Source organism: Maylandia zebra, linkage group LG19 (genome assembly GCF_041146795.1).
Source record: "Maylandia zebra isolate NMK-2024a linkage group LG19, Mzebra_GT3a, whole genome shotgun sequence".
Taxonomy (NCBI): Eukaryota; Metazoa; Chordata; class Actinopteri; order Cichliformes; family Cichlidae; genus Maylandia; species Maylandia zebra.
This window is the reverse complement of record NC_135185.1, coordinates 25,586,735-25,851,528: the sequence shown is the minus strand read 5'-3', so window position 1 is coordinate 25,851,528 and position 264,794 is coordinate 25,586,735. Positions and strand designations below refer to the sequence as shown.

General features: G+C 40.4%; 13 protein-coding genes across 27 annotated transcripts in view; 5 read left to right on the top strand and 8 right to left on the bottom strand.

Annotated features, from left to right (window-relative positions):
- fancm (FA complementation group M) overlaps positions 1-1,590 on the bottom strand; it is a 42,847-nt gene extending 41,257 nt beyond the window's left edge. For 2 of the 3 annotated variants that reach the window (XM_004540445.5, XM_076877357.1), the window contains exons 1-4: positions 817-1,590; positions 562-734; positions 317-394; positions 71-229 (exon numbers count right to left, since the gene is read on the bottom strand). In XM_004540445.5, coding sequence (XP_004540502.3) covers positions 71-229; positions 317-394; positions 562-734; positions 817-1,519 — 1,113 coding nt within the window. In that variant the 5' untranslated portion in view covers positions 1,520-1,590. The remainder of the gene's footprint in view (positions 1-70; positions 230-316; positions 395-561; positions 735-816) is intronic. The other variant, XM_004540446.5, reaches the window with a different exon arrangement.
- A 213-nt stretch (positions 1,591-1,803) lies between these two features.
- iqcc (IQ motif containing C) lies at positions 1,804-3,919 on the top strand. The gene is made up of 5 exons (XM_004540447.3): positions 1,804-1,909; positions 2,090-2,233; positions 2,318-2,615; positions 3,051-3,172; positions 3,728-3,919. Exons 1-5 carry the CDS (start codon positions 1,868-1,870, stop codon positions 3,761-3,763), a joined length of 642 nt encoding a protein of 213 aa, XP_004540504.2. The 5' UTR covers positions 1,804-1,867; the 3' UTR covers positions 3,764-3,919.
- Positions 3,920-4,461: 542 nt separating this feature from the next.
- dcdc2b (doublecortin domain containing 2B) lies at positions 4,462-9,815 on the top strand. 2 transcript variants are annotated; one of them, XM_014414307.4, is made up of 15 exons: positions 4,462-4,685; positions 4,902-5,187; positions 5,289-5,340; positions 6,664-6,734; positions 7,271-7,402; positions 7,510-7,644; positions 7,810-7,849; positions 8,016-8,081; positions 8,202-8,370; positions 8,456-8,565; positions 8,719-8,787; positions 9,006-9,077; positions 9,172-9,216; positions 9,314-9,385; positions 9,514-9,815. In XM_014414307.4, the coding sequence occupies exons 2-15, from the start codon at positions 4,904-4,906 to the stop codon at positions 9,583-9,585; spliced, it is 1,389 nt and encodes a 462-aa protein (XP_014269793.2). In that variant the 5' UTR covers positions 4,462-4,685; positions 4,902-4,903; the 3' UTR covers positions 9,586-9,815. The 2 variants fall into 2 exon arrangements, with proteins under 2 accessions (XP_014269793.2, XP_076733662.1); XM_076877547.1 differs by lacking the exon at positions 4,462-4,685 and having other exon boundaries at positions 4,772-5,187.
- A 137-nt stretch (positions 9,816-9,952) lies between these two features.
- On the bottom strand, positions 9,953-13,980 carry tmem234 (transmembrane protein 234). Of its 2 annotated transcripts, none has more exons than XM_076877548.1 (5): positions 13,720-13,980; positions 13,367-13,518; positions 13,205-13,271; positions 12,287-12,355; positions 9,953-10,812 (listed from the first exon to the last, which is right to left on the bottom strand). In XM_076877548.1, the coding sequence occupies exons 1-5, from the start codon at positions 13,730-13,732 to the stop codon at positions 10,697-10,699; spliced, it is 417 nt and encodes a 138-aa protein (XP_076733663.1). In that variant the 5' UTR covers positions 13,733-13,980; the 3' UTR covers positions 9,953-10,696. The 2 variants fall into 2 exon arrangements, with proteins under 2 accessions (XP_076733663.1, XP_004540500.1); XM_004540443.3 differs by having other exon boundaries at positions 12,287-12,379; positions 13,720-13,976.
- A 120-nt stretch (positions 13,981-14,100) lies between these two features.
- On the bottom strand, positions 14,101-25,455 carry ncmap (non-compact myelin associated protein). The gene is made up of 4 exons (XM_012921831.4): positions 25,140-25,455; positions 16,260-16,366; positions 15,758-15,842; positions 14,101-15,199 (listed from the first exon to the last, which is right to left on the bottom strand). Exons 2-4 carry the CDS (start codon positions 16,351-16,353, stop codon positions 14,920-14,922), a joined length of 459 nt encoding a protein of 152 aa, XP_012777285.2. The 5' UTR covers positions 16,354-16,366; positions 25,140-25,455; the 3' UTR covers positions 14,101-14,919.
- Positions 25,456-31,554: 6,099 nt separating this feature from the next.
- On the bottom strand, positions 31,555-81,798 carry rcan3 (regulator of calcineurin 3). Of its 3 annotated transcripts, none has more exons than XM_076877407.1 (5): positions 81,654-81,798; positions 79,857-80,243; positions 39,298-39,471; positions 38,259-38,430; positions 31,555-34,719 (listed from the first exon to the last, which is right to left on the bottom strand). In XM_076877407.1, exons 2-5 carry the CDS (start codon positions 80,064-80,066, stop codon positions 34,565-34,567), a joined length of 711 nt encoding a protein of 236 aa, XP_076733522.1. In that variant the 5' UTR covers positions 80,067-80,243; positions 81,654-81,798; the 3' UTR covers positions 31,555-34,564. The 3 variants fall into 3 exon arrangements, with proteins under 3 accessions (XP_076733522.1, XP_004540496.3, XP_004540498.3); XM_004540439.4 differs by having other exon boundaries at positions 79,857-80,122; positions 81,654-81,790; XM_004540441.5 differs by lacking the exons at positions 79,857-80,243; positions 81,654-81,798 and adding an exon at positions 59,955-60,269.
- Positions 81,799-83,670: 1,872 nt separating this feature from the next.
- Positions 83,671-88,823, bottom strand: nipal3 (NIPA like domain containing 3). Its single transcript, XM_004540438.3, has 11 exons — positions 88,595-88,823; positions 87,929-87,997; positions 87,453-87,624; positions 87,242-87,301; positions 86,954-87,099; positions 86,332-86,428; positions 86,041-86,176; positions 85,822-85,910; positions 85,576-85,639; positions 85,207-85,301; positions 83,671-85,076 (listed from the first exon to the last, which is right to left on the bottom strand). Exons 1-11 carry the CDS (start codon positions 88,628-88,630, stop codon positions 84,889-84,891), a joined length of 1,152 nt encoding a protein of 383 aa, XP_004540495.1. The 5' UTR covers positions 88,631-88,823; the 3' UTR covers positions 83,671-84,888.
- Positions 88,824-109,073: 20,250 nt separating this feature from the next.
- grhl3 (grainyhead-like transcription factor 3) lies at positions 109,074-118,508 on the top strand. The gene is made up of 15 exons (XM_004540437.3): positions 109,074-109,221; positions 110,757-110,925; positions 111,045-111,103; positions 111,939-112,203; positions 112,318-112,557; positions 113,235-113,346; positions 113,460-113,554; positions 114,061-114,219; positions 114,316-114,385; positions 114,494-114,615; positions 115,482-115,507; positions 115,627-115,712; positions 115,818-115,903; positions 116,115-116,179; positions 117,491-118,508. The coding sequence occupies exons 1-15, from the start codon at positions 109,205-109,207 to the stop codon at positions 117,606-117,608; spliced, it is 1,689 nt and encodes a 562-aa protein (XP_004540494.2). The 5' UTR covers positions 109,074-109,204; the 3' UTR covers positions 117,609-118,508.
- Positions 118,509-120,820: 2,312 nt separating this feature from the next.
- Positions 120,821-124,961, top strand: cldn23l (claudin 23-like). 4 transcript variants are annotated; one of them, XM_012922373.5, is made up of 4 exons: positions 120,821-121,264; positions 121,437-121,522; positions 122,909-123,091; positions 123,308-124,961. In XM_012922373.5, the coding sequence occupies exon 4, from the start codon at positions 123,467-123,469 to the stop codon at positions 124,208-124,210; it is 744 nt and encodes a 247-aa protein (XP_012777827.1). In that variant the 5' UTR covers positions 120,821-121,264; positions 121,437-121,522; positions 122,909-123,091; positions 123,308-123,466; the 3' UTR covers positions 124,211-124,961. The 4 variants fall into 4 exon arrangements, with proteins under 4 accessions (XP_012777827.1, XP_012777835.1, XP_004540492.1 ...); XM_012922381.5 differs by lacking the exon at positions 121,437-121,522 and having other exon boundaries at positions 123,039-123,091; XM_004540435.6 differs by lacking the exon at positions 121,437-121,522.
- Positions 124,962-125,946: 985 nt separating this feature from the next.
- On the bottom strand, positions 125,947-153,476 carry cnksr1 (connector enhancer of kinase suppressor of Ras 1). The gene is made up of 21 exons (XM_014414320.4): positions 153,425-153,476; positions 152,320-152,477; positions 149,806-150,008; positions 149,580-149,664; positions 141,226-141,267; positions 140,976-141,095; positions 139,061-139,120; positions 135,996-136,064; positions 135,622-135,747; positions 134,042-134,142; positions 132,218-132,354; positions 131,858-131,985; positions 131,703-131,736; positions 130,531-130,706; positions 130,296-130,369; positions 130,070-130,141; positions 129,549-129,619; positions 129,154-129,224; positions 128,970-129,057; positions 128,554-128,738; positions 125,947-127,079 (listed from the first exon to the last, which is right to left on the bottom strand). Exons 1-21 carry the CDS (start codon positions 153,474-153,476, stop codon positions 126,639-126,641), a joined length of 2,493 nt encoding a protein of 830 aa, XP_014269806.3. The 3' UTR covers positions 125,947-126,638.
- On the top strand, positions 153,439-204,283 carry rps6ka1 (ribosomal protein S6 kinase a, polypeptide 1). 4 transcript variants are annotated; one of them, XM_076877554.1, is made up of 22 exons: positions 153,439-153,624; positions 167,046-167,090; positions 193,618-193,734; positions 193,909-193,990; positions 194,905-194,985; positions 195,149-195,228; positions 195,464-195,570; positions 196,331-196,368; positions 196,733-196,875; positions 196,960-197,030; positions 197,633-197,721; positions 197,853-197,917; positions 198,026-198,128; positions 198,337-198,467; positions 199,729-199,854; positions 200,020-200,109; positions 200,206-200,364; positions 201,292-201,453; positions 201,559-201,635; positions 201,731-201,848; positions 201,959-202,096; positions 202,381-204,283. In XM_076877554.1, exons 1-22 carry the CDS (start codon positions 153,475-153,477, stop codon positions 202,501-202,503), a joined length of 2,295 nt encoding a protein of 764 aa, XP_076733669.1. In that variant the 5' UTR covers positions 153,439-153,474; the 3' UTR covers positions 202,504-204,283. The 4 variants fall into 4 exon arrangements, with proteins under 4 accessions (XP_076733669.1, XP_014269804.1, XP_014269805.1 ...); XM_014414318.3 differs by lacking the exon at positions 153,439-153,624 and adding an exon at positions 159,227-159,902; XM_014414319.4 differs by lacking the exons at positions 153,439-153,624; positions 167,046-167,090 and adding exons at positions 189,887-190,025; positions 190,993-191,046.
- A 16,803-nt stretch (positions 204,284-221,086) lies between these two features.
- asap3 (ArfGAP with SH3 domain, ankyrin repeat and PH domain 3) lies at positions 221,087-242,409 on the bottom strand. The gene is made up of 26 exons (XM_004540426.4): positions 241,986-242,409; positions 238,392-238,464; positions 235,845-235,990; positions 234,373-234,447; positions 233,482-233,531; positions 232,355-232,478; positions 231,309-231,394; positions 230,971-231,046; positions 229,977-230,063; positions 229,621-229,730; positions 228,892-228,961; positions 228,682-228,769; positions 228,276-228,324; positions 227,341-227,507; positions 227,110-227,243; positions 226,913-227,004; positions 226,600-226,780; positions 225,603-225,688; positions 225,380-225,495; positions 225,231-225,298; positions 224,312-224,419; positions 223,927-224,134; positions 223,518-223,809; positions 223,208-223,424; positions 222,892-223,023; positions 221,087-222,587 (listed from the first exon to the last, which is right to left on the bottom strand). The coding sequence occupies exons 1-26, from the start codon at positions 242,109-242,111 to the stop codon at positions 222,513-222,515; spliced, it is 3,036 nt and encodes a 1,011-aa protein (XP_004540483.3). The 5' UTR covers positions 242,112-242,409; the 3' UTR covers positions 221,087-222,512.
- Positions 242,410-247,843: 5,434 nt separating this feature from the next.
- e2f2 (E2F transcription factor 2) lies at positions 247,844-259,108 on the bottom strand. 3 transcript variants are annotated; one of them, XM_076877603.1, is made up of 8 exons: positions 258,886-259,108; positions 258,289-258,694; positions 251,928-252,027; positions 250,306-250,525; positions 249,495-249,656; positions 249,107-249,221; positions 248,789-248,987; positions 247,844-248,176 (listed from the first exon to the last, which is right to left on the bottom strand). In XM_076877603.1, the coding sequence occupies exons 2-8, from the start codon at positions 258,562-258,564 to the stop codon at positions 247,902-247,904; spliced, it is 1,347 nt and encodes a 448-aa protein (XP_076733718.1). In that variant the 5' UTR covers positions 258,565-258,694; positions 258,886-259,108; the 3' UTR covers positions 247,844-247,901. The 3 variants fall into 3 exon arrangements, with proteins under 3 accessions (XP_076733718.1, XP_004540481.2, XP_004540482.2); XM_004540424.3 differs by having other exon boundaries at positions 258,289-259,108; XM_004540425.3 differs by having other exon boundaries at positions 248,789-248,984; positions 258,289-259,108.
- Positions 259,109-264,794: the final 5,686 nt, after the last annotated feature.

Genomic DNA, 264,794 nt, shown 5'->3' with positions numbered 1-264,794 from the left:
TTAAAAAGTATAAACAATGTCCTGATCAGAACAGAGACGAAAAACATGACAAATCATTTGCTGCCCCTACCTGCAGGTAGCGTGTCTGGTAAGCTGAAAGGGCCTCACCCAGAGGAACCACAACTTTCTCCACATTGCGCTGGTGGGAGTGAGCCCGGATGTCAGGACTGTCTTCTGAACGTAGCTCAATATGGGAGATGAGCAAATTGGAGATCACAGATTGCACCGACTGGAAGGATGAAGTGAGGCGGATTGCAGATTAAAGTCTACTCACTTTTAGGTCACAGCGCAGAAAAAAAAAGTGCATCTTTCTCACCTTTGTATCTCCTCCTGGGGTGGCGCTAAGAGCCAGTATGCGGAACTGCAAAGTCTGGCTGCCGAGCAGTTTGATGACCTAATGAAGAAGACCAAGCATTAGACATCATCGCCACTAAATCTGGACAGTTTACATAACTTTTACTGCAAAAAACCCAAAACTAACCATTAAGATTTAGTTCTTTAGTTCACACTTATACAACTTCATGATGTCAAGCTTTGATTATTTCTCCAAAGTGTGTGTACCTGGCAGTAAGCATGGTTGCCCAGCGCTTTGTGTGCTTCATCGATCACCACGCACTTGACCTGCTGGGCCGGGCAGGTGTCTCTGGACAGATCATTAACCATGACCTGAGGCGTGAGGAAGAAGACCCGCTTGGACCTCCAAACCTCTTGTCTCTGCTTTGCTGCTGTGCTACCTATGAAGCGGTAGGTGCAGAATTTGAAAAGGGGGAAGATGGGTGTTGTGCATCAGATTTTATGTGATTTTCTTTTTTTTACCTGTCAGCTCAGCCATGTGTGCTTGTGGGATCCCCATCACTTTATAACAGGCCTCAATCTGTTGGGCCACTAGAGGCTTGGTGGGAGCCATGAAAACAATCTTGCCTGATGGATACCAGCGATAGAAATTGTACATAACCACAGAAGCTATAAAGGTCTTTCCCAGACCAGTGGGAAGACATACCAGAGTGTTCTGAAAGAGGGCAGCCTCTGATATCTTCAGCTGGTACTCCCTGATAGGATAGTTGGTCGGGTAGATCCATACCTTAGCTGAGGAACTGTCAAAGCCAGGGAAGTCAGGATATGTCTGCCCACCTGAGGGGGTTAGAGAAAACGTGGGCTCTTCTGTTCTGGCAGGGTTGTCATGCTGGAAACATTTAGCATTATCAAGCTGGAGGCTTCTTTCAGCTTCATACACGGCGACCACCATCAGATCATCGTCTTCATCTTCATACGCAGGCGTGGGGTCCTCAGTCCCCACTGGGTTCGCTAATGTATATGCTGACCCGTGACCATTTTCAGACCAGAGGGGATAAGAAGGAAGGTGAGCTGTAGCTACCTGGGGACTGTTGCCTGGAGTTGTTCTGGGGCGCCCAGCAGCATTTTTGCCATCTTTTATCGGGTTAACAACTTTGTTTTGGGAGACGGAGACACCCCAAGTCTGAAATAAAGTCTTCTGGTTTGAACCGCCACTCATTTTCATTACCGGCGGCGAAAAACTTTAAGGGGAAAACGCCATGTGAAGAGCAGCAACATTGCAAGAAGACCGTCTAGAACACAAACACCCGGTCATTTCCGCCGACGTTTTCCAAAATAAATCACTTCACGTTGAGAAAAATTATTTTACACAACTATTTATGGTTCATATATTTGTAAACTGTACAAAATTACACTTATGACCATATATGAAAGGTTAATCTGAAAATATGTAAATATGTTGTTATATCTTACAAGGGCAACCTTTTATTTTTTAGATTTGGCACAGGAAGTAAATAAAAGCTTTGAGTTACGCTCCCGCTCTCCGTAGCGGCATAGTCATGTTACCATAGCAATGGAGAGAAGCAAATGGGAGAAAACAATCGTAAATTTGCAGGTAATTTATCTGCTGTCGATGATACATGTTTATACGCAGAGTAATTTTTCAGGGTGTCTTTTCTGTGCTACGTTTAGCTTCCTAGCCACTCTTGCTTTCTCAGGAAAACAGGTGCTAACGTCTGCTATAGTTAGCATTCATATGATAGTGAGACTACAATTACTCCTTTCCTCGCCACAGGCATGCTCGCGTGGATATCTGGTAAGGAAAGAAGTCTGCAAAGCACGCGAAGACTTTGAAGACATCGTGAAGGAGATTGACGGGCGCCTGACGCATTTAAAGTGGACGGACACGCTGATCTCTATTCCCCAGTTCATAGACACGGTAAGTGGCATTTATGCGAATAAGGGTGACGTTTAATACCCCACATACAAAATGTTCTCATGCATTTGCTTTTTGCTTTTTCAGGGCAGCCTACGTCCACCACCCAGCAGCCCTGCCACTAAGCCTCTAAATCCAGAGACAGATGTCAGTGCTACTCCCCAGATCCCTGCACTCTCACCAGAGAACAGAGATCATCACTGTGCCCTGCTAGAGAAGACAGAAGCAGAGAGAGATGATTCACAGACCTGTTTACCCAGCAGAAGCTCTATTAGAGGGGAAGGAGAGGGCCAAAGACAAAGCGGTGTGGTGGAGAGCACAGCAGGGTCGTCATCTGTCTGGAGCAGTGTTGAGTTAGATATGAACTATACTCAGTCTCATAAAGGTATATTAAAGTTTCACACAAAGTGGAGCCATGTTGTGTGCGTGTGTAGAAGGTGTTTTAAAAAATATTGCCTCTTGTTCAGTCTTTAAGAAATTTACAGTCACAATTTTCAAGATTCAAAGAAGATGCATTCACACAGTCCTTAATTTAGTTATAAGGGCTGGTAACTCCCAAAAGGATTAACAAATCTCTTTGGGATTCCTTCTGCCAAATGAAACATGTGTAGTTACCTGCTGTGGTGACCCGTTGTGAATAAAAGAGAAGCCTAATGTAGCTTTTGCCTCTAAAAATAGAATCACAGAAGCTTAAAAAGTAGAATGCAATCAGTGTTCACCTGCATTAATTACACAGTTTGTCTAGCCTCAAATGTGTTAATCCAAAACTGAATTTGGTGAAACCTTTTGAGCCGTTTCGAATTCGCCATCCCTCCATCAGGTTCTCATCGGTACTGCTTGACTCAGGAGGTGCCCCGTACCCCAGAGGCCCTGCGTTTCCATAGAAGCACCCTGACCATGGAGCTGCTCTGGCTTCAGCAGGCAATTGACAGCAGGAAAAAGGTAAGGCGAAGAAAGAGAGAGATGTAGTGCTTCCCTACGTTTATTCAGCAGTGACAGTCTCCCGCTGTAATAAAATTGCTTCTGCTCCATAGTGGAATTTATTTACTGGTTCCCAAAATAAGTTCATCCAGCAGGTCTGAGAAGCAGCCTTCGTTCTAGAGCCTACATCCAACAATCAGATAACAAATGTTAATTTTGCAGTAAGTGTCAACAGTGACTTATTACGGACAGTCCAAACCCCCCAGCTACAAACATGCACGCTGGATGGTTCGGCCCATTTTCTCCCATGTATTAAGCGTGTAAATCAGGTAGAAGCATGTTTAGCTGTCGGTACCCTTTACCCTCACACTGAGAGCTGATTTAAATCCTTTAATTTATCTTTAACACATTTCGTTGCTTCCGTGAGGCGCCCTTCAGCACCAGAGTGTGTAAATTTGCCAAGATGTGGAGCAACACTTTTTATAGATGTGTTGTCATGCACTGAGAATGCACTCATCCAGACATGCAGAAGAACATGTTACTTTTAGTGACTGTTTTCTTTCTTTTTTCCTACAGTACTTGTCGCTGAAGGATAAACTTAGCGTGTCCTGACGGCATCGTTACCATGAACTGGACTTAAACATGTGGGAGTGATGCCTTCATGTACGCAGGAACCTGCTGCACTGAGTACCTTTTTCGTGTTTGGCACAAGTTAATAAACCTGTATATTGTGTATTTTCATGTATATAAATAAAATAAATGCTATTTTACTACAACGTTTTCTTTGTTGTGCTGTCTACCGCTTGGGCTTCACTTGGAGCATTAACTGTGCCAGTTTTAGATGGTTTACAATTGTGCATGGAGAAGTTTTGTTCACTAAAGTCCAGGTGAGCATGCTTCCCAGGAGCTCATATTTCTGAGCTATCACTATCACTCATTTCATTAGGAAATTATCCTTCAAATGTTCACAGCAATCTCCTATTAAACACCTGTTGTCCTCTGGTATTTAAGTCCTTATAGAGAACCCAGGGAAAGAAAAATATTTATAAGTTAAAGCTGAACTTTTCCTCGTTACTCCCTTGAGAGATCTTCTGTTGTGCTTGGATATTTAATATTTACGAAAAAGAATCACCTGGCTGTTTCACTTGCTCTCACTTCTATGCTTGATGGATTTGGCCTTTTTTTTTTCTTCTTTTTTTAACCTGCCTGTAGAGGTTATCTTATTGATTCAGCTTACAGCGCAGGAGACCCACCCGTTCTCCCCTCCTCTTGCCTGTCTCTTTTGTTGTGGTTTCTGCCGATGGTTTGGCCCACAAAGCCAGTCATTGCTGGCCACGCTGCTATGGCAACCAGGAAATACTCACCGCCATCAGTGGAGTAGTGTCCGTGTGAGAGTGTTTGAATGTGAAGGGGATAGAGAGGAGCAGAACGTGGTGAGGGGGAGCCCAGACAGACCACTACCACAACAACAGCAGAGACTGATCTTCACCTTTGGCTTTTCTGCAGTTTTCCCTCTTAATTCTTCACCGAGCATGTGAGTGACAGAGCATTGTTTGGCACTTTGGAGTGGTAGCTGGATCATTTGTTTGTGTTAATGTGTGACTTTTGGAAATGTGTGAACCCAAAGAATGTAGTGTGTGTGTGTGTGTGTGTGTGTGTGTGTGTGTGTGTGTGTGTGTATGAAAAGGTTCAGTAAATGCAATTATTAGGTGCAATGAATGAGAATACATGCATGCATATATGCACTCAGAGATGGCTGCCAGCTCTGCAGCTGCATCTCTGCTGCCTCCAGTGAAGAGTGTGGTGGTGTATAGGAATGGAGACCCCTTCTACAGTGGACGCAGGTTTGTGGTCAACCAGCGACAGGTGGTCACCATGGAGGCCTTTCTGAATGAAGTGACCCAGAGCATCGGTGCCCCTCTTGCCGTCAGGACTCTGTACACCCCCAGGCAGGGCCACCGAGTCACAGACCTGCAGGATCTACGGACAGGAGCCCAGTATGTTGCTGCTGGCTTTGAGAGATTCAAGAAACTCGAGTGAGTACAACAAAATGAAGTTATTTATACTTGATGTCTGGAAAACAGATCAAGTACTGTGTTAGGGTTTTCTTCGTTATATCCCTTGTCTTTATGCACAGTTACCTGAACGTGAGAACAAAAAAGCAACCCACTGCTCGTGAGGAAACCCAGGTAGGCTTTCATTTCATTTCAGTCCTTTTAAGGAATCTGTAACTGATTAATCCTAGCCTAACCAAGAGGAATGCACCACCAGGCTACAGTCATATCAAGCTGATCATTTCAACTCCTTCCAAGTCAAATTTAAAAAGAGTGCAGGATTTTTTGTTTATTGACGCAACCTTATTCGCCTTTAAAAGTGACGACCCATTCTTATGAGCAAGTATTAGCCGTGCATGTCCCCTGTTATCCTCCTATTGAAGTCACAGGCTGTTAGGTAGATTAGCGGATATAATGGGCTAATGACTGCACTGTCCATCAAACACTCAGTCACTCAGAACTTGCAGGGTACTCTCATGTGACAGCTTCATTAATTTCAGCGGGATATTGAAACGTCAAACGATTTCATCAAGAAAATTATCCTTTCTCTTCGGCTGAACTCAACCTTTTCAGTAAAATGAAAGGCAGGCAGTGCACAGTGACGAGGATGCTAGGATTAGGCATAATGAAGCTCCCTTAGCATTCACACTAAATTGATTTCAAAGCCACACACACTTTAGAGCCACTCACGACAAGTACTTGTTTTATATTCTGACCTGCTGGCAGGACTGACCTCTTAGTGTTTCTGATGTAGAGCGATCTATTAGTCTTACTTTTATGAACAAAAAACATACATGAGTATAGAATAAGCGTGCATAGATGCTATTTTGGATAAGTGTTTGTTTGTTTTTTAGGTGGGGCCTTTGGCTTTAAAGTCTTACATGTCTGTATTGTGGTTGCTGTGGAGATACACAAGAAGTGTGCCCGTATGTTGAGTGTTTGTGTTTGAAGTTTTTATGCTTCCACCCAGTGTAATCAGGGCTGTGTACATGTTCAGGCAGGCCTAATACTCAAATTCTGAGCCCTCCTTCTGGATTCAGACACATTGTAAATAATTAAACGTCTGCCACTTTAAAGAAGGAAAAAAAAACAATAACGAGGAGATTATCAGAGCCCACTGATTTAGCTCAGCTAGAGGCAGACATGGATATTGGCTCCAGATTTCATTACTATGCGACGACATGGGTGAGGGCCCTCAGATAAGACACGGCGTGTCTAAATGCACCATCCGAGGAGTCTTGGAGTGACGTCAGTTTCCATGGCTGCAGCACTTGAGCTGATATGAGCTGAATACACTTTTCGGATAATGATTTTCTTGGCGATATGCATGCAGTGGTATTTATGTGCAGGACAGGAATGATGTAAATCTGTTAAGGGAATTTTGAAACTTGATGAAAAATTGACAGCATTTGATGTTCTGCAGTGGCAAGCATCTGATTTTATGTTGGTCCCCTCTAGGTCAAAGCAATCCAGAGGCCGAATGTGTCAGCTAAATGGAGGAAGTATATACCTGTGCCTTGCATTATACAGTGAGTTGGAAGAACTGCTTATCGGAGGCATATATACATAGTATCAGAAATGTATTTATTTATTTTTTACATACAGTTTGCTGGCAGTACCATTGCTTTCATTTTGGATTAAATTATCTCTGCACCTACTGGATGAGAGGAAATTTTGTCCTTAAGATCTCCAGAGAATAAACTGCTACTACTGGCTTCCCCTGATATTTCCTTTAGCAACACTTTTGGGGAGTTTGAAAAAAATCAACAACACCCTAATCTTTGCCCTGAAAACAAATATCCACGTTTCCCAGACTTATACCAAAATCAATTTCACATTAAAGTAATGCAACTGTAGGAAGATTTAATATCGTTGCTGTGGCTAATTAAACTATCATTCATTATTCCTTGATTGCTAAATAATTGTTCCTAATCTTTCATTTAAGGAAACCACTGGGAAACTATCTTTTCACAACCAGCTTAGACCAGTAGTAACAATTACCAGTTCTTAACTCTTTCATCACATATCTGCATACAAGAATTAAGATGTTTCTTATTATGTTCAGCGTTTTTCGAAATGGAGACCTCCTGTGTCCACCGTTCCGATTCATCATTCCTCGGAGCATGCAGCAGGACCTGGATCAGATCTTGAGTCTAATCACAGAGAAGGTCAGCCTAAGGACCGGTGCGGTGCGCAGGTCAGTGACACCATTACACAGAAGGTCAAAAACATTCCCAATAGCTCTGTGAAATACAAACAGAAAGATCTAATAAAGTAAATATCGAACCCCTGTACGTTTTTCAGGTTGTGTTCTCTAGAAGGAGTGGCCGTGTCCTCAGCTGGGGAGCTGGAGACTGGCCGCTGCTATGTTGCCGTGGGAACTGAGAGGTTCAAGAAACTCCCATATGTGGAGCTATTAATCTCCAAAACTACAGAGAGGTACAATCATGGAAGTTCCTTTGTAAAAAACAAAACAAAACCCGTGCTTGTGTCAGTCTGTGCTAACACATGAATAATAATCAGACGACTGGAAACAAGAAGAGAACAATATCCCACACATTCCTCTCTCCCATTTTTTAATAACTATGTTTCTTCATTTTGTAGCTATTACCCTGGGAAGAGAAGGATGTTAAGGAGAGCTGAGGTAATCCTCCTCCTCTCTCTCTGCATTCAGTTACTTGCTTTATTTTCATGTCTTAAAATACAGTTTTAGGATCGTTATTTTCCAGCCTAAATGTCAGGTCTGATTGGCAGCTGTCAGAAGAAAACATTAACAGGCTATGAACAACTTCTGTTTTTTTCCCCATTAGAACAGGAAAGCAGGAAGTGGGCCTGAAGACCAATGCAGTGACTCAGCTCTCCTTGACTCCCCAGAGGTAAAACAAACAAACAAGTCTCCACTGACTTATATTCACACTATATGATGCTATATTATGAGTATTTATATAATTCAGTGTTTGTTATGTAACATATTCAATGTGACCCATGAATTTCAGTCAGACGGTCGGAGGGTGAAGTCAACAGGAGATGAAGCTGCAGCCCCACAAGCTTCCCAGCAAAGGAGCAGGAGAGAGGGAGCAGATGAGACCTCTACGTTTTTTGCCAGGCCGGTCAAGATCCGGAAGAATCGAATGCAAACGAGACCACCGCTCAGCAATGGATCTGGTGAGGATTTCATGAAATCCAATCAGTCTTAAGGAGTATCTCCACTTTTTGGTGGTAAAAAACTTTTGATATCTACCCATGACAGGCCAGCCCAGTGTATTTAAAAGTTCAGCACAGAAAAGGAGAGAAGAGGTACGAGGGGCAGAGGAGGTGCAGGAGGATGAAAATACAGCTACAGAGCTTCCTGTTGATCAGGTTAGCTTCAGGCACCTCTGCGTCATTTCAGACTCATAATTGAATAGAAGATAATTAAATGCTAAAATATGACTGAGGTGGGCGCGTTTGTCTGCCCTTAATATTATAGAAGTGAGATTAAATCTAAATTTTAATCATATTTCCTTTCCAAAGAGAGCTGCAGAAATAGTGGAGGAGGAGGAATTAACTAACCCAGAGGATCCTCTGCAGAACAAACAGATGGTAGGCATTTTTTATGCCATATCTAACATGTTTTGTTAGATATGAGAAATAACACTCATCACTCACTCCTGTACAAGCAAAACCAAAAATACCACTGAATAATAGTTGTCCTGCATGCATGTGGAGTAATTATTAATTCACTGTCACAAGGACAGTACATGCATGCTGCACATTTTGAACAAAAGCATTAAAAAAAAACACTATTTATTTCTCTCAAGAGACAAGCACAAATTATCAAGGGTGAGCAGCACGACGACGAGGAGCACCCACACAAGTACAGTGGAAAGCAGGTACGGTTCGTGTGGGTGGGTTGTTTACATTTAATCGTAATTCACGTGTTCACATTAAAAGGGTTACCCATTTTTGTTCTTGTGCCGTTAAAAGGCATTACTATCTGAAGAGGAGCAGGAGTCCAAAGCTGAAATACTGGTACACACTCACACCCACGAGTAGCTAATTAATCAATTGAACAAATACAGAACTTCAGCACGTGGAGGCAAAATCTTTGTGACTTTCATTTCAAAAGGAGCTGAAGCAGACGTCTTCAAAGTCGAGGCCTTCGTTGTCTAGCAGCCACGCAGAGCACAGAAAAGAAAAGGCAAGTTTACCAACTTCACACCCTATAACACCATCGCGTTTTTACTGGCATCAATATAACCAAGGCATTAAACTCGTCTTGCTGATAGCTTTTGCCTTTACACTGATTTAGTGTCGTTGCTGTGACAGGAGATCCTGCAGGATGCGCCGTCGGTTGCAACAGAACAAAACCACCATCATCAGGAGGTCACGGCATCCTAACAGTTTCACATCGCATGAATGTTTGATTAAATTAGTAGTACTTTAACTGTGATAATGAGCCAAATAACAACATTAATGTATGTTTGTTTTATTGTAGAAAATGTAAGCGTGAGAAGTGCAAGCAGAACAAACACTACAACAGGTGGATACACTATCAGAAGCTCTACAAGCTTCAACTAAAACTGATTGAAGTTTATTGTATCGTACACCCGTTTATGACATTGTCCATTCAGTTTTACAGGCATGATTCTTATGTTGATACTGTGTAGATGTTCAATGCTGCAATATATTCACTATGCGTACAGAAAAAAAAAACATTTTTTAGGGTAAATCTTAAACCTATACTGAAAAATGAGTGACTACTAAATGAGTGTTGGGGAACAGTAGTGTTGCCAAGAATTTATTGATTAAATATCAGCAACAACACAGGAACAGAGCACAATATTAACAGTCATCTGTACAGTGTCTTGTATCAATTAAATGTGACAATAAACATATATATTACTGTACATGTGACCAATTTCTGAACTCTTTACACAGTTAAAGTCTTTTTCTCTCAAAAGTAGTTTGGAAAATAAAAGCAGTATATTACGAGTAAACAGTAAAAGGAAAGGCGAAAGATGAAAATTTTATCCTCAAGCTATACAACAACATTGTCCCCTCCTGCCTTGCTCTTACTCTACAGCAGGCTAAAGGCAGCCACCACAAACTGTCCCCATTAAACCAGAAGCTGACATCTACCCCGGGCTTATTTATATGTGGTCTCTGCAGGATCTATGCAGATGCCAGTCAGCTGCGGAGCATTTAAAAGTAAAAGTTAACAACCACCGCTTTTCTATGCGAGCGTCATAAATCGAGTCAAGCTCTGTGGTGAACTCTCCATGAACCCGCTTCCCCCCCTCAACATGGTGTGAGAGTTTTCTGGACAGGCCTTTTGAAGCTTGAGTTTGTTTAGACACAATTCTCCCATCAGCATCGCCGCTCTCAGGAGCTGCTCTCTGAATCTAAATCGTCTTCTTCAGTCCTGCTCCAGCTTCATTGCCCGTCTTTCCATTTACGGCGAAGGATTTATTTGAAGGCGCAGAGGAATTGGCTTAAATCCTGATCTCCTTCAGTACACGGGTTGGGTCAAATTCTGATTCCCAGTATCTCTGTCAATATCATCAATGGAGCTTATAATACACAGAGTGATGCCAGCCATGGTGAGGAACATTCCTACGACAGCCTCTGCAGACAGATGTGTGGGCAAGGATATCAAGATAGTTAAAGTTAAAAAAAATGTATTTATTAATTAGGTACGGTCATGGTACAAAGAAATGTCACCCTCTTTCAGTTCAGTTAGCATGTCTTAGCACAACTTCAGATGAACAACAACATATGTGTCATTATTAATTAAACAAAAACTAAACCAAAATACAGACGAAGTGTGTAAAAAATTAAGTACAACTCATTATTCAATAGCTTGCAGAACAATTTTTAACAGCAATAACTTGAAGTAATCGTTTTCTGTATGACTCAATCTGTCACATCATTCTGGCCCAATCACCTTTACAATGTTGCTTCAGTTCATTGAGGTTAGCGGGGATTTGTTTAAGCACAGCATTTCAGGTTGACGTCTGGACTTTGACTGGGTCATTGCAACACCTCTATTCTTTTCTTTTGCAGCGATTCTGTTGTAGCTGTGGTGTTGCAAGGGTTAGGATCAAGTCACGCTTTAGCTGTCAGACACACATGTAGCCTCTCATTTGACTAGAACACCTTGGCTTACGGATGCTGACACAGTGACTGCAAGGTGCAGTTACTGGTCCTGTGGATGCAGAACAAGTCCAAATCATCACCCCTCCATCACTGTGCTGACTGTTGGTATGAGGTGTCTGTGCTGATTCGCCGTGTTTGATTTTTGCCAAATGTGACTCTGTGCATTATCACCAAACATTTCTATTTTGGTCTCGTCACTCCAAAGGACATTGTTCCAGGAGATTTGCGGTTTGTTCAGCTGCAGCTTTGCAAACCACAGCTCTGCTGCCATGTTCTTTTTAGAAAGCTGAGGCTTTGACCTGGTAACCCTTCGAAACAAGCCATACTTGTTCAGTCTTTTTCTAACTGAACTGTCATAAACTTTAACATTTAACATGCTAACGGAGGCTTGTAGAGTCTGAGATGTAGCTCTTGGTTTTCTTTTTTTCAAGTTTGTCTGAGAATTGCACAATCTGACCTTGGGATTAATTTCCTGGCATGTCCACTCTCTGGAAGTATGGTAATTGACCTAAATGCTTTTCCACCGAATAATGACATCTGTAATCTACTAATCTGGCTCCTAAATACCCTATTAATTCCTGTAGAAGAAGTAAGGTTGTATTTAGCGTTTCACATAATCCTTCTTCATTTGGCTTAGTTTACGTTACATAAATAATGACAGCGTGTAATATGCTATGTTCTTTAGTACAACCGACACTGTATTTACTTAATTTGAAGAACTGCAAAGCATCAGATGATTTTTATTGCTTCCTGATATGTAAAACCTTTGAATTAGAGAGTGGTTAATTTTCTTTTTAATCATGACTCTAAACAGCTTAAAGTCTGACTTTCAAAATCAGCATCTGAATCTTTCCTTTTCTAGATAAATACCACCGGTTGTGTGACTGGCCTCATTATTTTAAAAAAAGCAAACAAATGTAGTGTTATCACATGAGTGACTTACGTTTGCCTCCAATCTCTTCCCCCAGAAACTTGCCAGTTAGCAGAGTGCAAAGGAGGGTGAGGGAGTTGGCTACAGGAACAGCAAATGATAACTCTGGATGAGAAGAAAGGTTTTTAAAAAAAAATGAATTTCTAGTCTACAAAGAAGGCATACAGTGACAGTCTGTGTCAAGTAAAGCAATAAAAGTAATTTCTCAAACATGTTCCATTAAGTATGATGATTTTCTGCTTGTAGTGTTTAAAAGAAATTACATTTAACATTTATCCAGTAAGCCATGTGAAAAACTAATCTACGGTGGCTTATTGGCATTTGATACAGGAAATTCTGGTATGATCTGATATAAAGTAAATATAGGGCCAGTAATACTGATACTAAACCAATACCGATACTTTTAGCCTATACATATAGCTTATATAGGTATATCAGTGTGTCATGATTCATGGGATGAATCATCATTTGAAATTTTGAACACATTTTAATGACCATTAAAACTTTGTGATTTACTGTGATTTTGACTACTTTTCAAAATAATAACACTTATAACTTAAACACTTATAAGGTTTTCATGCATTCAGAAACAGTTTTTTTTTTTTTTTTTTTTTTTTTTTTTTTTTTTTTGGAGACCTGGAATGTAAATGTACCTGGCTCTAAAGCACTTTGGGTCAACTTCTGTTGTTTAATTATGCTGTAGGCTATAAATAAACAGACAGATAGTCAACACAAAAAGGTTCAGCCATTCTTCATAGCGCATGTTTGAGATATATTTCCAAAAAAACCCAAAACCCCAAAACACTTTATTTAACACAGAAACAAAATATCGATCGCTGGTATCGATACACTCAATATTTGGCCCGATCCGCACACCTCTATTGGTAAGTTCTCATTAGTGTTTCAGGCTACACTTGTGCTAGGTCTCACCTGTGGTTGAAAGTGTGTAATAGTAGACCACTGAACCACTCTGGTTTAATAGAAATGGGACCAGGTACTGTAGAGCAACACAAGGGAGAGGGAGCAACTGAGCCAGTTACAGTAACATACAGTCTACCTTAAAATGCGCGAATCTGCTGTCTCAAAATCTACCTTGATGTTAAGAAAGAGAAACCTGAGCTCCGCCAGCAGCTGTGCCACTTTGCTGGTTTTTGTCACATTTTCTATCCCCTCGGTGCCTCTCTTTAGGAAAGGGTTGGTGCAGCCCCACAGCACTGACACCAACAGGAGACTCAGCAGCTCGACTGCAACACATTAAAACGAGCTTACTTCCTTAGCATAGGTAGTAAGATGCTAACTACTCCTGGCTTAGCTTTGCGTTGTTAATTCTGGTGAGGAGGTGGAAACTTGCAAATATACATTTAAATGAAAATACAGACGAAATCTTCAAATTCTTGACAACTAATATGATTTTTAAGGGAAACAATAGATTATGGCCAACTCACCTACGGTCACCATCGTCCTGGTTGTCAACAGTCGCTATAAGTCGCGTTCAAGATTGTTTTCAGTTGTTAGCGAACATTATTCAAACGAATAAATTCATAGTGCAAGAATTTAAAGTGCAAATCCTTAAACTTGTCCAAGAAATGTGCAAAAATAAATTGGTGAGGACTGTTTCTCTCATTTGCAGCTTCTGGTCGTTGGAGTTTGCGAACAGTTCTTGCCCTCTTGAACGCAGCTTTGAGGCTTTCCAGTCATTACTTTTCCAGAGACTACCAGCAGAGGGCGCAGGGACTCACTCTTCCGCTTCCAAATATTATTTGTACTACTACTACTATTATTATTCTCTGTGCTAATTACTTCATTGTAATAAACAGACAATCCACTACTACAAATATTAGTTTTTATTTTCACTTCATTTCATTTAGTGAACATCTACAAACAATACAAATACATGGACCAAAGAGAATAAAGTGCAAAATACTTTAATGTCAAATTAAAAATGATTCACATCAGGAAGCAAGGCTGACAAGCTGTTTCACATAGGTCTCTTCATTCTGCGTGGTAACAAAGAAAGAAAGAAAGAAAGAAGGACGTAATGATATTTTTGAGATTTTTGTGAATGTGTGACTGCTCACAAGTACAGAATGATGTAAAGTTAATAGAGCTCAAAATAAATCTGGAACATTAACACATTTTCTCAGTCATAAAGGGTGTCCATTACACAACTACAAAAAGAGTTATCATTTTCCATGCCTTCAATTAGATGAATTCTACGTTTACTCAAAAACCTCTTGAAAACATAAATTTGCATCGCCGGACCAGCATTATCCAGCCATAAGCCCATAGCTGTCCACACTACACATTACTTCATTACTTCATTAGCAGTAATGCAACATCAGCAAAGAGCACAAACAGCAATGACTATTCTCTGAACACTGAGTTTAGCCAAAGTTCTTCAAAAGGAAATTTCCGTATTCAGATCCTTCATTTCCCTTGTGTCTCTTTCCAGTGCTGCTTTGATCATCTTTGAATTGTACACCCAAAAGACCTCATGATATCCTTGTAGTCTCTACCAGTGGCCCAGTTGTTGGAGATTTAACAGTGACAAGGTCACAGATTGAGTTTCCACAGCATTCAGTCAGCACAATATGTAACAACACATCAGTCAGTGCCTGTTTTGAGACTAAACCGCAGTCTTGGTGCTATGTGTTTTCTATTGATGGATTTTCATGTATGGTGACCACGGTGGACCCGCTGTTGGTGCTGAACTGCTCAACTTGATTCCCCTCCGCACTGGTGAGCTCTGCTCTGGGCAGCCGGAAGCTGCTCTCTGAGGCTGGGTTTGAGTTGGTGATGCTCCCTGACACAGAGCTGATTCCCACGGGCGTCAGCGGAAAGTTGCTTTGAACTGTAGATTGGGACATCTTCGGACGAGGTTTTGAACTTCTACTGGTTCCCAGGAGTCTGGATTCACGTGTCCGCCTGAACAAAAAACAAACAAAGACATTGGGAAGACAAATTTATAGATTTTTCTTTTAAATTTGTGATTCCTGTAATAATTCCATAATAATAGCAGTTTTTTACTTGGCTTTTGTCTTTTTACTGTAGTAGCTATATGAATAAAATAAAAATCTCATTTACATTACATATATTAGATTGTCAAAGGGTCATAAGTCCCTCTCATGTGTCTTTATTGAAGTTAAACAATCTAAGAAGGGAATGCCCCTGTGTGGTTCTAGCTACCGGTTGCAAATCAGATATATAGATAGATGTGACCTGTACGTCAGGTTGTGCCACTTTATAGGGAAAAAGTCCCTCGTCAAAATGTCAGGGAACCACAGGCAGAGAATAAATAAGAATCTGATACAGAAGATGGTATTATGGTATCTCTCAAACGGAACGTGATAAAAAAAAAGCAAGATGAAAAGCTGAAGCAGCTCTCTAGTCTTCCACGAAGTGAACAGAAATAGCAACATTGCTTTACAGCTTGAAACATTCGGTATGCAGGAATCGCCTTGTGTCCGAGGAATGTCGTCTCACCTGTTGTACGTCTTCAGGATGATGAGTAAAATGGCGAGAATGATAATAATGCCAATGACAATGACAGCAATCATAGCGCCAGAACCTGAGAGACACAGAAGAAAGGAAAGATGAGCAATGAACTCTCTGACAGTTGGTTTATGAGCTACGCCGTCTTATACACATTCCGCCTTCTTGTGATGGTCCAACTTATTTTGTGTGTCCTCCAGAAATAATGACTTGTGACCTAGCAACCATATCACTAAAAGGTAAACAGACGACGGTAAATATTTTCTACCAAATACTTGTCTGCCAAGCCCATAAGAAATGTGCAGATTAGACTTTATGACGCAGTGGGTTTTTATTTCTGAGGACTGGCTCTTCTGATTATTTCTTATCTAACTCAAAGCACTATCATGGTGTCTACAAAAAAACAAAACCTTGCTGACAAGGATGTGTTTCACTGATGTCTGGTTCAAGACGACGCTGCAGTTTGGAGCTCACACACAGATGATGTTCTTACTTTGAATGAGTATTTGTTCTTTGGACTTGGTGATAGCGGTTGTGTTCGAAGTTACGGTAGTGTTGGTCACTGGTGAGACGGTTGAAGCTTGCATCTTCAGGAATAACCTGCCAAGAACAAAAAGTATCACGTCAGCCACAGACTGAAACAGCACTACATTCATTCGAGAGAAATATTATAAGGTTTAAACCGTTTCTGCAATAGATTTATAACACATCTAGAAAATAAGAGGAATGTAGAAGAACAGATGGGGAATAAAAATAGCAGATGGATCGCTCAGTGGAGGGAAAGTTGGTAATGACTGAATGTTTTATGGCATCCACAAGAATGGCAAACCTCACCAGAACAGTACAATAAAAAGTACGAGTGAATAGCAAGATTTGTGGTACCAGAAGATTCTAGCAATCATAAAGCTTTTCTGTTCAGTTTTATTTATATATATTCACAACAGCCGTCCCCTATTGAAGGCTATGAGTAAGCACCTGGCAAAACTGGGAAAGAAAAACTCCCTTATAACTGGATGAAACCTCTGGCAGAACCAGATCTGGGGGTAAGGGGAAGATAAGAGAGCAAAATACACACCTTTTTTTCCGTTTTTAAAATCTTTGATGTATTTCACGACACAGTCTACAGAAGCAGTCAAAGCAGAAAATATGTTGCCAGCCACATAACTCGTCTCTGACGAGATTTCTCACACAAACAAATGATATTAAACTGACTGACAGGATGTGATTGTTGGGTTCTCATGCTTCTGATTGACTGGCTGGTAATGCCAGGCTTTGTCATGTCTGCCAGAGCCTTTGTTGTTTCAGGGATGTATATTCATCAGGCAGTCAGAACAAAGCTGAAAAAACAGAGCACAAATATGACCCAGTACTGCGTTCCTGTATTCCTGCCCTACAGTTCTCATTTTGGGGTACTTAACATTTATTTATTTCATATACCCTGCACCTCCTTTGCATAAACACCTCCTTACGTTATCACATTTTGTAACATTTTGACGTTTTTAAGCACAAGGGGAGCAAATGTGGGCAGCGGTCCGCCATTTCACATTTTAGGAATGTTTACCAACGCAAAAGTGCAAATCATCATCTTCAGTAGATAATATAATTACAAGATTCAGAACATCCAGAGAAACAAAGACAAAAACCAGCAGAGAATGGCCAGGATTGTGGTATCTCAGGTGACACTGCACTAATCCTCTGAGGCCTAAGTCATCATTAGAGATGACTTCAACCAAAATCCCAAACCTCTGCGCCCTCTCCTTCCTTTCCTCCTAACTATATTCTATAAATGATCCTGTTCATTCATATCAACCTTCCCTCCCCCCTTTCCCTTTATCCTCTTTCCACTCCTTTTTAAAAAAGTTCCCTTTTATGTTGTTTTCTTTTTTCTTAAACCCTAAATCCCACCTTTTCATCTCTTCTTCCTCCTTCCACTGGACTAACCTCAGCATTACCCCTTCTTCATTTCCTTCATTTCCTGAAGCCTAACCTTCCCCTCCTCTTCTTGTGTCTTTTCCTCCATTTCCAAAAATCAAATCTTCCCTTACTTCCTATTAATTCCCTTTTACTAAATTTTGTCCTCCTTCGCTCCCTTTTCCTTTCCTATCCTCAGTTATATTAATTAGGGGATAATGATTAATTATCCCATTCCCTGACTTTGACCTTTCCCTTCAATTTTTCAATTTTTCCCGTTAGCTTTTTTAGTATATTCAACTATTTTTTCATCATTCCCTTCTCTCATCAATCAGGGAACAAAGAAAATAATCTTCCCAACTGACACACATCAAAATCCATTTTCAGTATTTCCATAAAAATCAGTCTTTCCCTTCTCCAAAATGTTGGGTTAGGGTTATCTTTAATGACTTAGACCTCACTTAAAATGGACTGAAGTGAGGTGGAAAACTATGTTGTGGTGTGAGGAATCACATCCTTGGCACTAAAGAGAACAAGGACTGTTACAGAAGCCGGATGCTTTCATGGTGATAAGGTGACATTAGTCAACATCTGTGAAGACACCAGTAATGCTAAATGAGATCTACTTTTAAGAGCAACATAACCTGCCAATCAGATAGATGACACTTCTTTTCTTATTTCAGCAGGACAAATCCATTTTTCACATTTTCCGCATACATAAAGCAGCATGGCATTGTGGTAAAAGAGCGCGGCGCTAAGATGAACTGTCTGCAATCTAGACCTGTCAGCTTACATAAACACTTGGCATATAATAAATCAAAATTACCACAATGGAGGCTCTGTACTTATAAGCAGGTAACATTTTAGATAAAGCAAGAATGGGGAAACATTTTACGTTCCAAGCACAGCATTTGCTTTTCTAGTTTCAGCTGTTAAACGTGGTGGTAATCCTGCCCCATTCCTAACGTTTTCAAAACTCAAAGTTCCCGTAGTCAGATTCAAAATAAACATGAATAAATTTTTAACTGAAAAAACACATTCTCTTTTACAACATATAAGTATAATAGTGCTTACTAAAGTCTTCAAGTTACAGTGCTTAACAAACTTATTAGCTCACCACACAATGCCAAATATTGGCTAAAGTAACAGTATTGGTAATTACCAAAATAAATGCTTATGTAATGGTCAAACCCCCACTATGTGCAAACTGTTTTATCAAAATGAAGTTCCTGATGCTAAAATTTAATTCGTTTATTCCTACAAACGAGGTTCTAGAAATGAAAAGGTATAGATTAGCGATCTCTCAGCCATGACTCCTAGAGTCATCCTCAGATATTATTTTACTGCAAGTCGACAATCAGGGCTCCTGTGTGATTTCGTTATTGTACTCAGAACACTGTGATCGCAATCTAATCTACTTTTTTGCAAGCATGTCACGAAGAGATCCTCTGTCAAGTGGGAGGATCCCAGAAACTCCAGGAAACAATCAGATCACAGCTGTAGGTCAGGGCTGTCCCTGTCACTGATCTCTCCCCTGACACTGATAAGGACAGCGACACCATCTCGCAACCAAAGCAAACTTGACACGAACAAACTTTTTAACTTCCATAAAATGGATTTCCATATAGATTTCCATAAAGACATCCTCTAAATATCACTTCTACTTTTGTTTCCACTTGTAGCACGCTGGCGTCATCACTGGACTTCCTCATCCTCTTTTCACGCAGTGCAACGTAAACCAAAGGATACACAGTGAGCTCAGTGAGTCATCCAAGCGTGACTCAATGAGGCGGTGATTAAGTGGAAGATTTAATGTGCCGACATTACGATAGCATTTATTGTTTTATGTAAAGCACTTTGGTATGCCCAAGGCTTTTAAATGTGCTCTATAAATAAAGATTGTTGTTGTTGTTGTTGTTGTGTGTGTGTGTGTGTGTGTGTGTGTGTGTGTGTGTGTGTGTGTGTGTGTGTGTGTGTGTGTGTGTGTGTGTGTGTGTGTGTGTGTGTGTGGTTTTGTATCTTATAATGAGTTGACATTTTTTGACCTAATCACTTCCACCACTCATTAACTAATCTTAAAATTACCAGGCTGAAATCACAGAACTATTTCGATTTCTTTAACAGGAGCGTGTTTGCCAGCACAGCGGCACAATCAGAGCAGGTGGCACAAGCGGATAAAAATTTGCATCAGCTATAAAAAGCTGAAAATCTTGGCACACAGAAGATCATCCCACGCAGACATCCTGACACATATCATATCAATTATAGTCACAGTAAAGTATGGAAAATATCACCCCAGCACTGCGTATACACTGGACATGTCATTTCTGATTCATTCTTTTACCTACTTTACAGAGATTATGAGATTTTAGATTATTGTTTCCCCCATGAAGTGTATGGATAAGTGCAGTCTTTTGTGCTCAGTCTTAAACATCATGCTCGAGTTTACATTTCACCTACAAGCCACTGTGCACATCCTGGAAGCATTGCACAAGGTCTTTTTACAGACCATATAGTGTATGCGAAACCTCAAGGACACGAATGCACAGACACTTAAAGTCACAAATACCAAAAATTGGTCAGGGCTTAAACTGTGATTTTATTGTTTTCACTTCAGTAAAATCAGAACTGTAGTCACACTCTGAGAATAGAGTAACGAAACTTGTACTCGATACGTGTGTGTGTACTTTACGTCTTATCCACCGGGCAAATATTGCATAAATGACTCTCCAGGTGTTGACATACTATTAGGCAAAGAGATTAATAATGGCATACATCATGTCAGCTGTTTGCTGTGTTGACAGCTTCTGATAAGTGGCTAACTAATCGTCTGATGTGTAAGGTCAGTTACACCATTGCTTTGGAAACAGTAGGGAATACACTATGGGGATGACGTGGTTATGTAACCAGTTGAGTCATTTTTGTTCCTATAGGCAAAAAGTTCAAATGAATGTGTGTGTTTAAAAAGTACCTTATTGATAGCTATAGTATTTTTCTTTACAGTACTGTATTTTCAATGGTTAGTTTTAAACTATAGCTTCCTTTGAAGTATTATTACTGTATTTGTTCATTTATTGGCCCACTGTGTAAAAAGAATAGTGTACATTTTCCAGATGGTGGCAAATAACACAATTACAGTTCTTTTCTTTAAAGTACTTGTGCTGTATTTTTAGCTTCTAATCCTTTATTATGTCTTCATTAGTTCTTTGCCATTAGTTGTTTACAGCAAATTAACAGAACGTGACGGAATAACAGGTCTGGATTCATTTACTGGAAAAAAAAAAAAAATTAATATGGTTAACTGGCTTAAATGGGAAGAAGCTAGGTGTACTAATTAAATACATTTGTTAAAAGTGCCTTTATCATAGCTGAGTCTTTGGTGATTATAGAATAAGTTACCATGAGAGAAAGAACAAGCTCTTTCTTTAAGGTTCAAATGTAGAGCTACGGGTATTTGTTGTGCTACAAAGCTGCCTTGTCTGCAGAGGCAATCAAAAATGTGCTGTCGAAAAAAATGGCTTCACCAGAGCAGCAGGATGTGTACCAGCTTTTATCAAAAAGAGGTGATCGGATTAAGCAAAGATAGATCACATTTATTGTCCCAGGATGGAGATTTAATGTCATCTTTTGTACAGTTGAAACATAATCTGTCCATTTTCGTAACTCCTTATCCAGTCAAAGGCTGTTTTGAGACTGGAGCCCAAAGCAGCTGTCATAGGTTACACCCTGGGACAGCTCCCCAATAGCTGTACTGTAATTTTAAACTAAACGTTTCACTCCTTAACCACCCTCTTTACTTGGCGTTTTCATGGTACAGAGGCATCTCTTTACATAACTGCACATGCTTGTGATTCAGTAGCCAGTGGGTGTGACGCCTCTCACAAATATACACAATAGGTGTGTTGACAGACGTAAGTAATACATCACAGGAGCTGCAGTTTAGATTTAGGATGGGTGCTATGTGGCAGAGGTTGGGAGAGCCCTCAGCCAAGGAAAAACACCTAATGTTAACACACCTTGACTAATTCACGTGCAGACATCGTCATCCTATACCCACTCCTTTACTTCGTCTGAACTGCCCAGAAGACAAAACTCGAGTTTGATGGCAAATGAATCATGGCGCCGTTTCCCTGAGTAGAACAAATTGCAAAAGATATGTTATCCTAAGCCATTTACCATGATTGAACGCTTGTGATAAAAGATAATGACCTCATTTAATTGTCCAAGTGTATTTTTATGTGTATAATATCTCTTTTCTGGCTTGATTTTGATTGTAAATCTTAGAGAATATGCTCTCTTCAGGGTTAGTTAAATAACATATAACAGGTGCCAGCAGATGGATTTTTGGCTTGAACCCGGATCGTTTTTTATTTACAGTAAACATTTTAAAGCAACACCGGTCCTTTCATAGCTTGGTCACTGGCTACCACATTCCTGGTGTACAAACCAAACAGTGTAATCAGCTGATCAAGTTAGCCACATATTGGAAATGCCATAAGCCATAAACATACATCCTTTATTGTCAAGATAGCAGAGGGGAAATCAGTCAAGCTAATTCAAACACGAGTGGCAGTAAAGGCCGGTGGCTTGGCCAGGATTCTGCAGGATGGAGGAAAAAAAACACTTCAACTTCACAGATTTAAACCCAAGATCCAACCGAATGCATAAAGTTTATGATCTGTTGCACCATTGTCAATATACTTTATATGTTTTTATAAGTGTCAGTTTTCAGCATTTCATTTTTATGATGTAATACTGAAAAGTAAAAATGATGCAGCCATTGTTTATTGACTTTTCAGTAATACATTTCTGCCTGCTCAGCTATGATGTAAAATATGTGATAACACTGTTTCTAAAGCAGCCCAAGTATGTTTTCCTTCATCATGTTCCTGCATTGGGACACAATGAACAACATATTTGTCAGTAGTAGCTGTGATATTGCCAATCTATATACTATATTGGCTGAGCTCTAAATACTTAATTCACTTATCCACGTTAACTCGTTTTATGTTTATTGCAAACCCCAGAGCGTGGAAAATCTGTTTTTCCCCCCACAGGGAAACTATATTACAGTTAATATACACAAGCAGGATAATCTTTTAAAAGACATAGGACATAAGTAGCAAGAGACCCTCTCATCTTTTTTTACTCTGGTTTCTTAAAAGTAAAGGAATCTGAAACTAAATCTCAACAGACCACTGATTCTGACGTCAGCATCCGTGTCCTCGTCGGTCAATCTTCTCCGTTCTGTAATAAGAGTTTGTTTGCTGTTCCACAAACTGCAGCTATTCACTAACACTGCAAATTCAATATCCTTTCTTCCACCCTGAGTAAACAAGCCGGTTATTGGTCTGTCCAGAAAGTGGACTCGTTGCAGAACGGGAACAATTTAGTTTCCTTTTTTTTAATATTATTTTTTTATGAGGGAATGAACAGACAAAGCTGTTGACTCGTTCCACCTCTGCAGATGCTCACCCAGACGTTAAAAACAACGCAGTCTCCCGCACGACCCATGTTCACAAGTACATTCAAAGTACAATCTTCAAACGGCTGTCGGAGCCAATATTTGAGCAGTCACTTTGAAGCAAGCTAACAAGACATAGATGGCCCCGATTGTTTCCTTAGAAAAGCGGACATGTGGCCTAAAGTCACAGCAGAGAGCTCGCCTGGATCATCTCTGATGTAAACCTCTCATATCTTTGGTTATTCAGATGTCACACCAAATAGGGATTTTACTGTGACTTTTATTGAGCCCAGTCAGTGAGCACAGAAATTTGCAACAGAGAACAGTTGCTGTTATTCATGTAAAGCTGAAGTGATCGTACCATGAAAGTAAAGGTGTGAATGCCGGAGATAACTGCAGGACACTTGTTAAGTCATTGGACAGACCCCAAAGATGATAAAAATGTAGATCCATGTGTGGATAAATTTGAAAGCCAAATTCCAAACAAGCTCAGATAATTTGGTATTTGTAGTGAGAATCACACTAAACTGGTTTCAGATGGAGGCAATAAATCCTTCAGCAATGAGTCTACGATAAGTTTGCACAACAGCTCCTTAGCGTGAAGAGTATTCTACACAGCCATGAAAAGCATGACAAATGAAGTGTGTGAGGGGATTAACAAGCCATTTCTCAAGCATTTAAGCCCAATGAAATACCCAAATATGGATTGTAAGTTGCACAGACTGAATGCTGAACTCAGTGTCTCTTTTTTGTTTTTTGTTTTTGCTTGTTTACAAATGTGAAAGCTGCAAAAAATAGCCAATCACTTGAAGGAGTGTTAAAGCATCATTCACACATTCTCTGGGAGTATTTACACTAATTAGGAACACATTTTCTAATTAAAATCTGTCAGTCAGAATTATTATCAGGAGACAAACCTACACAAACTGTCTGAGATGAAGTGCTGATTACTCATTCAAGATTCCTCAGAAATATTACGATCTAATAATAGGATGAATAATTTTCCTAAGATGCTGCTGCTCAGAATAGAGTTTAGCGTTGTATAACACACTTTTCCTTCTAACTGGATACACGACATAGAATTAATCCATCATTGCCATGATGAAAATCCCATCGTTTCTAATTGGTCTGTAATAGATTTCTATATAAGTTCATTTTCTGTCACAGTGTTGCTTTGCTGGTAAGTGCGGTGTGACTTGCTAATGCTGTATTAACAAAGCACATTATAAGACAATGCTCATCAAAGTTAAATGTGACAACACAAGAAAGTCCATACAATTGAAGTTAGCCTACTGAGCCACAGAGTTCATTTGTGAATACGTCATTTTAATTTCATTTTAACCTCTTTTATACTTCAATCATAGGATCACAATCTTCTAATTAAACAAAGAAAATCACAGAAGGCAAAATAAAATCAAACCACATCACATTGAATAACTTGAATAACAGGAAACATTTCGAGCAATGTTTCAACGTGATTAAAACTTGAATATCTGTTTTAGCTGGGTAGATTTACACAGGCATTAAACACTTAGAAGAAGCTTAATGTGTGAAGATGACAAATCTTAAATCAATAAACCGTCATCATGTGAATCGGTACAGCAGGACTACACAACGTGCGATCACATTTACCTGCAATTATAGTGCCAGCTGATGGGAAGATAAGGGCAGCTGCTCCATCAAACAGTCACTTATCAATAGGTGATATGCAGCCTGATACTAATGAGAGGTCAAAATGACTCTTTTTTTAAATTCCAATTCAAACTTGTCCACTTCTTTAGCACTAAAAGCAGATTTCTATACATGAGAGATCTTTGGTATGTGAGCTGTTTTTTTGTCCCCTCACCTGAGAATCACCTATGTTCTCGTTATGTCTGAGAGAACCCCCGCTCCAGAACAGGAAACAGTCAACAGGAAAGGGAGTTCTTACTCTTTGAGTTTACATCAAAACAAAAAAAATTATCTGCCAAGAAAACCGCAGCGGTTAGTGTGACCTACCCGATCACCTTCTCTTTGATTTCAGCCCAAGCCTTCTCGGGATGGGAGCCTGAGCAGTGCAAGAGCCCCCTCCCTCAGCTGACTGAGGGGGGCATAGTCCAGAATCGCAGCAGGCCTGGGGAGGGAGACACCAGGGAGTCGAAGAGCCGGGTGAGCAACTCCAGGAGGGGAGAATAAATCCCAAATGCAGCTAAAGTGGTGGCGGCACAGGTACAAGCATACAGGTCAGATGTACTGAGAGAGCGTGAGAGTTCAGAAACAATCACGGATATCTGTGAGTGTGTGAGAGAGAGAGAGAGTGTGTGTGTGTGGTTTCTCTGTGAATCACAGTGTTTATGTGAAGAAGGGGAGGAGAGTGTGGAGGAGGAGGAGGCTCCACGTTGCTTCTCGCTGAAAGTAATAATGTCAGGCAACTGGTTTTTCAGGTCCCTCCGCCCGTCCCTTAGGCGTGCTGGAGCTGCTGATCAAAAAGCAAGAATCCTCTCCAAAGCTGCCAGCTCTCCCCATGACCACCGCTTCTCAAAATCAGTCTCCAGTGGGCGTCTCGGGACACTTTGTCCACATAGCCAGCATATAGTGGACACATTTCTATTCCTCCAGTTAAGATTTATGTCTTAACTGGTAGGTCATTTGAAACTGTCACTTCCTCTCCTTTACAGAACAAATGGCCCTACTCGTGTGTACTCGTGTGAGTATTGGCAAAGTTTGTCGTTTCAGTTTTATCAGATACGCATTCATCTCTGGTCAAACACATTTCATGTATGTAGTTAAAAATTGACAATGTGCCTGTTCAAAGGGTATTGGGTGTGTGTGTACCAGCCTTCTATTGTTGGACTGTAAGATCCATTCAAACAGCTGGAAACAAGGGAAACATTTGTACAAGCAATAATTTAACAGCTTGGTTAGACTTGTCCCAAACCTGTGCCAAGAACACTTCAGGATCCAGCCTCATGTTACCCCCAGGGACCACGAGGTTCCTATGACAATAAAGCAAGTTGGAAGCTATTCTTTTGTGAGGAAGTGTAAGTAAACTTCATTTGAGGAGCTACACATTGTCCCGGTTCAACCAATGGGCTGAAAGAACAGTCGGCAACCTAGATACATGAACGGAGCTGGTGTCGCTGTGTTTCGCTGTGCTGGAACACCGGTACATACAGTATAAAAGATGCAGGTCAGATTTCATAGAGAAGCTTCCAGTCCAGCATGAATGATCCAAACACCATGCGTGCTAAAACCTTTGAATTTCACCGAGTGTGGAGGTTCCCTCAGTTTATTTTAGGTCAATTTATATAGCATCCCTTTACAGCACGTCACCTCAAGCTGCTTTATATTGCAAAGTAAAGTCCCTATAAAATTAGAGAGAAACCCCAACATTAATTACTTGACTTGTGAACAAGCATTTGGTGACAATGGGAAGAAAGAACTCTCTTATAACAGGAAGAGACCAGACAATAGGTGCAGCTGTCTGCAGTCAATGATTGAGGGTGTGAAGGAGAGAGAAGAGGAAAAAAACAGAATAGAGAAACACACACTATGTGAAACAGCACAAAAAGTCTATAGCAATAGAGCCACTTGATCCAGCCCTATCTATTAGGTTTATTAAAAAGGAAAGCTTCAAGTTTCATCTTAATATTAGGTGGTGTTTCCACAGGAAAGGCGCCTGATAGCTAAAGGCTCTGCCTACCATTCTTCAACTCCGGGAACCACAAGTAAGCCAGGACTGTGTTGGGTCCTCTATGAGAAGAAGTATTTTAAATACATTCTGGATTAAACATGGGGCCAATGGAGAGAACATAATGTGGGAGAAATATGTCTCTTTCTAGTTCCTGTTTGACTGTTTTACACAAAAAGGTTCATAACTTTTAAAAACATCAGCTAACAGCTAACGGTCCCGCCTCTTTACCTGTCTACTACACTGTAGGAATTTGATTTATTTCCTTGTGTCTTTTTTCCTACCTGGAATGACAGGGAAGTAAGAAGCCACTTTACCTTAAACCTCACTCTATGTGCTTATTAACTAACTTATTAATTAAAAGGGAACCAGAAAGATTTGGCCTGTATAGCTTGAGAGCTTAAGTGCCCAAAACACCCATGAAATCCACATTAACTGGATCTGTTCCCCGAAGGTACACACACTTTGTGATGTTCAACAGTAAGAGTCATTGTGAGGAGGAATTCCCCGCTGCCTGTGAAGAGAGGGCTTTTTGTGTCGTGAAGAACGAGACAGTGCAGTATCACAGCTCCTACTCAGTCCTCTCTACCTGCAAAATACCAACAGCTGCCCACTGTTTTACCTCTAACACAGGCAATCTTTATGACTGCGTGCTACAATAAAGATGTACCAACCCACTGACTAAGTTTGGGCCAAACCTGTGCTTGCAAGACATCCTTTTGTGAAATCAGGGATAACAGTGTGCCAATGTTTTGGCTTTGTTGTAGTTTCTCACCTCATGCAATGTGTCAGGAGGAAATGGATGAGAGAAAACTGTTGTCACAACATTGACGAGCAATCATTTGTCTTTCGTTCATGGCTGACAGGATGGAACAGAAGCTGTGAATGTTCAGTCGCTTGCTACACAGCAGGTCATGACTACACTGCCTGCCACACAGTCCGCTCATGCCTCATGCTTTAAATTTCAAACACGCTAACGATCACTGAAAGAATCATTAACTCAGACTTGGAACAAGACAGAATATTAACTTAAGCTGCAATGTGAAAGTGACAGTAACATTTAATGGCGGCAATTATACCTCTTTGAATGAATGGATCTCGTGGCTCCATTCCTTTGCCAGAGCCATTCTTTCTTTCTGGTTGGACCACTGCAGGGCCATGTAAACACAGCTGCTTGTCCTTGTTTGAGTGAATGATTGTATGAGTGATAAAGTTAGGCAACTAGTCTGCTGCGCTTTCAAAATAAGTTAGTGAAAACACTGCGGCTCTCTCTGACAGCTTTCGGCAGATAACCTGCATAGGAGTCAGGAAATTGTGGTTAAATTGTGACTACAGAAAATAATTAGGGTCACAATGCGTGCACATTGGTCACACAGTGTTAACCGCAACTCACCTGTTGGAAATATGCACTGATACTCAGCACAATAATAAAAGTTTTTTTTGGTACAACTTGATCTGCTTCATTTGTATCAAAGAGCCACTCAAAAGAATCTGAGCATACGGGAATGTAACACTAGTAAAATCGCCATTAACTAAAATTTATGTGATACTGTAATGATCAGGGCTTATTCTCAGTTTAATGGCGAGAAGCTATTTTTCTAAAGGCTCACTTGAAGGATGAAACAAGGCTTTCTCTTTCTTTCATACAGTTATTGTAACGTTTGACAGATGTGCAGAGAAGCTGTTGAAATCCACGGATTACTGGCCACTCAGTTTGTTCCACAGACTGTTGACCTCCATGCAAACTCCTGATCCAACCAAAAACGTGGATTGGCCTAACCCCACCAATCTTTGCAACCCAGGTTTTCAGTGGTAGGTCATTTGAAACTCAAAATGTTTCACCTGACATCAAAATAACTTTAACTAGATTTTATGTCTGCTTTGGCACCGCTATCCCAGAATGACACATAAATAACCGTCTATTTTGGTATTTAGCTAAAGTTTGCTGATTAGTTTTGACAAGAAATAATTTATTACGCTTGCGTTTGTGAAGGACAGGGTTTTTAAACCTGTTTTTTCTTGGTGGTGATGTAAATGCAGGAATCCCAACAATATATACAGCATAATGAAAAAGTAATAAAGTCCCCTTCCTGATTTTTGTTGTGTGACAGATACATTAGACAAAGATAACTCTAGTAAATACAAAATGCAGTCTTTAAATAACCTTTCCATTTATTAAAGAACAAAAACATATCCAAACCTGTGTGAAAAAGTAAGCCTAATAACTGGTTTTGCCAGCCTTGGCAGCAAGAACTGCAATTCAGTGTTTGTGATAACTAGTAATTAGTCTTTCACATCGCAGTGGAGGAATTAAGGCTCACTATTCTTTGTGGAATTGTTTGAATTTAGCCATGCCACGTTTTAATTTAGAGGAGAAACATGTTACATTTAAGGTCACTTCAAAACCTTGATTTTTTCTTCTTTTTTTTTTTTAGCTGTTTAGAAGTCGACTGGTGTGTTTTGATCATAAACCACATGTGCTTGACCTTTAGTGGATGAACTGATAGCTGGACTTGCTTCATCAGGATTTTCTGGTAGAACGCGGAACTCATGTTTCTGTCAATTACAGGAAGTCATCCAGGTCCTGAAGCAGCAAAGCAGACCATCACTCTACAACCACTATGTTTGACTGCTGGTATGATGTTCTTTTTTATGAAATATTGTGTTGGTTTTAAATCAGAATATTTTTCACCAAATTCTTGGGGATCATTAAGATGCTTTTTTAATAAATGTGAGAGACTCATTTGTGTCATCAGTGGTTTTCTTCTTTGAACTCTCTCCTGGATCACATTTTTGTCTCCTTCTTATCATGAATCATGAACACTGGCCCTAATTTAGGCAAGGGAGGCCTGCAGTTCTTTAGATATTGTTCTGGGTTCTTTAGTGAACTCCTAGATGAGTCACTGATGTGCTCTTGGAGTAATTTTGGTAGGCTGGCCATTCCTGGGAAGGTTCACCACTGCTCCAAGTTCTCTCTATCTGTAAATAATGTCTCTCACTGTAATACACTGGAGTCCCAAAGCCTTAGAAATGGTTTTGTAACCATTTCAACAATGATAGATTTCAGTGACTTGTTTTCTCAGCTGTTTCTTCAAATTGTTACATGAAGTGTTGCTTTTGAGGTATTTTAGTCTACTTCACTTTGTCAGACTGGTTCTATTTAACCGATTTCATGATTCATCTGGTTTAGCAGTAATGAAGCCTGGGTGTGGTCAGTGAAACTGAAGTGAGATTTGGTTAATCACCATTAACTCATTATTTAACAAATGGTGCACGTTCCTTTTTCACACAGGGCAGGTAGGTTTGGATGGATCTTTTATCTTAATAAATGAAGTAATCAAAACTGCATTTTGTATTAACTCAAGGTAGCTGGTTATCTTTGTCTAATATTGCAACTTCTTCTGTGATCTGAAACATGCCAGTGTGAATTTGCAAAATAGAAAAGAAACTGCTGGAAACAAACAGGTCTGTTCTGCAGTTCTGTGGATTGGCCAGTGTGGGCCAGCATTTGTTGCCTGTTTGCCCTCATTGTTGCAGTCACATGACTGGACAGGTGTCATGTGCTAAGTGCTACAGTCAGCATGCTAGCATACAGTGCATTGAAACAAAGCAACTTAGCATGCTGACATTTTATAAACACAAGTTAAAGACATTTTGATAGCAAAAAGGTCAGTTACTGCCCCCCATTATACCAAATGTGGTCTTGTGTAGGAACTACAACAATGTAATTGTGTCACAAGCATGCAAGCTGTTAATGCTGAACTTATGTGTAGCAGAGATCATGTGGGCTGAGAATTCAAGATGGTCTCTCTCTTCTCACTTTAGAATCTGCTGCTCATACAGGCAAAAAGAAAAAACCTTTCCTCTACATGCCTACATGAAAAAATGCCAAGTTCTTACAGTTTATTTCCTATTTCAAAAAAGTAGTTATTTGCAAATGACTTTCTAGTTTTTGGTATTAAAAACAAAACTGTACTTAAATACTAAGTAATAAGATTTATTCTGTCACATAAATTTAATCTATTGAAGAACCAACAGCTGGTCTTGGTAAAATAAAATAAGCCTTCAGTTATGATCAAGAAGAACAAAATCAGGAAATGTTTTAAAGATCTTGCATTTGGTAAATTAATGCTGAATTCTGTGAAAGTAATGAAAACTTATGAAAGCCACAAACTGGGAGACTAGATTTTACTCAGGTGTATGTCTGGCACAACACACACTTTATGGACACAAGTACCAGAACAACTACACATTTACAGGAGCTGCTTAGCCACAGAAACGCCCGAGGTTTGAAACTCTCGAGTTACTGAGTCAGCAGAGCATTGGCAATGCTTTTAAGCTGCTCTGTAACTTTACGTGTTCTGCCACCTTCTGGATTCCATTGCACAATTATACCACTTACATCTGGGAGGGAATAAAAACTCATGATGTGACGTGTTGTGACAGTGGCATCCTATTACAGTAGGACTCATGAATTCCATGAGTTCTTTAGAAAAACGTATTCTTTTACAGATGTTTGTAAAGGCAGACCGCACGGCTAAGCTTCATATTTACGATAATATGACTGGAAAAGACTGGATTCAAAGATTGAGAGGTGTAGCCCAGTACATACACTGTACATAGCTCACTTTCTGCACAACTATAACTATCTAATTTTTTGGAATGAGATTCTGTTTCTGTGTTTGCATCCCAAGTGTAGCCCCTCGAGCAAAGACACACCTGAAATAAACAACACTAAACATGGATTTTAAGAATAAGTCTTTATGTATTTTTTTTTCTATGTGAAACAAATGACTATTATACTACACAAATCGAAGCGGATACTGTAAGAGACAGAGACCATCTCTGAGAAATAAGTACAGAACATGAAAATACACATACTGGTATTATAGAACTATAAATTATTGCTCGTTTTGCTACGTTGTTTTCTCGATTCCTACGATACAAGACACAATATTCAGGTTTCAACGGAAACAGTACAACAGTGACAAACGGTATAATTGAGCTTTTTAGTAGACGTTCCCCAGAAATAAAAGAAACATTCAAACAGAGTCCATGTTGAACACAACAAGATGACTGTCGGTTTTGATCGAGCATCTTCGGAACTTATTGTTATACATTTTTGTCTTTTTTTGTTTCCATTTACAACATTGCCAAGAGAAGCCATAACAAACTGCACACCGGGACTGGCCTCAGCAACAGAAAAAACACTTGGCATATGTACATAAATATAAATTTTCTTTTCAACTGTGACCAAATGCACCAGTTTGTTAAAACACCATGACAAAAGAGATAAAAAATCTTTCCTTGTGTCCTTCTTTCTGCTCCGCTGCTTCCTCTACAATATCATCCATCACAGCAGCTCCACCAGTCTGCCGTCTGCTTAGATAACTGCGACAGCTTAACCGTAGTGCCAATAAAAGTGCACTCTGCCAACACGGTGCATTTCAAAGAACCATTTCATATCCTGTGAAGATAAAATGAATGTTTCTTGTGGACAAACACAAAAACAAAGATAGTGATTTTGTTCTGCACTGTCATCCTGCCTCGTTTCTTTTTTTTCTCTCTCTCTCTCAAACCTAAAACTGCACTGCATGTCCACACCGCTTTTCAGAAACGCACTTCCACAGATCCAAAAAAGGCCTGAAAGGTTCACACGAGCAAAAAGGAAGTGGAGTGTTTCACTCACTGCAATATGCTGGTGAAAAGGCTAACCAGGTGTTTAGCTTGAGATAAAACAAACAACACTAGAAATAAAACTGAAGACATACAATGTGCTTCCTACTTTGTCTTTAAAAAAAGACTTTTATGTGAAGGAAATAACAGCACACTGACAGTAAAGTGCTCACATGCACACAGACTTGTAGTTTGCTTACTAATATTGTTACATAGCAAAAAGTACTTTTAGATTTCATGCTGTCTGATGACACAAATGAGGTTCAGACTCGCCTCCTTTGTGTTGCTTTTAAAGCGCTGAAATGTTTCATTCAGTGGAGGTGAAACACACTGGTCTGATTTGATTTTATTGGAACAAAATAAAGGTGAGCTGTAGATTAAGGAATGTATGTTTTTATAAAATGAGCGCTAATTCAATACAAACTACTGCAAGTGGGTCGGGGAAAACATGATATCCTTGTGTTTAGAAATACAGATCAGAGTCTCTGAGTAAGAAAGAAATCATTTTACGTTAGGAGATGAGTCGATGCTTTGGTTGGTGTATCTCATGTGGCGTGATTAATTTTCCCTTTTCTCAGCAAAATGCTTTCAGGTAAACTGCAATATCTAAAGGAACTATTTCAACAAATTTTTTTCCGCTAAGCTATTTACAGCCAGACGCAGCGCAGTACTCTGGTGCGCAGCAGGAGACGATCAAGAGTCCCACAATTGCTCGGAGATATCGAGAGATTCTCAGTGCAAAACAAGCAGTAGAAGGTTTCGGAGGAAACCTGACACAGATTGTGGGTTTGATTAAATAACATAAAAAATACATTTAAGTTGTGAATTACAACAAACAGAATCAGAAAAAAACAGAAAAACAAACCCCGTCCCGACACCCCTTTGAAGAAATAAGGGGGTTTGACCTGTCAAATCGCAAAAAAGTGACACATGCAAATTTGCCGTCGAGTCAAAGACTGAACTGTCAAGCTTTCAAAAACTCATTCAGCTTTTATTTTTCTACCCCCCCGTTTCACATACTTTCAACCCTGTGCGCAAATATGCACTTGCGTCAAAAGCATCAACCCGTTCCTCTGTCATAGTCACGAACATCAATTAAGAAAAAAAATACACCTCAGCTCTTCATCTACAGAAGTAACTTAGCATGCAAAAAGTTTTGGGGTATCAAATACGTAGTAAGTATACACATCTAGTAGTACAGCAAAAAAACACCTCTCCAAATAAAAAAGGACAAAAAGCAAAATCAAAAAAAAAAGAAAAAAGAAAAAAAAGTCAGACAACCACCACAACTTTGTTAGTCACATATGGCGCTTCGTGCTGTGTGTGATGTTAAATAGGTTCCTTTTTCTTGATATAGCTTGTTAGTATTTGTGTTTCTGTAGGTATTTTTTGTAATACAGTATATACATGCAGACAAGAGCGGAAACATCACACAGTCAGTCTTAATGAGAGCGGAAACTGCGAACCAGCAGATATGAAAAAGGAGGAAAAAAATAGACATTTATAATACATATGTATAACCTAAAAACACAATTTATTGTTTAAAAAAACAGAAAGAAAAGAAAAATATCTTTGCTTAAGTATCACATGTCCTCAACCAAAGATCTTCGATTATTACATATGACTGTGAGACGAAGGGAGAGGTACAGCTAACAACCTAACTGACTAGCAAGCTACTGAGCAGGACTAGCAATGAGAGCTGAGTGTGTGCGATAAGTGACAGGTGCCTGCGTAGGGACAGGTATTTCCACCCCTCTTGCCGAAAACGAGGGGAGATTAGTGGGGTGGAGGCAAGCATGCCTACCGCTCCCCCAGGCTGTCCACAGAATGTGATGAGTGTGTGTGTGTGATTCTCATCCATCCCCTTCAAGCCACCTCATTCCATCGCCACGCTCCCCACAAACACCGTCTTCGAGCAATGTTTGTTGTTTTTTGTTTTGTTTTTTTTTTGCTTTAGTTGAACTGAAATGAGGGGCATCGACGCTCTCTGTGAGTGCAGAGACGAGAGAGAGAGGGCAGGTGTGTTGTGGGCTTAAGTGGCGGTCTTGGCCCCACTGGTGTTGGAAGGGAGGCCTCTCTAGTTGAAGACCTTTGGGGGTCCGTCGGGACGTCTGGTCTGGACAATCTGCTGCTTTGGCCGCGCTGCCTCGTCCTCCTCTGTTTCGCTCTCGCACACGTGGACCACCACGCTGGGGGTGGACTCTGTTCCTGCATGGAGTTCATACTTTTCACCTGAGGGGATGGAAAGAGAGAAGAGCCATTAAGTTACAGTCTGTAAAATATCACCACTAGATGTCAGCAAATTGCGGCAGTGCATAATCCTGGCCACTGTAGGACAATCATATTTCATATTTTATGTGCGATATTTTATGCTTCTACACTCGAGTCACCTATAAAACTGGTTGCCATTCATCTGTATTTAGTGTACTCAGATAACAAAATGACTCCAGACCAGATACATTCCACAATCTGCTGTTTTCTTAGCAGGCCGTTAGTCAGCTGTTCATCTCAGCTGTCTGTATGTGTCGATGTTTACTTCTGGAGGCGGCTGTAAGCTTGTTAAAGAAGTCTGATTCATCTTGATGATACTGAGCGGAGTTATTGAGAACATCCTGAAATTTTCTGTCATCAGAGGCTGCTGTTTTTAACTAGTGTTATTGAAACTTTTAAGTTGCTGGACACTTGGCGAATCAACTCTCGTACAATGTGAGAATATAATCAAACTGTTTATGTTTAGGGAAAATGTGATTTCCTGGACACCTGAACCTAACATTAGCTGGTATAATGTTGGCTTATAACCATCCATAGCTGTTTAGCTGGCTCTTGTCAATTTTGAGTATATTAGGAATAAATAAGCATGAATTACAATTTTCTTATGAGTTCTCATCTTCTCATCTAATACATATGTGGCGGGTCTGTATCAACAAACTTAACACAATTAGGCAGAACAGCGATGTCCGTCTCGGCCACTGTATTCAAGATGGCAGGGAAACATGGCGACTTCCACAAACTGGCAGCAGCACCTACGTATTTTAATTGATTAATTAATTCTAAGTTTATGAGAATGAGTTTGTTGGAAGATTAAATGCAAACTAATCATTATATCTACCTATCAATCTACATATATACACACACAGTACATCATTCTTTTTTTCAATTAAATAAACTAAAAAAAGGGTAATTGGACATTTACGGATTAAATATGAAAGCAAAACCACTACTGTGGTAAAGAGAGACTGGCAAAACTCAGAGTACTGAGAACTGGACTAACACATTGCTCAGTAGAAGAGGCTTCATGCAAGTTAATCATTTAATGTAGTGTACATTCCAGAGGAAACTGCTGTATGTTTTGCTCTCTTTGAGTAATATTAGAACTTTACAACCTTAAGTCTAAAAGTAAGTCAATATTATTGACCATTTCAAATGCCTGGAGGCAGTATACTGCCCAGTTATTTTGAAGCATTATTCATTATACCAATGGACACCATACCATTAAGAGTGCATGTATAAAACCACCAGATATGATCTAATTTATATAAGTAGTAACACTTATGTAACAGCTTTTGCCTCTGGAAATTGTATTTCTACATTTGTCTTTGCCATTCCAAAACCTTCCCATAAATTTCAGTTCCACATTTAATTGTCTCTCTCTTATAGTGCCTCTGATTTTACTGAAGGGATTTGAATACATCCCCCATGAATGATAAGGAGACGAAAAACACTCCTCCTTCTGTCTAGAGTAGCACTAATTTTGCACTAATATGGTTGACTAACTAAATATACTTTATGTTTGAAATATGTACGGCATCTATTATATGGTGACAGCTGTTTTTCCTGTTGGTTAAGGAACAAATCAGGATACGTGTTCAAGAGACAACTATTCCCCGGAATACTCTTGCCATTTGTCTGGATGCCAAACTCAGCGGACTCTGATTGAAAACGGACTCTTGTGAGATTGTATCACAGTCGCCATGGAGATCAGACAGCTGGCAGACAGGAGGAAATTGGTCTTGTCGCTTTTCGCCGTGGTGCCAAACACAAGAGAGGGACACCGAATATAATCCTGCTGTTACCACGGGGAGTTGACAGAGGGAGTCAGCGTGCTGTGCTGCAGCCCTGAGCTAATCTGATGTTGGATGGCAGGATGTGACGCGCAGAACAAAGCAGTTTCTTGAAGCCTCGTGTTGCTATGGTAAAAGCAGAACATGTCAAAATGGTCCTCCGAACTGGACTGTGTGTGTGTAATTGTGCGTGCGAGGACGTGGCGAGTTTAATCATCAGTTTTGGTGATAATAAATGGCGCTCGGGTTGTTTTTTCCACTTCATCAGCATGATCACATCCACATATGCAAGCATGGAAAGACGCTGTGGAAATGGCACACCTTCTTGTGCGTGTTAGGTGACATTTTCTAAAGGCTGCGGCGATCTGATATCTTGCTGACAAGGCAGACAGAGGTGCAGGTGTTTACTTGCCAGTCTAACTGTGGTGGTTTGTGCTGCCTCATTTAGACTGGTTCCTCATTAGCTTTCATATTGCCATGCCACTCTATATGCAACCAGGTACAAAATCTCCAGGGCAAAGTGAGACCTGAACGATATCCAATTGCTATCATTTACACTATGTGTGTGTAAGAAATAAAATCTTCCGACATATTCGTCTGATACGAGTGGATGGTTTAAAACGGGAAGGTATTTAGCATTTGTGGCAGCTCCGTGCAGGCTGGGCATGCATGCCAACACTCAAGTAGTCCATTGCCAGTTTAACTGAGCTAACTTTAGTTCTGAGAGCCTCTAGAACTCTGTTTAAACTTAGAATAACAAGGATGCAATTGTTGATCTGCATAGACATGGAAAGAATGAAACAGCATTGTTCTTGAGGTGGGGAGGAACGTGATTGTAAGATTAGCTGCTACAACTATTTCCACACTGGATGTTTTGTTTTTCCTGGGTGGCATTGATGAATGTTAACTTGGCTCGACTAAATGGAAAGCAGAGCAGATTCACTCGGGCAGATTCTATAAACTATTGCCATTGGTTTACCATCCTCCCTTAATGACTCCTCCTAAATCCCTGAAATAAGTAATGATGAATTGAAATAAATCGTCCCTGCAGGACTTTCTAATCCTAGTTTAATACTGCAGATAGAAAAAAAATACACACAGACGTTCACCACCTCCAAAAATCCACTTATGGTTTCTATGAAGGGGTTTACTCATTAGTCAGTGTATGTTATGCAAAATCATTTGAATCCACTGCTTCTTTCATTGTATATGTACTGACAATGACCCTTGATGCTGATGTATCATAGCTCGAACAATGGATTTGATTCGTGGGATTCAGTCTGGCGTTTCCTTTTTTTATGCTTCTCTGCAAAAAACCACAGCAGCAGGAAGTTCTTCGCTGAGATCACTAAGAAAGACCGATTTTTAAATGGCACAGCATTCTTTAAATGTACTTCTGAACAAGTACTTCAGATGCTATTCAGAAGTGACTAACGCGCCGCAGTAAAAGTCAAGATTAAAAGAGTTATAATTCAAAAATGTTCCATTTCCTTTTGTCATGATTGCTTCCCAGATAAATATCCTTTCCACATCGCCCCCCTGAGGTGCATGAAATAATTTCCTGCTTTTTTTCGGCTTTACTGTTCAGAGACGAATGATTCAAAGGAGATTTTTTCATACATTTGTTGCACACCATTTTCCCTGTGTTACGCCTGTTGTAGGCACCGAGTACCAACACAGAGCACGAGCGTGTTGAAGTTGAGTACTGACCGGGTCCGAGCTTGGCTACGGCGCACAGCAGGTCGTAGTTGATGACGGGCGTGGCGTCTTCGCTCTGGCTCCAGCCCACAGGCGGCGAGGCAGGGGGCGAGATCAGAAACTGTTTGACTGGCTGGGGAGGGGCCAAATATGACTTATCAATGTCCTCGTCACCATTCTGGATCTATTGGAGAGAAGATGATAGCTGATGAAACGACTGTTCTCTTAATTCATACACAAGTCTCATTGTCCGCTGGTTATATGCACAGGATAAACTGAAGTTTCAGTCAGAAGCTCTGTCTTCAAGTCTCAAATAACAGGCTTTTTCCAATGAATGGATTTCAGCATTTTGATAGCTGCCAATTGCTGTAATTACAATACCTACATGTGGCATCTGTCAAGCTGTAAAATCCTTAATCCTCTTACATCAAAGTACTAAAAGGTGCAGCAGGGGTCATGACTGATGATGTATTCGCGATAAGGGGAGTTTCAGTTGGAGTCGCAGTGACTTGTATTTTTTTCAGGAAGCACAACTTTGATGGAATCTTGACTAAAACTGAGCTAAACTGGGTGTTTTGGACTTGCTACACATTAATTTATAGCTATTTAAATGTGATTGAAATACAATTTATACAGTATGTAACCTGTAAAATTCATCCTTCAACCTCTCTCTTCCCCACAACTGCATAGAGACACACTTGTTCACACAGCTACAGTGTAGTGGGTGGGTGGGGAATCAAGAACTGTGTTCTTGTGCTCAATAATGTAACAGATGAGTTTTGACAGGAAGGCTCATAGGTTCAGGAAGCAGTCAGGTGTGGCTCAGAGATGCAAACAACACTAAAAGATGGATTAAAAAGAGAAATTGAAAGAATTTGGGAGGAGATTGTGTACCATGCTCTTTCTCCGAGTTTGTTTTTCTGTGTGTTGCTGTGCACACACAATGCACTGTGCCCTAACTCTCTATGTAAATAAGCAGTGCTTTGCCTCAGATCCTCCATCTCCCAGGCCCCCTTCCTGCCCTTTCCCAGACCCCTCAGCTGACACTTACTTGAGCAAAGTAGAGTTTAAGCTTCTTGCCGTTGAACTCGGACTCATGTAGCTCAATGCGTGCGCGGGCTGCTGCCTCTGGGGTGCTGAAGTTGATCCGGACTCTCCGGAAGCTTTTGAACATTTGGAAAGTCGCCTGTTCATCGTAGATCCTAAACAATGCCTTGAACCTCTCCTGCACAAGATAAAAAAGGTAAAAATGTACAAGTCTGATGAGAGATCGAGGCTATTGTTGAGCATGTTAACCTGCTGATACTGTGAAATACAGCAACCATTTAAAAACCCAAATAGACTAAACAAGTCACATTTTTTCCATAAACACTTAAAACAATGTTTTCTTAGTTAACATTTATTCACTGACAAACCACGGCAATAGTATTTACACAGCGATATGCTTGACTAGAGGCAAATCTTCTGAGTCAGCGTCATCATCTTTCACTTAATGATTGTCAAAATTGGATTAAAAACTGTTGTTTATTGTTCTCTATTTCTTTTGTGTGCAATTACTCAAGATGAACTATGTTCTCTGAGCACTATTTTCTCAAAAGCTAGATAACATCAAATATCTCAAATACAACAAAATAAGATATTTGAGAACACTACGCGAGAAACTCGTGTGACTAAGTGCTCTGCGTCCAGCTCTGTCATTTTCCAGCACTCTTCTCTGCTGTTGTCTCTCTTTTCGTTTTTAATCCTTATGTAATTTTCTGCTTCTTGAACTATATGTCGTTAAACATTCCCATATCCCCCCCATCAGGCCTCACCAAATTGGCCTCCTCAACTGTAAACTCAATCAAGCAGCTCAGCAGGAGGGCAAAAAAAAAGAAAGTAAGAGGCCACCAGGGGAGCTCGTTTCTGAATAATCAGTAGTGCTACTCTTTGAATCCTTCCAACAATGACTATCAAACTAGACCCTCTTTTGAGAAGGAAGAAGGATGATCAACTGAATGTGGTCTTCTGCCAGTACAGGTTCACAGGGCCTTTACATCTTTAATGTAGTTCTTGTGCTCAACTTGGGTAAAGCGGCCATTACAAAAACATTTCTACTTAATACTTAAAGAGTTAAAGTTAATGCAAAGCCATAGTTAAGTATGTGGATATGGCCGTTTGCTTTTACTTTAATCAAGTGTCTTAAGAGCCACGTGTTTGCAATCAGTGGTGCCAATGTCTACTTTTAAACGCTGGTCTCAAGTCAGCGCCCATTTCTGTTATTGTCTGACAGATTTTTATCTGAGCTGAATTTTTCTTCTGTCAGTGGAAGCTAGAAACTAAAATAGTCCCATAGCACTTTCTTTGTTGAGCTGACACAGCAGCTATCACCAGGATGGAAAAGGTGAGCGTTACCTGAAGGAATACAGGCAGCATGTCGGCTGTGAGATCTGCCTCTGTACATTAGTGACACCTAAGTGACAGGATACACCTATAATCTGCACACTCAGCACACCGGGATGAGTTCTGGGCTCTCTCTGCGTGTCGTTTCAGCCCTGTGTCTTATTGGAGAACACTTGCCAGAATCTGGCACATATTCATCTGGCCTTGTTTGACATTTAATGCAAAAATCTTAACACTTTCACACTGTATGTAATCAAACTACGAGCAACACATAAAAGTCTGGGTATCATAAATTAAAGTCAAGCTGCAAACACTGCACTGACATGCTAAAATGTCCATATTCATATAAAAAAGAACTGTTTTCATTCATTTTTATTCAGTTTTTTCCGTCTAAAAAGCTGTTTTTAAATAAAATATCTTTTTACTATAACGCAAGACACAAACATCTGAACATCTGGATCAAGATGCTGAAACTGACTCAAATCATTGTCTGTGAAGGTTCTCAGTCATCCAGGTCATCGTAGTCTAAGGCGATCCTGATTAGGTAGAGGATCGCCAGGGGGTCCTTTGTCCCTCTTTGAGGGGAAACTCCCACTGGGTTTAAATCTGGGACTCTCCACCATTTGACCCTTAGAACTGAAGAAGCTTCTCGGATGAGAGGTGAAACGTCTCCAAGCAACTTAAACAAGTCCAGACGCTTTTCTTTCCAAGCTCCTTAGACTGACTCAAATCATTGGCATTTCTACCTAAATGATCGATTAATTACTAAGTGACTAATCAGTTCACAGTAAAGTAAACACTTAATAATGATCAGTAAAGCCATCGTGCATTTGTATTAATATATAGCTGCTATATCTCAGTGCCTTGGTTTTTTGTTGACACAGTAAATATATATGCTTTATAATATGGGCCTTTCTGTAGAGAAATCACATAATGACACTATCTGACACATGCACAGCTCTAAATGATTCAGCAAGCTGTCAGCTGCCATCATGCTGCAGTGTGCTGTTCACAGTGGTCAAACAATTTGGAGGAAAATAAAAAAGAAGATTAGCGCTTTTACTCCTAATCCTCCCCCCTTTCCCCTCTTGTTTTATTTTCACGTCTTCTCCCCATGTAAGTGCATCAGGTCTTCTGTTGCTGAACCCCTCTGGGTAGCTGGCTTAACATCAGAAGTGACTTCACCTACAGGCCATGTGATACCATTTTTAGTCAGATTTGGACTTCACCATACAAGGTGCGTACTTAAGATGCTAGGAAAAGAGGTCAAGTTAGGAATGTGTGAATATCTTGACTCCTTTTAAGTGAAACTTTTTGCAATTAAAACGCAAAAATCCCTCAAAGCCAGAGGAGATTGAAGAGCATGCTTATCGCTAAATATAATGGGAGAGCTGGGAGTTAAGTATGTTGATTTAATATGAATGGTCTACGCTCAAAGTTGTGCATAAATAGCAGGAGAAGCAACATGTCAAGATGTTACTTCTCATATTACATATTGCATTAGAGAGGGTACATAGTAATCCTAATAACAGAGATTTATAAATCCATCTGTCTCTTGTGAACCACTCAGTTTTACATAAGTGAAATACTAAAACCTAATTACAGAGGCCTAGGGAAAAATGTGTTTTCCCTGAATTTCTCATGAATGATGCAGGCAAAGAGGCATAAAACCCTCCTAGTGATAGCTCTGGATGCTATCAGATTGCTGCAGTTGCCCATACTTTGCATAGTATTCTGCAATAAGTCTACGGTGTTGGGGGTTGATGCATTGTGTGTTTCTTCTTCAGTTGTGTTTATACACCTGTCTGCACTTAATTATTAGTTATTATTAAACTCTGGCTCTCTTCCACGTCATGTCTTTGTCCTGTCTTGCTTCCTTCACCCCCAACCACGTATTGCCCTCCCTGAGTCTGGTCCTGCTGAAGGTTTCGTCCTGTTAAAAGGGAGTTTTTCCTTCCCACTGTCACCAAAGTGCTTGCTCATAGGGGGTCATATAATTGTTAAGGTTTTTGTTAAGGTGTTTTCTGTTTTGCATTGTAGGGTCTTTACCTTACAACATAAAGAGGCTTGACGCAAATGTTGTGATTTGGCGCTATATAAATAAAACTGAATTGAGTTGTCTGTGAAGGTTCTCAGTCCTCCAGGTCATCGTAGCCTAAAGAGCCTAAAGAGCTTTAAAAGAAAAGAAAAGATTTCTTAAAGATGTTTCAGCTTTCATCCGAGAAGCTTCTTCAGTTCTAAAAGCAACTGGTAGAGAGTCCCAGATTTTAAACCCTAGTGGAGTGTCACCAAGAGGGTCATGGACCCCCCTATTGATCCTCTGATTAATCACGCGAACCCCAGGTGTGAAAATGGGTGTGGGTCACAATCAGCCAAGGTTTCAGGTGAACCCATTGTGAAACCTAGCCCCACCCTATCATGTGATTTACTGAGGTCAAATGTCCCAGGCTGTGAGTGGGCGTCAAGGCTTCTGGGAGGGGATCTCAACACTGGATTATAGATGGCAAAATTGAAGTGAACTGAGTTGAATTCCTTAGCAACCAGTTGCTACTGGGTCACTGATCGGCCTCTAGGGCTGTATGACTGAGGCCTAAATGGTCTCACCTTTCAATTTGTTAAATGTTGTTTTCAGGTTCCTTAATATTTGCATGTGAGCACGACAGATTTTGTTTTAAATTTGAATTTTATATTTAATAAATGAACAATGGAACAAATCCACATGGACAGGCTTTTGTGGTCACTTTAGACGAGCAAAAAAAGCTTCAAACCTCACTTGTTACTAAACTGTTTACAGCCTACACTATGGAAAGCATGTTAGGAAACAGCTGCTTACACATTCAGCAGGTGTAAAACAAAATTAGCATTCACTTGAAGTTTTTTCTTCCCTCAAGGCGAATGCTTGAGGGAAGCATTTGTTCAGTACAATTTCCTAGCTACAGTACATTTGTACATTTGTATAGTACATTTGGTTTATCTGAGCTAAAAAGGAAAAGATGCTGGTGAGCATGCTCGCACTAAATTAAGATATTAACGATGCAGTGACTAAAATGAAAAGACTGAAGCAGTCACCTTAAAAAAGCTTTCAAGCGTCATATAGCTAAAGGAAATTGACTGAAGACAGACTCATGAGTCACAGTTGGTGTTTATCATAAGAGACACGTTTGTTGGTTATGAGTAAACTGGGGGTGGGAGGTTGGTAGCATTTGTATTGCAAGATCTTGATTTACATTTCAGAGCATTTTACATTTCCATTGTTTGTTACAGTTGCTCCTGATTTTGGTGTAATCGTGACTTGAGTATAACAACAAAGACACTTGTTGAACCTCTCTGTAGAGCCCGCCTCAGCCCTTATTCACACTGTGAATTTTCCATGAGCCTTGGCCAGCTTCTATGACTCAGATGTCATCAAAACTCCATGTGTAAAACTGATAAGATTATCATTTACATACACAGAGGCACACACACACACACCCACACACACAGTGGTGACTTCCTTAACCCAAATTGATATTTTGGCATGTGCAAAGACGTGGGAAAGCTCTGAGATCATGTTCCATAATAGCAGGCAATGTTTGTTTTACACCACCATATGCCAGCGCTGATAAACCCACGACTGATTGGTGCGTAACAAGTGAGCGTGCTGATCACTAATTTATGTGGCCTCTATGCGCAAACATGTTAAAGGAATGAGAGGAGGAAGACGAGGGGAAACGAGGAAGAAGAGAGGGGTTGTTGAGTTACATGTGGCTGAAAAGTGCCCTGCTCATCTGCCATCGCAATGTTCCCTGTGGTGACCTACTCCCTTTGTTCCCTTGTGTAGTGTGTGTTTGTGAGAGAGATACAGAGAGCAATTGAGCAAGTCTGTGGGTGATGTAGACAAAGCGTTCATGATTCTTCACTGTGTTTCCACAGCTGTAGGTACCCACACAAATACAATACGCCTACTATACACTCACGCACAGGGAAGTCTGCATAATAAAAATAATTGGGCAGCGCCATTCGTCTCTAAGCACAGCTGAAGGACGACCGCTTTTAACCGCACAAAATCCTACCAGTACTCTGTGTCCTGTGAGAGCCCGAAGGACAACAGGTGAGGGAGAAGAAGCGAACAGCACGTCCTGTTTTTCATTCTCAACACAGAAGATTAAAAAAAAAAACAACCTTCACACCTCCAAAAAACAAACAAACCTGAAAATAAGAACAAGCTGGATACCGAATTGCTTCAGAACATAAAATTTGCTGCTGTTTATAATAAGGCTGTTGCTCACGGGAGAATTCCAGTGTGTGTAGAGTCTTTGGTGTAGACCGCACATTTCTCCATGTCACCTTTGTGTAACACCCGAGCTATAGCTCCACGAGCCAGATTCCCTTACTTTCCTGTCTTTGATTTTGCTTCTGCCCAGTTGTTGCGTAACAGAGCTACTCTGTCACAACATTCAAGCTGAATCTGTCATGGTCCTCGTTTTTTGGACCCTGAGTTATGATTTCTGAACTTATTTGTCAAGTATTTTCCGTTTGGCTCTTAGTTTGTTTGCATTTATTTGTATTTTCTTTTTTAATCTTTAGGCCAGGGGTGTCAAACATAAGGCCCACAGACCAGAACCGGCCCTGCAAGGACTCCAAACAGGCCCACTGGACAACTTTGAAAATTGGAAGGACTGCACAGATTTTTACCTTTTAACTGTATTTTCATGTTTTACAGCTTTTCCTATTGAAAGAGGCCTCCATCCCCCAATTGCCATTCGCACTACACAAAAAATAATTAAATAATAGTGATTATTTACAGCAGGGGTCACCAACCTTTTTGAAAGTGAGAGCTACTTCTTGGGTACCGATTAATGTGAAGGGCTACCAGTTTGACACACACTTCTCAAATAACAAATTTCCTCAGTTTAACTTAATTATGTGTTATCATTAATAATTAATGATATTCATCTATGTATGGACACTAATTATGTTAATTATTTTTCACCATAATTATAAAGAATGCAAGTAGGAAACAAGGTAGGAAACATAAATATCAATATGCAACGCTTTATTTCTATATATCTCTGCAAGTATTTACATTTTGAAGTGATCACTTCTACAACATTTTCACTTACCACTAACAAATTTTAACAAATCATGCACTGTTACATACATTATTTTTGTATGTATGTAACATACAAAAAATCAACTTTCAAATTTTACAGAACTTTTCACCAAATTGGCAGCATTTTAAAGCAAATTGCCACTGAGAACATCTAATATGGCTTTCTTTGTCTGTTAGTGGGAAACCTGGCATTGCATGCTGTTCACCAGTGTGTTGTAATCTGGGGTATAACTTGACACTGCAACTCTGAGTGAGTCTTGCAGATGTGCATCGGAGAGGCGTGTTCTGTGTTTGTTCTTGATGAAGTTCATGTCAGAAAAGGCTGATTCACAAAGATAGGTTGAACCAAACAGGCTGGCAACCTTCATAGCTGCTGTGCACACACCACTGTACTTTTCTGTGTCAACAAGGCACCAAAGGTTTGGTGCACCCTGATAGGCTTTGAGGTGGACGTCATTTTGCAATGTTACAATTTCGATTTCCACCTGTCCAGCATCCAAGCTGAACATTGAACTTAGTTGCTCAGCAATGCATGTTGTGTCCACATTCATGAAAGGATTGGAAACAAATGAGACGCATGGCTCAAGCTGATCAAGGTCACAAAACCTGTTCTCAAACTCTTGACCAAGTCAGTTTATGACTTGAGTGTACTTTTCTGCAACTTTGGCAAAAGTCTCAGATGCAGAAGCATTGTCTTTCAGCACCATCTGCACAGAAAGAAAGTGCAGCACCTTTTTTCTCTGTAAATGCACAGAGAAGATGCTCATCTGGGCTTTAAATCCATTTAAAGCACTTATCATGTCAGCAACAGTCTTACCTTTGCCTTGCAGCTCACAGTTCAAATGGTTCAGTTTCCCAGTAATGTCTGTTAAAAACGCAAGGTCAAGTGTCCACTCAGTGTCCTCCAGCAGAGATGTGTCTTCCCCTTTGGATTGCATGAACTCCTGGATTTCACCCAAAAGTGACAAAAAACGAAGCAAAATCCGTCCCCTGCTGAGCCATCGGATTTCCGTATGTAGTAGCAGGTCACCATATTCAGCTGACAGCTCCTCCAATAGCACCTTGAATGTTCTGTGCTGTTTAGCTCTGGAGCGGATGCTGTTTATGATCTTCACGACGGGAGTCATGACGTGCTCGAAGCCGATCACCTTTGCGCATAACGCCTGCTGGTGAATGATGCAGTGGTAATGCATGAAGTTTGGGAACTCTGTGTCACCTTTACAGTGAGCGATGAATCCCGTATGTCGGCCGATCATAGCAGGAGCCCCGTCGGTAGTCACTGATACCAGCTTTTCCAACGGTACCTTTTTCTTCGCGAAAAACTCCTTCACCGCGTTATAGATGTCAACTCCCTTCGTTGTTGTCTTTAGCGGCAGTAGTGTCAGAAGTTCTTCTTTTGTGGAGAAACCATCAAATACCATCCGGATAAAGACCATCAGCTGTGCTGTACTGCTGCTGTCGACGGACTCGTCACACTGGATGCTAAACCAACTGCACTTTGCCAGATCCTGATCCAACTGATTGGCCAAGTTCCCGGACATAGCCGACACTCTTCTAACAATTGTAGTTGCCCCCAGCTGGACATCAGAGAGAGTGGAGATTACATCGTTTCCATATTTCTCGTCTTTAAGCACAGTTTTTGCAATTATCATCATTGCTTCTTTGAAAACCTCCCCGTCTAAAAATGCCTTCTTTTTCTTAATCATGAAATGTGTAGCTCTAAATGAGGCTTCGGTTGCTTTTTGAGAGTTTTTCACCGGTCTCGTGAAAAAAGACTGCTGTTTGCTCAAACCTGCCTTTAATTCGCGGGCCTTTTCCGCTCGCAGTGTGCTGCCCTTTGGGTAGTTAGCATGGTAGCTTGTGTGACACGTTCGGAAATGTCTCTCCACCTTGTGCCGCTTTGCCGTTGCCACAGTTGCCCCGCAAATGAGACACACGCATGAATCTTTCACAGTGGTAAAAAAGAACTCTTCCTCCCATTCACTGTGAAAATTATATGTTTTCTTCCTTTTTTCTGCCATGTTTTCCTCATCTCCTCACCTTTGCCTTTGCTGGTCTTCACGGCAACTGTTTCCGTGGAGACCAGCTAGCACTAAATATTAGATCATGATCTAATATTTAATAATAAACTTTTTTTAATATATTATCTCTAACAAATTAACACCAATGCAATTGTGAAGAAAAAATAAAAATAGATGCAGCTTACTGGTAAGTTGTTATGGTGAGCTATTTTTAGAACAGGCCCGCGGACGACTCATGTGGTCCTTGCGGGCGACCTGGTGCCCGCGGGCACCGTGTTGGTGACCCCTGATTTACAGTAATTCCACAGTAAAAAATAAAATAATCAAAATTTTCTGTGAATTTATGAACATTTTTTATAATTGTGTTATAGCACAGTCTTCATGTACTTCATTTTGAAGGTCATTATCAGGTTAGGCATTTTTAATGATGGCAACCTCTTAACTTAATAGTGCCTTTATTTCAACATTTTTGACAGAACAATTGCCATCTTTACGACCTCCACGTGTGCATGCAAGCGTGCTGGACAACTCGCAGATTTATTTGCGAGTCAGTATTTTATTGTATAATTGCATGATCTTAGTTTTTACTTGTTTTCACTAAAAAGCTATAGATATTATTTTAATCTGAATTTTATTTCCTCATACATATAAATGATTTCATGCTTCCAGCAGCAAGACGGCCCTTAAAAATACACTTGAAAAGGTCCTCTTGAATGCTTCTACTAGTATAAAGTGGGAAAATGGAAATTAGCTTTTACATATGATTACATTCTTGCATTACGTAATATTAACCATAATTAGCGTACACATAAAAAGATCTGCAATCAAAAGCTGCAGTTCAGGAACTGTCTGTGGAGGGGGGAAGATACATACAGGAGATCCAACAAAGAGGCAGGCACAACTGCAAACTAGCACAAAAGACACCAACATAAAAAGACACTAAGCTTGCTAGTAAGCTGCAACCTCTCTTGCAGTTTCTCCAGGGCCTTCCTTTCAGAAGCTTCCCCCTTGGGTTAATAGGGTAGTTATGCTCCTGACTGTAAAGGGAAGGCTGTCATCGCAGTGGCAAAAGGACATAACTGTGTGCATGCTCACAGCAGCAAGCTCAAAAAAAGATCAGACAGCATAGGGATGAGGTGTGCAAGTTTACTGGGAAATGTCAACATGGTTTTCGGTGGCAGAACAAAAGAAAGTAGTAATTTAAAGAGCAGTGCTGAGAGAAACAGGAAGCTGGTTAGAGAAAAAAACCCCACAGGATCTACTTCACACCTTCTCTACCTAATGAACTGGTCAAGTATCAGATGACTGTGACTTGAAGTGTTTTCCCGTCTTATGTAAAAGGGAGATTAAGTTTCTTTAATATGTAAACAGCACTAACGCTCAGCAGACCTGCAGGTTCTTCCTGTTCTTACTGACGGATAAACGATTTCAGACACACTGGACAAATACTGGAATGTATTCTCAGCAAGCTGTGTTCAAATTGCGATGTTTTCACAAAAGCGCCTACACGCTGTCACTTTTTATTGTTGTGTTTGTCAGCTCATTGTGTTTACAGAGTTACATAAGGTCCATTTATTTAGCTGTTAGTTTGCTGTCACTGCCGGGAACCAGCGAGTAGCATCATCTGCAACACAGCTACATGTTCCATTATTTCTTTGATGATGCCTGAAAATGCATCACGCACGCACAAATATAATTAATTATTTTCAAAATAATAGGTAACGCAGAAAAGGCATTTGATATTCGTCTGTAGCAATTTTGGACCTTTAATAGTAGACAAATAAAATTACAATAACAGCATTTAAATTAAGGGTTATTTGGATTGATGCTTGGTCAGAAACCGTTTCTCAGGATTCTTCAGATAGACAATAATGGTCGAGAAAATAATAGAGCAGCATAACTATAACAACCCTGGTTGGAGGGCAAATTAAACTAACACATAATAATAAAAACTACAATGAAAGAGGATTTGGTTAAATTTAACCCTAGCCTTAGACAACTTTAGATTTAGATGAAAAATGTCGTTTCAGTTCAAATTCACCCTTTCACAATGTTAAAAATACACATTAGCAGGCCCACGCGCCCCATTTCCAACAAGTTTATCTGAGATTTCCTTGATTTAAATTGACTGACTGGGCCACAATGCTCCATTTTTATCTGGTTTCCCATTTAATCCTGTACAGTATTTCAATCACCCTGGCACTCAGAGCACAATCCATGACTGTAATCCACAAGCTTGTTCAGTTCCATGTTGAATTACACCATTTGGCATTTTGGATCAAAATGAAAAGATTAACCAAACCTAATTGGGACGTGAAGAAGGGTTTTGTTTTTTTCCCCTTCCTTTGGGGAATTACTCAGCTTTCTCTGCGACACGTGCCGAGCTTTAACACAGTCTAATCCAGACCCTCACGCTTGAATTGGATTTGGGTGAAAATCAACAAACTAGGCCACAGAGCTTCTGGGTGAGTGGGGGATGGTGTTACACTAAATATAGATAATGCTGGAATAATTAAGAAAATTCATTTCTTAAGTGTGTAGACAATCGTTTTTAATTACTGTCCTCCCTAAAGGACCAAACTGGAACCAATGTAATGAGGACGAACAAGGTAGGAAGATCTGATTGGAGAGATAACAGACGGCGCTGGACGAAAAATAACTGTACCTGCATGCATTTCTGTTCCAGTATACTTTCTCTAATAGCTTTCCAGTTGAATATGTATTATATTTAAAATATAGAAGACCCTTCAAGTGGCGGATTTTAGAGAAATCACAGTAAAAAAATAAAATAAAATAAAATAAAAACTCAAATTACAAAGAGGATTTCTTGAGTTTTCTAGGTTTTTAAGTTTCATTTATTGTGCATGACCACTAACATCCATTATCTACTCCTCATATAGCGTCTAAATAAAGGGAAATTATTTATTACACCTCGTTAGTCCCCTTTTTTCCCCATCTCAGATTACTGATAATTGTTCTAGCCATCTTCACATTAGTATTAAAGTAAAGGCAGGACTTTGAAAATCTTCTAACTTCAATTAAACATCTGTAAACTACATAATAGTTTATCTGTTTGTTTAAAAAACTGAAAGTCAATAACTCAAATGGCTTGGAAGTGACTTTATTAAACGTAGATTCTAATTGTACATATCCGCTAAATTTTACCACCACTTTTTTTCCAGCTTCTTTGAGAAATTTAGTTAACTGGCAATCTGGGAACCCATCTGCTATTATCTGATGACTTTACCTGTGGGGATAACTGCCAACATTTGCAGCTTCCATTGTATACAGCAAAAATCATTCGCCACGGTTTCCTGATCTTTGTTTACAATGGAAGAGACATTTTTAAAAGCTTCAGATGTTAGCCAGTGGGTTTTGAGACTGCATTTTGTAAAAATGCTACCTCTGTTTTACTCTTACCAGAGACTACTTACTCAAGCTTGATCCATTAATCCTATAAGCAAACTACAAACAGAAACAAGAAGCCTTACAGAAGCAAAAAAAAAAAAACCCTTTATGTCCAGACACGTTCATATACATATAGATATCTATATATACACAGATAGATAGATAAAAATATGCACACACACACATATATATATATGTATATGTAAGTTACTGTCTTCCTTCTCTCACCCCAACCGGTCACGGCAGATGGCCCCGCCCCTCCCTGAGCCTGGTTCTGCCGGAGGTTACTTCCTGTTAAAAGGGAGTTTTTCCTTCCCACTGTCGCCAAAGCGCTTGCTCATAGGGGGTCATATGATTATTGGGTTTTTCTCTGTATGTATTATTGTAGGGTCTACCTTACAATATCAAGTGCTTCGAGGCGACTGTTGTTGAGTTGTGTACAAATAAAATTGAATTGAATTGAAGTTCAGCTCAACACGGCTTCATTGGCATAAATAGTTCAATAAACTGCATAAAGAAATACTTCATATATTAACTGTTTAAATATTTATGAGCAATGCGATCAACATCAATTCATTTTCTGTCTAGTATTGTTTTACATGCTTGATTGAGAGGTGTGAAAACTAGTGCTCCCCCAAAAGAGCCAAAATCCAACACATAACATAAATTACTGAACTTCAATAACTTAGTGAAACTTAAAAGAGTGTGTTTAATATATAAAGTCTTACACTCCCTTGCTCCACCACCACTAAAGCAGTTCATTAGGCATAAAGAAAGCTCAGACAGGACCAATCGAGCTACAACCCGAGGAGACTTGTTTATTCCCCACAGACGGACAGCATTTGGGCAGAACGTCCTTTCTGTCCAGGGTGGCCATCTGTGGATCAGTCTTCCCCGATCCATTAGAGAATGCTCGACATTCAACTTGTTTAAGGCACAGGTTAAAAACTGGTTATGGACAAATCAAGTGTGTGATCATGTATAAGTTGTATAGTTTTAATGTTTTATTTGGGAATAGAATGATATGTGTGAGTTTGGTGATGGAGTTTTTATTATAAATGAATTATGAATTTTTTATGAATTATTATGTCTATTTTTTAATGTTTTATGGACAACAGATGGAAATTAGCCCTTGGCTATAATCTGGCATGTTTACATTCATGTAATTTATTTTACATTTATGTTCATTAACATGCACGGTCCTAAATAAATAAACACCAGAGAGTTTCCAAAAACCAACATAAAAGCCCTGAACTGAAACATAAAGTACTTGAGTATTTTACAATACGCTTGTAACATGCCACATACAAATTATAGGTGCTCAGTGGTTTCTGTTGGCTGTTATGGCTACATTCAGCCTGGAGGTTAGGGGTTAGTGTTTTAGCTTACAATATAAAACATTGTAAGCTACTGTTAGCTTGTGACTACTTAGGATTAGGTAATGTGTCAGAGAGAAAAAAATCTGACTCAGTATCACTGGATAAACTCCGGATAAAGATTGTGCGTGTGTGTGTTTGTGTGTGTGCAGTGACCTGTACCAACATAGGGAATCACAGCTTTCCTCAAATCAGCCATTAACATTAGCATAGCAGCAAATCCTTAGTATTACAAAACAGTGAGAACAATCTGTGATTAACAGCTTTGTCTTCATTGTGACGGCTCTGAAAACACTGGGAAGGCATGTGAATGGGCCAAGTGTTATACAGGTGAATAAATACCTTGAGCAATGAGCTGAATTGACAGGGCCCAACGCTGCACTGCTATGCTGCCACTGCCAAGGGCACAACGTGTCCACGACAGGGAGTTAAAAATCAGTTTATAGCACAGGGAGACTCATTAATCCTATTACCGCCAACGTGGTCATTACGGTTTTTTTTAAAACCGATTTTTTATCGAAGCTGGAGCTTTTCCTCTTCAGCTCCATTTAGGCAGAACACACAGATGGTGATACAAGCACACGCATGAAATTTCTAGCTGGCTCGCACGCAGATCCGTACGCTTTTAAGGTGACGATAATCCAGAGAGTTACACAACATTACATAAGGTGGCTAAAAGATGCCACACCAACAGTCCTTAACTCAGGCCGCAGAGTACAGACAAATGAGCTCACCACTCTCACTTCCTACTGCTCACTCTTGCATTTTACCCTCTTTCAACATCTCTGGTGGCAATCAGTGCATTACTCTGTGGTGATACAGCATCTCTAGTGATGATTAAGCAGTACAGAAACAAAGGCAAGAGCATGCTGCACAGTTACATCACCATGTTTTGTTGCAGAAATATTATGGACAGTGATTCAAAATGGTAAAAGCATGACCCTAGATGCATCACATATCTACCAATGTACTTTTAATTCCTTATGAATTGCTCTGAAACAGGAGAGAAACTTTCATGGCCTAACAGTTTACAATGACATGTCAAATTCCTTATATTAAGACACCGAAAGTCCCAAAACTCCACAGTGTTTGATTTACTGGTCTCAGCAGATGGCTGATCCTCCTTGAGCCTGGTTCTACCGGAAGCTTCTTCCTGTTAACAGGGAGTTCTTCCTTCCCTCTGTCACCAAGTTCTTCCTCAAAGGGCGTTGTTTGATTGTTGAGGTTTTCTTTTTCCTATTGTAGGGTCTTTACCTTACAATATAAGTTCCCTTGAGGCCACTGTTGCTGGGATTTGTTATCTAACTAAAAGCAAACTAAAAGCAAAATTGCACAAAAAGAAAAGTGTACTTGTTTTTAGAAACTGAGACTCATAAGTGTGTTTATTTTATGATATACAATTGAATGCATAATCTATTAATCTATGTGCCGCATATGGATAAACACACAGCTCTATATTTAATATTATTAGTTTTTGCCCTTAGCTTTCACAGTGCAGTGTATACGCCATAGACTGCAGGGTATGTAAAACTCTTGCTGTGTTTTTCCTTAGTAATTGGCTTGATGTTGCTTTTTCAGTCCCTTGCATTCTCACAGCCATTTTTCTGAGACAGGAAATCTAATTGGAAATTCTGACAAGAAAATTATGTTCCACAAGAACCTTCAATAACAAAGACCAGTCACTGCATGATGCCGTTTCCGAACCCTTTGTCCTCGGTAAGTAAATTGGGAGCCCCTACATTCCATTGCAAGACCTTTTTTATTTTGCATCTAATCTTATCACACAGTCATGTCATCTTGGCTACATGGTAACCAGACACCCAAGCCAGGAGCATGTCCTTTGTTCTACGTCACCCTAACGGACACAGCACTAACCTTTAGCTGACACCTGAGCTCGAGCACTTATCTAGGGTTTCAGGCAAATGTGAATGCCGCCTGCCCAGTGCCCAGAGTGGGGGGAACAGGCACACCTGAGCCCACTGCTCAGACCCAGGATCGCTCAACCCTGCCAATATGCAGATCTAGTTTCCTACCAGCACAGAAAATGATACTGCCGATGTCTACATCCATTCTGCCTTCCCTACCCTACCCTTCTGTTGCTTCTCTGCCTCTTGCCTTACACAAACACCTGGTCTGGCAGCATCACAACAATGTTTTTAAATGTGAGTCTAAGATAACATGAACGCTCAAATCTAATGCATGGTTATTCGGTATGCACTAAGAGCTCTGTCAGTGGTATTTCCCTAGAATATTAAAACAAAAGGCCAAATGTCTAAGTGGGACTGATACATGTATATTTTTTATCTTCACTCTGCTATATTGTACATAAGGCCTATATAAAAAAATTCCACACTCACCCTTCGGGCAATCTTTACCCTTCAAGCTCAGGTCCTCTACCAGAGGCCTGGGACACACACACACACACACACACACACACACACACACACACACACACACACATATACATATATAGTTAGGGTTTAAGCAAAGGATAGAAAATATCTCTATATAAAACTATGGTCTAGTATATTGCTTTTTACCTTCCTGTGCTGTTTATATGCTTAAAATAAACTTCCTAAATGAAGCGCGATGACAACATGTTATGTAACGTAGCACATTAAAAAAAGACAGCGGGAAAGAATGAAAACATCACAGACGTCAGCAAAATCACTCTTCAGTTTTGCTGAACAACAAAAGCGCAGATTAGTCATCAGATCTCGTCTCCTTCCTCATAACCAGCGCGGTTTCTACAACAGCAAAGCGTGAGAACAGACGCAGGGAAGTGAGAGACGGGCAGAAAGACAGACAGTCGACAGGACAAATGGAAAGTGACCCAGGTGGATGGCAAATTCTCCCAGTGTCCTCTGCGAGGTGCTGTTTGTGTTTGCTGACAGAGATGTTTGTCTGTAGGTCTGCGAGTCCGCTGACTCACTGTTGTGGTTGGAGTGTGTGAGTGTGTCAGTGTTACTAGAGTCTTCTGTGTGGGGGAAATCAGGCATAAGTCGAAAATAGCTGTACTTGGTGGTTTGCAGTGTAGCCTCTGTGTGCTGTTTTCATGATGAGGCGGGTCTGACTGTCGGGAGAACCGATGGAGCTGTGTGAAGAGGTCATGATGTCAAAATGCTGTTTTTTCCAGCAACACTGATGTGTTAAACGTATCATAAAGATACTTTCGGCTGCTCCCTTACTCACAAGGGGTCGCCTCAGTGGGTAGCTCGGCATGTTCGATTTGCCAGATTTCTACACCCGATGCCCTTCCTGACTAGGCCTGCCACGATTAGTCGACTAGTCACGATTACGTCGACTATCAAAATCGTCGACGACTGATTTAATAGTCGACGTGTCGTTTGATGCTTTGTAAGATCACAAAAGACGCAGGAATAAGTGGCAGGATTTAAGAGTGTAATAACGGACTGAAACAGAAGATGGCAGCACTGCATGTACAAGGATGCCAGCTGCCGTTAAACCCCGAAGAAGAAGCAGCTGTGTCCCAGAATTCATAGCGCGGCCCAGCTCAGTTTACAACAATGGCGGCAGCTAGTTAGTTTTAATATTACTCTTATTATTCTTTCTGGGTCACAAAATAAATGTTTAACATATTTTCAGGTGAGAATGTAGCTGTGTAAACCTCAAATATCTGCTCAGTTTATCAGGACACCACATATTTTCAAAAGCGCTCCGACGTTTTCAGAGACGTCTGTTACCCACTAGCTCGATAGCGAGCCGGGAGCTAGGCTCACTAGAGCCGTGAGAACACCGGACTCCTGGCAAATCGTTTTCAAACCCACCGCTGTCTTTCGCTACTCAGGTTAAACATGATATATAAGTCACTTAGATAACTTAACGATGTTATTCTTTGGCTTTTTTTTTTTTTAGTATTTTATTTGTTCCTGAGTAAATCGGTTTGGCTGAGATTAAAGTTATAGTTTTTACACAGCTGAATAAACGTCAAGCAGACAACTGATTATCAGAAGTGTGAGATGCTCGAGAATTTACTCCGGTGTCCCGTTATATTTTAGATAGCAAGGAGTTTATTAAACTTCACCGAAACAATCTGCAAATTTCATTAAAATTTAATGAACTATCATCTTGTCTTTATTTTTAGTTACCACATACCTTACACACAGCTGTAAGCTAATGATAGTTATATAAGAGCAGATGCTGCTGGTGCAGTAAGCTGTAGTTTTACGTCCAATGGATGATGATCTGATTAGTCGACTAATCGCAAAAATAATCTGTGACTAGTCGACTATCAAAATAATCGTTTGTGGCAGCCCTATTCCTGACACATCCCAACAGGGATTTGTGTCTTCTCCTGGGATCAAAGGGGACATCTTTTGGTTGTTAGGCAAATGTGTAAAGCACTACATAGGCATCCTAATTAACGCCCACCCACCCTCCAAAAAAAAAAAAAAGAAACAACACACATATTTTGCGACTGAGTGAAACCAGAGACGAACTTGTCAAGAGAAAGAGCAGGTCGACAGGCGCGCATTATCTATTTACACCTATATGAAAGTGCAAGTGGATATTTTAAAAAAAATTACATGAAAGTGTCAACATCAAATCAAGCATGCATGGTAACTGTAACTGCAAAGGCAAGCTTTGTCCTAAAATACACTCACAGCATGCCAAAACATGCTACGACCTTCAAAATGTGTCCCGTGCTGTCATCTGCTTATGCTGGTACATTCTGCAGGTAATGACATGAGGTGTGCATGCAGTCAACCTGCACCTCCGGCCTTGCCGAACTTAACATCAACAGTCCTTTTGTTTAATCTAAAATGGATCCCAAGCACTTTCTGGAAAAAAGAGAGCTTTCTACACCATCAGCCTTCCCATTATTATGACAACAACCTACCCTGTGCGTAGCCTCTCAGTCTGTCTCATTAATGATGTAATCAGCAAAGACCCGAGCCGCGCCGTTTTCAACCATGTCAAAGCACTCACTTGTTTTTCTTCATGTTCCCCTTTCAAACACCAACACTGCTTAATCTTTCCTTGACGGGTCTATAAATAGCATCAATCCACTTAAGTTCACCCAAAGTGCTTTGGAACAAAACAGCATTCCGATTATTATCTGTCATCTACAGATTTAGGCATAGTAATAAAAACATGGGCCTCAGACAGGCTCAGATCTGGTTAAATGATAATAAAAAAAACAAGAATAGACTGACGGGGAGGTGGGTTCAATCTGAGCGTGCTCCCCACGTGCCCATCTTTAATCTGCCCTCTTCTTCTGTGCTCTCCATCACTCTCAGTGCACTAGAAACCAGGATTACTAGTGTTCTTTGTGCTATTCAGTCCTCTGTCTGCTGTTTTAATTGTGCACATACCCCCTTTTCTTTGGCGGAGTCTGTGAGAGGTGGGCTGATAAGAGCGGTTTGACAGGAAGGTTTAGTGAAGACTGTCCTCTGATCAGACTGGCCTGCCCCTGTCTGTGTCTAGCCTGTCAGAGGAGGACGGACGATCTAAAGGAGCAGCAGGTTTTAATGAAGGTTTTTCACAGCGAAAGAAATGACACATCCAACCCTAGACTCCCCTTGAAACACACAATCATGAACTGTACAATAAATTAAGAGACATTAGGTCACGGGTGAGTCGAAATCCTAAATAATCAACACTTTAGAGGTTCCACGGTGAAGCTCGTCAGTCGTTTTTCTTACTCTAACATCCCCTAGGGAAATTTGAATCTCCTATAATTGGAGAACAACTGCAGGGTGATACATTGGTGTCTTTCACCTTGGCTGGTCTGCAGTGGTTTAGAAACTGTCAGACCTGGGAGCAATCACAGCAGCTGCCTGGCTAGCTAGGGGCCACAGACCATAGGATGAGTCAGTTGTCAACAGGGACTGTTTTTTTGTGTTACATATTTACAGCATAAAACAGGAGCAAACAAGCACAACAACATCATTAAGAGATGGAAATGAAACTTCAACAATCCACCTATGTACATGTTACTGGAATAGCTTGGGAAGGTTAGTGATAAACATTAAACTGCTAATAAATAAATGAATGAATAAAAAAAATTAATGGTCTATAAGCTGGGTGTGGTGACTGAGATTTGAGCTTCTGTAGGGTAGAAAATTAGCCTATATCACCAGAGCACAACAGCACTTAAGTGTGAGAACCACAGAGGGATTATTTGGAGTTTGTAGGCCAGATAAGTCCTTATACCTCCAGACTGCACTACAGCCCCTTATACTGCTACTTTATTTTGAATTCCTTCACCCTTTTCGTATTTCAGTCATTTTTGGTGATGAGTCAGATCAGACAAGCAGACATGCAGGCAGCAGGTGAGGGAATATATTCTGACATGGAATTTCCAAAGGGTTTAGCGGGTGAGCCAAGCTTTGGCCGACCATCTGCATAGCCTTTTAAGCCTCAAACTTGGCATGTTGTGGTGCCAAAGGTGGGGTCCTGAAGCTCATTTTGAACTCATCTGATTGCAACTGCTTTCCTGACCGACAGTTTATCAAATACCTGTATCTGATGTGTCCCAAGGCAGGGGTGGGCAGCTGATTTTCCCTAAGGGCCCAACTGAGAAACTGGAGCTGTTATGAAGTGCCACACCACAACAGAACTGAGCAGAATTGACTTCAGCTTAGTATTAATTATATATCACTATTAGAGTATTGGTGCATACCTCCACCAGTGTTTCACGTGGGCCCTTGGGAAAATAAATTGCCCACCCCAGTTCTGAGGGCTTTTAGAAAAACACTGCCATAGGGGGTGCAATACTGAATTTATAGTGACACAAATGTACTCAAAGGCAAATCTAATTGTAACTATTAGCCCCCCCCCCTTCCATTATCATTTCCTAGGGCATCAATTTCAATCACTTATACCAGGATTTTTTATGCCACTGCATGTTTATTCATGTTCACCAAGTTATTTTTATATTTTTTTCCGGCATCACGTTTAACCTGATGTACCTGCAATGCTGCTGTAAGGCCAGATATAAAACAGAGGGGGGGGGGTACAAGACAGCCTGTTCGCCACTGCGTCTAAGCATCGCCTCGCTTATTTCCATACATGTGTCTTGCATGGACAATCCACTTCATCATACCCCATTCCAATATCGCCTTGCGAGCCTCATCTTATAATTGCCGTCTATCTGAAGCACACACACACTGACGCATACACAATGATTCCTTAAAAAAACATTCGTGCATTTTTCAGCAATTTTTGCAATTCATTCAGCGTCAATCACTGCGGCGTGCACGCGCGGCGCTGCGCGTGCGTCTCCCCGAGATGCGGCTCCCATTGATAAAAATCCTCGTTTGAGGAAGGGCTGCATTCAACGTCACCCAAGACATTCATGCGCTTCTACAGGGGCAGCATGCAGTCGCCCCGAGCAAACTGCTGCACAACACACCGCAAAAAGCAGGCTTCATTTCAACGTGCATTTTTTATGGGTGAACCGTACCTGCATTTTATCTGATGTAAACACCTCAATATCTACTTCGCAGGCGATGATGGTCACCATCTCCAGTTTCATATTTATCGATGGCATTCCCTTGCGTGTTTTGGGTTTTTAAAAAAAATGAGTAAAAGTCTTTCTCTTCCACTCTAGCAGGGCGCAGAAAACGCAGATATCTGTCGCTTTTTTCTCCAGGAAGCTGCGGTTAAGTCCGGCGGACTGTTCTGGATGGTTTCTTTTTTAATCGGCTGCGTGAGTCGAGGCTGGACTCCTCGCTGCACTTACGCGCTGCTGTGAGTGATGCTGCAGCAACTGCACAAACTCTCTCCGTCTCTCTCTCTCTCTGGCTCCTGCCCTCCCCGCTCCTGGCTCCACATTGACGTCATTACCATCCTCACGTTCGTCTTGTTTTACGCCACTGTAGAGCTTGACGAACCACGCAGGGCGCACTGCAGAATTCACCGGCCGGTTTATTCCGCTTTTGTTGCATTTTATTTTTATTACAATTGTCTTTTGTGTTCGCGGGGTTGAGGGAGAAAAATGTGTCACAACCATCTTTGAAAAAAAAAAATCAATCCATGTTTACGTCAAACAACACCAGCATCAGAGTCACACAGACCAACCCATTCATTAAGAAGAAAGTCGTGTTTACACCTGATGTCTTTGTGATATACTGACAACAAATATGGGGTGGACAATGAGAGCAGAAGCTGTATAAGCACCAGTTCAAGTGTAGCATGAGAGATCCTCAACTGTACCGTTACGGTTCACTTCTTCAGGGAGTCAGAGAGGAGATAAGACAAAATATCATCTTACAATAAAAGCGAGGAGCTGATTCAACATTACCTTTCCAGAAATAGACATCAAGTTAATTCAATACATCTCAGATCACAAGGTTATATAGTCAGTATACTGGAGCGTGGAGGTGTATGGTTTGGATTTTCTGCTGAATATTCTCTTAATCCACAGCATCCGTTTTAGTCCAGCAGTATCAAGTTACACAAGGCTCACAGCTACATGTCTTTGTTTATTATAAAGTTCTTATGCGACCTGCTCCGGGACTACAGATGTAAATTAGCAGTTCTGCTATAATGTTTGCACCTTATATTTCTGGTACATTGGTGTCTATTAACATGTGCTGTCACTGTTATGAATACAATCCTTGTGAAATCAACTGTTAAAGTCAATCCTATACAAGCTGTGTTTGTGTAGTTTTTCTGCCCAACACAGCACATTACATACACTCTGATTACTGGCTTACCATCAGCACTGTGAATGAAAAATATGTTTTCCGCTGAAGGCATCCGCTGCTTTATTTTTTGCCTTGTCAAGCCACAATTGCATAACCACAGATGTCAGTTGTTTGCTGCCTTCAGTTGACATGGTCTGTGACTTCATGAGAATAGGAATATACAGACAAACAACAAGCCTAAAAGCCCATCATGCCGATGTCTGTCTGCATGCTGTTAATAGATATACCTTATTTTGTCAGCATTTTGATGCCTCGAAAACCTTTTAAGAACTTTTCAGTTACTGGTTTGTACTTTAGTGGTACTGTGGCTCTTTATGACTCACAATAAAGCAGCTGATGAAGCTGGTGATGCTGCCACAGCTCCTTGATTATACTGATAGACTGAGTTTCCATTCCACTTGAAGACCAATCATTTTCCAGATTCCACAGACATTATGCCATTGCGTAAAATGCTAACACACCTTGTCTTCTTTCCATCACTCAGATCATCTGTCTCTCCAGCACTCCATTTCATAATAATAATTGTCTAACCAGCCGAGACAACAAAGTCCCTATAAGCCATTAATATTAAGGCTCTGGGCCGTGAGGGCTATTTCTGTCTGTGTGTGTCAGGCATTGTCCACACTGAGCAGACGGAGAACATGAGAAAGATATTTATGGATGACTGTGACATTCCTCCAGCAGACAGTGTCAGTCACTCGGTCTGGAAAAATTCCCCTGTAAAAGCCACAAAACACAACATATCAGACACAGTAACATGTTGACCTTGTCTGAAAAGCACCGTCAGCTGCTTCATCTGTTGAGATTGAAACTGTTTTAGTCTTTCAAGTCATGGCAGCACGAGCAGGCAGCGCTGGTGATGATACCTGACAGGTTTAGATGTTACATCAAAAGCACTCCCACAGCTCATTAATCACACGCAGAGGAGTGATAAAGCAGCACGCATATGTCGTCTTTTCTTTTGAATCAGCTCTGTTTACTTGAATTTAATGTAGTCTAAGTTTGCCAGAGGTTGTGATCATTTATTTATGCCCTCTTGGAAAATTCTCTTTTCACTTTCCCCTATTTACAAAGCTTTGAGTCAAAGCTGAAAAAAAAGTAAGTTTCACTTCCTGTTAACAGAAAGATCAGCAAAGCAAATGTTTGCAGATAAACAGAGATTAGGTCCTTTCTGCCTGGAACTAATCAATTATTACTTCTGGAATATTGTAACATACTGTAAAACAGTATATTATACTATGTGGCACTGCAAATTTACCACTTACAGCATGTAGCACACATGCTGGTGATAACCAACCTGCATGTGAGTCTGGGGCTACTTCTGTATATCCATGCACATCTTTGTTCTGTAGGAGGAAGCTGGAGTACCCACAACCACATTTCTGCAGAGACAGGCTCCCAGCCAGGCCTTAGATTCAAACCCAGGATCTTCTAGCTGAACCACAGTTACTTACTGCCCAAACTGGACAAGCAGAAACAAATGAATAGATGGTTATATTTACAATGATGCACTGAGGACGACAGATAAAAAAGGGGATCTGACACATTGAAATGATAACACATTACATTTCAGGTACCACCGCAGGCTCCCCCTTTAGCTTTGGCTTAATAATATGAGCTAAATATATATATATATATATATATATATATATATATAAAAAAACACCCAGCACGCCCCTGCGGGCGGTTTATCCTTCAAGCTCGGGTCCTCTACCAGAGGCCTGGGAGCTTGAGGGTCCTGCGCAGTATCTTAGCTGTTCCCAGGACTGCGCTCTTCTGGACAGAGATCTCCGATGTTTTTCCCGGGATCTGCTGGAGCCACTCGCCTAGCTTGGGAGTCACCGCACCTAGTGCTCCGATTACCACGGGGACCACCGTTACCTTCACCCTCCACATCCTCTCGAGCTCTTCTCTGAGCCCTTGGTATTTCTCCAGCTTCTCGTGTTCCTTCTTCCTGATATTGCTGTCATTGGGAACCGCTACATCGATCACTACGGCCGTCTGCTTCTGTTTGTCTACCACCACTATGTCCGGTTGGTTAGCCACCACCATTTTGTCCGTCTGTATCTGGAAGTCCCACAGGATCTTAGCTCGGTCATTCTCCACCACCCTTGGGGGCATCTCCCATTTTGACCTCGGGACTTCCAGGTTATACTCGGCACAGATGTTCCTGTACACTATGCCGGCCACTTGGTTATGGCGTTCCATGTATGCCTTGCCTGCTAGCATCTTGCACCCTGCTGTTATGTGCTGGATTGTCTCTGGGGCATCTTTACACAGCCTGCACCTGGGGTCTTGCCTGGTGTGATAGACCCCAGACTCTGTGGATCTTGTGCTCAGAGCTTGTTCTTGTGCTGCCATGATTAGTGCCTCTGTGCTGTCTTTCAGTCCAGCTTTGTCCAGCCACTGGTAGGATTTCTGGATATCAGCCACCTCCTCTATCTGCCGGTGGTACATACCGTGCAGGGGCCTGTCCTTCCATGATGGTTCCTCGTCTCCCTCCTCTTTCTTGGGTTTCTGCTGCCTGAGGTATTCACTGAGCACTCGGTCAGTTGGGGCCATCTTCCCAATGTATTCTTGGATGTTCGTTGTCTCATCCTGGACTGTGGTGCTGACACTCACCAGTCCCCGGCCCCCTTCCTTCCGCTTAGCGTACAGCCTCAGGGTGCTGGACTTGGGGTGAAACCCTCCATGCATGGTCAGGAGCTTTCTTGTCTTTATGTCAGTGGCTTCTATCTCCTCCTTTGGCCAGCTTATTACCCCAGCAGGGTACCTGATCACGGGCAGGGCGTATGTGTTGATGGCCCGGATCTTGTTCTTACCATTCAGCTGACTCCTCAGGACTTGCCTGACCCTCTGCAGGTACTTGGTGGTTGCAGCCTTTCTAGCGGCCTCTTCATGGTTCCCATTTGCCTGCGGGATCCCCAGGTACTTGTAACTGTCCTCTATGTCTGCAATGTTGCCTTCTGGTAGTTCAATCCCCTCAGTTCTGACTACCTTCCCTCTCTTTGTTACCATCCGACTACACTTCTCCAGTCCGAACGACATTCCAATGTCATTGCTGTATAGCCTGGTAGTGTGGATCAGTGAATCGATGTCTCGTTCACTCTTGGCATACAGCTTGATGTCATCCATGTACAGGAGGTGGCTGACAACTGCTCCGTTCCGTAGTCGGTATCCGTAGCCATATATATATATATATATATATATATATATATATATATATATATATATATATATATATATATATATATATATATGTATATATATCTATCTAATGGGGATTTGATTTAAAAGTATGTCCAAAAATTTATGTTTAAGAAGAAAATGTACAGAAACAACACATATGAGTAGAATTAGGTCTGTTAAATTAAAAATAAGGACTAAAGGCAGTAAGGAATGGTGCAAAATCAGAGCTAAATAATTAGTTCACATGAATGTTGTGGGTGGGTCAAGGTTAAAGGAGCGCTGCTGTGGCCACTGGCATCAACAAACCGTGCAGACCACTGCATGTGTTGCGCAGCTTCCTTTGATCTGTTTTGTCGCAGCTGATAAGTAGGATGGATCGCCGCGGATGATGAAGCACTTTTCTTCCTCTCTGGCCTCATTCTGCAGCTCTGCTCCTCCTCATTCTCAATTCTTCTCTCCTCATTCACAATTCTCTCTGTTAGATCTCACAGGATGAAGAGAGCCCAAACAAGACTTTGTGCAGGAAAATATAAAGGCTTATATAAAAATCTGAAAGAAAAAACCTGAGGAACACTACGTTTTTCATTTTTTCCTTTCAAATGCTGGCAATTTAGAGGGTTAACAGCAGAACTGAAGATGTTCTGGTCTATTGTTAGCTATAAGTAACAATGCTGTTATGGTCAGCACTGTTTTATAGATTCAATTTACTGAGGTACGCTGTATGTATATGCTTCCATAAATTCCACGTCATACAAAAATCTTCCTGAGGCCAAGATGAGAAAACCGATACCACTCTTACATCTGTACGGTTAATATGTGGATTCCGGCAGCGGTCTATAAATTTAGCTTCACTTAAAGACTGTTGGCAAGGTAACAAAATATGTCCACCAGCAACTCCAAAGTACATCTCCTAAAATAGAAATATTCTGTCAAGTTTAATCTGTTTGCTTAAGCTGCAGCTAATTTAGTAGTGACACAGTAAAAGCTGCAGTACGGTTGTCTCTTTTTGTAGGCAGATATTGACAGAACAGTGTCTAAATATAAAGTGTAAAGATACATGCCAAGAACACGGTTAGATTTAGGAAATGTAAACCCCTGGTAACCTAATGTGTTTTGTCTTTCACTTAAACCTCGCTTCTTTATGACCAATAAGCGGTTATACATGCAATTATCACATAAAGTGCAGTCAATAGGATAGCAATCCAGCTATTGCTCTCTCTAATGTGCACAATGCACTTCATAAGAGATGAGGAGAGGAGTGGACGGAGAGGCAGCAGAGATGCTCAAAGGATGAGACACTGTCTCAGACTCACTGACGAACACAATTTGTATTCTGAAGTGGAGCTCTGCAGTGGAGCGGGGGGGGGGAGGAATCAGGGCAGTGGATCACCATTGGTGGGCTGATACACGCATGCTCATAGTATGGACACATGCATGCACATGCACATATATAACCAAACGCTTCTCTGCACAAGCACAACTCTAATAACTGCATGCAAATCTACAGTATACTGTATATTGCCTGTGTATTAAAAATGAACACAAAGACACGCGTTAGTATATGTTTACACACAAACACATGTACACATACACACATGCACTCCATCTCTTCACTGCCAACCTCTTATTACAACAGGCTACCTCACTTGGCCCAGCCAAACCAACTGTAGTGCCAGCGCCAATGCAGCTGCTGTAATCTAGGCCAAGCTATTTTTATAGCAAGCAGCCAAGTACAGGCGCAGGGAGCCAGAGGGAGACAGAGGGATGGGAGGATAAAAGAATGTCTACAGGGCAGAGAGACAGATCTACAGAGTGTAGGTGAGACAGCATGAGGCAGAAAAGAATAGCACAGAGAGGCAGAGCTGGTGTAGAGGGAATAAAAGTAGTGAGGGGCTGAGTGAAACAGAGTGAAAGAGAGCAAGGTCCTGCTGTGTGCAAAGTACAGCGTCAAAACCTGAAGATGAGCACACAACAGAAATGACGAAAACAAGTAGCCTCCATCAACACTGCTTCAAAGCCCCAAACGTTTTTTCTCTTTTTAATCTGGTGGTTTGAATTCTGCAATTGAGCTCAGAAAATTGAGGGGAGGATGATGAAGCTGCTGAAGTCATTCAGATAGACGAGAGTTTTACATGACTTCTGGCAATCAAACTTTAATTAACAGTGATAGGCACAACTCCCAAAGGTCAAATCTGACTGTAACTATTTTCTCCTAATTAACAGAAATGAGCCTGTTAACATGGGAAATCTGCACCTATGCAAACAGAATTTCAATATGTGCACTGCACTCCTGGGTAGGGTTCAGGTGTAAAAAAAAGCTCATATCGTGTACTTACAATCAAGATTTAGCTAGATAAATCAAAATCTGATGACAGCTGCTGACAGATCAGCATTTTTGAAAGTTACTCTTAAATTATTCATTTTTCCCCTTAAAATGTATTGTCATTAAATATGTAGTGGTCATAGATTTGAAAGCACATTTGACATCTTGAAATTCTCTAATGTACCTATCTGGAGAATAGCCGTGCCAACATTAACCTGTGGGATAACGATACACCAAAGCAACAGCAATCCTGGCAAATTAGCTGATCTCAGCGCTAGCCGACATCAGCTGAAGGCTCAGCTGGCACTCTTATCCATATCCACTTCTACATTTTACATATGGAATGCTATTTAAACTCCTTCATAATTGACCACAATTGCTGTGCATCTGCAACCTCAACTCACCTAACCTAACCAATGCTGTGTCTACACATAACAGACTTAGCAAATAACCATTTTAAACTGTAAATCTATGGAAAAATGCTAAGATAACACAGTTTTACCAGCATAAAATAGTATTTTTGCATTAACAAGCTGATTCTCAAAGACCTACTCTATTACCCCCAAACTTGGCATGTGTTGGCATGGTGTACAGTGTGTCCTTAAAAATGTGAAGAATCCTATTTGCAATGGCTTCATTTTACAGCCTGACAATGATCCCAAACACACCACAATAAAAGCATATCTGGATAGAAAACCGCACAATGGATGGAACACTGTCAGTAATGGATTGATCTTCCCAGAGCTCGGACATCAGAATCAGAATCAGAATCAGAAAGGGGTTTTATTGCCAAATGTTGAGCAGGTTTACAACATTAGGAAATTGCTGCGGTGCTTCAGTGCAAACATAGTGTCATAAATAGCATCAACATTATTGAAGCAGTGCGGGATCATCTTGACAGAGAACACTACAAACGGCAGCCAACATCCAAAGAATAGCTCTGAATGTTGTTCAAGAAGCCCTGAGAACTATTCCTGAAGACTACGTAAACAAATTACAAGAAAGCTTAGATAAAGGAGTTCGATTGGTGTTGAAGCTCGTTAGAATTGTTCAAATTCTATTTTTTTCCTTATATATTGTATTTCCATGTATTTTTGCAGACATTTTAATAAATCACTGCTCAAGATTTTTGCACCGACACTCTACAAATATCAATTTTCTGAATTGAGTGCTGCAGAACTATGATTGTTACCATGACTGTCATCAGTATTATCAGCTTGTTTGTTAACAACTTCCCATTCAATTGTTTCCCATTTAGCATCTTTTGGGCATGTAGCTATGGATGGTGGTATTGTAGCATCTTAGACGCAACAGTTACCTGCTTTTATACATTAATACAATAGAAATAATAATTTTAACCGACTAAGGAAGGGCAGCAAATATTTATTTGTCTAGTCAACTGGTCACAGTCATTCCTAGTTTTATAGTTCGACTTAATAGCTTTTTATAGTTATCTATTAACCATGTTTTATTAAATACATTCTTTAGTGTGGTGCATTTCAATTCTAATAATGTGCAAATTTGTTAAGAAATGAAATTTAAAAAAAAGCTTTTTGCAAACTGCATAACAAATATGAGAACTGACTGCACAGTATGTTTTTGGTCCACAGCCCACATCTGGTGGGCCACCAGCAGCTGTTCAACATTTTAACCCCGTCCAGCAGCTTAGGAGCTGGAGAGATGAGCTGCCGTATAGCTCTGTGGGGAGGACAGAGACAGAGCGAGAGGAGGAGGAAACACAGAGTGACACGTGCCGATGGTTCCACTGATTGCTTTGAAATCAGGTCAAATCTTTGGATTGGGCTAGGCGGACTCGTTGACCCATATGCAGGCAACAACGCTGCTAAAGGAAACATAACAAAGGAGAAGAAGAAGAAGAAAGAACAGGGAGGGACCCGAGGCAGTTTCAAAGCTTTGAAGAAAACATTGTATTCTGAGAAATGGGTATCATTTTCCAAGGCAAGCAAACAAAGAGAAAGGAAGAAATCATAAGACTGTTCACCAGAGGATGGAAGAGCGTTCTATTCTTTCAGATCTAATTGAAAGCTATGGGATTCTAATGGCAGCTGAAATGGGCACAAGTGGTGCACTGGTGCAATGAGATTGTAGACTGAGCACACTAAATTTAAATAAAGTAGGAAGTGTTTATGCTTAAGTTTAAGATCCATTTCACACAACCAAATAATTATCAAAGCAACAAATGCTCAAAAGCGTACATCAGAATGCCACAGTACAGCCAATAGGCAGCATGATGGAGACGGTGAAAAGTAGACAATGATAGCAAAGAGAGCACTCGTGGGCGGGAACGAACAATGATGGGAACAGAAATGAACAAACAAAGCTAAATAAGGGACCAAAACAAAAGGAAACACAACAAAAACATACTCCACGACAAAACATCAGCAACAGCATCAATAATCCTTTTCTGTATACAGAAATCGTTTTAAATGCCGTTTGCTCCAACTCTCCTCCAACAATAATGCTTCAAAAGCAAACTCAGAGGGGAGCTGGTGGTTACATTAAGACAATGAAAAGTTATGCAAGCAAGTGAAAAAGTAAAAAAATCTAAAATATGGAGGATATAAACAAAGTCTTTAAAACTAGGCACAAGTAACCATCCTGGATATACAACACAGTGGATGCTTTCCATTATTATAATGTTATAACATCTTTTCATTTATTTCTCACTATCAGCTTTACTAAACTTCTTATTTATTTATGGGTTTGTTTCGGCTCGTTAATTTGACACATTCTTGCCTAAAAGCAATCGCCTTGTTCAATTTCACGGACTGCATGATTACTTTTGTTCCTCGTTCATAAGAGTCCGTTTATACTCTGCATCAGTTAAAAAGGCGCTCATACTCTATTGTTGTACTGAGACTGCTATTCTTGAAATCACCCACAGTACATTTCTGTTTTTAGACTGATTGAACCGCAAAATAATCTGGATTTAAATAGAATCGCAAGAGCATGACTAAGAACAAATAACACAATGTCTTACATAGCACAGTAAATCTTAGAGTGTCATAATCAAGCCTTGTGTAGTAGGCGAGGGCGGGGCGAGATGCGTGTGTGGAAGAAAAGCCATCATTTTCATCAAAGCAGCCACACATAAAACCAGTCATAATCGCACATCAAAGAGCTAAAAATTATTTCCACTAAGCTCTTTTGAAGGTGTGGGGGAGGCGGTGTACAAAACAGCAAAACAAGTCCATGATGAGGGTATATAAGGATGTAAGTAGATATATTTATGTTTGAGCTTTTGAAATATTACATCACAGATTTATGTAAGTGGCTTTGATTAGCTGTGGGATTTATTAAATCGCAGGGTAACTGAATGACATTTATGTGCTAAGATATTTTTAATGTGGCATTGGAGATATTACGATATTTTACCACTTGTCTCTCAAATTCAAATATAAACCTAACAAGTAAGATTAAATGAAAAAAAGAATAAAACGATAGTGCTAAAGAATTTCCACAAGTAATGAGCACAAAAAGTTACTTATTTTGTCCAATTAAAAGCGTCAACTAATCATATTTAGAACTTAAACATACAACCACGGTGTTAACAAGAATATTGTAACATTACACAATATTGTAAAAACTTTTAATGAATTAAATGTGTTTGCAGCCTCATGTTTTCTAATCAAACGTAATGATACAAATGTTTTAACAGGTCAGCATTAAATCTCCCTTCTACTTCATGCAACATGCCCAGCTCTGTTATTTACTTCAATTCTAACATGAAATAATGTTAAATTTCAAAAACATTAAAATGATTTAAAAAATAATAAGTTAATATCTGCTGCAGTTTGCTTTGATGGACTATTTTGCTTTCCTGGGGAATGTCATCTGCATCCCCTCTCTTAACCACATCTGTTAATGTGTCCACACAGATAAGGAGGCTCTGTTACAGTTACTAAGACCTACTAAGACCAGCATGAAACTTTTATAGTTTTGAGAGTTAGCAAAAATGTGAAAACGACTTTGTAATGTGTTCTACAGCATCTTGGACCACAAGTTTTAACTTGTGAATAATGCAGTGATCAGGTCAGTTTGAATCTTTTTACTCGGGAGTGTTGCTGCTCCTCTCTATCGACCCTTTTACAGCAGGCGCAACATCACAGCAAAGCCAACAAACAAACTTTTTTCACAGATGCACTTCATAATTGCAGGATGTTGCAAACACCAGCTCTACTGCATACCCGCAATCCAGGAAGCTACAAGAAGGAGCTGAACAACTCACCTGTGTAGGGAATTCTGATGATGCGATCAGGCATGTGGTTGGCACACAGAGGGTCTCCTGATGCTCAGAAACTGATTCCTTTATTTTTTTTTTTAAATTTAAAAGTGCTTTTCCCTCTGAAGCATTGGTGTTTAGTGACTTAATTAAAAATTGGAACAGATCGGACCACTTACCCCCCCCCAATACATACTGCCATATCCATTATCACGGGATGGTGAGGATTGAGACTGAACACATTTGCAACAGCTTTTAAAAAAAATTCTTACTGTATTAACTGATGTAACTACTGTAAGAAAATAGATATTGCATAAGTACAAACACATTTTTCATTTTCATGAATAAATCTCAATATTGAATAATTGTAACAACCACCAGTGCCATATCTTTTTCTTTTTTTTTTAGCTTATTTTCAGTTTAATTATGAATTGACTAAAACTTTGACTCCAGTCTCTTTTATCTACAAGGCCACTGGATAGTCCTGAGAAAATAATTATTATTTATAATTATGATATAATTATTATTTAGTACTAAGTATTATTTATTTTTTAAAAATGGCAAACCTTGCTTTTTGTTTTGTCTCATCTAGTAGAGAACCAAAACCTTCGCCATCAGGAAGGAAATAAAGAGAAGGTTCTCCCAAAGTCCACCAATCTTCAAAGAATGAAAGATCACATCTTATCAAACAGTACATGCTGTCGGTGGAGCAGACATATGGTAACACAGAGCGAAAGTCATAAAATATCTGCGGCCCCCATCTTGTGAGGAAAAGCAACCCCACAGATCCCTTAGGCAAAACAATCCACCTCCCCAAACTTGTGAGAGAAAAGCCTGGAGTAGTGGAAGTGAAGGAGAAAGAAAGGCCCAAAGGCAGAAATAGATCCGCACGAAGACATGTGCCAAGCCTGACAGAGAGAGAAGAAACCAAACAGACAGGACATCTGGAAGGACCGCAGGATCGGCACAAAGAGTGTCCAAAAACAAGCTTCTGTAAAAGCCTGGAAGATTTCAAAGACGCTGCAGTTGTGAAGAACAAAGTTGTATAATAGGAAGTTGGGGAAAAACAAAAAGAGAGGAATGCTAAACTGGTTAGATGAATCCATGACCATTATGACAGGAAGATAGATAGCATACAGGCAAGAGAATGAGGAGAGCTGTCAGTTATATCCAAGTTACTCATAATCATACTAACAACAACATTTTGCACCTTTGTTCTTCACTGTTTCTCATCCCTCCATTTATACTGGGCTGTTAAAACACTCCAGTGGTCACCTCTGTTTTTTTCTTGACCACAGAAAGAAGAACAAAAACAGGAGATACTCCTCAGACGTGACACTTTGATATCTTTAGGAAGGAAAAGGGCAAAAAGAAAGAAGTGTTCAGAATTAACAAGGAGTCAGTGAAAGAAACTAGCACTACAAAGCAACCGCCTGTAGCAATGACCATTTTGACCACATTGGTGAAGAACAAAACATTTGTCTGTAGGTATCATATCTTGTGACAAAATCTCAACTGCAATAACTTCAGTAATAATATTTATTTCCATAGCTTGGTCATCCAATGGTCATCCAGTTCTCACAAAGAGTTTTGTACACCCAAGAGCGTCTCAACTATCAACAATTAGGTTTGTAGAGCTAAAACACCCATTACCATCAGCAGACAGCTGTATCATCTTAATCATAAAGGCTCCACTGAGACCAACCATTTTCAAGCCTCCTTCATAAGACTTCATCAAAAAGTTGATTACGGTGTCACCGCCTTTGTTGTCAAATCAACACTCAAATTATTTCACAACAATTTGACCCTGTTAAATGGTATTAGGGGAAAATGAGTCCCCAGTGTTTAACAAAACAGTTCAGCAAATTTAATTTCACTCAGAAAGGGAGCTGATCCATGTAAATATCAAACAGATCTTAATAAAACCACGTCTGAGAAGGGCTTAGGGAACTGTGTTTCTTTGTATAGAGGTTTGAGTGCATTTTACAGTGTTACAGAAGAGGTCATTATAGTTAACTAGAGAAAAAAAACCTAAAACTAGCTGTAAAAAAATTAAATTAACAACAAAAAACCCTAACTTTTGACAAAAAAATGTAACTAACTGAAGCAATTTTGTGAACTTGGAAAACAAACTAAAAATAAAAATATAGAGGTAATAATCTTAGTTTTAATATTTGTCAGTCTGGTAAAATTCTATTCACATTTGCCTAATGAGAGACTGATCAACATGTTTATTGAGACTTTGGTCGTCTATAAGACTGTGAGTTAAAATGTTCTGTGTTTTTAAAGTGACACCTGTACTGCTTTTAAACAAATCTTGCCTCTGACACAAGCCTGCCATAAAATAATAATTACAAAGAAAAAAAACTATCGCTGAAAGTAAGAAAAATTAAACGAAACATTTCCACACAATAAAAACTAAACTGAGACCAGAAACACTGCTCTGGAAACTAATTAAACTAAACAGAATTAAAGTCAAAAAGTCCAAAAAAATAATTAACTAATTAGAAAATACAAAATATTTCTGCGTGCAGCCTTTACAGGTTAGCCCATAAAACAGTTTAACAAGCTCACAGTGGATCATAACAATGCAATTTAATTAGTGGATATATTTGTTCTCATTTGCATTTTGGGCTTAAGTGATTGTCTTAGTAAATTCATGAAGGTGAAATATTAAAATAAAAGCAGTAAAATTAAAAATTTGATGGCTATGGCACTAAACTAGCAATGATAATCTGTTAATCTTAGATTAGGAAATATGTAATCAAATTATAATTACTAATCACCTTTTCTCATCTCCAATAGAGCTGGTGATTACAAAGGGTTTACAGCCAAAGATTTCTTTTTCTGTTTAATTTTTGTAAAAGCAACATCTCCTGATGACACAGTAAACCCTTCACAGACAGGATGGCTTACAGAAGACTTTCTCTCGCTCATATTTTCTAATCAGTCAAGCACATCAATGTAAGAGCCTAAGGGAAAATCTACTGGCAAATTAATGCAACTGTAATCAAACCTCTTAACCCCTAATGCTATTCATGTGTTCAAGCTCTAATTTAGCTCCATATTTGTCATTATGCACAAGCGAACAGGGATCCCTTGTCATTCCACAAAGCAGATGATTGAAGATTTTTTTGTCCTGGGCTTACATGCACACAAATATGTTTTCATCCAGATTTAAAACAACACCTCAAAGCTTTCAAACTAAAACCGGGTCAGCAGACTTTGTTTTAAGGATCAGAGCAGTGTTGAAATCTGCCAGAAGTTTGCACAATGATTTAGTACAGATACGGCCTAATTTTAAGCTTGTTGTTTTCTTTTTTCTTGTACTTATATGCCCATATTACACTGTGGACATTAGGGCAGTGCATATGCATAAACATAAGCAAAGCGTCAAACTACTTGTAGACACGTTCTTCTAAATACTCACCTGAATTTTAAATGTTTAAAAAGTTTTATTACTGATTAATTGAAACTTTTTCATTCATTTTCAGTCCAGTCCTTGCCCCTGACCATTTTCAAGTCCCTAACTCAAGGGCTAAACCAGTGCTATGTCAACAGACAACTTAGTAAAGAGCCGATTTTTAATTGTATTATTCAACAGCCTGTGATAAAAAAAACACAATTTGTTTCAATTTCATTATTTAAATGTACAAATGTACAAATGGAGCAAAAAATAATTAATGACAGCCCTATAAAAACTATCTACGGCAGATGAACAGCATCTAAAAGTCATTTCCTGACACAGAACCTGATAGATCCCTCTGCTCCCTCAGTTTATTCAGCTAGTGTTGGTTGTTCTCTGAAGCTTCATGGAGAAATGGTCTCAGTGGAAGGGTGGGTGTGAAGAAGCCATTCTTATGGCAAAGAAACGGGGAGAAAAGGACGAGGTATGCCAAATACACAAGAACTGGACTGAAAATCAGTGGCAACGGGTCCTATTGAGTGATAAATTCAAATTTAGACCTGATTATTGAAGCAGCGTGGGATCATCTTGACAAAGCATAACAAAATTCAGCAAACATTTAAAGAAGAGCTTTGAATGTCCTTCAGGAAGCCTGGAGAATACTTAAAGAAATGACTTAAAGAAATGACAGGCGCTTGCCTAAGAGAGTTCAGGCTGTTCTGTAGAATAAAGATGGTCATATCAAATATCTGACTCTGATTCTAATAGAAATGTAAAAACTCTGTTTTTGCCTTACATACAGTGTTTGGATTTATGTTTGCATTAGTTTCAATAAATATCTCATCCTAAAACAAAAAGAAATTAAAAGACAGTATTATATGTACAATGCTGTACATGCAATAAAATGGTCTACTATTAGACAGGAAAACAAGCATGAGTGTATACACACACACACACACACACACACACACACACACACACACACACACACACACACACACACACACACACACACACACACACACACACAGTTTGAAAAGATGAGACTTTCTTTGAAAAAACCTCCTTAATCACTTTGTTTCCTTGTTGGACTCCTTCATTAATGGAAGTTTACTGAGTGGTGACACCTGTTGTTCATGACAAGACTGCAGAGTGTGTAGTGCAACTCAAGTGCCAGTATAAATGGTTCAGAATCATCAAAGTTGCCACAAAAAAACAACACCTAATGCAGCAACCATAAACTAGCATTTAAGAAAAGGTATGTGTGTGTGTTCAGCTTTCTGTAGATACTAAAGTCTAAAAATGTCTAAAAGTGACTAAAACCTGTCACTGCAAAAGAAAACACTGTCATCTTTTCAAACACTTGAATGCATCACCAGCTCTGTTTAGCCAAATTATGCTTTCTGTTGTCATCTTAAATTGTTTTCCGCTTTCTTCCCTGTTACACACAAAAGCAAAACAAGCACACCAGGCCGCAGAATCACTCCAGTAGGGGTACCAGAATAATATCCAGGCCACAGCAGGAGTAGCGGGCCGGGGGCACTCACTCTCTCTTTACTGCATCGTGTTTGACCTTCAGCCTGCAAAGTACCCGCTCCCTCATGTTCACCCTTTGGGACCGACAGCCAAAAATAGACTGCAGTCTGATACATACAAACATATCACTACTATACACTTGCATGCACACTGTATGTATGTGTACTACATAAACACACATACTCACACTCACTTTACTTCACACTTTTCGAGTCCTGCACCCTACTATCTTTAGTCCCGATGGTTCAGCGGCACTCTGCACAAGGGTTGTCTTTCTTTATCCTCATATATATTTATGTGTGTGTGTGTGTGTGTGTGTTTGTGTGTGTGTGTATGTATACATACATACATATATTTATATATACATATAGTCATGAGTCACACTATCAAACACATTGCACTCAAGTGGGACAGAAAGTGTGAGAGGAGAGGAGTTTTACTTTTCACATACTTAGAGCATTACATCAATGCTATATTGCTAATGCATTGCTAAGAGGGTCAGCCTGGAAAATTTTGCACTAAAGATAAAGTGGTTACTAATAGTGGTTAACATGTTTTGCTGTGCCAACTGGATGGCCCCTTTGTATGAACAAAAACGAAGTTTCAACAAATTAGAAGCAATGCTCATGTTAGGGTTAAAGCGGGCCATAAAGCTCTGGAACATCATTCTGGCACCTTCAATTAATGAGTAATTAAATCTGATAAGTATTTTAATACATAATGAATATAAAGCAAGTTCATTTTTCATGTGCTGCAGCCTGATGCTCCTTCCAGCTGATGTCAGGGAGATACTCAGCAAATTAGAAAGTAATGTCACCCCACGGGTCTGCCTGCACATTCATACACGTCCCTTTTCCTTCCCCTCCTGCGTTCATGCTGCAGGCTTCAATAAAGCCAGGCTACAGAACAGGAGCAAGCATAAACGTTTCTTTTTTTGAGTGCAGATTTTTAATATCAGCAAACACAGAGATGTTTTTTGGAAATTGGAACACAATGTGTCCGTTAGCTAAAGGTGACATCTAAGACATGGAGAAAAAGGAGAGAAAAAATGAGAGATTATTTTCAGAGATGAATACTACTCAGCTAAATAAATACTTAAATAATGAATTAAACTGCAAATGCAACACTTGGAGCTCCATTTATGGTCCCTCAAGTTTATAAGTCTAATACTCAGTTACTTTTTGGCTTGACTCCGCCCCCATCGATGTCTAACACTAACATCTTTGGGGCTTCTAAATGCTCCACTATCATGTTCACAGCCTGCCACTAGAAGCTAATGTTTACTGTCCATCCGTTTTCTGCTGGGTAGGTACTGCAGCGCCGTGTGGCTCTTTCTGGCTTTGTTGCTGAGGACATGTGTTTACTGCAGCTCGAGATGAGAATAATTAGAGAGCTCTGGAGAGCTGAGACAAACTTCAGAGGCATCTCATAATTCACTGTGGGTAGGTTAGTATCAGTAGCCGAAAAAACATGTAACATTTAACCTGCTGTTAACATAATTATTTGGATATCTAACACGCATAATTTACATTAATCTTATAACAAAATTTGTTTGCCTGCAAGATAAGAACATTTTGTTTGGTGTTGCACTGCAGCTGCTACTTGCTTGATCGCACTGGTTATGGAGTGAGGAGTGCTCAGGCTGACAGAAGCAGAAGCAGCAATAAAAGCTTTGCTCGGTGCTGATTAGGCCTGATATACGCTAGGCACTATGGGGGACAGCTCATGACGGCTCCCCTGACCTTTGCCTTCATAAGCACAGAAACCCATTTGCCTTGTTACTTTGCCCACACTCCCTCACTCCTTGTACACACTTGCTTTCTGTGGGTGCTCTACAGCAGATAATGAATCATTTCAAAATTAGAAGCTGCTCTAAGAGCACATTGCAGCGTGAACACTAAGATGTTCTCTCTGACATTGAAAACTAGGAAATACCAAACTGGATCCTCTGTATGAACAACTGACAAAAAAGTCCTCTTTTGGAATATTTTTAAAACATATTAATTTAACAAATAAAGGTCACTTGCCTATAGCGTAAATGATGAATCTAACTTTATAAATGACACATGCAGAATGATAAAGAAAGGCCCATTAGGTATTTTAATTGACATGATGATATGAGTGCTATGCATGATCATTTAAATCATTAAGTGTATTAGTGCAGTCCTGTATTAATAATGACGCGTCATTTAAATTAGTAAATGAATAATAAAGCCGAGGATTAGTGGAGACATGAGCTGAGCCAGTCAGACCTTAGCTGATCTTCCTATAAAAACTAAAAAATCCAAACACTTTGGAGGCATCTCTCCATTTCAGCCGAAAGCTGGTCAGGAGCAAAAAATAGTGCAGATAAAAGAGGAAGTGTGCCACTAGGTTTTACTTACTTTTCACTAATGCAGAAGAAAGGAAAAAGGCTTTTACAGTGTGCTAAGAGCTTCTCATAAACATGGAGGCAAATGTTTCTCTGTCTCAGTAGCCATCTCTCCTCTCTAGAAGAGCACAGTGTGATTACAGCAACAGCCCATCCCTTCTACATGCAGGCCTTTGAGAACAGAAACAGAAGGTAATGTCGGAGCTGGGAGAAAGCCAAGAGCCCAAAGACACAAAAATGTAGGTTGCTATGTTCCTGCTGAATGTTGACAACACATTTAGATAAGTTTATAGCAGTTAGGCAAATGCTGAAATCTTCCAAATTTAACACGATTTACAGGTTGTGTGTGGTTGTGTGTGTAAAATTGAAAAAGCACAGCTACAAGCTAAAAACAACCTCATAAAAATCCGTGTTCATGCTCTGAAAATACCACACCCAACCTGTTTTTTATTTCATATCTCTTTGTGCCCTCATTCTAAAGGCTTAAATAAACCTCAAAAAGTTCTATATTTAGCATAGCTCATTTATTTGAAACATATGGAGAACGTTCTATTGACAGGGTCTCACTGAAGGGTGTGTGGGTGGTATTTCCACTTAAAAGCTGGAGTGTGAATCGTAATGAAGTGAGGAGGCAAAACGAAAAGGAAGGGAAGGGGGTGGACTCGAGCGCTAGGAGCAATGGGTGTACGAACAGCAAACTCACAAAGCAGGAGTGATTCATTTAAAGGGATTTGGTGCATGCGCCAGATTTAGCCTCTCTGCTTTGCATTTATACACATAGAGAGGATAAAAAAAAGAAGGCTACGAAGAAGCACAGAACGGGGGAGGAGGGAGGTATTTAAAGAAAGTAAGACAGATAAGAAAGTTAACAGGAAAGTTTGTAGATTGTGATCAGGGGATGATGAGCTTGATAGTTTTGGGTGACCAAGAGGATGGACCTTACAGAAAAAAGACTTGAAGACAGGGAAATGTAACGATGCCAGCTGGACGGATGGAGGGATGACAGCGCAGCGTAATTGGATTAAAGGGCAGAAAATTAAAAGTATTTACTTTGTATCCTCCTCCAGCAAATAGGATCCACTGATAGCACGTATTGCTGTTCTGCTGAGCTACGAGAAAGGCAACACTTTCAAAAGAGGCCTTAACTGAATATATACAGTATGCATGTGCATAGACACAATTCCATATAATTGTGTCTGCATCATATATGCATGAGATCTGTAATATAAATAATACAATGCATGAGATGATGCCTGAATGTTATGCACAACCACATGGGCCAAGTCTGAGTGTGGCTCATGATTCTGTGCATGTCATGTTGTAATCTGCTGCTCTGCACTCGTGTTCCCTGGCAAACAAACAGCAACATCAGGTGTGCATATGTGCGTGTGCTTTTGCGGCTGAGCAATCAGCAGCACAGCTTGAGACCGTGACTGGACTTCGACAGACAGGATGACAACTGCGCACGTGTTGCCAGACTTTAAGTCTTGGACGGGCTGACACACTGAGCGAGATGACTCAAACGCATAAACACCCAGTCACGCAAAACAAAGACACAGCCCAGAAAGTGCGTTTTGCAGCAGCTCACCCTGTGCAAGTCCTGCTCGAACACAGCTTCGTGGACGCTGCACGCAAAGAGCGCTGTGGGAAGGTCGCTCAGATCCATCATCTCCTCCACCATGCCGTCTTGATCACTCTCTCCAAATATCATGTCCTCTTCCTCCTCATCATCCTCCTCGGGATCACTGCTGTAGGCCTCTGAGCCGTTACTCCATGCCTTGGAGCTCTTTCGCAGCATTTTGAAGGCTTTTAGGCAGCTGCTGACAGAAGGGTGGAGATGACAGAGGATGGGGACTGGGAACAGGGTAGGTTTGGGGGTTGGAATTTGGAAGATAAGTTGGTGAGGCTGGATGAATGTGTGTGTAAAAGTTGGCTTAGTGTGAGGTGACAGTGAGATGCGGGTGTTTAACTAGATCTTAGTGGTAGGATGGAAAGGGAAAGTAAGATTAAGAAAAGCAAAACAGGATAAATTAAAGAAAAAGGTTTGCATCCTATTTGTAGGTTATATTTTCTCCCAGTTCAATTATACCATTCCCTCCCAGCAAGGTTATTAGCTAACTAAGACTAAACTTAAAACTAAGATGTGAAAATCATTTTACTTGACTAATTATTAAGGTAAAATTAAAAACTAAACTTTTGAAGAAAATTAAAACTACTGAAACTTGGAAAAAGTAACTTAAATAAAATAAAAATAAAGAGGAAATATCCTCAGTTTTAGGATCTGTTAGTTTAATACAATGCTATTACAGAATTGCTCATTGTTGTGTGTTTTTATTCTAGCACTTGTACTGATTTCCCTAAATCTTGAATCAGACATATTCCCTCGTATAATAATTAGACAGCAATAATTAAAAAATTAAAAGACTCAAACTAACACTGAAACTAATAAAAACGAATCTAAAACTAAACTGAAATAAGAAAACCCACTCATGAAACTAACTGAAGACAAATTGAAATAAAAACAAAAACTAATTAGGAAACACAAAACTATGATAACTCTGGCTTCGAGTCAAATTTTATTACCAAATATTTTAAAGATGATGCTGACTTTATTTGACCCCAGTTACAAAATAATCTCTTCAATCATACAAAAAAAGAAAGATAAGGCATAAAATATTTATTTAACCATCACTAACTGTGAAGAAGCCCTCAAAAAAAAAAAAGAGTTTAATTTTCAAAAAAGGTACATATAAATTACTTGTGGTTGACTTACAGTTTTCCTCTTATTTTATATGAAAAATTAAATAATTATATTAAAGAAAAGAAATGGATAGGGGGGATGGTTAGCACCGCCAACGCTGCACTGAGGTAAGAGTGCCATCTAGTGGTATAAATATACACATACACCACAAGATGACACTTCCTGTGAATATTTTAAGTACAATAAAACGCCAACATCTAAAAAAGAAAAAAAAGAAAAAAAAGAGCCAACTGTCAGATATTTAAAATAACACCGACGAGGAAGTTTGTTTCAATATAACTTCCTTGTAGCAAGACAGGAATGGTAAAAACGACGGCAGCGAACCGGCAACATCTCCTCCCTGTTGTTTAAGAGGATCGTGACATCAAAATTTGCGTTGGGTGTACGCAGAGGAAACCCCTGGACATTACGTAAAGCTCGTGCAATGAATAAATAAATAAATAAACAATACGATTCTGGCGTTAAAGCACTTTGCTATCGATACCAAAGATTGTTTTTAAGCCTCAACAAATTTCAATTTTTATACAAAAGTTAGCACACAAACACAGACGCGCGCAGAGGATGAAGTTACTCTTTTATTTTTTTCCCTCTGTAATCGCGTCCCATGCAAATATTTCCACTCACCTCCCTACTGTCAGCGAAAGCGACCGAAACAACCCATTGCAAGCGCACTTACATCAGGATTTTTCCGGTGACTTTGTTAAACGCAGCAAATAGAAGCTGTTCGTGTTTATTTTGAGGCTGTTGACGGAAACGTGGGTGTTTGTTATTACTGGATTATTTCACTCCGATGCAGCCTACTTCCACCGTCTGGATCCGCAGGTGGGGCCAATCAAATATGCGCGTATGCTCGCAGCGACCAATCAACGTGCTGAAAGGGGAGGACGCTACAGCAGCTTCATGATTGGTGGCGGCCAAGCAGCAAAGATGCACAAAATCCGCTGCTGTATGGGGTCAGAAGGATTTCTTAGAGTCATATCAGTCAGTAAGGATCGCTTTGCTATCTTCTGCATGTTTTAGCTGAATATATACACATTTCAGTGTTTCTAGAATCAATTGCTGTTATTTTTCCTCTATCTACCTGTTGCTCAGTCAAAATAAAGTAGCTAAGCTTTGTGTCTTTTAACTAGTGAAATGTAGTTCTGAAGATTTTACAACGGTTATCAATTCAAAAGCAGATTGCATGCTATAATACGATAATATTGGTATTATTGTGGCTCCAGGCCAAAGTCAAATAGAGGCATTGATATACATTATATCAGGGATGTCTAACATAATTTTACATTGTGGAACATGTGCAGTCAATTTTGAGCTTAAATCCCTGAAATATTTTACTATAAGAAAAAGAAATGCAATTTTCTGCAATACATCTCAGGTTTTCTTCATGATGTAGAAATGATGCTTTGACTTTAAATTATAATAAATAAATAAAGGTTCTGTTAAACTGCCCTGCAATTATAAAACGGAAAATGCTTGCTTGTCCTATTTTTTATGGTTATTTTCATGGTCAACCTACAGCAAAAATCTTAAATTTCTTTCTGTCATGTAATTGTTTATCTTTTACTTTTACTTTGGTGTAGTATGAGTGGCGATGGGCAGCTAGAAAAGCAGTGAAACTCATGAAAATGCAGTTAAAAAACAAAAATGTATCCCTTCCTTCACATTTTCCAAAGTCTTTGGTGGGCTGATTCTGGCGCCTCTGCATTATATGTACAAAGTCATCCCCATTATATATAAACCGGCTTTAAAATGGAGTTGGTTCCCCCTTTGCGTGATTTTTTTGCCCATTTATTCAGAAGAGCATTTGTGAAGTCAGTAACTGATGTTAGATGTGAGTTCCTTGCTCATAATCTTTGTTTTAGTTTAAGATTTTTGATCAGGTTTAGACCAGGGCTTTATGTGAACCACTCAAGTTCTTCTGCACTAAACTTAAATGCTGGAACAGAAATCGGCCTCCTCCAAACTTTTCTGACAAAGCTGGGACAATATGCCTGTCCAAAATGTTTTGGTAAGCTGAAATATTGGAACCAAGCCAACCCCACAAAAACAACCCTGTAGTACAATTGATCCTCCACCAAACTTTACATCTGGCAGCTAGGTAAGATCCTCATTCCAAACCCAAACTCATCCATCACACTGCCAGACCGAGAAGCATGATTTGTGACTCTACAGAACAATAGACCTTGTTTCTACTGCTCCAGTCCAGTAGTGGCTTGTTTCGCACAACTCAATATGACACTTGATGATGTAAGGTTTGCCCGCAACTGCTCTTCTATGGAAACCCATGCTCTGAAACTCCTGGCACAGTTTTTGTGTTGATGTTAATGCCAAAAGACGTTTGGAACTCTTCCATTAATGAGTCAAACTGAATTCTAGACACTGTGACTATGTGCTGTCATTCCTAAACACTTCCATCGTGTGTTAATACCACTTAGAGTTGATTGCTGAATATCTAGGAAGGAAGAAATTTCACAATCTGACTTCTTGGAATAGGGGCCTGCTATTACAGTAGGGTGCTAATGTTGAAGAGTTACATCAATGTCATTTTAAAACCACTAATGTGAAGAGTTGCAATTTAGCCAACAAAGAGCTAAAAATGTATCAGAAATCCCATAAAGCACAACTCTGACCAAACAAAAGCTGCATTACGTTAACTTTATGAGACAAGATTACACACCACTGTATATTTTACAATGACAAAAATCTGACATTTACATTACCAGTGCCGTTTTTCAACAGTATCCCAGTTTCATTAGAAGATTAATTATCACCACAATAACCACATACTGAACAGTGTTAAAGCAACGAGCCCTCGGGTAGCTGTTCTAATAACACTGATGAGATGCAGTGACCCATGTGCAGATGGCAAGTGTCTTAAAGTGCCACTTAGGCAACAATCACTTCATCTAATGATAAAATTGCATTTGAAAGACACTGCAGAAAAGAGTAACACTAACTACGTTTTTTATTTCTAGATTTGGGTGTTCTCAAAAACTCCCATGTGTTGAAAAGGGACAACCAAAAGTTACAAGTTCAATTGACAATGTGCACCGTTTTAGCTGGACAGCTTCATTTTTTATATATTCTGTTATTACACCCATTTTACTTATTAATCTTAAGATGCAAATTTTTAAGATCCCCCAATATGAAATTACTGCAACTGTACTTCTGATTAGGACAGTCCCTGACAGACTCCCCTCACCTTTTATCAACAGATGTTCTACAGAATTTGTAGCTACCATCTATACAATAAATGATCCAGTTCAGAACCAGATTTCAAGGCACGTTCAAAACTTTTAAGATACGATTAATAAATACATAATAATAAATTAAGACAACTGCAACCCAGTGTTTGGTCACATTAAGAAATGAAACAGTGCAGTGCACTCCCAGGATTAAGAGAAGGCAGAAAACTGTGCATGGAAGACAGTTGGAGGGAAACATTTAAAGCCAAAATATAATTTGACAAGTCTGAGAAGCTATATTATAAACAGCCATGGTTTGAGTCCTCCATGGAAGAACAGATCATTGTATGGCCCCATTGATAAGTGAATGGGAACAAATTGCTAACTATTTGTGGAGTGCTCACTGGAGGTATCCGAGATGACATCAAGTATAAGGTAGGCAGCTTCAAGGCGCAACACTGTCTCTTTTTCTCAAGTGAAGTTTGCAAACCCATCAAACAGTCTTTGGGTTTCTTCTGTTCATTCCTGTAATGAATACAGCGGACAGCTTTTAAAAAACGAAAGCTTTCCAAGTATGTGCACAGGAGCGTCAAGCCAGAGCTGGCCTTTTGTAGCTACTTGAATGTTATTAATTGTTGAATGGAGGACTTGGGAATCAGGAGATGCACTCATGTTTAATCTCTCTTTATGGCAGGATGGCCTTGTGATGCATCACTGGTTCTAGGTCCGAGCGGTGGCGTTTCCAGGTGGACTGGGAGAGGAGCAGGAGCCACTCCATTGTTATTGACAAGAGTCCCATAGGAGAAGGAACCACTGTAGTCTGGCTGAATGACTGGGCCTTTGTCGTGGATCGTCGGGACACCTGATAATGGAACGGACAGGCAAAGGTTCTTAACACAACTTCAGCAGAGCTAAAATGCCAATGCAAGCCTGCGTAGCTTGAAATCTCAGAAGACACAATTTATGATGTTTATGTTAAAATTTATACAAACCATTGCTCATATTCAAGGTGACGCACGGCTCAAATATCCTTGCCTTTTTCTTGGTTTTGGTTATAAGGAACACTCCAAGGAAACAAACTGCAGATCTGTACAAAGCACAAAACAAGCATTTACCATTTATTAATTTTTTTAATACAAAGTTTTACTGCTTGGTATTTCAAAGAGATACTGTATAACACATTTCTGCCAAGCATGTTTTTATTGTGTTTATTAGTATAAAAACAAACAAACACACAAACAAAAAAAATGGCGATATTAGGACAGGTGGCCTAACAGCATGCACAACAGTGAGTGACTGAAACCAAAGCAGTCAGAAGTCTAATTTAAAAAACATTCTGCTTATGATGAATGATTACTCACCCCAACAAAAACATGCAGATGTGAAGAATGTCTTCATTGCTAAACTCCAAGTAAAACACAGCTCCTGAAAACCAGAAAACAGCAAATCTTTAATGACTTTGGCATTGTTACTCTAAAAGGCGTGTAGCAGAAATAAAGCAGGTATGGGCTGCAGATGATCTATTAGACAACTATTAGAGTTGCGCACACAAGTTAATCCGATTGAAAACAATGGACAAACCAGCAACAAAGAAGGACATGACTCACCAGCCAACACGGCAAAGAAGGTGGAGAGGATGTAGTTGACACTCGCAACGAGAGAGGAGTCGTGCAGCTTACAAGCTTGGGAGAGAAATCTAGGACGATGGTAACAAACAAAAACAGTGGTGTATTAATTATGCTTATCTACTGGGTCCAATTAAAACCAATTTAAAACAAACAAACGAAAAAAAAAAAAAAAAAAGCAATCAAGTGATGCAAGTTCACCCTGCTTGGAAGATCGCTGACGCCACCATGCACACAAACATGACGCTGAAGATCGGGTAGTTAAGCTGCATGGTGCCTTCGATGGTGAGAACCAACATGCCTGACACAGCCTTCACTGTCAAGACTGTAACTGAGCCTGTGTGCCAAAAGTACACAAAGTAGGTAAGCAAATAAAGGCGACAAGGAGCGACAGCTTTGGTTCCATTTAAAAATCTGAAATGTGACAATGTATCCTAACAAACATGATAGCAGCTTGGTCGGAAATTGATTGCTTCAATGCAGGACACTCACCCAGCAGTGCCACCAGTAGCAGAATAATAACGAGGTAGTTAGCTTTGCGCCGTTTGTAGAAGTATAAAAGCAGGCAGAATGTGATAATCTCCAGGAGCTGTCAGTTAGGATACAAACAAGAATAAACACCAAATTAATGCCATATAGAGAAAAAACAATATATGAAACACAGGAAAGTCCAATAATAGGACAATTAATCTTACAGACAGAGACAAATGTGTATGCAGAATACCAACAAGGATAAAAAGAGCTGGTCATTTTTCTGCATTTAGTGCAAGGTTGTGGATTATAATGATTGTGTAAAGGGACGACCGAATTAAAAAGGAACAGAAGGTAAAACAGCCTTGCATTAGGTGCCAATTTGATGGAGCTTGTTGGCTCATTTATTCTTACCAGTTTTCCAAACTACAGCCTCAACATTAATCACAACACTGTGGTCATCTGTATGGTTGAGCTCCCTTTAAGAGATTTGTTTTAGCACAACATACAACAGACATGACATATACTAGGCTATTTAAAAGTGTCACTGCTTCATATGTCACGCTCTATATGTTAAACTAAGAACACCACATCTACAGACAGGAACCATTTGAGAACTGTCTATCTAAGAGAGATATCTCACCAGATACAGGAGAACAGGCCATCCAACAAGGTGCTTCACAATGTTAGCTGCTATAAGTTTTTCATGAGAGTTCGGTCCAAATGATACAAGGAGGTATGCCCCTCCAATAACAAGGATGTAGCCCAGGAAGACGAGGCCGTACTGCTCTGAAATATCACCAAGTGAAAACCGGATCTTATTTACTCTGTACAGGACAAACTCTTTGGATGTATAATTTCAGTCAGTAGAGCAGCAAGAAATTAGCATACAATGTCACAATTTCAGTTCACATGGATATTCTGAACTTACTTGCAAAGTCCTTTGGTTTCAGTCTCTCACGCAGGAAAATGAAGCCCAAAATTGAGCTAGCTGGAAAGCAATTTCAAAGGGAACAATCTGAACTTTTAATTCAAGCTCTCCTTTTAATTTGTTCTATTTTTATAAATAACATATTGATTAAGGTTGGAATATGTATCTGTAAAATGCAATACATATATCTGAAAGTGGAATAAATACTTACTCAGGACTGACACGGCATTGAGAGGGGCTACAATAGCAAGAGGGGCAAACGCATAAGAGACAAAGTTTGCTAGCTCCCCGAGACAGGTGAATATAAAACCCGACCACCAGGTTTTAGTGCGATAGAAGGCACGATGCTCCTTTGTTCCTGCTAACTTCACATGGCTGTATTTCTGCAAACAAAAGAAAACATGCAGGTAAAACACAGCTGTGACAGCGTAAGCAGAAAATTTACACAGCAGTACACGGTGCAAAGCAAACATAAACAAGGCCTAAATCAAACTATAAAAGAGAACATTTAAATAAGGGATGTCATGACAGCATATATCATTTATTCCACATAATTTTTAAATCCTGTAATGACCTAGCCTCACCTAGAAGCTAGAGGACATGACTCACAAAGGGCATGCACAGACAACATTGATAACATTGTGTATCAATTTAAAGACGTGAAAGTTTTTTCAAGGAGCCATGTACCTGAACGGTTAAAGAAATGCTGACAAGCACATTTCCAAAAATTGCAAGTAAAGTCCCGATGAGGTTGTCCTAAAAAGAAAGAGGAAAACATTTATTAAAATTCACATATTCGATCAAAGTTAAATAAACACAGTTTAAATCTATCTTTTTAAACCCCAAGGCAAAAAGAAAGAGAAGTTCGCTTTTTCATGGCACAACTCTTTGTGAACATTCAAATATATAACGCAGAGTGATTAAAGCGGATGCGTTGGCAGTTTTGTCTATAACAAATGCACAACGTGTCCGTCTAGTCAGATAAAACGAGACTTTGAATGAATCTAGATAAAAAAATACAAAGCAGAAGGCCAAGACGTAGAAGTTGGACTTTAACCTAGACCAGATGAACAATACTCGTGCTAAAAGCCACTCGTAACACTACAACAAAGAAATAAGACGAACAGGAATGGCCATAAGGGGGATCCCGATTACGCCCTGCCACCACTATTACAAAACAATAACAGGAAACAGACTTTGTAGCTCAACTTTTGTTACAACCGTAATTTTTAAAACCTTGAAAACAGCGCTTTTGTATGGGTTTAGACACCCGCTACTAGAGCAAAGAGGTAAACATACAGTATTAATAGTCGATTATACATTAAAGTACTGTTTTTAAACTAAGCGTCTCACCGTGTAGGACCCTATTTCGGCTCCGTTGTAGTCCATTTCTGTTAGATACACACGCGTTCTCGGAAAAGTACCAGATATTTCACCTTGTCCGGTTGCTTCTGATTTGACGTAAAGTATCTATCGCTCATTTTTGTGCGTGTCCATTTTTCTTTTTTAGCTCTACACTCAGAAAGACACCATCTTTGAGACGAGGAGCATCTCACTTCCGGATTGAATTCACCTGTTTAGTGACGGAAGCCAGTCGGTTTAAACCACGTGACCGCGCACGCTCGCAGCTTTTATTAACAAACTAGAGGAGGATGTAGCCGGTTTAAGGCGTGTCTGATTCTTATTGTACGCAGTGACTTTTAACCTTTTTTTGTTATTCTTGCTGCCTTTTTTTGGCTTCTCTTATTAGTTACTGTAGTTCAGCACTTAGTTAGCAGTACCGAATGCGAACACTAGGGTGTGCTATTGACTTGAGATTTAGCCAACAACTTTTACAGCAGAGAAACGAGGCTCAAATACCATTACAGTTTTTTACAGACGCTAGGACACATTTCTCAATACTTAGGTCACGTTTGCAAAACTCCTCACACAGTGAGCACAACAGAAGTTTATGTGGGCTAAACTGAGGACCAGTTATCATTATTTTGGCACAAAATGCATTCAATGACTACAACAAAAGTGACCTAAGTATTGGCAAATGTGTCCTAGCGTCTGTAAAAAACTGTAAATTCTTAAATTGTTTTATTTAGAGCAATGTCACACATCTATTATCAATTGTATATATTAAGTACAGTGAGACCAGGAGGGAACACTTTCATCTTTGCAATAATTTTTTAATGAAAAACAACCTGCCAAAAAAGCCATCATTATTACAATCTTACAATCATGACTAACGTCAGTGGTATGTTTTCTGTTTTCTCTTTGTCATTGCAACAGGGAAGGAGTGACAGTACAGTACGTCAATTACTTTTGTACTTTCTATAAAAGTAGCATTGAAAAAACAAAAAAAAACAAAGGTAGGTCAAGGGTGTGAGATACTGTTTCAACAATCAGGAGAGTTTTCTTATATATTTATATATATATATTTCAAAATGAGATTCGCATCATTTAAGAAACCAGTGAATCATTATTTCCATTCCATGCAATATTGCCCAAAAAGAAAAAAAAACCCAACTGTGGTAACTCCAGACATTTTGTGAATGTTTTCTATGCATCTTTTCCCATGAGTTAGCTTTTTAATAAGTAAGAACTATCCTAAACTAAAGCAGCCTGCCAAAATTACAAACTCAACACAAAAAAGATATAATTTTATATTTATACCTTCATTAATCTTCAAATGATAATTTCAGAATCTTGCCTTACGCTCCAAATTAATTAATAACGTTTAAATTTGTTAGTAACACTCCTTTCATTTTATTTGCTAACCAGTAGAGGGAGAGAAACGCCACATCTATGGGAGCTTTACAGTTCTTTGAGGTTTGTTTGGCATTTTTTGTCACGGTTCGCTTACAGCAACCTCACAGTGTAAATACTAGAATGCATGAAAGAGAGAATAAACATGAGTTTCTGACAGTCTTCTAACAGTCACTGACAGGCGTACTGCGTGAACATGTCATAATCATTTTTCCATGCCTATTTGCTGATATTTTCCACTTTCAATTGCCAAGAACGTCCAAAACCTTATGATGAAGTCTACGGACAACAGTTGCACAATTGCAGGGCTCTTTGTGCATATACTTCTAGTGGATTGTTAATGCAACGTACAAATATTTTTTTTCTTTAAACCACAGACAAACACACACACACACACACACACACACACACACACACACACACACACACACACACAAAAGAGGGTTTTCTTTGCTTTTAGTGCGTGCCGCAGATTAATGACAACAGCTCATTAAAGACTGACTTACGGGAAAGAGACATGGTGTTATGGACTGCAGCTATTTATTACTTCAACAGTGATTACAGCTCAGTCGCTGTCAACAGGTGCTTCATCCTTAGGCTGTAAACAGGTGCACGCAGGTATGCAGGTGAAATTTTCCATAGTGTTGCCTCATGAAAAGAATGAATTAAGAGGCTGCTTCAAAATGTAAAGCAAATATTTATATATATAAAAAAAGCAAAGGAAGGCATTAAAGCAAAGTAACCATTATTAATTAGCATAATCATGTTTACTAATAGGAGCACTGAGAGACTAAATTTTGTGGGGAATTAGGTTTTTTTTTAAGATTAGTGTATCCATCCATCCATTCGCTTCCACTTATCCTTTTCAGGGGTGCTGGAGCCTATCCCAGCTGTCATAGGGAAAGAGGCAGAGTACACCGTGGACAGGTCACCAGTCTGTTGCAGGGCTAACACAAAGAGACACAGACAACCATTGGCACTCACATTCACATTTATGGGCAATTTAGATTAATCAATTAACCTATCCCCACTGATTGCATGTCTTTGGATGGTGGGAGGAAGCTGGAGTATCCGGGGAGAACATGCAAACTCTACACAGAAAGATAGTGGAATTGAACTCAAGACCTTTTTGCTGTGTAGCAACAGTGCTAACCACCGTGCTGCTTAGCATCTTGTTTGTTTAGGTTTACTTCGCAGTTAAGTTAATTGAAAAGCTCATGTGATTTAACTGCAATCTGAATTTTTAATGAATAAAATAGATATGCAAAAAAGTTGGAAATTAACAATAAATGATACAGTTGTAAAGAGTGTAAAAAAAACAGTAGAAAAAATAATTTTGATGAAAAGTCAGAAACTGAGTCAAAGTAAATGTGCACATGTGACACATAAAGATTCACTGATCCCTTGTCATTTTTAAATCATTTCATTGTAATTTTTTTGCATATTGTCAGGAAAAGTAAAGATTGTTTTGTGTCGCATTTAATGTAATTCAGTGCAGTGCCTTATTGCATTTGAACACACTTAAAAACATTAAAAACATTATATGTTTTTTTTTAAATAAATAGAATACAAACATCGCCATAAATATATCAGATAATTAAACTTACCAGTTTCCATTAGTTACTTATTAGTTTTAATGAAAAAAATGTTAATGCTCTTCAAACAAAAAATTAAAATGACTTATAATCTGTTTTTTCCATCTTGAGACCCAGCTCGGTCAGAGGTCTTTGTAGGCAAAGGTGTGTACCTCTCCTAAGACTAGTGGTCATGCGTGGTTAGTGGGCAGACCTGTTCAATGACACCTCTGATAGCTTTGAAGGTAGGCAAATAAACGGATTAACAGGCTGTTGTGGATAAATCACTGAATCAGCAAATCAGCATTTTTAAAGCATCCACAGCTGGAGAAAACTATTCTTTTAATTATACTGAATTATACTGATTTCATTTGCTCTTGATTATTTAATTAATTAGCTCATTTTTAATGAAAAGGGAGAAAGTAAAAAGCAAAGAATCAAAACATAAATTTGTGACCATCAATCCAAACGCATTTTGCTATTTATTTATTTGAAAATATATGTGTTAAAGAAAGGCAGCAGATCTTTATGTTTTAGCAGCAGCAAATGTTTGTGGGTTGTTTTTTTCCGTAAAATAATGAAGAAAATATTCATTCTCTCTCTTTTTTAAAAATAAAGTCCTTCAATAACTGTTTTGCCTACGTTCGTTTAATCCCAGCGTAGGATAACTGCTAAAGATAAGTAAGAAAACCAAAAAAAATAGGCACTTTATTCCTATTATTTTCCTTCTGTGGTTTTAAATATATAAAAAAAACAAATTCTCAGAATGTTCTGTTCTTGGACACATTGTTTAATTTCTTTATCAGGAGTTATTAGGCATAACTACTTTTTACATTTGCTTGTTTTGGTGTTGAAACTAGACAACGGGATTTATCATTACTTATTTTCTTTTTTCGATTTGTGTTCCAGAGAAGTTTCTGTGATATTTTTAGACGTTGTTGCACCTTTACTGCCAAGTTACAGTTCCTGCATGTTTTTTAAAACAACAAAAACAACCTTTAGCATAGCATACAAGGGCTGTGGAGCTTTTCCTGGTAATGCATCCTATAATTTACATTTCAAACTTTCCAAAATACTTTAGCATTATTCTCAATACCCTAAAACATATCTTATTATGTCCATGTGTTTACTTTTCCAAACAGTCTCATAAATTTCTTTCTATTCTGCCGGCTCCATGTGATGCGTGGGTGCTGTCCACCATCTCTGAAGGAATGCATGAACGTTAGTGTGGCAGAGTGCATTTAATAACTGCTGGGCCTGTTTTAAACCAACCAGACCAGCATCCTTGTGTAATGGGTGAAGAATGTGCGTACGTTAGATAGGAAAAGGGAATGAACGGGATGCATTCATTGTTGTATGGCACCCTAGTTACTGGAATCACTTCTCCATAAGGTGATACTCCAAGTTGTTAAGGAATGTTAACACGTTATGAAGTGGTGGTAGAAGAGCAGGCTTTTCCTAAATCCTCTGCAAGTCTGGGCTTGTGGAGAACACCTGTAGCAATGAACCCAAAGTGACAGTGACAACTTTACAAAGAATGCTGCATTTAATATTTGAGTGTAATCAAGTACAACTTGTGACCGCGGGTGTAATGCTGGTTGCGTTAACAAGTCAAGTTTTTTGGGCATCCATCCAAGACTCTGGTTTCGATAACATTGTGCGCATCTTGAGCCATCGTCTAAACCAGATCAAGTAAGCTGCGTGACAAAAGATATTCTCAGAAGCGGGTTTTAAAAAGAATAAAAACACGGATATCAACTCAGGATGAGGAGGATGAGGAGATAGAAATATCCAGTAATCACAATAGGTTTTTAATTCAGGCCGTTTCGTCAGGGCTGAATGCTGGGAAACAGACGGCAGGTACTATTTAGAAATCGCACCCTAAAATTGCACTTTTTATTGCTCACGTTTTTATGTCAAGCACAATTTCTGACAACCAGCGCGCCATTTCAAAGCTTCCAATCCTGTTTCTGCCTATAACAGAAGCACTTATCCGTTTCAAGCTTTGTTACAATTCACAGTGATTATCCCCTTCAGCCAACCCAATTACCTTAAACTCTTTCACATGTGCAGGCCCATTTATACAGGAAGAGACCCTAATTAAGACAAAGCATAAAAAACAGAGTTAATCTTACATTCTAGCGGCACTATGCATGCTGTGTTCAGTAAGAACATCGTTTTATGTGGGTGTCATACCTGACTAACACTGAGTGTGTGAGAGGAAAATTACCGTGTGACATAATAGCTGTAATTAGGGATTTCTTTTGTGTAGACACAAACGAGAGGTTACAAAGAATGAATGTGACATTTCCTCCTGGACTCCATTAAAGATGTTCAGCAAGCAGCAGAAAAGTATTAGTAGGGTCAGCAGGAGTCTAGATTAAATGGCTCTATAGTCTGTGGTCATGGGGGCCTCATATCTACGAGGATGTCACATAATTGCATGTCACTTTAGAGTCAAACTATTTTGTTTTATTTTTTATTGTACAAAATACATGCACCCTGCAGTCAGTCCATTTGTTTTTAATGCAATTTTGTGCATGATATCGCTAATAATGGCTTTCTGTAATTCTACTGCTGTCATTTCAGTCCCCTCTCTTGTTTTTGAGCTTGGTTTTTGTTTTTTGAATCTTAAGCTTTCTTCGGATTTTTTTAGCTAAACGAGTAAAACTGGCGTTTGAGTTTTACGAGCTCACAGAAATATTTTACTTAGTGACTTATGTGAGTGTTGATTGCAGAGAATTAGATATCACAAGCACGTTTGTGTCATGGAACAAAGTCATGACTCACATCTCAGATGCAAAGGCTTAACTCTAAACAATCCCTCAACAGTTAAACTACTTAATGCTTCATGATGGATTATGACCGTGCAGTATTGCATTGCCTCTGATAACGCCTTCGCAGCTTTGTGTACTTGTTACATAAAAAACTGCAACACTCCTGCACTGTTCCTCTACATCTGATCTCACACTTTACAGTATTTTGGCTATAAAGTTATTGCATCATATACCCCGGGTAATTCTGTGAATCGGCATGCAATTGACCCAACCATCTTTTGTCATAATAACCTACACAGTGTTGTGAGAACCCACATTCAACATGGTCTTCAGCCTTGTTCTTTCTATTCTCACCTGCAGTTATGAGAAGAGTAAGATAACACTTTCTCTAAACTCTTGACCCCGACGCACTGTGTATGTTACACGTCTCAGATCGGAGCAGTAAGATATTGTGTGTAGGGGTGACTATGGATGAGATGAAGACTTTCCTTATTCTCTCTTTGGTTTGCTTGTGCTGCAATATATTATTTACTTTACAGCTTCCCACTGGTATGGTCCAGTGGCTCATTGTGTAATGCGGAGGTTTGCACAAGTGTCCTGAGGTGTGCATGTTGTACAAATGTATGCAACGTTCTTCTCAGGCTTGGAATGAAACCATACAGTGTGGAGGAGTTTACATATAAGTGTGTGTGTGTGTATGTATCTGTGTGTATAGACAGCATGACCCTGCACATGCTGCCCTGGTGGTTGGTGAGACAGCCAGCTGCAATAAATAAATAAAAAACCACACAAAAAACAAGCTTTTTGTCTTTGTGTGAAGCTGAGAGAAAGAATGGAAAGCAAGAGAGACAGAGAGAGAGATCTTGTCTCTCTGAAATCTGAGCATAGACAGGAGAGCGGAGCGAACAAAAGCCTTGTTTAATTTTCTTTTTTTCCTCTGTTGTCTTTGGTTGTTCCTTCATATTTTCAGCACCCTGTAATCACCGCATCTTGTTAGCTTTGGATTCTGGTTAAACTTGTTGCAGGAGGTGACGACTCCTTCCTTCCTTCCATTCACCCCTACCTCCACCACCCCCCGCATACACGGGGTGGAGGCACATGCACGGGCACACGCAAACATACTCCTCCTCGTGTCTTCTCCAGGCTTCCATTAACACTCATGCTGTAATTTGTGTTTCTTTTAAAACAGGTGACAGGCTGGTTTTATCCTTAAAGGCATGACTGCGTCCTCTTCTTTCTCTACCCCCCCTTTGCACTGGCAGGTGACTCTCCTTTAAGGAAAGACCTAAGTCGCACAATAGCAGGTGCATATCTCCCAGATATGATTCAAAAAGACTGTGCTGAGATGGACTCAAGCTTAATTTAATTAAAACAACAATATACACATGTCCATTTACAGTTTCTGAAGTTGATACCTGATCTCTGAGGATCTTCAATTATTCATGCTTCCCTGTACAACCGTCTCCTTTACATATTTTACTGTTTTTCTTTTTACCTGCTTTAAGTTATTTAGAAAATGTTAGTTTTTTTGCCATGGCAAATTCAAATCCAAGTATGATCTAATCAAAACATTTCAGTCCTTGCTATCCCAGTCAGAAGATGATGCTGCACGCTTTTGATGCCTACACCCCAAACGGATCTGACAGATCTCAGTTTTGAGCGTTTCACCCGTCATTCACTCATTTTGTTGTTGGCACAAATGCTAATCATAACTCTCATTTTCTTCTTTGGCAACTTAACACATTACAAGAAGTCAGATTTTACCCTTTACACGGTTCAGTAATACTCACAGAAATCCATTTTCAAATTACTGCTGGCTGGCTGCATTGTTGCAAATTGATGTGTACAAATGAGTGTAACCTGTTTTTCAGACATAAAAGTGAGGTCAGGGCTGAAGTTATTTTTTTGGCAGCAGAGAGTGATTCCTTTGTTTGCAACAACAAGTTTAAGGGAAAATCAATCAAAAAAGTGCTGATTCTTGTTCAGCCGCTTCTCACTTTTCTCTGGAAACACAATTTCCAGACGGAAACACAAATCAGATAAAAAAAATAATCACAATGTAATATTTTTAGTAGAAATTTAATCTCCGCCATACATCCTCATCTATTCTGCTCTGTTTGAAACCACTAATTTCCTCTGTTCTGGTTGGTCATTATTAAACTGAATGGGCTCTGTTTTTGTATATCAATCATTGCACGATTAGTAGCTCAACGACATAACTTTTCAATTCCATCAGCACATCACACTAATCACACTAATTCGCCCAGCCTAGTGAGTCTGTTGAGGTCCATGAGAAAATGACCCACTACCCACCAAGCAGCAACCTCTACAGTTCCTCCAATGACCACTTGAGGCTGGGTCCAATCCAGATAGACTCTCATGTTAGAGTCCCCTGCTTCAAAAATGTAATTGCCATTCTGCCTGAAAAAAATGATTTTGGTCTCTACAGACAAGTTTAATTTGATTTTAGAACTCATTTATTTGCATGTTGCTAAGGCTTAAAGTTTGAGGTGTGGCAGCTTTGATTGACAGCTGCGGTAATGCAGGTGCAGTGCCAACATCGCAACTAATCCCAGTCACTGAAATGAAACCTCTAAAGCATGTTTGTCATTTGGGTGCCTTTTAGAGCATTTTTAATGGAATGAAAAGACACACTATATGGGCTCCTGTGTGGGACAACCTCTCCAAGAGGCTCTCTTGTGCTCCAATTTTGCTGGCTATTGTGATTCTTTGTTAATCGGTATGATATTACTGTGTGTATATGTTGAACCCATCTATGGATCTTTGAATGCAAAAGCTAAATGTTAACTTTGAGGCTTCAACATGGTGTGGGACAACACGGTGGATACATCCATGTTTTGTAAACATTGAATTCTGCCCACTCTGGATGTTGGAAATGATGGTTTTATATCACTTATTACAAGCAAAATAAATACCCGAACTCATTATTAATGTTATTTAATTAGCTCAACATGGTGACCTAAATAAAGTAAATATTGAGCATATAAAGCGTGGAAGTTTTTGAAAGATTCAGTTTTTAAAAAGTAAGAGCTTACAAAACGTACAAAACAGAAAAAATTAAGTAAAAATTAAAAACAAAACTGATCTAAATGGGTTTGCAGTGGGGTAAAATGACAAAAAACAAATAATTTATAACTATGGTAGCAGACTTTGGCTACAGACCAAGCCTAGAGGTCACAGGGACCGTGCACCAGCACGTCAATCTTCCTTGTTCCCTGTCTGCAATGAGGCGCACCCTCCTTCGTCTCTTGAGCATTGCACTCTGTGATTGTTCCGGATTATTGAGAAAAAAAGGAGTGCACGGTTCCTCCAATTCTCCGACAAGCCAGGACTTGTAGACTGAAACTGGGCGCGAGGCGAAGAAAGGAAAAGGGAGGGAGACAGAGAGAAATAGATTACAGGGAAGTATCACAGGTGAACATGTCAAAATAATGATCCTCCAACTAATAAAAGAAAACTAATGCAAAGTAACAGTAAATCTAAATATTATCTAAATAGTATAAAATATACTTGTTCTTGGTTTCTAAAATAGGATATAAACATGTAAAAAAAAAGTAAAGAGATCACTTTTTACATTTTTGTGCAAATATTTAGTTTAGGCAGTAACTTATTAATATTAACAGATTGCACAAGAGACTGGAGGACATCAAAAAAGTCAAAGTGAAGTAGAGTAAGTGTAATAAATAATGTTCACACTGTAAATACAGGGAATGTGTGTACAAGGATGAAATGGCAGCAAAAAAAAGAGTTTCTGTGTGAGCGCTTCATTAGTGAACCCAAGGCAAGGTGGTCTGAACATGTTCCGTGCATTATTTGGGATGAAGCAACAGGCCCTGGAAAGCTCTCCTCCTCCACTATCCCACGGGAATATCACCACTCATCCATAGAAGCACTGGGACAGAGGATGATGGGTGGATGAGGAAAAGAAGGAGGAGGAGGTGATGGGAAGGTGCAGAGAGAAAGACAGATGTTTATCGACAGGGAAAGGTAAGGATGTGTAGACACGTGTCTCCTGGTTTATTTAAGAGTGATAATTGATCAAACCCCCACACATGCCTGTTGTTTCCAAGGAACATGTAACTTTAATATGCACTTACCTGCAAAAATTGTGCAAGATAAATCTAACAAATATCATTTTTCCACATGTCCCATATCTTTATAGACCACTGTCCAGCTTTAATTTTAAATTCTATTCAACACCACCTGATCACATCCTGTATTCACACAATCAATCTGAGGGACAGTTGCTCTTTTGTCTCCTTACACGCAATTGTGTGTAAGAAAACAAAATACTCGTACTAATTGTCAAGCACATATGTGGAGCTGTGATGCTTTGGGTTGATTTTGCAGTTACAGGACCTGGGTACCTGTGGGCCATTTGTCCAACAGTTAAACCTGTTGAAAAAAATCAAGGTGTTGCAATGATCCAGTCAGAGTTCAGACTTCGACCTTACTGACATGCTGTGACAGGAGAGCTGTGCATATGTGAAAGCCTGCAAACCTTACCTGAAGGACCTAACCTGAAGCAGTGTTGTAAAGAAGAGTGAGCCAAAATTCCTCCATTAATAAAGTGGATAAAGTCATACAGAAAATGATTACTTCAAATTATTGCTGCAAAAGGTGTTTCTACAAGCTATAGAATCAAGGGGTAGATTTAGATTCCCACAAAACTGCATACTAAAGTACTACAGTTTCTATTTCACTGGTGAACATTCCACTTTTGGAGAACTAAAACAAAGTACAGTGTTGAACTGCAACAAAAGTCCATGTAGGTAAGGCAAAGTAGTTGCAATTGAATCAGAATCAGAATCAGAATACTTTATTGATCCCTGGGGGAAATTATTTTTTGTTACAGTGCTCCATTTTAAACCAACATTAAGACAAGACAGACAATACGCTAACTAAGAATAGTACAATATATACATATATATACATACATACATACATAAGTCACTTATAAATAAATAGCTGGAAAAGAAACACGTGTAGCTGTAGCAGCAAACAGTGTGTTAAGTGGATGCGTTGTACAGGGAGATGGCCACAGGCAGGAATGATTTCCTGTGTCGTTCAGTGGTGCTTTTCGGTAATCTCAGTCTCTCACTGAACGAGCTCCTGTGACTGACCAACATGTCATGGAGTGGGTGGGAGGTGTTATCCAACATTGTCTTTATCTTGGACAGCATCCGCCTCTCCGACACCACCTTGAGGGAGTCCAGCTCCATCCCCACAACATTGCTGGCCTTACGGATCAGTTTATTAAGTCTGTTGGCATCTGCGACCCTCAGCCTGCTCCCCCAGCATGCAACAGCATAGAGGATCGCACTGGCCACAACAGACTCATAGAAAATCCTCAGCATTTTCTGGCAGATGTTGAAGGACCTCAGTCGCCTCAAAAAATAGAGACGACTCTGGCCCTTCCTGTAAAGTGCTGTGGTGTTTTTAGCCCAGTCCAGTTTATTGTCAATGTGTACTCCAAGGTATTTATAGTCCTCCACAATGTCAACACTGACCCCCTGGATTGAAACAGGGGTCAAGTGTTTCCTGGTCTTCCTGAAGTCCACGATCAGTTCCTTGGTCTTTGCCACGTTGAGCTGCAGATGATTCTGCTCACACCATGTGACAAAGGAGTCGACCTTGACTTGTACTTTCATTTTGACAGTTTTTCTTTGCCTTTTTTCTTTGCAGTTTTTTAAGTTACATTCCAATTCTCACACCAGGCACACACTCTACCTGCTTTTAAAGCTCCTGCCAACTACGGAAACTATGTGTGGAGTAGATATACGAATTATATAAACATGCAACAGGAAGGGGAACATTTGGGGTGTGTCCCTGTGCCTTAAATATGTTTTATGTGACAATGTATCTCATACAATGTTGCAAATAAATATGAAACTAACCCAGCAAACATGTCCGTGTGAGGCCACAGTGGGTAGCTGTTGGTGAACTGTGGGGCTCTGTGGACAAATCCACACTTATCCCATGCAGGCCCCAGGTCGATGTGCCCACACAGAGCACACAGCAGTTTTGGACCCCTATATGGGTTTTCTATAGGCAAGGTCACAATTGGCTCACACTGTGTGTTTCACCACTGGGATCCACTCGGGTTGAGATGTATCTACATTTCACACGATACAGAAGCCCACAGTGTGATTAGCAATGAGTAGCTGCTTGCTAATTCTAGTTAGCTAGTTAGCAGGCCTAACGCAGATGGTGTTTTTGTGTCATTTCTTGTATTCACTCAGGTTTTCATTTAATTTGTCACCCATCTGCACCTCACAAACAACCAAGAAAAATGTTGTTCTTTAATTGCAGTGCCGTGTGAAGAGCAGCTTGTTTGCAATATGATGTTTCGTGGAAAAATGAGCTGTACAGTATCTCCTAGAAAAAGACGTGGTATTACTGCCTGAAATATGAAGCTTAGTATTCACTTCAGGCTGTCAAGAGCCTCAGGCTGCGGGGACAGCAAAAGTGTACCAGCAGGTATTTTTCCATTTAAATTTCTGATGACTTTTTCTCCTCTGTTTGATGATAAAGTCAGACTCACAAAGATACAGCTAAAGAATAATTCTTGCATTGGGATGGTCTAACAAGAAGATTTAAAATGTTTTATTAGTTCACACAAAACTCTGTGCCTTCATATTGTGTCTCTAAGGCAGCGATATCAGGCTGGAAAAGCTAAAGTCTGCACTGGGAGCAAGTAGCTAGTGGCTGATATTAGTCATGACAAGAAACATGTTCTCACTTATGTTTGTGCGTATTAGACTAACAAGATATGCAGTTTAAATAAGTTATCATTAATGATGCTGTAACTAGGTAGCTGTTTTCACTCCTTATTCTAAACTAAGCTAAGCTAACCTACTACTGACTGTATCTTGATATTTACCATACAGATGGCTTTGCAACTAACTACCTATGGGTAGTGTGATTCCCAGATTGTGGTCATTAATTGACTGTATTTTCTATGCGGCAAAATCTATTATCAGAAGCCTAATATTTTAAACTATCTCATATGTTTATGACACATTAAAGCTAATGCTATTTACTGTATGCTCTCTAAAGTGACTTTTACCTGGAATCTTCCACCACTTCAGGTCAGAGTGCAGTTATGCACAGTTGCAAGTATGTGGTCGTTACAGTAGAGAAGATTTTCCCCAGAGGTCGTTGATGATGGGAGGTGGTATCTGCCTCTGCTCCAGGGGTCTACAGTGAAACCAGATATGGAGATGAGTAAAACCATGACTCTGTTGTATTGTTTTAACAGCATCCACAGCTGGACTTTTTAACCTGGTGTTGCAATGTTGCCAGATTCTAAAACATTGAACCTTTGCTGGGAAGTGTTGTTCATATATGTTCAGAATCCGCAGAATTGGGGTGACCTGCATGTCACACCAATGCACTTTTCATCTTATTTATCTTATGTAAATAAGATCACACGGCTCTAAGATTTCAGTGTAGTCCCCAAAATCAAAAGCTGCCAGGATCAATTACCACTAATTACTGTTCTGCAAGATTTTGTTTCTTAGTTTGTCTGTTAGTTGATATGGCACAGCGGAGAGATCTTAGATTTGATGGGTTGTGTGACGCGACATGATTATCGCTCGTCTGTATCTACCATCTTTGTTTTTGTGTTCCTTTTGCTGTTTGCGTGTGTGTGTCCTGGTACAAGTGTTATTCCACAGCACTTGTTATCTTAAAGGCTCTTACAGTTATGTTACTACCATTGTTGCAAATAAATGAAATAAAAGACCAATCACTGTGTACAATTCCAAAACGCTGAACTCACAATATGCTGCAGGCATTTCCTGCTAAAGAATAATCAACGCACTTTGGAAGAACAGCAAACATTGCTACAGAAATAATAGAAAGATAATGAAATCCAAGCAGGTCCACAGCTTCATTCTGTAAATCATTTGTCTGTTTTCTACGACGATGGCTATGGTCTAATTAAATTCAAGGGTGTCACATTTGAGTTTAGTAAACTATCAGTTGAAATGTAACACAGCACCATTTTTTTAACAATATTTAAAAACCTCTCACTTCCACATCACTGTAATTTTTTTAAGTCAATCTTTTTACAGAGACTACATTTCTTCCAAAGAGCTGTTTTCTCTTGCTTATTACGTTGTGCTCATTGCATGAAACTGAAGGAAACCAGGCTTATTCTCCTTCTCAAGTTGTCCCGATCAGAGCTCGGAGAAATGCATTTCTATTGAGCAATTCAACCACCATGATGCCTTCCAGAGCTTCCCCTTGCCTGAGGCGAGTATTGTCTTTACTGCAGTTAGCCAATGTGTAAAGTGCTGAAACTTTAAAGTGGCTGTAAAATTCCTAAAATTCAACTTTTCCTTTTGTAAATTCCCAGTCTTTTTCTTTGACCTGTTCCTTCTGACATTAACATATGCTGCTTTTCCATATTCTAGCTGTCCCTCCCTTAATCTTACACTTTCACCCCCTGCCCTTACACCTAACCCTCCCCCGCTCACTTCCTCCCAACTATGATCCTTCATAGGCAATGTGGAGTTTCTGGGAGTGGCTGCTGATGGCTCGGTGGTTGAAACAGTTGTTAAGGAAAGTGGGATCGATAGAGGGGGGGTTGGAGGAGCTTTCCAGACTCCTGGAGCCTCTCTAGCCCAGGTCAAACAAAGTGACCCGAGTGTTCCGCTAGAAAGAGCTCTTCATCTCTCATCCTCATCAGTACAACGGGTTTGAAGGAGTCCAAATACCTGTCAGAGTTCAATAATGCAAACCAAACACATATTGGGAAACTAGCTGCACAAAGTTCAAATAAATCTAGCAAAAACAACATTATTATGAACACACACCGGCTCATATGCAGGGCTGTTTTCATGGATACAATAGGCTTAGCTGACTAAGAAAACAAAATCATAATAGAAATGTAACAATGACGAACTAAGCATCAAGTATCAGTGCAAGAATGTTAAATTACTGAGTTATAGGTGACTAACCCTAATTCTGCTGTTTGGACTAAGTCAAAGAAAGATAATTCCAGGCTTGTTCTAGACACACACACACACACGCACACACAAAAAGCAGGAGGTTTCAAGGTTCAAGGTTCTTTATTTGTCACAGGCATAGTTATACAAGTATAACACACAGTGAAATGTAGCCTGACACGCTCCTCGACATGTGCAAAAATGTATATACAGTAGTATATACATATACAGTAGTATATACATTGGGTGAATGTGCAGTAGCACAGCAAAGAAGGACTCATCCAGGCTGGAGAAACTGATCAGGAAGGCTAGCTCTGTGGTCGGCATGAAGCTGGACGCTCTGGTGACAGTGGCAGAGAAAAGGACACTAAAAAAGCTGCTGGACATTATGAACAATGCTGGGCATCCTCTGCACACGGCCATTAACAACCAGAAGAGTCTGTTCAGTGACAGGTTGCTTCTCCCCAAGACAAGAACTAACAGACTTAAAAACTCCTTTGTCCCACATGCCATCAAACTGTTTAACTCCTCTCTGGAGGGGAGAGGGAGGGGAAACAGGAGGACAAAGGAGGGGGGAACAACTAAGCTGTAGTGCCTCTTCACTTCACTGTGCAATACCTTTTGTGCAATACTTTTGTTAATAGTCAACGGTGCAATAGACCTCAATACTTGAAATGTGCAATTCACTTGTATTTTTATTTTTATTCCTATTTATTCTATTTATCCCCTTTGTATATTTTATTTATATTTGTCTCTGTATTCATATATGTGTGTGTGTGTGTGTGTGTGTGTGTGTGTGTGTGTGTGTGTGTGTGTGTGTGTGTGTGTGTGTGTGTGTGTGTATGTATATATATATAAATATAATATTCTGTAACTCTGTAACTTCTGTCGGTGCTGTGCTTTTTGGAAACCGAATTTCCCAGAGGAACCCACCAGAGGGATTAATAAAGTTTTATCTTATCTTATCTTATCTTATCTAGTAGGTTTTTCTTTTGGTTTTTCTTTTGGTTTGTTTTCAAGGCTCAAAGAAATGACCAGAACCTAGAGTACAGCTTTCAGATGAGCACAGTAATAAATTGTAGTAGTTGTCTATCAAGCTTAGTGGAGTGAAACAGTCAATTAACAGAAAATGGAGCACTCAGATAAAGTACCACTGGAGTTAATGTGAGTACCTGCCTGCACAGGGGTGGTTGATGCTGACAGTTTGTCTTTTTTTCTAATGTGTGTTTTGAGTTGTTAAGTGAACAGTTTTGCTATTTGCTATTTAAAAAAAAGTTAAATACCCACATAAGTGATTATTGATGATTATTGCAGTAACTAATCTCATGTTCATTATTCAGCTAAGCGCATCTGCAGCAAGCCTAGAAGCAAGAAGTCACTCCCTATTACACCAGTGAACATCCAGGGTTTGAAATAGTGGAGGAGTACAAATACCTGGGTGTTCACCTCAATAACAAACTGGATTGGTCCACGAATACAAATGCACTTTACAAAAAGAGTCAAAGTCGTCTTCACTGCTACGGCGGCTGAGATCCTTTGGGGTGAGCAGGACTCTTTTAAGGATGTTCTATAGTGGCTATCTTTTATGCTGTGGTCTGCTGGAGTGGTGAAAAGGCAAAGAGGGATGGGGGAAACTTAACAAACTGGTCAAGGGGGCAAGCTCTGTCCTTGATTGTCTGCTGAAGTCCATCAGCAGGCTCGGGAGGAGAGGATGTTGTCTAAGCTAACATCCATCATGGACAACACCTCCCACCCCCTGCATGAGACTGTACGAGCACTGAGCAGCTCGTTCAGCAGTAGACTTTTACACCCACAGTGTAGGAAGGAGCGCTACTGCAGGTCATTCTTACCAGCAGCTGTCAGACTATAACACAGTTTAACATGGTTATCCTACTCATCACCTGTTTAATCAATATATCATATGTTCTTTAATTGCTGCTACTTATTTGAAACATCTTTGTACACTGTATATTTCATTCGCATCATTCAAACACACACACCCACACTTGTGTATATATCTCTGTATATTTTCTGCATATTTTTATATGTTCGAATTTGAGTTGCTTGTGCGTATAGGACTACTTGTGTTTATATCTCCCTTGCTATAAGAGCTGTGTAACACCAAAATTTCTCATTTGTAGGATAATAAAGGTTTATTCTATTTTATTCTATGAAAGAGGAGCTACAGTGGCCATTTATCAGCTAGTTTTAAAGCATGAGCTCAGTTGAAAATTGTCGAGCAAACGGAAAATGTTGATGATACTCTGCGCTCACAGTCAGTGACCCTAAATGTCTCAGTGTGAGTGGTGAGTTCATTAATCCACTTCTGCACATGAGAAAATGTCTCTCTAGTTTAGTACCCTATGCCATCTGAGGAGGATAATTTTGGCTTTTTATAACTGTAGCTACATTTTCCTTTGGCCATGCTATGCATGCATGGTTGTGATTGTACACATCGGTTCATAGTGTGGTATAAAGTACCTTGTTTTTGCTTGAATTTCTTTATAACTTCTATTGTGTGGACATAGCAAAGTCAGCTGAGCCAAATATCCTTGCTGTCAAAGCTGGTTAGGTGTCTAACCCATATCCTGCACGCATGTGTGTTTGTGCAGCTGCTTTGCCAAGAGAAATGTGGAAATATATAATTTATTAGTATGCACAGTATACGACACAAGATATTTCACAGTAAAATCCTCTCAGTGCAGCTGATGTGTTTTAAAGGCACTTTAATAAATCATACTAGCAATTTAAGGCTCCAGACACACTCAGAAAATGACAGTGGAGTGCAAAGGAGATCAAAATGTCATATAAAAGTAATTACATGTGCATCTTCAACATTATAAAATAATTTGTTAGATTTCCTGCTTTAATTTTTCCAAAGTAATAATGTTTAAGGTTGTGTCGCAATCTCTTACTATTCTGCCATAAACACAATCCTGCTTCATTTTCACAATCCTAAACATAAAAATGACAAAACCTTGAAAACCTTCACTCATAATGTTGAATGCTTAAGATGGAATCAGTTGTGCCTGACAATGCTTTGTATGACTGGATTTTTTTTCAGCAATACTGAGAAATTGAATATTTATGAGAACACAGCAGGTAACAGCAGAAAACTGGTGCTTAAAAAGAAGCAGCAGAAATGGGAACTCCTTGCAGTTGCAGAAAACATGATGGGCCCTTGCAGTAACAGGTGCACAGTCTTAGCATAAGGGCAGATTTCCCAGTATGAAGAAGTCAGTAGACAGTATCACGCCAGAGGCATATATCTCTCAATCCTCGACACACATTCCTACATGACAGACTAGGCATTAGGGCAGATGAAGAGATACAGAAAGAGAAAGAGATGGGGAGATATGTATAGTGTGGAGTTAATGAGAAGGATCAGCCACAGGACAAAAGGGCTGCTATTTTCATTACTTTGTTCTCTCTGCATGACTTCTTCACTTTGGTTTATCACTGTGGATGTGCGTGATCGTTGCGTGAAGGGGTTTAGTCGTGGCCACAAAGTCCTTAAGTGGCAGAAACAGATAAGACTCACTGGTCAAACGATCACAAGGGAAAGGAGAAGTAGGAACATGAGGTGAAAGGAAGAGTAAGTAGGAGATTGGGAAAGGAGAAAGAGAGATTTATGGTGGGAGAGAGGTGTTGAGAATGATCCTTCTCAGCAGCAGTGGTGCGTAGAGCTGGTGCTGACGTCTGTTTGTGTGCTAGCATGCATGGCTGCATGCTTGCATTCACATCCACACAAGCTGTCACACAGCACAGCAAAGCAGCCCGGCGCTTGTTGGTTTCTTACTCTACGGATAAGTTTCGAGGCAGGCCTTTGAACATCTTGACACCGCCATCCATCTTCCAATTCCCTGCATTGTCAGATTGGAAGAGATCTTTTGGGGGGTTTGGGGAGCACTGCTACATTTGACAAGAAGTCCAACAATAAACAGAAGACCTTACTTTCAAATAGAGTTTGCACAAAGATGCACTTTCTTTCCTAAAGATGATCACGCCTGATATTCAGGAAATTGATTGATTGCTCAGTAGACTTGCTGAACACTGGGGTGTGTGTGGGGGTGGGAGGGCGCTGCATTGGCAGAAGGATTGATGTCAGGTAAACACATAAGATAAAAAGGCAGAAAGAAGAGGTGAGAGTGGCAGAGTGAGAGTAAGGCAAGGATAAAGGAGCCAAGCATTTTGATATGCTAATTTTGCAGCTCTAATGGAGGGTAAACAGAGAGAGCATAAGAAAGACAGGGTGAGAGAGAGAAACTTGGAGAAATAGTTCACACCTTCAACGAGAAGAGTTGATAATTGCTTTGTGAGAAAAGATCCACTTCCATGTTACCGTGGCGTGTCTGTAAACTTCTTATCCCCATGTTCATGCGTTATTATTACTTTATAACTGGCTTTCATTTAAATTACAGGGTTTTTTTGTATGCGGCTGACGTTTTAGGTCATATTTACTTTGGAGTAATAAAAGATGCGTCATACTCACAGACTTCTTTCTTTTTCTCTTTTGATTCAGAGCCAATTTGCCTCAGGGCTTTCTGCATGTATGCGTGTGTTTCTTATCCAGTGAGGGTGTGCATGAGTGTGTGGGCAGACTGCACAGCACGCACCCTTGTGTGTTACCACGCCAGATTCCCTCAGGTGTCCCACAAGAGGGGCTCACACGTGGATGAACAGATAAACAGGTACATATAATCATCCTTGCTTTTTCTAGCTTTCGCTCTGTGTGTTCGTGTAAAAGGCTCGGCAGATTCTGAGCTACAGATAAAATCCCTTAGCGACAAGCGCCTATATGACTCCTGGTAGCACGATGTGTGAGCTTTGGTTAGGGAGTTTGCATCTTACTCTTAAAAAACTCTTGCACAGGGTTATTGTGAAAGAGATTCTAACCAAAGTAGAAGCTCTTTCTCATCATTTCCATGTTTCTTTCTTCAGATGTAGATCCTCCCTCCAAATGCAAAGCATAAAAAGTTGCCCAGACAGTCCTGAGTCCAACAGATTCAGGTGATTGCATTTTTTTAATCCATCCATCCATCCATCCACTTTCCTAACTGTGGCCCTAAAACTTACATCTAGAGCCTATCTCAGGGCTCATTGTTGTTTATTTAAAGTTTTTTTCCTCTCCGTATGTGTCTTGGTCATCATTTGCTCATTTATTCTGTTATTCTCATTTTTTCATTATATTCTTGAAAGAAAAATCTATAGTTTGCTCTGAAAATTCAAAACACTTCAGATCATTATAAAAACAATGGAACAAATGAAAGATTTCTTTTGAAGTTTTAAATCTCAGGATTCTTCTGCTCTCTGCAATAACGCATTTATAAATGCAATGTAGCTTTTAAAAAGTAAAGAAACCAAAACCTTTCAGTGAAATAATAATGAAGGGGTGAGAGTGAGCAATGATACTGAAAAACTATTAACATCTTAAAGCTGAGTTCCTGACCTCTGCTGCCTTTCTCAGAGTCATTACCAAACATTTCACACCTCTGGGATCACCAGTCTCCCCTTTTCTTTTCTTTTTAATCCAAAATGTTAATGAGATTCAAAGCTCTCCTGCCATGGATTGTCATGCAAAGTGAACTCCGGGCTTACACATTCACAGTCATGGTTTCTTTCCAATTTGGGAAGAGATCTACACCTTCCCCTCTTCACCTGTCCTATCACACACCTGTTCCACACCTCTCAGCCAATCAGAGGGGAGAGGAAACTTTGTCCGGGCATGAAATAAATCTGGGTCCTCTTCAGAGAGAATCACAACACTTGACTCATCTGCGTTTCACAGCTCTTCCCTGTTAGACTGAAGAAGAAGAGAATCCCCTACGAAAACTGAAGAGTGGAGATTAAAGGAGCCTATTCAAGCTGACTTGGACTGAAGACATGACCAAAGAGACTGAGTAAGTTCTTCAAGGGTTTTGTTTTAGGTGTTTTTTAGCTATTGTAACTGCAAGTTTTTTTTCCCATTAGGTATTTTTTTGTCTTTCCACAAGACAAAAACATTTTTAGTTTGGACTTGGTATAACACAGTGAATGGGTTATTTAAGATTCCAGCCTGGAATCCCCCGTTCTTCTTTGTCAATGGTACCCCATGTGAAAGGGAGCGTTTTTCAGGAGAAAATGTGCCTATCACAGCTTGTGTGTGTGATAAATTTATCACACACACAAGCTGTGATAGGCACACACAAAGTTGGCGTTTTTTGCTGTAGTGGGTCTGCTTCTACTTGCGCTGTCACTAACCTAGGGGGCCACAGAGCACAAAAGGAGCGCAGAAAATAAGAACCTCTTCTTGAGGTGTTGGAGACAAGGGGTAATGACAGCATGCGCTGCATTGAATTACGTAATGGTGAAACCCAAGACACGAGACACCCCCCCCCCCCCCCCCCCCCCCCCCATCCCCCGCCCCCCTCCTATGGACCAAAGTTAAAACCAGCGCTGTCGGCTTGTTTTGGGGGAAATACGCAGAGAATAACTTGTGTTTGTTGTTTTGGGAGGCTGCTGCTGAGTGTGAGACAGGTGCACCTCTGAACAGGTGTACCGGCTTTGCTTAAGGATTTGTGGCATAGCTAAAATTTGAAAGGACACTAGTATAAACTGAGGCTCTAATCTGGCAACCAAAGATTTTGAGGTACGCAGTTTTCCATGCTCATATGTATGTAATGTATTTTTAGCTTTACAGATACTGGGCTGAATTGCATTAATCAGCAGTCATCCATTAATGCGTGTGAGAAGTCGTGGGATTTCTCCCTAAGCGTTAGTTCTGTTGCGGCTGTTCACACCTGTGGTCTTTGCCTCATGTCATCACATTTGATTAACTGTTTATCTAGGTTACACTGCAGCTATTTGTTCATTAGCCGTTTAAGACAAACTCCAAAGGGGGCTTATCCTAACAGTTCTGATGTTAACAATTCAGTGTCGATGTGAGTCTCTACAAACAAATACAATCCCCAGAACCCCAGGCTCTTTGTGTGTGTGTGTTTCCAAGTGAAATGAAAAACCAGAGCTCACCTCTGTGACAGCTGTGGGTTTCTGTTTACTGAGCAAGAAAATCTTGTCATCTCTTTTAAGATCTGAGCAAATATGAGAGTTTATATAGGACTCACAAATGTAGTTTCTCTTTCTTTCACCACACTGGAAACCAAAAAACTCTATGCGTGTGTGTGTGTGCATGTTTATGGGTGGCCCCTGAGAGATGTTACTCAGCACGGTGCTTTTGCAATCGAAACCCTACAGGCTACAGGACAAGTATGTGCAGTGCTCCAGGGCCATGGTAAATGTCAAATCCTGATGGCTAAGCGATCGGAAACATAGTGGGTCTGCTATTAATTAGGACTTTAAAACTAAATAGTTATAGTTTGATATTTAAAGTTGTTTCAGTGTATATTTTAATTTGAAAGTCACCCTGCTAATCTAAACCCTTTCTGGCCTGTTGTAGGACTCTGGGACTGGTCTTTCAGAGCGAGAACTTCAGCTATAACAATTACTCAAACTACGCCATGGACTCCTGGTCTTATCTGGATAACTCCATAACTGAGCCGAACCCCTCAAAATCCAGATTGCCCGAAGAGCTAACAGCCCTCTCGATGTTTTATGAACAGTGCAAGGTAAATAATGTATAAGCACTAGTTGTGTTAAACCAAAGTAGTTCATCTTGAGTAAACCTAAAGATTCATTTTAATTTCCTGACACTTATCGCATTTCCCCCTTTTTCCTATTTTTCCAGACCCCAAAAGTGAATGCTGCCTGCAGCCGCACAGGCAACGTGTGCAAAGTACCAGAGAGGTAAGACAGAGTTTCTGCAGCTGCTCCCACACACACACTTTCACTCACGCTTCACAAACCAGTCATGCCTCTGACATTGTTTCCATGTATCTATAGTCATTCATAGTCATAGTCATGTCACTCTTCACCGCACAGCTTTAAATAGTTATTTCAGTCCATTTTTTTTTTGTCATTTCTGTGACAGGTAGCATGACTCAGATACTCAATCAGTTGTCACTGAACTGAAGTTATTCGAGTAATAAATACAGAAAGAGAAAGGCAGGGCTTTAGGAGGCCGTAAACTGATGAGTGGGTAATCCTCTAGTCAAACACAGTCAGAGGGATTGTTGTCTTCCTCTCAAGCTCTTCCATTCATCTACCCTTCCTTGATCATCCTCTCTGCCTTTCTTAAAGAGTTTCACAACAGGAGGACAGGTAGCTGTTTTTTCTCATTTTGGTCTTTATATTCCTACTCCTTGTTAGGTATGTGAGAAAGGCCATTGTTGGGGCTCAGTGTTGTTCCCTCAAACATTTTTATCCGAGAAACTCAAACACAGAGAAGAGGGGGAAAAAACTGGATTAAGAGACAAACAGTTCCCGCCCAGAGTCAAACCGGGCCTTTCTACAAGTTTGCAGTAGCCGTGTGTGTGTTGAGACGCAAGAGGTGCTTTTACTGACCGTTGTACGTTTACTCTGGCAGCCTTTAAGCTTCTGTAACGGTTAAGGGCACACAATAGCCAGTCACTTCAACTATGTTTGTTTCCTTGATGTGTTGTTACCTGAGTCATGATGACATCAACAAGGTGGATTTTCTGTTATAGCTAATCTTCCCCCCCCAACTTCCCCATCCTGCCAGGAATCTGCACCAGACCAATGAGATTTCTCCACTGGACACGTCCGCTATCGCCATGAAGATTCTCTCTGAGAACCTTCCCATCCAGCCCAGCAATGTTTTGGGATCTAAGCAGATCCCGCAGATTTCCGTTCCCGCCACCTCAGAAACATACACCTCGCTGACCAGTGTTGTGGAAAATACTTATGACAAACAGGAGCTCAGCAACTTTTTTGAATTGCTGCAAAAGTGGCCAGAGAACACTGCTTTCCCTGACCCCAGCACTGAGGTAAACTTAGTACCATAATTTAAAGTTAAAGCCCTGTCTCCCATATAGTTTTAAAAGCTCTGTGCTGTTTCTTTTTTTCCTTCACTAATCCATATATCTCTGTGTGGCTATCAGAATCTTCCCTACAGCGACCCCTTCCCTGAAAACCATTCCAGCCCAGTCTACTCCCGCTCCTACACCAGTTCCCCATCTGAGAGATCCAGGAGTGAGTTCCAGTTTTCTCTTGGGGCTCCTGCAGCTTCTTCTCACAAGCCCAGCGAGCTCCCCATGGTGTATCTGAACAAGGGACAATTCTACCCCATCACTCTCCATGGGGTGGAAAGCAGCACCTGCATTACTGCCACCAAAGTCAAGGTGAGCCATCGTGACACATCATCAGGAAAGCAAGGACTGCTTTTGTTCTAAGTTATTCTCCAAGATTTGTTTTGTTTTCTGTGTGTGTCTTATGTAAAAAAAAAAGATGACTATTGTTACATCCTTCCCTTCGGGCATTTTGTTTTTTCCATCAAGCCAAATAACACCTGAATTCTTTGCGTGCCAACAAGGCAACCCTTCCCAAATATCTGTCCCTCCCTTGGAGACAGTTCCTTTAATGACTAATACCCTGCTGACACCCTGCACACCAGGTTGGTGCATTTAAAATGACAGCATCCTGCCCTTTATAATTTATTCCTACCTCAGGGCAATGAGGCCAGAGCGCAGTACAGCTCACCTCAGCTACATTTGTCTGATGTGACACAAGCAGAACAGAAAGCAAAAAAGGAGTGGACAAGGAGAGAGGAAGGTGTGGTGCGGTTTACAGCCGTTTTCTTTGTCAAACGAATCGGAGGATAAGAATACACAAAAACACATGCTAGCTCAACACAAATAACTGGTGACAATTTGGGAGAAAGGAAGGATTTGGAGTGATGGATGACGTGCGATGAAGGAGAATTCTTAGATATGCGTGCAGGTGTAAAGAAATACGTACCAGCTAGACAAATGAATCTAATTTTCCTGCTCTTTTTGTCACCTTCCTTTCTCCACTTCAGACAGTGGTGATGGCCGTGTTTGAGAATGACAAGAGCCCAGAAATGCAGCTGCGCTTCTGGAATCACTGGCACGGACGCCAGCCAACTGTCAAGCAGAGGGTCATTGACATCGGTATGTTCTTTGCACATGGAAAGTTACCAAAAAAGTTACAAAAAAAATACTCCACTTTCTGTTGTGCCTTTCATACCGCTGTTAAAAAACCGTTTCTCTTTGTTTTTTAACAGCGGACTACAAGGAAGTGTTCAGCAATGTTAGCAATGTTGAAGAAGTGGCCTTCAATGCTCTCTCTTTTGTGTGGAACCCCAGCGAGGAGGCCAAGGTAAACAGACCGGCACAAAGATGCACCCACATCACTATCACACAAGAATGCACAGACACCTCTGACTGTAAGGCCAGTTCTATGAAAATAAAAGAACAGGTGGAAGTTTTAGAGGAAAATAGTGGAAAGGTAGAACAGGTAGGTGAAGGAGAAAAGGAGTGGCTGTGGTGGGAGTGGAGGAATCCCAGAAATGTGTTTGGCCCTAAGGCTCTTGTCACAACAACCGGCTAAAGACACGACAGCTTATGCGAGCTTCTCTGTGGCCCAAAGGCGCTGGGGTGGGGCGAACCTACTGCAAACGGCACGGAGCAGGAAGGCAGGGAACTGTCTCTAGTATATATGATCACAGGGAGAATGTGTAAAGGCCAGAAAAAAAGAAATCTGTCTACGAAACATGTCATTATGATCCTACTGGGACACATGAGCAACAAATGAAAAACATCAGTAAAAGCTGCCCGACACCATAGTGATGTATACATATAATAATCATTTCTCTTTTCCTCCAGGTGTACATTGGGATCAATTCCCTGAGCACAGATTTCTCCTCTCAGAAAGGAGTGAAAGGCCTGCCCCTGAACCTTCAGATCGACACTTACGACTTAAGCTCAGGAAACGGCCAAATGATACAGAGAGCTGCTCTCCAGGTCAAGATTTTCTGTGATAAGGTAACTCGCTTCCATTCCATTCATCTTCTTATACGAGCAAACATGCGTTAATTGAGTCAGAATGACTTATCTAATGGTGTAACTGTGTGTCGTCAGGGTGCAGAGAGGAAGATGAGAGACGAGGAGAGGAAGAGATCCAAGAGGCGAGGAAAGAACACTAATGATGGTAACAGTTAGCACTGGAAATGGCAGCACAACCTTTATAGGACCTTTTTTAATATGCTATCTGTGAAAGTCCAATCTAACATCCCTCATTGTCCTCCTTTGTTTGCAGCTAAATCTTTAGTAAGTAGCTCCATAGGCAACGAGTGCACCTTCTTCCAGACCCTGGATGACCACACCACCCAGCCAGTTCTCTTTATTCCAGAGACACACCTGTCCAGCTTACAGCGCATGGTAGGTCCTCATTTAACAACAGTGCTACCCCCACCCATCCATATCCTTGCAGGCAATAGGGCAGGCACGAGCAAGGCAGGGGAGAAAAAAAAAACTGTGGGAAAGTATGCGGTGGGAAAAGTGGGAGGGTGGGGGGATAGTGGTGCCAGAGAAAGTGAGGTGAAACACAGGCCTGAGATCCGATGAGCTAATTGGAGTCGAAACCAGACACAAGTACAAGCAGCTACAGCTGCTGACACCGAGATTAAGCTATGAGCGCTTTCACAGAAACACATGCACGCACGCACCTGGTGAGACAGCACTCACACCTTTTATGCGGCAAGACACCCTCATATCCTCTGTTTCTTCTACTCAGATACACTTGCATTAGTAGTGTGGTGAGAGTGCTGTTCAGACAGGACATTTTTCCCACGCCAGGAAGCCTAGAGGAGCATGCAATATGTTCGGATCAATAATAAGAGGGTTCATGGGTTAGATGTCATTGCTGTTAGGTCCATTATACAGCTAGTCCTGATTTTCAGTGGCTAACACAAAAGAAAAATAAAGAACAGGAAGTTGCAAAATTGCTTAACAATGTGACGCATCACAGTTTTGTATTGCATAGCTAAAGCAGAAAATATCTTTGATTTAACAGTATGATTAAGCGTAGGATGGTGCTATCAGTGTCTCTCCATCAGTGTCCACACTTCCGCTGCTCCGTTAGAGGTTATGGGAAATGCAGCACTAAAATGATGATAACATTCCTTTTCTTTTAAAGTGTTAAGCATAGACAGCTCTGGGAAGGTGGGACATTAGGCAATGCCTTTATCAGTAGAGAAGCGTCTAATCAGATCTCTGGTCTCCTCTCGGTTTCCCTGTCTCTATAGGCCACTCCCATGGACGAAGCGGAAAGGTAAGCATAGTTACGCACACACACGCACAAAAAAACATAACATTTAGCCATCACAGTCAGCATTTTCAAACAGAAGCTAAGTGGCCGCTTTTGTCTAATGCAAATGTTTGCACTTCCAGGAGTTCTCTGAAGAGGCTGTATCCAGACAGAGAGCAGACGAGCTCCCCAACCAACAAACAAGCTCGCAAAGAAGATGCACAGAGAGGTAGATAGAAACATGCAAGTCTCATAAAAAAATCTAAGTTAAATCAAAATTGAAAAAAAGTGTCCTCTTTGGTGTTAAAAAATGTTTTTTCTTGGTTTATATTAGTTCTTCTGTACGTGAGGACAAACTCTGAAGAGGTGTTTGATGCCCTCATGCTCAACTCGCCAACGCTGTCGGGCTTGCGAGAAGCTGTAAGTATCACATGATTGCTTTAAAGACACACAAAAACACATTCCAGAGTCCTCTGACTTGAGTTTCCTGAGGTGGGGATCAAAAGCACCTTCACCTGTTTACTTCTGTATTCACTGGAACATTTGTACCATACCTTTTTGCCAAAAGTGAATATCATATTTCTTTCATCAGATCATGCTAACAGTCTTCTCGTTCCTTTACTTTCCTCAGATTTCAGAAAAGTACGGCCTGCAAAAAGAAACCATCGGGAAAATCTACAAAAAATGCAGGAGAGGGTGAGCGTCCTGTTCTTTTGTTATGACTGTGATTTTACAAATTACCAAAAACAACTGAGATCATTGGTGGCACTAAGAAGCTTTCTTTTCCAATCCAAACATTTTTTGAGGAATTAACCATAGTGAAAGTGAATGGTTGTCTTGGCCCTCCAACCTTTCCGAGGTTGCTGATACCCTACCTCTCACCCTGTGATATCTCAGACAGGCTCCTGTGTTGCAGACAGATGGATAGACTAGTTAGTCTCACCAAGTGCACCTGTCGCCATGATTTGCATTGATTTTGGGCTTATTTTGTTGTTTTAATCTTATCTTCCCTTAAGGAAGCGCTTGTTGACAAACCGGGCGGGTAGGTTAGTTGGCTCGGCCCTGGAATGTTTTAATTGCAGCTCTTCTAAAGGAAAACTATATGACTGAAAGAAGATGAAAAGATTTTTTTAAGTCCTGCTGTTGAGTCACTGGCAATGGCTGTACTTATTTATGTTTTCATAACATTATCTCTTTGGAACATCAGAAAGCGGCATTGAAAGACGAAATTCCTGATATGATAAAGGCTTTGGATGTTTCCACTCGCTAGCTGAAGGCTGTCTGTCAGGTTTACAATTGTCACGCGTCTTTCAGCTCAATGGCGAAAGGTCATACAGGTAGCTGCGCTTTTTCCACGATGAATACGGATGCTTGTTATTTTAGATAGGAAGGGTTTACAACTAGCCGCGAAAGAATAATTAGCAGAATTTCTATGTGGCTGACAAACTGTTGATAGTCTGTGCTTTTTCTTTTTGAGACTTACTGTCAGTAGCTGAAACACCTTTGGGTAATTTTCCTGCTGCTTGCTGGAAGCAATCACTGCAGGGGGAGCAGCTAAACTAACAGGTTGGGTTACATTCTCCCTGCAGTTCCCTCCCTGTCTATTGCTCTTGTCTTCAATCAATCCTGTCCTTGCAGGCAGAATGCACGGGCCAGTGGTTAGTTCAGTCATTACAGCCTTAAAGGCTAGTGTTAGTGCTGCAGAGGAGGAGGAGGCGGAAGAACAGGGTGACCTGATTTTTAACTCCTACTGATGCAGGAGATATACCGCCTCTGTCTTTCACTTGAGATCTTCTTCCAAACAAAAGACATGTTGTCTTTAACCCTGGCAACCTGTTTGTGTCACACCAGGGTGAAAGGTTGAGTACACTGAACACATTATTAGGCTGTTTGAACACCGCAGTTTTAGAGGCGAATATGATTTTCTCTAAATAGGTTAATGGTTTTGCACCTTGTTTCTCCACAGTCCCCGGAGTAACCCTGTCTTTTTGTTTGTCTCCCCAACAGGATCTTTGTCAACATGGATGACAACATCATCCAACACTACACCAACCAGTCAGCATTCCTCATCGAGGTTTCCGAGTTGGGCAACGGTCAGTTCCAGGTTACCCTTGTTGAAGTATGAGAAGAATCAGCCACCCACTCTGCTGAAGGATGAAGAAATAAAGATGCCAGTTTGATCAATTTCTTGAAGCACTGCCTGAGCAGACAGAATGTAGGATGTGGACTTCCAAAAAGCGAGAAGAAAACTGAAGTGAAAGCAGCACCCCAGTTTTTTACTTCTGCCTAAAATGTTGTACATATCATTCTTCTTCCCCGTTCTTGTGATTGTGTTAACGTCAGAGCAATAATGCTCAGCGGCCCTTTATGTATTTAATGTAAATAGGTTTTAAGAAGACAGTGTTGTATGAGCTATCTGTGTACATATAGAATACCAGTTTCCATAAACTGCTATGTATTTCATTTTTATTGAAAGAGCTCCGTGCATGATTTGTGCACAGCATTTTTTAAGCATTTTTATAGGTTACTATTCTAGCTGCTTGCGATGTACTCATCATTTCTTCTATAAAAACACAATGGTGCGTTTTTTTCTTACTCTCAGTCTGCTGTCACTATTTTTTTTTACTGCCAAAAGTATCCTCCTCTAGGTTCCTGTTAGTTTCACAACCGAGATCACCCAACACTGGGTTGCATTCAGAACCTAAAGTCAGACATTTCCACCCTTAAAACCACACATGAGTTAGTATTGGTCATCATTTAGCCCCTAAATTGTGGACATTTCCTGACTGTATGGTGATATCACAAATTTTTTTTTTCTGGAAACACTTCAAAAACACCCTCAACCCAGCCAGAGGACTTTCACTGTGTGCATGTATATGCATGTGTAAAAACTTGTTTGTTTCTTTATACATTATGCATCATTTCAAAGCGTGCATGTATCCCTGCGTTATTTCATAATTTTACAATCAGGTTATATTGGTCAAGCATTGGCCCTTTTGTATGAAAATAAAGAAAATGCATAAGAGATTTGGGGTCTGTTTCTGTTTTTACAGCTCTAACTGAAATAAAAAAGAGATAAATTAGCAGTGGGAAAAACAAAAGATACCACTTGTGTAGAGGAGGTGTGAATAATTACAATTAGCCTAGGAGATTAAGTGCATATTGGAAAATTCAGAAAGAGCTGATTGCTCTCTACACATCAAACAAAAGCATGAAACTGATCTGTGCCTGAGATTGGTCCTCTCATATTCTGAAAGCATAAATGTTAAATAGGTGTGTGTGTGTGTGTGTGTGTGTGTGTGTGTGTGTGTGTGTGTGTGTGTGTGTGTGTGTGTGTGTGTGTGTGTGTGTGTTATTCAGACTCCAACAGACAAAATGTGCAGAAAATAGTATATTTGCATGAGACATTGTGAGAGGTGTCAATAAAAGTGAAAAGCATTGAAAAACAAAGTTTTCACAAGACTTTGCAGTCCTGTAAAAAAATGAAGTACTGTCTAATTGCCTCCATAGGAATTAAGGGGTTAAGTAGCAGCTAGGTGCTGCTTTGTTTTAATTGATCATCAGGAAGTGTGAGAACCTTTGTAAAAGCAGATGTTTTGGTGGTTTGCTGGTCCAGAAGATTCAGGTGTGTGTTAACACATTGCCACAATGTGTCTGTGAAGGTTCTCAGTCATCCAGGTCATCGTAGTCAAAGGAGCTTGCAAAGAAAAGCGTCTGGACTTCTTTAAGTTGCTTGAAGATGTTTCACCTCTCATCCGAGAAGCTTCTTCAGTTCTAAGGTCAAATGGTGGAGAGTCCCAGATATAAACCTAGTGGGAGTAACCCCCCACAGAGGGACAAAAGGACCCCCTGATGATCCTCTAATTGCCTGAGCCAAGGTGTGAAACTGGGTGTGGGTCCCAATCAGCCAGAGTTTCGGGTGTGTTCATTGTGAAACCTGGCCCCACCTTATCATGCGAATTCCTGAGGTCAGATGACCCAGGATGTGAGTGGGCGTTAAGGCGTCTGGGAAGGGATCTCAAAACTGGATTATAGATGGCAAAGAGTTGGTGTCGTAAACCCCCGCCTCTGTTCAAAGATGGTCGCTCACAGTGGACATAGATGGCTTCTTTCACTCCTCTTTCAAACCATCTGTCCTCTCTGTCCAAAATGTGAACATTGGCATCCTCAAAAGAGTGTCCTTTATCCTTAAGATGCAGATGGACTGCCGTGCGCTTGTGAAGTGGCTGTTTGGTCTCTCCAATGTAGAGGTCTGAGCATTCCTCGCTGCACTGTACAGCATACACCACATTGTTAAGTTTGTGTTTAGGAGTTTTGTCTTTCGGGTGAATTGCCACAATGTTCTCAGGGATGGATGTCCTTGCAAATTCACCCAAAAGTCAGGTCGTGCAATGCTAAAAAAAAATACATCTTAGGTTTACAATGTTGCATATGAACAACAAGATGTCTGGATCAAAGTCCTTAGGAAAGGAGATGTGAAAGCATGATAAACAGAGGCAGGAAGCACAGGAAGCACCTCATACCAACTGTCCAACAGTAGAGCACAGTGGTGGAGGTATGAAGAATTGTTTTGCAATTGTTTAACAGCCTTTTACTCGGACCGAGGCAGCTTGGAGTCTACACTAGAATCAAGTATGTGATCATCGGTCCAACAGCTAATTTTAAAGCTAAAACTGGGTCATACAACATGACAGTGATCCCAGGAACAACAGAATGTCTGGACCTCAACCCAATTGAAATGCTGTGGCAGGACCTTGAGAGTAAAGGTCATACAGAAAGCAATGTTGCTGTAGGTGCTTCTGTCAATTAACAATCATTGGATGTACTTTTTTCACACAAACTGAAAGAGTTATAGATCTGGCATGTGACGGAACTTCTTTGTCCTGAGGCTTTATTGGGGTTGCAGCTGTATGCATCTCTTTTTGACATTAAAACTCTAACAATCAAGACATTTCTAGGTTTGTAGTAGTTTCCATCATACAGTATTTCTCCAATGCATCTCCACAAACTGTGACTTTTTAGTGGCTCACACCTTTCCATGTTCAAAGTGTATCCAGCCAAAGACACCTACAGGTTAAACTACCCTTTGACCACTATGACTGCCTTCTCTTCCCTTTTGCAGTGCCTGTCTTGCAGTGTTTACTTCATGTTTCAGCCAATCAAAATGTGGCATGAAGGAAAAAGGATAAAAATGCTCTGCAGTCCCACATAAATTGGGACACCTGCCAGTGTGGGAGTGATTGTGCAAGCTTGTGTCCCTATGTCCGTGTTCTCAAAACAAAACAGGATTCATAAAAAGGCAAACAATAAGCAGTCAGATTTTGATTTTCGAACACCTCTATGTGGTCGAAAACAGGCAGATTGAAGTGTTGGTATTACTCAGAAAGCTCCCCACATTCCCTACTTGGCAACAGCGACAGGGAAAAGCAGGGAGGGACTGTCCTAGATATAACACAGACATTGGCAAGTCAAAGAGAGAAACACATCCAGGAGAAAGTGGGATAGCGGGGAAGAGAAGCAGACAGCTGAGGAAGCAGCCAGGGGGGAAAAAAAGAGGAGGGGGCAGACACAAGGACACAGACATGAAGACAGAGGAAATTGTTGCAGAGGCAAGTGGAGAAATTTTTAAAGCAAGGGCAGATGAGAAGAAAGAGGGAAAAGAACAATAAAGAAGTCGTCGCACCATCTGCTCCCACAGAGAGAAACATGTTAGCCATTCAGACGACAGCAGGGAGGCAGCCAGCGATCTGCAGTGAGATACAAACAAACCCCTCCTGAATGGTAAGTGACTGCTACTTCATGGACTGTGTCGGTGTGCGTGCATGTGTTTGTATTTGCTCCAAATACGCCTTCATGAGGGAAAATGCTATTAAAAATGTACTGCATGCTTGGAATTTTTTGGCTCATGACTGACCTTTTTATGTCTTTCTTTTCTGCATCAAACCTAATCAAGCACCTCAGGGAGCTGCACTGCATTTACAGTCATTACAGTGGCAGTAATCAATGGACTTGGCAATGCGACAGCTGCAAGAGTAACAAGTGTGTATAGAACATAATTCATACCTAAGTGAGACTTTGTGGTGCACATGAAAGCCCTCACAGGTGGCTCAGAGCTTTGATTCTTGTCTCTGTCATCTTCTATGATTTTTATGTCATGTCACTAAAGTCAAGCAAGTGATATTTGTGTTTATGAAGCTTGTGTCCCGCATCCACATCCAGACATGCATTCTCATGCAAAATTTCTACTCTAAATTCTACAATTGTCTCTGCACGTTTAAAACAATATTTTTCTAGTACGTTCTGTCCTTTCCTGCCCACAGCTGCTTCTTTGCAAAGTGTAATCTCCAATTAAATTAAAGAGGAACAAGACTGACTCAGTCACGCTATATGTCATCAGCTCCCAAGCGACATTGCTGGAAGTAATATCTCGCCATCAATTATAGGTCAGATTTACAAATGTGATTGCTGTTGGATCAATATCTTCCTGTAAGTTATAAGTTAAGCTTAAAAATAGGCATTCCTTTGTTTTCTTAACCTTCAGATGCAGGATCATATATATATATATATATATATATATATATATATATACATAATTTGTAATAATAAAGAAAAGATGATTAAACAATTAATGATGGATAAGAATCTGTGTAATATCTGATATGTTAAACTATAGTTGCACTTTTTTTTTTTACTTTTTAAATGTTTGCATTCTTATGTGTACAGCTCACTAACAGCTTGCATGTTTTGTGACACTTTATCATCATGTGCCTTAGATAAAAATACTTTTCTTTGTTAAAAACTTTTTTGTGTAAACACATTTTGCTTGGTATAATAATTTTCTGCTTATTATTATTATTATTATTATTATTATTATTATTATTATAAGAAACAGCCTCAACATTTCTAGTCGTCCTCCTTTGCAAAAACACAGTGAGCCACGTCTTACAGCATTGTCATCATAACATCTTTGCAGACGTTGTTTGTTTAACAGAGATGTCCGGCTTGTTTGTCTGCATGATTCACTTACGTCTTCACTCTGTCCTCTTCTCCTGGGACATTCTTTACTGTTCTGTCTGAGACTCACTCTGCATTCAAACAGTGGCCTCACATAATTACTAACCCGACTGAATTCTACCAAGGTCACAGCTGGCCATCAATCCTCAAACATTAAAAAAAAAAATAGTGGCACACTCATCATACACACACATACGCACGCACGCACACACTAAACTCAAGTATGCCAACATTTGTACCATTTGTACACATGAGATCATCACATCTTGTGCAGAGAGAAGTCTTGTGATAAACACAACCGCACACGCATACTGCCACGTTGAGCCTGGCCAGGTTATTGTATCCTAGCAACAGAGGCAGCCATCGACTGCTCTGGGTTTTTGTGTGTGTGTGTTTTTTTTCCCTGTCCAGCGCAGGAGCAGTGAAGCCAAACCTCCTTCTGCTTTCTCCGTCTGCTCGTGCACTTGTGTTTACTCCACTTCAGCTCTGCCTCTGCTTTTCTCTGTCTCTCATCATCGCATTGACCTTCTCTTTGACTCAGGCAGTCAGAATGAAGAGCCTGCAGATTAAACACATGAGACTTTCGTTTAAGAGGTACTGGGCGAGCTTTTTTCTTATTTTATCGTGTTAAATCTTTAATGTTGTGATCGTTGTAGTGACTGTCTTTGCATTTGCCACAGTCTTATTTATAGCTCTCTAAAGCTCTTTGTGTTTCTTGTCAGAAAGTGGAGGAGATGTTTGTGACACAAATTGATTTTTTTTTAAACACAGGATTTTATCTAACTGTTCTTCTTCTTCTTCTTCTTTTAGAGCAGAGTAAACCATGCCAAGATTTGACCAGCAGGCGATGTCTCTGTCTGGAGAAACAACCACTGTTATTTGTGTTTTGTAAAATATTTGTAGCATACTGAACACTGGTACTGTACTATTTTTTTTATTCCTGACAAGCTGGATTTGTGAGAACAAAAGATGCACACTCCAGCCTCCATGGTGATGGGGATCGTTTTTGCCCCCTTGGGTTTGGTCCTAGTCTTCACTGCTGCCATCACCCCCCAGTGGAGAGAGGGACAGGCACATTTGGGAATGGCAGGACCGGGAAGTCTGCTCCGGTCAGGAACAAAAAGTCATGGGACCAGGTCCAGTTCAGTGGAGGCACTGATCTTGTTGCGCTCTGATGGACTATGGGAGAGCTGCCTGCAGGTGGAGCGCTCTGACTTGAGGCAGTGCTGGCCTGTGGCTGGTCCGTATCAGAGAGACCCCAGGGTTCGTCTGGCACAGGGTTTGGTGCTAACCTCATTGTTCCTGTGCGGCACTGGCATTGTCCTGGCTTGCATCGGGGTCCGGTGCTGGGCAGATCTCCCTCTAAGAGGTGTAGCAGCCTCAGGAGGACTTCTGGTGGTGACAGCAGGGCTGCTGAGCCTGACTGCGTTAGGGGTTTACACCCACAACCTTAAAAGACTCGGGATGGATCCAAGTCAAAGGATTCATAACCCACGGTACCCACACCTCAACTTGCATCCAGCTGGCTCGCTTTACTTTGGGTGGCTGGGTTCGTGTCTACAGGTGTTGGGAGGCGCCGCTTTGCTTTTCAGTTTCAAACGACCACGATGCCCAACCTGCCCATCTAGGCATGAGCTGTCTGTGTCTCCCTGCCACTCATGTCCAGAAATGACCAACAAGCCTGACATGGATGTATATGAAGTTAGTTGCTAGAAGCTTGTCCAACATTTTAAACTTTAAGAAAGCGTGGACAGAAAAGAGAAAAAAAATAGCATTAAGGGCACTTTCTAAACCCATTTTTATCTTTTCAGTGTGTAGCTTATGTAATGAAAAGTCATAAATTCATAAATGACTGTGGACTACCAGACATTGCTGCTTAGTAATGAACTGTCATGCAGGTTTAAACATAATGGATGTAGCTCTCCTTTAACACAGGAACAAACATGATCTGGGGGTGTAAATAAAAACAAATGGATGAATGTCACGTTAGAAAAAGATTCAACATCACGCTGCCTTTAAATGCAACATGTGGTGAAATACGATTGAAGTATTGCTTTGTGTTGCCTTTACGTTGTAGCCATGCATTTGTACTGTTAAGAAGAAAATTGTCTGAACAGAACTGTGAATCATAGATGATGCCAGCAGAAGCCTAAAAAAATAGCTTAAATTCTTAAGGTCATCACACTCGGTTTCATCTGTATTAAGCTGGTTGTTAACAGAAAAAAAAAGCTTTACATTTATATGTGATATCCTGTTTTGTTGATGAATTTGCTGCTCTTGAGCACAGGAGGAGCTTTCACTGGGTAACATTATATTTCTGGAATAAGATGAGCACTATGAATATTAAAGAAGGCGTCACAGGAGGATATACAAAAGGGTATTTTCTATTCCTTGCAAATGACTGGTTTGTGTTGTCATTTTGTGCTCATATTTGTTGCACTAAATAAAAAACTATTTATCACAATCTGTTGCATTTATTTATTTATTACTTTTCAGATTAGGTAGGTTATGCTGCAATGAAGAAAAACGAAATCAGGAAATAGGAGCACATGCAATTCACTTATGAAGATAACTTTGGAAGCTAAATACATTTACATGTTTAATATGGAAATAAATTCACATTATTTGTCTTAAGACGAGGCCGAGAGCCAGAGTGATCATCTCACATGTTGTACGGCAGACAAGTTCACTGCATTTAAACCAAGCAACATTATGTGAATAGATGTTAGATGTGAATGTTGCCTGGAGCCACGTGGAGAGATCGCAATCCGATGTGAGAATAACCAATTCAATCGCTTCAGCTGGCAACAAACAACCTCAGGAGAGGAGAGAAATTCACATCATGGTTGAGAACGCAGGTCTTTGAGACCTGCTCGCACAGAACAAGTAGCTCATAAATAAACATTTTATCTACTTAGTAGTAAACGTCAGTGGACGGCTTAAAAGAGGTCTCAGACACAGAGGAGGGTGTAATTCATGCACTGAAGACAGACACACACATTTAGAAACACAGACACACTACTTTACCAAGTCTGGGCAGTTATCTCCCACTCAGTTGCGGGAAATCACAAAACATCATAACACTCTTCAGTGATCGTTACACTCTCTTTTTTTTAATTGAGCAAGTGAAGGTTACAGTATAAAGCAGCAGGGTCGCATGGGATGTCTTAGTATTCAGGAAGACATCATCTGTCTTAGTGCATTTACAGCAGATCCAGGCAAAAGGTAATCGAGAAACTCAGCTGTCACGCAGCTGTTCTTTATTCTCCTAGGATCCAGGACCCGGTGTCCAAATTTTGGGTTGTCTAGACCACAATACTAAATTTTGCTCTACAAGGGCTGGATATCCACTTAGGACATTATACTGCCACTGTTCTACTGAAATTGAAATTGAGTGACCTCATAGGTGCATATCAGGCCCTTGAAGAGCAAAATCAGATAAAAAGATATTGTTTTTACATTCAACAGGTCTCAATCAGCCCAAATAGCAAAGAGAAATTAAAAATGCATGCCATGAAAGAGTTCAGGTCTTAGGAGGTTTAAGTTCATTAAATATATAATTTTTGGTGAAAGGTTCTCATTAAGGTCATGAAGGGAGTTTGAAAAGGACTTACCCAGACGAGCAATAGCAGTGTTTCTGGAGTAAAAGTTGTGTACAAAATTATTCACACCTTTATTAAGGTAATGTCAATAAACAAATACATAGAGTATTTATAGTAAAACTGTACATACATATCACATTGCAAAAGGTACAACTTATATCACAAGTTCCAAGCAAAGTCATACTTGATGGTATTTTTAACCACAGAAGAAGAAGAATGATAATTTTAAAATTATATAAATATATACCAAACTGAGACTGTGACACTTGGTAATTTCATGTTCTCTTTGCTGTTGTAAACTTGTCATTTATCGAAATTTGTTTCCTAAACAAAAAGACAAACAAGTATGCATTGATGTATTTCACTGACATGTTTGATTTAAAAATGTTTGATTTTGTGGCCATTTTTAATACAACTTTTAACTGCTCCCAATGAAAAAAACCGTCTGCGCTGTCTCATATTGTTGCATGAAGAAAAGCTTTCATTTGTCTAACATTATTAACTGTTATTAAACAGAGCAACTTTGAACTGGTGTGGCTTTAAATGAAGAAGTAGCTCTCTGAAGTGTCTCCACTTTGTGCCATTTCACTCAGCTGTTTGTTTATTGAATCCTGGAGCGAGCCGAGAGAGAGTTCTAATACTGGGCTGCTGTCTGTGCTCGGAGACGCTTGTGACATCTCCAGAAGAACGTCAGATGGCTCTGCATCGACTAACTGCTCCCCATCGCTAAGGCTTAGTCTATATGCGCCTTCTGCCTCTGCGGCGGCTGTTTCCTTGGCAACAGTTTCTAGGGCAACCTCCTCAGTGGGCGTGTCCTGCTCAGGTGCATGGTCCCCTGCTTTGGAGGCCTTGAGCGAGACCAGTTTCTCGATTTCCTTGAACAGCTCCTCGTTGTTCTCCTTCCACTGACGGTACTTTGAAGGTGTCAGATCGGAGTCGCCCAGGATCTTGTTGATCTGCTGCAACTCCGCTTCTTTGGCCTGTGGAGAAAAAGCATTTCCAGTCAGCGACCATGCAGATGAATTTTAATATCACCCTCTGACCATTTGAACACAAAAACCTTTCTGAGCAAGACAGTTTCTTGATATAGTTTCATTCATGCCTCAATTCATAAAACTTGCACAAACACTTTACTTAACTGAGGAGTCTCTGTATGCGCATATATGCAATGTTCTTTTCCTATATTTAGATTTCTGCAGTGAATATTTGCATAGCCAACGCATAAGTGGCCAACACTGCTATGTCTCAGTTACCTTGTGGTTATGTGGACAGTTTTACATGAAGTGCCAGCCACAATAGAAATAAATAGAATGATGGGACTTTTTTCCCCTCCTGGGTTCCCACTCTTTAATTTAAAAACTGAAACAACAGCAGGAGATGAACATGAGATGTGTAGTTACATTTCCAGGAAAGTGCACATCAGGGTATGGCGTAGGGTTTCAGAGAGGTTTGCAGTTACAATCTACCTACGGCACAGACTTACTAGAAGTATAAATCACCTGTGATATTGAGCAAGAACAGTATTGAATTTGAAGGTGTTTGGATGAGACTTTCTCATTTCACAATATGTGAGGCGTTTAAGGAATATCTGTCATATATACACCATCCATCACCGCCGAGTGAATTTCAAGCTGTGGGAAACAGTGCGTTGCAGTTTTAAATAGGAGTGGTTTTACCCATGTCTTCCATGTTCCCTACGGCCAAAGCGAGTTACTAATAAAAGCTGAGTTTTTAATTTTGTTATATAGCTCCTGCCAGAGCAACTTTCGATAATTAAGATGCTTGGTTAATTCACCAGCTGAGCCATTTGTCATGCACTCAGTGATAAATGTACCTGCTACTGTCACGGCTGCAGCAACAGTCGTGTGGTGTTTTGAGAAAGGACCCAAAATGTGGGCACTGGCTGTGATGCGAAGGAGCTTTATTTTGGAAGGTGAAAACAACAAAAGCGAGAACAGAACTAAAGATAAACCTAAACTGGGAAAACTAGAAACAAACAAAACCCGAAACCATAACTCACGGAATGACACGCAGGGAAAAACACCGAGATTCCCCAAATAACACAGACAGAGCGACAATGAACACGGGTGAAACCACACTATATAAACACACAAGGAGAGGACACAGCTGAACCTAGACATGAGAGACACAGACCTTCAAAGTAAAACAGGAAATTTACAAACTGTTTTACAAACACAAACTCAGGAACACGAACAGAGCACTAGGGGAGGACATGGATAGATATAACAAAACACTAAACACAAGAACCAAAACTCTAAGCATTAACAAAGACACATCAAGAAATCAAAGATCAATAATACAAAACAGAAAACACTGGGTCACTGACCCAGGACCATCGCAGCTTTGTGTATCAGTTGCTGGAGTTAATGCTGAATCGCATGGGTTTCCATGCAGACACAAGGAAAGGTAAGACTGGATAAGACCTTTCCTCACCTTTAGAGTGCTTTGCAGAGCTCGGAGCGTGAGTGCCTTTTCATTGATGACGGGATTTTTGTTGCGCCGAATGAATGACTTCCTGAAGTGGTCGTGCGTGAACGGCTGCTCGTGGCCGATCAGAGAAACTCCCCCTTCCTTTAGATTGTTTAGCATCATGCCCATCTCATCTACCTGACCAGGTTCTAACAGAAGGGAGGAAACACACAGGAAAAAAACACAGTCACACAGTTGTTGTGAACCATCTATCCAAAACAGGATTAAAGGTAAGTAAACAACACAATTAATCTTATTTACTCTCTCAGAGAATATTAAAACTTAATGAGTCTTAAAATATTAACACTCATTACGCTGTGATTAAAGACATTTTTTATTACTGAGAGAACAAGAGAGAGGCAGTGTGACATAACAAATACCTGTTCCTTTGCTGCCCTCTGTTGTAGGTCTAGGTAATGGCGCCCTGTTCTTACCCTTGGGGAGAGGTAGGGTGCTGGACTGTACCTTCTGAGAAAGATAATCAAGACAAATATGAAATGAATGTAATCTGGATGTGTATGTGCATGCTTTAATGATTATTTGTGCAATATATAACTCTCTTACCGAGCTAACCTTGTTTTTCCTGCGGGTTGAAGGAGATGATTCGCTCTCTGATTCAGTTTCACTGTAACACTCTGTTTATAAATGAACACAGCTGTCAATGTAATGCCATTACCTAAAATGTGAAGCATCAGGACTGCCATTTGTAAATGGGCAAAGCTACAGTAATTAACAATAATGCTCTGTGTTACTAGATAATTATGAGACTACAATTTGCTCTTATTTTTTATGGTGAAAATATCATTATATCTACCATTTATTTGCTCAAGCAGGACACATCACGATGCATTATTGCTAATGCCGTAGGAAATATATGGGAAAACATGAATTGTATTGTGCACATACAATTAAGTGATTTAGAGTAAAAATTTAAAAGCATAAGAGAAATGTTTCCACACCTTCCTCATTATCTGGGCCTTTGTTGAACTTCTTGTGCTTCTGTATGGCTGTAATCAGACAGTTGATCCATCTGATGAAAAAAAAGGGGATAAGCTATGTCACCAATATTCATACACATTTACCTAAACACTTTATTATTAAGTACTGTACTGGTCTGTGTCCAGGTTCACAGCACTCACAACTGGCCTCCAACAGTCACCTGATCTCAATTCAATAAAGCACCTTTGGGATGTAAAAGGTAAAAGGGAGTCCAGCTTGATACTTGCAGCATCTATCTAATAAAGTGTCTAGTGAGAGTATGTTGAGGATAACATCTTTAAACAATGCATTACAGTCTCACTAGAGAAGCCTGAAAAAAGCAACCAGCAGGGGGCAGTGAACACCACCACCTGTTACAACTTTACCACCTCTAACATAGACTGTTAGCAAAAGGAATGAATAACTGCATTGTGTTCGAGCTAGTGCCCGACACAACCAGCCGATTGTGACATTGTTATATCATTATACAGTATGAACTTACTTGCTCATGTCATTGACATTGTCCGCAGCGAAAATAAAGTTCTGAAATTTCGGGTGGCACATTTGGAATACGCTGGTAGGGAGAAAACAGAAAGAAGGAGCGGGGGTGTCACAAAAATGAAGACCTAAATATGCAGAACATGTGCATACATAATATAATTGCTGTTTTAAACCATGGCTTTCCATTATGGCACCATTATGTGACTCATCACTGGGTTCACTCTTACTATTTTCTCTTGTGCTCTCCGGCGCTTTCTATGCCATAGCTGGATATATTGAGAAACCCCTCTGCCTTCTCCTCCTGAAATACAATTGAAGAAAATTAGACATACTGACAATTAGATGAATGCAAAATATTTTGATAGTTAATAATGCATGTGGCACTAACTCAGATAGATCATGTGCTTTAGGTATTATATGAACTAACAGCGATGATGACCTTTTTCTTGATTTTTTGCTCACCTGTTGACTCTTGTACCAGTAAATGTGAGGCCCACTGAGCACGAACCAGAACCGTTGCCACTTCTGTGCAATGAAGACACTGCTCTCCTTTCTTTTCTTCCAGAGCCAACCATCGCAGTCAGGGTGACTCAAGTCACGGCAGGACACACGACGCCGGCTCATAGCCGTCGTCTTTCCTGAAAGACAAATAAGGAAGAGAAGGGAGATAATGATCATGATAAGTGAACTAAATTTTTGGGTATTTCTTGGGTTTTTTTGGACTTTTGCGATGTCTCCAGTATTAGATCCTTTTAAGACCATTCCAGGAAATATAAAAGCACAGAAAATTTACGATTTAATATTTAAGTCGAAGCAGTTTTTATTTGGGGGGAATTCGACTTGATCTTTCTTTGCAATTCCAAGCACTCAATTCATGTTATTCTTTACTGCTACATTATTGCCACAGCAACTGAACCCTCCTAATCTCTGTATCACACAGCTGAGTTGTCTTAGTATCATCCATAAAGCTTCCAACAAACTCACATCGCTTCTCACATTTGACACTGTGTTACACTGTGTTACACAGTTCACTAACTGCTTAACCCGTACATACTGTTCCCATCGGGTTTTCCAGTAACCTTTGCAGGACAAGTTTCAGGCACTCTACAGGTTTTCAGTGGAATAAAATATCCTCAGTCAGGATTTTTTTGTTAAAGAATCATTATATTTTACCTCTTGTTTCTGTTTAGGCATGTATTTCTTGGCTATTTATCTCTTCTTTCCTTTGCAATGCTTTATTTTCATTGTTTTTCTTTAGTCTTAGTTGTGTTTTGGACATGCTTATCATTCTGTGACCATTTCATGTGGCACAAAATGGCAACAACAGTTGCCTCGAGCCACTTTATATTGTGAGCTTAAGAAACTATAATAATAATAGAGAGAAAAACACAGTAATTAGATGGCCCTTTGTTAGCAGTGGAAAGGAAAAACTCCTTTTTAACAGGCAGAAACCTGGCACAACCAGTCCATCTGCCACGCCTGGTGAGGGAGATTTGCTGTGCTCCTGGTCTTACAGACACTCTTCTATAAGCCACAGCTTACAGAGGAGTTATCAGTTCGGGGCTGATTTTGTCATTACAAAAACACTTCAGTGTTTTGTTTATTTTATTGTCCTGTGATAAAGAAAATCGTACCTTTAGTGGAGGTCTTCTTACCATCCTTGTTCCCCTGAAAAGATAATCAGACAGCGATCACTCAGTGTTTAAAAGCTTACTTTAATTAAATCACCATTAATTGCCTGGATTGTAACAAAAACAATTGTTAGTGAATGTTCTCAATTTCCCCTCACCGTGTGTCCCACCATATCAGGGAAGGAACTGATGCTAGCTCTGTCCTGTTTGGTTCTTACAGGCGAGGGCGAGCGGTCTCTCAGGCGATTTAGTGAAAGCCTTGAACCTGTCAAGCTCTGTGACCCTGCTGGGAAACAGAATGAAGTTTCTAAATAAACCCACATCTTTGCACCTCAGTTACATTGTGGTTTCTGTGCAGAAGGTCAAATGATAGTGAAACTATTACAGTGTGGCATGCCGCGATAATACACTTTGTCTGTTGTAATCAACAGTTTAAAATCCTTCTGAAAAGAAAAACACAAAGTAACTAAAATATAATCAGTTATAAGAAAAGATAAAATCTTGCAAATTTGTCTTACCTGGTGCCAAAAGCGCCCCCTGTCGGCTTTGATATGAAGTGAGGCTCAGATTTTCCTCAAGCTCCTTGACTGAGGATATTTCAGATTCTTCCTGTCCCATGGGCTGCTGTTGCACCTCTGGCCCCTGAACAGCTCGTCTGTAACAAAATATATAGAAATATCAGTCAAAACACTTGGGTTCCACTGATGCAGCATCTGGTATTATAAAATTAAAAGTCCAAATGAAAAGAAACATTGAGCAAAGAATGAGCAGCGAGGAAATTACATAAACATGTTGCAAAAATACAGATTTTTATCTTACTTTATATTCACAGTTGCCACATTAGGCTGATATAAAGTGAAACCTCTAGCTGGAAAACACTAACAGCACATTACAAAACTACAAGTCCTTAAAAAGAGTAATTTAAAGTGATAAAATATGACTTTACTTGCCAGTTTCTCCCTTTTTTCTTAAAATGTAGCTGTTGTATATTAGAATGTGTCAGAATTATTTACAACCACAAGGCACCATCACCGCCCACTCCATCCATTTGTTAGAGTCCGCCTGCTCTTCATCAGCTCTCGCTGTCCCTGTTTGCCTCTTCATCACTCTTTTCCTCCCGTCTACTAATTTTTCCCTGCATTTTTTAAATCTTTCTCCTCATCTCTTCCTTTTAACTCATTTCCAGTCAGTCGTGTGTTGCGAGTGCGCAGTGGAATTTGTGGCATTTGCAGTGTGACCTCATGGGAAACCTGCCAGGTGCTGGCAGATGAACAAGGTCAAAAGGGTTTCAGGGATGTTCAGCTCTACTGAGTAAATGCTGTGTAACCAGATCAGTATTCAACTTCTCATGCATGTATGCAAACAAAGTGATTGACAATTTTTTTTAAAAAGCAAAAAAGAATATTTAAATTCAGAAAATATTAGACAATTGGCAAAAAAAAAATTTTTTTTTAAATCAGTTTTAGACGTCTGTCTACAATTTTGCATATTTTATTCAATTTTGCATTGTTTGCATTCTTGTTTATGTATTTTTTTAATCTTTCATTCTTATTCTCAGGCATTTAGGCGATGTAATGATACCTTTCTTAAAGCATTCTCACTTTTTGGATTGCTAAATATGGCCAAACTATTTGTGGATTGTGCCTCGGGTGTATGCACAAAACCTTTTCTTTCCATAGACAAAAATCGAGATGTTAATGTTTAAACCATGTTTTCATGTACATCACGTCTGAAAACAAAAGTTTGGATTCTTTATCCTTTTGGGGCCCAGTTGCGGGACATTACATTTGACTTACTACTCCTTAATAAAGTATTTTAAACTTTGTTGAGCAGTGGTGACTTTATTGTGTTATTGGGTTAAGGTTTTACAATGTGGTGACCCAGAAAGATCAAACGTTGTTAAGCTGAATAAAACACAATGAAAGCAGGAAAAAACAAAATCGCAATGTTTTTGGTGAGAAAATAATGCGACTAAAAAACAAAACGCAACAAAAACAATGCTGAAGGAAAAAGAGCCACCCGTCTGGGAGCCATTGTTATGCTGCTGACTAATGTTACAGCAATTCTTCTAAGCGATTCCTTTTTAATGTTTACTGAGGGGGCAAATGCACGTGTTCTAAATTGGGGGGTAGAAAGGTTTATATTTCAGATGGGATTCCATGCATCCCCTCAGAAATCTACATCTATTATTCTAACTTTAAATGGAGCTTGGATTTCTTCTTGATGTTTATTTTAGAGACAAACCCAGGTGCTGCTGTATGGTTTAGAATATTAAACACAAGTAGCAGTTCCATCTTATTAAAGGACAAGCAAATGAATGCCCTCAACTGAAAGACAAGGACCTGACAGATGCTGCCACTCTCTTGAGTAATGAATGCCGTGGACCCTCTTGATCGTCCTTTTCTTCTTCCTCCTCTGACTTCTCCTCCTTGTCCTCTTCTTTCTGAAAACACAACAGCGTGTGAGTGTGCAGGTTGAACTGTCTGCATTTAGGGGTCGGTGGAGGGTTAAGAAGCTGGATGTCACGGTAGACTCTAATTGCAACCTTCTCCTAGGCTCTGCCATCTGTGTGCTCTGTGGCTTAGCAGACAAGACGGCAACGCAAACAAACACACACACACACACACAGACACCGCGTGCACACAACTCTACACACACAGCCGGCGAAGTTCTTGGAAGAAAAGCAGGGCATCTTCTGAGGACAATATGGAGTTTATACACTCAGCTGATTCACATCTTTTAAATGTTTTTCTCACCCTATGCCGCCAGCTAGATCTGAGATTAGCACGGTGATGGTCACGAGGGGGGTGTGAAATGCTCACAGTGCGTGCGTGCATGCGTGCGCGTTTGTATCAGATGCAGTGTGTAATTCAGGGTGTTGTTCAAAGACAAACAACAGTTGGCATGGTGACTACTGAGAGTGCGCAAGTGTTTATGGAAATAGATCCCAAATGAGGTTAAACGGAAATCAAAGATATAAAACAATCAGGTTTCTAAGAGAGGATTTGATGCTCAACTCTCACCCCTGGATGTAATTATCCTAAAATGAACACAGACAGCAGATGCTTGAAAGCAGAATATTGCTGCCTTTGAGGTTTCTTCTGTTTAGCTTCACAAATGATTAAAAGTATGAGCATGACAGAGAGGAGAAAAATGTAATTCATTAAAAATGTTCTAGTCACTGTGAGGGCGTAAAATGTGTCGTATTAAATGCTGGCATCCAGTCATTATAGATAACCTTTTCTAAGCTTCTGAGAAGATTTGCTACAAAAATGGAGATTTCCCCCATGATATATCTATAGTGTATCTGCCATCAATTTCACAGCTTTAATTTTGAGACTACATGAGGAGAATTAAATCATGACATTTTGTGGGGTTGAGCAAACAAATGGCAGGGTCAGACACATTCTCCCTGCTGGAAATACTCTTGTGTCATTTAGGTGAAGTTAGAGCCTGGGTAGAGCGTACAGCTGGCAGGACACGGTGACACTCACTGGCTGTGCATTCACAGGACAATTACCTTCTCTTTTCTCGCAGAGGCTCAATCAGACCTCACACAGACTTTGTACCAGAGAGCTTGCAGGGTAAAGACCATTAAAAATATTAGATCCAACTGAGCTGGACATTTGTGTTCTCACATACAGCTCCCGCAGATGTCTAGAGACGTTCAGGGCCACTGTGTGAGTGTGAAAGTAGCTTGAGACGCCATTGTTATAGATTCTGAAGTGTTAGTCACAGGCCTTAGCATAATTTTCCTGTGAAGTCTGTTTTCCAAATTATGTGGAAAGTACAAGTATTGTATAATATATAAAAAGGTAAATACATTGGGGCTTTTTTTTTAATTCACTGACTATTTTGAAGAAAGTTTGTACAGTTTGTGGAGTGAAGAAGTGAGTGGAGGAGGATTTTAATGAGCCCGGACCTGTGTAGAGATGAGCGGGGCTGAGTTGTTGCGTTGCACTGATCCAGGGATCTTCTTCAAGACGAGAGTCACCCCACTGGGATTCTCACGCAGCTTCTTCACAAGGTTAACTCTGCTCCAGCCAACCTGAGGCAGCAACACCGATGGTTATTTCACCGTGAAGGTTATTGTATAAGACACTCAGACTTTGCAGGAGGAGAACTGTCTCAGACTAACAGGACCACACACACACACACACACACACACACACACACACACACACACACACACACACACACACACACACACACACACACACACACACACACACACACACACATATTTATAGTGCAGAGCATTAGGCCCTTAAGTGCTGTATGTACGGTATCACTCACCACTATTTGATCATTGACTTGGATCACTTCATCTCCAGCCAAGACCTTCACGTAGGCATCAGTAGAGGGCTGCAGAAACAGAGAAAATCAACACAATCAACACATCTATATTTGGGTTTAAACAAACCAGATATAGATTTCAGCAATTACACGATTTGTTTTTCACAGACAGCGGCATAAATTTGTAATTGGCACTTAAAGTAGTTTGTTTTATTATGTTTTCTTGTTGTGTGATTTTATTCAGCCTTTGTGAGTCGGGAATAGGGAGAGTTCTGTTCTTTGTTTGGATGTTAGATTAGATACAGTATAGTATTATATTATATTCTGTACTATATTATTATAGTATATATATTATACAGGTGCAGCAACACATTGTGCATTTCTATTAATACTTGTACTTTTATTACATATTCCCCTATCCCCCTCCCACTTATATATGTATACTTATATATATACATGTACACCACATATAACATAATAACTTTAAAAAACACATATAAAAATGCCGAACCCATCTAATTTATATATATGTATATATACATATATACATATATATACATATTATAATGCAAAAGTCTTAAGGTTTACAATTCTTCAACACAACCTGAACTCTTGTAATTTCTTTAAGCAGTCTTCTTGAAGGACATTCAAAGCTCATCTTTAGATGTTTGCATGTTTTAGTTAACTTTTCACCAATTATTTTGTGAACTTAAAAAAATAAAAATTAATAATAAAAAAATTAAAATAAAATAATAATAAAGAGGTGCTATCTTTACTTTTAGTACTTGTTTATCTTGTAAAAAAAATCGCTGATGAAACTTTGACGGACCTGTTTATTGAGACTATTGAGAGTCAACTTCTTTCAAAAGTTTTAGTTTTTATTAGAATATCTGTACTAACTCAGACTAAACTGTGCGTCCTGCATATGTGCCTCCATGCAATAAAAGGCTAAAACGAATATCGAAATTAATAAAAACTCAACAAAAACTAAACATTTTCAAGCAATAAAAACTGAACTGAAACAAGCAACGCAACTCTGGAAACTAAGTCAAAGTGGAATAATAAAAACTAATTAGAAACTACAAAACCATTATAGCTCTGATACACAATCACAGTTGACCTGTTCACCTTATCTCCTTCTCCATAAATTTCTAACTTGCATTTATCACTCCATAAAACCGTTGATACTGATGTTCAGTCCAACTCTTGTGTATTGTGGTTTACTGTAACGTTGAAAGACCTTCAGAAAACCAGGAGAACCATTGATCAAAACCACTTAATTAGTCTGGCTCCTTTGGAAGCTATCTATAAAGTACATCATCTATGTTTATCCTGTAATGTGTATTCAAGTAACCAGACAGAAGTTGTGTTTATGGCTTCCTATCCTGGTACATTTAATTCAATATGATGTTATCAGTTTGTGAGGAATATTTCAACAAATTTCCATAAAATAATGTTTAAGGGTCAAACAACTAGACAGAAATCTCAATATATGGACACTCCAATAAATTAAATGCATACAGCATCATATCTGTGCAAAAATCAAGCATTGCTGACTATGACTGAATAAAACTATAAATATTGTTTGTGACTGCATTCATAATATAGCAAATTTGAGACTGAATTCGACATCAGACAGTCTGCTGATATTGTGAAGGTCGATATTGTGATTATAAGCCAAGGCCCTGTCTGTGCAAGGCAGTGCATGGATCCTTCCCACATTCATGCAGTTTATCTGTATTTGTGGACAGTGGCCATATCTCTTATTAGCCGTCAGCCACAGCAATGTTACAAGTAGCAGGGGAGCCTTTGAGGTTGACATCATGGAAAAATAACATCTTCATCTTTCTGCCCCTCTCCTCCTCATCCTTTCACAAGCCCTTCTTATTTTCACTCATAAACACTCCCTCATACATTTTATAAGCTCCCGATACAAAGGATCTTTGGCTTTCTCAGAAATTCGTTCATCTGCGGCGCATCCATTAGATGATTTCATTTTTCTCAGAGAAGCTTTTATCCACATCAAAAGCCAAATGGTTACAAAGTAAAGCTAATGAAGTCCACTATTGTAATGTAATGCACCACATGTACCAGATCTCCCTGTTGTTGCCTCCAGTTTCCCGCTCAGCTACAGCCGGTGTTTAACTGAATATCTGACACACATAGGAAAATCCTGTGAGTCACAATGTGTTATAAACTTGTTTACATCCAGTCTTACTTATGGTTGGAACAAGCAGCCTTGTAGAGATTTAAAAATAAACAGTATGCCAGTATTTGCAGCACGAGGACTGATATTGGTGTCAGTTTCGGCGACAGCGAGGCAAGGAAAGATAAGCCAGCAGCTAAAAATAATACCTCACACAAAGTACTTCCAAGGGGATTTCTGCCTGGTAGAGAACTAATGTTTCCACAAGAAATCGATGAAAATCTTAATTTTATACTTTAACTGTGCAGATGAGAGGATAGCCTGATTTAGATTCTGCATGTGACTTTAAAAAGGAAAAAGAGGATGGTGTAGTTTTATGAAATCAGATAAAAGTTTCTTTTTTAGAAGAATCAAAAACAAGAAACCAAATGATGCTCGTGTTTTATTTTTGCTTTTCACAATTGGAAATATACTTCCAGTTCCTTCTAGATAAGAAACTCAGACAGACTTGTGCTATTCTGTCCTAAGCAGAACAAAACCTTCTGATAGAAGAAGTGTAAATGAGTATGAAAGTGTCAGCTCCTGCAAAAATATCTGGCAGAGCTCAGCATAACACGACGCTATCATAATGATCTTTTTAAAGCAATAAATCCCATCTGCTATATTTTCCTGCACTTGTAGCCAATCAGTGAGTACACATATACATGAGTACATGTTAACAGAGCTGGTTAAGAAATATAGAGGCACTGTAAAGAATCTGCACGGGGCTCTTGTAAAGAGACAAACTGTTGACAGGTTGGTTTGAAGTTCACGATAAGTGGCTTGCTTACGAGCACTTGTGAGGCAGCGATGGTTAACAGTGTGTGGTTTGATGGCTGAGTCAACAATGAGGAAAGAAAAATAAAGGCGAGAGTCTGACCTCAGCGGCAGTTCCAGTCACGTAGTGGTTGCTGGAGTTGGTGGATGTTATCTCGATGCCCTGAAAGAAAGCAAAAAAAAGGAAAAATGTTACGTACTTTTCCGAGTGATAAATTTATGAACTTTGCCACACAGAATGTTAATTTTGCACATCACTGAATCAGAATGATTCACCGTAATGGACAGATAAATTTACTGCGTCTTCTTGCCGTCATTATCAGATTATGTACATAAAGATATTGGTGTCAGCCTCCACCTGTCATCTTGCTGTGACTGATCATTTTAATATAATGGGCGTATGGGGAGACAAATAATTGCATTCCAGAAAGCCCTGATCACATAATAAATACTTATCACGACAGAAACTGTGGAAACATGAATGGAGTTGATCCATTTTTGACTAAAAAGCTCAAAAGTGATTTAATAATTAAAAGGCACATCAGTGCTCACATAGTCCTCTTCTACTCAGTTTGAGCTTTATTACTGCAAACCTCATTCACCCATTCACGTACACATTCATAAAAGTACTTTTTTTTTTAAAGCATGTGCACTTTGAACCTAACACTCACACACTCACATGGATGCATATGGGAAAATTCTTGGTTCGGTATCTTGGAGACTGGAAGAGCAAGGAATCAAACCACCAACCTTCTGATTAGTAGACGACCTCCTGAGTCACAACCACCAATAAATCAAATTATTACATTTATAGATACATTTAATAATTAAACGCACTGTAGTTTGGAGTAAATACGGTCCAAGTGTGGATGAGAGTGATGACTAAAGCATAATGAAAGAGAGAATTGCAGAACGCAGCAGTAATTATCTGCCTTTATAATCAATGAAAGCTGCAAACAGCTTCATTGTTCAATAAATGTTTTCAGTGCTTAGAAATAAATAGTCCATTTTAATAATATGCTTAGAAAAAGCCATATTTAGTTTCTTTCTTAAGTCCAAAAAATATAAATCTACCTATAATGAACACTAGGAGCCAGACTGAGTCACTTTCTCTTAGTCATGTACTGCAAACAATTTGTTTGTTACTGACAGAAATGTGAATTTGAGAATTTATTTTTTTGTGTGCTTTGGACTCGTGTGCACGTCATGACTTGAGCGGGTATACGTCATACTGGCTACACTGAAAGTGCATAAATCATCATCCTTCCTGTCCCTCACTTCCCTTGGTTTCTCTTTTTAGTTCTCGTTACTCTTTAATCTGTCGACAGGCAGAAAGCACTATTGCTGACGTGCTCCAATCAATTTCCCTCCGTCGAGGACAATCAGTTTTTGACGCTCGCTGTTAAGCACAAATCACAAAAGGGAAGGAAATTGGTTAAACGCATTTCTCTGTAGGGATTAAAATGAAACTAAAGGGACACAAGATTACGTAAATCACAAACAAAGATGAGAGCTGTAATTTTACTACTTGATGTTCTGACTTGGAGGAAAAAAGAGAAGAAGCGGCACAAAAAGTACACAACTGAGATAAGGGTTCTCGTGAATCTAATAGGAACAGGTACAAGGAGAACCTTGAGTTAGATGGAAGAAGTGGTGATGATGATGGAAACCATCGGGTAATGATGAAGACAGGAAATGAATACTGAAAATAAAACAGCGAGAAAAAAGTAGGACAAAAAAGGGAAGTGAAGAAACAGAGAGATGAGATTTGAAAAGTAGGAGACATGGATGATTAGGAAAGTGGACCAGAGGAAAAACTTTAGCGAGTGAGGTTTAAATTCAAGAATGAGTATAAATAACTGGATTTAATGCACTAAATCTAAAGTTACCTTACTCCTTTTTAAACATGTACACATATGTTTTCCTTTGTGTGCCATTAGAAACAATACGTCCTCTCAGGAGTTCTAAATTCAATGAAGGCAAAAATTCTACAGTTATAAAGCGAAAGATGTCTTTACCAGCTGATCACCGGGTGCCACGGGTATCAGTTCGACACTCTCTAGCTGAGCGGTGTGATTGAGGAGCGCTTCGGGGCAGCAGTTCAGGATCTCGTCACAAACCGCCACCAACTGACGGCACTGAGGAAAGAAACACGTGCCATTCAGAATATCTCATTTACTTCATAGTAAAACAAAGGACAGCAAAACAGGTTAAATTACTCCAAGGCACAATGAAACGGACGAACATAGAAATAAGTGAGAAACTTACGACAGAGATGATGTCCTTTTCTTTTTCGTAGCAAGTGCTGTTCTGTTGGATGAATTAAAAGAAATGATATGAGCAGAAGGCTGACCAAATGACACCCTGTAGCCTATGTACGACATGCTAATGTTATTGATTTGTGGAAATGGGACAGTTTGACTAAAAACCCATGTCCCATTTCCTCTTCACAGCATGAGTCAGGAAGTGAAAGGCCTCGGGTTTTTAGAGGACACAGAAGCATCCCTGGAGATCTTTAGTGTGTTTTTTCTGGCTTTCTACAATGAATGAATGTTTGCTCTTCACATACAGACGAGTCAGTTATCTTTGGATCAGATCTGCACAATATTCTTTTAGAGTCCACCTATTCTGTTGTGTCATCCAGTTTTAAGCTTTATCTAATTTTTTTCCTGTAATTTTATCCTTGGCCTTGATACCATGATGGCAAACAGGCCCAAAAGGCCCCACACTGTGCACTTAAATGGCACATTTTTACCACAGCAGTCTTTATGATGATTCTCATTCACCTATTCAGCCATACTTGGGGCTGCGATTGGTGGACAACCCACTGAACCACATGAGCCACAGCTGCCCCTATGCCCATGCTGATATTCAGCTCCCCTTTCCTATGCTAAACGAAATGAGTTCTTTCAATATAACTGAAACTTTAACAATTTAAAAGGTCCAGTACTCGTGGGTGCACAGGATTTTTTTTATTATTATATTATAAAATTTGCAAATGGCAGACTTATAAAAAGAGATATTCCTCAACTCCAGCCTTTTATTTGATTCGCGTCAGCAGATACGTTTTGTGAGGAGAAAATTGAAAATCTCTGACGAATATCAAAGTGGCCTTGGCCTTGTTTGCGCTGTTTCATTTTTCAGATTTCTTGGCGTTATTACCCAGGAGTTCACATACTGTACTAAACAGTACACACTCTGCTAATACATTTCTATCCAGAGTGGGTAACACACTGATTTGTTGCTCATAACTGTCACGCAAGATGAACCCATCTTTTAAGACAAATGCTCTCGTTTACTGTACATGAAACATTGCAAACATTATAATGTTAATGTTACAAACGGATCATCTAAACATGCACACATGCACGCACAGACATACACACAGTCAGTATCACAGTTACTAGAATTCATGCGACAGATGTATGTTGGCTAATCTCTGGTTTCTGGGATGAGGGTGTTAATAACGCCTTCCTATGAGCTTTCCTGCGAGGTAGCTGAGTAGTCCCGGGAGCTAAAGAAACAAGCAGAGGCTTTGAACAATGGAGGACAAATGAGGGGTTAAAGGTGAATAGGGCATATGTTTGCACACCATATAATATTCACTGACTCGTCTAATGCCACACACTATTACTGCCCTAAGCTAATTTGCAATGGCCAGCGATGTAATGGGTTACATAATGGATTGCAAGGGGAAACTAATCCCTGTGAAATGTAGCAAGGGATCAACAGTGAACACGGCTGGATTTCTGGGCTAATTAAAGGCTGCGACACAAGGCTGCAGGGAGAGGTACGACGTGATTACTGGCCAGTTCAACTGGTCCGCTTGTGCTTGTGTTCTTTGTATGCTGCTATTCCCCGTGGGGATTACTGCATGAGAGTGGCTGCAAACTGTTATATACACCAAAACAAACTGATAAAGATTCAGATATTCAGATCTTTATTTTGATCCCTACTACGGCAACAGAGTCTTGTCATGGCACATTGCTTGTGAGTTAGGGTGCTAAATGTGTAATAAGTTTGTTAGTTGCTCAGGCTTAAATCACAAAATAAACCAAAGAAAAGATGCAGAAAGCAGAACATCAACGAGTGCCTTGTCCTAAAGCACAAAAGCTGCATCATGTGTAAGTAAGATGCGAACCAAAGCATTATGATTATCATATAAAGGCATGATCAAAGCATTAGGAAAAAATAGATGCAGCGCTAATTTAAGCCATTTGCAGAAGTTTTACATGTCCCTCAATACCACAAGAAAATGAAGATAATCGCAAGAGGCATCTACAGCCATGCTAGAAGGCTTGATACTTTCTGCAGGGACATTTCACAATAATCTGTATAGCATCATTATTAACAATTGGCTTCAAACAAACAAACACAGCTGAGTTTTTCAGATACTGCCTGATCGCTCCCTTCACACTGATGCCTTCAGTTTCGTAGTTATGCTCACAGAATATGTAATGTTTACCAAAACGCATCCTTATTACAAACACAAGGACTCACCACTGCATTAGTTATGATGTGGTTGGCTGGAGATTGTTCACTGTATCTCTCTAAGCTCCAATAGTTACCAGCTACGCTCCTCCAAACAGCTTTTTTATGTCCAGAAGTTTTAGATGGATTTGGGGAAAACAGCATTTTGTTTGCATCTTTTAAAATGGGATGCTCTGCACATAGACCTAAACTTAAACAAAGTTTTATCTACTGCTGAACTTAAAAGCATCATATAAAAGAATGTCCCCAAAGTTAGGTGTCATTTTATTCTTGAATGACTTTTATGTCCATGTTGTCCAACAAAACAACACAAAACAAAGACAAATCCTCTGAAAATCCTAGAGAACTGTTGCTCAAGAAATGCAAGAAAGTCTGCTCCTTGGAAGCAAAATATAAAGGCATTATGGATGGCTTAAGACTTTAATTTAACATATTTGAAGAACTTAGTTTGTACAAATCAGTGCTGTAAATAGCAACAGCAGCTGCGGTTCTAATTTGGTGCCACCTTTCACACACATAAACTCTCACCATAGCTTTATAGAAATATGGTAAAAATAAAGCCAAACCAACGCCTCTACTTTCTGTTGTATTTAAAGTCACGCCACAGGTTATTTCCCTTCAGCAATGCAGTCTGTTCTGCATTCTTTTCTAGCTCTGCCAGAATAGGAAATGACACATCTCAGGTGGGCGACAGGTACAGTTGTGCCGTGAAACTCAGCTGGGCGTGGTGGGAAAACAAAGACCACAAACTAACATTTCTCACTGCTGGTATCACACTAAGAATCAATTACGGGCACCAAAACTGTATGCATGGGCGTGTTCGTGCATATAGAAACAATGAATCACCCCTTTCTAACATAAGTGAGCATTGAAATTACGAATAATTATTACAAATCTATAAAAAGAATATGCGAGCTTGTCTGTGGTAAAGACCTGACAAAGAAAGAAGCAGAGGAGAGGAAATGAGATAAGACGTAAGGGGTGGGAAACATTTAGTTTTCAACAGCATGTTGTACTGTCACTCTCGAGTTGAATCAATTTTAGATCGCCATCAACAAAAGCAGAACAAGATGCCCACAAAACTGAAACAATGAAATTGATGCAGGCCTATAAACTGTGACTTTGCCAACAAAACACAGCAATGGCACTCACCAAGTTTTGAGCAACAACAAGTTTATTCTGCAGCCAGATTCTCAAGCCTAACCTTTAACATTACTCCAACTATAATAGTTACAGATTAGCCACAGTGTAGACATCAATAAATGGTAGACAATCCCAGTTAGGAAGAGCAGCAAACTTTAAAAAAAGAGACACAAATCTTTCTTCATCTCACCTTTAATGAACGAGAACAGTAGTTTGTGCGTCGCCGCACGGTTCTGCTGCAATACTGCGCTTAGTGTTGTGCCAGCCTGTCTTAAAGATGCTGTTGTGCAGCCAGTGCTTAAAAAACCTAATCTTGATTCCTCTGTTCTTGCAAACTTCAGGCCTATTTCAAAGCTCCCCTTTATGTCCAAAATTTTGGAAAAGATTGTATTTGTTCAGCTGCAATCTTTTCTATCTGGTCACAATGTTCTCGAGAGGTTTCAGTCTGGTTTTAAACAATAATAATAATAATAATGGATTGGATTTATATAGCACTTTTCAAGGCACTCAAAGCTTTTCATAGCACTGAAACTGCACTTTTAAAAGTCCTTAATGATCTTTTACTAGACTCAGCTGTGCTTTTGGATTTGATACTGTTGACCACAGCATCTTGATCTTTCGGTTGGAGCAATGCGGCATCAAAGGCACTCCAGAGTGGTTCAGGTCATACCTCTCTGATAGGACTTTCTCAGTGAAGATTGGAGATTTTACCTCTTCCACAGCCTCCTGTACTTGTGGTGTTCAGCAGGGTTCTGTACTGGGGCCAATTCTATTCTCTATCTATATGTTGCCTCTGGGTCTTATTTTTAGGAAATATAATATTAGTTTTCACTCATATGCTGACAACACTCAGATCTATCTTCAGCTAAAGAGAAACAGTTCTGCCTCCCTAGAACCTTTATTTCAGTGTTTCGGCGAAGTTAAGGCCCGGATGGCCTCTAATTTCCTGAATTTCAACAAAAATAAAACCCAAGTGATCGTTTTTGGACCAAGTTGCAATTCTAGAACCTCACATTTTAATTTGCGCAGTTTAGAACCGTTTATCAAATCGCATGCAAAAAATTTGGCGGTTATATTTGACAATAAGTTCACCTTTGAGAAACAGATTAGTTTAGTTGTACAGCGGTCTTTCTTTAAACTGAGGCTTTTATCCAAGGTGAGATCTTTTTTGTCTTTTACAAACCTAGAACAGGCAATTCATGCTTTCATCCTATCACAACTGGACTATTGTAATTCTTTATATGTAGGCATTAGTCAGACTTGTCTTGCAAGGCTCCAGCTGTTTCAGAATGCCGCTGCTTGTCTTTTGACACAAACGAAGAGAAATGAACATATTTCCCCGGTGCTTGCCTCACTTCACTGGCTCCCTGTACATTTTAGAATCAATTATAAAATCTTATTTGTGACTTATATTGCACTGAATGGACAGGCCCAGGGTATCTGTCAGACCTACTGCAGCTTTATATGCCCCCTAGAGCTCTTAGATCGGGTGATGTTTTGCTTTTGGCCACACCAAGGTCGAGGCTGGTTCTTAGAGATGATCGTGCATTTGCGGTCGTGGTGCCTAAATTGTGGAATGATTTGCCTCTCCGCATTAGACAGGCTCCTACCCTCAGCCTTTTTAAATCCTATCTTAAAACACATTTCTACTCACTGGCTTTTAATACTGCATGAGAGTTATTTACTTATTTATTTGTTATTAGCTGTTTGGCATTGATGTTAATTGATATTGCTATTTTATTGTGTGTTATTTTATTGTGTAATTTGTATGTTTGTACAGCACTTTGATGAACACCACTATTGTAATTAAAAGCGCTATATAAATAAATACATAGAAATAAATAGGAATAGTGCTGAGCTGTCTTGTCTTGTGGATCATGGTGTGTGTGGCCCGATCAGGTGCTGGGCTAACTTTGGAACAACATCCTGTGCCTTAAAGCTGTTTGCTCCATAGTTGTCTAGGAAACAATGACACGCTTTTATGTGGGTGTAACATTCAGAAAAACAAGAATGGGCACAGCCATGCATGGGCACACACACAACAGGAGGCTAAAACCAACAACAAATGAGATGACAGGAATGTACAGTATGCTCAAACATGGACTGTTGATTGGAGGCTGTGCAACCTATTACAGATCCTTAAAATCTACCAAACTTTACATCAAAAGTCTACACAAGATCTCTTGAGACAGACCTCTGCTGCCTCAGCACGCATGTTTACATACTTGGACTACCCCTGTGTTAACCACCAACTCACAGACTTGCTATAAAAAGACTGGAAGACATAACTATGTTAGATCTCTTCCACTCCTGTTGCTCTTTTCCTTGTTTGTTTTTTTTTCCATACCTTTTTCAAATTCTGGTCTTTTGGGGATTTCTCTTCTGCTCTTGTTTTTTAACCCTAAAAATAACACAAGCTATAGTTTGACAGCTCTCATGCATGATGACTTTTTCATCCTCTTGCCAATTCATCCTGAGTCTAATTCCGGTGAGCAATAAGATCCCAATGCTAATTTTAAAGATGAAGTAGTTGTGTCCTACAATTCGTTTTATACAACAACAACAAACTTTATTTATATAGCACATTTAAAAACCAGTGGTGTACCAAAGTGCTTAATATTATATTATTATGTGTCTGCTTTAAAACACAAGATTAAAAAATAAAAAATAATTAAATAGATAAAAACAAAAGGGTGTACAATGCCTCTCGTCCTTTGACAGCTCAATAGGCTCCAGCCACCCTGGGCATAGTCCTTCAAGAGTTAAACATTAAAATCTCTTGAGTAACACCTTCACCTTGATGTTCTCATGTGAAAGGCACTATTAAAAGTCTGACTGTTGTTTTTCCAGAAGAAATGGAATTCCAGTTATACTCACGTACCGTTTTATAATGAATTTCCTCAGTTCATCGCCACCAATTTCCCTTCTCTGTCCCTCTCTCTTTGCTTGCTGCTTGGCTGCTTCAAAGCAAACTGAGCCTGTGCTACTGTGAAAATCAGACCTGACAACTTTAGTGCGGCATCTTCAACGACACCAGCTGACTACTGACCCCGAGCACCCTCGGGGTGAGAGAAAAGAAACACGCACACACTTAAATATACACAAGCACACAGGAAATAAGACTCCTTTTTTGATGCAAAGGATGTGGTTTGGCTTCTTTAAAAGCCCTTCTTTAGAAAAGACGTCATGCTAAAGGGTGGCCTCCTGACAGGACAGTAAATGCCACAGGGTGGGGTGTGTGATACCAGCCGAGCCTGAAGCAAAATCTTTGAAAATGCTAGTCTGTATGGATGCTTTTAGTGATGCTATGCTGCTAATGCGATTGCAGCAGTACAAGAACGTGTGCACACACGCTGCTCAAAACTGACCTTACAATTGATCTGCCAAGAGTTTTCTATCAAAACCGTTGATATCCAGCATTTATACAATAGATGTGGCTGATGTTTAAGAAGAGGAACCTGAAACAATAGTCATCCTGTTTTCTGGTTAACACATAAGCCCACTAATAATTTCCTCACATGCCTCTGACCTTACTTCACAGAATAGTCTCAGCAGCTCTGAGCAGTTTTATATAAAATAACACCTAGCTTTAAAACACCTGATTATATTCAAAATTTAAAAACAGGAACAAACAAAAGCTCGCCGATAACAAATGGTGATCAACCGGACAATGAAAGAAAACAACAGGGGACAACGCTGATTCAGCTCATAGGATCAAAAAAAATCCCTTCAGAGTCAACAACTAAAATCAATCTTAAATCCATGCTTCCTTCCTTGCCTGCTGCTCACTGAAGCCCATTAGGGTAATGTCCTGTTTTCTAGACCCCAGAGATTGATTTTTAACTACACCAGCAGAAAATACACTTGCTTTTATATCTAAGTGTAGGTATTTTAAGCATTCAAGCAAAGAAAAAAAGAAAAAAAGGATCAACATGTGGAGAGTTATCCAGTTAAAGAGATGAGAACTCTACCTGTTGTGGTGGGCAGGTGTCCAGGAGCTTTAAATAAACCTCTCTAAATACTCAGAGTTCTCTTTCAGCCACAGCTTCTCTCTACTGCTTACTGTCTCTGTATCTCTCGAATTATCTTCCATTCATGTTATCGCTGGAGCTCCATTTTCTTTTTCTCCTCTTCTCTTCTCAACTTCTGTCAGGCTATTTATCTCTAATGTCACCACAGTGCCCAGCTAATAACTTCTCTCTGCTTGTTGCTCTTTGCAGCGCGTCTATCAATCCACACTCCCTCAGGAGTCAAAAGTCATTTAGTAGCGGTGGTGCAATCCCTCTCTCAGTCTCCTCCCCTTTCTCTCCCATACCCTTTGCTTCCCACTCAGCTCTTCCCCCCCTCCTTCCTTCCCTCCCACAGGCACAACAACATATCCAGGCCTGCCTTTCCTGCTACCTGTGAGCACATTTCACCCACCTTTACATGTATCCTATTATAAATATTCTTTCTCCCCACCGCCATTTCTCTCAATCGCACCCTGCCGGGGTAAACACAGACCAAACCAAGCCGTTCATTTTGCCAGCCCTTTTAACCTAAGCGTCTTCAAGTTACAGCTGCCTCCAAATATGCCAGGAATGTAAAGATAAAAATTGCATTACTCGGGCTAAACTGAGGAACAGGGAGTGTGTTTGTGCTTCTGGCTTGCTCGTTTGGGCTTTTTGATTTGAAAAATAAATAAATAAATCGCACAACAGGTTGCAGTTCCCCTTTGGAGGTTTATAGTGTGCATGAGAGTGCTGCTGGAAACATTGTTCAATAGTGTTTGGTTCCTCTTAAAAGTATACACTTTGTGTGGACTCACGAGCACATGTGCTGTGAAGTACTTGTGTTCAATTCTCTGTATTGTAAGAGCAGACAGCTGATAAAAAATATATATTAGTATATATTATATATTAGTTTGTTTGGTTTCTTTTACTGCAATAATGCCATTCACAAGCTCATGTTGAGACTTTGATGCAGTTATTTAGAAAAAATGGGCCTACCTTGTGCACAATGTCTCCCAGCTCTTTGCAGTAACTGAATATGTTCTTGGTGGTGGTGTATGTATTGAGCTGGGAATATTGATATCTGAAAAGAAAATGATTGCAGTTTATATAGAAAAAACTCTAAAAACCAGAATATGCTTAAGAAACAGCAGGGGACCTTCCTGATTTACAATAACTTCAAATTTTAAAAATAAAAAGGTTAGCTTGCTTTCTGTTTACAGACCTGTTGAGCAAAGAGAAGAGGCCTTTGGCTGAGGCGATGAGTTCCACTACGAGCTGCAGAATTGTGGGAGTCAGCTTGGTAGTGCTCCGTCCGTCGTAGCTGTTGAGGCGCCAGCGGGCCTGGATGCCCATCTGTAGGCTGTGAGCAACAGCGCGGTGCTTCTCTATCAGACCACGTAGGTTCTCACCGCCTATACCATAGGTCTGGACACGCACAAAAAAAAACACAAATCCAACTAGTACAGTGCCCTTTTCACTCAAAAAACAATGTGTTACATTAATGATGTTGAATGTTTAATTCACAACACCCCTTCTTCGTTTCTACTGTCCCTTTACAGTTAACACAATATATCGCTTAAGATACATTTGATATAGTGTTCACAACATGTCCCTTTGACTCTGAACTGGATGGAACCTGCTGTGTGTAGCACATCGGCCCCCCGCTCTCTCGTCATTTCCTGTCGCTTCTATTCGGTGTATTTTTGAACAAAGCCAAAAAAATGCATCTAAAATCCTTAGAACACAATCCTCAGCATGTCATTTCAATATAGCTGTGGGGAGAGAGTTCAGAGAATTCATTATACAGACTTTTTTCTTGGTATTGTAGCATGAATGCTCAGCAAAGGCTGTGCGACCTGCACAAAATCCAGCATTTCTTGTTGATGGAAAAATGTGTGTTGTTTCCTGTTTTATTTTAAGATATGTGAAAAAGTGACCATGTAAGTTACTGTTGTCGAACATTTACTACCAGCATGACAATTGAATTGTTTATTACCCAATCAGACCTCTCAGGTCATCAGGTGCAGAACCAGAATTAGATACAAGTGTGGGTGCTTTCAGTTTCTGTGGTTTTTTTCTTTGGAACAAGCTGCACGTTCGTCTGACCTGAGGTCAATTACAACCGTATCTACATTCAAAGACAAACTTCAAACCTTTTATTCTCACAGGGTTACGCTTCATGACTCTGTGTATGTATATTTTATATGTAATCTTTTGTCAAGGTATTGATATTGTGTTATAGCACAGCTGTTATGAAAAAATGCATGTCTGTTTTAGGTATTTTAGCAATTGTCTGAGCGATTATAAAGAACCATAATGAGTAATTTAAAAATTCCATTAAACACCTGTTTTTCATAAACTGCCCACATGGATCTAATCCACCCGGAGCAATTAAAAAGAAGCACAGCATTTTATAAACAGTCTATCCTGAACCCTTAACTGCATAAATGATCAATCACAGCACAATGCAATACAAGTGAAAAGGGGAGAAAAGCAAATAGATTACACTGTAACAAAGAGTAATATCAATACATAATAATACAATCATATGCTTGTCATCACAGTTTGCTGGCCAGCAGCATGAGACGTGACTCTTTAGAATCACTGAAGGAGGAGCATGCAATTGTCGTGACCCACTCACCCATGGTCAAGAGGCTTGTTGGTACACAACCAGCCGGAACACTGGGCCTGTCAACAAGTGGCCATGAATTTTTCATGGCCTTTTCAACACTGTAGCTGGTAATTATCTAACCATGCGCGTGAACCTGTTTGGTCTACTCCATGTGAGTATCTGATGGGTGTTTTTATGAATGAGCGCAGTGTTAGCGCTTCGTGGAGCATTAAGTCCTGGAGGGAGGAGAGGAAGTGGGCACATGAAGCCACATGCACACTATAATGGAAGCTTGAAAAGCAAAGCTTTTACTAAGTGTTGCACCCTCATTCGCACAGACTTTGGGTTTGAACTGTTCATGTTGTAACGACTAATCAGTATTAGTTATTTCGGCAGTTTAAGCAGCCTGAGTCTTAGGCTGATGTTTACAGGCTGTTACGCCACAAGAGCTGGAACCCGGCCTGGTACTGTCCTCCTCAATTAGTCCTAAGGCCATTCTGGAGTCCCCTCCACACACACACACAGACACACACACACACACAAACACATACGCACACAGAATTTAAGTCTCCTAAAACTTGCTCTTAAAATTGGACAAGCAGGGTAAATAATTAAGCAGCAGAAAAAATGGGATAGAGAATCAAAGGGAATGCATAAGTTTTTTTTTTTTAGTTGACTGCACGATTTCCCTAAAATTTGCATGCAAACTATTAAGCCCAAGCTTTTGTATTCTAAATCTGCTTTGCTTACAGCTGATGCATGACTAGTCCTTTGATCTTAGCTAGAAAACCAAAGTAAGTACTTTACTGTGATATGTTGGATTGTTGTAAAAGTGACAGAAAAGTCAAGTACTGGCTGTATGTTCTGGCTAGATTTGCAACCGATTGACCAACAGCTGCTCATTCCACTGTGCAAACAAAAATAAGGTGTAAAAACACAGCAGTGAGGCAAAATTATATCTCTGTGCTGCTGTATCAGAACATACGCACCACCAGAACATGATAGCATGATTACTGCACCGTTACAATCTGCAGCATAGCAAAAACATGACAAGAGATACTCAGAGATACACTCACCATCACTGTCTACATGTATTATAATATGTAATTCTCATTGCTCACTCACCAGAGAGCACAGTTTCTCCACAGCCTCCAGTATAAGCTCCTGGTGTCCAATCTTATGGACTCCCAACGCCTCCAGGTCCTGAGAAGTCAACTGGAGCAGGTCCACCCCTGATAGATGCCACTGTGCAACTGGATACTGATGCAGTGGGGTATCCAAACCTTGCCGAAGGGCACAAAAAACAACAGGCTTTAGCTGCACACATGGCAAAAGTATAACTGGAAAAGTCCACATACTCATAAAGTCCCATGCATGTGCAGGCTTGAAAATGGTCTTCTTCTTCTTCTCTACCACATGTTGAGTAATTACGTTTGAAAAAGTAAAGACTTGACTGTGAAACACGAGTAGTTTACTAATATCTGAACACTATAGTGGTACCAAAGTAATACCTGTATTATGTGTATTAACTGTGCTATTAACTGTGTATTAAATTAAGCTATGATTTATGATCAAAACCACATCAGTAAAAAGCACAAGTCAAAAACATGATATTTAGAATTATCTCTAAAGCATGGAAATCATTAACACTTCTGTATATATATAACTACAATATATCAGTAATATGTAAGGATATTTTAATATGCTTTTAAATACTCAAATACTGCTTTTAAATTAACACTAAAATGAAAGTATTTACAGCAAAATGTACTTTTACTGTTCAAGCTGTATAATATATAGAGTGACTCCTTGTCAACAGTAATCCATAAAAAAGTAACATGTTTATAATTACAAAAAAGGAGCTTACCATAAATTCAGAATATTAAAGTTAATCAATTACCTCAAAGCTGTGCTCAGTTACTTTCCTCCACTACTTTAACACGCTTTAACATACCAACTGGGGAGGCCTGTTTATATGACGAGATCTAAATGTACATGACAAGCATTCATATAAACTATTGTTTATGAGGACACTATTTTAGTTGTTGACACTGATCAGAGCTACACTGTTTTGGCTTCTCCCTCTGCACGGGCCACTTCCTCATTCCACCTTCACCTTCCACCTCCAAGAGGATTTGTGTGGCGATTCTATTTCTAACATTACCGTGCGAGCCAAAGTACCTGTGAAGTGATCAAGGCGTTAGACAAGGAAAAGCAATATGTGTCTCACCTTGGAGCCACTTGCTCACTCTCTCCTCGCTCCACGACGTTATAGGCTCCATGCTCGGAGTCCTGTTGCAGTCGCTCGTTCAGTTCCCAGCGGTCCTGGCCGATTTCTACCTCTCTGGGTGGCTGGAAGAAGAAAAAGTAGATCCTGATTTGGAATCAGACGACGACGACGACGACTGGCACTCCTTCTCTCGGGTACAGGTAAGAGTCTCTCACCTGCTGTCAGCCAATAACACAGAACTGTCAGCCTGCACCAGGAGCAAGACCCCTCCCACCTATCCCCCACCCCTTCCTTACCTGAAGGAATAGTGTGTTTACTGCGGCTTTAAGACTTCAGAACTTCCCTCATACTTTACTTTCATGCGCAGTTCACGTCGCCGCTCAAAAAAAGGCGCACGGCTCATGCAGCAATGTGGAAGTATGTATTGCACACAACACCTCAACACCTGTACAATGCAATATAATAACAATGCGATAATCCTGTAATAGCCCTGCGCTACTTGTGGCTGGACCTGATTCAACCTTTTGATTGCCCACAGAAAAAACCGCAGATGCTGTATAGAAAATTAGGTTTATAGAAATATTATGAGCCCTTTAACTCACACCATTGCTGATTTCCTTTTTCTTAAAGCTTCAAAATAGCTGAAAAACACAGAAACTGTAACTTGTTCACTGAGACGCAGACTTAATCCTGTCTTCCAAGAATAACTGTTAGCCGGTTTTCCCGGGAATTTTCCGGAAATGTTTCCTTTTTCATCATTTGAACTCAGCTGACTAGTTATTTTTAGCTATGGATAGGTTAACGTGACATTGCTATAACTTTATAAATATTGTAATAATGTCCAGTAGTTTTGCAGTGTCAGACATTTTCCGCTTGCTCATTTATTTATTGTATAAATAAATATCTTAGGATCATCCTCCTGGAAGAAGAAATATCTTAGCTTATTTGTAAACACATTTTTGACCCACAAGAAACCACACAGATTATTATAATGCATCAAGTTGAATATATGATGCAGTTATCTACTTTAATATGGCCTCTTTTGGCTTCTTATTTCTTCACCATAGGCTCCAATTCTACAGTAAATAATCTCTTAAAGAAAACTGTGAGTACAAAACAGCACCGTGAGAATGTGTGCTCTTGATCAAAATGTACTTTGATCAAGTGTGCTAAAGGGCAAGACCTGATGGAAAGGCTACTGGCATCAAAGAGCTACCCTCTGATATCTGGCACCCTCTGCTGTTATCCTCTTTGAACCAAGAGAAAGAGGCAGAGGCAGGGGGAAAGCTGACCTCATAAGTCAGTAGGCAAAATGACACTGTGCCCATATCCATGTGGCATATATGAACAGTGGCTATTCAGTTAGGTACACATGTTCATCCGCTTGTTAATGCAAATATCTAATCAGCCAAAGATGTGGCAACAACTAAGTGCATTTAGGTATGCAGACATGGTCAAGAAGACCTAAGGATGAGAAAGAAAAGTCACTGAAGGGACTTTAAATGTGACAAGTTTGTTGGTGCCGGACAGGCGGGTGTGAGTATTTCAGAAACTGATTGACTGGGATGTTCCCCACACAACCATGTCTAGAGTTAACAGACAATGATTTGAAGAAAAGAAAATATTGAGTTAGCAACAAATCTCTGGCTAAAAATGTCTTGCTGGAGAATGGCCACATTGTTTTGAAATTATGGAACAGTAATAGTAACAGTAAGAGCATTTCCGAATGCACAACAATTTGTGATTATTGCTGACTGAACCGCTATTGTTACTGTCAGAACTGTCTGTTGTATATTCTACTACGTGCACTGATAACAAAGAAATAACCAGAGCCAAACCCCTTGTATGTGTAGACACACTTGGTCAGTACAGCTGATCCAACTCTTGCTGGGTTAAGATGTTCTCAGCTGAAAATGTGAGAGGAAGAAGAAACAAACTTGTGTGTAACACATCACTCTACTAGCCTGACAAATCAAGTCTGAACCTGTCCCCAGTACTGCTCTGTGATCAAGTCCTAGATCAAGATCAAGGCTATCCTGTAGTGTTTTGGGGCTTTTTTAAATTTAGAAAGAGCACTTTTATTGGACATGGATCGCTTAAGCTGTTCTTTGGCTTTCCTGTTTTCCAGTCTACAAAAACCTAATAATAGCCTTTCGCATCGTGACTTTTGACTCACTGACATCACAATCTTAGATAGTTGTTTGTTCTTGCTGACTTTGGTGTCTGGGATTGTTTTTGTTTTAATATATATTTTTGTATAGGCATGTCCTTGGCCCACCTACTGGCCAAGCCCAAATACCTGGGCTACAACTTCAAGCCTCAACATGCTGTTTTTTTACTCGACAGTGAAGATTTGCTGTTTGTAGACCGGAGAGGTGTTCAAGCTGTTAGTGTAAAAAAAAGTGTCTGTGTCATTTAGATCTATAACCTGTCTTCTCTTCTTTATTCCTCACTCTTTTCTTGGAATAACTGTAACCCACATAATTTTGTTAGGGATTATTAAAGTATTTTGACTCTGCTTGATTTTCTTTTATAAATTTCTATGCCCAATCAGTATTGCCAGTGGGCTTTATCCTTAGTCATTCTGTCCTTTTAACTATTTCTTAATGGAAATTCCACAGATGTTTGAAATATAATAAATCTTTCTTCTCTTTGTTCATGATTTGTGCATGACACAAAGCCAGGATGTATTTTCAGTCATTACAACTGCATCTTGTCCTTCTCTAGTCAGTCAGCAGAGATTGAATAATTAGCTTTGCTTCACTATTGAGCAGCTAATTAATTTGTTCAGTGCAGTAATTTCCTGGTGTCTCTGTTGCATAATCAAATTAATCCTTTGGATTAACTACCCATAAACAGAATTATACTTAACCTTAGATTGTTGCAGATCTACTCATTGTTATAAAGCTGAGTAGGAAAGAAAACATAAAACATAACTGTTTAAAATCTATTAACCTTACATATATCATTTGGTTATATGTAAGGTTGTTCCAACATACACACATATACAAACAGAAATATACTAATACTGCTATTAATAATGTGTTGCTAACCATTTTTCCTGTGTACCTCCCTAGTTTAAGAATAAAGGAGTTGTTAGAAACCCATGTGGTATCAGTCTTGTGTAAATAAAATAGGCTATGTCTACTGTTTATTTTTATTATATGTCGCATTTCGACAGCAGAAAGAAAACGTTTAATAAATGCTGAAATACAGTAAATACAGACAAAGTGCTTGGTTCACTCAGTTGATGTTAAAGAAGCGCAACACTTCAAAATACAGATAAAAAATTGATGTACATCTATGGCACAATAGTAATGTAAACATACAAAAAATTAAAAGAGCAATAGAAATAATAAATCAGAGAAAAGCAAAGGCAATAGATAAGCAGATTTATTTTGAGATGCTTTTTCGAAACCGACTGCCACTTCACAATTGGAGTATCCATGTATTTGCATTTTAATTGCCCTGTTTACAGGGACTTACATAACACAATTCATTGTTTCTCCTTCCGCATGCTCGGTCTCGCTCTCTCTCCTTTTTACCTCTGTGATTTCAGCTCAAAATGAAAATGAGGTTAATCAACAAGGTCAGGTTTGTATCCGTTTGTCTACTTTGCAGACAGCCCTTTAGGGGGGGCCGAACAAGCCATCTACTTTACTGCTTCTTGGCTTCAACAGCTCAACAAACACGATTTAGTCATCTTTCCAATAAGCTAGTCTTGCTCCGCTGCACGTGCATATGAAGCTGTATAGAGTCATATTGCCCATTTCCTGTTGAAGGTGGGGGTAGGGCATTCCCAGAGTCACTGGATGGGAAACACCTCTGAGTCATCTGTGTAAGATGTGATATCACCACAGCATCATGAACAGAATAAGAGATTCCTTGTAAGTTAGTATAGCAGTGTACAGCACTCCTAACACAAAGACAGTCTCGACTTTCATTTGTTCGGTTATTTGTTTTATCAGGTTTGCCTCCTTTGTTGCTTATAATTTGCAGTTTACATTGTATTGATTTTAGGTCATCCGCACTCTTCCTAAATCTCTTGATGCGACCTTTCAACCCTCTAGATAATCACTTTATTTCCTCCTATAAATTGCCTTTATTTACACCCCTCACTTCCACTGAAGGCTCACACCAAAAATGTCATATAACACAGGATGAGCCGTGCACAGTGGCAAACCATCAGGATCATTCGACTGGTATCCTTGGAGAGGTGGAGAGAGAGAAAGAGGAGAGAGCGACACTTGCCCAGCACATAATGGTCAAGGAATAATGAGGAGAGGGAGGATGAGAGATGATGAAAAGAAAAGGATGGTCTGTCGTATGGCTTCACTGACAAACACCATTACGAGGTGCCATGAGCTTTCTCTTAGCAGCTCTTTTTACCACGGGAGACAAATCAATGGGTTAATGCAATCTCTGGGTGAGCTGTGACTTTCTATATTGCATACAATGTCAGCATGATGCATAATACTCCACTTAGGAAGGGCGATGTCACCTTTTGGTCACTCCTTGATGGTATGAATTTGTTACACGATAAATAGGCTACACATAACCACTGCGATATTTGAAGGGAAAAGGACAGTCAGCATATTCCCTTCCCCCCCCCTTTCAAACCCCTGTGTGTGGCAATGTTTGTGTGGGTATATGCATGTGTATTTTTTATTGTTGTTGTTGTTGTTATATAGTATGAATATTAATAGAAAACTGCAGTAACCCTTGAGACATTAATTAGTGTGGCAGTTTTTCTTGAGTAAACAGAAGAGGTGCTGCCAACAGGTTAGAAACAAAGTGCAGCTACACAAGAGAAGAAGCGCTTCCTTCTCTAGTTCATTTCTTTTGTGTTTAACATCTTGTAGCACTTAGATAAACAGGCTACATCAATGCAGCAGTAGAATTTTAGACCTAGATAACGCCGCCACTGAAAGAAAGGTGCCAAATTGTGAGCAATTTTCCATTCCACTTAATTTTTTATTTGTGTTTCTGTGAATGCATTGCCTTCCCCATCTTGGTTTGAATCAAAAGTTTATCAGATCCACAACACAAGGCGTTTTTTTATGCCCTCCAGTTGCCAATAGTAACCAAAGCTGGCCAAGAGCAAAATCCACTTAGCAGTGAATGAAGCGGAGAAGTGTTGAGGGTGGAGGGCTGTATTATATCGCTGAAGATTACAAGGACCTTCACAAGAGCTGTTGTCAATGAAGAGAATGCTGCATCAGAGTAATGGCCGGAAAGAATAAAACACCACCGGTCACGACCTTTGATTCTAGTCTTTTCTGCTCCCTTCTCTTGAATTCTTTACATCATTGTGTAACCACAAATGTTATGTAATGTTTGCAACGGTGCATGTCATTTTTAGACCCAGAGGAAGTGATGATGCAGGTCCAAAAGCCAGTGTGCACTAAATGTAATTTCATTGAATTAAAAATTTGAGAGGCCTGGCTGAGGAAAGCAGTGCCATTCTGGGTAGGAGAACTCTATTGGACTCTGCACTGGCAAGTCCATCTGTGATCAGTATATTGTGCAATCCAATATTCCTCCAATGCTTTTAGCTGATGGTGATTTAAAGGTTCCTCTTTGAAAGGCCAAGGATCTTTACTCCTCTGATGCACCTGCTGCACCACATCATCAAAGAAAGCAGGCCGTTCCATCGGCAGCAGGCTCCCGGTACGCATTACGTAGTTGCAGATCCACTCTCTACCAGATGATGGCGCGATCAGACTTGGGCGGAACAAGCACAGAAGGGGGCTGGATAAAATCCTGCCGGAGCCTGCCAATAACAGCTCGAGTTGCATCCCCGCTCGTACTACAGAGCCACACTGAGGTCTCTGCGCGTATCGCATAGCGTTAGGAAGCTGGCGGACAGAAAGAAGTCTTGCCGTTCTGACTGGATGAATTCACGAGCGCACAGGAAGACGTAAATAAAGATCCGATACGGCGTCGATTGCAAGGACAGCCCGTGCTCCGGATAATTCCTTTAGGTGGCATTAGACTCTCACACAGCCTCATTAAAGGAGCTTGGATCAGTGTTGCTCTCTGCGCTCTTCTCTCCCGCTTGTCAAACCAAAATCCCGAGCAAGCCAACGCTCTTACCTGAAAGGACACGCTTGCTTTGGGTGTGTGTTTGTGCTGTTTCCAACAGGATAATCACTTTCAACAAATACGCACGAGTTACCCATCGTCGCCGAAGTCAAATCACGGGGATTACGTTTGTTTGCAAAGCTCTTGACTGCAGAGACCGTATGTGTGTCCCCCTCCGCTGTGTAGAGAGCAAAGTGCTGATAAATCTCCTGTGACTGGACTCGGGACCTGAGTGAGGAGCTTCTCGGAACTGCACTTGACAGGAGCGGTTGGGACGAACCAGGACTGACCAAAATTCGCACCTGAGGGGGAAACTGAAAAACCGGCGAAAATGCCTCTTGCACAAATCGCGGAGCCATGGCCCACAATGGAACTAGTGCAGCTCGAAACGGAGGTAAAGAGAGGTGACAGTGTTGGCACTGGGTGCATGGCTTGGGCGGATTTTTTGTGCGTTTTTGCGCATTTTGTTTTCAGATTAAAATAGCCAACATTTGCGTGTGCTTTTTCACGAACAACCCCACATCCACTGTGTTCACCATTCACTACTTTCTATAAAAAGTGATTGAGAGTAAAGTTACTTGAAACGACTGAATAAAATGTGTATTTGTAATTGGGGTAACACAAGTTTTGCAATCAGACTGACTTGTCCATTCAAAAATCTTCACTGATATTCAGGTTTTTGGGAGGGGTAAAAGAACCAATCCAAAGCTTTGCCGGGCTCCCTTAACCAATAGAAAAATGCTTCATTATTATCAGTTCATTTGAGAGCTTTGGATTTCCCTAAAAGTAGCTTAAAGACCCCCCCCCCAGTTTAATTCACCTTCTAGTCAGTCACTGAAGCTCACGATCAATTCAATTGCAAAGCTCAACTCCACAGGGTAGATTAGTTTGTCGTGTCGTGTAAAGGCTCATCTTCACACTCTCTCACTGTTATCACCTCTATAGTGGCTTCTATAGATCGCTGTTTGCGGTATATAGGGTAATCACAGTGGGAGAAGCTGTAGCCTGATTATGGTGGGTGATAGATTTCAAGTCTAAGTTTGACTCTTATAATTTAATGCTAATGAGTTGCAGGTTAAACTGTAAACATTTGTCCGGCATAGTGCACAGAAACAACCTGCTTACACGAGGGAGGATGCCTGCTATCAGATTTGAATGCTATCTGGTGTCCATCTGTAAGCCCTAGGGAGGTGCACACAATATAAAATAAGCTATAAAAAAGTGCACGATACACACCCAAGATGCATGTAAAGCAATATAATCAAAAATGCATGCATATCAGTGTTCAGCATGCTTTTTCCTCATATTTCACTTCAGAACTTATAGAATTAGGGAAATAGTGAGAGAGATTTGTAGCCACAGTGTTGTCCACCCTCCTGTAATTGTGTTGTTGCATTATTATTAATGAGCACTTCAGGTGCTGCTTGCAAGCTACCACATTTATGGTTATGAAGGAAAAAAAATCAGACTGCAATCTAGTCTAGTCTCTCTAGTTTGCTGTGTTTTAAAACAAAACCTGGCTTGTAGTAATGATACTGACAGTAGGCACAGTCTGGTTGTTTGGATTTGCTCTTTTTAATTACCCCTGCAATTAAGTGGGTAAAGTGATGTGATGCTCCTGTTTCAGGTGCCTGATCTCTACAATGAATAGCTTTGTGCATACTACTGCAAGTCTCCTCAATCAGCTTTGCGAGATCTGTCATTTAGAAATGAAGCTCATTTTTCTACCTCTCAGTCTGCATAATCATTCTGATGTGATAGCAGTGGGAATTTAACTTGGTTAGAGAAAATGTGAAATTGTCTAAATTTGCTCTATTAACCTAACTGCAACACAAGAAATATCCCAGACAGCTTAACAAGTCTTCACAAATTAGACCCCTGCAGTTAATATGAAGATTTGGAAATTGAAAAATCTCCCCCTACAGATTCAGTTACGGCAGTTACTGTTGGAGGAGAGAAATATGAGTCTAAGAGTATAATGAATGGAAAGAAAAGTCTTTGGTTAACATTCAAACAGAGTCATCTTGACATCGTTTGTTCACGCAGGCACCACTATTGACAGTATTCTGCAGCATGTGAGTTGGCTGAGTAGCATATCACAGCTGAACAGATGGTGGTGCAGAGCCTGTGAAGAGTGCTAAGTTTAACGCTGTGAAAATGCCCTGCCTTTGGAACGTGTTATAGTCACAACTCTGTGAATCAAATCTGTGCAATTCCTGGTTTAAAAAAAAGTGTGTGTGTGTGTGTGTGTGTGTGTGTGTGTGTGTGTGTGTGTGTGTGTGTGTGTAAAAAAAAAAAAAAAATAAAAAAAAATAAAAATCAGGATATATATATATATATATATATATATATATATATTTTGGTGTTTTGTTTTGTTTTTTTGTTTTTTTTATTGTGTTTCAGCGTTGGTTACTGAAATCCAAGATCTGTAATTGGTTAGATCAGACAAACACTGCCAGTCAGGATGGGATCTCTGCCATTTATCTCCACCAACCTACCAACCAGCTGCACACTTTGGTTTCAAATAGCTTTGGGATCAGATTGATTGAGCAGAAAGCTTGAGTTTTAGACAGGAGGCCGTGCCAGTGAACATGCGAGTCATATGGGCAGATGGAACAGACAGAGATACGCACTTTTGGATGATTTAGAAAAAAAAAAAAAGGGAAAAAAAAACCCACACAGAGAATGATGTGCTCTGATACACCAACTGATGGGAAGTCTGTTTTCTCTTCATCACTCATAATAAAAGTACTTGTGTTTGGAGCTCATCACCGTGCCATGAATGGAAATTGGTTAAATTCGCTTTTGTGCTTTATTCTGCGACCAAGCAAGCAAGAGAGAAACGCGTGAAGTGAGCGATTTGGGAAAAAAAGTGTTTGATTGAGACCTTTTATGCCATATCTGTTGTGAATGAACTTCAGTGATTCATCCCTGATAAAGGCACTTTAACAAATATGCTCATGCTGTCCCAGCTGAGTCACTAGCACCTGCATGAGCCCCTGTCACTACTACGTTGAGGCAGGTCCACCAAAAGTTCTGAGTCATGCTTATGTCAGTATTTGGTAATTGTGGATTTCAAATAGAGGAAAAACTGCGCCGATCCAAATGAGTAAATTCCTCCACTCATATTCGACATATTTTCCACGTCGACCTTCTGTTTTGTTTAATTTTTAATTTTTAAGTTCACAAGATTTCCCTCTCGCTTCTGTGTCAGCTCAGGTTTAATAGCTCATAAGTGCGGTGAGATGTTGGCAGAAAGTTGTCATGTACAAGCTGGCCAGGTTGGTTTAGAATGTATTTCAGTCCAGATCTGGGCCCACATCTGTTGGCTTAAAATTAAAATGTAAACATGCGTGTTTATTTATAAGAACTTCTCAAGCCGTGGCTTACAGAGCAGGATTCCACAAGCTTATGTGGCGAAGGAGGTTAAAATAAGTAAGATTGATAGATGGAATGTGTGCTGTTTCCCAGCAAGGTGTGGTCAGCAGTGTGCTGTCAGGTTCTTGAGAGTTCATTTCACATTCATGCTTTGCTGTGTGTGTGTGTGTGTGTGTGTGTGTGTGTGTGTGTGTGTGTGTGTGTGTGTGTGTGTGTGTTCGCACTGGCGGGCTTGGCTGCAGCTAATCTGGGTGTGATCTGTGGAGCACCTGAGCACCTGGGAGTGGAGGAAGGCATGTGATAACATAACCCTCAGCTTGATAGGTTCAAAGAAAGATTGTGTTCTAATACCTTTTTTGGTTTTTAGAGGTAAATATTAATCAAGTCACTAAAGTCTGAAGTGTACATTGCACAGCCTCAGCCATACCTGTAGGCAGTAGTGCTACTCTCTATCTTTTTAAGGTTGCCGACTTCTGAAAGGAACTACTTGGCACACAGTAAAAAGGAGAAACACCTATTATCCTTTTTCTGGAACTGACTAGAAGCTGTCAATATTCACTGATGAGATTACGAGAAATTATTTCAGATAGTATTACAGGAATAGAGAATAAGTGGTTATTGTATTTCTTAGTTGCCTAGTTACAGGGCTGTACTGCTCACACTGTAAAACGTGGACTTATCTGTCAAACTCACACAGACCAACAGTGCTCTGAGATTTTTTTTAATTTGCCTAATCATACAGAGTCCTGTGAGAAAAATGTGAATTTCTGCTGTCTGGCTCAGACTTGCTTAACACGTTGGTCTTTAAATCTGTTTACAGCATGCTTGTGGTCTGAATATTTCTCCCATTGCACATTTTTTTGCTTCTGTGTTTGTATTTAAACGGCACACTTTGAGCATATTTATATGCCCTTTTTTGTGTGCCTGTGCTCTCACTAAGGAAACCCACTGGGGGGGAAAAGCACCATTAACTGGGCCACTTGGATCAGCCATGCAGTGCTAATGAGGTTGAAATGTGTTGAGCAGCAACGTCAGAAAGACGATGCGAACCGCACACACAAACTTACACAGTTACATTCACACAAATAGAATCCCCAATCCTGGTACAAACAAAGCTAGCCACACCGATATAGGGAATACCAGAGTAAGGCGGGGAGAGTTCCTTCAAAGTAGCCTGATGTGTCTATTACACCAACAGACTCTGCACTTCCTCAAGATTTCCTTTATCATTCCTTAAACACATCTGGGCCTAACTTATGACTGTACTTCGCCATTTAATTGCTTCCATTTTTCAGTTTTCTACCCTATCCCCTCACATTACGGCTATTAAAATCTTTATGAGTGGTGCAGTATGGCTAAATTAAATCTCCCCCCCTTGATCATGATTAAAGTCCAACTTGTAAAAATTCCTGGAGGTGTACAGAGCTGTACTATCCCTGCAATTTAGAAGTACTACTGGAATAAAACTCAAAGCAGAAAATGAGCCATCTCATTCGGTCGGCAGGCACATCCAGTCTTACAGAACGGGAGCGAATGTGTTCTGAGGTATTACAGCGACAGTAAACTAAATCCACAGTCTGCGTGCTTTCTGTCAGAGGGCCTTTTTTTTTTTTCTCCTTTCAGCAAACGAGAGTAGCAAAGCTGCTCTGCTGTCGCTGCCTGTGCCTATATCTTAAAATCAAGCTGTATTAATCAGCACACACAAGAAATTTCCCCTACTGCACTCAGCGTTTCTATACAGGAACAGCCAGAACAGATAAGTAAAAGTAAAACAAAGCTGTAAGTGGTGTACTTTACAGTTAAGTGTTTAAGGAATAATTGTCTGTTTTGTCACCTTTTACAGTTTTTTTTCTCTATTTCCTCTTATTTAATAAATAAGTAAAATAAATATTTAATGTACATGGGTATATTATTGAGCAGGTATATTTATTTAGCCTTTATTTAATGTCTAATTTACAAGAGAGACCTGATTCAGACAAGCATTAAATCATAGCAATAAAAAATAAATAAAATTGTTTAATGCATGTATACATATATGCTGTTTAAGTCTACAGTTAACAAAACAATGTATTTAAACAGTATTGGGCAAAAGTCCTGAGTCACCCCTAATTTTTTCATATTTTTCCAGGATACTGGTAAATATGTGTAACCATACTTGGAAATACAGTATATAAGACATAAGCAGTTTGCACAATTCTAATAAACTTGAGAGTAAATCTTTGTTATGACTGCCTTCATTCTTCAACGCAGCCTGAACTTTCTTAGACAAGCTTTCTGGTAACTTCTTTAAGTTGTCTTCAGGAATAGTTCTCCAGGCTTCTTGAAGGATATATCAACACTGTCCATTGGATGTTGGCTCTCTTTTCTTCTGTTGCCTGTAAAGATGATCCCATACTGCCTCAATAATGTTGAGGTCTGGGCTCTGGGGAGGCCAATCCATGACTGATCTCCAGGTATGCTGTAATTGCATTGGCACTGTGTTTGAGATCATGGTCACGTTAAAAAAGAAAGTTGTTCATCAAGCAATCACATGCTTTCCAGCTGGTATTTCATGGTGGATCAAAATCTTTTGGGACTTTTCTGTGTTCATAATTACATTTTGGTCTATAAACCAGCTCTGCACTGGATAATGAGTCTAATGATCATCAGAGTAAGCACCTATAGAAAGAAACTCCCAGGGTTGTTCATTTCAATACAATTTACGTCCTTTCTGTTTATTGCTTGTCATTGTGTTGACTCCCTGTTGTGTTTTCTGCAGTCTGAGGGAAGAGGAAGACTGCATCAAGGAAGTGAACAGTCTCATTCTGAAATGGGAAAAACAAAGCATAAAGCGGAAATGGGGTGGGGAGGTTGTTTTTTTTAAGTCCTCACTCATGTGTTTCCTTAATCACTGAAAGCATTCAGTTATAAGGAATCTCAAAAAGTAGAGTTTAAAGTACACAGGCCCTGAGCATGAAGGGTGGATCTGATGAAAGAGTGGGATCATGCAAGAAACTGAGGTCAGGTTATTTGAACCTAGCAGTGCAGTGTCACATTAAACAGAACTTAATAGAACTTGCCTTTGAGATAGAACTCTCTTCTAATGCAAAATGCAGGAGCTAGGAGACACATTTTCTGACGAGACAGCCTCTGATGAACATTAGTAATGCCGGAGTGCACAGTTAATCGCTTATGCCATTAAAATGAAGTTTGTGCCTATTGTGGGTTTTAAGCTATATCAAAACAGTTTTAAATAATAACCAATTTCATACGGGTCTTTCATTTTTGCTAAATTGCACTGACTTCTTCTGTCTCGTTAAAAATGAAAGAATGCAAAAAAATAATATGGACATATTTGTGTAGATATCGCCATAATGTCAAGATGTTATGAGTCGTAACTTTGCATATTAATGCAGTTCAGTTATTAAACTTGCATACAGTTGCAACAAATTCTAGACTGGCGTTGTGCACCTCAGGCCTGGATACCTGAGATAAAGATGAAAGAGTTTAAACACACTATTCTGTGTTTTGAAGAGGTGTTTGAACCTCATGCAAGCTCTTATTAAATGTCTAAATGCTCTTAGCCAGCTAGACAGTCGGTCTTCGTCTGCCTGGCCTCTCTGACCAATGATCCTGATTTGGACTGACATCATCGCAGCCCCTGCTACGTAAAACATTACATCACTCTCCTCTTGTTATCGTTCTGCTGTGGCTTTTTCTGTCTCTCTCTCTTTTTTTTTTTATTTTTTTTTATTTTTTTTTTTTTTATTTATTTATTTTTTTTTTATCTTTGTTTGCAGTGGAATAAGATCCACATCTAATCAACTAATCTGTCTGAAATCCCACCATATGTTCAAAGTTAGTCACTCACTTCTTCTGTGGGAACAGCATGTTGATTTTCACAATAGCTACCATTGAATCATTGTTTTCCAAATACCAATGATTACCCTTTTCAGTGAGACTTGCCTACTGAGGATATGCAATTGTGTGTTGGCCTTAGATTATTAGGTTTGCTAGTGAAGGAGCAAAGTGCTGGATACAGTGGACTGCTGCCGCCCACGCAGTCTTGCAAATATCGCCGTGCCTCGCTTCTTCCTCCTTTAGACCCATCCAGACACATGTGATATATGCACTTAACATCCACACTGACCGACTTTTTCTCATCTGCTTGTCTTGACAGAATGGACAGAGCACTACAGAGGATGGAGTCACAACTGCTGTCAAGGTAGGTGGCATTTCTGGAACAATGACACGCACTCGCACAAACATGCACAAATGTGACTCAATATTCATGCAGCTTAACGTCCAATAAATTACAGCGAGAACTTGGACGCAAGTCTTGTTTTGAATTCTTGGCTTTTGCGCGCGCTCTTCTGTGAAGACGAGCAGCAGAAGGCGAAATTCCATCAAAGGGCAAATTTTTGTGCGAATCTTCATTTTGAGCCGTTTCCATCTCTGTAGCAAAAAAGAAAGCCGTGGCGCTCTGTCACGTGTCAGGCGTTTGCAAGTGTGTGACTGTGCGTCGATTTATTCATTTAGCAGTCGCATTGACAGCCCTGAGAGGGTATTAGCTGGCTCAAGTTTGATGTGTTGAATATTCCCTGAGTGAGGCTGATTGAGCAGCAGTCTGGCTAATGGGTATAGTGATGAGTCTGGTTGACTAGAATAGAAAGGCCATGTAGTGTTACACATAGTGCACGTCCTGATCTGGCCCGCTTACATGCCAACATGTCATACAGGGACAAACGCACATCAGCTCGCACTTACAGAAACTCGGTGAAAAAACACTGCGTCAGCCCTTTGTGCCTCCTGGTTGGCCTCTGCCCCGTATTGTCCGGCTCTGAAATATGATCCCGCTTCCCCTTGCACTCTGTTCAGTCATGTAGCAGAGGACAAGGAAATGTTTGTTCTTGCGTAGCTAGCCTCTTCTTTTATGGCCTCACTCTCAAGGGGAAGAGCCTCTAAAGAGCGTGTCGTCTTTTCTTTCAGTGCAATGTCACAATGTGCTGTGACCGTGGACGAGCTGAATAAGAAAGGTTTTTGCTTTAGGAGTCCATGCACATATGCCACACTGGGCAAGGCAATTAACGTTTGAGGACAAGAATTTAAAAGAACAAAGGATTGTTCTTTTATCTATGAATTTTACTGCTACGTGATCAAGGATTGGGGATTTTTTTTGTGTGTGTGTGTGTGTGTGTGTGTGTTTACGCATACAAGAAAATGGCAAATCTATGCAAGTTTACCCCCCAAAAAATCATCTTTGTGCTCGAACCACTCTGTTCTGCTCCTGTGAACTACATGAGGACAGATTTGTCAAACCCTTTTTCTTTAAACAACTGATTTTTCATTTTATCTCCAACTTCCTTTAAATAATGAACTTGGAAATGATCATGCACACTGTGGATATTATCTTTGTACCTCACTGAACTTGTAATAATAGCAACCCAGACACCAAAAATGAAACCAGATTTGTCATGTCACAGCACATCTGGCCACATGAAGTCATTATTGGAAATTGTACCAATCCAGCATATTAGATTACTACATCCCTAATCATATAATGTCAATATGAGTCTCCAAAAAGTGGCTGATATTCAATTATGACTCAGTCCTGGTAAGCACTGTGATAATTTACATGTTTTGCTAATTAACCGGTGCATTCCAGTAATCTGATCAATTATGTAATCTCTTTAAATAGGCTGCTGGATTTTTCTCTCCTCTGACTCTGCAGCAGTGCTAGCTTGTGCTTCTTCCACACCATGATAGATGATCATGGGTTTTTGGTAATATGCTGAGAATAATGGACCACTATATTAGGAACTCAACCTGCTCTCGCTCTTACCTGGGATGCCCAGCCGATACCTATTAATCTCCTTGATGCCTTGAGCTGTCTTTGATGCTTCAGACATAGTTACACGTCTCATCCTCCTAGCGGCATAGTGAATTCGGGTCCTTGTCGAGCTCCTGCTTGCCTTAGACAAGTTTTCATCTAAAGCTGGCGTAGTGATCTCGTAGTGCCTTCTGCATCTCTGTGTTAGAAAAACTACAATGAGAACACTAACTTGGTGGAGTCTTTAGGAGATGGGTTTGTTAGCCCCATGTAGGGTTGGGCAGTATAGCCTCAAAATTAGATCACGATATCTCATGATGTAGGAAAAAAACAATAACTTTTGAATGCAGCTGTATTTGCAAGTGTAAGGACGTAAAATACATTTTCCATCTTTTTCTCTAATGAGCTACTGTCAGCTGTCAGTGCTGACATAGTACTTAATTAAAATGTTAATCTATTGGAACAAGGGGCCAGCACAAGAGGAGTCAACTGTGAGTACAAACGTATTTTAATTAAAAGTATAAACTGCTTAACACTGGAGTTCAACATTGACTAAAATAACTTGACCTTGTAGCTCGACAGGAACCCTAACAATGTTGTCCGATAATAAAAACTGAAAAATATATATATATATTTTAACCTAATTTAATGTTTTCTTTATCTTAGGCTTTGGGACTTGAACTTTTTGTATCCACACAAGTAATTTCCATCAATGTTTGCTCTTACTGTCATAGGGAGTGCAACCAGCTGGTGCAGCTAGCGAAGCCTGGCTGAGTCATTTGTGTACATTTAGGTCACACATCACAAGCTGCTGGTATCTCCTCCTTCGTAGCCTGGTTGTACTTGACGGTTTTAGTTTTTTATCATTATTATTTTTCTTTTGAAACAAATGTATTTTTTTTCCCACGTTAGGTTTGTATTTCCTAGTGAACTCTGCTTTCTTGGAGCTTGCTGAAGTAGCTCTTTAAGTACTAAATCATCATCAGAGGCACTCTTGCTCTCAGACATGCCTGGGCTTGTCTTACTGTTATGCCTACTTGAGAATTGGTGTATATAGTGTTAGTATAGCAATGATATCGCTGTTTGCCTGCCGTGGTTGACCCTACCAGGGCTAAATCTCCACTAGTACGGTTTCCAGAATTCAAACACTTTCCTCAAGCCTACCCATCATAACATGGTAGCAGCACATGGCCAGGAACTAAAGATGAAGAGGCTAAAATGGCTTGGCTGTGTTTTATGGATTCAGAGAATTTCAAATGCTGTCTTGAGATGGGCCAGTGTTGGAAAGTGAAAGAGGGGCAGGCCGAAGACCATCTGGTGAAGGATATAGATGGCAGAGTTGGAGGAGATTGGATTTTCACGAGGTGAAGTAAGTGCTCAAGCCCAAAACGGTTTCAAGTGGACAAAAAATATTGCAGCCATATGATCCACCAGGGAAAGCATGCTCTACTCTAGCACATTAGCAAGACTTGGAAAGCTTTTCCAGTTTCATGAATGATAGGATTGGGAAAATATTAGGAATGCTGTTTTATGTGATCATTTTAGGTGATCATTTGACTAAAGGTTTTATTGCACAGTCAACAAAGCTAAAAATGTAAGTAGTATGTAAATAATGAATCACACCGTGAAATGCTAGATGTTGGTGGGGTTGAAGGTAGACCTCATACCCAGACTGTCATAGCATCGCGCAGGCAGAGCAGTTGTAACCAGGCGCTACAGCGATCAATACTGAGCTGCTCTTTTAATGCTGGGAATCTGATAATGGCGGCTGTTATCTACTCTAGCCATGGGAGTTACCTGCCTCCAGCAGACCTAATAGAGGAATGGATGGTGTGAGAGAGGCAGGGTTTAGAGGCAACAACTGAGAAAGAGAGAGCACAGTGTTGGGAAAGAGAGCACCTGTCCTTGTCGTTCAATGATGTTAAAACCTATAACAGGCTTTAAACAATAACGTGATGGTCCTCAGCATTAAGCCGTGAGTGTTTGGGTCTGGGGGTGGTGAGCTCAACTGGGTTCTCTCTCTAATGAGCGATCTGCTCTCTCCTTTGTCTCGTTGTGTAAAAGCTGAGCGACATATGATTCTTGCCTAGTAGAGCTTCCCAAGCTATTTTTGGACCCATTAAACTGATAGTAATCATGATCAATATCTGTCTCTCTCGGTGAAGCAAGATGAAACTCATTTCTTCTTCACACTGACACAGATAATCAGTTTCTTTATTTACAAGTGGAATGTTATTAAGTAGATTGAATTAATCCTGGAGCCCATAAGATGATTAATAATAGTTAATAAGAGCAAAGAAAATTGCGACGCACTTTTGTTCAACCATCAGTCTACAATGTACCAACATAATGATACGTTTTCTCAAGGAGAAAAGAAAGGAACGCAGCAAATCCTCATATCTGAGATTCCAAAGAGAAATAATATTTTGCTACCTAATTGACATAAATGATACATTATCTCAATTGCTACATTAGGGGAAAACAACTCTTATGAATAATGAATAGATTATTTAGCCTATACTATCAGCACTGGCCTTCTCTGTTTCATTACTTTCTGTCAAAGCAGTAAAAGTTATTTCTTGTATTATTGCATATGCTTTAGACCAGCTAAAACTAAGAATTCCAATACTTTGATGTGACATTAGAGTAGCAGTTAAAAAGACAGCCTTTGTATTGGTGTGATGATATCAGACAGCTGTGGACAGTCACCTGAGAAAGGAGGGTACTTAGTCGTGTCGTCGCAAGGGGATGATCTTACCCAGCAATTTAGTGCCTGGCAGGGTGCCAGGCTTTCAGTGATCTGCTACCACAGAAGTGATGCATTTGGCCTATTTCTAGCAACAGATCACATCAACTCCATTGCCCTTGAGGATGCCAGTGAGGAAGATTTGTTCAAAGAGCTGAAACAATGAATAAGACAATAACAACCTCAAACAGAAAAATTGAAAAAGGCATCGCATACTGTGCAGTGAGTGATGAGAGGTCTACCACAGGGCTGTCAAAAGAAGATAAAAACTAATTAGCCTGCCGAGCACGCAATAGGTCACCAAATCCATTTCAAGGAAAAAGCCAACCATGCTCTGTTTCCACCTTCTCCAATGAGATATTTTGTTTTCTAGAAGTGTAAGGAAAGTAACAAGAATCTCCCATTTTTAACGACGTTCCTCTATTGGAGGAGCTGATTTACTTGCTGTGTGTGTGCGTCAGCTTAACCCTCCTAAGCTCATAACTGTTTTATCAGGGATTTGTGGGTGTGCTTTGATTGATAGGAGCCTGAAATTGACAGCAAACAACCCACAAACTGCCATTAGATTTGGACTCCGATGTCGGGAAATCATGATTGGTGCTGGGCATCATGATCTTTTCACAAACTTCAAACTATTGACACAAAAAGGCCGTACTGCTTCATATTTTTCCAAATCATCCAACTTTCATTTCAGGGGAAGCATTTGGGGATATGCTTCATATTTTAACAGTGACCTGCCATTAAAATGTATTTATGTGTATATTTAAAAAAAATATTTTTAGGTTTTATATTTTATTACCACAACAATAAATCACTGTGACCTAAAGAAGTTGTTATACTTCCTGAGTATAAGCCAAAGCAAATGACAGCCAGCCCAGCTGAGTGATAAGTAGATAACACATAATTTTCTGCATTCCTGTAAATGGTGGACATTTTCTGAGATAGTTATTACAGCCAGAGAATTTTTAATTATAAACAAAATCAGTGTGAGTGAGAGAGAGGGGGGTGAAAGATGAAAGGAAACTACTTCAAGGATGGAAAAAAATGTTACTGCCTGCAGCAAGGTGGGATGTCAGTGTTTTGTTGACATTTTGGGTCAGCGTGATTGAAGTGCAACAAAGGAGTGGCGTCGTCACACCTTAGTCGAAATTTGACTTGTAATTAAACTCGTGGGCATGACATTTAAATGTGCGCATCTGAGGAAATGCACTGTGTGGTTTTCTGACATTCAAAATAAGCTGTTTGAAGATGTTTCATGGGTGTTTTATTGAAACAGTCATCCGTGGGCAAATGCAGAGTAACATTCACTATATGGTCAGGAGTGTGTGTCTGTGTGTGCACTTTTTTGTCTGACTTCCACTTCAGTATGAACTCCCACCTACCAAGCCCGAGGGCAGCAAAGCAGTAAAAGGTATTGCTTTTTCCATTGGTGTCAGTGACACTTTTTGTTGTCCCTAATGTAGGTAATGACTTTTTACTGCAGCTAGGTGCTGAGCGAGTGGTATTTATGCTTCAGTGGCCGAGGGACAAGAGGACGTAGCGGAGCGCAAGCGGGAGCGAGGAGATGTCAAGAGCGTGAGAAGAGAGGGAACGGAGGGAGGAGAAAACCGCATAGGACTGCAGAAGTGGAGTACAGAGAGGAGAGAAAAGAGGGGAGGAAACGGGAGGCACCTCCTGCGTAGCTCTTCATCAAGTCAGTTAGCTGGGGTTCCAGACACAGTCATAGTTCTGAGCTTTGCAACTAAAGAAAAACTCAGCGTGCAGTAAACTCAAAAGGAATCAGTGGCAGTAACTCGGCATATCAAACACACTCTCCGGGTCTTTTGGGAAATAGATGCACACACACTCAGGCATCTCCTTGTTGCAGTGTGCATTGGTGCATTGCGATCCAGTGTACCTGCGGCTAATTTGCCCTTTGTTGGATAACCACAAGCGTGCACATGCAATGCTTCTTTGCAAATATAATTATTTGTGTCTTAATATGATGGACATCCTGCAGCAATGGTGTTAAAATGTGTTCAAGACCGATTAAATATTTACCAGTGAGAGTGCGTAGGCAGGGATTGCAGCTTACATGATTTGTGTTTTGACCTCTGGGCTACTGTAGAGCTCACCTGGGCTGGCGAGTCAGGAAATGGAAAGATGGCTGATGGCTGCGTAGCCTTGTGGCATGTGTTTGTATAACTGTGAGCCTCTGTTTGCACATGCATGTTGTAGGCATGGCAACTGCTCTCCCCATTTTTTTTTTTTTTTTTTTGCAAAGCTGACCTTGGACTTGATTTACGTGGCTCTGCCTGTCCCCCCACATTGAAACACACCAAGCTCACCTCAACAATTCCTACACAATAAGTATAACAGATTTATTGCAGCATTTTAATTAGCAATAAAACTCTACAGGCAGTCAGACTGGTGAAGACTTAACCAAGATCCCAGAACTGCAGTGTATATGAACTGCATTGCACTGTGCTTGGATTTATGTAAGGGTAAAACATGTTCAAATCCCTGCCTCTTTGTTGTAGATGAATAGTTGTTGTTGCTACTGTCAGTCACATTAATTAAGACAATAGAAGATTCTTGTGGTAGTTGGAGCCATATATAAGCTTGGGCGCAAAGAAAAAGAGAGGAAGTGGGAGGGGAAGGAAACATAATGGGAGACAAAAAAGAGGATGGAGAGACTAAACTATACAACTCTTTCCTTTTACAGCAAAGAAGGGAGTTCATTTTGCAGTGTGCCACTCAGAACTACAGAAATATTCAATTCTTTAAAATCTCACCAACACTTGTTCGCTATGGGTGGGAGAAATTGAGTGGGTTCAGCTGGTCATTAAAGAGCATATGTTGCAGTGTAGGATAAAACAAAACAAAACAATTATAAGAACTATGGAATAGACTGCAATAAGACAACCATCACCACTTCCTCTTTATGCTAAATATGAAGCTATTATCAGCCTAAGTTAGCATAAAGATTATAAACAAGTAAACCACAATTGTTTGTTTTACTGTTTGATATTGAGATGTAAGGGTTTAATTAGCAAGCTGCTGCAGAGCCAGGCTGAATGCTGATTACCGTTTTTAGCCTCTAAGCTAAGATGAGATAAGCTATGATAAGCTAACCATTTGGAAGCCAAAGCTTCATATTTCTGTGTTCTTTGAAAGTCTCAACACGAAAAAAATGGGCATATTTCACAAATACAAAACTGCTTTTGTTCGAAGTGAAATGTTTTCATATAGTTTCTCTTCTTGACTTCTTATTTATACTCTTTTATGTGGGATATTTTTAGTAGCCATACCATTCCTTTGAGGGCTTTCAGTCTGGAAAATTCACTTGACTCTCATCAGAGGGTGCAAATACAAAGGAGAAAGAAAAGGTAACAGCATTCCTTTTCTTAGTTCCTTGTCTGTTTCTATCTTGCTACTTTAGATGCCTCCCTTTCTCCTGGGATGGCATCCCTGCTGGGGATGTCTGCATTATAATCTCTCATTGAGATGCATTCTATCTTCTTAAACTGCTCTACTTCCTTTGGGATTTGGTGACTGGGATTTATGTTTTAAAAAAACAAAAAGAAAACATGGCCATGTGGTGTTTTGCAGAAGAGGTCTAAATTTTACCCCAGGCTCCTATTGGATTTTATTTTCACATCTGAATGCTGTGTTGCATTTCTGTTAAACTCCATGTAGTGCTAGATAGTGGAAGATTGCAACATGGAGCACACGTCAGTTTCCTTGTGTTAATTAATAACACAACGCTATCTTAATAAAACTCTACAACCATCTGTTCCATGTGTTCCTGTTTGCCAACTTATAATAAAGGCAAACAGTTATTTGCAGATACAGCAGATCTCTGATCCTGCATTTGAAAATGTCTGATTTTTGAGCTCCTTATTTCTTTTTTCAACTCTGTGTTGTTAGCATGTCTTGTCTCGTCCCCTCCTACCCTTTTTACCTTGAGAAAGAGCACTGCTTTATTCAGCTGTCCAATAAGAATGCAGACTTTTGACTGGCATACGTTACCTCTGCTTAACAAAGAAAAAAGAAAAAAGAAAAAAAAGAAGCCATGATCGTTTGTTATTTTTCTTGGCCGTTCCAGGTTTGGAACATAAATGCCATGAAATATGTAAGAAACTCCATAAATACTTAATAAAATGGACAATTAGTACAGCAGACGGCTACTGAGCTGTACCTCCAGCTAGAACCTGTGTTTGCTGTGTTTAATTTTTCAGAGCTTGAAATGTGCATCACAAAGAGATAGAAAAAGCATTTCATATAGTGCTTTTCTATATGGGCAAAGTTTGACGTTTCTTAGAAAACTTGAGCACCATCTTGCAGAGCGCATGAAATCTTGCCAGAGGAGCAATGCATTATACCGGCATCTGCTTGGCTATGATCCCCAGTGAGCAGAGGCCTGTATTAACAAGGTCTGGACAAGCCTTGGAGCTGCGCAGAGCTAAACACTTCACATTCCACTGCAGGGTTTGAAGGAGGGGTTATTAACAGGGTAGTGCGGGTGGGGTGGGAGGGGGACTGGGACTGATTATGTCACACTCTGCTTTGGGACGTAGCCTGAAATGCACACCTGATGCTTTAGTGTGGCTGTGTAGGTAAATTCGCAACACTTTAGTCCTGAAATCAGATTAACTTTACTGATATTTGCTTTTAAATCAACTGTGTACTCTCATCTTCCTATTGCCGAATAAACACTATAATGTTGCAGCTTTCTGCATTTATTCATTTCTGTTGAATTGTAAATCTACTTTGTTTGTATTTGTGCAAATGCAGGGTGTTAAAATGCGCATTTTCCAAAAGATTTGTGTTTCGTCTGAAGGATGCGACAACGGAAAGAATAAAAACTGTCCAGGTTTACTGGACTATTGATGGCAGCATTGTGACTCAGGCTCAGAGGTGACGTCGGTTCCCATCACAAATGTTTCTCCGGCACACACACACTTTTAACAACCAGGGTTGTGTGTGCATATTTGGTTTGCATGTTTATAGCACTGTTTTGCTGACAGCTCTGTCATTGATCACACTTTGTGATACGACATCTAGGTGGAAGCCTTCAGCCATGCACACACTCATACACATGCATTGATACAGCACAGACACAGATACTGTGCTGTTTGTCTGCTTCTAGTGGAATATTTTATTCTTTTTGTTTGTTTCCGTTGGACTGCTCATCCTTTTCTTGTTTCTTGATGCCAGATTGTTTCCCGTTCATACGTGACTCACAGAGTTAACAAGCCTCTTGAGTGTGATTATTAGTTGACAGAACTTATTGCTCTTTCCAGTCCTGCTCTGCTTCACTTTATTTTATTTCCTTGAAATTATAATTTTTTACTCATCATATCTCATCCCGCCTACAGCAACAGTACAACATAGCACACCACCATTTAAACTGACTAGAATAACGCACTCTCTGGGTGGGAAGCTCGCTTCCTTGACTCTCCTCTATTGAGATTTTTGCCTCCATACCCTAGCCATCTTAATTGCTTTCACTTCCAGCTTCTGCTACACCACTACTGACGATGTGCGACGTAGCAAAAACAGAATTGAAACGTAGGATTGAAATCAAGAGACGGCCTCCGTAGCTGGATCGTCTCTGGGGCCAGCTTTTCAAGTCAGGATACGATACTTCAATCTAAATACATTATCTCTACATGACTGTATGTAAAAAGCATGTGTAGAAACGTATATAAATATAACTAGCAGTTGAGAAGTAGTAGCACATAATTTGGGATTTTTTAAAAATATATATTTATATTTGTGTTTTTGGTTTTTTTTTTATGTGCAAGTCCAAAATTAGAGGAGAATGCCTAAATTTCTGTAAAATAAGCTAAGGCTTCTTGTCTTTACTGTACGCAGACTGACTGTGTACCACCGTTTACCTGAGGCCCATTCAGCAAAGTTCTCATATTATGCTAATTAGCCATGTGGTTGTGTTGCTTATGCTAGTCCTTGTGAAGCTGTGGTGAATCAAGCGTGGCTAAATCATGCTGATGTGGTAAAAGCTGTAATGTGTAACTGAATAGTAAACTGGAAATGCATCAGAATAAGCAAATTTTTTTGTTTGTTTGTTTATGATGCAGTCATGAATGCTCCATCAAAACAAAATAACACTTTTTTTTTTCTATTAATACTGAAATATTCGTACATTGGTCTTCTTTTTCAGTCAGTCAAAAATCAAATTAATACAAAGTTAAAACGGTTCAATGTCATGATAAAGCAGAATATAGTATTGTAGCTGATTTGAGCTTTGTGGTATGGCATGTTATCCTGCTAGAAGCAGTCATCAAAATATGTATATGCTATAGTTATAAAGGTCATATACCATTGATACAGGGCGATGTAGATTCATAGATTGAGACTTATCGTATTAGCAATATATTTAAAATCTTCTCCAAATTTTAGTGACTTCTTGCGATTTGTAGCCTCAGTTTCCTGTTCTTGCTGTCACCCGGTGTGCTCTTTAGCTGCTGTAGCGCATTTGCTTCAGGGTTCTATGTATTTTTCATTCAGCGATGCTCTTTTGCTTACCATGTTTGAGTTACTGTTGCCTTCCTGTCAAGGTATTTTTACCCAGAGAACTTTACTCAGACCTACCCATCTGGCACCAACAACCAAAGTTACATAAATCACCTTTCGTTCCCCGTCTTGATGCTCAGTTTGAACAGCATGTGTCTTTTTTGTGTGTCTCTCCTTTTTTTTTAGGCTTTTTAAAGCCTTTTATTTGGATTTCACCACGATCAGCATTTCATTAGCTATTGGTGAATAACAAGTGCAACAGCCAAATATTTGGGTGACATCAAAATAATGATCCATTAAGCTTACATTAGAGCAGTAGGAATAACTAGTCACATCAAGCACATAAAAATTAGATGAAGCTTCTTTTTTTTGTCATTGTTGGCTATATGGTAGTTATACATGGGCTATTGTGCTTGAAAAACACCATCTGATTTCCTTCAGTGTGAGGTCATCTCGTGTAAATTAATAAAGTAAAGTGCACTTGAGGCAATATATTCCAAAATTCCCATTAGTTTAATGTTATTTGGTTGTTTTTATTTATTTATTTATTTTTTACCAGAAGGGGTTAAAATGCTGGACTTTCAGCATAATTTGTGGTAGCTCTTTTAAAGGGCTTTTCGGCCACAGACTGCATTGAGATTGAGGCATCACATACTGTGCTCCTTTCTGTTCCTGCTTTTAGCGACAAAATCAGCACACTCCCAAAAGATTTATGCATCCTGTCACCCTGCTTTGCCAAAGTCCTCAAATAAAACGAACAGGCCAGCATTTTCTAACTCGCTTTGAATATGCATAACTGAATATGATGAGACTCGATAGGCTTCTGAATGGATGCAGAAGTCCCATTCAGTTTACCTTGTCACATTGTTGTGACCTTTTGCAAAAGATTTGTTTGTTAGTAAGACGCTGAATGCTAACACTTCAGTTTTTTTTCCCTTTTTCTTTTTTCAGGCCAGCGTGTGATTGCTTTGTGTGTATTTGCATAAATGTGACAATAGGCCTGTGACTTTCTTTGCATACTTTCCATAACTTACAGTTATTCTTTACTCATTCATTGTAACAACACTTAGCTTGACCCGCTGTCCTTTCTGCTCTCATAGGACTCGGTGTGAATGAATGGAAATAATATTTCATTATGTTGTTATTTCTCATCTATTCTTCTTTTTTTTCTTTTTTTTTTGGCTTATTTCTACGTGTTTAATTACCTTGGTGATATGATTTCATGTCATCTGTTGTGTCACTGTAGAGTCAGTATAAAAATGCTGACATAAAGTTGCACACTAATGATGTTACACGTCAATAAACCTCTTATTGATACTATAAAAATACATAAATGGCAACATAAGTATTATCAGCACATGATTTTTCAATTTTATCATTTTATTTCTTCAGTGGAAGTCACGAGCACATGACTTCCACATCTTGCAACACCATTTTTTTATATTCAATTTCATGCGTGATTATGATATGAGGTTTCCGTCCTAATTGAACATTTGTCTAGACGCAGCTGAAAGATAAAGGCGCAGCAGATAGATGAAACACCACAATACAGAAGCTTCAGTTAGTGTTGCTCAACTGTAAAGCGGCTCTGCCTTAGACTCTGAAGTACGAAAAACTGCAATTGCATAAAGGGGAAAGCTAAAAACCGAAGATTTAAATAATAAATTGGCTCTTTGAGGAAGGGAGTTTTGTGTGCGCGCTGTGATAAACTCGATGCGAAGACATTTAGATACATATGAAGAGATATTTTCACGTGACGGCAATCGAGTAAGATGTCAAAATAAAAACGCTGCAACTGTTTCTGTTACTATATCAACCTAATATTACTCAGATGCTGAAAAGCTCTAATCAACCTTTTCCGAACCGTGAAATTAAGTCAACTTTATGCTGAAGAACCACCTCAGCTCAGGAAACCTCTTTAAAGACGGTCGATATGATTGCTGTTTTGTAGACGAGCGGAGCCGATGGCTCTGGCTGAGGTTCCGCAATTGTCTGAACTTCACAAGTAAGCCACATCCTGAAAGTTTATGTCAAAGTCTGAGACAAGACTTTAAGCAGTTGTTGTTCCTGTGTGTTAATAAAAAGTAGCTCGGGCCTATGAGAGGCACAGCAAGTGACCTTTACGAGAAAAGAGAGGTTGAAAAGCCTGGATTATGGAATGGAAATTAAAGGATTAGTAAGTGAGCTGCATCTTGTTTTTTTTATTTTTGAAATATTTAGTTCTGATTTATTTAACTGTGTACGCACAAGTGATTTGATTAATTAAAATTAGTTGTGTTTCTTTGGGATTTTTTCCCTCTTTCTTGAAGAGCACTCTTCAAGAAAGCAACTTCCTACTACTTTCATATACTATGTATAATTATGCATGCTATTGCTGGTATATTTAAGATAGGCGACCACAGACTTGCAATAAATTGCCGCAGTGTGCTGCAGATTCACTGTGATCACGCATGCAGGCAGCAGGCACACTCATTGCTCACTTTAAAACAGAAGGTACAGTGTTGCATGGTTTAGAGTCTTTATCTAAAGTGCATCACTTCTCTGGAAGTTAATTACAGCTCCTCCTTCAAGCATCTGTTCTGCAATCGATCCCATTAAACTGCGTGAAAAAGCTCTCTAAGTGGTTGAGAATAAGGTAGCTCGAATTTTGATTTGTCATTGTCCAGAAAGGAAATACACATGTTTCATTCTTGTTTTTTTCCAGAAAAGAATTGTGTAAAAACCTTCTTATCACAAAGACTTGATCTTATCAGGCTGCCCATATGGGTGTTGGCCTGGAAATGTCAACTTTCTTTTCTTTCCCGTGCTCTCAATCTGTTTGATTTTCCCTGTTTCCTATTTGTCTCTCCACCCTGTCACATCACACATAGAAATGTGATTGTAGGTGTCATTTTCAGAGGCAACAAAGTCAGGCTCATTTGATTATTTCACCAGCAGGCCGACGCTGAACAACCGGACTTGTCAATTGCCTTCATTTCTACGTCACGCATTTTGAAAAGCCACTGTGATGATAACAAGTGCAAACAGCCTCTGGATTCTGTTAAAGTGGGCTCTGCTGTTCTAACGGCACTCTGGATGATATAAGGGAGGGAACCCTGATGACGCACACATACACGTGTGCGCATGGACGAACGCACACAGCCCTGCTAAATGAGAAAAGCACTGAGGCTTGAAGATGCCCTCCTTCATTCTCTCTCTTACTCTGCCCTTCATCATTTACCTGGTACATTCCAGTACATCATCCCCTTCCTCTCTTCCTCATCCCTGTCTTCCATCACTACTTCTCTGCACTCTTCAGCAAAGTGTAATTCATCATCATGTCTTGTAGTTCAGATAAAGGCCGACTAATGATTTGTTAAGCTTTTGTCCTTGACTCATCTCCCTTTAATCAAACTTGCGTTATGAAGTTTCTCAGTCTAACTTCTTTTCTATGAAGTTAGTTGTTTTCAAGGCTGTTTTTGCTTTTTTTTTTTTTTAAAGCGACTATGTCTAGAAGTCCTTTCTGTGACTATGAATCCTTTTTTTCTCTCTCTTCTTGAACAAGGTCATCCAAAGTATTACAGAAAGGATGTTTGGCATTGATGAGCCCGATTGAAAGGGTTCAGGTAAACTTGGCTTTCCATGAGTGTTAACAACGATGTCTGGCTCATATGTTGTGCATAAACTACTCTTGGTGTTCCTTTTCATGGCAAGTTAGTCAGTTAACAAGATTCTTTAATGGAAAATTGACTTCATTACGCAAGATGGACTTTGTGCTGAGACACAGCCTTGCACACAATCATCAGGTACAATAAAAAATGATCTATTAGCAAGGCTTATCCACACAGGCCCACGCAGACACAAGTAAACACGCAAAAGCGCACCATCATTCACGTCTTATCAAGTCCCAGTCATGCAGTTGTTTATGCAGCAGGTTAATTGAGCCTCTCCAGAAGGTTTTAATGCAAATTAAAATGCCCCCCTATTCTTTGTAGTAGCTAACAGACGCTGTTATGATTGCATGTGCAGACCCAAGGGGAAGGTGTGGTTTGTGTGTGTGTGTTTGTGTCAAGCGGGTATCCTCTTATCTGAGTTTGTCATCAGCAGTAACAGATGCAAATTGCAGTTTCAGTTTAGGTGCGTTAGAGATCTGATGAGCATATAAACAGACACACACACAAACAGAGACACTAGGAGATGTGGTTTGCAGCCTGCCTCTGTTCTAAAAGGGGGCTCTAAATCTTTGGATTTTGTCATACACATGGGAATCTCTGTTACCCTCTCCCTCTTCTTGATTTGCAACTATATAGCTGATCTCATTGCTCGGTTTTCATAGGATGGTGTTACACAAAAAGTGTTCAAGGTCCAGTTTTGCCAAGAAAAAGAAGCGGTGAAAAACACCTAAATGTTTTTGGAAGTTCAGCATATGTTACCTGAAAATTAATATTAAATTTATATTAGAGGCCTCTGTCTGCCTAATGCCACAAAAAAGTTTTTTATGTACATGCACTGCAGCCTTGAACTTTTGTAGGCATTACCCGATGGAGGTGCAGGTGAGAAACCAAATGTGCATTGCAGTCACAGTACGCATTAAACACTATTTAACCTGTGTGATTCTAGTCCACGTGATGTCTGATTGTGCCCATGTGGAAATAATCCATTCGACCAGTGAATTCATATCGAATGATTAGGCATTCTGTGCCTAAGTGCACTACTAACTTTGCAATCAATTTGAGAAGTGATTAACTAAAGTAAATGTAGTGATTCATCAAAATTACAACATTATGCATGTGTTTCACTGGCACATTGTGTTACCTAATGCAAGCTTTTTTTATGATAAAGGATCAACTGATCATTTAAAAAAATGCAAGCCTGTTCTAAACTGTAAGGATGTGACAATTAGGCATCTAGATCTGATCTATTGTACAATAGAACAATAGTTTGATAAGGGCTGTATTTCCCCAAAAGAGAAAAATCACATTTGACGTTCAGAGATGAAGAAGAAGCAATGAGATATTTTCAAAGTAAGCACTGCTCAGAAAGAGATACTTGATTAAAATGGAAATCTAAGGCTAACTTTTAACGCCTTAAGTCCAATTTAGAGTTTAAAGTGTTTTTTAGATGTGCATCTAATCGATATAGGATGTCTTGCTGAAGTTGTGTTTTTTCCATATTGTAAAACCTCTTGAAAACAGGTTTGTTATAGCTTATTAAAAATTGCATGAAAATACAGGCAGTCTTAGTGCAGTTTAGTTCATGCTACACTGGTTAGTTTTCATTATTGTCGAGAAGTAATGCGACATGTTGGAATGATGTAGAGCAGACTGTGGTGTTCATGGTCGGCCTCATGAAATCACATCTATTTCTTTAAACAAGGGATCCATCCATCTTTTCTGGTCCTTTTATCCAATTTTTAGTGTCATATTAGATGTGCTTTCTTTCAAAAACAATGTTGTTTCTAACTTTTTGGTAGTTTACGTCAAAGCTGAATCAGAATTTCAATTTCCTTATCATTCAACTTCTTTCTCCCTTTTCAACAATCTTGCCCGACCTGAAGGGTTATCATGTGTTGTAGCTGTTTCCCTCCCTGTTGATCTATACGAATGACAAAACAGATTAAAAAAAAAAAAGAAAAAAAAAGAAAGAAAAGTCTTAACTTGAAGCAGATGCCCCTCAGATGCTTGAGCCATCCATCTATTCACTTCATCCCCTCTGTCATCCATTCATGTCTGCTATTGGCCTAGTCGTCATGGTTACTCTGCCCTCAGCGTCACTAAGCCCCGATTGTGACTTGTGCTGCCAGGAGGAGAATGATAATGCATATAAACACAAGAGCAGACTCACACAAACGTATACTTTCGTAAATCGTAATGGGTGTGCTCATTGGGATTTTCATTCATATACCAGTTGGGTTTAAAGACACACACACAGAGAAAGTGACAGTCTGTTTCTCTCTTTCTATCACATTCAGACATGGTCATGGTAATACACAGGGATGCTCTGACAGAAAGTCAGCTCCATTAATCATCCAGTCTGTGTGTGCACTCTGATACGTCTGTGTGTTCTGAAAGGTCTCTGATATTAGAGTCTCAAGCTACATAACCTTTAAAGGCCATCATCGTATATTACCTCCAAAATAAACATAGTATAATCCATTTCATGCTGCATCGGTGATAAGTAGAAGACATTTCTGGCATCAGATTCCAAACTGAAGTAGAGTGTGAACAGGAGTGCTCAATTTGTGAAGATGGAGGCTGGCAAGTGTTACCTGGAAGCATCATCTAAAAAGATGTTTCCTATGTGAATGGCCTTGCCTCTGAAACTACCTCTTGTCTTGCAAAGAGGATGCTGGGAGACGGAGACTGCAAAAACGCAGTTGCCATAGTTTCACACTTCTGCCTCTGAGGGTCGATTAAGGAAAACGTTCCGACCATTTCCACTCATCCTTTATAGTTCTCATCAATATGGATGCTGATTGTGTCGTCTCCATGCTCTGCCCTTTTGCACCTCTCTCTCTCTGTCAAGTTAACAAAAACTATCCTTTTTTTCTGTCGGTTTATCTTTTCAAGTTAAAGTCTTGTATTGGTGTCCCTCTGTTCCTGCATTTAAATACCTACAATACATACAATACAAAAAAAGCTTTGATGTCTGTCTGTATGTGAATTTTGGGGGTTTATTTGGCATTTGGTTGAGCGGATTTCTAAAGGGGAAAAACCTGGGACTAAGCAGGAAGTGCAGATTGAGTAGCACTTGAAGTTGCTATTTTAGATGTTGTAGAAATGTTTGTGTGATGACACACAAATTATAGATGAGTGACAAAATGCTCAGGAGATGTTGAGGTTTGGTGTTTCTGGCTTGTACTCTTTATTTATTTATTTTTTATATATATTTGCAACCAGGTCCAGAGTGCTACACATTTCCACCGCAGCCATGCAGCTTAGGTTTAACATCGATGACCTCATTGTGTATATTCACTCTTCCGTCTCTCATTTATCCTTCTATCCCGCCCCTTTGTTCTCTCTAAATCATTTCTGCCATTTCTTTTCGTTCTTTTCTTAATGCATTTATTGACCAAAGCTCCCACTGTGGATATTACACAAGGCCGTTTTAACCCGATGTCAACTGGCCCATTGAACTGCCAATCATCTGACGGCTATCCATGCTGCTGCTATAAATATTACAGATGCCATGACAGGATTTCCTGCAGTATCTGTGCTAATCCTATACTCCTGCTGGGACATTTCCTCTGGCCTCTACCTTCCACTTGTTCATGTGATTAGTTGTTTTAAAAGTCTATAGAATGCTTCTCCTTTTTTTTACACATTTGCTGTTCTGTTGTTACAAAAACTGCATCCAATCAGGAAGTAACGTGGCAACCAGAAACCACAAAAAGGGAAAGACATTCAGCAACTTCATTTGAGCTGAGTTGCTGATGAGCAATTGAAGAGACTACCAGTGAGATTGCAGGATACTATTGACTGACATATAACCTGGTAGTAAATACATTATAGGGTTACCTAGGCAACAGGAGGCTGGAATGTCCACAAGAGACTGATCGTCAGCTTCAAAACAACGCGTGATAAGCAAATCGCCTTCAGTGTGGATGCAAATTTAATGATGCCATGTTGTGTAGTGTACTCTGAATTTGGTTCTTAATTACAAATCTCTCTTGAGAAAATAAACAAATAAATACATAGCTTAAATAAGTGCTTTAATTTGGCAAACATTCCCTTTGTAGTAGGCTTCCTGGGCTGCGCTGTGATTTTCTTGTGTTTTCATCATGCACTGGATCTTGTCCACTTTATCAAAACTGCAACCCTTCAACTTCCTTTTGAGGAAGAGGGTGAAGTCACAGTGAGCCAGATCTTGCAGTGGTGACCAAAGAACTGTGTTTGCAATGGATGTTGTGCAGTCGAATTTTATGTGGACAGACTAACACTTGGGGGCGATTCACAGTGCAAAATCCAGTGGACACCAGAGAAACAGATTCTTCTGGTAGCACTAATGATCTGATCTACTGCCTTTAGGACTGCACACTTTTGACTCTTTAACTAAGATCTGCTCTTTAGGCTCTAGAGACATAACTCTCATCACTAATGATGATGCTGTGAAAGTTTGATTAGTTTGCAGAAGTTAATGTTCAGTCATGCAAAGTTTAAGACGCGTGCAAGTGGTCAGAATGGGCAGGACTTCACAGAGTTGCTGTTTTTTAAAATTATTATTATCATTTTTAATGAAAGGAGCTGCAGAACATCATTGCACTGTGTAAAAGTGTAAAAAGACAGTAACAAATTTCCAACTCCACAGTTAGGGTCATCGCTAATTAATCATCTCAGCTGTGCATTGCAAATATTTCCCCATAGTTGTTATTAAAGGTTTTTATCAACTTATCCTCACATACATACTTTCAAAATTGGTTTAAAGATTTTTTTAAACTTCCTTAGAAAGCTTGGCTTAGCTAACACACAAGTAGTGTCCCTGCAGTTAGTTATAGTTAGTAAAGCAGTGCCTTCACTTGTCCGTCCTAGCTGTCACTTAATCCTCCTGAAGTGGCTCTGTCACATAATCCTTCTCCCATTTCTGTGTTTACAATGTGCGTCTCTAAAACATAATGTTAAAGCTTTAAATAGCAACATGATGACAACTGAATAGTTGTGTAACGTGCACTTCAGAGTATGAATTCAGTGTCATCTTCAGTGCACTTACTTACCTAAAAACCTGATGTATTTTGGGTGTGGGAACAGATGGCTCAGTCTGCTAAGGGATGGATATTAACCCCGGAAGTCCCCTTCATCAGCAAAACAAATGTCAAAGCATGATACATGTTGCAAAACACCTGATGGCTTTGTCATGCTTTCTTTTTTTCTTTTTTTAAAAAAGGCACTGCTGTACTGAAGAGGTCCTATGCAGTACAGATTTACTTATTTATTATTTTTAAAGTGACAATTTTAATTAAGAATAAATTATCCTTCTAAGATTATTTCCCCTATCGATTTTCTCAGTGCTGGACTGTGGATGAAGGCTTGATCCTCCACCTTTCTGCTGGACAAAGGCAGAGATATTCATGTTAAGCGTTGAGGGCTTAAGGCTGTTTACCTTATGTTGTCATTAAGCCTTTAAGTTCAACCTAGGAGACTAAACCAATCTTTTCTCCAGTGGTATCCTATGATGTAGTGCCTGTAGGGCTCAGCTCGTATTAAAGCACCATGATGGGATGACTAAGGATTTCACTGGAACCAGGTGAATGTCCATCTTCCAACCTTCCTTCACCCTCTTCCCCCTTTTTTTTTTTTTTGTACCAGCCTGTCAGTCTTGCCTGTTAGCAGGTGTTGGTGGAGGTCATAGAGAACAAATGGGACATGGGAGAGGACAAAATGAATTAGAGCAGATGGAGAGGCTTAAAAATGTGAAAAGGTGTGCTGAAGGACCAGCCTGTCCATCAAAGGTGTTAAATTGACTTTGAAAGGAACTAGTTGAATGAATTCCCTGCCCTCCAAAATATAGTACCGTTCTTTGGTGCCCACCTTTAGATATTAAAGAGGAGAAGGAAGATGCTCCGGCTGATTTAAAAACAGAGAGCCACTTTCTAGCCCGAGTTCATGGTGTGATCGTCGGATACAAAACTTTTAGACCTCCTGCATTGAAATCCTGCATGAGTGCATATGCATAGTTACAGTGTAGAGCTCTAAATACCTCACTTTAAACAGTGTTTATACATTTGTTTTCTTTCTCAAAACATGCCAGGCTATTGAACATCTGTAATTTTTGTGCGAAACAGTTGATAAAAAGAAAACCACTTTTAAAAGTGGTTAATATTTCATTTATTAATGATATGTAATTCTCTTCAAGGCTATGGGCATGAAAACCAGTAATTAGTATAAAACAGTTGGGATTTGATGAAAAGGGAGCCATATTTCATAATTTTCGTATCATTTATCATTCTCAACACAAAAGTGCTGCTTAGCATTTAGGCAAGAGCCCTTTTATGGGAAAAATGTGGAAGCAAAAATGAGTTTTATGTAATCATTTGTGAAACCTAATATATCTGTTTGCAAGTCATGGGAACTTGCTTATGAGGGTTAAAATTCGGGTCCAGATGATAGTCAGAACAGACAGTATGTGTCGAGCTTAAGGGGCTTAAGTGGTCGTGATTTTAGATTGTGGCTTGAATTCTGATCTTTTAAGTTTTCCTCCTTAAATAAGCAATAAACGATGAAGCGAGTGCAAAAAATGTCTTCTCATTAATGACCCGTAGAGGGTTGTACACTAATATTTGAACTGAATGGTTAGTTAATCACGTGCAAGTGATGGGAGTATTTGCCAATATTACTAAAACATGTGAGTTTTAAATGAAACTAGTTCTACGTTCACATACATATTACTCAGGTTTAAGTATCAGTGTTTGACAATTTTTAGACATTTTTATACATTAAAAGTTGATTTAACCTCAATCAACTGATTATGCAGCTGCAGATTTTAATGAGGGTGCAACATTTCACTACAAGGACTTTTATTAGGCATTAACAAAAGAAGCAGTTCCTGTTTATAACCTTAAAGCATTTTTATTAGAAATGCCTAAAAATATGGTCCATGCTGCCTACAGTCTCTTTTTGTCTTCAGTTCTTATATAATCTCAGACTCTTTCGTCATTGTGAGGGTACCGCTGCAGTGTGTTGTTTTTTTTTTTTGTTTTTTTGTTTTTTTTTACCCCTCTGAGTGTGTTTGCTCTTGCAGGCAAAGTCTAGTGTGGGTATTTGTTTTTACAGATGAATGTTTAGACTGCTCCGTCTCCCTCTCTGGACCTTCCCGCTTTCACTCGTCATCCTCTGTCTGTGCAGTCGGAGCTGTCTTGCAGTTGAAAACGTACAGGTGCTTGCGCTTCATTTTCCAGGAAGGAGCAGAAGCTACAGTGCAAGACACAAACACTAGGAGAGCAACAGCCTAAATTAACTCCTCCTTCCAGGCTCATGCACCATTTGACCAGTGACTTCTCTTTTCCTCTTGACTCTTCCTCTTGTCTTATTTTTTTGTAATGATTCTCTCCTCTGAACTCTGCCATCATTTCGAGCTTTGGTGCGTTGCTTTGACGCAAGACGTGACTGTTGTAGGGTTTAAACTCGTTTGACCTCTGCTGCTGTGAATGGACAGTGTTTGGACAGCACTCCAGCCTATCATCTCCCACATGCTCCCTTTCTGTCCCACTTTGTCTCCCTTACTGTAATTGGTGTCAGAGCCAACACTAGGATTTGGATGAGGCATGAGCTAACAATGTGAGCATGCCCTTACTTGGCTAAAGCTCCTATCTTATGACATCCTTCTTTGGAACACCTACCAGTGGACTGGCTGCAGACCTGCACTGGCCCCTTGTGTTAATCAAAGGGCATTACACCATATCTGTCTCTCACAGTTGACGCATCTGTTCTCTAGCAGTCTGAAAAGGTGATCAAATGTTGCATAAGCGGACTCAGAGAAGCATTTGTGTTAGCTCGTTTAAGCTTCGATTCGACCAAAGATTATCATGACTGTAGGATTCTCTTATTGTTAAACTTTTACTGTGCCCTTTTTCAGGCTTCGTTAGACTTTTAGTCAGATGATGTGTCAACGGAAATTGAAAACCTCGCATGATTGCTATCTTGAATCTCAAACTGAAGAAAAAGCATGAAGTCAGTTTCCCCACTTTTTGCCTAAAATGACACAAAAGATTCAAGTTCTTCTCATTGTTTCCGTAAACTTGTCCTTGAAGCTCTTGTATAGACTTCTGACTCATTTTCCCATTGAGAAAGAGCTATTTCCTGCTTGAGTTGAGCCTTTTCCTTCTACGCTGTCCACAGCTAATCGGTCCCCTGCTCATATGCATTTTTTATAACTTTACTTCCCATTTTGCTTAGCATACAGGAAGGTTGTATCTGTTGCGGTATTGCATACAGAGTTGTTGGCTAACTGACACAGGCTGACATAGAAGCAAGTGTCTAAGTGTGACTGTCACAGAGGTTCACTGACACCCAGTGACAGCATCAGTGACATGGAAGTATCTGGACACAGACATGTGGAGGTTCTTATTCCGCACCAAAACCCGCATGGCAGAGGCAAGTAGATGCTTTTATTTCATGTGTGCGTGTTATGAACCTCCGCTTGTTACAAAGTGGGCAGCTGCGTGTGAGTGTGGTCAGGTGAAGAATGTGCTGGGGACTTGCCGAAAGCTTTAGGGAGTGCTTGGTGTGTGTGTGTGTGTGTGTGTGTGTGTGTGTGTGTGTGTGTGTGTGTTGCGTGATATTTTGGGAGGGATGAAGGGGTTTCCTCTGTGAGGGTGGATGTGAGAGTTTTCATCTTCCCAGCTGTGAATTGACGGGAAACAAAGGAGGATGTGGATGGAGGATCTTCCACCTCCTCCAACCTCAAAAATCATAAAAAATGTTATTTTCAATGCTAGGGTTAATGCTTCACTGAAGATTCTGCCTTTTCACTCAACCGGTGTAGCAAATTTAAAAGTTAGATGCTCAGTTTTTTCATCTTTGCGTTTTGGCCAAGTCATGGTATTAATGCAATCAAACTGAAACTGATCTGCAAAACCACAAAAAATATGTGTGAGGCCATGAAGTGTGAATACTCTTTTTCTTTTTCTTTTTTTTTATCTCCCACACACCATGTGACTTCATTTCAAAAGACAGCTGTTCCTGAGTACTCTAGATTCCGGATAACACGAGAACCTTTATAAATAGTTAGTCATAACGCTGAATTTCAGCTTCTTCTCTGCAACAGCTGTCATGCTTGTAAACTCAGCTCTTCTGTGTAGTTGGTTATCTAGTTATCGAGCAGGAAGGATGTGAGATCAGTTCAAGAAAAGAGGAAGTGAGAAGTAGGAGGGAAGAGAAGTTTCCTGTCACTAATGTGGCCCTATTCTACCCTCTTCTCTGTGTGTGTGTGTGTGTGTGTGCATGTGTTAATGAGATGTACCTGCAGCAAGCCTGTATGAAGAGGTACAAATGTACCTGTTGCAAAACCCGTCATGTTTTACGTAACTCATGTTAACTGCTCCATTCAAACACTTCCTAGAACGAGTCTCATATCACCTGGATAGAGAGGGACTATGCCACTATTAGAGCCCAGGTAAGCTCTCACCACCTGTGTACTGTTGCTTTTAAATCCGTTCATTCTGCAGCTCCTCCCTCGCTAAACAAACATTACATCCTGCTTCATCCATGTCACATTGTATTTCCTTTTTCTTTTTTTTTCTCGTCTCCCCACCCTCTGGAAAATGTACTCTCCCATCACAAAATTGTTAAGCAAATAACCTTTTCTGAGCACAGGCTGCAGTGCAGGTTCGCTGCCAGCCAAGTAACGCTGCTCTTTGGTCAAGAGGAGTTGACTCATGCTCTATATACAGGCGCGTAATGGCGTATTCTCTCAGGTTAAAGAAGTGTTTGCTGTATAAACGGCAATAAAGTGAGCAATGGAGGAAAGTAAGAGGATCTCAAGACCACTTTATGAGCAGCGAGAGCTGTGTTAGGAGACAGGATGAGCAGGAACAGGACTGTTAAGAGGGGGAAGAGAGCAACATGCCTGGCCACAGACAGGAAAATCTCTGTCATCCAGAGGCAGTGAGTTGTCTGAATCCTCTCTGGTGTGTTGACACCGAGAGGGGACACATCATCCTCTCTCTGCCATCCTCCTCCACGCTGGCCTCTGTGTTGAATTATGGGTAAAGGGAAGTGGCACAGAGTTGGGTTCTTGAGTCTGTAAAATTACTGATAATGCAAGCAAATTTATTCAAGAAAGCATTTAATTGGCATTTTCTTTTTACTTTTTCTCCACCTCTATCTCTTTTTTGTGCTTCTTTTGAGTTTCAGTGTACTCCTGTTGCTCGCTTGCTCTCTCTCTCTCTTTCTCTCTCTCACTCTCTCTCTCTTTCAGCCGCACACATGTGTGTGTGTGAGAGAGAGAGTGTGACAAGAAGTTGGGTGCAGGACTGTGAGAATATAGCAGGCTCTTCCTTCCTGCTCGCTTCGGTTCCAGTTCATTTCAGCTGCAGTCATTCACCGAAGGCACACCGGTCTAATCAGACAGACACAGAGGCAGGGAGCGAGCAAGGACCGGAGATAGAATGGAAGAGAACATGAAGATGAAGCACTGAAGGAAATTTAGCAGAAGGCCTCTGCAGTCGACTAAAGAGCAGAGGCTGAGAGACTTTTCAATATTTATCTGCAGTCCACACAACGAATCCTAACATGAAAGCACAAACGATCTTAAAGTGTGCTCTCGGTGAGATGAGGTGAGATTTGAGATGATTATATGAGAGGTAGAAGAGTGTGTACCTTGTTATGGATGAAGGTAGGATGATACAACACTCTGGGAAATGCTGAGATGGAGAAGGACAAGAGAAAGTTCAACCTGACTCGCATGCTGTCCATCTACTTGTTCAAAAAGAACAAATCCTTGACTGGCAGCCCTGCTCACTGTAACACCTACAGACCCACGGCGGCAACGGACAACGACACTGGCACTTTACCTCCGCCGGAGAACCACTGGACGGTAAAGTGACACCTCCTGATATTGACATCTCGATCAGCTTTGAGTAGTTAAGTCGTCGACAGAGCGTTCAGTGGCGTCGTCTTAATGAAACTGAGTTTTAAGAAAATGAGGAGAAAAGAGGGATTCATCAGCACAGCAAAGTGCAAACGAGGTTTTGTATTCGCTCTTGTCGAGGTTGTTCAGAAAACAAGGTGCAACTGAAAGCCTGCTGTGTTCAGCCAACTCTGGTTTCCTGTTGTCAAATTAAGTCCCAGGCTGCAGTGGTCTGTGGTGATGGCGGTGGCTGTTGTTTTGTAGAAACTTTTAAAAAGCTGAAAGAAGAGACTGCTGAAAATATGTCTTTCATCACTTCTTTGAAATATTGATTATGCAACGGTCAGCTGATTGCACTTTATTTTTTGTTTGGTTGTTTTTTTTAAATAACTTGTAATTGCCAAGTGTAACTTTATTCAGGATCCATGGTAATAGTGTAAACCTGAACATGCCTATAAAGGAGAAATTAGGAGCAGGACAGCCCAGATGTTCTGCTTTCTGATCCCTGAGATTTGGATTTCATAGGCAGAAGTAGGGGAAAAGTCTTTCCCCTGAAACTGCACTGGTGAATCTAAAATTCTCCCAGCAGGGTACCTACTGTACTTTGCTTCATCACAGGGCCCGAGGTGTGAAATTCAAGGAAGATTATCAAGGGAGGGGAACACTCTTGAAAGAGAATTCTCTGCATCGTTGTTATTGTTGTTGAGTTTTGGGTGAGGCTGACACCAGGTCAGCTGCGCGTGTTCATGTGGTGGAGCTATGAGCGGTGTCAGCTGGGATCCACCCAGTTGTGAGAGTGCGCTTGCTGTGAACTTGCTTTTACACAGATCTACTTCCACTGAATATTTACACCACCAGTTCCCGTGTGCTAAAAGCAAATAAACGCATCGATAAGCAACTGTTTGTGCTCACGTGCACATCTCACTTCTTACCATGCTTCCTCTTTTTTTGAAATGTGTTATATTGACAGCAGGAGGCACCTCCACAGGAGAACTTATCTTTGCATAAGCAAGCGGCTTGTGAAATTTTTATTTTTTTTTTGCAGCTGTGCAGTATTGCTGTCGTTCTGTGATCATTGACTGCTTTCCCTCCGTCTGTTTTCTTTTCACTCTTTAGGAAGATGGAGACATCAAAGAGATCAACATCACCCATGTGGTCAAGGAGGGCTCAGAGAAAGCTGATGCCTCTCAGTTTGAACTGCTCAAAGTCCTGGGACAGGGATCCTTTGGCAAGGTAATTTGCTTTTACTCTTTCGGTTTCTTTCTATTTTGACTACATGTCTATTTTTCTCTTCCTCCTTTGCTACTCTTACTCCCCAACCTACAAAAATCGTTGCATCTTTAACAGTGTTTTTGGTGTTTGTTATATTTTTGGGGGGAATTTTTTTGAAAAAAAATTATTTTGCAGGTGTTCCTGGTACGAAAGGTGACTCCTCCCGATGCCAACCAGCTCTATGCCATGAAGGTCCTCAAGAAGGCCACACTAAAAGGTACAGCAACGTCAGGCTTGGCTATGGTCGTGAAATTTTAAGAATTGCTACTTTTCTCTGTTTTGGCTTTTGGCTTCATTGACAGGGAAAAAAAAACAAAGAAAAGTGAGTGAGTTGGGGGTTTTTTTTGTTTTTTTTGTTTTTTTGTAGAGCTGCACCTTTTACCTTTCCGGTGATGTTGATTTGAAAAGGCCTTGTGTTTGGCAACTTCATTTTTCAAGTGGTTGTTTAGTTTCATATAAAAGGGTGTATGAATTTCCTGTAACACATGCAGTGGTATGTGTGCATAGTAAGACCACCACTGCTTTCAGTGGGTTCCTATGAACAGGTGTTGTGGTCTCACCTTCTGCAAACATCGGGGCATCAGATTTCTTCTCATCATCTCCCAAAATCACGTGGGTGGTTCTGTGCAGCTTTGCAAATTTAACAGGGACCTGTTACTCTCATTTAAATCTCCGTGTTTTTATTCTTTAACAGCTTTTCATGACTAGCAGGTCAAATTGATCATAATTCGCCTTATTTTGGGTGCAGCTCCTCTCTGTCTGAAATTCGCTATTTTACATTCCTTCCCTTTTGCTTGAAGTCAGCTTTTTTCTGATTGGCTGCCCATGGTGAAGTTTTTAAGCAGCAGCTGAGTTAATCTACTGTGCTCAGAGTCGCAGTTGCATGCACAAAATCCCCAAATTTAGGTCATCATTAACATTCAGCACTGACCCCATTATTTAAGTTTGGCTATGCTTTAATTTGAGGATCCTCTCCTATTGCAGCTTAATGAGTCCAAGTTGAATTGTACTCTCATCAGCACCAGCATTTAGTGTGTTGTAGTACTTTTACCATACTCTGTGCTTACGTACAGACACGTTATAAATCTTTAATGCATACTATCACACTAACCCTCGATCATTGGCCTTCAGTCAGAGACCGTGTGAGGACCAAGATGGAGCGAGACATTTTGGCAGACGTCAATCACCCATTTGTTGTCAAACTGCACTATGGTGAGTCAGCCTGATGCTTTTGTTAGACTCTGCTTCCCTTCCCTCTTATTAATGTTATTTGATGTACTGACTTGATTTACTGTTTTATTACTTCAACTTCCAGAAGCTTAACTCATGCTTCCTGATTTACAGTTGAACTAAATGTGAATTTGTGCATCTGTAGCATTCCAGACTGAAGGGAAGCTGTACTTGATCCTGGACTTTCTCAGAGGAGGGGATCTTTTTACTAGACTCTCCAAAGAGGTAAAAAAAAAGAAAAAGAAAAAAAAGAAGTGACTACTTAGTGTTGTTATGCTGACCTGAGGTCAGGATTTCTTTTTCTCAGTCCTATGTCCACTTATTTATCCTATAAACTGATATGTGCTTACCCATTTATTCTGCATTGTGTCACTCTGCGGTGTTATGCTCTCTTATTGTCTCATTTTCCTTTTCTTTGTGTGTCACATCCTCTCTCTTCTTTGTCTCCTTTACCCCTCAGGTGATGTTCACAGAAGAGGATGTGAAGTTTTACCTAGCAGAACTGGCATTAGGACTGGACCACCTTCATAGCTTGGGTATCATTTACAGGGACCTCAAACCTGAAAAGTAAGAGTGGAAAACCAAGCGTTTTGCATGCCATGCTGCAGGAAATGTATAATGACAAATATATATAAAAATATACACACAGTGCATCAGTCATAAACGTCTCCAAGTTAGATTAATCCAGAAGAACAGCATGCATTTCAGTGAGTGTGGGAAAAGTGTCTTCCCTGCTGCAGACCTGTAGCCACAACCCCAGACAGCAGTGATGACTTCAAAGTGCAACAATTTCCTCCTGTCATATTTCTATTGCACTCACTGCAAAGTATTTTTTACTTGTTGAACCCTGCACCATTTTCATTAGCTTGTGTTCCCTCACTCTCTGCTGTAATTGGCACATCGGTACTTGTTATGGTACATTGCTGCCACCAGCTGTCGATGCTTGTTCCTCAGCGTGTGCTGTGCACAGCACTCGATCTCATAGTATGCATGTAAGACCCGACACCGTCGCTAATTTAAAGAGCCGGTGATTCATTTATGTGTTGCTTTTTAAAATTTTGGTGCTTTTGAATGCTAACATGTTGTATTGAAACTGAAACGTGTTTTTATAACTTTGACCACCACATACGGACTGCTATATTAGCCTTCAGTTGTTTTTAAGGGTACCTAATGATCCGACAGCCGAGTATACTTTGACACCAAGACATACTACAACTGAGCAAAGCATACAGCAAAGAAAAGTTTACTTTGTAAAATCCAGATGGGTAAAATGTTCAGACTCTGTAAGATTTTAGTTTGTCTTATATGTGACATTGTTTTCTCCTAGCATTCTTCTGGATGAGGAGGGACACATCAAACTCACAGGTGAGCCTCATTGTTGTTTCTTTTACATCTACCTCTCACTATTCATTTTGCACACACACTTTCCTTTCCTCTACCACATTGACCTTGATTCACAGCAGTGATGGCTTTATCTCACTGACTCGTATCTCCATAACATCCTGTATATGTTCCCCAAGTTAATTATAATACTTTATCTTGAATATCTGTGATAAACCTCTTTAGAATCTCTTATCCTCAACCAGAGGAAACGAATGATAATTAAGAAGTCGCCTTAACAGAGCTCTTGTGGGAAAACTGTTTCATGTTAAAGCTTTTTGTAGCTATTATCGTGCTGCTATATAATATAAGGATCCAGGTCCTTGGTTAATGTCTTGTGTGTTTTCAGATTTCGGCCTGTGTAAAGAAGCCATTGATCATGAGAAGAAAGCTTATTCCTTCTGTGGCACTGTGGAGTACATGGCACCAGAGGTCGTGAACAGGCAGGGACACACCCACAGCGCCGACTGGTGGTCGTTCGGGGTACTAATGGTAAGGAGGAAAAAACGTACTGGCTGAGCGTAAATATTACGTAAATAAATATGCCGATTACATTTTTTGTGTTTTCTCTCCCAGTTTGAGATGCTGACGGGGGCGTTGCCATTTCAAGGGAAGGACCGCAAAGAAACCATGAATCTCATTCTGAAGTGAGTACCACCTGGATTCAAGAACATCACTCATTTTTTCTTTTCTTTTAACTACTTACTCATGTCCATCAGCAAAAGCGTGTGAGTGGACTAGAGCCTATTCCACCTCACTTTGGGTGAGAGATGTGGGCTACACCTTGGACAGGAAGCCGGTAAATTACAGGGCTAACACAGTTAGACAGCTGAGCAGGCACATTCACAACTACATCTGAAGTCAATTTACAATGACCAGCTAAGTAGCTCTCAAACGTTTTGTGGCACGCCCCCCATTTGTAGGCTGAAAAAAGTTTTGTTTTTTTTTTTGTTTTTTTTCTCCCTCGCTCAGGAATCCCTTTTACCAACTTATTTTAATTCAGTTGTTTTCCCAGATTGTCCATGCCCAACCTGCATAGGCGGTCAGGTGGGGTATGACGTCCTAAACAGGCTCTCAGCTTAAGAACTAACCCGGAGAGTAAATTTGCAGGCACATGGAGAACACGGAAAAACTCAATTCAACACAAAAACCTGTTGCCAAATGTACTTATTCCAACATATTCCAACTGCCTCATTCTATATCCGGTGCAATAATTAAAGCTGGAAGCCCTCTTTGTGTGTTTGTGCAGGGCTCGTCTTGGAATGCCTCAGTTCCTGAGTGCAGAGGCCCAATCTTTGCTCAGGGCTTTGTTCAAAAGGAACCCTGCCAACAGACTGGGTTAGTATCAGCTCTGGAACATGACTTTGACAAATGACGGTACACACTCTATCTGATTTCACAGGGAAAGGCTGTGCTTTACATTGGTTTGTAGTTTTCTATTGTGATTGATTCTATTTGATGTTTTGCAGGATCTAATGCCGATGGCGCTGAGGAGATTAAGCGGCACGGTTTCTTCTCAACCATAGACTGGAATGTGAGTTCTGTGTGATTACATATGTGTTTGAATTTATAGCAACCATCACAGGTGGCATTCAGAACTTCAACTGCACAGCGTGAGTTAAGCTTCTTTATTCCTTTTTAGAAACTCTTCCGAAAAGAAGCAAAGCCTCCGTTCAGACCAGCGGTCGCACGTCCGGATGACACTTTCTACTTCGACTCCGAATTCACCTCCCGCACACCTAAAGGTCGAAAATCAAAAATCAATACACATTTTTTTTTATTTAAAGGAGACACAGCAACATTGGGATGCACTAACATATTTGTGATTAGCTGTGCTTGTCAATAATACCTCAATGTGAAGTTTTTATAGCAGTGCCTTTTTTGTTTTCTAACATTACTGCAATAAACCTGTCTGTTTTTCCGAAGCCTTTATTTTTATTTATTATCCTGCAGACTCCCCTGGTGTACCCCCCAGTGCTGGAGCTCACCAGCTCTTCAGAGGCTTCAGCTTTGTTGCATCAACTCTGTTAGAGGAGGATGGTTCATCAGAGCCAGTGCAGGCCCCACCACATCCAGTGGTTCAGGTCAGTAGCTATTCACTCTTGGGATAGATAAATACTGGATACTGGAGCCTGTTCTGGCAGGACACAAAGAAAACCGAGAAATTTCCCCTATGACTCCTTTGGCAACAGTGGGAGGGGAAAAAACTCCCTTCTAACAGGAAGAAGCCTCCAACAGAACCGGGTTTAGGGAGGGGCAGCCATCTGCTGCGACTGGTTGGAGGTGATGGGAGGAAGTTAGGTTAACTGGTCATTTAGAGTGTCCAGTCAACTAAGTGCATGTCTTTGGACCCTGGGAGAAAGTCGGAATACCTGGAAAGAACAAACTCATGACATGGGAAGAAATTGCAAACACCACACAGAAATTCCCCGGCTAGATGGTGGTGAGGCAGCCGTGCCAACCACCACACACTGTGCTGCCCGCAACATGATCAACAGTAACTCGACACACTAAAACTGAACAATGGAAGATTATAATAATATTGGCTGGTGTGATGAGTGTGAATTCGAATAGTAGGGTTTGGCACACTTCAGGCCCCTTAGTTATTCTCACATTGTATCCATCTTCTGATGGCTGTTATCAGCAGGAAAACAGACCACATCACAAGGCTCAAATCATCTCAAACTGGTTTTCTGAACATGACAGTGAGTTCATTGTACTCAAATGGCCTCCACTGTCATCAGATCTCAACCCAATAGAGCATCTGTGCACTCGAAAATTTGCAACATGGGTGTGCAGCTGGAAAATGCGCAGCAGCTGTGAGATTAAATCATGTCACTATGAACTAAAACCGCTGACGAATGTTTTCAGTTCCTTGTTGATTCTATGCTATGAAGAACTAAAGCATTTCTGAAAGTAAAAGGGAAGTGAGCCTAGTAATTAGTACCTGATGAAGTAGTCGGTGAATATGCCCATGTACTGTAATCTAAAGGTGTGGACAAAGTTATTTCAGTGTGTTATATTTCTGTCGAGTTCTGACTGCTGATGGCATGAAATAGAGACAGATTCTGTGTGTACGGTGTGCGAAAGGCAGACAGGAACACGATTAGAAAGAAACGACTCAGATGAGGTACACGGCTTCAAATCTTGTGTAATGCCTGGCAAAAGCAGTTTTTCTACTGCGTGTGTGGTAGATTTGAAGAGACACTTTGACAAAGAGGAAGAAATTGACTCCAGAAATAGATTTCAGCCCCTTCCCCAACATCATCAACCTCCCCCCACATGAGCTCTTGTCAGTCCGTCACTCCTCCAACGCTCATCACAATTTCAAATCTTCCTCTGCAGCAACTACACGGGAAAAACGTCCTTTTCAGCGATGGCTACGTACTGAAGGAAGATATAGGGATGGGCTCTTTCTCCGTCTGTAAACGTTGTATCCACAAAGCCACCAACACTGAATACGCTGTCAAGGTATGAACACATAAACACACACACAGGGAAAAGTTAGCTTGTGAATACAGGACAGCAAAATCTAACAAATATGTTTTTCAGTAGTTCTTCAGTAAAAGAAGGAGGAAAATATGCAGCCTTTCAAAAACATGATCCTAATGCCGTTGTTGTGCTTTTGATTTCCAGATGATTGACAAGACTAGCACAGACCCCTCTGAGGAAATAGAGATTCTGCTTAGATACGGACAGCACCCTAACATCATAACACTCAAGGATGTGGGTCTAAACACGCACTCTGTCTGACAACCTTTGTTCGCCTTGGGTGTTGAGTGTAATAAGACTCGCTGATGTTTGTTTGTCTTTCTGTCGCAGGTGTACGACAACGGTAAGCAGGTGTTCATGGTGACGGAGCTGATGCGTGGAGGAGAGCTGCTGGATCGGATCCTCAAGCAGAAGTTCTTTTCGGAGCGAGAGGCCAGCGCTGTGCTACACACTATCACCAAGACTGCTGAGTACCTCCACTCACAAGGGGTGAGGACCACTAAGACCACTAGGACTTTTAGTCCTGTTTTATATGTATGTTTTGTCTAAGGAGCTTGAAAAGAAAAGCCTTTTGGATTTCTTTGAGTTTCTTGAAGACGTTTCACCTCACCTGAGAAGCTTCTCAGTTCTAAGGTCAAATGGTGGAGAGTCCCAGATTGAAGTCCTAGGGGAGTGTCCCCCGAAGAGGGTCATGAACCCCCTTGTTGATCCTCTACCTAAACGCACGAGCCAAGGTGTGAAAATGGGTGTAGGTCACAATCAGCCAAGGTTTCGGGTGAACCCGCTGTGAAACCTAGCCCCACCCTATCATGTGACTTTGAGGTCAAATGGCATCTATTGAACCGGTTCTTTTATTCTGAAATGGCAAACCTGTGAAGCACACAATGGGTTTTTTAAAATTATTTTCTGGAGCTGTATTTGAGCAATAGTGTTTTATCAAAATAACTGCTGTGAAATAGCTCTGTCTTTTAGAAATATTAGTTAAGGTGCTATTAGAGTTTAGTTATTTGATGTTCATTTTGCTTTTTTAAGAAAACTGTTGAATAGTAGTGCCTTTGAAAACCAGGCTAAAGTCTTTACTTTTCTTTTTCTTTTTACTTTTTTATGTTTCCTGATGTTTAAAAACTTACAACACATGTCTACTTTTGTTTACTTTTTATGAATTTCTAGCTTGAAGATGTCAAACTGTGTTCATCCTTTTAATTATTTTGGTTTAGTAACAACACATAGGGGAATAATCACTTGAAGCACCTCGGTAAATAATTCAACTTCTGATTAGAATAAAATTGAAAATAATTTATAGAAGACATTTTTAAAGCAGATAAAAATGGGAAAGAATTCCACCCAAGAGTGTTTACTGACACTTTCAATCCTAATTTTCTCCCTCCATTCCACTCTTGCCCTCTTGTGTTTCAGGTAGTGCACAGAGACCTGAAGCCCAGCAACATCCTCTATGTCGACGAGTCGGGGAATCCCGAGTCAATCAGAATCTGTGACTTCGGCTTTGCTAAGCAACTGCGTGCCAACAATGGCCTGCTAATGACCCCGTGCTATACTGCTAACTTTGTAGCTCCTGAGGTGAGCAAGTGACGAGTGCGCTCGCAAGACATACTCACAAAAGTCAAGGTTCCCCCAGTCATTGTGATATATAGTAATATGTGATTCCTTCTGACTCTGCTATAGGTGCTGAAGCGTCAGGGCTATGATGAGGGATGTGACATCTGGAGTCTTGGGGTTTTGCTGTACACCATGCTGGCTGGGTTAGTAGGAACACTTGAAATCATTCTTTGAACTTTGTTCTCTCTCATTATTCTTTGCATTAACCTTACCGTCTGTCTACTTTTGTTCTCACCAGTTTCACTCCATTTGCCAACGGACCTGAAGACACTCCAAATGAAATCCTGAACAGGATAGGCCACGGCCACTTCAGTCTGACTGGTGGTAACTGGGACTCTGTGTCTGATGCCGCCAAGGTAGGAGTCAATATTTGTTAGACAACTCTTTTACTCCCTAGAAAGAATTTTTTGTTGTATTTGCGTCAACCTACAAGTTTTCCATAATATTATTATTTGGCTTTTTCTAGGACCTGGTGTCCAAGATGCTTCACGTTGACCCCCATCAGAGACTGACTGCTAAGCAGGTTCTCAAACACCCATGGATTGTCCGCAGAGACAAGCTGCCCAACAGCCAGCTCCCACACCAGGACCCCAAGCTGGTCAAGGTAACAAAACTGCCTGGAATCAGGTTAAAGGAATTCATTGATTCATTGAAGTTTTAGTAGTTGAAACTCAACATGTAGAATGATTTTTATATCATATCAGTTCCTTTTAGTGTCACCAAAATACCAATATGATTGTACACTGCAATATACTCGCATCGTGTGTTGCATTGTCGATTAGAAAACACAAGACGAGCGGGTTTTTTGCATTGCAGTAAATCAGACAACATATCAGTAATTCATACTCTCATCTGGGCTTCAATCATGATGTTGCTCTTTATGCACAGGGTGCAATGGCAGCCACCTACTCCGCCCTGAAGAACTCACAACCTACTCCAGAGCTCAAGCCCATTGAGAGCTCCTTCCTTGCTCAGAGGCGTGTTAAGAAACTTCCCTCCACATCTCTGTAGAGACTCTGAATAGCCAAACAGGTCACAGGAGTCTGATCAAAACCACACCTCCTGGCTCCAAACCACCCCGTCAGCTTGCTCGGGGACTTGGTGTCGACCCGCCAATACCAGCCAAGGAACACTGACTGTGGTCCTGCCCCCATCTTGTGACATCAGTTGTCCCGCTCTAGCTATCATCCTCCTTGTGTGGGCTCGCCAGCTGCAGCTGTTAGCCGATCTCCTTTTGCCTATCAAAATATCATGACGATGGATGGGGGCAATGAGGGCGAAAAAAAAAAAATGTAAAAAAAAATGGGTGCAGGTTTTTTGGCAGATGTTCTGGCGCCGTGTGGGTGTTTGTGCGAGTGTGTGAGCGTGTTTGTGCATGACCCGCTACAGAGTCGATGCAGCCCTGTTTTTGATGGTGACAATGAAAGTTTTCTCTTCTCATCTTTGCTGTAATTGGTTGTCATTCTCGCTGCACGCCTATCCATCTGCCTGTTTTTTGGGTTTTTTGCCGTCTGTCCGTTCTTTTTGTAGGGTTTTTGAGCTTCGTATTAGCGGTTGTGCTGCCAATTCAACCTGTGCCGACAGCACAAAACCACAGTACTGTCCAAACTGCTGTTAAATGTTTCTCAGAGAACGTTATTGATATGAATATTAAAACATTTCTGCCATAAATGCCTCTTTGGCTTTGGTACAGCCAGAATATGTGCATTCTAGAAAATGTCAGTTGCTGATGTTTTGGTTAGTGTCAATCTATGCTTGCGTTTTGTTTTATGGGGAGTGTGTGCGGACGCGTGCGTGTGTGTGTGGGCGTGTGTGTCAGTTGCATGACTTGCAGTGTGTGTCTGTACTGTCTCGCGGGATGCTGCAGAGTCATGTGCATGGTCCGGTGATGTGGCTTTCTCGTTTCGCTCCTATTCCTCTTCTCTGCTTGGTCAATCTGCTGGCAACCATTTGAGATGTCTGTTATTTTTATTACTATAAAAACTAGTAACATAGATGGCTTTCTGTGAAAGAAACCCTGCCCAAGGAACAATGTGGCATGTTAAAAATTCTATATTTGCATTGTTTTCCTTTTTTTTTTTTTTAGTTGTTTTCACTGTGTTTCTTGGATAATGCCTATTGAATACTGTTTCCTGTGTTGGTTGTTTTTGCTGTCGATTGTTTTTTTTTTTCTCTTTATCCAAAGAAAGTAGTGATTTAAAATAGTGAAAGACATGCTGAGCACATCGCAGCCTGTGGACTTGATGCCGCACAGGTCTCTTCTTCTGTTTAATAAGTCAGGGCTGGCTGCTGTCTTTACGGAAATAAGCACTTGTTAAAATCTCTGTCAAATCACTGGTTATAATGTCACACATACTTGCCCTTATTGTGGATTATCTTTTTTTCATTCATTATATTGGAATTCCATTTGTTGATTATCTGACTCGTTGGTATTTTATTGACACTGAATACGAGGCCTAGAGTTAAAGGTGTCTCAGTGTAAGCTTCTCCACGGAGTAGGTCCTGCTTTTAGCTCAGTGCCTAGGCCTACAGGTGAGGCGGAATGTCTTGCATGGAAAGCACACCGTAAGGATAAGAAGATGCTGTGCATGTGTAGAAGAAAAGACCTGTGTGGCTTAAGAATCTATGAAGCAGCTGTCTTACCTCAAAAGAAATCAAAGTTATATTATAATTCTTGTTTGGTGGCAAAAAATCTCCCTCCTTTGTCAAAATTTATGGTAAGATGTTATTGTATGATAAAGATGAAGATTTTTATATCTTACAATATTAAAAATCGAGTTGCTATGACAAAGTGTCTGTCTTGCTTTATTGTTTTTTTTTAACTTCAAGTGACATTCAAGTGTATAAAAAAAACACAATTCCCAGATATAGAAATATGAAAAAATATCACATTTTGAAACCTACAAAGAACACATAATACTGTAAGAGCAGTAGTACTTCTTATAACTAATAATTCTTTATGCATACAGTTTTTTGTGAGTAGCTGTTTTTCATCCACAAACAAGTATTGGTGCTGGACCCATCACTTGGTTATGCTGCTGTTGGCTCAGGCTGCTGACTTCCTTACACTGAGTACTTCTCCACTCCCGTCTTCTCACTCCCCAGTTGTTTACACAAGAAAACTGCACCCAATTAAAATGTCATCTCTCTCATAATGTGTGCCGGGGGGCTCCCATGATGCACTGAGTGTTTCCTCTTCACTGATCTCTTTCCACACTGTGTGTTTATCCACCATTTTGCATTTAATTATTAGTAACTATTAAAGTCTGACTCTCTCCTATAGTTCGCCTTTTGTCCTGTCTCCCTCTGTTCCTTTCTCATTTCCCTCACCCCCATCTGGTCGCGCTAGACGGCCGGACCTTCCATGAGCCTTGCTCTGCCAGAGGTTTCTTCCTGTTAAAAGGGAGTTTTCATTGTCATCACGTGCTTTATTCACAGGGGGTAATGTGATTGTTGGGGGGTTCTTTCTAATGTTATAGATACCAATCAACGTTCCCTCTAAGCTGCGCGCGTGCGCAATTGCGCACGGCTGGCACGGTCTCTGCGCACAGGAAAAAAAAATCTAACCTGAATTGAAATTAAAATTAATACTTTAATAATTCTGTTTTGCAGTGTTAGTCAGTAAGTGACTGGCTGCTCCCGTATGGGATTAGAACGATGCCACTTTATCCCATAGTCCAGCCAATGATGCGATTCACATTCGTATATATGCAGCTAATCAACGTTGTTGACAGGCTATGACAGCGTCCTTATGTGCCGACACCGGTGTTTTAGCAAAGCGGCGTGGCTGATGTGGAGTGAAGCCACGTTAATGACAATGTGTACAACCATTGGAGACGTGAGCAGGACAGACGGAACAATTGACGGGAAAAGTGTGGACTTTATACCAGTTTTTAAATTGTGTAAAACCAGAGTTATGATAAAAAAAAAAAAAATGCAATGTTTCGAAAGCACTCTCCGCCTGTGCCCAAAACCCAAAGAAAACCCCACCCTTTCCTATTGGTGGAAAAATCTACCATGTCGACCAATCAAAAAATGATATGGCAACATGGCATTTAGTTGTTTAGGAAGGGGGAAGTTTTAGGAGTGACGGCAGTGTTTTGAGATGTGAGATATTTGCGATGTTCAGCGCAAATCTTGTGTAGTTGGTGTGTAGTGTAGTCAATAGTTTTCTTGTGTGTGTCAGAACAATGAGGCGACTACTGAATGTTACAGGAGTGATAAATCTGCTGTTGTCAGGCTGTTGTTCTCTTTTATCTCATAGTGGACATAAATTATTTTTGGAGTGGCACAAATAATTTACATGGCATCAAATTTGATGCAGAACAGCTGATTGTTCTGTAAATAGTTTGAAATGTTTATTTAAAAAAAACTTGGCTGCATTTTTAGGTAAACAGCTGCAAAAAACTTTGTTGTTTGCATAACTCAGTTACCTTTTTGAAGACGTAATGATATAATTAACTGCCCAACATTGGTCATTATTTACTGTATTTTGCAGACAGAGTTACAGGACTCTCTCCCAGACCACAGACTCATAATACAAGTCAGAGCTTTATTTATTTATTTATTTATTTATTTATTTATTTATTTATTTTTAAAAAAGAAAAGAAAAAAAGTTGTGTTTTCAAATTTGGAGCTCAAGATATTTTTACTTCCAATAGTGTTAACATACACAGGTCATGAAGAAGATTTTTTAAAGTTTTCATTGTAAGTGGGCTAAAGCAGTTAATTAAAAGTAGTCTAACATAAATGTAAATGCTGTAATTGGATTATTTTAATAAACCATGTGACTTGGATGGATTCGATGCTGGCGTGACCACAGTGCACACGTCTGCTGTTGCTCACAGAGGTCCAAGGGACCGCTCAGGGAGTTTGTGTGTTCGCTCAGACACATGAAAAATTAGAGGGAACATTGCTTACCATATAAAGCACATTGAGGAGACTGATGTGATTGGTGCGCCTTACAAATAAAATTGAATAGCCAGGGGTGTCTAACTCCAGGCCTCGAGGGCTGGTGTCCTAGAGGTTTTAGATATGCTAGGTCAACACACCTGAATCAAATAATTAGTTCATTTCCAGGTTTCTGGAGAACTTCAAGATATGTTGAGGAGGTAATTTAGCCATTTAAATCAGCTGTGCTGGATAAAGAACACATCTAAAACCTGCAGGACACCGGCCCTCGCGGCCTTTTCCCCCTCTTCTCTTTATCCTCATACCCCGAGTGACTATGACAAATGGCTGCTCCCCACTCTGAGCATTTTTCTGCCAATGGCTCTTCCTGTTCAAAGGGGTTCTTTCTTCCCTCTGTCACCATCTGCTTGATTGTTGTGAATCTAATTAAGGATGTTGTCCCTGCTTGTGAAAAACTTGACTCGATTGGGCTGGGTTGGTGCATTGATGTGTGCCTTTAATGACCTTCACTTCCTGTCTCAGCAGACCAAAGCCTGGTGTATTTCCACAGATGGTCACTGGAGGGAGATAAAGTGCAAACATACAAACATAGGTTAAATCAATCCATGCCTGCATAAGTAGATGGATTGAGGCAAAGGTCAAGGCTTGTCAACATGAATACTGTACTTCTTTATTTTTTTTATTATTCCACTATGTTTAATTATTCAAACCTCATGTTTAAAACTGCTGCTGTCACTTTTTCCCTGTGATGAAAAGCATCAGTTGGTAGACCAAATTAAAGCCACATTAAATATTGTGATTCATATTTATGCATTCGCTTGGAGACAATATCAGTGTGTGAACGACTTTCTTCTGCAGCCTCTCTCCATCTGCTCTTGCTTGTAGCATTTTAACTGTCGTGTCCCAGCTTTCCCTCCTTCAGCAATATGGCAGATTCAGCTTTATTAGTATCAGCTCTTAGTATCGCCTCATGGTTGTACTTGATGTTACCTGCTTCTGTATGCACAGATGCAATCACTTACATAACAGCCACTGCTGCTCAGCGGTTGTGGGGGAGGATGATTTATGCTGACACGGTGTGCACCATCATGTCAGAGACAAATGCAGCTATTTATTTACAGACACACATACATAGTGTGATATATTCCCACTGGTCTGTGTTTGACGTCATCTTACCAGTAAGTCACACTGCGACGAATGACTTCCTGCTCTTTTACACTTACACACACGCACACGCACACACAGACAGACTGACTGACTCAGCCTGCGGCAGCAGAAAGAAGTCACTGATATTGATTACAAAAAAACAGAAAACCATCATCTGTTTCCCATCTCAGTAGAGAATAAAGTGGTGCTGTTTTTTATCCCCATCCTGTCTCCTTAGTTTACAGCAGCTGTCAGCTGGAGTGGCTCTTCTTAGATGCTGAATTTTCCTGGGTTTTTACAACAGTGGAAGTGTCTGTGGGTGTATGTGATGGTGCATTCTTGTCTGATCTGAGCTGTAAAAGAGGACACTCTGTATGGATGAATATTCTAGGTGAAATTCCTCGCTATTTTTGGATGTCTTTCTGGCTGTGTTTTTGTTTTATTCTGTCTGATGTGAGTTGGTTGTGAAGTGCTGCTTCGAGCATCTCCAGAGGTTCTGTTAAAATAAATACAAAATCTATTATTGAATCTTAATCTTGTCTTTTCTATCCTACACAGCAGCCTCCAGCGTGAATTTAAAATTTTATTGCAACAAAATAACCACATTTATAATTAGTTCTTACCTCCACATATAGATAAAAACACAAATGTGTTGGTGTGGAACGATGGCGGTATGTCTCGTCTCAGTGACTTATCAATAACAGAAGTACAGTGATTGAGTACATGTTCAAGGAGCCAATCTGAAATGACTTGAGTTTTATGATTTGGTATATTATGATGGGTAAATGATGCGTACACTTTCATCATAAAGGAATGGACATGGTCATGTCAAATCTAACCCTTGAGCCGGGCGATCGTGGCTCAAGAGTTGGGAGTTCGCCTTGTAATCGGAAGGTTGCCGGTTCGAGCCCCGGCTTGGACAGTCTCGGTCGTTGTGTCCTTGGGCAAGACACTTCACCCACTGCCTACTGGTGGTGGTCAGAGGGCCCGGTGGCGCCAGTGTCCGGCAGCCTCACCTCTGTCAGTGCGCCCCAGGGTGGCTGTGGCTACAATGTAGCTTGCCATCACCAGTGTGTGAATGGGTGGATGACTGGATATGTAAAGCGCTTTGGGGTCCTTAGGGACTAGTAAAGCGCTATACAAATACAGGCCATTTACCATCCAAGTTTCGCAGCAGAAATTGGGAGTAAGACTTTTTTCTTTCTATATTCTGTTGTCCAGTTTTAGTGAGCTTGTGCAAACTGCAGCCTCAGCACTTGGTGTGTTCTTCTGCTGCAACCTATTTAATCTCCCAAAATACTCTTTTGCTTTCCTTGGCTGTAACGAGTAGTTATTTGAATTACTGACAACAACAACCATGCCATGGCTGCTCAGTTTGAACCTCAGCAGGTCATCTTGATTATGTCTACATGCCTAAATGCATTCAATTGCTGCCAATTAGTAGATTCGATATTTGTTTTAACAAGCAGCTGAACAGGTGTACCTAATAAAGTGTCCAATAATGTCTGTGACAATGAGTGCTCCAGCTATAAAGGAACTAACCACCACTACTGCAGTTGTAGAGACCTAAGAGTCACCATTACAGTAGTTAAATATAAAAATAAATAAAACTGAGAATCCAGTACTTCAAATCTGTGTTCCATGTATAACCATATCCAACATTTTTGCCTTATAATATTTTCCATATCCTTAGGATCCATACTGCTACATACCCCACTACAGATAACTTGTCCTTAAGACAAACCGCAAAAAGAAGCTCACAATACTGTTATACAATTCTAATACTAGTTAATTTGACCCAAATAGATTCAGCAATCAGAAGGCACACAGATCCTCTAACTCCTCACACGTGCACGCATCAAATACAAACACAGCACACAGATTAAAGTAATCTGGAACAGAGATTGAGAACGGACGTTAATCACAATTTTAGTTTCGCGGGTAGAGGAGAGACATTGGTGAAATGGGGTGAAAGATAATTGTTTCTGAGAAGGATTTTGCACTTAGACTCAATTAATTCTGTATATTCTGTGACAGAATGACTTGTTTTTCTGAGTGTGAAAAATGTGTGAGTACATGAGGCTTTTTTTAAAAAAAAAAAAAAAGAAGCTTCCTCTTCTTTTCAGACAGGCCCCGTCTTGCCAGTCAAATTGTTCGCCAGTGATGATGGCAAAGCGCGCGTACAGCTGTGTATTCAACATTCGGGATTGGAGTGGAGTGAGTGGTTTTTAACTGTGGAATGTTACACAACCAGTAGAGTCTTCCAAAAATGGAAATCATGTTGGAGAAAAAATAAGAAAACTCCACTGAGGAATCTTTCCCTTGATCCCTAAAGGATTTACTCACACAAGCCATCGTGCTTATTGTATATATATTTCTTTTATGTATATCTAAAAGAAATTGTAAAGCATGTATTAGCTCCATATGGTGTTTCATGTAGACACTTTAACACCATGCAACATTTCCATAATAACAAAGTTTTATCCTGAGCCTTTAAATTTCTCTCAGCCCTTTCATCTCTTCCCGAAAATCACAATGTCTTCTTCAGAACTGCAATCTCTGTCATGTTGTTGTTTCAGATCTTTTTTTAAATAGCAGAATAAAAGCCTGAAGAGCATCTTTGGGGTTTTTTGGCATTTAATCTTCCTATAAGCACTTATAATCCTGCCTCCACTCTCGCTTCTTGTTTGCTTCATTATCTGTGTAATTTTCTGTGTTGGATCCTGCTCTGTCTTCTCTCTGGAGATGAGTAAAGCTAAGAGCAGGAAGAGAGCAGTTGGTGTTACTGCTAATGCATTGTCAATCCTCATAAAAGCAAAGAGCAGAGTGAACACTGAAATATGCATGCACGTAGATGCTCGCAGAAATACAAGTCAACCTCTGACCTGCTAAAAGCTTCAGTTGTTGATTCAATCTAGCAGAGGGCAGTTATTTAAAGCATCACTTCTTACTGTAAGGCTCTGAATGCAGCAGTGTTACCCTTTCAAACTGTCTAAGTATGCGTGTCCTTTCAGGTGTGTTTGAGTGAACTCACCCTGTGTCTTACTTTACATATACACTGATCATATCACTTGCAACCACAGGATGAAGCAGTCAATACTTGTCTAGACAGAGAGGGTGTGCACTAGGGATCACAGCAAGACGGGGTGAAAAGTCAGGGTACTCTATCACGATGATGTAACCAGATCATACTGACTAAAATGGTTAGACTAGTCATTAGTTTACATACAATACAGCTCGGAAACATGAGAGTATTTTTCAGTATTTAATGTTGCTGCATTGCAGTAAAAAGGTGAAACGTGTAGAAAGTTCAATTCAATCCAATTCAATGTGCTCGGTTTGCAGAATTGATGTTCAATTCAATTTTATTTATACAGCACCAAATCACAACTGCATCGAGGCGCTTTATATTGTAAGGTAGACCCTACGATAATACCTGCAGAGAAAAACCCAACAATCATATGACCCCCTATGAGCAAGCGCTTTGGCAACAGTGGGAAGGAAAAACTCCCTTTTGACAGAAAGAAACCTCCGGCAGAACCAGGCTCAGGGAGGCGCGATAGATAGTCCCTGTCAGTACTCTTGCTGCAGCATTTTGGATTAGCTGAAGGCTTTTTAGGACATCCTGATAATAATGAATTACAGTAGTCCAGCCTGGAAGTATTAAATGGATGAACTAGTTTTTCAGCGTTACTCTGAGAGAGGATATTTCTAATTTTTAAGATATTGCACAAATGGAAGAAAGCAGTCCTACATATTTGTTTAATATGAATTTAATAAGAATGACGTGTTTAAAATGAGGATTACAACACTGCAGCAATAGTTTAGTTTAAAGAGCAACTCTGCAGCAGAGACATTGAGCTGTTAGCCGTTAGCATGCGTCCGTACTACCTGCCCCGGGAGTTCTCGCATGTTATCGCGATAACAGCGTATGTCCCCCCCTCGGCCAACGCGGATGCAGCCTGTGACTCTCTCCACTCTGTGGTCAGCAGACTGCAAACACAATCACCGAGAGCCCTTCTCATAATATCAGGGGACTTCAATCATGCCTCACTGGACTCCACACTGCCCACCTTCACCCAGTATGTGACCTGCCCAACCAGAGTCAATAAAACACTGGACTTACTGTATGCCAATGCAGAAGAGGCATACAGTTCATCACCTCTCCCTCCCCTGGGCAGATCTGATCACAACCTGGTGCACCTTGTCCCTGTGTATGAGCCCTTAGTGCGCAGGGAGCCACCAGCCACCCGCACAGTACAGAGATGGTCAGAGGAGAGCGAGGAGGCTCTTAAGGATTGTTTTGAGTCGACTGTGTGGGAGGTGATTTGTGATGACCACGGAGAGGACATCGACAGCCTTACTACATGCATTACTGACTATATAAACTTCTGTGTGGATAACACTGTACCTACTAGGACTGTACGGTGTTTCTCCAACAACAAACCTTGGATTACCCCAGAAATTAAAACCGTCCTCAAGCAGAAGAGGAGGGCCTTCAAATCCAGAGACAAAGAGGAGTTGAAAAGGGTGCAGAGAGAGCTGAGGGGACTGATAAGGAATGGGAAGGAGAGCTACAGGCAGAAGATGGAGAACCAGCTTCAACAAAACAACGTTGGTGAAGTCTGGAGAGGCCTCAGAACCATCTCGGGCCACAAACAGCAGAACTCTCTGCCTGGGAGGGATGTGAGGTGGGCAAATGAACTGAATCATTTCTTCGACAGATTTGATTCAGCCATGAGGCAGTCTGCAACATCGGCTGCAGACTCACCCACCCCCACTGCTGCTGTTCCACCTCAGACACTTCACACCTCCTCTATTCACCCTGCTCACTCCCCCCCACCCCCAACTGCAGCATCCAATACACACTCAACACAAGGCTCCAGCCTGTCTCTCTCAACCACCCAGGTTAGGAGGGAACTGAGGAGGATTAATGGCAAGAAGGCAGCGGGTCCAGATGGCATCAGCTCGAGGGTCGTCAGGTCCTGCGCGGACCAACTGTGTGGGGTGATGGAGCACCTCTTCAACCTGAGCCTGAGGTTGGGAAGAGTCCCACAGCTCTGGAAAACCTCCTGTGTTGTACCAGTGCCAAAGACTTCACACCCCAAGGACCTCAACAGCTACAGGCCGGTGGCTCTGACATCCCACCTGATGAAGACCCTGGAGCGGTTGGTCCTGGCTCAGCTTCGGCGCCTAATAAGCTCATCACTGGACCCACTTCAGTTTGCCTACCAGCCTGGCATTGGAGCGGATGATGCCGTCATTCACCTCCTACATCGTTCCCTCGCTCACCTGGAGACCGCTGGAAGCACTGTGAGAATCAAGTTCTTTGATTTCTCCAGTGCCTTCAACACCATTCTTCCCTCGGTTCTAAAGGACAAGCTGGTGAACTCTGGAGTGGACCATCACCTCACTACCTGGATCCTGGACTACCTCACCGACCGACCACAGTATGTGAGGACTCAGGGCTGTGTGTCGGACAGGGTCGTCTGCAGTACGGAGGCCCCACAGGGAACGGTTCTGGCTCCGTTCCTCTTCACCATCTACACTGCAGACTTCTCCCACAACTCCACCCAGTGCTTCCTGCAGAAGTTCTCTGATGACTCTGCAATAGTCGGCCTCATCACTGATGGGGACGACAAGGAGTACAGAGGTCTGACCCAAGACTTTGTGGACTGGTGCCAGCTGAACTACCTCCAGATCAACGCCAGTAAAACCAAGGAACTGGTGGTAGACTTCCGCAGGCACAAGCATTCTCCACTGCAACCACTGAACATCCAAGGTATGGACATTGAGGCTGTGGACAGCTACAGGTACCTTGGTGTTCATCTGAACAATAGACTGGACTGGACTCATAACTCAGACGCCCTCTACAGGAAAGGGCAGAGCAGGCTGTACCTGCTGCGGAGACTCAGGTCGTTTGGAGTGGAGGGCCCACTCCTGAAGACCTTCTATGACTCTGTTGTGGCTTCTGCTATCTTTTATGGTGTGGTCTGCTGGGGCGGCAGCATCTCTGCTGGGGACAGGAAGAGACTGAACAGGGTGATCCGAAGGGCCAGCTCTGTTCTAGGATGCCCTCTGGACCCAGTGGAGGTGGTGAGTGACAGGAGAAGCTGTCATCCCTGTTGGACAACATCTCCCACCCCATGCAGCAGACTGTGACAGCACTGAGCAGCTCCTTCAGTGGGAGACTGCGGCACCCACGGTGTGGGACGGAGAGATTTCGCAGGTCTTTCCTCCCCACTGCTGTCAGACTCCATAATAAAGACTTTAACTGAACAAGCACACACATCCATACATATGCAATAATACTAAGTGCAATAATCCTTTCTGTCATCGTTGTATTTTTACTCAGTTGTATATAGTATTTGTATTTGTATTCTATTTTTATCTTATTGTATATTTATTTTATTTTATTCTACTGTATATAGTATTTTATTTTATTCTATTCTGTACAGTTGTGTACTGTATTTATTCTTATTGTATTCTAATTTTTGCCTCATAACTTTTGCACTGTCCACTTCCTGCTGTGACAAAACAAATTTCCCACGTGTGGGACTAATAAAGGTTATCTTATCTTATCTTATCTTAAATACAAAAAAATAAGAAGACACTGGCACTCTGAATGTTAGATGCTGGCTTTCAGTTCTCTTTGTTTTCCTAGTTAAATTTTTTTACCTTTGTGTTTATAAAGCACCTTTAAAAAAAGTTACAAAGTCCTCAACAATGATAAAAGCGACCAATATGACAAATTTAAGTTAAGAAATAAACACAATAAAAATGTTAAAAATAATTTCCAGTTCAAAAGAATGAAGAGTTCTTTTGTGATCTCCATGATGATACTGTTGGATGTAGTTGATGGTCACAGAATATTTTTGGTAGGCTGGTCACTCTGTTCCAAGTTTTTTTTTCCATTTGTGGATAATGACTCTCCTTGTGGTTCATTGGCGCTCCAAAGCCTAACGAATGGCTTTGTAACCCTTTTCAGACTGATGGATGTTAATGACTCTGGCATGATTTCTTGGTTCAACAGTTCTGGCACTAATCAGGCCTGGGTGCGGCCACTGAAATTGAACTCAGAGGTTTACTGGGGTTATCTTTGTATTATATTAAAATGTGTTTGATGATCTAAAACATCCACGTGCAACCAATGTGCAAAAAACGAAGAAATTAGAAAGGAAGCAACTACTTTTCAGTGCTGTATCATAGTGATTCATTGTGTTTTCTGTCAATTACTGCATTAAATCTTTGAAGGAGACCTATAAGTGGTAAAATTCACAAAAGTGTTTGTTCTCAAATTCATCTTTTACAGACATGAAGGTGAAGCAATTTAACAGACAAAGTTATGCAATTTGCTGGAAAGACTGCACATTCACATATGAGTGAAACAAGCGTCAGGGTGTGAGGGAGAAGTGATACTGAGCAGCAGGCAATAAAAGAAGGGAGAAACTGAAACATAACCCCCACCCCCCTGTTTTTGCTATTTTATGTCAAGGCGGTGTTGCTAGGGGTAACCATCCGAGCAAGAAAGGAAAAAAAGGAAAATGGAGAGACCAGCTTGTAAGAGGGATGGCAGCAGAGAGGCTGGGAGAATAGGAAGCAAGTGAAAGAGTGCAGAAAAAAAGAGAGCGACCTGATACTACTGCATCTCTCGCTTGAGTGAGCAGAGCTGATCAAAGCTGTGCTCCAGATGATGATGACGACGACGAAGCAAAATAGTCAAGCAGAGGACGAGACAGCCTGCCAACATCAGCAGTAGAGCGGGAGGCTGCCCAATCATCAGCTGACATGCTCATGAGTTCAGCAGCCAATGAAATGCTGCACAACCACTCAGACGCAGAGACGGCACAAGCCTGGCTCAGATCTCTTATTAATGAATGGAGCCGTTCCCAGGCTGCATCACAGCACACCTCTGCACTCCCTGCTCGGCTGCTCTCTCAACTGACACAGGAAAACTGGGAGAAAACATCAACAGTGACAAAAAGGACAGCAGCAGCACAGGAAGAGTCAAAAACTGGCTATGAAGAGACGACAAAAGAACACAGAAACCCACAATGAAGACACAACTGAGTACATGACGGAAGCCATTAAAAGCCCGGATTCAGAGCCTGATCTTGAGCCACCGGATTCTCCATCGTCATCATCATCATCTTCCCCCCCTCTTCCTCCGTTAGCCATGCCACCTTCTGGATCTGCCTCAGCTCTCCTGGCTCTTGCATCTCCAGCCACCAGGCGCTCCATTTCCATGGGAGACTTCCGGAGGGTGACAGGGGCTCTGCTAGCAGGTTCGGAACCCCCGTCCACCTCTGCCACGGCCCCCTCCTCCAAACTTGTCACCCCCAGCTCCAGCATGGAGTTCGAGGCAGCTCGGCGACGCCTCCTGGAGGTAGAGGAGCGCCAACGTGTCATCAGAGAGATGGAAAAGCGACTGGAAGAGCTCAGGGAAGTGTTTGTGCGCTCCGAGCAGGAGGTGGTGCTTCACGGGGAACTGGTGTCGCGGATATCAAGTGCAGCCCAGCAGGGGGAGCTGTACGTGGCGGAGAACAGCCAACGGCTCAAGAAAGGCCTGAAGTTCAAGAAGCATCGGCCTACCATCGTTTTTTCCTCTATGCTTGGACTTCGCACGTGCCTCCCCTGGTCTATGAAGCTAAAATAGCTAACATTTCATCCATAACTTTAGAAATGTGCTTTAAATAACTGGGAAGACAGACTTCCGTTCTTTAGCTATCACTCATTGACACGGCTGCTCTCTAGTTTCCACCTTTTCTTTTCTTGTTTCCTGAGGCTGGTCCTCGGGGGGCTTTAGAGTGCCTACAATAATCACAGTTGCTAGTAAAGAGCTTTCCTTTCAGTGTATTACTGAGGAATTTTTTTGATTAGGAAACTAATCAAGCCAGTACCAGTGCAATGTGTACAGGATGTCATTAGTTCTCTATTTTTTCCGCACACAGTTTGCTGCTTGCAGTTTGTTGTGAGGCTGGAGTTGCACAGGAGAGATTCAGATAGAATCTATCTGTGGTGCATGGATGAGTCATATTTCAGGTGATGTGCAAGGAGAGGTTTAGACTGTGAGGTACCGAGAGCTTCCGTGTATATGGCTTAAGTTATACGGCTATGAGAATTATGTAATATTTACCCATTCACAAAATGGAAAAGAAACAACTCTGTGAATTGATTTAAGAAAAAAAAAGATGAAGAAAGGATGAAAGCATCTGCGTTTTCGGGCTCGTTGTGAGGGAAGTGAAGGGCAGTGAAAGAGCAAGCTAAAGATTGCTGCAGTGTTATGTAAAACCAAGTATGCAGGAACAGGAGATGTAAGAACCAGAAAAATAGAAAAGGAACAAATCTAGAACTTAGATGGCTTTTACCTACAAAGTAAACGTGCCTTGGCTTCTCTGAGACCACTCGTCCACTACCACAGCATCTGCTTCTGGCAGCATAAACAAGGAAAGACAGCAGGAAAGAAATTCGGGCTGGAAGAGTTCCACCTGTGGCCTCTTTTTATCCAGTCACCTAGCAACCAGTTGTCTCTCTATCCTAAATCCTCTTGCGCAAACATACAGAATGTATCCAGCAGAGAGCTGTAACTACAACACTATGATTTGGCTTTAGAGATCTACTGAAGGATTTAGGCGCTAATAATTCTACTTATTTAAAAATCTACTAGAACTGCCTGCGTAGGAGGAAATACTATTGATAAAAGCTTGTGGCTAACACGGTTTATGATTTGGGGCTACACCCATGCATCTATCATTTAGAAAACTAGAGCATCACCATTTGCTGATTGTGTCTTGGTGCTGCATGTGACTGTAAGAGTTGCAGCGGCTCCCCCTGTGATTGCACTCTTAAGTTAGATAAGTAGTTCACATTCAGGGTTTATTTGTGAGATGTGTATGAACATCCAGAATATATATATTTGTCTCGTTATATTAAGCGATCAACCTGTAATTACATTGTAATCCTTAATGCACTGCAAAGCATTGTCCCATGTGCAGAAGGTGACCTAATTTTTACATATAGATGTTTCAGAGATGATGCATCACAGAGTCTGTGACTCTGTAAAGTAAGGAATTTCAAAAGAAACTCGTAAAGCGTTCAGTTTCAGAATCATGCAGTCAATGTGAGGAAAAAAAACAAGCAAAAAAAACAAGATGCATGTTAAAGTAGATGTGACAACTAAAGCATAAGCTTAAATTTTATAGGATTGAAAGCAGTGAGAGAAATAGTTGGGGTATTTTCTAACTTTCCTTTTAAAGGCTTAAATGGTCTGTTTGTCTAAGTTTCTTTTCAGCACAATATAAAGGGGGTACTCCATGAATTTTACACATAAATTTCAGCTCGCTTGTAAATAGAAAACCACTAGGACTGTGAAAACTGATGCAAAATGGAGAGATTATTCAAAAATCTGATTTGGAAGACAAAGAGGTCTATCAAGAAAGCTCCTCAACTTTGTTACCTTACAGAATCACTGGAGTACCCCTTCAAGCAAAGGAAACGGCATCTTCAGTGTTACCGCTGAGCAACCGACCTTATCACTGAATGTTGACTAACTCTATTTAAGCATTCCACATGACTAAGGTATTTATCTACTGCTTGCTTGTGCACATATACCAAACGATATTCAGCTCTGCTAGTTGATAGCAAAATGCTTTGCAGAACAAAACGGTCTCATAGGCCTTAAACGTGTATTCATGGTCCTATGTATATAGCTTGAGTTATAACTGATCATCCAGCTGACCTATACTGTAGATTGCTTTCAATATGCCTTATTCAGTATGTGTGCATTGGCAGTTCCTATACCGATGGTAATGATATATGAACAGGTTAACTCATGGCCATCATAGACCTCATCCTGAAGCATCTTTGTCTGAACAGGAAAAAACCCACACTAGTCATGCACTGCTGTGGGACTGCACCTTTTGTGTTTTCTATGAATGAAAATAACAACAACTATGTTTCCCAAAGATCTCTGGGCCCACTTGCAGAATGAATGTAATGTTTATTGCTTTTTTTTTTTTTTTTTTTTTTTTTTGCTGTTTGTTATCTTTTTTCTTCCAATATAATAATTACCGTACATGTATCTTTTTTGGACCTGTGGTTTGCAAAAAACAAAACAGAAAAATGCTCTTGTGTTCATTCTGTACTGCTGGAATTACTTAAACTTTTGATACGAGGGATTTTAACTCTTTTTGAAGATGTGGAAACTATTACCACAATTGCATCTCTTTACAGCCCTTTACAGACTCAGACGCTGGCCGACCACAGATCCAAAACTACTTTTCTGATTGCTATTCATCCTTAGAACGTTTTTAATATTTTGTGTTTGTTACTGTGTGATGTGGTATAATATATATATAAATATATTTATGTTGTAAGCTTTTCATTTCCGGTAAATCAGGTGTCGAATATTCACAGTATGATATTTTTACTGATTGAGAGCTGTATATTCTACTATAGTATGAATGTTAAATCAGATTTTAGTCAATGTTATATGCTTAACTGCAGGGTTGTGGCCACTGATTTTCTCTCAGTGTTAAAATTTGAGCTGAAATGGAAGTTAATTATCTCCTGAACCTTGATGTAACTGATGTACTTTTGAAAAACAGGCTTGTGGTTTTTGCTGGAAAGTGAAATACTGAATGTTCTGCCCTGTTTTCTTATTTTGCTTGAATTTGCTACTACTTCTTTTTGCTGTCTTGACACTGTTACAAACTTGAGGCACAGAGCCACATTGTGCAAGGCTAGTATGATTTCATTTTAAGCATTATAGGGGTGTTTTTTTTTTTTTGTAAAATAGCCTGAATTATTAGAATAAATGGACTTAATGATTCAAATGCTGCAGAAATGGGCTGCTTTTTTTCCTCCTTCCCCAGAACCTGCTAATATAAAGTGCTCAAATTTCAGATGGAATCTCTAAATTTAATCTGTGTTCTCGTTGCGTGGGAGGTTTAAGAACTATTAGGGTCACCTTGCAGCAGCAGCTTGCAGTAGCTCACAGCAGTGTAGGCCCAGGTCAGCAGAAAACTGCTTTTTTGACTGCTGCAGGCCAGAAAGGAACAAACTGTGAAAGCATCATCCAGCAAATACATTTAGCATGTCTTACCAGTGAGTGTGCCATTTAGCCATTTGCTTGTCCATTAGAGTCCTTTCTTAGCTCATTATGCAGTTAAGTGGAAGCTTGATAACCCTCTGTTCAGGGAAATTGCATAATTACTCAAATATATCCCACTTCTAAGTGCTCATTATTGCAAACAAGTATGTCTTATATCACTTTAAGCCAGTGATTTTACTGCTTCTCAGTTAATAAGAAGCATGTGTATGGGTTTTACACAGATTTCACTATCTTGAGTATTAGGAAGTTAGTATAATCTCCATTACATTTTATTAATTTTAAGAGTTTGCAAATTTATATTCAAACCTATTATATTTACAAAAAATTGCTTTGGAATCATTAATTTTACTCCACATTTTATAGATGCCTATAATATTTCAGTGTATTACATTAAATTATATTTGTGCATTCTTGTATTCGTGTATGTAATGATAAAATAGATAAGCCTATTAGCGAACGGATGTTTGTTATTTAAAGGTTTTCAGAAAATAATATTTTACAGCTGACATTTATATACTCTGGGTGTACTAGTACAGCCAAACAGGACAACGGATATGGGTTTACACAAGGGCTGCTCAGCCAGCAGAACAGACTAGTATGTGGTAGAGTGAGTTATTATCCTGGCTGTTAGTTAAGTGTTATGTAAGTGACAGGTTGGAATTTGGTCATCCTGGCTCTGGGACAGAGGGTTGGGGATAAGCAACATCTGGATGGAGAGTAAGTGAAGCTGGAATAACACAGAACTGTAGAGAATACAGCCAAGAGAGACGGCTGAAGAGATTTAGCTGTAGGAAGTCATTTAAGAATAAAATGGGGGGTAATATCGGAAAAAGAAAAAGGTGGAAAAGCAAATGTCAAAATTAAAATTCAATTTATTCTTTTTTTTTAAAAAAGAGGTTTTAACCTGTTGATTAGAACAAAGTAATTTTTTGCAGGTCTTATATTAGACTCTAAAGATCTTAAATGAGTTCAGGTTTTCAGAATATGGACTATTAGGGATTAGTGTATTCTTAAGTATTATAAGTCACACATTTCATAATCTGGCAGTGTTGAGCCTAGATTATACTGTGTCGCAGCCACAGGCAGCTGGACACAAGACAGTAAAGTGCATTTTAATCTCCCTGATTGCTGTCTCGAGTTACCATTCCACCAACTTTTAATAATGTGCTGAAATAAATGGACTGGTTTGTATATAGCACTTCCCTACTTCACTTAAGCACTCAAAGTACTTTATGCAACTCATGTCTTATATCACTTGCACACCGATTAACACATCCAGAGCGAATCGGGCTTCAGAATCTCGCCCAGTAACAGTTTGGCACAATAACTCAATCAGCCAGGGATCGAACCACCAACCTTATGATTAGTAGATGACATCCCTGGTACCAAAATATCTGACCTTATGTAAAAGTATAAAAGACATCACAGGAGTTAAAGAAGTTTAATGAGTATGTGTCAAATACACGCAATGAAATTAGCTAATCTGCTAGTTCCTACTTACAGCTGCAGTAAACTGTTGTCATCTTTGATAACCTGCTTCTCCCATGATTTATTTGCCAGAAGAAACTGTGACAAGTTTTTAGTTTAATGAGAAAGAATGCTTTTATGAATACATTATGCATCTGTGTCCATCCGCTCCCATCCACAGTCATTTAACAACTAACAAAACACCAGAAGACAAAATATGTCAAATGAGAGGACATCAAATTCGTGACATGAAGTAAGATTATCTGTAATGATATAATCATTTATGATACATAAAATGTAAAAATGGTGTTATATACTCTGGATGAGTGCACATATATAGACATTTCAGACACGTATGTACAAGAAGTTGTGGGTTAAATTCTGTGAAATGTGTTAGATTTGAAGATTTACGTCTGGCAGTGAAAGCTCTCCCATTCTCTGCTTTCCTATCCTTTCTTTCCTAAAGGATCCTGAAGGCCACTGTGTGTGTATGAAAAGAAGTGTTCACTGAACAAATTACTGCAGTAGGATGCTATTCTTAACAAGCCCTCTTAAAGTGCCATTTTCTGGTAATACAGAAGTCTTTTTTTTTTTTTTTCTTAACACCATCGTTATTTCATGTTCTCCAGAGAATAGTGCCTACAGCCAAAAGAAACCGGATCCTCTGCTCTCCATGCCACCAGAGAGCTATGCAGAGAGTCAACACGGCTGGGCTAAAGTTTCTGATCTCTCCTTGGGGTGTCCAGACGCCTGCAGGAGGCAGACTGGCTGGCAGGTTCCCGGGAAGGCGGCACTGAGACACTGAGCAGGTTTGAACCTTATATCCAAGTCACAGTATACTGCGATTCCAAACAGTTCAACGGTTTCCATTAAGAACAAAGGAAAAGGGGGGGAAGCTACATCCCGATTCAGTAGCTGGCTATGTACACACTTACAGCTGTGCCAGCTTTTCTGAAGATTCCTTCAGAGTTTAAAGTGCCTTACAGGGTTTCTGCCCTACAAGTAAATATTGCCTCTATGTACAAGTCCTAGATCAGCATAAGCAACTTCAGCATTTGCTATACAAATATATAATTAATGGTCAAATGAACATTGGACAATAAATGCACAACACGTTCCTTTTAATAGCTGTTTAGGGTTTTAGAAAGGGTGGCATGAAAGCTTTCAGTTCTTGTTATTGCCTTCTAGGGATGACTAAATGTTTAAAATCCTAAAGTCGCAATGTTCACATATCCCTTTGCCAAGAAATCGTTATGTGGGAATGTTGTCAGTTCCAGTTGTATCCAAGAAAAATAATACAGTCCACTCCTGGATAAATTCCAACTTGTGATGATCAACTTCCAAGGATCAAATGGTTGATTTTGAAGAATACTGTGTTCCCTCTTCAGTCTGTTAGTTTGTGTACATAGTTTACAGGAAAGGCCCCACTCCTGGATGGATCCCCCTCTATGTGACCAGTCTGTTAGGAAAAATATATGTCTGTCAATCAAATCCCTCTATGTACTATTTCCAGTCAATTTATTTTAACTTTTATAACTTTGGTAATTAATTTTACTGTACTTTACTCTGAGTTTATAAATATTCAAATCCACAAAAATGCCAAATAGTAATAACTGTTGGATTGACTCCTGAGTAAACTACTGACAGAAAAAGTATGTAGTGGGTGAATAAACAAGGTTATCTTAGACTGATGGCTGGGCCTTCATGCAGAAAGCTGCTACTGAGTGGGAAATAGGTTGTAATGAATCTGTAGTTACACTTACCCACCAGTGGGGGTCATTAGTGGCTGTGACCACAATAATTTCATCTTTGAAAAAGGCGAGCTGCTCAGAACTGACAGCTCGGCAGTCCACCAAAGCCTTGACGCGCTTCTGATGTGGCCTGCTGTTAGAAACCTGGAAAAGACATATGCTTCTGTAAGCTATGCTTCTCAGTGTGCCACCAGCAAATTCATACACTGACTGTGAAATCTCTTAAGCGTTTTTTCCCCAGTGAAAAACTCCTGAAATGGAAGCGTGTGACATAGAGAACTTGAACTTATTTAAAAATAATACAAAAAGGTGTCTTTGTCATTTGTACCATAGCATTCCTGCGAGGTCGTGGGATACAGGTCAAATCAGGTGAGGACGAAGGGGCGGGGACTGGAGCAGTAGCTGGGGTAAGGGCTTTACTATTCCCTCCTGGGGTGGAGTACAGATCCTCCTGGCTGCCCACACAGGCCGAAGACAAAACGCTACACTTTCCCTGGCTGCCTCCTCCACTGCTCGTGCGGCGGTATGACGTGGTCTTCTCCGAACTGGAAAAATAACCCAGAAATAACAAGATCAAATTATACTAAACTGTGTAGTATTAAAACAACAGGAGCTAGATTCACATTCTTCTTCCTCACCTGACAGGCCCTATGTGATTCTGAGAAAAACCTGATGTGGCACCACTTTGAGATCCAGAACTCAAACCAAGATGACCATCCCATGTCTGCCTATGCGCCCTGAGCAGGCTTGCTTGTCCATTTGGAGACCTAGGGGGTCTCCCACCTTGGCCTTGGTTTTCTGTATTTCCTGAAGGAGGACTCTGTCGTGCCTGCATCTGGGGACTGGATGAGTGATAGGACGGGTTCGAGCAGCGTCGTGGAATTTGGTTTCCTTCATGCGATGTGGCTGAGATCTGTGGGTCTGAGCGGCCTGTGGAGGGCAAAAAAAGAAGAACAAGAGCAACAATGTAAATTGATAAAACTAGCATTGGCTTAAATAACTCATTCATTTATTTTTAATCTAGAGAATCTGTATAACGTAGTTTACCTCTTTGGATGGATTTAGCTGGCAGTGGCGGAGGCATTGAAGCTCCAGAGGGGGCGCTATTGACTGGTGGATTTTTATATAGAAATTCTATATTTTCGTAAGCCTGACAAGGTCTGCTACTTGTACTAGCAGCGGAAGAACTGACACTCCAGTGTCCACCACCTCCATTTGATGACAGAGGAGACCGGCTTTTGGGTAATGGGCTCACCTGGAGTTAGAAGATAATAGACAAAACATTAATTTCTATAGCGCCGCCTCATCTTTCTTCATTTAATTTTATTTATAAACTTTCCAAAATGGATAATGTAAAATGAAAGGAAAAAGGCCAAGCTTTGACTTAAAGGTAAAGTCAGTAATGACTGTGGTTAGTGTGTGTGGCATTTACCCTCTCATCCAGGTCATCTTCACTGTCATAGAATTCCTGAGACTGCGTCTCCCACATGAACTCTACGTGTATCTGAGAGTTAAACGTCCCACTCTGCGCCAGCTCCAACTAAAAAACACAAAAGAGCACAAAAAGAATATTTAACTATCTACATTAGTACACACGACTTTATTTGATCGGTTAACTTTGTCATATCAAACCTAATTTATTTCACTCCTATGCTGACTTGATTGTCGTCTTCTCTTTATTTTGCTTGTTAACGTTTTGCTGTAATGTAGTTTTGTTTGTTTGTTTTTACTACTAATAATAGTAAACGTTGCAATCTTTTGTTAGCTGTTATGTTAAAGACAAAAAATACAGCTAGCAGGAAAAAAGGCATGAAGGGGAAGTTTGACTCTTGGGTCAACATTTTTCACCAAAGTGAAACCAAAAGTCCAAAGAGTCTGTCTACATCCTTCCACATAAACAGTCGTGTGTCATTGCAAGCTAAAAGTTGTACAGCCGATTATGCAACGCAAGAATTTTGTAGTTTACTCGTCTAACTTTTTTTTTTTTTTTTTTTATTGTTCCACAAAGGATTCTTTTCTAAGATTTCTCACAATCAAACAGGATGTTACTCAAGGCAGGTCTGATTCAGCAGGGCAGATGGCCGGTAAGAAAATAAAACCAGTTTATGAATGATACACACTGGAATCCAATGAGGATAGGGTTCCCTAGCTGAGCTCTGCTGCACAGGGAGTTATTTCAAGGTAGTGTTTCCAGCTGTGGAAATTGGGTCATTTTGCTTCTGGAGTTGGATTTCTGGTAGGTATTATAATGTTGCAACTTGATTCCTCAGCTGAACTTACTTCCTGCCAGTGTGTGTTCTGAGTATTATGAATTAAAAACTTTAAAAGCTAAAGGGGAAGTGAGATCTCACCAGCTCGACACACTGTTTATGCTGCAATCTCCTGGCAGTATCCAAGGCCGTCTCTCCTGCCGAGTTCACTACAGGAGAAAGAAAAAATAGCGGCTTTCTACTTGTGACACTATGCAAAAGAGAAATACAATTAACAGAGTAAAATGTACCCGTTTGAAGCGCTGCCTTCGCTTTGAGGAGTAACTTAAGAGATTCAGGCTTATGATACAAGACGCTGTAGTGAAGGGCCGTGTTCCCCTCTGCGGTTCTCTTCTCCAGACAGTTACTGTAAGATGAGTGTATAGATTTGATAGCTGGCATAAAACTGTACTAAAGCAAAAACCAAACTGTCCATGCAAAGTAAGTAAAACATGCTACATATCAATGTCTGACCTGTTCTGACAAAGGAAATCCACAAGTGCCAGAGAGCTTTTTTCCTCCAGACGCACAGCAAGATGGAGCGCTGTCTCCTTGAGTCCCTTAGTGGAAAGCAAAGATAAAGTCAAATTGGTGACATTTAAAGAGATCTTCCATCTGTACTACATATTGTTTTCATATTTTTTTGCATAGCTACTTCAATCATCTGAAGTGGCTGCACATTATGTTAAAAATCAGTCTTACAAATATGATAACACTAAAGCTTAAGTCAGAGGTTGACCATGCAACAACTGTTTCATGTTGTTGTGTTAAAAACTGCTAAAAGCTTCAGGCCTTATCTGTTTATATGAAGGGCAAACAGGAGGGGCAGAAGAAAGACAGAAGAGCCTGCATAATTCAATGAGCCTGGCTTATTTGTTCTCCAGAGACATGAGCTCTGAACTAAGAGCTGAAATAATAAATGAAAGCCAACCAACACAAACAAGCACACACACATGCACGCGCGCACATGCGCTGACTAGGAAGTCCATAACAGGAGGGCAGAATATGATTAAAGACTTGAAGGCGAGGCGTTGGAGAGAGACAACAGAGGAGGGTAAAGACTAAATTAAAGGTCAAAAGAGATGGGCGGGCCTCTCATGACCCACCCATAAATATATTTCAAATACTGCAACTGTTTACTTGCATTATATGAGCACTGTGTCATATAGATATATTTTTGTAAACATTAGGTGGATTTCTGTCTTTATTTCTGTCAACTTTTCTAAAGTAAAAACAACAAAGCAGCATTTTAAAACCTCTCCCTTTAAACCTGTAAACAAACTGGATGGACGACCCGGTCAGGATGTAGCTGTCATTCAAACTAAACGCACATCATTTGCAGGAATGTCAAAAGTTTAAATCTTTCACTGCGTAATAAAGGTTTATTACAAGCTTTCCCCACCCTAACAGGGCAGCTTTCTGGAGGAAATGAATGTGTGGTAATCCACTTGTGGCTTTAAGTTATCTTTACCTGTCCTTCGGGGAGTGTGAGTGGTTTGGCCAGATCTGCTCTCTCAGCATAGAGCTGCAGAAGCAAAGCGAGGTCACGGCTCCTCACGGCTTCATAAAGCAGGCTAGGATTTGCTTCTTCTCTGCGTAGGACGTAGCGACGCTCAGCGTACTTTGCCACAATGTATTCCTTCCTGGCATTCCTGGTTGTTAAGCAAATGCAATTCAATAATATAAACTAATAAGCTGGCATTGTTGAAGCCATTCTTAATGTCAAAGGAAGTGTGTATTTATAACTCATTTTCATGATCACTTAAATTATAAATCAGACTCACATGTCACTTTGTGGAAATGGTTTGACAGAGTCATTTGGAAGCCCTGCCTCCATGATGTCATTGAATCGAGTGTTGCCAATACTGACGGCCAGCTGGAGTGACACACAATACATCCACAAATATGTGACATGAAGACATTTCAAAGAATAGCACATTGTTGCATAATGTCTGTCTGTTCCCATGTGTCTATTTAGTACCAGTAGTTCGGAGGTGCTCAGTAGGTCCAGAGTGAGGGACTGGATCCTGGAGTAGTGGACCCCTAGCTCTCTGTGGATGCCGGAGCACTCAATACACGTCAGGATGCCCAGATTGGTCGACAGCCATGTTGGATCTGCGAGACACAGCTGGTGATTATTCATTATGCTCATAAAACAAATATAATTGCATGCTTGTACTTCTGTAACCATATATAAGAATGACTGGCCAACCTGGAGCTCCACAGTCTGCGCAGGCCTCATTGCCAGGCATGTGTCGAAGCTCAGCAATAATGGCTTTGGAAAGTTCCTGAAGCCCACTGTCCTGCAGGTGAAGCTGATCCCCACCCAGCGCTGTGTTCAGGGCCTCCTCCTTACTGTTCTGCAGCACGGACACCCAACTAAAGTGCAAACGATATACATTTAGAACATTGTTATTAAATTTCATATATTGTAACAATTCATTTTGAAGTTTAAACCACAGAGAGTCAGCGACACCATGGGAAACGAGAAGACTCTTTCACTAAAACATCAAAAAATGCTAAACTATTTTTTATGCATGTTTTTTGTTGTTGAATTATGAGTAATATAGAAATATGAGTTAGTGATTCTCACATCTATCATTTCTGAAGCTCGGGTACTTTTCCATTTAAACCATTTGTTATTGCACCCCTAAACTTACATAGCTCATCACATCAAAGAAACTGCCTGGAGGCCCACACAGAAGGGAAGGACAGCGGACGAAGAACCCCACTTGCAATCCCATCCAAAACCACATCAGAACACACAAAGTTCCCCTGCTTGCTGCCTGTGGCTACCAAGAAAATTCCCACCCAGAAGAGACTAGGTTTCTGTCAGACTCAAACAGTCTTTCTGCATCATTTAGTTTGTCTTACTTTTTGTAAATTGTCAGCTCAGCTTGTTCTTTACTGCATGAGCCGTCAAATTATAGCGTTTCTTGTTTCATGAAAACATGTTTAACCCTTTCCTTACAGGAACGATTTATTGTCTCTGACTGGAGTCCTGGCAGTTCATGTGTACATTGTAAAGATTCTTTCTTATACATAACTCCACTGACATAAAAAGGGTATGGCATGCAACAACTTGCTTTATAATGAGAAAACAGACAAAAATGCCAGCATGCAGCCTACAGGACTTTCAAAGCTTACATCAAACATTCCTGCTCGTCTTCTGCCTGGAAATGATATGTCCGGTTATCTATCGAGAGGGAAAAAACAAAAGTTAAATATTATCTTGAAAACTAAATTACACAGTAGAAATTGGAGCAGAGAGGCTTGAAAGACAACAGTCAATATAAAGCTTGCGCAACTAGACATGGCATAAAACAAGCGTGAAGCACACAACCACCTCTGTTTTACCGCGCAGCACTTCATATTAATCACTGGGAATGTCTGCCATTTACACCAAAATTAAATGTCTCAGATCCTGATTTCAAATGTGAGGACCAAAGAGGCAAGTTTCCAAGTCATCTGTGCTGCAGATGACTGTTTACAGTCTGTAATGATCATATGTTGAGGGGAAAGCTTGAAGGTCAAAAGTTAAAAATAAACCTACGAGTGACAAGGTCAAAGGTCCTCCTGTCCTCGGGGTTCGGTCGCACCTGGCAGGTCAGCAGGTTCAGCTTGGCTGGGGGTCGATTGATCTGAAGACAAACACATTTGTATCAGTATGTATTTGCTCACATATTTGCTGTATTCACTGCTGACAGTTTACCTCATGTGGCATTTATTGTCTAAAAGCACAGTATCAATCATGAGTCCTCACCGTACTGTGGGAAATAGTCAGGCAGCCGAATTTGACTCCACACTTTCTCTTCTGCCAAACCTTCCTTATCCTTTGAGATGAAACACAAATGAAGAAGAAAAAGGCCAATTATTATTAAAAAAAAACAATCAAATACATGAATATATTTATTAACTCTCTGTATGATGTGTGCAGTGCATTAAGTGAAAGCCGTGTTAACAGATACCATTAGATACACGCTGCTGGCCCAGATTATTCCTATTCACAGTACAGTTTTCGTCATCTTGATTGAATCAGGTAAAACTGCTAAAGCACATGTTCTATTTTTTGTCAGTGGCCTGAGAAAAGTTTACTCCCCCAAAGCCTCCTATTTGCCCTACTGAACCACATCCCCTCTCTTTATCACACACTAATCTAGGACTGTGTGTGTGTGTCTGTTCGTGCATGCGCATGACGCAAATGTTGGATCAGCTAGCTAGCCAGTCTGCCAATAAGTTCCACAGGAGGGGCCCCTGCTTGAATGTTCATCTCACAATAATGAAGACCAGCTGGGGCAGATGAAGTTTGCATTAGCCTTTCTTTCTCTGTGCCATACTTACTTAATTTTCACCCAGCTGAGATCATTTCTGTCTTTTACAATGTTAGTGAGCACCGTTTACCCCATTCTTCTTATTCTGTATGTACTTGCGATTCCTGCAAAATGCTTGTGTTCCAACTTCATACATGACACCAGCTAATGCCTTTACACACCCGTCACTCTTCTTAAGCAGGAAACCGGATTTCTCCGTTCCGTACTTCTTGTTTCCCTGCGGTTGGTGAATGCTATACCCATTGCCAGAGTTTTTCCTGTTGAGGTACTCCTGGAATATAAACAGTGATTTAAGGATTTAACTTTAAAGCTTCAAACCAGTTGTCCAGATTATAAAAATTCAAAGCAATACAATAACAACGGTGGCAAAACACTACTGTTGTAATCAGCAGGAAACTTAAAGCCAGTGCACCTGGGCTTTTTATAGCGCTGATATTGGTTTTACACAGACAAATTAAAAGGTCTACAGTAAGCTAACTTACCAGACATAAATAAAGACTAACATAAATAAACATACCTCTTTGCCCTCCACTTGTAGAAGTGATCTAAGAGAATCCCTCAACTGTGTGAGTTGTTTTACCTCTTCATCTTGGTCTAGGCGAACCTACAAAACACACCATGAAAATATTTTTACTAAAAAAAGAAAAAAAAAGTTGGAAGAAGAGAATATGTTCACTTGATCACATACATGTTTTTCTTTTTTCATTTGTTCTGGGTGTGGAAAGACAACACACAGCTTTGTGTAACGATCTAAATGATCTAGAACAGAGTTCAGTATTTGGGTGTGTAGTCTTCTGAGGTTTTTCATTTTGAATTAAGAAGCAGAATGACCACACTCACAAGCAACACAGGCCAGTTTAACTGGGAAGTTTAAGTATTTTGTTTTCCTGGAGAACCATGACACAGATTCTATCTGAATTTCCTTCCCGAGACTGAGGTCTGGCATGTCTGAACGGCTCTGTGTTCTGCCCATGAAGAACCAGAAAAACCTCTAACGTTTCCAGTATCACAGTTAACAGTCTGTTTCCAGCAGCTCCAACCAGAAAAATGGAGCACGGCAAATAGTGCGCAGGCAGAAACCCAGTTAAAGCGGTTGGAGAAATAGATGTGTACTAAGGAAAGTATGAAAATGAATGATACTTTCATTTCCATCTATTGGAAACCAGGGCAAGCATTTCTGGGAAGAGACTCCTTTAAACAGTCGCTGCTTGTGGATTCAGTGAAGAGGGGGTTGGCTGTTGCGAAAGACCAACATTGAAAAAGTAAATGCTGAAACATAACACAGGGTTTTACTGTAAAATTCTATATGTGCACAGTATTTTCCTCCCAAACATAAATGAATGAAGAAAAGTAGTCTGTTAGAATGATAGCATCAATATGTGGGGTATGTGCATATTTTGACTTCTTAGTGCAATCAAATATTCTTTTAAAATTACAGCAACACTGGGTAAGAAAAAACATGCATATAATCCAGGAGGAGTGAAAAACACAAGAGCAGCTTTCATGTGTACCGTGTGAATAGATGAAGCAAGCTTCTCGATAAAGGGAGAGAGATTCTCTGCAGCCTTCAGCCCATCCTGAAAGAAACTGAGATCAGAAAAAGAACAAATGCTGAGACAAGCTACTTTAGTTTAAACATCTGATTTCACACCAACTAAAACACCACATGCTGTAACTGTAACAACAGTTTCACTCCCACATTAAAAAAAAAAAAAAAAGCCTAGGTAGGAATAAAAAGTGTAAATGGTTAACAAGAACCGCAACAGGCTTTGCAAAAAGACCGACTGCTGTGCAGAATCCCTTAAAACTCAACATATCTGTGAAAGTAGATGCCAGCTGAGATACTGACCTCAGCTGAGCCTGGAAATATTTGATGAGGCTCTGGAGAAGATCAGGACCCTGACGCACCTTCAGCTCCTGGATCTTCAAAAGGTACTAAAAGAATAAAAACAGACAGTTAAAAACACCTCTGAAACCACTCTCCATAGAAAGGACCGATGGGTCTGTAAAAACATGCAGCGAAGCATGACGCTACCGTTTTTCAGTAGCTTAAATTCCACCCTTGAGTGCACACCTTTAATGTGTTTACTGCATATTTTAACTGTACAGCTCGAATGTAAAGAGTCTTTATTGATAAACAAAAACACACAAATTCACAGTATGTAATGATGAAATGTAAAAAAAGAGAGAGAGAGACTTTGAGCGATGGGGTTTTAGCTCTGTGTGGATTGAATGACTACATTGTACTCGAGTCTTTGCCCCATAAAACCTTCATCTGGATTCGTCCATCACAGTCTACCTGAAACAGCTCTGTGTTGCTCATTCATGTGACATTTTGTGTGATTTACTGAGTTTACATATATGTAGGTGGAAAGAAAGATTAATAGACAGAGGGTTTAGGGTAAGCTGCAACAAGTGAAAATTTCATCTTCCCCTGCCTCTCCTCTTTGTCTCCACAGCTGGTCTCAGTCAAGATAAGACTATTTCTTTTCCTCAGGCTTTTCTCCAGCTGCATGTGCACCACCAAACTCAGTTAGGACTACACCACAAGTGCATTTTTCACCCATTTCCCCCAATCTGGTGATTGATTATGCATGATGATGCACAATTACCTGCTTCTGAATTTTCTTTGTATGCTAATCTATAGGACACCACCTATTCTGAAATTCAGTTTTGAGACTCAATAACTATGCTCATGTTTAAGTCTAATGAAATATATTTTTCCATCAAAGGAATTGGATTGAAGAGACACAAAAAGGAGTGACCACCAGTGTCCACCATGAATAGAATATGTAATCCACATAAGCAGACCACCCTGGTAAAGTAAATGAAGCCCAGCTCAGATATGCCAACGGAGTCTGGAGTATGGTATTTTGACTGGCACCAATTCCCCACCTCACACATTTGCAGCTGGAAGATCCGTCTCTCTCTCTCCATGTCCTCTGCTCCATCTGATCCCTCTGTCCTGATCAGTCCCAGCTGCCTGTTCTTTTCCCTCCTCTCCTTCTCTAGCTTCACTCTGGAGGGGGGAAGGGAATGGAAGAAAGAATGAAAAGAAGACATAAAGAAGGTTTTCCGTCTTTACTTGCACACACGATGTTTGTCACAAAAGCTAAATCTGATCAGCTCCATCTGTATGAACATGTGCAGCTTTAACTCCACCATCATGCTTCCCTTTCTCATGTCGAGCGAGGAAGTTGGATGAAATGTAATCTCCTTACAGCATTATAAAACACTTTGAACCAGAGCTGGATTGAAATCAAATAACGGCTGTAAAGTGCAAATGCTTGGGCTTGATTTCTTTTTAAAGTAACTGGAAATGACCTTGGGATATGAATCATTATCTTATTAACTTGTGCTGCCACACAAATTCCTAAACCCCACATGAGAAGGAAATATAATACATGAAGCTTTTGAAACAAACACATTCGTCACCATCTTCATCTATATTTCTGTCATGCATCAATGTGAGGCCTGTGCAAGTGGCTATGAATTTATGAGCATTTACACTTTGTGAACCCTCGTGTCTGCATTATTTTGCAAATTCACTAGAAAAACACTTGCTGGAAATGAGTGTATATATCGTGTTTATCTGCTAACATCAGACAATGGCAACTAAAACTGCATATGAAGAGGCAATAGAGCTGGAGTTAATTAATGTGAAACAAACGTTACTTTTGCTGAAGTTGCTGCAATGCAGAGGACAAGGACACAGAGGGCTATACGTGGATTAGCCATCCTATTAAAAAGGCATGAGGCTGCACTCCAAGATTACCGGCTTGCAAGCCAGATACAATTACAGCCTCTGACATACAAACATTTTCATTTCACGGCGCCGTTATCATCGCACAAATCAAAATGTCACATGAGGCTATGGCATTACTACATCATATCTACAGTGCAGCTTTTAAAAGGTTGTTTACTCTCAGGAAAACAATGAGCCAATGATGAAGAACTCTACTGCAGTCTGACTCTTACAGATGAATGTGAAGTAACAGTATGGACAGAGTATGGATAATTACATTTTTACATCATAATCCTTCCAGCTCTTCTCCATGTGTTTCTTGAGCTCCTGTTTGAGGGGAGAGGAGAGAAAACGATTAATAATATATCCCCATTGCATTACACACAGTAATAACTGTACTTTACAGCTCTTCCTGGTTATTGCTCAAGCGGGTGGAGCGAGACAGGTAACACACTGTGATGCAATTAGTCGGCTAGTCTGCTATCTGGATGAACAGGATTTCAGGGGCATTGTGCCTTCTTTCACAGTTATAATGAAGCAATATTCAGTTGCAGAGTCAGCTGTTTAAAAGACAGGGCAGAGATGGGAGATTGCAGAAGCACTGGCTAGTTATTATTCACTAGTGTGTTAGCATGGCAAATCAAAAGGTTAAATACTTGGCAAGACGGGTAAGTTCTGTGCTGGAACGTAGCAAACTCTTACTATTTCATTTGGATAAATAATCTTATATTAAAGAATACTTTAGTGGGGTCAACATTTAAGTGAATACAACTTCTGCCAGAGGAAATCTGCCCTAAAATAAAGTTTACACTGCAATAGTTGAATCATTCTTCCAGACAGTGATATCCCATACACAAACAGAACCTCCTCACATACAAAGCACTGCATCTTGACTATATAAAGTCATCACGAGGCTTTCGGTTGGCTCATCTGAAGATTTCTGTGTGAACTGTAACATCTAAACATCTTTTTCTATTTTATAATATTGAGCTATCCTCACATATTTGACAAAAATCTGCATTTCTTTTTTCAAAAAAGGGATTACAATCCACATATCTGTTGCTAGGTAAACAATAACGATAAAACTTTATCACATGTGAACCAGTTTAGGTTGCAGTATTTAAATGAGAATTTCATTTATACCGTAAGTAATAAAATCCAGACTCACCAATCTGCTGTCTCGAAGCTCAGACTTCAGCACATTTTCCAGAGGAAACGCCATGATGTTGTTAAGGTTTTGTACCTGAAGCATGTAAGAGAACAAAAAAAAAAAAAAAAAAATCAGTGAAGAATGGAAAAATATTTCGTAAAATGCCACAGATGACCTTTAGCTGCTGTAGTATAAGCAGAAACAGATGCACCCACATTGAGTTTTACGCACTCTGACTGTCTGTACGAGCATTTCTGGGAATGAGAAATTGATAACTCACAAGCACGGTGATATTGTTATTCTGAACTAACGAGTCATCAAAAACAAAACACTGCACCACTACAATGCTCGAATCCAAGTTGGAGGATGATGCAATGACTCTGGATGAAGTGTTTGTATAAAGTAAAGTGAGATTCATTTGAGATTTGGATGAGGTTTAGATTAACGCCATTGTGGATTTGGGAAGAATGAATCACAAAACAACCTGTATAACCCCAACAAGTCGCTTTTACTGTAATACAACCAGTTCCTCCATCTAAGTACATCACATGAGTATTTTGGCATGCATGGCAACATACATTCATCATGACTCACCGATACACATCCCCAGATAATTATCATCTAGATTTTATTTTTATGGCTTCTGGTGAATTACAACCAAGCCGAACCCTGCTCTTAACATAACTAATGTCCAACCACATCCTTGAGCCGACTGTAGAGCTAACCTTGATATATTGACACAGCAGCCTGAAGAGTGGCAAGTTTGTTTTGGTTGGCAGCCAAACACTGGGGTAACCGATAGATAACACATAGAGTTCTTACACAGGGAAATTCCGGCTTCCAATGTCAACAAATGGACAGATGACATGGATCAATGGATTCATGTTTATACCCACACTGAGACAGTGGGGCACGTACACTAACACTCAAACGAGGCATTAAGGGACATGCTCAGGCAGTTTTTTGCAGTACGACTCCTTAAATCACCCTCCTTTGGGCCCACTTCCTTTAACATCTGTAAGCTGTAGTCGCCCCTGTGAGGCCCTGACAAACACATGTTAAGTGTGTGTGTGTGTGTGTGTGTGTGTGTGTGTGTGTGTGTGTGTGTGTGTGTGTGTGTGTGTGTGTGCTGACTCACACGTAGAGGTCTGGGATGAATTATCATCACCAAAGAAACTATCAGAGGGAGGGTTCTGGACTGCCTCAAACAAAAAGCCCAAGTATTCAGCTGTTAAAAACCACCTTCGTTCATGCAGCATGTAAGTATGTGAGCACACATATGTGCTTATGGGGAACAACAAAGGAAATTTGGCACATTTCCTTTGAAAATTCTCTGATTATATAAATATTTGTGTATATTAGAGCCATGTCTTCCTTAGTCCTAGTTCTATGCAACTAGTGTAAATGATTTCAACTCTAGTAAGAGCAGCAGAATTTAAGCAAATGTCTCCTTTCCCTTGTATTCCCATCTTTTGTCCTTTTTAACCCACCAGATTTTTGAAGAGGGATGTGACCTCTCTGGTGAACACAGCCAAGTTGAGGAACCCTGTGGAGACTTCATTGTTGTCCTGAGTCAGGTGGCTATTTCCCAAGTTCTCCAGCAGCTCAATATACTGCTCCTTGCTGTCCACATGTGCTGAAAAACAACACACATAGTAAGTATTGATACAGACCGTAAGGAGTGACTCAGAGTAATTTACAGGCACAGAAAATCTGACAAAGGCAGACTGACTTGTTGTCTTGGGAATAGTTTAACAAGGCGAGCATGTGGGACAAATTAGCACTGGTTTACACCCAGTGGAGGAGGAGGAGTAGAACATATAGAAATTCATGTTTGTCCAAGAGGCTTATAGGTCCCTTTCTTAACTTTTGTAAGCTCTCGGTCTGTTGAATATTTATGAACAAGTGCTGATGGAGAAGAATCTGGGCACGACTTTTGCTTACGTAGTATAAAACAAGGTTTCATTCTACAGGTTTTTTGGAAAGAGGATGAACAAACACACATTATAATGCAAGCTAGGAAATCTTGGATGTAAATCAACAAATATGGGCTCCTTATAACGTGGACCTGACATCTGTAGAGGCACCCAGAGCTGACTAAACAGACAGAAGTAGACATGGGGAGGAAGCACAGCAAGTTTCTGCTCCACTTCCACTTCAAGACAAATATAAAATGGTAAACTGACTGCAGATGGGAGACAGGCTAACACTGGCTGAAAAGCAGAAATGGAACATTTTGTCTGACAGAAAAATTGTGAATTAAGGAAGGAATGCAGACAAACTGCGGGATGGAGGAGATGAGATCTAGGGGTTTGCATGAAAACTGCAGAGGTTGTGGCTGCATGGCCGCTGAAAAGAAAAATTATTACAATAAACATACGTGCAACTATTAAATAACAAACAGCTGAGTCGCTGCATAGCTCAAAGGATGACGTTACAGCTGACCTTTAACTGCCAGATACCACCGGGGCAACTCTGCTTTTTCACTGCTCTACTAGAACACACACAGACTCACAGGCCACAGCATCTTGGCATAAACAAGTGCTGAGTACTTATGGGAATAGAGAAAGAAATAAAAGAATCTCTTAATTTGCAAATACGTGACACAGTAACAGAGCATCAAACCAGCACGGGGGAGGGGTGGGAGTCAGGCTTTTTATCATTGTGAGTCACACTGTTGGTCCACAACTAACATCAAGCCTGTTAAATAGGTTCAATAGCATAATGAGTGAAAGGGAAGGGCCTCCCAGCCTCGGATTACTGGAACTAACCGTAATGATTCCACTTAGAGAGACAAAAACTAGACAAAGCAAACAATAATAAAATATTTCTTTATAGATGCTATAGCACAGCTGAATACATCTGGTTGCCTAACTCTGTGCAGCTAGCCTGCTGACTCATTTTACTAAAAAGTACAAGCCGATGCCTTAAAATGGGAAGCAAGGCTTGCAAGCAACTTTAGAAAAACAAACTCGGGACATGTTAAGCATTTTCTCTGTTTCTCCAACACATTTTTGAGGTGAGCATTAATGTGTTATTCATGCCCACATCTGACAGCTCTGCGGCAAGCTACAGTGACATAAATCTACACAACACACACACACAAACTCAGAAAGCACTCACTTGGTGACCTTGTGGATACTGAGGTCAATGAAGAGGGCGCCTTGTAGTTGCCGAAACCACCAAAGCCATTTACTTTAAACACAGAATCCAACGCATACACAGTCCATAACAATAGAGTGTGTTGTTTAAATAAACATCATCCCTGGGTGCCAGAATAGGGGGCCTCACGCTTAAACACAAGTCGGATGATGTCATCCATAGCAGAAATTATGTTAAGGGTCATTAGTAATTATTAAACTCTGGTTCTTTCTCTCATAGTGTGTCACTGCTCTTTTCTTTTTCCCCTTCGCCCCCCAGCTGCTTGTGGTAGATACCTGCCCCTCACTGAGCCTTGCTCTATTGGAAGTTTTCTTCCTGTTAAAGGGGAGTTTTTCCTTCCCACTGTCGCCAGGTGCTCACCCTTAAGGGATCACGTGTTTGTTGGGGTTTCTTTCTAATATTGTAGGGTTTTTACCTTACAACGTAAGGAAATGTTGTTGTGGCTGTTGTCGTGGCGCTGCATAAATAAAACTGAATTGAACTGAAGACTCCCCTATGCACAAAGCAGATCGTACAGTCAAAATAGAGGTTGACCTTTACTTGACAGCTGGCTAGCGAGAGATGGGCTATTTTACTTTCTGTATAGATGGAAATCATTATCTGGGGATTTTGTTTTTAAATTACCCTACTTTCTTCCCATTTCTGTTGCTCCCTTTTGCACTTTAGCACTTTAAATACAAACTTATGTGCAACTACAGCTTGTGTAAGCTAATTTATTGTGCTTCTGTTGCATTTTCTCCGGTATCACCTTTTTCATGTACAAAAAAAAGAGAACTAAGGGGACTTTTCTAAGTAATAAGTGCAGGTAGAATTGTTTTCTTTAACTCATAATCTACTGAGTGAATGAGAATTGCATGTGACACACTGGCACTTACAGATTCCAGAAGTGTGTATAGCTTTGATTGTTTTCTTCATCCTCTGTAGGGCTATGTGGTCTGTCTCCAGAGACTGCAAAGAAAGAGAAATCAGGAAGAGATAAGGATGTTTGCACTTGCAGTAACTCAACATTTACAGCAAAAAGTATGCTTACTGAATTCTCCGTTACATCAGTTTGTTTGCTACGCCAGTTCGTCTCCTTGTCTATACACATATCTAAAACCGAAAATTACATGGCAGCAACCTAGTCCATTTAGGGATGTAGACATCATTAACATGACCTGCTTAAGTTCAAACTGAGCACCAGAATGGGGAAGAAAACTGACTTAAGTTCATGTGAACTTTGCTTAATTGCTGGTGCCTGGTCTGGATAATTCAAAACTGTTGATCTACTGTGATTTTCCCACCCATACGACAATCATCACCAACCAACATCCAATGAGCAGCTGTTCTCTGGGTGAAAATGCCTCGTTGATGTCAGACTGACTGCTTCAATGAGATAGGAAGGCAAATTTAATTCAAATAACCAAGTTTAGCCAAGTAAGCAGAAGAGCATCCAAGAATGCCCAGCATGTTGAATCTTGAAACAGATGGGCTACAACAGCAGAAGACCACACCGGGTGCCACTCCTGTCAGCTAAGAACAGCAAACTGAGGTTACAATTTCGCACGGTTTCATCAAAACCGGACAACACAAGACTGGAAAAAAAATTTCCTGGTCTGATGAGTCTTGATTTTGGCTATGAAATGTGAATAGTGGGGTCTGAACATGCAAGCATGGATCCATCCTGTCTTGTATCAACACTTCAAGTCTTTGGCAGTGTAACGGTGTGGTAGATATTTTTTTGACCTATATTCTCCCCCTTACTACCAACTGAGCATTGTTTAAATGCCAAAGTATCCTTTGGCATTTAAACAATGCTCAGCAATGCTGACCATGTCCATTCCTTTATCACCACAGTGTATCCATCTTCTGATGCCTGCTTCCAGCAGGATAGCGTGCCACCTCACAATACTCAAATCATATCAAACTGCTTTTTTGATTGTGACGCTTAAAGGGCCTCCACAGTCACCAGATCTTAATCCCACAGAGCAACTTCAAGGTGTGGTAAAACAGAGATTAACACCGTGGACATGCAGCCAACAAATCTGTAAAAACAACTATGATGTTGTGGTGGTAATATAGACAAAATCTCTGAGGAATGTTTCCAGTAACTTGTAGAATCGATGCCACAATGAATTAAGACACTTCTGAATGGGATTCAATCTAATGCTAGAAAGGTGTATCTAATAAAGTGCCAGCAAGTGTATTGGTACACTTTTCAGAAAATACATTGAGAAACTGTGTTGGTTTAATTTTCTCACGATGTGTGACAAAGCCAAAACAGATGAGTAAGCCTTCACCCAGCATATGATAGTCTGCGTTTCACTGTCGTGTACAGTCCCAAATGATGTCACAATATGCATTTCACCTGTCACTGTCTGCGTTGAAACAACAGGTTTTCACTGTGAGACTAAAAAAAAAAAACATTGCATAACAAAGACATGAAACAGACATTAAAATGCCTTCATTGTATTTGAACAATAACTCTTCAAAGCCCAAACTATTTGAAGCTACATATTGTTTATGCTCCTCTCGCGGGCCCTGGTTTAAATGAACTACACTTACGACACTCCACCTACACGTCACCAGAAATAGCTTTAATGAGCCAGCAATCTAGACTTAACAGACACTCTGCCTCATCGGACGGTGTTGTTTACAAACCACAGGCCTTCCCGGTCGGGTCCACTCCCTAAATGTTAGTTCATTAATTAAAAGGCGGTGCGGGTGTGTTCCGTTATGTGACGCCATAGTCAAGAAGTGGGAAAGTGATTTAGAGGAGACTGGAGATGGGAGTTGCTGGAGTTTCCTCTGGTGAGTTGGTTGGCAGATGGCAATAAACAGTGGAAACAAGCTGAGGCAGGTCAGTGAAACAGGTTGCTTTTGATGAACTAAATGTGAGAAAGAGCGCGCAAAAACTTTAGAGACAACCCACCATTCAGCTGAAATAGACTAACAATGCATGTGTACTCATGTTGATAGTGTCACTTACAGTTACTTTGCTTCATTATCTATGGCTGTGTATTCCCACTGTACGGGTGTGTGAGTAGACTTTAACATTGGATGACTTGACTGATATATGATCTGTTACAAAGTGTTAACATTTCAACACATCAACTAATTGATCAAGATTAGATTGATTCTTAAAAGCATGTCTGGGAATGACATGACCTACTGTTGCCTATTGCTAAAGAAAGTGAAACTGTTTACTTCTGCTTTTCTTCTTGTGGTTTACTCCTGCCACTAATCAACCTAGTCCTGGATGAGCTGACTGAACATGATAACTATAATCTGAGCATCTATGAAAAGAAATAACTGCCCTTACATCTGGTTGTGTTCACATGTGTAGAATTCCAGCGTGACCCTCCCTAAACAGCAATTCCAGCCATGTATTTTCCAGCGTGTCATGCTGATAAATAAGGACATGAGCCCAAGTTAAATGCATCACACAGCTGTTTAAAATGCTCTTCTTTATTCTAAAGTCTCCACTTAGTCTCACTTTCAAGCCAAGGAACTCCTAAAGAAGATCCTTCATCTCTCTCAGGCTATGGTGAGGTTTCCTCTTATTAGAGGTGGGCATCAAGATATCCAGGCTAGGAGCAGTGACTCAGACTGATGTGACTCTAACCAAAAACACAAATCCATATGGACCGCAGCAGAACCCTGATCCACAAAGTTTAGTCACAAAGAATACAGACAAGGAAGTATTGACATGCACATTTGGAATATTTGTTTTATGGCCAAGTTCATAGTGGGCTCCCTCTGCTTCCTCGTTTGCGCGAGGAGCTTTGAGAGAAGAGATTTCAAACAAAACACCAATGTGCACACAGAGAAGCCTTAAACAAGTCTTCAAAGTACTAGTTATGAAGAGGGGCATGCAGACAGACTTGCTTGCAGCTATGGGCATGTGTGCATGCTTACCCTTACAAACACAATCCATCACTCTGTGTGACTCAGGCATGTTTCTGTGTCGTGTGTGTTCTGTTAGTGTCCCACCACTCTGACTCCCACTAGACCGACGACATAAACACTGTAACCTCATGTAACCTTCACTTATTTGCTGAATCAGACACTGGGGTTTATACTGAACAGATCATATACGCACTCTAAGCCTGTCCTGTACAAGTGCAGCACCCATCAATTTGCACATTTCAGAAAACATAACCTATTCCCATGTTCTAAACTGGGAACCATGAAATTCCAAAATGAATACACTGACAGTCCCGCTTTTTCCGACACAAAGCCACAGCACTTTGCATTTGTAGGTTCTATACCTTTTGGAAATAAATTACCGGTCCGTGAAACACCGCAAGTTTACTGCTGAAACCTGTGCTCACGTGCAAACTGTGTTACAAAAAGAAAATTAAAGCTTGAGTTTAAAAATAAATAAATTAAAAAAAAAAAAAACACAAGCTACAGGTAGGGGTAAAACGTCAGGTAAACAACAAAGGTGTATGTCTTCTGCACACACCTCCCCCTTCCACAACTCTCACCTCCTCCACGGCTGAAACTGTGCTCCGACAGTCGCTCATTTTAGACTGAAACGTTGAAGTCCCCGGAGAAGACAAATCCTCGTTTGTCAGGATCACAAAGTCCGAAACGCTTATTCGCTCCGGCATGTTTCGGGCGAAGCGGGTCCGACAGTCAGTGAAGAGAAAAGTGAGGCAAAGTTACACGCGCGCATGTAAGTCCCATTTGAAGTGGAAGAAGAAGAAGAAGGGCAACAGTACGGTCACTCCCTCCTTCCTTTGCGGAAACTGAAAAAATATATAATAAAAAAAAACACCGTATTCATCTGAGTTTGAGTTCCTTTGAACAAAGTCTTTAAGGTGGAAAGTTGAGTCAAACTAGACTTTGCAAGTCCCGAGCGACTCCGAGGACGTGTGCGCGTGAAGGTGCACCAGCGCGCTACTGAGCGCATTCAGTGAGGGAGGGAGCAAACTCCACCGTCACGTGGGAATGTTTGTGCTTTCTGGCAAACCAGAAACAGAGAGAAAAGCGTGTGTGTGTGTGTGTGTGTGTGTGTGTGTGTGTGTGTGTGTGTGTGTGTGTGTGTGTGTGTGTGTGTGTGTGTGTGTGTGTGTTCTTGTCACCACCTCTTTCATTAATACTTCTCATTTCTATGCAAACTATAGTCCGGTCGCCATGGATGCAGAATTCCTCCTTCACAGACTTAACTTAAGGAGAAGAATTTCAATGGATGGGATGATAGGACAGTTTATCGACTGTCACTGAATGCTGTCTTTCAAAACTGCACTTTGCAGTTTTACCAAAACACTGGAAGGAGGAAAAGGTATTTCTTTAAACCCGAGAAAAGGATTCGGGTTTTTATGTGCGCTGCTCTTTAATTATATGGCTCATTGCGTCTTTGCACCTTGATCCTCTTGGCTGAGGCTCCAAAGCTTCCTTCTTCTTCCTTTTCATCTAATGAAAAGATATTTCTCAAAGGGGAGGATTTTTGATATCCCTCCTCACTGACATTTCCTGTAGTCGTTTGGGGAGAAAAGAAAGGGAAAAAAGGGAAAAGAAAAGAAGACCTAGTGCATCAGAGAGGTGGGGGGGAAAGGCAAGGGTTGTGTGTCTAACATAAGTCCTGCATGCCTGCTATTGTTAAGCCTGTCAACTTGAAAAAAGGAGTTGTATCAGTGAACATTGCCTCAGGCTGAGCAGCGATAAAATACACTATGAAGTGCAGATGGCTGATTTTAGTCGCTCCCTTTAGCGTTACCACAAAACCACATATTTGCCTACATTAGATACATGAAGGGAAAAACTGAATTACTGCCAATTCAACAGGTAACTGATTATCTCTATCATATTCAATCAGCAAAAATAGGATTACTTTTTGTTTAAAGGATTTTATCTGTTCTCTTTTCCCGCTTATTACTGCCGCTCAGTGAACAAGCACAGAATGGATGCAGTGTCTTAAATGTGGGCGCTCACAGTGGTACTGTGTGTGCAGTCACAAAGATAGACAAGCTCCTTTTGAATTGCATGTCGTGTTATTAAGCCAAAACACAGACAGGCCAAAATGTACATGCATAGCAGTACAAGATATCATTGTTGTGTTGCACACACACCCACCCACAGGCACACACGCTCACTCACACACAGAGCTTAAACTGAAAGCTCAAAGGGGGGGCTATGGGGGAAAAAAAGTTCCTCTGGAGTCCAAACAAACATATCTCTGGTTTTTCCTTATGAGATAAGGCGCAACACAATTTAAAATGTGGACCAAAGTCTCTAGAGGAAAAGCTGTAAAACCCCACTCTTTAACCTTTCAATCATTGTGAAAAAATGTGCACTCTTGAAAGGAAGTGAGGGCACACATCACATAAATAGGGTTGGCGACCCACTTTAGCAGGGCCTCATTCAGTCATTGTTTGTTGCATGGCTCCAAGTGTGAGGAAGCTAAGCAGGGAAAGACAGAAAACAGATATTGTATATTTGCAACTTGCATGGATACATGCTGGCATCTATTATTGTGACATATGTGCAGCGTGTGTGATTTCATGCTCACTGTGCATGCACTCATTTTTTTTAATGCACTTCTAGCTGATGTAATGCAGGGGCTTGCAGTGTTCAAACAATACCCTCCTTCAGTTTCTTTGCAGCACTCAGTAAAGAAGTAGAGCCTTTGTATGCCAGCCAGCCTTTGAGCCCGGGTCCTATTGTAAAACTGAGCAAACCGGTCTGCTCAGGCAATGAACTAACATGTAGTGAAGAACCCAAGTCCAAGGCCAGGGTGGGCGGGAGAGAAGAGATGAAAAATTGACAGGGGAAAATTGTTTTCCTTTTTGTTCAGTGATGTTTGGAGTTTAGCAGTGAGAATTTGTGTGCAGGAAGGTCGACAAAGGTGGAATAACACAGGAATGCAGAAAAAGATCAAAGCTTTATTGGAAATGTGACTCACTTAATGTTTTCCCTCCTTGTCTCCACCCTTTACCGCCCTTTTCTTTTTAAATATTAAGAAACTCTCTTCTTCCCCTCTTAAGGGTGATTTAACTGGTTGCTTCCCTTTCATGCCACATCATTTCTTGTGTTAGAGCAAACTCCTCTCAGAGACTGCGAGCAGGGAAACTTTGGCAGTGAGGAAGTGATGTACATCGAATACAGCTTCTCTTTCTCTGTGACGCACACACGGCGTTGGAGGTTACAGCAACATCTTCCAGTTGCCCGGATTTCCCTTCTTGCTTCCCAGCAGCCCAGAGAAGCAGGATAAGGTTCTTCTATGAACCCGGCCTCCAGCCACCCTCCCCCCCTAAAAAATATCTCCCTCATCTTGCTGCTTGTTGACTCAGCTCCACTAGCACTGCTATCAATTTACTACCCCTGTCAGGACAAGGGGGGCCTGGGCTTACCGTAAAATACCCCCTCTTCTGGTTGACATGGATGACTGAAAATTGGGGGACTGGGGAGACAAAGTAAAGTTGATTTATTGCAAAACACAGGGCTTTAGTTTCCCACTGGAATAGGCATATGAGGTGTATTGAATAGGACTGGAGCTCCATTGAAACTAATTTGCCTCAAGAACCTGCATTGAAGAGCAGCTTTGATGTAAAAAAAATAAAAATAAATAATAGCTCTGACGTTAAGTGACAGCTGCTGCTTTGGAAAAATACATCATCTGTGACTTACTGACTGAGCACTGTCAGTCCAGGGCCATTCCATGCAGGTTCTCCGTGGTCTGGCTTCTGGGCAGGCAACAATGTTTACTCCACCCTCAAACAGATGCCAATGCCAGTGTACCTGTTATTACAGTTGGTATGGTAACAAAAGGTTTTGCAGAGTGGGAACAGGTAGACAGACTTGTTTGTGATTCATATCGATGTTAATTGCGTGTCATAGTGTCATCTGAGTCGTACGAGTGATACTATCCATGTAACTAATAGGTTATAAGTCCACCCAAAGTTTCCCAACCAAGCAGAACCGCTCCTCATCCTGGAGCCGTAAATAACAACATGTAGTGTTTTAAAGGACTGTGTGGGTATGTGCTGCAAACTGGTGAACATTAGTCAGAAAGAGGTATTTATAGTTTCTGCAATTAAACGATCCAGCTGACAAGATTTACTTCAGCTGATTGCTGCTGTAGCAGTAACAGAAACAAGGTAGCTTGCTCTTTAGATAGCATGCAAACCCTGCAGCCAGGGCTGTCATGTGATGCCTGACATGCTTGTTTAAGATCTCTTGTTCAGAACACGAGCTGTTCTGTAGTTTCCGTTAACAGACAGTTTGCAGAGAACCAGCACCCTCTCTCTACATTGTAAGGAGTATAAAGCTTTATAAACTTCGTGTTGATCATAAAAGTCACGTGGATGCTCCTTGGAGTTCCATGCGAGCTTAGTTATTCCTAAAGAAGTGTTCACAAACCGATCTCTGAAGAAACTTGTAGTTGCATTTCTAACTTGCAGCAATGTGCTTTGACTAAAATTAATGACATCGTTTTTCCTTGCAGATTTTTCACCCCCAACACACCATTGCAGCGTGACCCACTGAACTTTGACCTGCTGATTGCTTGCTCCCTTTTGTGAGCGGTTTCCAAAGCAACAAGCTTGTGAAGAATGATGGGTGCCTTTGTGCACCTGTCTGAATGTGTTTATAGCTGTTTCAGTTTCGTTGTAACTATTGATGCAGACTTATTGTCACTCTTTAGGAAATGTCACTTTATATTAGATCAGTGCCTGCACTGTTTAAACTTTCATATGGCTTCCACAGATGTCGAAGAATTAGCGATACATCAGAATATCAAACCAAGAGTCACGTCATACAAAGCAATTCATACGCATTCCGCTTTTTCTGACATGATTAAAAAAGAGGAACTCAAATTCATGTGTAAACAATGGCTGCAGTATATTTTATTTAATAACTTCACAATATTACAAATCATTAAGTGCTGAATGACTTACAACAGTCCAAAATTTTTTAGAAAAAAATAGGTATAAATACAAAACAAGTTATGTACAAATACCAAAAACAATAATGCTCATTGAAAAAAAACACACACACACACTACAAAATCTGAATTCACAATTCTCTAATCTACATTGTAAAAAAACCTGCACGCACAAACGCACAACAACCATTTCCCAAGCTGTCAAATACGCACCACAACACTCAATTTCAAGTTTTGATAGGACAGGACAGTTAGCTTATCTCTGCAGTGTAGAGGGAAAGCCAAAAATATACCAAATTTTATATTTCTAGAACACTTCAAAAACACTTTTTAAAAACAAACAAACAGATTAAAGTCAGAGCTACTCCATCCTCAGGAGTACATCTCTGACATGTAAAAGTGTTACGCTGCAGCAGGCAGGGAAAGTATTTGTGGGCCTAAAACCTGAACAGCAAAGACAAATTTCTCATTGTTTCTGTTTCTGCTGAAGTAACAGAGTTCATTCATTTTAAAACTAGCGGAAAAAGAAATTGCTCCTCTAATTACACCTCATTTACATCAATTAACCCCCTCCTCTCCCCCATCACCCACCCCTCTTCACCCCCCTTGCAACACAGATGCTGCATTTAATTCGTTTTGGGTTATTTCCTAAGAAATACAATAGTAGCTTTACACTAATAAATTAAAACCACTCAGTTAAAGACAACTATTAAACTCAACAGAGCAACAACTGAAACAAAGCTCCCAAACCTACAAGGCGTCGCTCAAAGATTGTACATGTTCAAAGAGATAAAAAGAAAAAAAAAAAAGCCACCATTTGTCATGACCTCTGACTCGACTCTGGGTCACAGCCTGCACATTCAGGCACACAAGGCTTGACACAAAGCTTAAGGCATGAAAGAAGCAACATGAGCACCTTTGAAAACCAGTTTTAATGTCTAAAATCTATGCTGAGATCTCACCTGATGTGTATTCTCGAGCTGTAGATGCATGTCGACACTGAAGTTCATTCACAGCTTAATTTGATCAGTGGTGAAAACACTGCAAACAGACCCTGTGTGTATGGCTCTTCATGGCTTTAGCTTACTTTGATCCAGTGATTGAATCCTGTAACGCTGCATGGCAGTTAAAGCTGACATTATACAATGCTGCCCCCTATGGGCCAAAGAGTGGTACAAACAATTATTTAGACTTTGGAAACGAGGGGTAAAAAAAAAAATTCCTGAGTTGGTCACACTAAACAATGACTGATAAACAAATGCATCATCAGTTCTTTCGCTGACAATACGACATAAACAATAACTCCTGCTTTCTATGAGACTTACTCGACTTACTGCCCAAATTTACTATATATACAAATATTTTCACTTTATAATTTAAACAAAGAAGTTGATTCCTCCATCGGACATTAAAACAGATGGCTTCATAGTGTAATAGTTTGTCCCAAGAAGGCATTCGATTAAATATTACCCTTCTTCTCCCTGAATTTTCTCCGCCCCATCCCTTCATCTAAGCCTCAGCTTTTCAACAAATCTCCGAGATCGTAAGTGTCGAAGAAGTCTGACACTCCCTCGCTGTCCTCCAGGCTCCAGAGGTAGTCATCGTGGTCCAAAGGTGGAGAAAAACTGACAAAGGGGGTGTTGGGGTCTGACGTGAAGGAGGTGCCAGGAAGCTGGTCCTCGGTTATCTGAAGCAGGCTCGGGGGCAAACCCAGCAGACCCTCTACGTCAAGCAGAGAGGACGTGGAGGTCACAACTGAGGAGGCGGCTGGAGCTGCTGCGGAAATGTTGGCTGTGTTGAAGAAAGCGTTGGAAATTAATTTTGTGCTAAGGGCACTGCATTAAAAAAACATTTAGAGAGGTGGTGTACTTCTACACTTTTCTTTTTAGCTTCCTAAATTGGAATAGTTTTCACATCTTTTATCCTCATACAAGTTCTATTTTTATTCTACTCTTGTGCACATACTCCCTGAGTTTTTTGTTGTTTTTTATGCTTTCAGCTGAGGGGTTAAATAATGAAAAAGTTAAAGGAACAGTTCAAGATTTTTTTGCAGAATGCAAAACAAATACAACAACCAAACAAGCAAAACTAAAGCAGATTAAATAACATGCCATTTGTTTAATTTGTCACCGATTTATCATGGCATCGCATGAAACCGCCAAAAAGAAGTGTGACCTTTCTGCTTTAATGGTGCTATTTGACCTTTGGACTGGCTCCAGCTGAAGAGGTGCAATTCATTTTTAATGTTCTGGAAGCCTTGGGATAAAATCACTTTGTAAAACTTGTAAAACTAAATTAATGCTAGTTGCAAAACTAGATGTAGTCTATGACTAGTGCACGGGTACGATCAAAGTAAGGGTAGCTCAAATAAAGGTGGTATTCTGTTCAAAACTCAAAGCTTACAGTCAACAGGTTCCTCTTTGACGCTGTAACTCGGTGGTCCTATTGGGGTTGCAGCGGGAGGGTCTTGCGTTTGAGGGAATTCCTTTTTGGGAGTGACAACACTCTTAACAGGACTAGCTTCTTCAAGACCCTCATCAGGACATAGGTAGACTTCTATGGGACCATTTCTACTCTTTAAATAGATCTGCAAAGACCCCTGCTGTAAGGAAACAAGAGAAGAAGCAATTAATTATCAAAACAATCTGACATCAGGACAAATGCACAATTTAAAGGAAGGAGGGGTTAAGGGGACAAACTGAAACATAAACCAAATCTCACCCCTGCTGTGTCTGGCACCTCAAGCTTGGTCTCTGCAGGGGCTTTAACAGCAATGACTGTCTGGTCTTGAAGGCTGCCGATGGAGCGGATGTCTTGATACGTCACATAGCCCAATGTGGATCATGAGGTTAAGGGTAACAACAGTGGAATTTAAATACACGTGCGTGTGTGCTTGTCTTTTTTTCTCTTTTATTATTTTTTGGCTATATCTGGCAAGATATTAGTAGGAATCTGATAGTAAAGTAGGGAAAGACGAACGCCCCTGCTGCCTTTTAGCATATGCGTTACCTACTCAACCAAGCAAGCTACAGCGGAACATGCCAACAAGCGGAAACGGAGATCATGAAAGAATGACGTGGATAACCACGGTGCTCTATGTAAAGGATATCTCTGACTCTCTTTATATTCAGTGAGTTGTTTGAGCTGTGTGGTGCTGGACTGAATCTGTTCATCCAGAGATCTCTCTGCTCTCTCTAGGTCTCCAAGCTCTTTCCTCAGGGCACGGGCCTTCTCCCCTCCACCCGCTCCACCTTCAAACACGTCTCCAACCCTGGAGAAACACACACATACACACAATAAACACGTCTATGAATAATAAAAGTCTGTAACAGTCAAAACAACTCCACACGTTTAGGTAGTGTCTACAACTGGCACTGCAATGTCTGCTGACTGCCACTAGGGGGCAGACAAGCGAGTACCAGTATGAAGTTTTTCTTCCTTTTAATACTTCATGAAGAATAAAAGCAATGGAGACATTTTTAGAATGCAATCAAAGCCCAGTATAAATAGACTCAAAAACAATCGGTAGGTTTTTTGCAAATGTCTATACATCTATCTTTTTTACTAATTAGTCCAGAAAGTGTGCAGCATAAAAACACTACTTTGTAAAATCATTATAAAAATCTAGAGTAAATATGTTATAAAAGCAAACTTTTATAAGATATTAATATCTTGTCTCAGCTGTTTGACACGAGCAAAAAGAACCAAGCTGCATTGCACTATGTTACACAGCTTTGTTAATAAGGCCAAATTGCTGCTGTCAACAGTCCTGCCCATGCTTTGCCCAACATTATTGTGAAAGTCTGTAAGGAACCCTAAATGCCAAGGCTTCACTTAACAGTTACGCAGTCCCTGGTTTGCTTCTGTGATAAACCTCCCACTATTCCTGCTACTTAACCTTCTTCTGCATTTCTACTTACAGCCACTGGATGTTGTTTTTTGACTTCTTCCTGATAAGCTGGACTCCCTCTAGAACATTGGTGATGTCATAAATGCGTCTTTTCTGGACCTCCAGGACCTCAGTGGCCCAGTTCAGATCAAGGACTCCATCAGGAGACTCAGCAATGAGACCCACAAATTTCTTGGTCAGCAGGCCCAATGACGTGTCGTACCGCGTCCGCTCACCCGGAGATTTTGGAGCTGCGAGGAAACACACAGAAAAGTAGCGCATAAGACTAGAAATGTGCTTGAGTTACACAACTCTGATTTTTACTAATTCATTCAAGTGTTTTATTTGGCTGATGAGCTGGCGGAGAGATCACTGATTCAAATATTTACTGTATTAGTCATACAAGCTGTTGACAACAGTGAAACATGAAAACAGTTATTGGAATGTGTCAACTAGATTTATTTCTGCCTTTATGTTTTACTTTCTATGTTTGATATCATGTTCGAAATTACAAATAATCCTCCAAGCAGAAATATTTCTTCCTCGCACGGAAAATATGAAAATAAGAGCTATGGGTACGGTATTGTAAACCAGAAACAGCATCTGTCTCCGATGACTGTGTCTTCATATTGCTTTAATCTGCTACAGGTTTAATAATCAGTCTTGATTAGTTGGACGTCTCTGCTCCTCTGCATCAAAGAGCAAGTTTAGGTGGTTTAGGCAGCTCCAGCTGGTGGGAATCTTTGTGTAAGACTCGGGGCACATCGGAGATTATGGCCCTCTGTTGTCTTGGGAACACTAAAGTATTCTCCCAGAATACTGTGAAAGAGGTCCTGGCATCTCTGCTTACTGTGCTCTCCCCGTGACTCAATGACATATAACCACACTGGTGATAGAAAATGGATCAATAGGTCTGATAATCTTAGTAATAACATATTCTCAGGGCTCCTTAATTCCAGAGAATTGTCCATCAAACAATCATAAGACATTGCAATTTCATAACTGAGAGACACGGCAGACCGCACATTCCTCCCTGATCCGTCATTCCCGCTGAGCTGTGAGATTTGAGATGTCGTTGGGAAGGAGGCGCTAGCTTGTGTATTCTAGGAAAAGAATGTCAACAAGCCAGTTTATGATACTGGCTCTCTACTCCTGGCTACACCATTGCTTTTTTTTTTTTTCATCTGTTATGTGTAAAGCTGTACGCAACTGAGCTGCTGGTACCGCACTCTGTGCTCATATGGGTGAACTTCGCAGAAAGTGAGGAAACTATTGCGGAATACTTCAGCAGTAGTCTTCCTGCCATGTCAGTTTGACCCATAGCAAACAGGTCTGTTCGTGTTTGCTCACAACCCAAAGGTTCAGGATGCAATCAGGCTGAGGTCGTGTCATGCAAACCTGGCATTACCCACCCTGCCTGGGTTCAGATTAATGCTAAAGAGTACCGTACAATCAACTTCTTTTCATTGTTTGCTCTTATTCTTTTCTTTTAATGTTGAACTGCTTCTTCCCTTTGCATAGTACAAAAAATATTTTCCACCCACTGATGTGTACCACACCACACCAACTTTATTCATAGAGCACTTTCAACACCGTCACAGCAGACACGAAGGGCTGTACACAAACACAACAAGAGATGTACAGTCTACTCACTCCTTGGGCTTGGTATCCGTGCTGCAATGCTGCATTTTCCTTTTGGCGTACGAAACTCTGGCAGATACAGAGGGTCTTCTAAATCCAGCTTCCTCTTGGCCTAAAGGGAAGACATTTATCAAAGATTAACAAAAAGATGCAAATGTTACAAAGCAGGTGTGACTTACAGCTCTACTACTTCCTCTGTATTAACTGCTGTTTCACTACATAAGAAAATATAAAGGGTGTATAAGACTGAAATCCTTCCAATCTCAGTGTAGGCTGAACAAAAGCACATTATGGAAGTGTTTAACTCATCCTACTGACTTTAAATAATGGCTAGTTAAAAAGCTGAAAGAATCAAATAGTTTGTAGGGCAAGTCCAGACCTTTTGTAGAACAGTAGCATGAATGCTAGACGGCTAAATAGGGGCTTGTTTAAAAGTACCATGTCGTAAATGTGCCAACAACCCTCAAGTGCAGGAACAAAGCACCCCCCACACGCACACTTTCCCAAGCACTTCAACAGGGGCTGATTTTGTTTGTCTGCAGTCAACAGAAGCGGGAGGTCTATAGGCCCGACTCGTTGCCTGACATACGTCAGGAAGTCCCTGGAATCACTCAATGACCTCTCCTCCCCCCTCTCAACCCTCTTCCTTCTGTGCTTAGCACAGAGGCTCCTCACAGAGACACACGCGCGCACACAAGCAGAACATTATCTGACCATAACAGCGATGCATCATACAATCAAAAGCACATGAACAACCTTTGTAACCCAATATAAAATCTTCAAATGACCATTGCTTTTTTTTCCCGCCATCCACTGGCCTACTTAGCGGAAGTGAAAGCGCTACTCTCTTAAGGATTAGGAAATTACCACCACACCCCACGTGCAGATATGCTGTCATCATCAAAAGTTCACGGTGGACGAGAACGTTTGCTGTCAGTTGGAAATCCAACAACTGCCCACACAAAAACACAATGACTGAGCTAGTGAGGCAATTTCACCTCCGCACACTCTGGCTGCTGGGTAATTTGTAGTGCATGGCTAGATCTCACAAACTCCTTTCACCGTGTCTCCTCACGAATAATCCCTTTTGCCACGACAGCGTACATGCGGCCAGTGAACTGTTTTAGTTAACAGGTTTAGGGAAATTGCTTTTTCAGAGATGGGAAAAGCAGGGAGTTCACGTTACCGCGTGTGGATGTGCCTACGCATGTGCGAGTAAAGGGATAATGAAGGCTGCCATTGTCCCCCAGTGTTCTCCCTAACACGTCCACCTGTTGTCTCGTGACATCTGGAGCAGCCCCGTGCTGTTGGCAGGCTAGATTTTAATCCCTAAAACACACAGTCAGGCATACAGAGACACCCGCAACAGGACGGTGAACAGCTACCGAAGAACAAAATGCTCACTGTTGCCTCTAAAACGACCTCTTGCACGATTCAAACTTTGAGTTTTCATTGGCCGATGGTCGTGAAAGTCGCTATCAAACACTTGGAGTCGCAGAAAGGAAGCAGATGATACCAGTTGGACTGCCTACAGCCGTGACAGCTGTGGTTTAACCAGAGAAAAACTGCCACAGCTTTCCATTGACTCAGTGTCCCAGCACAAAGAAAAAAACGTCGCATTTTTTGACCAAATAAGGCTGAAGACTTGTCATTTCTATGACTTAAAACGAGCAGGTCAACGTGTGTCAAGTCAAACTTTTTAATGCACGTGTACAATTTGAGTCATAGCCTGATGCATGATGACTTGTAAGAATGGAACCAGCGGTTTCCCCCTGCAGCTGTACATCAGAGTGAGGGCTTGGGTGCTCCTTCATTTGCATGAGTGCTTTCTCTGGTGATTCAACCATATTACGCAAACCCAAAGTCATTTAGAGGAAAGACCTTTTATTTTTTAAATTCCTCACTTAACAGACTAACAGACCACTGAAAGAAGAAGTGCAGCTATTGAGAAATGGTTACATTTTACAGAAAGTGCACAGGTATGCCGCCTAGCACACATCACTTTTAAGGTGTTAGAACACAACATTGTGAAAATCTGAATCCAAAAGCTTTCACACCCTAAAACTAGCTCTCGCATACGTATGGTGCAGCTATAAGAGACGATGGGAGAGGCCCGAGTCAGCTGGCCTCCTTATTAGCACGTTATCTCAAAGACTGGCAGTATCACGCCACTCACGTTTGCTATAACCTCACCCTGCCTGATTGCCCAGTTACGCCCATCTACTGCACGCGGCCCCTTCTGTTTGCTGTATATTATTTGGCCGGTTCCCGCCGTCTCTGCTGCTGTGCTGTAAACTCCACGCATGTAATCATAATCACGTGAAGGGCTTCTGCAGTTGGGCCTCTCCTCAAACAAACAGATCTTGCTAGTCAGGCTGCACCAGACTTAGATTCCATCCAGGCAAAGGGCAAGTTTCAGTATGCCTACAAGTACCTACCGCTCTGTACCGAGCCCCTTCACTACCACACCCTTGGACATAAAGGAAAAACAAAAGTTGCCCTACAACAGCCTCTTAAGCGGTTAAACAGAGGTGTGGATCCGTCCCCACTGTGGCTTGCCTGCCTGATGAGGGTAAGCTGCTTTGAAATGCAAAACTCCCCCTATAGAGAGCATTGCCCTGTAGGGCTGGTATTTGCCTGAAGCTGGGGTTAAATGGAAAACACACCAACAAAACAGATAATAGAGAGAATGCATACAGTTGGTACTGTGTCCAATATCCCACCAAAGCATTAGCCTGAATGGGTTGTTAACCCTAGGGGCTAAAAGAAGGTCAAACCAGAGCTGAAGGTCGGTTGCAGGAGACGTGTGTGTTCCTAAAAATTACCAAAGGAGAAAGACTAAGGCATTAGCTGACATCCGTAATCACTCAGTTGTGGTGAAACTCCGAGTACGTCACATAAACAGGGAATAAATGGGACATTGTTCCTGGTGAATATTATGGAGATGCATCCTGTTGCCATACCGCTGTTTGACTGTACTGAACTTTGCCTAAACTGACAAATTCATTCATCCGCAGTCCAATAAGAGAAAAGGGCTTCCCTGGACTTTGGCTGTAGGTCTGAATACTGTAACACATTTACATCCCTATCGAGCTGAAAGGAAGCAGAGACAACAGTTTATCAACAGTTTACACACCCTGGTTAAAATTCACATGCCAATAGCTGATACGTTGCCTTTTTCTAGAGTTGGTAAGATTAATAAGTAAAGACTGGATCTCTGCAGCTGAAGTTTACTAAAATCAGTCAAATATTAACCTTTTTTTATTTTTTTTTGTAGGTAGGTGCCTACAAACGTGTGGGACTTTGTATGTGCTTAGATTGTTTGTACTTAAAATAAATAAATGCTAAGCTTTAAAATCTGGTTTCCCAGTCAAAGTTTAAAAAAGGAAAGATTAAAGAAAAAAGCTGTGGTTATAATGTTGTATAGGTTAAAGGAAGTGAGCCGTAAGTACATGAAAAGGCCACACTTCCTGTAAACAGAGAAGTCATGACTGAACATGCACTGAAACAGCTGTGTCAGCAACACATTATTATCTTCAGCTTCTTTACTGTCGTCAATAAAACTTCATAATATCATCACATCAAATGTATCCTGCAAGATAGCTACCACCAGCCATCGCAACACATACAAGAGCAACTCAAATGTCGTGACTTTTAGTCATTCAAACCCAAACATAATGATAATGACATCCTTGTGTCAAAATCATAAATATATATTAGTGCAACAAAACTAACGTATAATAGAAGGAATACGCTCAAACATCATTAAAGCCCACTGTACCACTTATTTCTAGATACGGGAATCAAATCACTTAAAATGATAAGTTTAAAAACAGAAACTTTAAGGTGGGTTCACTCCCTTTGATTAAGTTTACCCAAATTACTGAAGTGATCCAGAGGAAGTTTCTTAATCAGAGAGCTTTTTGAAACCTCATCCGTATTTTCAACCGTGCCGTCACTTCTGTCAACCCGAACTAGGCTCCTGTTTTTCTGGTAAATTGAAACGTGCACCTGTGACAATGTGCAACAACTGAAAATATTCAAATCCCTTGAAAACAGAAGTTACCGTGGTCACAGTGTGCATGCACAAAAACACAGGCGACATGACTGCGTACACGGGGGTCGTGTCATAAAGCCTACTGAACCACATCAAATCCAGTATGGACCACTTATATGGCCAAACTTTAAGGTTGGATTTCAAGGGGAAAACCAGGTTATCAAGCGTGAATGCACGTAATATTTCTAGAAACCAACAATGCATACACACTAGGGCTGCCACAAACGATTATTTTGATAGTCGACTAGTCACCGATTATTTTTGCGATTAGTCGACTAATCAGATCATCATCCATTAGACGTAAAACTACAGCTTATTGCACCAGCAGCATCTGCTCTTATATAACTATCATTAGCTTACAGCTTTAAGTGTTTAAGGTCTGTGCTAACTAAAAATAAAGACAAGATGATAGTTTATTAAATTTTAATGAAGTTTTCAGATTGTTTCGGTGAAGTTTAATAAACTCCTTGCTATCTAAAATATAACAGGACACTGGAGTATATTCTGGAGCATCTCACACTTCTGATAATCAGCTGTCTGCTTGACGTTTATTCAGCTGTGTAAAAACTATAACTTTAATCTCAGACAAACTGATTTACTCAGGAACAAATAAAATACTAAAAAAAAAAAGCCAAACAATAACATTTTAAGTTATCTAAGTGACTCATATATATTCAACCTGAGTCGCGAAAGACAGCGGTGGGTTTGAAAACGATTTGCGGGGAGTCCGGTGTTCTCACGGCTCTAGTGAGCCTCGCCCCCGGCTCGCTAACGAGCTAGTGGGTAACAGACGTCTCTGAAAACGTCGGAGCGCTTTTGAAAATATGTGGTGTCCTGATAAACTGAGCAGATATTTGAGGTTTACACAGCTACATTCTCGCCTGAAAATATGTTAAACGTTTATTTTGTGACCCAGAAAGAATAATAAAAGTAACATTAAAACTAACTAGCTGCCGTCATTGTTGGAAACTGCGCTGGGCCGCGCTATGAATTCTGGGACACAGCTGCTTCTTCTTCTTCTTCTTCTTCGGGGTTTAACGGTAGCTGACATCCTTGTACATGCAATGCTGCCATCTTCTGTTTCAGTCCGTTATTACACTCTTAAATCCTGCCACTTATTCCTGCGTCTTTTGTGATCTTACAAAGCTTCAAACGAGGCGTCGACTATTAAATCAGTCGTCGACGATTTTGATAGTCGACGTAATCGTGACTAGTCGACTAATCGTGGCAGCCCTAATACACACTTTGACAGCAGTTAGGTTCACATTGGCACATGATATGCCAGGTGGTACCCTATTTCTCACTTTACTTATATCCATCTAATCCTCTTGAAGGGCCTATTAGGGCTGGGGATTTGACATGAGATTTGAAAACCCTGTACGCACTCTAACCCCTTTAGCGTTACTGCAATTCATTAAATCTAAAAAAAGACTCCGGGGCTGACGAGTCAGCTGGAATAAAGACACCAAATACAACAAACAACAACAGGTGTGGAGCACTAAAAAGCTGCTGAGTGTCATCCAATCTTCTCAGATCAGGATTTTCAAATAATCTTCAGCATTCGAGTTTAAAATGAACGACATTACTTAACATCATTAAAGCCAACTGTGTATGTGTTTTACAAAACAGGTTAATCCTTTACTTATTGGTGATGCTTTAGGGCTTCCGATAGTAATACTTTCACACTCCAGAAAATACACTTGTTCTGTGGTTATGACCTCTGACCTATGCTTCCTTCCCACAGTCCAACACAGACCCTGTTTTGACATAATGGGAAGTGAGGGTGGAGCATCTGTTGTGTGTGTTATCTCCCATTACAAGTGTTGGGAAGCTATGAATTTGCCTTAAGTGTCTTTCCTGCAGCTTGGTCGAGCCCCTGCATTGTTTGCTTGTATTAAAAAAAAAAACTAGCTCTGCTGCACCAAGGAGGGGGGACACTCGTTATTTGGGCACAAGAGAGTGGGGCCTCTCTCTAAGCACCCCTACTGGCTCATCAAAACCATCAAACACAGAACAAGGCGTCTGGCCTTGTCTTAGCTACAGCTGGACTGCGGGAGAAGATGTCACACAGCCTGGCATGGATAAAGAAAAAAAAGAAAGAAAGAGAGAAGACACCAGTCATGCACATCAGCAGGAGCAGCCACAGTGGCCCCTCTGTGGCTTATCACGTCAAAACATATCTGAATGCACCCTTCTCAAACATGCATAGCAATGAAAAAAGTTAAATATTCCTCCCCCGGACATATGCATATCATTCGCTGGATATTAAACAGTAAGGAAACACGACCCCAGGCTTGTATTTGTGTGATTATTTACCGGCAGTCGCCCGGAGGATGATCTGATGGGTTTAACCTCGGGTCCATGGGGGGTTGAATACAGGCTGTTGGCTCTTTGTTCGGCCACGCTGGTGTTGCAGATCTGGGTGAAATATCCGGCCGGTACCGTGTTCATCTGCGGACTGGACAGTCCGGTGAGGAAGAAGTCGGTCTTCACTCCACCGGTGGACAAAAGCTTCATCTTCTGCTGAGAGCAAGGCAGCCCCACTGCCTGCCGAGCCGATGCCGGCGAGACGCCTTTAGGCATCCGCATCATTTTCCTGAGTAGACTAAATTTAACCGGACCGGTGAGGCGAAGGCAGAAGTGTGCCTGTACTTGAGCACACTGAATCGCTCAGCAAGCTTCACTTACTGCGGGACCTCTATGAATATATTAACTGCCAATACTGTAACACACAGAAACAAAACAAAAGCAACTTTCACAGCGTAAACTGCCGAATTAGCTGCAAGCCGCATGAATTACACATGCAGTACAGGCTTATATGTTATAATGTGACGTTTATCCTTAGTACATTTAACAGGCTGGTCGGTGTTGTTATCCTTTGTCCTGTAACAGTGTAGAGGAAACTTGCCTTACCAGTTATAAAGAATAGCTTCCTGAATAAATAAACTATTTCAAACGTCCAGAACTTTAAAGCTTAACTCTCCAAGGCTTTCAGGTCTCACTGAGATCCGGTTCCAGCTGGAGATTAACAAATGATTGTGACTCCCTCTGGTGCTGAATCCGACCCAGTATGCCACTCCTGTCCGTCCACCTCAGAGCTCCTCTCTCCATACAAGGGGGCAAGAGATGGGGCAGAACAGTCTTTTTACCGCCAAACTTCATCCCGCGAAATTCGGATCTCCCGCGGCTGAAAGCCGCTTCTGATTGGCTCATGACACGTTCAGCTTGTCTAATTTGCATAAAACAGTTGTACGGGGATGGGAGTGATCTGCTTAAAGGGACAGGAGCACACATCAAGACATGGTGTTCTTTCATTGCCAGGCTGGATATGGAGACAATGACCAGCCCAGACTTTATAATCACACGTTAGAGGCGCATTATTGTTGTTGGAGCACTTTTTATTACCTTTTTAACTCCACTTGTAACCACTTACTTGCATTTTACAGCATCCCAGTTCAGTTCCTTGACAGTCAAAGATTACAAAAACGGTTAAACATTAACTTCATATGTTTATATGAAATTTGTAGTGTTTTAAAATGAAGTCTGATTCTGCAAACGGTGCAATCATGTACAGTATGTTCAAATAGTGCCGAATTGCTCTCTGGGTAATCAGGACATAATAAAATATGTGTATTAGAAATCAGAGGGCAAGAAAGGATTGGAAAGTTTTTTTCACAAGTTTTATTTTTTAAATATAATTAAATATACACTGTATGTTTTTTGTAAACAATAAAGACAATTTTGCTTTATTGTATTCCATGTGATCAAAGTGTATTGTTCTCTGTTACAAGGAGATTTATAGATGATAATTGGGTTCACTCAGTACCACTCCTGCTTATTGGCTCAGAGGAGGTATTGAAAGAAAACACCCCCTCCCCCATTAGCAGCAACCAAACCCAAGCCATATGACTTGACCCCCTTGGCCAAGACAAAGTAGACTCTCCACCAAAGCAGCCCCATTGTCCAGCGTCAATCTGAACTGCATTTTGAATGAAATAATCAAAGTTGAAAGTGGTTTGAATGCACAACAAAAATGATTGTTTGTTGTGCATCTGTGCCTTTAAAAAACCGAGGGTGAAGAAAAAAGCTGACACAGTTGCCTCCTTATTACACTGGATTAGAGATCAGGAGATAATTCTTAATTGTCAGATGAAAGAAATTTGCTTTGTTACTGCACTGGATGCCCACAGAGTGCAACGTATATTATCCCCACCCTCATGTTTCTTCCTCTTTCACACAAAATCCTGCACAATTTGTAGGTGTTCTTGCATAACTAGCAATACTGGAAATTCAGATTCATGTTTCATCCCAACTGCATGACATGCAACATCTCACAGCATTCTAGTGATGTACATTTTGTACTTTTAACTTTGTTGTTTGTTTCTTTTGTTTTTTTAAATCACTAGTGATGTTTCTCTCTGTCACATCAAAATTTGTGATGCTTCAAAATGTGTTCAGTGTATCAAACTGTGAATTTGTTTTATGAAACTCACGTGGAGTTAAATGAGTGTCTGGACAGTTACACATTTATTGTAGCTTTGCTGCCTACACCCCCAAATGGCTGTGCTATTTATAGCCATTTGTATACAGAGTCCTCTATTTTCAGTAACGGCGCAAGTGATGACTGAAGTAGAACCAGAAAACATCACTAAATGCTGTTTTTCCTCCCTTGAGACACTCTGCTAGGCCTTTACTGCAGAAATGTCAGCTGCTGCTTGTTTATGGGTCTTTCTGCATTTGTTTTTGTACTTAGTGAACTAAGTGCATGCTAGATGGGGTTGCCAGTCAGGTGACCAACTTAGCCCTTGATATCTCATTGTCTTGAGAAAATCTTGGGTACCTTTTGCTGTATGCTTTTGGGTCATCATTCATCTGTTTTGCAGCATCTGACTGAATCTGAGCAGAGAGTATAGTAATGCACATTTCAGAATTCATGCTGCTTATATCGGCATTCATATAATCGATAAACACTAGTGATCTAGTTCCACTTAGAGCCATACACCAAGCAGGCATAACAATATGACCACTGACAGGTGAAGTCAATAACACTGGTTATCTCCTCATCATTACACCTGTTTTTGAGTGGGATATTTTAAGAAGCAAGTGAACATTTTTGTCCGCAAAGCTGACAAAAACAGAAAATATGGACAAAGATTAAAGCAAGCTTGACGAGGGCGAAATTGTGAAGGCTAGAACTCCAAAATTGCAGCTCTTGTGGGGTGTTCCTGTTCTGCAGTGATCATATTTTTTAAAAGTGGTCCAAGGAAGAAACAGTGGTAAACCAGTGACAGGGTCATGGGCAGCTAAGGCTCACCGAAGCACGTGGGGACTGAAGATCTGTGTGATCCAATCCAACAGACGAGCTACTGTAGCTCAAACTGTTGAAAAAGTTGATGCTGGTTCTGATAGAAAGGTGTCAGACAGGGGGCTCTTGCTGACCTGTGTCCACTACCGAAAGCATCAACAATGGTCAAGTGCGCATCAGAACTGGAGGAGAAAATTGCCTCATCTGATGAAGCATGTTTTCTTTTACATCACATGGATAGCCCACTACGTGGTGTCACTCACCTGGCACAACAGCGAGCACCAAGATCCACTACAGGAAGAAGCCAAGCCAGTGGAGGTAGTGTGAGGTTTTGGGGAACATTCTGCTGGGAAAACTTGGGTTCTGCCATCATGTGGATGTTATTTTGACACGTACCAAATACCTAAGCATTGTTACAGACATGTACACCCTTTGATGGAAATTATATTCTCTGATGGGTGTGGCCTCTTTCAGCAGGATAATGCGCTGTGCCACAAAGCAAAAATGGTTCCCCAGATCTCAATCCAATCAAGCATCTGTGAGATATGCTGAGCAAACAAGTCCAATCCACGGAGGCCCCACCTCACAACTTACAGGGCTTAAAGGATCTGTTGCTAACATCTTAGTGCCAGTTATCACAGCACATCTTTAGGGGTCTAGTGGAGTCCATGCCTCCATGGATCAGGGCTATTTTGGCAGCAAAAAGGATGGTCAACAGAATATCAGGCAGGCAGTCATAATGTTATGCCTAATTGTTGTACATGCTCATCCCATAACATCCCCTCTACCATGTTTGGCAATGTGGTATGCTTCTGGTCATGGGTGGCTGCAGCTGAGGTTGAGCAGATTGCCTACTCGGAAAGTCAGTGCTTCGATCCCAGACTACTCCACTCTGTATCGAAGTATCCTCGGGCGAGAACCCCCGCTGTGTCAATCAACGTTAGAGCAAATGTTCGTGGTGCTTAGGTATACAGAAAAAAAGCCCTTGTAATAATGTGTTTGATTGGGTGAATGACAGTAAAAAGTGTTTTGAGTGCTCCAAGTAGAAAAGCATGATATAATACCAGTTTATTTATCACCATCGTGAGCCATTCCTTTCTTTCTCCATGCTTTTCTATTCCCATCATTCTGGTACAAGTTAATCTTGGTTTCATCTGTCCAACATTTTTTCCCCCCAGTACTGTACAAACTCTTTGAGCTGTTTCCTGGCATAGACTAATCTCTCCTCATTGTTCTGGAGGGACACCAGTAGTTAGTTATAAACCCTCTGTATTTAATAACAGACCTTGAGAGTGATACACCCACCTGTTTGAGAATGTTTTCAATGTGTCTTCAGCGTTTTCTGAACAAAGAAGGTTATCCTATAATCATGCACTAGTTCAGTCTTTTGGGCATTTCGTTGTTATTGAGCCTGTCAGGGTATTCATTATTTTTAAGAATATACTAGACTACTGATTTGCACCTTTCACCAGCAAGTTCAACAATTGGAATCCACTCCAGATTTTTCACCTTCTGAATTTGTCACAAAATAAGAAGAGAACTGGGCTTACTTGGCCATGAGACAGCTTGTCAGTCATTTGTCCACTGTGCTGCTGTAAAGAAGAAAGATCATTTTCTAATTCTTGTGCAATCCTACATTTTGAGGTTGGCTGCTTCATTTTGACACTGAAAGCAACAGTTCTTGATGTCAGGAGGCTCCATCCTCATCCAACAGCCCCATCTAGTGTGGACTGGCAGCTGATCTTCATGTTGTTTGCTGCTTGCAATAGTCTTCTTCATTACTTAACCAGATTAACATACATGATTAATGTTTAACATTGGTGTTAAAGAATAAGTACAAAAAAGTTTGACGTGTTTTTTAGTGGTTATTTGTCTGTAGGTTTTTCTTGTTGGCAATCTTTCAGCTGGCACTGGTTAATATGTGCGTAAATTTACTGGTGGAAAATACTGGTTTGATATTTACCTGGTGTGTATTCTAATGGGTAGGAGAGCCAATTTATATCCCAAGTGACTATTTTGATGACAAGATTGTGTCCTACTTGTGTTTTCTCCCAATGTTTTTGCCAGTCAAAAGAGTCCCAAGACTTCCTAAGTGCTTTTTAAAGGTTCCAGGCAGCACCTAGTGATTGAACAGGGGAATGAACAGCCATAATAGTTTTATTGTAGATTTTAGGTGGTAGGCCAAGTGGGAAAATATTTCATAATAATAGTTGTAATTATTTTTACAGTATTGATTTGATGTTAAGAAACATTATTAGAAAAGATTTGTGTGCAGTTTATTATTTTACTTTAGCATGTATGTCTCCTATGGCTTGAGACCCAATTAGCAACAGTTAATTGGGTTAACTGCTGCCAGTTAACATCCTGCTGGAACCAGGTCCCACCACTGTCTACGTGGTTTTATTTTTTGTAATGTTTTGGCTTTTATTTTTTATTTTTTGACTTTGGTGAACAAACACGTGGGTGGTCTGCACCTCATCTCTACCACAAGCCTCCTATTTTAAGCCACCTGCTATGAGCCATCCTAACACTGTTATTTTAAAATGCATTCCTTTATTGATTCCTGTATTATCGTTCAGCACTACATCACTGATATATTGCTGAACAAAATTATATGCACAGAGAAAAACAAGAACGTCACAATAAAAACAAGACAGGGTTTAAAAAGACTGTCGTTCAGTCAAAGAAAACAAAATGAAGAAAAATAATATGTACAAAATAGAATCTACAGCTGAGGTGTGCTCAGCTATTGCACTGTATCCATGTATTATCTATTTATTATGACGCATACTGTCCACTTATTAGTCTGATAGCAGTTAAGCTGTCATGTAACCTTGTTGTCCTGAACTTCAGGCTGTGGTGCTGTTACTATTAATAATAACGTACATGAGCATTTTAAAAGTATAGAACATATATAATATTAAATATGAAGTCCATATAGGTAGTAATAATTATATTTTGTATCACAAAATATTCTCCACCGTGATAACTTCCTACGGCGAGAAAAGCCAATAACGCATTTGCACCACTAGATGGCGTTGCTATTTCATTATTAGCTGTACGAGGAAGGTTAGAATTGGGTCATCATGTTTAACTCTTCTCCCTTGTTGTTTTGTTGTTGTTAGCTTTCTTCTATTTTCAGATAAATAAATAAATAAAAACAAAGAAAGAAAGAAAAGTGCAAAAGTACAAAGCTTCCGTTCAGTGTAACTATTGTTCTAGAGAGATACCGGTAGTGTGTGTCAACATCTAATTCCTGAAATTCCACACAGATCCAAGCGTTTGTTCAGCTTTTGGAAATCAGTTGTCTACAGTCATACTTCCCATGCATTGTTTCACTCTCTAATATGATTCCATAAGGAAAGCTTCTCTGTAAAAACCATGGAAACATCTTCCTATCTTCTTTTTTAAAAATTGTATAGTGCTACCTCAAGAGTGGTAGCTTTAGCTAGGCAGCATACTGTACCTCTATACACTGGTGTCATGAAGGTGACATTTTAACAGGATTTATGAATGA

What these genes read in the sequence shown, in the direction of transcription:
- iqcc (XM_004540447.3), top strand. Translation starts at nt 1,868, where the DNA reads ATGGAGAGAAGCAAATGGGAGAAAACAATCGTAAATTTGCAG. An exon ending in AAACAATCGTAAATTTGCAG is followed by an intron (nt 1,910 to 2,089) that starts GTAATTTATCTG and finishes TCCTCGCCACAG; the next exon opens with GCATGCTCGCGTGGATATCT. An exon ending in CTATACTCAGTCTCATAAAG is followed by an intron (nt 2,616 to 3,050) that starts GTATATTAAAGT and finishes TCCCTCCATCAG; the next exon opens with GTTCTCATCGGTACTGCTTG.
- dcdc2b (XM_076877547.1), top strand. Translation starts at nt 4,880, where the DNA reads ATGCATGCATATATGCACTCAGAGATGGCTGCCAGCTCTGCAGCTGCA. An exon ending in CCTGTGCCTTGCATTATACA is followed by an intron (nt 6,735 to 7,270) that starts GTGAGTTGGAAG and finishes TATTATGTTCAG; the next exon opens with CGTTTTTCGAAATGGAGACC. An exon ending in ACAAGTACAGTGGAAAGCAG is followed by an intron (nt 9,078 to 9,171) that starts GTACGGTTCGTG and finishes TGCCGTTAAAAG; the next exon opens with GCATTACTATCTGAAGAGGA.
- tmem234 (XM_004540443.3), bottom strand. An exon ending in TTACACACTTTCAACCACAG is followed by an intron (nt 12,380 to 13,204) that starts GTGAGACCTAGC and finishes CTTCTCATCCAG; the next exon opens with AGTTATCATTTGCTGTTCCT. An exon ending in GGAAGAGATTGGAGGCAAAC is followed by an intron (nt 10,813 to 12,286) that starts GTAAGTCACTCA and finishes ATCTGTCTGCAG; the next exon opens with AGGCTGTCGTAGGAATGTTC.
- ncmap (XM_012921831.4), bottom strand. Translation starts at nt 16,353, where the DNA reads ATGCAAGCTTCAACCGTCTCACCAGTGACCAACACTACCGTAACTTCG. An exon ending in AGAACAAATACTCATTCAAA is followed by an intron (nt 15,843 to 16,259) that starts GTAAGAACATCA and finishes TGTGTCTCTCAG; the next exon opens with GTTCTGGCGCTATGATTGCT. An exon ending in ATCCTGAAGACGTACAACAG is followed by an intron (nt 15,200 to 15,757) that starts GTGAGACGACAT and finishes TTTTTTGTTCAG; the next exon opens with GCGGACACGTGAATCCAGAC.
- rcan3 (XM_076877407.1), bottom strand. Translation starts at nt 80,066, where the DNA reads ATGCTGCGAAAGAGCTCCAAGGCATGGAGTAACGGCTCAGAGGCCTAC. An exon ending in TCGAGCAGGACTTGCACAGG is followed by an intron (nt 39,472 to 79,856) that starts GTGAGCTGCTGC and finishes TATCTTGTGCAG; the next exon opens with GAGAGGTTCAAGGCATTGTT. An exon ending in CGTAGCCAAGCTCGGACCCG is followed by an intron (nt 34,720 to 38,258) that starts GTCAGTACTCAA and finishes CCATCCCCTCAG; the next exon opens with GTGAAAAGTATGAACTCCAT.
- nipal3 (XM_004540438.3), bottom strand. Translation starts at nt 88,630, where the DNA reads ATGGACTACAACGGAGCCGAAATAGGGTCCTACACG. An exon ending in TCAGCGATCTTCCAAGCAGG is followed by an intron (nt 85,911 to 86,040) that starts GTGAACTTGCAT and finishes CCATCGTCCTAG; the next exon opens with ATTTCTCTCCCAAGCTTGTA. An exon ending in ATCTGCATGTTTTTGTTGGG is followed by an intron (nt 85,302 to 85,575) that starts GTGAGTAATCAT and finishes TGCTTTGTACAG; the next exon opens with ATCTGCAGTTTGTTTCCTTG.
- grhl3 (XM_004540437.3), top strand. An exon ending in GCAGAGGGTCATTGACATCG is followed by an intron (nt 113,347 to 113,459) that starts GTATGTTCTTTG and finishes GTTTTTTAACAG; the next exon opens with CGGACTACAAGGAAGTGTTC. An exon ending in ACCCCAGCGAGGAGGCCAAG is followed by an intron (nt 113,555 to 114,060) that starts GTAAACAGACCG and finishes CTTTTCCTCCAG; the next exon opens with GTGTACATTGGGATCAATTC.
- cldn23l (XM_012922381.5), top strand. Translation starts at nt 123,467, where the DNA reads ATGCACACTCCAGCCTCCATGGTGATGGGGATCGTTTTTGCCCCCTTG.
- rps6ka1 (XM_076877554.1), top strand. Translation starts at nt 153,475, where the DNA reads ATGCTCGGAGTCCTGTTGCAGTCGCTCGTTCAGTTCCCAGCGGTCCTG. An exon ending in CACCTCCCGCACACCTAAAG is followed by an intron (nt 198,129 to 198,336) that starts GTCGAAAATCAA and finishes ATTATCCTGCAG; the next exon opens with ACTCCCCTGGTGTACCCCCC. An exon ending in AGGACCCCAAGCTGGTCAAG is followed by an intron (nt 202,097 to 202,380) that starts GTAACAAAACTG and finishes CTTTATGCACAG; the next exon opens with GGTGCAATGGCAGCCACCTA.
- cnksr1 (XM_014414320.4), bottom strand. Translation starts at nt 153,476, where the DNA reads ATGGAGCCTATAACGTCGTGGAGCGAGGAGAGAGTGAGCAAGTGGCTC. An exon ending in CCCCGCTCATCTCTACACAG is followed by an intron (nt 134,143 to 135,621) that starts GTCCGGGCTCAT and finishes TTGTGTTTTCAG; the next exon opens with AAAGAAGAGGACAAGGAGGA. An exon ending in AGAGTGGCAGCATCTGTCAG is followed by an intron (nt 132,355 to 134,041) that starts GTCCTTGTCTTT and finishes ATTTTGTTACAG; the next exon opens with ACGAGCTGTTCAGGGGCCAG.
- asap3 (XM_004540426.4), bottom strand. Translation starts at nt 242,111, where the DNA reads ATGCCGGAGCGAATAAGCGTTTCGGACTTTGTGATCCTGACAAACGAG. An exon ending in TATTTCCAGGCTCAGCTGAG is followed by an intron (nt 231,047 to 231,308) that starts GTCAGTATCTCA and finishes TTCTGATCTCAG; the next exon opens with TTTCTTTCAGGATGGGCTGA. An exon ending in AGCTAAATCCATCCAAAGAG is followed by an intron (nt 223,810 to 223,926) that starts GTAAACTACGTT and finishes TGCCCTCCACAG; the next exon opens with GCCGCTCAGACCCACAGATC.
- e2f2 (XM_004540424.3), bottom strand. Translation starts at nt 258,564, where the DNA reads ATGATGCGGATGCCTAAAGGCGTCTCGCCGGCATCGGCTCGGCAGGCA. An exon ending in GAATATAAAGAGAGTCAGAG is followed by an intron (nt 249,222 to 249,494) that starts ATATCCTTTACA and finishes CTCATGATCCAC; the next exon opens with ATTGGGCTATGTGACGTATC. An exon ending in CAAAGAGGAACCTGTTGACT is followed by an intron (nt 248,177 to 248,788) that starts GTAAGCTTTGAG and finishes TCTTCAACACAG; the next exon opens with CCAACATTTCCGCAGCAGCT.